Here is a 287,852-nt window from a genome sequence, read left to right as displayed (position 1 = left end):
TCCTCGATACTGAAAGGCGTCAGCGGCTTGTTGGAGTTGGCCGGCGGCGGCAGCTGATCTAGCGGACTGCGTCTCCGCTCCTCGAGCCCCGCGGGACATTTCGAGTCGTCCTTGGAGGTCATGGCGACGGAGCTGGTCTCACCTGACTAAAGTGATTTAGCGATTATAGCAGACTAAACAAAAATTCTAAAAGGAGATCAAAAAGTACAGATAATCCACAGCTTGTATCACAGGTGTCCCTCACGCCACATGTTTGCCGCTCAGCTGTATGCTGCGCGGACACTTTTGACTCTAGTTCCAGTTCCACAACGTCTTCGGGCCACTTATCCAGCGTGACGCACAAAGAGTCATGAGTCGAACCGGTGGACGGTGATGCACCAAAAGCAGCAGCTATTGACCACCAGTTACCAGTTATTCCTGACAGGAAGGTAATCATCTCTCTCTCTCTCTCTCTCTCTCTCTCTCTCTCTCTCTCTCTCTCTCTCTCTCTCTCTCTCTCTCTCTCTCTCTCTCTCTCTCTCTCTCTCTCTCTCTCTCTCTCTCTCTCTCTCTCTCTCTCTCTCTCTCTCTCTCTCTCTCTGAGTTTGTAATGCAGCCAGAAAACAGGGGTAATAGAAGTCAAGGTAGAGGGGAGGAGTCCAATTAAAAAAGCTGAGCAATTATGCTTAACATTAACAAATTCTTTACTGGATTGTGCGAGGGCATCATGCCATTTCAGATCAACTCTGCTTCATTATTCTGAACAATTACATTTAAAAAGAAAATGTGATTAACTCGCATCAACTCAGTTGTTAAACAAAAAACCTCCAGAGCATATCAGAGCGCGCGGGAAAGAGACAATGTGATAACACCTGAGAGAGACAGGCAAAGTTACAGCGGACATCACCCCTAGACTGATGACCCCACCACACACAGAGACACACACGCCCCCCCCCCAACAAACACTCACACAAAGAAATATAAACATAAAGGAAATAAGCAAGTGACAGCAAACAGTTATTTTTAGTATTTCCTCAGAAATCCATTATAGAGCACAAAAGTTATTTTATAATGTGGATTGATGGGTTTTTGTTGTTTTTTTTTTAAACATATTTTTCAAATATGTGTAATTGTTACGCGTCATTGTTAATGTTAATAGAATATGAAGTTAAATTATATCTCTTCAGATTTGACTTATTTTGTTAGCAAACGTTTCTTTCTTAATGCATCCACGCATGAGCTTTGTCTGTACAAGTTTAAACTGTAACTGCATTTGAAACACATTTTTGATTTGCATCTCTATATCCAGATTTCTAACTTTCTTTTGATGAAAAAAAACTTCTGCTACATAGTGATTCTCCTACTACTCATAGCAATGGTACTCCAAGCAATAATACAAATGTTACATCATTAGAGTACTGACAATCTGGGCACAGCATTGTATAATAAATAGGCTAAATAAGACATTTGTGTCTGCCTTCAGCTTGATTTTGACTGAACATTGAAACCACTAAATATAGACAAATAAATAATGAATATCGATAATGATAATTGTGCAGAATTGGTGCCAACGATTTTTACACAAATGAAAAGGTTAAATCTTCCAAATCAATGACATACCTACCATTTCCTTCCACATTCTATCTATCTGTCATATTGCTAATTGTAGTACATGGGGAAAAATTGATAATCACAAAATTGTGTTACCATAAAACTAATGTACAATATAAAAGCATGGATGGCTAGAAAGATAGTTTGCGAACAGCTAAACATTTAGTAGCAGGCCATAAAAAAGATGGATGACTGATAAGCAGAGTTTAGGGAGGCCATCTGCAGTCACAGCCTTTTGGGGCTCTGACAAAGTCCTCAGACAGTTTTATTTCATAATCTACTCCTGCTTTGGTCATGCTGTGACATTTGATTATACGCCTTGTCTTGGATCTTTTTGGAATGGGCCTCCTGCTTGCACTCTTGTCCGTTTCATTATCCTTCAGTGAGTTCAACGTCAGCTCTGATGGATGGGATATATTCATCTGATACCCGCTCTCTAATGGAGAAACATTTACTTTTCCACGTAGGTTTAGATTTCTTCTTTTGGAAGTGTTCTCTGGAAAGTACTGACCTGGGGCCCCATAGTTGCATGTTGTAAATATGGACTCCTGTAGCTGTGCAGGCCCCCACTGACACTGCAAGCAAGCTGCACAGATCTATAAAAGGAACTGACACATTTTTCTACCTTTATCATTTAACTTCAATAATCAGAAGCACAGAAACAACTGCTTAATGCTGTTCACATTAAAATATATTTAGCTGACTCTGTTGTTTTTTGATGTGAGTCTAGAGGTTTGAGAACGTTATGTGCAGACTTATTTTAAAGCAGAAAACAGAAATTTTTTTTTATTACATTACAATGGAACAGTTTTTTTCTCTTTGGGCAACTTAAAAATCAATATAAAATGACAATGAACAAATTTTTTAATTGTATTGTACCATCCTCACACATACATATTTGATATCTGGTACTGATAGCTCACTGATGATAGATTCATACAGAAGAAAACAATTTTGTCATCTTGTCCTGTTTCTGTTTAGCGCCACTAAATGTTTGTTCTCTGGTGAATAAGTAATTGTTAGAAAAAAATCAATCAATTCAAATGTTTGTTTTGTTTTTTTGTAAAAAAAAAAAAAAAAAAATCAGTGTGCATCTATCACATATCACCATCCAAAGTGCCATTCATTCATTCATTATAAAGTTGTGCTTTTTATTAAAATATACACATTTATTAAAAATATTTTTTTTATGAGTAAATAGTTTTCACTGTTTAGTATTCCCCTCCTTTAAAACTGTTTTCTTACAGACTTGTATTTGCTGTTCAGTGGAGCCTGTCTCATACCCTGTGGTATGACATAGAGATAAGGAGATATGACAGGAAATTGTGGAAGTTTAAACTTGAGGTAGCCTTCTAACAAACTGCTTTCCATCTCTAACCTGAAGCAGGGCTTCTCTTACATAAACTAGAAATCATACTGTCCCTCTGACCACCAGGAAAAGAGAGGATAAGAGACAATAAGTGAAAGAGAGGGAGAGCAGCAAACAGCAGCAGGGAGGATGCTAATAAAAGAGTTAAACCAAAAACTAAATCTGAGCGAAAAATACCCTGACAGACAGGATAATATAGAGCATTAAGAAACCCAGCTAACTTTCAACAGCCTCCTGTGCAGCGAAGCAGTTTCAATAAGCTAAAAAAACAGATATATTTTAAGAAACATAAACAGAACCTTTGTGTTATGACATGTTTCAACATTCACACAACAGAAGTGTGGTCATGTCTTGTGACTTGTGATGGATGGCTTGTTGTGTAGAGGCTGCTGTTGGGAGCAGAGAACAGGACAGCACAGCAGCGACAAAGGGAAGTCAGAGAGAGGGGCTCTGTGATCGATGATACTACTTTTACCAAAGAGAGGACAGTGTAAAGAAGGAGAACACACTGGTGGACAGAAAATATAAACAAGAAACAACTAACAAATTTGAACACAAATGTGATTGAACAAATCATGCTTTATTGTTTGATTAGATTCAGCACATGAATGAAATATCATTAAGAAGGCTGTTGCATAGTACTGTAGCCATTTATTTAGAGATTGGAATGATGATGTTTTGTGATAAAAGACATACATTAGAGCTGTCATTTTATAAAAGGCTACGTTGAGTTAAAATGTATTTGGCCCTACTATGGCTTTCACAGATTTTATTAATTTAATTCTGGATTGTTATGTAATTAAACAATAACAACTCAAGAAAAGCTAATGCCATTAGAAACTTGAAAAATGGCAGATTCAAAATCCAGCTGTTAGAGCCTGCTCCACTAAATGAGATCCCTGTCTGGGCTCAGAGGGCAGGATCAGGTCCTGTGATCAGACTGACTTTACCAGACTGCTGTCTTCACTGACTGTGGACCATGACTAAAGTGATTTATTCATCCCTGATGACTGATGACAATAGTCTTATGTGTTCATTAATAGTGAGCAGTGCGACCAAGTCTTTTTTTCCCCCCTGCAGCTGCAGACTGGAACAAATCACCATTTTAAAGAGAAAAAACTTGTTTCTCCAATTTCAACGCTCATTTTTTCTCTCTTCCTGACTCCTAAAACTAAAGCATGACAATGCTTTAGCCCAGTGTTAAATGTGATATAACATACTGGGCCACATTCAATCACGAAAATAGCTACTGCAGGACGTCATAGAGACACGTTTTAATTTTTTTCAAAAGAAACAAAAACAAAGAATTGGCTTCATCCATGAAATTGTGTTAAACTCAAACACACTTAAAGTTAAACAATGACATTTTCCAATTCATTAAGCAGAGACCTTTGTCCAAAGGGACACACATCTGAGATCAAGTACAACAAAAGCAAGGATCTTGAAAGGAGGAAAAAACATCATCAAGTGTAAAAAAAAAACAGCTTTAAAGGTCACATGCTATTTTAGCAGGCCTAGAAACTCCTCTATTTCAGCCTATTTCTATTTCGTCTTTAGCTTTAAATGCAAATGAGGAACGTTCAACCACACCCCTCTGGAAGAGGATGATACTTGTGCTTTCTAGCTCCGTGCCCTATTTTTTTAATAGGGCACCTGGGGGAGGGGTTACTGTCCTTTGTGATGTCATAAAGGGAAAATGAATGAATGAATAAAAGATTATCTTATCTTATCTTAAATATCCAAACAGCCTATTAGAGCTCACATTTTATGAAAAGTGGAGCAAGCAAAAGATGGAAAGGATGGACTTCTTATAATTGGGGGAATATTATAAAGGCTAATGGTTACATATTAGTGTTAAAAAAAACATTTAAGGGGGCATTATATGTGATCTTTATGTCTGATTGGATGTGAGTGCTGACAGACAAATAATGCACAGGAGTGTTTTCATAAATATTATCATGAACATCTACAGCTTCTCATAAGTAATCAACTTAATATCAGCCCCTTCCTATTTTTTTTATCACTGTAAACAATATCATACTTTGAAACACATAAATACTGTTTAGTAGTTGATAGTTGAGCTGAACAGACAAACATCAAAGTAGGTAGCAAACTAAAGTTATCTTTGCCAGAGAAACTTTAAAATATTCCAGTTGGATTGAAGGTGTTCGAAAGTATTACACATTTTCATAACATTTTCAATAGCTTTATTAAGGTAATTAATTTGCCTGATTACAGGTGAGGTCACTTTTTGTGCTCCCTTGGACATCTTTGGTTTTAGTGGGTCAGTGCTACATTATGCTGGTACACCTATAGCTGTTGTGTGGTTGGAACCAAAGTTGTCTCCAGAAACTATAACGTTACTTAGCAGAATGTCACTTGTCAGTTCGTCTCAACCACAAGCAAGTGAAAGCAGAATGAAACAACAAAAGGCTAGATGACATTTATCGTTTAACAAAAACTAATACAACATTTGAGACAATGAGTAATGGTGTGACGGTCAGGATGGTGACAGGGAAGTGGATGCTATTAACAGTTTAAAAAGATCTTCATTCATAAATTTGCAGACAAAATGTTCATTGAATGTTATGTAACATAATCATGATATAAGAATTTCTGGGATACAGAGTTTTAGAAAAAATACTGAATGAAAGCTTGGATTTTGTATCATACAAACCAACCCTCAATTTTGTTTTGCAATAGGTTTGACTTTCCTCTCCCCTTTCTTATTCTCTTTCCACCAAAAAGAAGTTCACTGCAAGAGCATCTTAGAGTTAGCAGGAAGCCATATTTCTGTGTGCCAGCCACTCAATCTGTCATATCAAAGATTTGTACTTAACCACATGATGCTGGGGCAGCCCTGTGCAGCTTGGCTCAATGTCTTGTTTCTTGACTTCCACAAATCTGGTGAACAAATATTACTCAGCCCATATGGTCACATTTTCACATTCAGAAAAAAATGCATTAGGTTGAAATACTCTGATGTTATCCTTTCATGGAGTAAATGGAGATCAAAAGGATGCTGTTTTTTATATATATAAAAAAGTATTAGGCAGTCATTAATAACAAATATTGTTATTGCTTGAGCAGTGTGCCATTTGTCAGCGAGAAGTGTGCTAAAGAAAAATCAATGTTTAATTAAAGGAAAGGTGTTTAGCAGCATCAGACAAAGTCAGAGCTTTTTTCAATGTAGACCGTCTCAGCTGAATGCCGCTGTTTGACTAGAAGCTTAAAACACTAATTAGCTGCTCCCATCACCAGTAGGAAAATATACAAAAAGGAGGAAAAGTGTGTGTGAGTGTGTGTGTTGTTGTTGTTGGATTTCTTTGTAGAATAGCAGTATATGTGTATATGTGTATGTTTATGTGACTTTTAGTACCGAACAGAATGACTGCCATCCGCACAGGTTTGGAGCATCTCAATATTTCACTTTTCTATACCAAGGTCATTAGTGAGTGGGCAGGGCATGGTTTCAGTTCTTACTTCTTAGAGTGTATTGTGCAAGCTGACTGACTGTCAATGAGAGGTTTGATCTAGTAGGACACAGTCTGTCCAGCAGATGTGACATCACTTCAAAGTGCCCATGAATAAAGCCAGATTTTAGTTCAGATCTTTTCTTTTTTTTCTTAGGGGTTGAAATCTATTAATTAATGATGCACATTTTTTAAAAAGTTGCATTTAGTTTTTACTTAAATGACGAAAGACTCCAAAAAAGGCAAGTCTATGAAGTTAGGATAAACATATAAAAACATCATAATATATAGATGATGAACACCATGCAGGGCCTTTGTTTTTTCTTTCAATTAATATATGTGAGCTAAAGTACTTAAACAATTTCAACTGTGGAAAACTACTCACACTTAATGAATTAATATTGATATATGACAACATCATTCTCCTGATTATACTGCACATGCATAATTTAACTAGAAAACCATTTTCATTGCACCTATATAATGCTATATTTTTACACTGATCTATATTTACACAAAAAATTCACTTATCTATACTTTCTTGACCTCTGCACAAAATTTGACCTGTTTCTATACCTTGATCCTAAACACCAATGCAGGGTTTTAAAATGCCACCCCACTCCAACACTGATTGAATGCTGGGTTCTGCAGATCAATAGGAAGAAAAGTTTCCCTGAGGCGAAAGGGAAAGGGAAAATCCAGGGGTCACGACCTTCTACACTCACACTGATTGGATTAAAAGGTTGCTTCTTACTCCCACCATGCCTTTAAGGTATACACTCACATACAATCAAAACAGAAGCACACACACATCCACCACACACAAAGTATAATACCTAAAGACAGGTTTAATCAAAAGAAGGTGAGACAAAAGTGTGAGATAGAAATTAAGAATTCAATCAAGAGGGTGAAGCACATGGTACTGTATTTCTTAACCACTTCATGTTACACATAAACAGATTTGTATAATGAATATACAAACAATCTGAATAAAATAATGCATTTTGAAATATGAAAACTCATAAAATGATATATGCTGGTATACCTATACCTAAAACATTTCTGTGTTTTAAAGTAAACAAACAATAAACAAAAATTACACAGAATTAATTCCACTCTCTTGCACTAAGGTGTGCATACATGTATGTCATGTATGTCTATGTGTGTTCTACGTGAAAACACAAACACACGCTCAAATAAATATCCCTGGCCCTCAGATTGCTCCAAGATTTATCCCCTGCCAAGCCAGCAGAAAATTGACTTGTTTCATGGAGGCAGAGTATTGACACACTGCTAAGGGAGAGGGAGAAACAGGGAGAGCCCAAACAGAACAAGCATGGATCAAGTACGATACAGGGGGGGGGCACTCAGTCAGCGCGGATGCCGATTAATGGAGGGCAGGTAAAGAGAAAATGAAGGAAGGGTGAGAGAGGTAGTGGATAGACTGAAAGAGAGAGTCTGAGTGTAATGAAACCAGTAGTGTGGGAAATAGCTGTGAGTAAAATGGCCTGGCTGACATTTATATAAGAGGATATTGATGGCATGAAGCCACCTCTCTGATAAAGCTGCTCATTTAAGCAGTACATCATTCACAGCCTGCAGAGACACCATGAAGATGTCTGCGCCTTGCGCGTGTGTGTATGTGCTCGCGCGTGTGTGTGTGAACTATTTCTTCAGGGTGGCTGTTTTGATGTAAGGTCGTCTTTGGAAAGTGAAAACAAGTTTTCTACCTTTCTTCAATTAGATACGTCCTGACAGCTGTATTGACATTTAATAACAAAAGAACTGACTGCTATGAACTTGAATGCTTCGAATTCTACAAGAGAATATTTGAGGCCATGCAGTTAAAGTACATGAAGTCTCTGGTTTGGAAGTCAGTTTACCCTCAGCAGGAAGTTCACCTGTTACCTGACTTTAAAGTAAAATGTCATATTTTGGGGATTCCTGTCATCTTTAAAGATTATAATAAAATGGATTTAAAAAAAAGTAAATGGACTAATTTGCATTTTTCTTGTAATCTGACTACTTAAAGCACATGCTACAGTCACCCTTTCACCCACAGATCCATACACTGATGGTGGAGGCAGCTGTACAAAGTACCCATCAGTACTGGAATTGAATAATGTCATCTACATTCTGAAATCGTTTACTTTTAGTCACGACCCAAATCTCATGACCATAGCTAAAGGTTGGACTGAGTTGTAAATATTAAAAGTTTTGACTTCTTTGTATGGCACAACGTCTGCATAACTTCTGATATTAAATGAACCAATTTTTTTTTCTGCCATTGTTTCTACCACCAACGCGTCCCCAACCCTTCTTGAACAGTCTTGATGCGCTGCACATGTTGAGGAGAGCCAAAAGCAGCTGGATTCACAAGTTAAAAAAACATCCTATTCATTTGGTGCCTGTTTTGGCGTAATGTTCATGTAGAGATGGGAAATACACTCTGTAATTTGTGCATGGAGTCAGGTTGAGGGTGTCTCTATCTGAGTTAAGTTAGTGTTTGGAATCCCAGGCTTTTCTATGTTTACATTCATTCGATGTTGAGTTTGTAAACTTCAAAACAGTACTGTACTGCTGTATTGGCTGAAAAGGATGCTCTCTACCCACACCCATCCATTTTCACCATTTATTACTGTACATCTTTCCACTCACTGTTTTAGACCTCTTCTTCACATTCTCTCCATCATAGGACCTCTTTAAGACAATGTTTTTCGACATCAACAGCTGTTTCTTTGTTGAAAGTGAAGCCTGTTGGTTAGAAATAAGAACACCACAGTCTGAAGTCTCTCACCCTCTTACAAACACACACACACACACACACACACACACACACGCACACAGTCCTATCAGAGTTTACAGCCTACATAGATCAAACATAAAGATGGACATCTGATCTGAACTCCAAAGCCGGTTCCCCTTGTATACATTACACAGTTCAACTGATATAACCACACACACATACACGCAAACATGGTGCGCACTCACACAACACACTTGCTCACACAGACTCTGCCCTGCTGATATAAATAATTCTTATATTCACAATCAAAATATGTCAATCAATCAAATTTTATTTGTATAGCCCCTTCCAGTACCAGATGGCGCACAAGGTGCTTTCCAGGGTAAAAACAAGAACAAAAGCAGTACTACTAAAACATAATTAAAACACAATGGTGACATTAAAGAGCAGCAGACACAGCTGCACCACAATATCCATTGTGAGTTGGGGTTTTTTACCTCCAGCCTGAACGTACATTAAACTGAAAAAGAAAAGCAGTTTTGAGGTCTTTGTTTAGGCAAATTGAATCAGTTATCAATGTCAGTAAAGATAGTAGTTACTACAAAACAAGTTAAGGTTCACCATTGTTAAACCATAACAAGATTGACTACGGATATCTTAGTGACACTTGTCAAAGATGATAACGAGAACATGACACTTCTTGAGAATTTGGTTTAATGTCATTTTTTGTTTGTTTTTTTACCTTCGGCAAATCAGGTCAGTCGATCATATTTGCCCCTGACTCTCTGGAATCCCATTTTTCAACAGACATATCTGTATCATGAAGAGCAGGGAAAGAAGCTATTGTACTCAGGCTCTTCATTTTCTAGTAGCTTTGAAGAGTGAAGGTCCTGATTGGTCAAATAAGGTGTCAAGTAAAAGTTTAGAGCGCAGTACAGAAAAAAAAAATGTAAACCGCAGTGAACATTTTGAAGCAATCTGTGGCTTTTTATGGATGGAATGTGTTTTGGATTCAATATTCTCCTGGATTTGGTACAAGAGTACAATAGCTTTAGATGGTATAAAAAATTATTCAGAAAGACTTGTTTCTTTGAAGGTGGTCTAATAGATGTGTAAATTGTTGCTGCTCTGTTAGTTGGATCTTAAAATGCTTAGCTGCTGCGGATCTGTTTGGGCTAAATCATAGCTCTTTAGCGATGTATAGCATTAGTGACATTCACAGCAGCTGTTAAAATGATGTCAACAATGAGAAAACACATGTTTGGCTTTCAGGAGAGGCAATATGCCAAAAAAAGTTTCTATTATTCCTAAATACTAAAAAAAGATGTGTAATTTTAAGTTTTCTAAGTCCTCATCTCTCTCATTGTCATTTAAAGAGAACTCAAATCTATTTAAACTGCAAAAGGTGATGTTTTGTTTTTAGATAATACAAAAAAACGTTGAATTGCAGTTCATTATTTACAGAACTTACGCCTTTGTTAAAGGATTAAAGCATTTTTGATTAACTGTGCTCAGCCCTGTCAACACCACTACCTAAGACACAATATTTTAATGTAGTGCATATTTAGTTATTATTTCCAATATATTTTCACTTAGACTGGTTACAGCAGCTCAGACCCAGGAGGTTATGCGGTAAAGGGTAAATGGACTTGAGCTTGTATAGCACTTAGTCTTCTGACTAATCAAAGCACTTTTTAAACTGCATGATAAGTGTCCATCCAATGTAACTACTCCCATCTGTATATAGTTTGTTCTGTTATTTACAGAGAGTACCTCAACAAAGGAATTCTCTGAGTTTTAGCTGGTTTTACACAATAAATTGATTGTCACTGATCCTACTGTTGAGCTGAAACCCTCACTAGATAACATCCTTCCTCTTGAGAGATGACTACACACTCACGGCTAAAAGTAATCTGTTTAATTTCTTACAAAAAGTATGTAGTATGTCACGCTACAAAAATAAGGTGAATATTTGCCTGGAAATTATAACATAATGGATTATTCTTGCACCTCTAGCTGTATATTAGGATAGCCTTTATCTGAGCTTTGTATGAGTACGTTATTTCTGGGCTGATTTGTTACTTTTACTGACTCCAAGTCTCTTGGACAAAGTGTATGTTTTGATGTTTTTGTTTCTAACCAATGGTTGAGTCAGGACTTGACATTTGAACTTCAACATAATCTGATACCATGCTTCGTGTTAACCCTTCATGCATTCTACGTAGATACTGTCACGTTACAATAGCTACAGTGATCCGTGCCTATGGCAAGCTTGAGCCCATGCAGGCAGGGAAAGATTATCTCATCTTGTGTCCCTGTAACAGGTGCAGAATTTTGGCAATGATGATTCAGCTTGGCACTTAAAGGCAGAGAGAGGTCGGAAAGAAAACATTTTTTTTCCCCCTCACATTCAGGGACTTGTGGGCTCTGAGGAAGTTTGGGAAATAGAGGAAATGGGTTTCAGTGTCTACTTAATATCACATGTGGTGAATCTTACCTCAGGTTTTGCACTTATTTCAGTGTATGACCACAACAAGACAATACTAATGTACTGACACTGAATTAATAAAGGGTAGTTAAGAAGATATTTTATTTTATTATGTTCATGCTAATGTTATTATCGCCTACTGTAGGTCAAAGCTAACTAAGTGATATTTTCACCACTTAAATTCTTAACACATTCCCAACAAGTACATTAGTACATTTACAACTGTGCAACTGCTGTCATCAAGATCAGAACCTCATTACAGTCAATTAAATCCAACAGCATTTGACTCAAGCTTCTTTCAACACGTGACATAAAGGATGCTTCTCAATTCTAGCATCAGAAGGGCTTTAGGTTTAAAATGAGCCAACTGCTTTGTCAACACATTAACCTCAGGCCATTTGGTTTGAGAACATTTGTCTGGCCTCATTCACGTTCAAACATATCTCTGCTGTCACTCCATTTTACGAGCTGGGATTAAAGCTGTTGGCTGGAGATTCTGTTGCCTTTCACTGTGACCATTCCCCTGAACCTCAGCCTCTGAAACGGGAACATGGGAATGTGAGGAAACTGGGAGAAGGCCACACACGGAGGCCATGCAAGTCTCACTGCCAAGGTATGTAATTCGCACGTCAGTCACAAACACTGGACTGGTGGTGGTGGTTTTGGGGAGGGGGGGGGGTTGTTATTGTTGGGAATGAGTTGATGTACGACCACTTATCAGGCCTTATCTATATATTAATGCAGAGATTGACTTCATATTAAATCATACTGATTAAATTCACAAAGACCTTCATACACAGGATTCTATGAATCTAGACAAACAAAGATTGATTGATTAATGATTAAAAATAAAATTGAAGTAAACATTTATTGTCATAGTAGATTATTTATGAGATCATATTGACCCTTTATTAGGAATCCTTTATAATTTGTGTGGTTTTAATACATTAGTGTTTTGCCGACAAACAGTTTGGTTTTCCATACATACTAGATGAGATAGGTTTGCAAGGTTTAAAATAAATCAAACTAACTTGAAGACAGACAAAGAAAGAGACAGCTTTCATTTAATGATTTGTATGCAAGCCTGAGACAAAACTTGGGTTAGATGACTTTCTGCACCCAGTACTAAACATGAGACACCTGTGTTACTAACACACAGCTAAATCTTACGTTGCAATCTGTTCCTGCCATACACCCTTGTCACAAGATGACCCTGGCCCACTGCCAAAGTGACATAATAAGCTGTTTTCACATATGCACTCTGGATATTAATAGATAATAATGCAAGGACTGCTCCGGAGAATCTCCCGACCTTGTCTATTGCTTATGCTCCCCCCAGCTACTGTATCCCTGTCAGACGGGAGGCTGGGCGGGAGATTTCCTGAGGTAAGACTCAATTTAAAGAAACAACACGGAAGTAGCACTATACTACACTATAGTAACAATATTCGTCTTAAAGCTATGTTTAGTCCAACGGAATTAAAACATCCACAAGACATTTGCAAAAACTGTAATTTCAAAGTAAAATATCCCAACTCATATAAAGTGCACAAACAATAAATTTACAGAAATTTCCATTAAAGGCTCTATAAAACTACTGTGATTTTATAGGTTTTTACCAATTTTTATGATTAAACACCTTCAATAAAGTGGCAATGCTCAAAGTTCTGCAAATGAAGACCGTAATTTTACAGATTTTTTGCAAATTATTAACTTCAAAAACCTTCAATAAATTGACAATGCTCAAAACTTTGTGAGAAAAGAACATTTACCATACATGTTTTTTTGTAAATTATTACAAACATTTCCAATAAACCAAAAAGACTGGCAGCTATGGCTAAAAACATCATTTCCATTCAAATGACTAAGATCAAACATATGTTCAAAATTGTCAAATGAAATAAAAGTTCAAAAAGAAATAATGAATAAAACAGATTGAACCCATCTGTAACTTCCAGCATGGTGATAGGATTTAAAGGCAGGGTCGGTAATTTTCACCAGATACACTTTTTAATATTTTGGTTGAAATGTCTTCAGGCCCTGACAGTAATGAATAATTCATGTGCTCTAAAAAAAAGGGAAAAAAACTGTCATCTGTAGCAGTGGTAAACATGTAAAAACTTCGACCAATGTCAGCACTCCGTACACATTTTATAAACCAATCAAGCCTTACCCCATGCATGCATGAACCCACATTCAATGCATGAGCTGAAATCTCCTTCTGAAGCAATGGCGTGAGTGCATGTAAGTGATGGGTGTGGCTTTTGAGGGAGCACAGAAGGGTGACGACAGAGAACATGCTAGTTTTCAAATGAATGGAGGATGGATGGATGGATGGATAGATAGATGATAGGTGAGTGTGTGAGTGTTCAGGCCACATGCAATAACACTAAAGGAAGGGGGGGTTAACTAAACAAGCTCAGAAGTTCAGTGTTTTTCAGCTTCAATGTGCAAGTTATCTATATGAAGTATAAAAGGTTTTTTGAAAGGTCTGTAGAGAACCGTTCAGAGAGAATCTAATCCTCTCAAGTCTAACGCAATGTAAAATCTCTTGGATCCATCTATTGTAAGTAAGTAAGTAAGTAAGTAAAATTTATTTATATAGCACTTTTCGCAGGCAGGGGCCACAAAGTGCTTCACAAACAGGGTTTAAAACATCACAAGCAACAAACAGACAGTACAGAGATCATAGCAGCCCTAAAAGAGACCAACCAAAAGCCTGGACAAATAAAAACGTCCCCAGTTGACTCTTGAAAGTGTCGGAGTCACATTGAACGAGCATCCAATAGGCCGACGTGGATTGACGTCTCGGAGGTAGTGTCCGTGTTGCGGAGCGGGACTGGACGAAGGCACATCCAGCGGTCACGTGAGCTCCAGCTGGTCCACGCTGGAAAAGCCGGCATAAACACGGAAGTAGGCGATGGCGATGAAAACCCCTGATCATGGCTCCAGCACTGTGAAGGGTCCAGGACAGTTGTTGAAGTGCGGGCAGGCGGCAGCGAGGACACGCTGGCGCACACATCGAGGAGAGGAATCCGGCGCAGGAACCGAGCGTGGTCCCGGCAGCCGAAGACGATGGAGCCCCCGGCAGCCGCAGCACGCCCTCGCTTCACTTGGATACCGGACCGAGAGCCCCTTTTTCTGGATCTCTTGCGGGTCCTACCCGGCACCCGATACAGCACCAAGTAGTCAGGTGAGACGGGATCGATTTCAAACGGAGGCAGAAATGCCTGTTTGTAACGGTCCCAGGTATGAAACATGTCCTCCAATGACTCTTTGATACGAAATAAAGAGTCCCGATCATAGGTTAGTAAAGCCAGGACACTTCCATTTGTCATCTGGGCTGCAAAGATCACATATAGTGAAACAATAATCATCAATAATCTACAAAACAGAGAGCGAACCGTGGCAATGCCAGTCACAGGCGCCAGTACGGTTTGGTCTCCATGGCAACATGTGTGTCGGTGGGGACGAATACGAATACGTCCATTTAAATCAGGAGAGACAAGTGATAGTAAGAATGAATTTATTACAGTGAAAAAGTGATTGACAGAATGAGATTTGACAGAATGTTTTGGCGCTTGGACTCTATGGGGTGGAAGATGCGATTTAGTGATGAAGTCCTGCTCGTCATTAGGATAGATCCCCCCATGGAGTCCAGACCCTGGTGGTGGAGGACTGATGATTTGATGAGACCGAGTTGGAGAAGAATTGAAGGGAGTTGACTCTGCTTCTGAAGATGGCGGTGATGGGGAGGTGGAGGGGCACACGAAGCCAGCTTGAAAGAACTAGGGAAGAAAAAGGATCATATTTAAAAGGAGAGCTGAACGATGATAGGCCGAAAACGAAGGAGGAACGCTGCGCCATTGGTTAGATGAGGTCCGGTGACAGAACAGCTGATTAACCCACGGACGGCCCAAACTGACAGCTCGAGAATGACAGCGGAAATGAGATAGCGTGAAAAGGGTGACTGAGAAACCTGATTGTGGATCCCTTAAAGTCTTCCTTACTGAACTTTCGCTAAGCTTCATTTGAGGAGCCTCCTCGCCAGCATGGTAGTGAAGGCAATAACGCTTTGTGAGGTTTTGGACCAACCAAATGATGGGGGCATTCCAAAAAGTGCTACAAGGGGGTCAAAGTTAACTTTGCGACCAAGGACCTCCCCCAACGTACCAAAGATTGCACGCTAAAATTCAAAAACATGTGCATGGGATCAGCCGGTGCGAGTTTACATCTATTGCAGGAGTCAGCTCTATCTGGATAGATCTTAGCTAACCTTGCATATGTGAAGTGACTCCTGTGCAAGATCTTGCATTGTAGAAGTTTATGCCTAGCACAAATCAAGGATGTGTGTACAAGATTAAGGATACAGCCCCATTGTTTGTCAGACATACAGTAGTTATCTGGAGGTCTTGATCCCAGACAACCCTCAGGGAATTCAGAGGGGTCGGGTTTATCCTATTGTATAAGACTGAAGTCAGGGATTTTTGTGTCGTTTTTAGCAAGAGAAGGAAGTCCATCAGGGACTCAGGGGGGCCATTAGGAAAGTGAGGGAATTGATTCTGCACAAAATGACGAATCTGAAAGAAACGGAATAAATGACATTGAGGGAGTGTGAATTTTTTTGACAAGTCTGCAAATGAAGGGAAAGTACCATCAAAATAGAGGTCATCCAGGAGTTGGAGACCTTTATTTGACCAGGATTCAAAGCAGGTTCCCTGCTGGCCCATAGAGGACGGTCACTGAGAGCAATCTTAACATTCCAGAAAAGTTTTTTTTTGACATTGCAAGTCCAATAGTTTCGGCAAAAGTCTGGTAAGGCCAAGCCTCCAAGAGTTTCTGGGAATTGGAGAGTCGATCTCTTTATGCGAGCTCGTTTATTTTTCCATAAAAACGAATTAATCAACTGGTCAAGTGTAGAAAAAAAGGATTTGCGGATGAACAGAGGAATGTGGTCAAAAGATAAAGAAAACGAGGAAGTATTGTCATTTTGACTACATTGACACGACCCAGAAGAGATAAAGGAATAGTAGACCTCCTAGCAAAAATCTAATTTACAGTGCTCGAGCAGTGGTTGAAATTTTTTGCAAATAATTCGGAGAACGATTTTGTTATGATAACGCCAAGATACTTTAATCCTTGGGTCGCTTTTCTGAAGGAAAAGAGGATGGGCGGGAGGTTCTCAGCAGGTTAATTTTATAGCCAGATAACTTTCAGAATTGCTTCAAAGTATTTAAAATAACAGGGATGGATGAGGTTGGATTGGTGAAAGTGACGATTCTTTGACCAATCAAAGGACTTCAGTGTTTAGCTCCACCTTTCAGGGTTGGCTTGATATTCTTGGCACCCCAACGGAAGGGTCCCAAAAAGTAGGACAGTACAGGTCGGTTATTTGGGAATCTTTATGAGGGTTAGTCTATGGAAACGCCTCAAAATCTGTGCTGCACCAAGACGAACCGAACCAGACCTCTCTGTGGAAACGGGGCTCTCCAGGACAACACATTACATTAGCAGAGGCTTTAAAGAGCACAGCTACACCTGCACTCAGGTTTGTACAATGACTCAAACCCTGATACGAGCTCTCCCATCATAAAGCCCAGTCTGTCTATCAGACTGATTAGTGTGTCTCCTGCAGACACAACAAATCTGCATCTTCTGATGACAGACCTCAGACATTAGTGCTCTCTTCTGTCTGTCCTGCCCACCATTTATGTTTAAGGACCCTATCTTAAGGCTCTGCACGAGGAGGGCCAACAAGAGACACAGACAACAATGAACAGATAAAGGACAGTGTAAAAAAGAGAGACACCCTCTATCGCTTGATCATTTTACCTTTTTAGATGTTTTTTTTACAATTTTTCTGCTGGTCTTTCTCAGTGTCAGGTGCTTTTTGACAAAAACTTTTCTTTTCAACTAAGGTCAAAACACACCTGCCTGGGGGCGCTGGTTGCATAGTGGTTGCTTTGCATATCCCCATGTATGGAGGCTTTGGTCCTCAACTAACTAACCCAGGTTCCACTCCGACCTTTGGCCCTCTGTCAGTCCTCTCTCTCTCCCTGATTTTACCAACTCTGTCCTCTGTATATCTCTCTCTAATAAAGAAAAAAACACCTGTCAGATGTAAAGAATTTCAGTGTATCACTGAAATTATGAAGATGCACTAGGTGCCTCAGCTGCAGCACCAGGCGTGAATCCTGCCGCAGACCTGCCGCTTGTTGCGGAGTCTCCGCGGGCAGAGCCCATCGCAGCATCGGCGGCGTTAGCAGCCCCACTCTGTCTATGTGGACAGGCGAAGTGCTTGTGACCCACGTCTCCACAATCAAAAATGTCATCTGACCTGGGCTGGCATCCACCATGTATGAGCCATCCCCGTGTTTCACTCTGAAGGACACCTCCAGAATCTGTGAGGGAGCATCTGAAAACATAAACACCTGTCTCCTCAGAGACTGAACATGCTTCAGTTTAGGATCTTTACATCCTTGATGGAACAGGGAGCAGAAACCTGAGCAAACAAATCCCTCATAAACACATGCTCTCGTTCAGCCGACAACTACAGTTTGATCATCCTAGATACAAAATTTAGCTTGTCATGTGCTACCTGTATTTCTGTCAATTTCCTTAAGCGTGAGAAGGCAATAGAGGGTATCATATTTACATTGTCAAGTCACTTTTGCCACACCCCCTCAGTCGGACTGACAGTGTCAAAACTTTCAAACACCAACTATTGCTTTTAGTCTGGGATAAGACAAAAATGGGAGTAAAACAGTGACACTATGCCAAAAGATTATAGGAATAGATGCTATGGAGTACCATTAAAACTTTCAAAGTTATATGACTTTCTAAAACAGAGCTCAAGGCAACAAAGTTAAATGATTTTGCTGGACTGTCCAAAAATTAAATAATCAAAATTTTTATTAAAAAACAGCTGCTGGTTTGAGGCTGGATTCATTAATTTTGTAATAATTTCTGCTTTAAAAGTAACTCAAAATACACTTTTGGAAAGGAAGTGTGGACAATAGGAACACGAGGAATACAAAGGAGAAATCCATCCTGCAGATTATCCCATATGCTGTTTTGCAAAGCGTCTCCATATAACACTTACAATTATAAATTAGCACTATACAAATAATTTTTGATTGAGATTGATACACACACAGAGGCACACGTACACCAACGTCATTTCAGTGGTTTCCATAGTATGTTTGCAAGTATTTATTTATTTAATGGAAAAGTGTGCACTGGACTACTGTGGCTCAGTTGCAGAGTCCATCCTTTTTCAGCCTGGGGTTTGGTCCTCAGCTCTTACAGCCACAAGTCAATGTGTCCTTGGGCAAGACACCTAACCCAAATTGTCCCAACTGGAGTATGAATGTGTTTCAATTCAATTCAAAAAACTTTACCTGGGGCAATTTAAGTGTTTCGTCAGATTAGAATTTATTATTTCATACTGAATGGACACAAAACAGTCTCTGCCATCAGTGTGTGAATGCTTGGAGAAATATTAGGCTGATCGACATGCACAGATTCCAAGGTGTATGGTGATCTATAAACAAAATCTAGCTTGCAGTTGTGAGTTTTATATATCGTAATTATGTATGGCTAAAAGTTGATTGAACAAACATATTTAATGTTGTAAATATGTTTTACATAAATGGAATGTGAAGGAGACATTGGCTTGGATTTATCCAAAACACTGAACACATAGCATGATTTGTTTTTTTTGTGTTCATGTATTGTAGTCACGCAAATTTTCCAACTGACTAGTAATAGCATAATGGACTTGGGAGTTCTCTTATTTATTAAAATTAGATTTTACATGAATTATTGACTATAAAAAGAATACCCTGATTAAGTGAGTGATTAAACAACTAAAAGCAAGATCATTTATAACATTTTCTAAACTAAAACTCATCCATTAATGTTTTAATAACCAGGCTTCTCGGGTGCTCTGTGACCTTGTGATTCCACTAGATTGTCAGGCTCTGTAGATATGGAGTATCTAATGGAGACTGTAAAGATGAAATGACAAGAACTGGCTTGTTAGATGAGAGGTTGTGAAAATGGAACTAATATGGTGGAACAAAGAGTTTTTAAGTCTGATGAGGATGAATTGGCAGGGAAGCTACTATAAACAAAAGAGCAGGAGGGTGAAGCCAGGGGCTAGTGCCATGCAGTGAGCAAGGCTGAAAGCCTTAAATGTAAAGGCCTGATTTGTACACTACACCACAAGTGTCATGGGCTACACTGCATGATGCTTGTCTAGTTGCAGGGAAAACAATCACAGTACTCAGTCAAGCCATTAATAACTGTTTTGGAGTCAGTACAGACATCATATGTGCCCATATGTATGAGTGTGTGTGTGTGTGTGTGTGTGTGTGTGTGTGTGTGTGTGTGTGTGTGTGTGTGTGTGTGTGTGTATGCTCCAGGGTGTTAATTTCCAGCAATAGGATGAGTCTTTGGCATCCCAGTGTGATTCATATTAAAAGTCAATTGGCCTTAAAATTTGGCCAGACCCCCAAAGTCTGCAGCAGCGAGACATAGCTGAAAGCTAATGGCAGAGCAGCCCAGACTCATACTGGCTGAAATTGAATCTGACCACAGAAGTCAATGGGCCAGAGACAGAGTGTTACAAGGACTGACCATTATGCTCATGACATCCTCTCTGCTAACTGGCACACAATTCCGATTTACTTCTCACTGAACAAACTCAATGTGCTTCTACTCATGGCCAGTATGTTGTGTATCTACATTCTTTTATGTACGGCTCATTGGAATTTATAAAGAAAACTAACCCAAAAGAGCTTTTAAATCCAAGTGTCTAAAATTGTTTCAAGTATCTTCTAATGGTTTGTGCAAGGGACGTGTGTTTTGTCAGTAACCTCTTGGCCTGTAACATTAGCTAGAGCTATCAGCGTGTCCTTGCTCTTAATTTCTCGCCTGTGTGCCTGTGTGGTGAGGTATGTCAGTGCTCGCTGGGAAATAGAAAGAGATGAAGGCATAAAAGCTATCACCCTCCTGCTGCTCCTGTGATTTCACTAGTACCTCAAATATAATTACTGTGCACACTATTTGCAGCAACACAAAACTTTAACATTTAAAAACCAAAGCATCTTAAACTGCCTTGAAAACTTCATTTAAACGTATCTTTTCTCTACTTTTGCTTTAAATGAGTTAATACAATTAAAGTTCATTCTCATTATATCTCTAACTCTTTAGTTATTGAAAAACAATGTTATGCTTGGTGTGAGAGGTGACAAAGATGTTTCAGTAGATCTTTGTTCCCCATGAACTTGGCTATCACCCCTATGATTATCATCAGATTTTACAGTACGGTTTTTGAGAAAAATAAAGATGAATTCTGCTAAATTTTCACAAATTGACACATATCATATTTTAGTAATATTCATTTTTTTATTGGTGACAAAGATGTTTCAATGGATTCTTGATATGCATGGCCGTGACTATTAGACCTATGATTTACAGCAGAAAAAATAAAGGTGAATTCTGCTAAATTTTCATTGAGAGATACCATATTTTAGTCATATTCAGTGTTTTATTTTGAAAAATCTGTGAGAGGTGACAAAGATGTTTCAATAGATCCTAGGTCCTCATGGCCCTGACTGCTAGGATTTGATGACTTTATGGTAAATATTTACCTGGCCTGTAGCAGACCGCTCTCTGAGATAAACTCACCAAACGGAAAATCTACCTGTATTTGGCGCTTAGCTGATGTTGATTTCAGACACTGGTACTGTGATTCATTTTTTAAAGTATCAAACCGTGGCAACTTTGAATCGATTTTTAACTGCCTCAAGATTAATCTTTACATCCCTACAAATCGGTAATGGGTCCTGCAGTGACACTTGGTTAGCATGCATCAAGGTTGGTCAAAACTGCCTGGGTATAATTTTTGTTTAAAGAAATATATGGGCTGGGAAATACTGTCTTCAACTGCTTTATTTAAGGTAAAAACTGAGGCTTTCAGTGAATCGAACAAAAATATTAGAGAGACAAGTGTGCTGTTTGAGGCCAAAAGCAGTTAAAGAAGCTGTTTACTTTGAACATTGAAAAAGAAAGAAACATACCCTGCTAGATGGAGTTTTTTTGATCTGGTAAGGTATCCTACATAGAGGGTTTGGATACAGATGAGGAGCTCTGTTGTCAGGGGTAAGTGTTTTGGGGGAAAATGAAACCGAATATTTTTTTATGAATGTGATCAGATGATCAAACAAGACTGCGGCCTACATGAAGGCATAGGAATACGTTTTCTTCATAGAAATATAAAATTGTGAAAACTGGAAATCAAATGTAATTAAATTTTCCACTCCCTGTAATTCCTCATGAAGTGGAAATTATGCTGTGGTTGTTCATGTCTTTGTTGTAACCAGTGGCTCTGGATCCCTCTCCAGACCAAAATGATCAATTTCATATTGACCCTGGCTTTCTGTGTCGTCATCAAAATATGCACCATTTACTCATTAACCCTTTTCTATTCTCATCCCTCGACCACCACTACCATATGGCCAACTGTCCTCTCCCTACTGGTATTGCTGGGAGCAGTTCTTTGTTCATTAGAACAGCCTTCAGCCTGAGGCAGCATGCTGGCCTTCTGACTGTCGCTCAGCTTCTATTCATGCACACAATACTTCCATTAACTGCTTCAAATGGCAAAAATTATACATACATCTGTTTGTTATGTCTAACACCTCTAAAGTGTGCTAGTGGGGTGCTTTGATCTAGGATACAGGGCTTCTAAGCCCCTCACTTATATTTGAACTGTTCAAAGTAAGGTTTTATCCAAACCAATGCCAACGTCAATCATCAGTGGAGGTCAAATGTTTGTACCTTGAAATGACAATTAATATCAAGTCAGCTTCTTGGTTGATTTCTTAAGATAGCTGATTGACTGTACCTTCCTTTGTGATACAGATGCCTGGTGAAGACTCGCAAAAAATAATTCAATATTCAGTGTGTCATAGACATATATTCAGTGAAACATATATATGTCTATGAGACAACAAGTTAATAGTTTAAAAACAAACAAAAAAAACTTACTTATGCTAAGCTAGCTTTAATTGCAGGGTTAAACCACTTAACCAGTTCAGAGCATAGATTTGAGACTATTCTTAGTTAGTTGATATCAAATATGGAACCTTTTGGAAAACAAATTTACAGTTTAATTTATTCACTGACAAAATCATCTACCTAGCATTTAATAATATAAATGTACAAGTGAGAACTTAAATACCAATTGTTTTACAATGGCATATCAGCTATTGAATAAGAGTGCTCTCAGTGTTGGTTGATACTCTCATTCGCTAAAAACAAATCCCAGATAAAAACACTCTGGTGAATGTGCATACATGGGATTGAGGAACATATTTGCTTCCAAAAAGAGGATGGTAAATTAGGCAGTGACTTCTTTATGGACCTCTTTACCTCTTTACAAGTCAATTAAGGGAAGCGGCCCTCTGTCAGCCTCTTCACAATGTTTTTTTTGCAAATGCAGCAGTTTATTGTCTGGAACATGTGATCCCTTTGTGTTGACCAGCTTTGACTGATCACAGCTTGACGGCTTCAATGCGTGTGTGCAGTGTGTGAGTGCAGACTTTATCATTCATGGTGAGAGGACACAGCATTGAGGCAGCCCCATCCCTGATGAGCAGCTGAGTCTGTTAAGAAATACACTCACAAAAAAGACATTCATACACATGCAGGCACACGCACAAACACACATGCAGCTGCTTCATTCATCATTCTGATTAATTGGTAAAGGCCTGAATAAACAGTTTTTTCACCACCTCTTACAGTAAGCTAGCAATGCCACATGGGGAAATATTCAATTAGAACTGCTTTCTGTTCTGTATCAGAAACTTTTAGTTGTTTTTGGAGGGGCACACAGCTACCATTATTTATATAAATACATTATTTTACACCTCCAAAAAGAAGTCTCTAAATCAAATCAATTAAAATAAGTCCTGTTTGAAAAGCATTCATTGTTTTACATTGTTGATGTTTATTGTAACCACCGTTTCCAATTTGAAATTACTTGGAGGAAAAAAATCAAGTGCAAGGAGGAAGTGATTTTATTACCATGGTATTTTTGTCACTTTTAATCACATTAAGTCATTAATGTCATTACAATCAAAGTAGCTCGCGCATCTAAACAGTTCAGTTATTTATTAGTGTGAGAGCTGGAAAAATGCTAGATGTAGTTTGTGTGTTCACATTGACGCATGCTGGTCTCTAAGGGGTAACACAATTAAAACTTTGAAGCAGTGGGCAGAGCTTCAAACTGAAAACACTTTTCCAGTTATCTCTACAGTCACACTTGTATCGGATTCATTAAATGAAATCGTTAGCTGGTCTGATCAGAACCCTGTCAATTCAGCAAGTAAATGCTATTAGAACTCATCCCCACATCCCTGTATTTGATCGATTTACTCAATAGAACAACCCTTCACCCACCAAAAAACAATTCTTATACAAATCTCATATCAACCAGCGCTGAATCTTTTTAATTATTTTTTTAAACAATTTTGAGTATGGGTCTAGAGCAAAGCAAGGAAAATGAATAATCCATTACATATCAGGAAAATATAAAGGAACCAAATAAATGCATGTAGTAAAATGAGAAATAAAACAAAAATTCTATTTATCCCTTTTATTCATCCAAAGACTACAGGTTCATTTATTTTGTTTGCTAATTTTATATTCAAGGCTTGTTTGACTTAAGTAAGACTAAGTCCTTATACTACGTACTGTATTTAGCTAAACTTTTATTAGTTTCACTTCTGGGGGTACCTTTTTCTAAAGTGTTATGGAAAAGTGTTTAAAGCTCTGAGGGAAATCAACACTGTTTACACTTCACACTTGTGGTTTTTACTAGAAACTTTAATAAATGTATTATATCACATATGGAACAGATGCCTCTATTTCTGACACTATATTAGCAAGTTGACTTAGTCCAAGGCTGGACCTTGTTAAATTCATTAGGACGTCCTGTTTTGTGTGGGAGAGGGAGAGAGCTTGTCTCTCTGTAAAGCATATGCATGCCCTTCTTCTCTAAATCTCTATACTGAAGGAATAATGAGATGCTATATCACTGCACTGCAAGGCCTGAAAGCCTCCTGATTAAAACACACACACACACACACACACACACACACACACACACACACACACACACACACACACACACATATACACACACACACAAATACATTAACACACACACACTTGCCTGCTGTCACCCAGCATAACAAATGGGAACATTTCATGGTGGTGACAGAAAGCATCGTGTGTGTCTGTCTTAGCATTATGGCTGTTATGATAACAATGAGAACAAATGAGAGCCATCAATTTCCTTTCTGGCAGCTGATTGGTCCTGATAGCTAATATGGTGCCGGGTCATCAATCTTCAGGCCCCTCCCCCTAATGAACGGCTGGCGACCCGCTGGGAAAGCATTAGCGTTAACTGGCGTTAAGGGTGATATGGAAGGGATGGGGAAAAAAACAGCTTAACACCACTGTTTTTATTCTAAGTGGGGGGGTTTTTCAATGATTACTTTTACATGCTCTTTCTATAATTTTCACCAACATAAACAGAAACATGTTTATAAGGGAACAGACTGAAGTGGACAAAACAAAATTGTGTTCATTAAAGATAAGATCAGCATTATAACTCCAGTACAGCACAATTACTGCTAATACTATTGCTAAATCATGATAAACCTGTTGCTATATACTGCAGTTGCTTTGTCTGTATTTTCTGTATTACAGATCTTATTTTGTACTTGGTTGGATGTGTGTGTGTTCCCTGAGCCATATCAGTCTACAAGAGGGGCACTCCCTTAATAAAACCATTCATTCACAAAAGGCACACAGCCTATAACTTGACCACCAGGGGGCCTTCATGATTCAATGTAGCAAAGTATATATTTTTTTCTATGTGCATGTGTGTTTGTTCCAGTTCCCTCAGTGCTGTATTTCAGCCGTAATAAACTAAGCCTAACCAACAAGAACAACTCAATAAAACAAATGAAGTCATAAAGTGATAGAAAAACCATTGTACAAAATAATAGAAAAGCAAGGAACAAATACCACTGGGACTTTAAATAGGGTGAGATTAGGAGATAGATTAAGTAAATCATGATTAATTAATCCAAGGTCGATAAACACTAAATCAACCATACAATAGAAGAAGGTTAAAGTGATATACACTTTCAAAAATATTAATAAATCTCTATTGTTAATTTTAAGTAATATGATTTATTTGTGTGTAGATGTTAGTCAGAAAACTAAATTAACAGTTAAAAAATGAGAAGGGTTAAAAAGACCTACTGTTGTGTTAATCACGAAAGTAAGTCAACATGTATTCATGTCACTTGATCCACCCAAAAAATTTACATTTATAGGATTGATCGATTCAGATGTTTAACAAAGAAAACTTGTAATGTAAAAAAATCCCCTTGATTAAGAGTTAATGACGTTAGCAATTAACCTTCACATGCAACATCAACCTAAAGCTTCAGATGGAGAAACCTAGTTTAAGAGTCTCTCACTGAACAAGGACCAGAGCAACAGCTGATCGTCAGCAAAAATTCAGTCAGGAAGACAATTAATTGCTTTTACGATCAGGTCTATCTCTCATTCATCCCTTTTAGCACACTTACTCACGTTTCAGCTTTCATTCTCAAGTTGTCATTTTTTGGGGGCTGTCATTGGATAATCAGCTTTCTTGTCAGCGGTACTCATCCAACCAATTACATGGCATTCTTCACAGAATCATCATCCATCAATTCTTCACCCATGCACTCTCATTAAGTCATCAGCTTCACCACCACCAGTGTCTGAACTCCATGGAGAGACTTATTCCGTTGACCCTCAGAATTGTCATCCTCAAAACACATCAACCACCCCATAGGTTCCAAGAACAAAAGTGTCTCTGTCAAGTCACATTTTCATGTTATCCATTGTAGTACATAATTTACTTAAGTGTCTTCTCTCCTAACGGTCACAATGGAGCACTGACAATAGATGTCCCTCGAGCTGTGTTTCCACAAACGCTGTTTGTACAGCACTGTGGTAACCAGTTTCTCACCTGTGATTAGAGCTACACACTACTCTGTATTGGTACATTTAATTTAAGTGCATCCACCATGACTAACATCGTATATGTACTACAACATTGTACACAAAGTAACAGGTGAACGGTTGTTCTTTACTCATGTTAGCTGGCTACTGCGATCAAGAAACAACTCCAAGCAACTGAGAAAACATAAGAGCAGTCAGATAAAGACTGGACATGTTTCTGATAAACAGTGACATTTAGTCTCGTTTTATGTGTTATGATAATTCACCTAAATCAAAGCTAAACAAATTATCTTCAAAATTTCTTGGGACTAACGACCATTATGGTTACCAATCATCCAGTCACAACACTGAATAAATGCAAAACTAAAGCCTCTTTAATAAACCCATAATCACAGACCCACTGAGAATCTGTGTAAAATTCTAAAATTATTCTTCACATCAGAAAAATATCACAGATATTTGTGTTTTCTGTCTTTTGTATTTTTATGCTAAAGCCTGCAGGTGGCACCGTTACTATCTGTATACAGCGAGCTGATATAACAGTCCAAAGGCTTGGTCTGCAAAACAGAAATGTTCATACTTTCATTACCTTTCACATTAAAATAGTATTATACAGATCTTTCTACGACTGAAATAAGTTAAACAGAAGGATGCTGGTGGGATACAAGGATTGAGTTTGTTCTTTAAAGCTTAACGAAAGGCATGCCGATTTCAATTGAATCTGTCTACTACTAATGGTTAACCTGGTTATATGGGAAGAGGGAGGATGTGGAATGGTGAAGGACAAATAAGGTCTCTAGACTCACATATGACCTGAGGTTCTTGTGGACTCATGGGGATATTATTAACTTACAAAATATTACCAAAGCTGGGGTGACAGCAGAGAACCCCATGGTTAATGTCATGGCCCCCTTTCCACTATTGATTTGTTATTGTGATCAAAATCTCCTCCCCTCCTCTCACACTCTGTCCTTCTCAATTTTCATTTATCAGGCTTATATGGCATGAACAGTAACAATGTTCCCAAAGTATCATAACAACAGTAATTAATGATGGTGTATCAGTACTCAGTAATAATAAGTACATCAAAACAAATAAAAATAACTATTGGAAAATAAAATACAACAAATAAAAGTTTAAAAAAAGATTATTTAATATTTTTGTTTTTATGAAAGGTTTTTGTGTATGTTTATGTGTCTCTATCCGTTGAGTTTTTTTTGTATATGGTTGATAAACGTGTTTATTATCAAGTTTAGTTGTGTTAACTTAATTGCTTGAATTGAATTGAATTATAGGCTGGGGCAGAAGAACATTATTAATGTCTAGAAAGACTTTACAATTGTTAGAACAACTACAATTGAAGGTTCACATTCCCTTTTGGATTAAAAAATACATAAATGTATTGCTAATAAGAGAATATAACATCTTCAGACTGTAAAAATTACACCATGTTCAATTGACCAACACAAAAATTAAATGCTTGTGGTTTTGCATTGAATATAGACATAAACAGTAATAGTCCTCAGTTAATTACGTCTTGTCATTTCTCTCTTTATCAGCCATTTTTTGTGATAATTTGTCCTCTCTTATATCACTAATTGCTGAAGGTGACCTATGTTAAAGTGTCTTAGTACAAGCTTGATTGCTAAATTGTTAATGGGTAGGTCCTTCTGCTAAGAAAACACTTGTTCTGACAGTTTTAAAGTTCTATGCTACTTAATTAATTATTCCTTTCTGCTACTAAAAGATTAGAAATGAGCAGGAAATATTTTTGGTGTTCCTGTTGGTCACATGGGCTTTTGTTCACCACTCGTGTCCACTCGTGACTTACAGTATCAAAGTTCTCAAGCAAGCTGGTGAAATTCACAAATGTTTAGTTCTGTAATAATACCTGAATCAAGTGAAATGAAGGCTAATGGAGAGAACGTATGAGCCAAAGGGCAGGATTTTCAGAACAAATGCAACCTTTCATCCAGCAGCAGTGGAAATAAAGTCAAAGGATTAAGAAGTGTGTAATGCTGGGCGGGTGATTGTTCCCAAAAGTTCAGCACAGTAAACACTGCTCTGCTTCTGTCAACTGAAAAAATTATGAGCACATGATCATGATTAAATTCTTCGGCGTCTGTGAGCCAAACTGCTACCTCTATGTGCCTTCTTAGAAGAAGTTTGGTGAACTTTACTTCAGTGAGAAAAGCAATGACACTATCAGAAGTTCAAACCTTTTAAATCAAATCTTTGTTACGCATTTACTTTGCAAAACATTTCAAAGTGTTTCATATTTTTTAAGTACTTTTCCTGGCACTATTTTTTTCCTTCCATTCCATTTGTGTTTTACATTATTGTCTCAGTTTCCCCAGATCTCTTCTGTTCTAATCTTCTGTCCACATAATACCTTTGTTTCCCTTCTCGCCTGCCCGGTTTTGACGTTTGCCTGACCTCCACATTTCTCACCTCTCCTTTCTTTACTTATTTAACTTTTGATTTTCTTTATTATGCATTTTACTTGACTTCATTTTCATTGCCCTCTCTTCTTCAATCGTCCTTGTCCTCCTTGATCTGTATCTTCACTTTGGTTCTCATCCTATAATTAACTTGCCCTGTCTTGTATAAGACATCTTGTCTACTGCTCTGTTTCTTTCCTACTGTTATTTACCTTCATCTTAAAACTTGTCATTGTCTATTTTTTCTTATCATTTTTCCCTTCTTATCTCTTCTCTTTACTTGTTCTGCTTTTCGCTACTGTACTCTGTTTTACTCTTGTTCCTCTCCTCTTCATTTCTCCCTATGGTATCCCTCTCTTCTCCCCTCTGCTTCCATCTTGTTATCTCCTCTCATCTCCTCTCCTCTCCTCCCTTTAGTTTCCTCCTCCCTCTGGTTTCCTCCTCTCCTCTGGTTAACTCCTACCTCCATCCCCTTCTTATGAAATTCACTTAGAGTTAATTGCTTCCAGCAGGCTTTTCTCTCACTCCGTCACGCTGCTCTCTGTCATGTGATGACACAGTGTGGGCTTGTTATCAGGAGCTTGTGGACTGCTGCTTGCTGGACAAGAGGCCTGACACGCTGCACATGAGCTGACCTGACTACTGCATCTTGCCATTTCCTGGACCCGTGTGACTACGCCTGCTACTACAGCCATGCCATCCTATGCAGTTTAGAGAGAAACCGTTTTGCTTTCTGCTGTTTTTGACCAGGTTACAGATTTCTTAAATGGCTGAGGAGGTTTTAATTCCATCGTCCAGGAGAGTCACATCGGTAAGTTCAGGCCAACTCTATGAACTATGTTACTGTAGAGCCAGAGCCCTCCGAGGACTGATCCCCTATTGCTCTTGACATGGATTCCAAGCACCTAATAGCATTTACTACCAACTTTCAAACTTGTAGCCTTGTACTTTTAAGTAGATCAGGAGCTGCACTCAACAAGATCTTGTGACATTTTTAAATGAAAGTTTTCAGAAATCAGACAATGTTATCGGTAATTTAAGAATGACCAATTAACGGAGACACAAATGAAAACCAACAAATTAATTTCATCTGACCTGGTTGATTATAAAAACATTTTATACCAGAGCTTAATTACAATACTTTATCAACTGTTCTGTTTACTGTGTTTTGAATATACACATTAAAACAATATATATTCTAACAAGATCAGTTAGAGGTCAAGAAACTTTCTATATTGGTAACATGAATTAATTGATTTATGTTAAAAACCAAACCAGGGAGCTGAAAGGTTTGTTAATTAGTTCACAAATGTGCACCATGGTGCATCATCTTCAGGTTGCTTTACATCAGTCATCAGTTTGGGTCATTCTTACAACCAACACACAGTATGTACATGCCACATTTTCAACAATGCTTTAAAAACATTTATGACGACAGAAATGTAATTTGTAAAATACACCTGTGTGAAAAACAATACAACCCTTTCTCTGTAAGGCTGCATTCATTCAACATGCTATTGATTTGTTATGTTAAAGAACGTGCATGTGTTTTCCGTTGTCTTGTGATAAAATATCCATTGTCTTTTGTCTGACAAATAATCATACGAGACAAGTTTATGTAATGCTGGACTGTACACTGATTCATGCGAATGCATGCAGTACGTTGTTTAGTGATAGACTGATAGTTAATGTGTAACAGCGTGTAGCATGGAGAAGATCCCCATGGTTACAACCTTTAAGCAGAAATGCTGGAAGACTCAAGATGCGTGAGCAAATAAGTAAAAGTATTGGCCTAGGAAGCATGATGAATGAATGAATAGTGTAGAGAATAGCAGTATGATCATCCATTTAACTATTGAGTGACAGGTCTTTTGTGGATATTTGATCAATATTCCTATAGCCTATCAGAAGAGCTAACATATTGATTCCACAGTCCAGAATCAAATTTTCCAGCTATATCCTATAAGAACCCAATTATAATGTGTCATGTATTGTCATATTTAGATATATTATGATGACAAATACTTTTGATTGGGTATATTGTATGTGGTAAAAATCATCCGGCATGAGTAATGGTGTTTCACACTTAAACAATAGAGTTCTAGGGTAATGGTAAGAATTGTTGGTTTTTCCTTGCAAAGAATGACATATCTTTTTGTTAAAATCAAAGACCTTTGAGCAAGGCATTATATTTGAATCATTATCTACAAAGAGCAAGCGGACGTAGCGTGATAGAAGAGCCTCCGAGGGAGGAGGTCTGGATGAATGAACGGTTCCAAAAATCATGTGACTTCTAAAACAGAGACCGCTTTTTAGTTCCTTATTTAGCCATGCTGGTGGCATGCCATGATGAATGCCAATGTCTGTTTTTTTGGTTAGTTCAATCACTTTGTTCCGGAATGAAGCATCTTGATAACCTTTTCATGAATTGCCAGGAGATGTTGAACAACCCCACATGGGTTTCAGATGATTTATCACACTGACTTTGATGTTTCCTGACACTTCCTCCAGTGCCATCATAAGGCTGACCTTTTTTGTGTATGATAAAAAATATCTCAGCAGCAGCTATTGAATGAATGGCATTTAACTAACATATTCAATGTCCAAATGAGGTTTTGCCAAAGTTTGTTTCTACCAGGTCTTTGGTTCACACTGTCTGCAGCTTGCATTTGTTGGTAAGGCGAATAATACTTTAGGATAAAAAACCTGTAAAAATAATTAAATTATTCCTTTACTTTGTGTTCATTGCAAGTGTCTAAATACTAGCATGCTAATAAACATGAGATTATAAACCTGTCCATCATAAGGGTCAACATGTTATCATATATATTGAGAACATGTTAGCATGACAACAACATCATCTAACTTAAAATAAAAGCCCTGATATACCTGGATTATTAGTCTTGTTAATAGTTGTTAACAGTTGTTCATTTTACCTTGCAAGGTTTTTACCTAGAGGGTACTGTTGTGGAATTTTTTCCATTACCAAAGAGTGAAAATAAAGAGTGAGAAGATCTATTCAAGAAGGAACCCCAAGATCGATCTGGTCTCAATGAACATTTATTCGAAGGCAAGATAAGCGTTCGAAGACCCCTCTCTCACACGGTGAGGAGAGAAAGAGGCCCCGAGTAAAGGCAAACATGAAAACTTATACATTTCCATCACATTACACAGATCACTGCCCCATCACGCCACATAGAGACACTGCCCACCTGGCAGGGCACAATCTATCCCCTAGTGTGAGAAAAGAGACTACATGACTATTTACCATCTCTCAAGGCTGAGAAGGAGATGGAGTCCAGTGAGAAAGAGCCTGGGTGACTCTTCCCACATGTACAGAGTGTGAGAAACAGAATAAAGGGAACAAAATGATGGGAAACAAAATACCCAATATGCTGTGCATGTAGTATCTTAAGACATTTCAGATACATTTTATATGACAGATTCTATGAGACCTTCGTAGTACACATGGAGTAAAATTTTCCATAACAGTACTAAACTCCAAATCCAACTCTGATCCTACCCTTTGATGTCAGCACTGCTAAACAAGGTCTACTTCCTCCATTTGTACTGTTGTCATATATAAATTATGAGGTATAGAATTGTCAGGATTAAAAGTAAATTGATAGATTGTTGAACAAATAATAACATCATTCAGTAGTAGTTTTCAAATCTTTAATTTCAACTATTAGCATGGAGATTGCCTTACAGTGCATGGTAACATTTACTGATATTATCAAATAGTATAAAAAAAGAAATAACCTGAAAACTGCTAATAGTTGCTATAAACTAAAGTTTTGAGGAGGAGGAGGAGGAGGGGAAACTTCTTACCAACATCTTAAAGTTGACTGCTAATACCAATTATTTGGCTAATGTTTTAAATTGACGTTACTTACAGTCAATTTATTAATAGAGAAGTTCTAACACGGAAATATATTTGACTCACAACAGGAGATCTACTGTATATCATCCAATACTATGAACTATATCATGAGGAATTCTGAGATAGAATAAGATGTTTATCTGTTTTTAATGCACATGGAGTAATCTTGAATGTTCAGTCTGCAGCAAAAAATGTGTAGAGTTTTGGACATCTTTATAACATCAGGGAGCTTGTTAGACAACCACAACAAACAACTGCAATTTTGCTAGGCAAACTGTAGCTGGCTTCCTCAGAAGGCCAATTTGCAAGAGCAGAGTGGATGGTCTGGGCTGTTTGGTGTGACTGAGCCCTCCTCATAAGCAATTAGTAGTATCTTCAATAGGTCAGAGCCAGGCTTAAGTTTGATGTTTTTATAACATACTATACATTTATCCTCCAACTTAATAATTACCTTTAAGTCGCCTATAGATTTCTGGTTCATATGTAAATGAGTCAGATTGTGCTCTTGATCATCTTATTCACAAAATGTGTTCAGGAACTGTTTATATCTTAACATTTTGAGTGTAAATGGATTGTTCTGTCTTCAGGAGATACAGGACAAACTGTGATTTTTAAAATTTTTTCTGTCTCATGCTCTTCAGCTCCTGCAGAGTTGGCAGTCTGCCATGACCTTTGGGTTGCAGAGAAGAATGTGAGAAATACCAACAAGAAAATTTAGACTTGCCCATTTAAATGTTCAATAATTAAAAAAAAACAAAAAAACAAGCTGTGTTTAAAAAACTAATATTTAGTCTGAAAATGTGGAAATGATGTGTGTGGAAAATGAACAATGAGATCTCCCATTCGAGAGCTCATAACAGAAATCTAAGAGCTCTTTGTGCAACAAAAAAGTCGCCACGGTGTTGCATCTTAAATCCAATTTCTGATGTTGACATCCAGAAGACTACATGTAGCAATCTTTGCAGATTTCTGGGACAGAAAATCCAGCAAATACACAAAATGATTGTGAAAAACCTCTAAAATGTTATTTTTTACAAAGCTACTATTCTAACTTTTCTCTTGAACACCTACGTGACACAACTTGAAAATATATTTGACATGTGTAATAAAGTTATGTAAATAATAAAAAATACAGAAAGTACCAACAACTGATTTCAAGAATAGCATTTCAATGACAACTTTGGTGCTTGGCCTGAATTAGCATACGCTCTCACATCCACTGTTGGAGAATTTGCAATTAAATTAGGAGTATTAAGTATCTCTTTCACATATGCAGCACTCCGTAATTGGGAATAGACAAACTAATAATTGATAAATATGCAGTTCTCTCTACATATGCATAATGATTAAATCCGGTTTTTCTTAAACATTTTGGGAAACCAGTTGGTGGATAACTGTAAAGATGCATGGCAACATCATTCAGTGTGGATATTTATAGCTGCTGGCTACAGTGTGACAGGTGCAGCTCAGTGAAAAATAATATGTTACTTAGTACATACAGAATGGAGTTACTGAGTAACAAATATAGGAGGACTGAGTAGGACGAGTGTTAAGAGTCTCTCCTGAAATCGATTAGATTATAAGGCCTACCGTCGGTTTGATTGCTGTCGTTCTATGGCTACTCTTTCGAAAAAGACGCTTCCGCCTAGTGAGCCCCTTGCTATTGGACGAGCTATGACCAATGAAAACCCCAACGCGAGTGCTGAAACAGAACAACAGGTAGGCCTAAATACCATGTAAATACCACCGCAACAGGTAGGCTATCTCAGCTCCGCTCATAGCTCTACCACACTGGAGGCTGTACCACGGGGAAGGAATCAAAAATCCAAACTAAATTAAAATATAATAATTATTTTAATTGGATACAAAGTAGGCATTTTGTACAAATTTCCGAACTCCAAACGACTTTGGGGTTGATGTGTCTGTGGTCATACGGTCAGTGTTGTTTACATACTTACTGTCAGTGAAAACATACTGCCACACCTGTCATTTATTTTCTTCCTGCATGGAAAGCGTTGTCCACATTGAGCGTTAAGTAGGCTCTCCATTCTATACGCCTGGCGCACACGGACCACCCAGTCGAGTAATGAAACAGTTTGAAGACCCATATTTGCCTGATTCCTGTGTTACACTGTAGAGCAGCTGTGCCAGCAAGACGTTGATATGATGACCTTTACCCGGTGTTTTGATGAAACGAGTGACTGTTAACTGACGACTTTCGGGCAAATGCATCGATGGTTTTCGAAGATCCAAGTGCCTAAGTAATGCAGGACATAGCCTATTGCAGGGGATGCGAGGGAAGCGTAGATATTGGTGATGTTTCTGCACAATATGTTACTTATAATATTTTAAAATGCCAAATTAAATGCCGTCATTTACATATTAGTAACTGTTTAACATTACTCATTAATTGTGTACTCCACTTTCAATACAACCTTATTTGTTTCTGCAACGTTGCCTTATAGTATCTTAACATGGTGAGTTAAAACGTCTGTTTCATGAAGCCTATAGGCCAGGCTTGAGTTTGTGATGCCACAGACGGTATAGTTGGTAAAATGTAATCATGTTAAATATTGTCTTGTATGGCCATCCGCCTTGTTAAGAATATGCTACTTCGATGGCGTTATGACTAAGCATATGTTTTGCTTGAGTCATCATAGCACTTTTTGGAGTTTTGTTTTTTTGTACTATCTCAAACAGCTTTGGTTTAATCATTCTCTTATGATGTCCTGAGAATGCTTTGGTTGGAAACTAGGCATCTTTAAAACTTTGTAATCCCCCACTTAAATAGTCATAGATCTCTTAAAATTTCATATTTTCATATCCGTTAGAAAAATGTAGATTAGGCCTACTCCTGAAAATGTCCCAAAATGTATGTAGAAGCAAACAACCAAATATGTTCCTTGACTTAATACAGAGTTTTCCTAACAACATTTCTGCAAGATGTTTGTTGAGCTGATGTGTGTTCACATATTAAACTCCTGCAGCATCATGTCTTGCCTCCTGAGACACCCCCCTGTTGACATGTTGGAACAAGGTGCTGTAAGAGTTGAAATGTTATCTTAACTCACATCTTAACCTCAAAATAAAATCAAAGACATTCTGATTAATTTTCTCATTTGATGCTGACTAGGACATCTAAATCAGAACATCTAATCGGGATAAAAATCTCTGAAACATGTTTTTTAATTATTATTATTTATCTATGTCTTTTTTTCTTTTGTGTATCATCTGTATCATTTTTCTAATCAGATGTTTTTTTGGCTCCAAAGAAAAAAATCCATTGTCTTTTTGATTTGGTGCTGGATCTCCATGATCTAACATCATTTCAAATATGTAATTTAGGACTTTTATTGGGTGATACACAATTGTACATCTGCAGTGTTATCCCATTTTTTTAAATAAAAAAAATATTTGTTCAACATCACAACCTGTTAGAAAAAAAAAACTACTAGACCTTCTTAAAGAAAGTTGTATTCTGCTCTTTTAACATATCTCTCCATCTCTCTGCAGCAACTGACTGGCTCTTTGTTGGCGGTAGCGTTCCTTACATCCTTTGGGAGCTCGATGCTTTATGGCTACAACTTGGCTGTGGTCAACTCCCCCTCTGCAGTAAGATATACACACACACACACACACACACACACACACACACACACACACACACACACTCTCACACATCCATTGTGACCCAGGGTTGGATTATTAAGTTCCCAGGGGGGCTACAGTATACAGTATATCAAGGGGGCCTTTAAGGTCTAAGATTCCCCACATTCCAAACAGGTTTTTCGGTAGCCTGTTTCCCCACTCATTGTACTCTTTTCCAAATGACCCCTGTTTGATAGAGTCTATCTAAATAAGGTCTAATGGAATTGTATACCTGCTAAAAAAATAAGGATAGAATTAATCATAGGTGTTTGGAGAGGTGATATTTTAAGGTCTAACGTTTTATCAATTTTTGTTAGTAAAAACTGGCAGTGTGATTGAGTGAGGTTTCTTTTTTCTATATTTTACATTTGGCTCTCAAGAATGGTGAAAGGTTGATTTGAATAGGGTTAGCTTATAAACTGCTGCTAGCAAAGCTTTGAAAGAAACCACAAAAACCAAGGCACACAGAGCAATCATTTTGCTACTCGCAAATGTTTTATCTAAGCTATCATTGATTGGTCCACATTTTAACAACAGTATTTAGAGAATTTTTGAATTTGTTAAGTTTTTCTTGCACTTGAGATAAACCTGATGATGTTTGAGAGTGTGGTCGACAAAGTCTTCCTTACATCTTTGTCCTCTGAAGTTGACTGCCAGGCGTGCTACTGCAGTTAGGGGATTTGATCATGGTTCAACAACTCGTGCCATCACATGCTAAACTGATTAAGAGGCTGAGGTAAAAAGAAAAAAAAAAGACATGGGGATTAGATTAGACAGGAAGCTGAAAATGTCAGAGGGAAGGAAGAATAAGAGATAAAACGAATGAATTGGTATGGTCTCATGAAACCAGTATACCTTTGCTCCATGACACAAGAGACAATGTGTCCTTTTGATCAGCACAATATTCTCAATATGTTCTCTTGTGGTTGTCAAACTTTTTAGTATGAAGGACCCCAAAATTAGAACAATAAAGAACATGGAGCCATAGTTGTTTATCTACTTTAACATCGAAGGTCAGTCCTAAATCATTTAGTTTAGTTTATTTGTTTATTTGAGCAGTTGAAGTTCTGCTCAAAAGGAGTTGGCCGAAGCAGAAGCTTGTACACCCACCCCCGAAATCATTACAAGAATTTACATCAAAACGGTAGAAAAAAACATGTCACAAAGTGCAAAGTACAGGAACACAGAGTAACTTACAACAACAGCATAAAGTTTATTTACAAGAAAATTAGACAAAGTAGAAATGCATTATGATTGATGAAATATTGTGGAAATTACCATAAAATTAAAGTTGCCAAAACCACAAAATCCAAAAAATGTTGAAATTGTAGCTTAGATAGCTTAAATAGCTTGCCCCCACCATCTGTAAGCCTCTCCTAAGTAAGGGACTAAAGTTGTTGTATGAGCATTAGCTGTCTGGCTGGCAAAAGCAACTTGGCCTTGTTGCATATCACCATGAGCTGGATTGATTTTTAAATGTTAAACAAATAAATTAAGTCTCTATAATAACATTGTTACGTATTGGTATGCAAGTTAAATCTGTAATCGTGTATACCGGAACAACTGTTTTAACATTATAATCCTGACATTGTATATTTTACATCTACGAGAGGGACATCTGTATATACTGAGCTCTCTCTTAGAGGTATTTGTGTCACGTTGTAGCAGGCAGGAAACAGGGAGGAGGACCCAAGTGCAGAATAAACTAATTTATTTTAACAAAAAGGCAAAACAAAAACTTACTTAAAAAACTAAATCCAAAACGTCTCAAAAAGCAAAAACCAAAATCCACCAGGCGAAAACACAGGGAGCACGGAGAAGAGCAACCAAAGACACAACGACATACAAAAGACACTGACAATGACAATGAACCGACAAGAAACTCAGGCAAACACAGAGACTAAATAGACAAGGGGTAATCAGACACAGGTGATACTAACGAGACAGGTGAGGAACATCAGGGTAATCAGAAAGGCAGGAAACACAAGGAACAAAGGACACAAGACCAGAACACTGAGGACAAGTACAAAGTAAAACCCAACACTGACACCACCACCAAAACCAGATCTACAAAATAAAACAGGAAACACTAAAGACTAGACTTAAAACACAAGACAGGAAATAAACTAACAGGCAACATAGAAGAACACAAGGATACAGGAAAACACACTAGCGACTAAAGTAAACCACACTAGGAACATAGATACACAGAACACAAGGGAAATAATGAAAACTAAAACAGGATTAAATACAGAACAAAACCAAACCATGACAATTTGGTAACTTATATCAATGGTTAAGCTACTTTTATTTCTGTATTGTGTAAATCATGAATTACTAATGAACTAAATTCAAATTTTGAACTTGTACACAGCCGTTTCAACATGCTGCAGATACAGATCCCGTCTAGTATTGTTTATCAATAGATTAGCCTTGCTGGCACATTTAAAAGCCGATGTTGTTTCTTCATAAGGACAGAGAATAAATGAAATGCAAACTGTTTGCATTAAAAGTTTCTTCTCTGGGTCAAGCTGCTGTTGGAAGAGAAAAAACATGTTATCATTTACTTTATTATGTAGAAAAGTCTGTCTTCCAGGCAGTACTTATAAGTTGATGAAGTGCAAAATCAAATATGAAATTCAAAAATGAAGACTAAGTGTTCAGATCAGAGTCATAAAACCAGATTTCATATAGAGTGAAGAGAGGCAGACCCGTCAAGTCGGAGAGGCTGTTTCTAGTAGCATAATGACAGACTGTAGTTGTATGATTACAACTGAAAGATAATCTACAGACTTTCCACAGAAAATTCAAAGGGACAATCATATAACAACCGAATCAACTTTGAGATGCAATTCATTACTCAAAGTTTATTACAGTGTTTATCAGCACTTGTCTGCTGCTCTCCGTCTCACAGGCATTTGATGGTGAAGCGAGGGGGTGCCTTTGGTACTGCCACTTATTCTGTTTTTTTTAGTAGTTTACATAACAGCTGACCCATTGCACTACCACTAGTATATTTTTTAATGTAATGGTTTGTTGAGAGTTATCATTTTGTTTTGGAGGGTTTAATATAAAGACAATCTGTCAGTATTGTTATTTTCCAACAACTATTCTCGTTAAACGGATTAAATGTTTCTTTAACCTTTAAGAATTAAAAGACCATCTGCAAAGCAGCTTTCATAAACGTTGAAACCATGCAGTTAGCATGCTGACATCTATAAATGTTAAAGAAATCTGTACATTTTATTTCTCTATGTAAATGTTTTTTCTCCTGCCCAGATAAAACAGATTCATGAGCTCATAACTAACTCTGTTTCTGGGGCGCTGGTAGCACAGTGGTAAGTGTGCACGCCTCACGTATGGAGGCTGTAGTTCTCCAAGCAGGAGACAGCCCAGGTTCAAGTCCGACATGTGGCTCCTTTCCCGCATGTCGTTCTCCACTCTTTCCCTGATTTCCGACTCTATCCAATATCCTATCTCTACAATAACGGCACGAAATGCCTAAAAAAAACAGCTTTAAAAAACTACTAAGCTGCACACTGTCCCTTTTAAAATAAAGAAATAATAATAAGCTGATGTTGCCCTCAATAGGTTCCATTTGACATTTCAATTAGATGCATCTCTTTTTACATTAGCTGGTCAATCTCTCGAAACTTGTAGGTCACTGGGTTCAATTTGAATTTCACGTCTTCTTTGTCTCTCCAAGCCCCAATTAAAAAAATTATACGATCTCATAAGTTCTATTTCCAGTGCGGAAAAGATGATACTGAAATTTGCCTCTGCCTTGATTAAATGATAGGCTAATGTAACTCAATAACAAAACTGTCTCCATCCAGCACATGTAAGACCAAATTAGTTTGTTTTGTATGACTTTTCATGCCTTTATTGTCGAGAAAGGACAGTGGATAGAGTAGGAAAAAAGAGAGATAGAGAGACAATTAAATACGGGAAAAGAGCCACGCGTTGGAATGAAACCATGGTCATCTGCTTGGAGGAGTACACATGGTGTGCACTAACTAAACACTAGCCCTCTGGCCCACCTTCAAATGGGTTTTTAACTTGTTTCTATTTTTATCTTGTTTTAATTTAAAAATCATCTTTTATTTGTAAAGTATACATTAATAGTTTGAGCTTTAGGCCTGCCACCTCTTAATTTTTTTACAGTCTTATATTACATTCAAAAAGAGCAAGTCAACTTAAGGAGTACTGTTCTGCTCAGAGCATACCGAGTGACAATTATTGTTTACCCTCCACTCGTCAGGTCAAAACAAGGGGCCACTGGTTAACTTTGAGATGGTGGTCTTTGATTTGTCATTGGTCACATAACTTTAAAAAAAAAAGAGCTCCTAAAGCCACATTATTTTTTAAATCTTGGCACAACTGGCCAGTCACTAGATAGTCTGTGTTAACCATTTCAGAAAATAAAAAGAATAGTATGATATGACTATATAAATGTATTACGAAACATTCTGAATATGAATAAAATTTCCCCTGTGGTAACATATTATGGAGTAACTACTCCCTGTGTGAGTGAAGTCAGATTCCTTTAGCAGTTGTTTTCATCTTTGTGTTGACAGGACAATGCTTCCTCCAGCGTGTCTATATTTGGCAAAGAGGCTCAAACATGTTTTATACATGTTGTTTTTTATTTTTTTCAAATGACCCCCGTCCCTGTCCAACTGTAAACCTTGTCACAAGGACAAGGCTCCACCCACAAAGAGAGTTCAACTAATGGATTAACAGCATACTTACCAAACCAAAAGAAATCTTATCATTGGTCTAAATAGACAAACGCATAACAACTCTAAGATGCACGTCATTTCTTGAAATTGATCAAAGAATCTTGTTTTCTGAAGTTTAGCACTGACCTGCTGCTCTCATTGTGTCACATAAATCCAAAAGTGAAACAGGATGAGAGGAGCTTTGGTAGTGAAGAGACAAGAGGAGAGGGGTAGCAGAGAGATGAAGGAGGGATGTCTAAAGAAAGCATTTTCTTAAGTCTGAAAATTTGAACTAGTCAAACTTATCTTTTTTGGTTTGCATTGTTTGTGCCACCTCAAATAACGTCTTTTGCATCCTACATCCTGTTTATACTGTGCCTTCCTCTTTTAGTACATAAAGGACTTCTACAACCTGACAGTTCTGAATCGAAATGGAACAGGACTCACTGACGAGACCCTTACCGTCATGTACTCTCTTACTGTATCTGTCTTTGCCATTGGAGGTATGCTGGGCTCTGTCATCGTGGGCATGCTTGTCAGTCGCTTTGGCAGGTAAGAAATTTGTTTTCACAGACTGGCAATTCAAGATTATAGAGCAGTTATACAGCAGTCTTTGTTAATTTCAATAAATCATGCCTACTCTTTCAGTATAAAGTGTTTGTTCTGAAGCATGTACTGTACAGTTGGACAACAAAGAGATAAACTGTGTCCTCAGCAGCCCTCACAGATGTATTTGAAAGTTGACCCTGCTCTGTCCTGACACCCTTAAAACCCCTCAGGACCATCTAACCACAAGAGTGGATAGTGGCCAGTTGGCAATGCCAGCCTGGGAGACACTCAGCAGCATCTGGTGCTGCTCAACACCTTAACACACATTGCTAATACAAGGACCATAAAGATTCTCAAACTATTCATCAAACAAATATAAAACATTTTTTTCACTTTAAGTGGTATTTCTTATACAAAGGGAATGTTGTTGGAAAGCAGAAGTTTGGGACAAAAGGCGCGCACACAACACAAGGCACACACTTACACTGGCACAAAACGCACTAGATCAGGGCATTCTATCAATCATGACTCCCCCCAACCCAACCTCTGGTGATTTACTGTCCTTCAGAGTACACTTACATCCTTTTGTCCCCATTGCCCTCCAAAAGTATACACGTCCTCAAAGTGCAGTGAAAAGTTCAAATCAGCTGAGAGCTCTTACGTTCCAACATTTCATAGAACTTCAGTGTTGATTAAATGCAAACGAAAAGCTTGCCATTTATAATCCTCTATACAGGCTGATTAGATTTTTCATACACTGGTTTTTTATGGCTAATCATAGCTCATGACCACCCTTGTGAGTTGTGTTGGCGTTTTATGGCTTATAAGGACTTATACAGGCACACATGTCTATCGTCATGACTGTGTGTATATATCAGGTCCATATACTGCTGTTGGCCTTGCTGTTTCATTAACCTTTGGGACATGGGATTTTATGTATATTGATGATAGGAACACCTGTGTGAGAATATAGTTTATTGTGGATTAGCATTAAACACAATCATTCCCCAGAGGCTAGTATACACGTTTAGCCGCCGTGACCTGAACATCACCTGTTATAACTGTACTAGTTTTCATCAGGGAGGAGGAGATGCACGGTTTTGTTGTTTGTTTGTATAGATTGGAAACAATGCAGTTTCTGTTTTTCTTTCTCTAAATGTGTGTCTTCTACATGTGTTTATTTTCAGGAAAGGTACAATTGTAAACACAACAGTGCTGGTATTTGTTGGTGGATCACTCATGGGCTTCAGCAGGATATGTGGTTCACCTGAGATGGTCATCATTGGCCGTTTTATCACAGGAATTCACTCAGGTACAGTCACTCACATGCAAACACAGCTCTTCAACAGATGGACCCAATAACAGCTTTGTACATTTTGACATGTACACTGTAAAGCAAAAATGTTTGCGCACACTACAATTCCAGTTAAGTGGAGGTGCTAAAAAAGATTTCAAAATATAACATTGTTGTGTACAAAGCCTGTTCAAAAAAGAAATTATGGTCCTTGAATGCCTTGAAAGAACTTGACTGGCCGGCCCTGACCTTGGCCCAAGCTACCTTTGTGATAAACTGGGACATTGTCTGTGAGCAAGACCATCTCGCCAGATATCACTAATTGCTGGATTGGGAGTGAAATCCTGTAATCCTGCCAGGTTCAACTTTTGCAAGAAAGCCTAAACCTGGTGTAATGGCTTGTCTGTAAGGGGTTATGTCTGTGCTACTGGTGTCAGATGCTAAATAGTATTTCTGCCAGTCATCTCAAGTGCTGCCAAGAGAAAAGAAAAAATGTCAAAAGAGAGGAAGAGAAGGTATCTAGGTTGTGACAATACTCAGCAGAAGTCTGAGTGCAAGCTAACAACTGGATACCTTATTTTTTGCCATATACTCTGTAGATTGTTTTGTTGATTTATTTCTTATAATAAATAATGAAAGATAATAGTGAAAAAGGTTGTCCAATTTCCAAAGACTTGTTAGTCAAATACAGAGTCACAAACCGCAAACTCACAATCAAAAAGATGTAACCAGCAAATATTCTGCATTCTGCATTATTTTTATGCAGAATATTTTGAATACTTTAATAGTTTATTAATCATCAAACTTATGAGCTATCAGGCTGGGATGAGATAGTAGAGTTCTTGTCACCATGAGGCTCCTTGACTTTTTTCATGTTACTCTTCAGAGTTTTCAAATTTTAAAACATTCCTCTTTAGCACGTCTTTCTTGAACTGTAAACATATTCTGTATGCCTTGTCACAGGTTAAATTTCAAAGAAACATTTTTCTTTCTACTTGATTTTGAACTGCAACACACATGTTGTATAAACTTCCAGTGTCCAAATACTTATGTAAATTTAGTGTTTTAGAGGTTTGTGCAGGTTCCTTGTGTTGAATTAAAAGTAATTGGGCATCTTATCAAAGTAGTGCATTGTTTTATAGGTTTTTGTCTTTTTTACTGCAGGCATCTCTCTAAGTGTAGTACCAATGTACCTGGGTGAGATAGCACCTAAGAACCTACGTGGCTTCCTGGGTCTTGTGCCAAGTATCTTTATTGGCACCGGAGTCTTCCTTGCCCAAATTCTTGGTTTACATGAGCTTCTAGGAAAGGTAATGAACACAGTTTCCCTTTGTCATTATTAAACCTCAAATGTAAGGGTTTTGTAACCCTTTAAACTGGGTACTTATAATTGATAAAGAGTTTTATTAAATGCTAAATCTGTTTTAAAACTTCAGACTTTACCCATGATATTAATTTTTCCTGTAGTTTTCGAACTAATGTTCTTATTGTAAAAAAAAAAAAAAAGTAAAAGTCCAACAAATCTTTTTGCTAGACTGATTAAAGTTCTGAACCGAGATTACCTGTTTTGTTGACTCTGTTCCTTATTTTTTACTTATACTGTATGAATTGCTACTGATGTTGATACAGACAATCAATGTATATTTTACCTGCAATCTTTGTAATTCACAACTATATCCATTATCAATATATGTATCGGCCCATGTATGTTTCTAACGCTGATGTTGTTGCCAACACTGCTGCAAATAGCTGCTCAATATGATGGGGTTTTTTTCTTTAGCATGAGTGTAAGTTTTGTTGTTTTTACTGCAGGAGGAGCACTGGCCCTTCTTTCTTTCAGTAGTGGTGATACCCACCTTCATCCAGTTGATGGCGTTGCCATGGTTCCCAGAGAGCCCCAGGTACCTCCTGATTGAGAAGCACAACGTCCATGCCACTATCACAGGTCAGTGTTTTGGCTGTCACCATCAACAATGAAAATTGCACAGGAAGAACACTGGATATTTCATTTTAAGAAAGAAAAGTATATAAAGTATCCCTTCTTATATTGAAGTGATATCCAACCCGATGGAAAAACAACTTCTCTTTTGTAAACATCAGCAATTTGAATGCACTACTTCTTTTGTCACACAATGGCAGGTTTATATTATTTCTACCATCAAAGCTTATTTTACAAGTAAATAGGAAATGCAGCTGTCCGTCTTTATGTTAGCAATAATTAGTGGTACCAAAGCATAAATTATGTGGCAGAGGATCAGGATAAATAATACAACTGTGAAGTCTAAATAAACTTTATTTTAGTATATTTCTATGCTGTGTTGTAACCCTGCAGTCTCATGTTTTCTGTTTTTCAGCTCTAAAGTACTACAGAGCCAAGTGCAACATCCAGGCTGAGATTGAGGAGATGCAGGAGGAGCAGCGCTCCCTCTCATCAGTTGAAACGCTGTCAGTATGGAAACTGTTGCTTGATGACCGAGTCCGGAAGCAGGTGCTTTGTGTGGTGGTCATCAACATCGGCATGCAGCTGTCTGGCATTGATGCTGTAAGGACTCTTTCAATCTAAGTAATGTATACATGTAAAAAATGGCTGTTTTGTTGTTTTGAAATAGTCACTAGTGTTGTATATTAAGTCCTAACATTTTCAAATTTTACTACAGCTTAATGTGCTTTTCCAAGCAGGAAACCCCAATTTTAGAGTTTATATAGCATGGATGTCATCCATAGAGTAAGATATCAGTTCCAAGACAAACAAGTTTGGTAAAGGCTTGCAGTCTAAAATAGTGATGATAGTGACTGATGTATACACCTTTTTTTACCTAATGCCCTCACTTAATCTCCAGAAAGAAATATTGAGTTAATGTTTTTGTATTAAACATGCACTCAGTTCACCAACTAGCTGAATTTGATTCAAGTGCTACATCTTCCTTAAACTAGTCCTAAATGATAATAATTATAATATATATAATATAATTATAATATAATAATTATAAGTGGTCTTTATCCCTAAAATGTGTTGGTGTTTACTGTTTTAAAAATACTTGAATGTGTGACCTATGTGGTAGGGGTTGTAACAATCAGCAGCTCTGATTACATCACCCATTAAATTCAAATAACAAAAAAATCTAATTGAAACAATGAAAGAAGGGAAGCAACTGAATATCAATCAATCAATCTTTATTTGTATAGTGTCAATTCATAACAGGTGTTATCTCGAGACACTTTACAAAAAGCAGGTAAAGGACCTTAAGTGGATGTATTGATTGGATTTTAAACTGTCTAGATCATCAAGTCTATTTTTATTCTATAACTGAAAGTAAGGCAAGTTGTCTTTACCTTAGCAGGGTTATGGGCTATGGAATGGAATTGATGTTTTCCATTTGCTTTGGTGACTGGTATGAGATGTATGGATCATTTCTCAATTGATATCTATCTGAAGGATTACAGCGCAGTTTGGTCTGAAGCAGTAAAATAGTATAGGTTGAATACATTCATAAAGCAGTTACAGAACGCGGTGATATCAAAGCATTCTTTGAGTTTGAGTCTTTTTCGGACAAGCCAGAGATCTCTGTTACAAAGTATCCTTTGTAAAACAGTTCTCTGATCTCATTGTGGAACACTCCAAATAAAACGTTCAACTTTGTCAACTATGACAACAATGAGAAAAAGTTCAGAGAATTGTATTCTGTGAGATCTGCACGTTTCTATTCATATTCACAATGGTTATACAGTATGCGTAGTTAGATCAGTGGTCAAAACACTGTGTATGATACACCAGTAATTATTTGCATTAATTGCAAGTACAGGCATGTTTGTAGAGTAGTTAAATGATGTGCTGTTGTTAGTGGTGGGAAAAAAAATTTAAAATGTCAACTGCTTGTTCAACATCAAGGCTGCCAAAGCCTTCTGAATTTAACATGAAGACTTCCTTGTCAGAAAAATGAAGCATTGATTCAAATATGTTATTCTGTCTATATATCCCTTAAACAAGCCTAAAATATTCCATCTGTTTTGGCTCTATTTCCCCTGTATGTGTATTCTTACCAACATCTGATGGATGCCCAAAGTGGGTTTTTAGGCTGTAGTTACAACTGCACAAACAGACGTGAACTCCTGAGTGCAGTGTCAATCAGATGTCACAGATAAAAGCAACCATTGCATCCTGTTGCACTTGTACCAGTGTCAGTTGGCCAGCTGCAGGGTCATCAACTGGGAGGTACCCTTAGCAAGATGTTTCACCCCCTTAATCCCAAAACATCTCCAATCAATAGGTCAGCTGCAGGGTTGTCACAGCTTGCTGCAGGTGACCCAACAATCCTTTTCTGTCCCACTTTGTATTTTTCTATCTGAGCCAAAACCAGACACATGCTTGCTCCACCTCCTCAGCCAGTTTATTGAAATCCTCCTTGGTAACTTTGACAGGCTTTAGAAATTGTATAGATATTCTAGTGAGGCCTGTGCATGTTGCTTTCAAAGAGTAGATGGATGCTGTTTTCTCTGGTTCTGTGCTGCAGAAAACTCATTTACCTTTAATTGTCTGCCTCCATGAAGTTCTCCAGTGTTCCACTTATATCCAGGTATCAGAATAAACTCACTCCTCTTGGTTGATGCTATGTATACCAATTTCTTGCTTTATAAACTGCATCCTCCATTAGCATTTTGATGGCCTGGTTTTATCCAATCCAGAACTTCTGCAGTTGTGGCTTTATTTATGCTTAACAAACCAGATTTGCCAGTTTCTGGAACTTAATGGTGTTGTATGTGGACGAGCTGCTTGTGAGATGTTTTGCATTGTGTTTGGAGTCCGAGCTGCAGCAGAGTAGCTCTGTCATATGAGAGCCGCGGGCCGCCAGGGTCATTGTTTCTGCTTGCATTCACAAACTCCCAGAGAAGTCTAACTTGCAGAAATGCCATTAAAAAGTACAAAAAAGGCTTTGTGAGCTGGCCAGTCAAGGACTTGGCTTTTTTGGTCTCCATCCGAGCCTAACTTACAAGCTTTTAGTGTTTCGACTATCTGCAGGTCAGTGGTGCAGATCTGCTCTTTGGCTTGCCGTAGCCGACCTTACTGCGATCGAACTTACAGGACTATCTACAGTAACTTCTTTAGATCAAGATTACTGTGAAGGCTAGTCTAAATAGAATTGGTTAGATTGAATAACCTATCAATATGCTTTTTTAAGCGCGCTGCCAACCAGTGATGCTTACTGTGTATCAGACATTTGTATACAGGATTACTACTGGACTACATTGCTACCATGTTTTGTATGCATGTTGGACTATGGAAGAAGAAGTGGTAACAGGTGTGGGACAGATCCATTTTCAAGGTTCAGCCAAACTTGAATTTTTCTTAACTAACATTTCATGTCTAGAACCAACTTCATTTCTAATTGTTCTCTATTCGCTTTTACACTTGTTTTTTTCCACAGTGGACACTTAACCCACTTATCACTTATACAGTTCCCTCATCTGATTGATCTAGCTTATCAGACAGACACTGAGATGGAAATAGGTCCAGACGATTCTTCATTGTTTTGTGAGCCTTTTATGGTCCTGTGAATAAAAACCAAATGTAATGTAATGTGATGTAATAATTTTTCTCCCTCTATGATTAGCTATCCCCCCCCCCCCCACCCCCACCACCACCACCACCACCACTTCCCTCTGAATTATGCCCCAAAGATTCATTAATTATTCCAATGACTACCAGGGCGCCCGGGCCAGAAAGTGCACACTGTAAGCAATGGTGCTGAACTCATTAGCACGCCGATCTCCAGGCTGTATTTTGAGCTGCTAATTAGCTCTGCGGTGCTGAAATATGCAGACACTTAGAGAAGAGGTATACAGTGGATACAGAGGTTTGTGTTGTTATTGATGGTGGTGAAAAAACATGATTGAATGAATTTTAAATTGACAACTGACAGGGAGGAGGATGAAAGTGATAGATAGATAGATAGATAGATAGATAGATAGATAGATAGATAGATAGATAGATAGATAGATAGATAGATAGATAGATAGATGGATAGATGGATAGATTGGATAGAGACTAAACAGTGATAATTACAATTATGACCAGATTATCTATCTATTTATCTATCTATCTATCTATCTATCTATCTATCTATCTATCTATCTATCTATCTATCTATCTATCTATCTATCTATCTATCTATCTATCTGTCTATCTGTCTATCTATCTTAATGTTTGAGAAAAACAACTATCATAATTATCACAATTATAATTATGAACAAAATAATGATATTAGACAAAAACAACTATCATAATGGTGATTATTGGAGAAGAGATGATCACAGTAATTCTGTTGATCAACATGGCTTTGATTATAGTGATTGTGAAGATGGTGATGGGGGAAATGTTTATAGAAATATTGATGATAGTTTGTAGTAACCCATAGTCAAGATGATGATGAGGGTGAATTTGGTAATATTTGTTTAAAATAGGTGAAACTCAAAGGGATAATGTCGATGGTAATGTGCACATTAATGCCATCATTTGTTTTGTGGTTATTTTCATGGTGTTTATAATAAGCATGCAGGTGAGATGCTAGATGCTAGTGACACAATAGAAGAGTGATGACAGTGACCAGGTTGATATTGATGAACATTTTTTTTTTTGCAACCTTCCTGAGTACTGATTGTATTTGTGGGAAGGCATGTGGAAGATGTTTTAGTTCATATTTAGTCGTAAGTGCACGTGACAGTTGGTTAACTCCAGCTCAATTCCTGGCACGCTAGGCGGGTGTGTGTTTATGTGTGTAGTTTATCCCGTCCTTTTGCGTTTGTGTACTGATCTACCTAGTTTACTAACTTTCATTGTATGCTGTCTCCAAACTTGTTGATGTGCTGCTCTGCTTCCCCAACAGTCACAAACTGAATCGAAAGGAACAGGAGCAAATGTCTTCCTTCCCTCTGCAGCAACAATGTACCTCCTCTGCAGATCCTAATCCAAGAGAAAAACGTTTCACCTTTGTTTCTCTGTTAACATTTTCACAGAGGTCATACAACATACAAACTACTGTAGTTAACTGTGTCGATGTAACACATAGTTTGTTTGAATTCCATTAACATAAAGGCTGTACCCAACTTTAAGTTGTTTTGGAGTTGAAATGTTATTAGTGGCACCATTTTGATGGTCTGGTGTTATTCAATCCAAAAACTCTGCAGCGCTGTCTTTTTCTGGGACTTGAGGGTTTTGTATGTGGACCTACTTAGAAAGCTTAGCCCTGCTTTTGAGATGTTTTGCAAGTTGACCCACATTAACAGTCCTGTCTGTGAATGTTTACCAGTTTGTAATAGTGGCATTGCAGTTGATTTCTGTTTTTAAAAAAGCTTAAACTTTTGGTACCTTTGTTTGTTTTCAGTTGAAACACCAACATCAACCAAATGTTCTTTTTTTTCAGTCCTTCTACCTTCTTTTTAAACATTATATTTAACTGGCCTATTGCTTTTAATAAGCTACTCACAGCATCCAAAAGCCCAGATTTTTTTATATTAATTTTTTTAATTTTAGCACCAATGCCAGCCAGGCAGATTAAAGATTTACAAGTGATTTGTATGAGCTCTTCAATTCTTGGCAGTTAGTCTTTCTGCTCAGCCAGCATCAGTCTGTTGCTAAATGACCAAAGAAACTAATCTGCACATCAAACGTTTCAGGTTTACTGAGTTATTCTACTCGATTTAGGCTGCAATTTAAGCCACAAATTAAAGATGGATGCATAAAAAACTTTTTTGTAGTATAATCACAGTAATTACAATATAGATGATGGGAGATTGTTTAATTTTAAAATGGCTTTAAAGAACCAACATTTTATCTCTGAATCATTAGCAGAAACAACTTTATGTAGGAATGTCAGTCTTATGTTTAGGAAATAACATTTAAAGCAAATATGTTATTCCCATAGTGTCGGTCATTTGCCTTGTTCAGTCAATTTTAACTTGATATGACTTTGAACTGAACTACATTTAAATTCTTTTTGCAATTTTAGAGGCACATCTGTGGTATTTAAGTGCCACTGATTATAAGAAATACTCTTTATGAAAACAATTGTTTCACTTTCACACAGATGACTACATGTAGGGTCTTCCACATGAAAAATGTGACTTCCAGTATGTAACTTTGTGTATATCAGACAAATGGAGGTTGCCCCAGATGAATTCTATTCACAAACGCTCTGGGTGATGATTGGCCGACTACAATTGTCACTACCAATACCTCTTTTTTAAGTGTGACGATGTATTGTTTCTGTCTTGACTCTGATCAAAGTGCACCATTGGTGGACCTGATTAATATTGATGATTCATGATCAAACTGACTGATTTAACATGCAAACCTGAAAAGGGTATGGCTGTTGAAATGAATGCTGAAGTCTGATCAGCTGGACTGAGGAAACTAATAAAAACTTACTAATTTTAAGTTTTCTTTGTCCACCACAGATCTGGTTCTACACAAATGACATCTTTGAGGATGCAGGTATCCCAGAGGCAGAGATCCAGTATACCACAGCAGGAACAGGAATCATTGAGATCATTGCAGGACTCGTTGGGGTAAACTTTCAAAGCAGTGAGCAATATCAAACTCAAGCTGATGCTGTTTTTTTATTTAAGTTACTGCTTGAAAGCCTTTGTAAATAAATGGAATTGGGACTGGATCGAAATAAGGGAAGTAAAACTGTGTTATGAACTAGCTTTGCATCAATACTTAAAACAGGTTTAAAAAGCTGTCCAGGTGACCTGTGCCAGGAAATTTCGAACGTTTGATTACACTTTTTTTTAAGGATTCAGAGCAGGCTAGCTATTAATCTTGGTTTCCAGTCTAAGGTTGCTTCAATACACAAGGTTGATACTCAGCACACCATCATATCAATTTTCTTATCTAGCTGTCAGAAAAGTAGATCTCGTTATGTTTTCATTTCACCTCTCTAGGCAACATGTTTTTGTGTATTATTCATTCAATGTTTGACAGGCTTTGTGTTTCCTCCTGTAGTGTTTCACCATCGAGAGGTTGGGCAGGAGGCCTCTCATGATCTTGGGTTTTACCATGATGGGCATCTGCAGTGCTGGAATCACATTAACCCTGATTTTACAGGTTAGTTTGTTTGTTAGTGTTTCATTACAATTAATAATGTTAAGAAAATGTACACATCTTTTGTGGGAAAAAAATAATCGTATAAACCAGTTTGTTCGAGAAATACCACACTATTATTAATGCGTTCACACTTCACATTGCCAAAGATATTGTTCCTATATATAAGTGGAAAAGCTGAGCTGTATCTACACAAAACTATTGACTTCAGGTGTGTGCTTCCCAGGTCCACGTTTTTTGCTTTAGTTGTGATGCCTCTTCTGTACTTTTCTGTATCCTGAAACTACAGTGTGCATTATTAAAGATAGATTCCCAGCTTTTACTTTAACCTAAGCAGGTTAGTTAATTTTTATCAGAGGGGGGAATTCAGATTGCTTTTGTTATATTTAATTTACAAGAATAAAGGCACAACTTGTTTAAAGTCATTTCTTATTCTTTATTTTGTAGATTATTACTTGTTTTAAGATGAAAACAAAATTATTATCATGAATCACAGTCTCAACTAGCACCATAGTTTAATTTACAATAATATTGTATAAACGAGTTGATTTTTGATTGTAGAAAGTGTGTGGAGACTGGTTCAAAACTTTAAGCTTCTGCAATGGTACACCAATAAAACTGCATTTCTTAATTTCTTAAAGTTCAAAGGAAAACAATAAACACTAATCAGAGCCACACCAATCAATCAAATAATAAACTTAACAGTCTCATACAAGAGGATATATGTTCACAAAAATATTACTCACTTAATAATTTACCTCTAGTCAACACTATGGTGTTTCAGCAGCATGTCCAGCAGCTCAGCATATTACAACAAACAAAAGAGAGTGAGCCTGCTGCAGACCTCTTAATTACTCAGGTGTGGCCTGATATGTTAAAGTCAGGATGGACTTAAAGAGGCAGTGCTATATGCAACACTGAATGTGCTAATAAATAATGGTAGCTTATCGTAGCTTTGACTGGTGTACTCACCAATACTCTGTACCACACTGCTGGCTGTATCAGAATTACTCTAATAATCATCTGTTAACTGAGTGGGGATGAACAGCTGTGTCTGCCTCACAGTGATTTATCAGAATTCATATTCTCCAGCTTTGCCCTGAGGAACAATACATTACAAAAAGTTAAATGTAGCAGCCGACTGAGGTGTGAAGCAGTTTTGGGAAAGAATTGAGTTAAGTTCTCCATTGCAAAAAAACAGTGTTATCAAACAAGTGTCTTGTGTTGTCTTGTTTCTTCTTTCTGCAGGGTCATTTACCATTTATGCACTACTTAAGTGTCGCCTGTGTGGTCGGCATCATTGCTGGTTTCTGTATTGGTCCAGGTTAGTTTCTCTTCTTTGTAATTTAAAGAACTGGTACCGTAAAGATGTCATAAAATTTTCTTATTCCACCCTTTTGAAAAATATGTCATTGTAGCTCTAAAACACCAAAAGCACATGTGTAAGTGAAACCTCTTGTATTGCTATGTACTGCTACTACTGTTTAAGTATATGCAGGGCAGGGACTTCCCGTGTCCTTTCCTGATTTGTGAACATTGAACTTGAGGGACATGAGGTAACATGTACTGTATGTTTCAAGTGACATCTGATTTTCTTGAAGTCGTATTTTTTTATATCCAGCTTACTTTTAAAATAAAGGTTACTTTTTCCTGGCCAATAGAGCTTTCCACATTCAGTGTGTCAAACAGTACTTCTGAGTTGTTGTTTTTTTCTGTGAGATTACTTTGTGTTATTAAATAGCTCCCTCTCAAGGCCACACTTTAAAAACTAAACAGAGAGAAAGAAAGGTTCCAAATGTGTTGAAACTGGTCTATCATCTCATTTTCCCAATCACAGTTTATTAAATAAATTAATCAATACATTATGCTTGCCACAATTGATAGTAGCTATAGTTATGTTTTACACTATACGTGTAAATTGTTTTCCTTAATTGTAACCAAACACTCTTCTCCAAATCAGGTTCCATGTAGTGATAAATATGCCCATTTTCTTTTTTATGCAATCATATAAGTTGCACAATATCTATGTTCAATGCCCCCCTGTAAGATAGATAAATACTGCAGATTCTTTGGTAGAATATTATAATGAATATTAGTGGTATACAGCATTTGATATATGACTCGCATCAGGGCCCCACAGGCTGATGCAGTTTCACTCTAATTAGCCTTTTTGTTTTGTTTTTGTATCTGTGGACATGAATAATACAATGATGACCATAGATTGTTGTTTGCATACACAAATGTTTTATATGCTGACCACATGTATTTTATAAGAAGAATTACCCATACTTTCAATTTTATGAACAAGAAATGCTCGCTGCACCAAGTGAAAATAATTTTTCTATTTCCTCATGGCTCCAAGTTGATTCTTTTTCTTACAAAAAAAACAACTATTTTGGTACCTGGATCACTTCAAATAATATTCCACAATAAGTACAATCAAGCTTTTCAAAAGAGACATGGACACCAGCTACGTTGTAGTTGAGTATGAAGGGTAAAGTTATTAAAGACAAACATGTCAAACATGATCAGCAGCTTATTTCAATGACTGTAGTTTGTGGCATCAGTTTACTAGCTCCATAATTGTCCCTTTTAGGAATTCACGTCACTGATTTTAAACGCTAAGATAACTCCATTTGTCATAGGTAATAACACAAGAAAATGCTAAGAAATCTCTTGTGTTCCTGGAAAAACTTTTGTCCTTGTGATCTTTCCATAAAAATGTCACCAAGGTTATTTAAGTTTGAGATTGAATCGAGGGCACCGTAGTGCTTGATTTTTATTGATGTCTTAATAGTTTTCTTCTCTTCCTGTTCTAGCTGGAGTTCCCTTCTTGATGACTGCAGAGCTGTTTAAACAGTCCCACCGCCCAGCTGCTTATATTGTAGGAGGATCGCTTAACTGGGTGTCCAACTTCACTGTGGGCTTCGTCTTCCCCTTCTTACAGGTGAAGGCTTAATGCTAGAGAAAGCCACATGCTGTGTTGCTCTGTGCTAGTTCTTCTAAGGCCTGAATACTAATACCACTGGCTAAACTCAGGCTTCTTTTAACTAAGAAGAATTTAATGTGATTAAAACTAACCTATCTGATGACTGGCCTCCCACTTTGATATGTCCTAATCCTCATTCTTGTTCACGAACATTTTTGAAAGCTGCAAATGGAGACTGTTACATTTTGGGACCTGTAGTGTTCTGATAAAATTACTAACAAATCCCTCTTTCGTGATTCATGAATGATTGCAAAGCAGCTTGAAAGATCAAGTAATAGTTTAAAATCTCTTCCATGAGTTACATTTATTGAGTCCAGTTCTGAACTCCGGCCTACTTGAACTCACATAGGTCATATTTCAAATTGGAATAATATAAAATCTATTTAATAACCTGTAAGCTACAATAGCTTAGCTTAGCATTTAACCACTTCCTAGCTAACAATACAGTTTGAATCACACAATATTAAAGGAACATTCTAAATTCCGAGCTCAAAGTTAAGTAAGCTATGATGCATGATGTCTAGTCACCTTCTCATCAAGTGTAGGAAAGTCAGAGACTGTGACTATATAGTGGGGAGCTGGGTCTGTCTGTCTGTCTGTCTGTCTGTCTGTCTAAATACCTGTGGAAATGTAATGCCTGTTTGCCCTCTGATGTGAGTACTTATTCAACTCTCAACTCCTAACTGTCAATCTTGTTTTTCTATCCTCTTCTCCCAATCCGCACATGAACCTCCCTCCATCTGACACATCCAACCAACAGAGGTCTGTGGGCTCTTACTGCTACTTGGTGTTTTCTGCCATTTGTTTCTCTGTGGCCATCTACGTGTACTTTTTCATCCCGGAGACAAAAAACAAGACCTTTATGGAAATTAGCCGTATGTTTTCTAAGAAGGAAGCAGTTCTAGAGTCCCAAGGCCTAATCCATGTGGACCAGCTGAAGCTAAAGAAGATGAACGGTTATGGTGGCGTGGAGTTTGACAGCTCTTCTTCTGTACCTTAACTGGGCTTCAGGTTCTGAACGAGCTTCAAAACCATTCATTTCTTCTTCTTCTCCATTTTACAGTTTCAAAATATATACATAAACTAAAAACAGCTCACCCGGGGCCAGATGCATAAAATTCCTGAATGGATGGTGCAGCAAAAATTGACCCTTTTTGATGCAAATGTGGCTCAATCCAAAACATGTCCAATTTCATTAATGCACAAAAAAATAGCTACAGGCAGTTTGACTAAAATGTTTCAAGATGTATTCTTTCTTAGCAAGTGATTGTTTAATGCAGCACAGTATCCAAAAAGGCTGACAAGCTCAGAATTTCATGTAATCATGATTAATTTTGCCTAGCCACAATGTGTAATTAATTTGTTGACATAATTACTACTATCAGAAAATGGTTCGTGCTCTACAGTATCTAGAGTCGGTGCCTGCCACATGTATGTACTTTAGTATTTAGAGACAGAGAGATCATGTGTTTATATTTCCCAGGCTGCATTTACCATTGTAAAATTGTATGAGATCTGTCAAGTCTGGGTACAACATTAAACTGGGAAATAGAGATGTCCTAAAATGGCTCTACAGTGTAAACACAATGATATTTAATAAAACACATTACCATTACCACAATATGACAAAACATATTTTCCAAAAAGGACAACATTACACAAAAACTAGACTTTTCCCAAAACAGACCAACATCTCAGATACAGTTTGCACTGAAGTGTCTGCTCAATGAAACACACATTTCACAATTTGCATTAACATTTAAAAAAAAAACACAACAGAAGATGATTGAGCAATGTTGTAATAAACATACATACAACATTAAAATAAACCATCCTTCCTACCTTTGTTAGTGCTATAACAAAGGCTTCAGGAATGCAATTCAAAGAGCTTTTTTTGTGTGAGAGTGCCCCCCAGTGATTGAACAGGCCAAAAGTGCAATAATTCATCTTTCTGTCCACCAGCTTCAGGTTGTTAGGGTACACTTCACCCAAATAATTCTTATATGGATTGACAACTAGGGGTTCCTTGAAAAGCATGTATGAATGTCAAACATTTTGTGTTTAATTAAATAATGTCAGGTATTGTGAAATATTGTTTTGTTTTTGGTACTTAGGGCCACTATTCTATGTCCCATCCCAGCCTGTCTTTTATATGTGAAAGAAATGAAGTTCTGTCTCTGAGAGCAGAGCTCCCTCAACCTAGATTCAAGCTGCTGAAAGCTCTTCTCCACAGTCAGACCCATAACAAAAGCAAATTGAACTGAGCTACAGTTGCTATGAGCATGATATTTGTAGATCATTGTCACAATATCATTCAAACTGAATATTAAGACAGAGCAAGTATCTGTGGTTTATTAATTTACTGGTGCTATATTAGAACTATAATGTAATTGCTGGACAGAACACTATTCTGTCCATCTGAATTTGCCCATCCGTCTAGCTGTAATCAAGAAAATTGGTCTTTTGTCAGTGCTTCACATTTCAGGATATAATCAAAAGGTTATTAACACAGGGAAATAATGTTTTGAATGTATATATAAAAGGAATGTTTAAATTCAATAATTACTGATAGATCATTTACTTGTGTCTATGAGAGACATATTTTGACAAGTCTGGCTTAAAAAATCGATGTGATTGGCAGACAACTAAAAGAACTGTTGTGAAGAAATTAAAAGTTTATCAACAGGGAAATAATTGCTTGAATGTACAGAAAAAATGAAGTCTTTATCACTGATACATAATTTAATTGCACTTTTGAGTGACATTTTATGGAACCATTGACTTTAAATAAGTAGCAATCAGTGATATAGCCACACATGGTAATGATTGTTTTACTCAAAAGCTGTTTTTATGACCTATTTTATCTTCCCATCACATTTCCTTTGAAATTCATGTGTACCCAGGGTCAAAAGGGTACACACCATGCTGATGCAGTCTTTACTTTTAAAAATAGAAAGGCATAGCCATGTTTTTCTCTGTCTGTACTGTTCATACATCTGGCCCCTGGACTCACTAAAGCTGGATTTGTTGCACTGGTGGTAAACCTTGTTGAATATACATTACAGTTCTAGGGCTAACCATCTTTCAGATATTTGTTTGAGCCATTTAAATATAGTTTCATGTAATTTAAACTTTGGTCTTATTTTCATTGGTTTGTTTATTGTTCATATCTACAGTATATCAATAGCACGGTGTTCACAATAGTAATGGTTGAGTTTTGTGTTCACAGCATCGTTTTTATTTATTTTTCTAAAAGTCAGTCAAAGAAATACTTCACCCATTTGTTTTATAGACGGACTTTCAACTTGTACCCACTGTGCTTTAGTACACAGCTCAACTTTCTACTTATAGGTATTTGATATGGTTCCACTTCCAGTTTGACCTCCAAATAAAGTGGTTTAATCATCTGAAAACACTTTTTTGTGCAACTTCACTGTAGCAATGTCACCATGTTTAGAGATCTCAGCAATTAATTGATGAGAAACTTGTCACTTTGTAATGGAGCACAAACATGCATAAGACCCCAAAAAGTAGCTCTTAAATAACCACCCGACAAGTTTTCATTGCAAGAATATTTATATGTACTTTCTAGTCATTTAGTAAGTTATAACATTGAAATCACTGAAGTGATTGCCAACATCTGGAAAAGTGAAGGAGGCTAAACAAACTAAATATTAAAGACACTAGTAAACTAAGCTCTGTAGGCAAAATTAGGAATGAAGAGCTGCAAGCCACTTTAGATAAACAGTTTGAACAATAACACTTATTAAGTTGCAAACACAAGTGTCAGTTTGTTAACACGCACACACTGTCAACCCATGTCTGACAGGATAAAGATTTTAGGTGAACTCCAGTGATCGAAGCCTGCTGACATAGACACAACAGTTTGGATAAAAAATGTGTTTGCAGAATGCATGTTTGAGAGAAATAAAACTTTAAAAGATATATTTCTAATCTTTTGTATATTAGAATGAAATCATCTATTGTATGAAATTGGGTTATTTATGCGTGTTTGGAGGAAATGATCTTTTTATTTTAAGTTTTATTATGACTTGTTGTACTTTCAGTTGTAAGTTAATAAAATTCCTCACCAGCTTATAGCTTTTAGATAAGTCATTTTCAAAGCTGTATTGGAGTACTCCTTATTATAAGCATTGCAATAAAGTGTGCTTAAATATATGTAGTGCTGACTTTAAACACGTCATGAATATATGTGTAAGCCTTTTTCATTTGTTGAAAGATAACTACATGAATGAAATGATACTGAAACACTGTGGCTTTGTGTTTTTTAATGGTTAATACTGTCAAACGTAATAAATGGTCTCTCCAGCAGTGAAATACAAATCATGTAAAGATCTATGTTGTAAAGTAAGAAAAGTGTAAACAGCACAACTGTCATCCTGAAATATATTTCACAAAACAATAAATCCTCCCTACCTGGTTCGGAATTTTGAAATACCTGATCATTTAATTGCTTCAAATTTAACAACAGCCTGATCATCTACAAAGTTTAGGACTGATCAATGTCAAGTGAGTTTGGGTCACAGTGAGTGTAGCAGGCTGTAGTAACAACAGCCATAGACTTGTCGGCCAGTGTTTGAGGCCTGCTGGATGTTTGGGTTTACAGAGCCACAAATGTCAATATTTGAAAGATCTGGTGAAGCTGGAGAGGACTGGGTTAGCATTCGCTAAATTATCGGCCTATTCCAGCATTAGCTTAAATCCATAAAGGTGCACGTGTTATTAACTTGAACCTCATAGTTAATTTGGATTTCGTTTAATTTGGACCTAATAAAGAAAAGAAGTTTAAAGTGGTGAATTAATTATATGGTCCTCCTAAAAATGTATTTTATGGTTTTGGTGTTATTTAAACCAGGTACACCTTGATCCTATTTGAAAAGTGAGTTTACAAACATAACTGATAAGAATACACACAACTACACTTATACATGCACACTGCAAGCACATCTCAGCATTATTATTGATGATAGAGCCTATGTCCTTAATGTGCATATGTTGTGTTTGCCGTTTTTGTTGCCCTCTGGTGATACAACCCTGTGTGTGTGTGGGTGGGTGGGTGCGTGCACAGAAGCTGTCACAGGTACTGATGACATTACAGCACGGAGGCACCAGGACAGTGACAAATGTCTGTTATCACAGAACAAGGACAGTGACAGAGAGTTGGTGACAACGTCACGGGGTAATAAAACTAGATGGATGATGCTACAACAACAGCAGCTCCAACACAGCCACTCACAGTTGTAACGTAACCAGAAAAGAAGATTGGTGGAGGTAAAGTTTGGACACAATAAGGGAAAAATGGTACCACATAAACACTTCAAATCAGTTTCAAGATATCTCATAAAAAAACATAGACTAGAAGATTTTTTCGAAAACATGTTTCTAAAAAGATTTAAATTGATTTGTACGTGTTAAATATGATCTAACACTAATGCGGTTGTTTTATTTCAAGTACTTGACATTTTCAGATTAACAGCTGCATCACTAACAGACTGCTGACTGTCAGGTTGTTTCTCTGGCCACCTGGGATTAAAAAGGTACACACCCTCCTGCACAGGCTCAGAGTTGTTTATGTCTTAGAATAACACATTTGATCAAAACAATTAGCAATTACATCATAGTTTTGACAGGTACATGCAAATGAGCTTTAAATTGAATCCCTGTTTTTATCAGCAAAACAAAGCAATAAAGTTTATAATGTTAATTGAATTAAACTACTGTAAACATAGATTTGGATGTGACACAATATTTTCTTATACATACATAATTATTACTCCATACAGTCCTAAAGCAGTTAAGACAATGATTCATTTTCATATCTACATGACAACGTGAGCTGTTTAAATGTCATGTTGCCTTTATACATAATATTGAAAGGCCTGTAAGTCCTTTGAGACACAACAGTAAAACTGAAAAGGCTGCTCTCACTGCTATCTAGTTCTATATGATTACAGATTATGACTCAAGATTTAAGACAACTTTGGAGATGGGCAACATTCAAATGTCATGTGTCACTTAATGCATTATAATTGTCTGTAAACACTTAAAAATTGTGAATATATGGGACAGCCCTACAAAGACTTATTCAAACAGATGTATCTCTAGATCCACCTTAACTCTCATCCCTCTCCATCTCTCGTCTCCCCTCTGTCCTCTGCCTCTCTGAGCGTTTGATGGTGGGTGTGTAAATGTCCTGACAGATAGCTGATGAATGTGGCACTTTGCTGCTACAGGCTGTAAGTGTTTTGTGACGGAGTGTTAAGCATTGTATTGCCACACAGACAGTTCTGCAGTTCTGTTGCTCTGCCTAAGTATTCCCACAAAAATGCACCAATGCACAAACCAGGGAACTTTTAAGTGGGATCTCATCACCATTAAGTGAAGCATAATCTTGCGGTTCAACTTAGACTTGATTATTTCATTATTTATTCTTGCATCTTTCTGTATTCATAGAGACTTCTATTTTAAACTAAAATGACATCATTTAGAGGCAAAAACTGAGACTTTATGTTTAAGAGTGTTCATGTTAAGTGGTGCTATTAGAAAAGAACAGAATACAACTCTAAATGAGAGTCTGAAGCTGTGTTTCGAAGGAGTTAAGAAAACAACATTTAGCCACACACTAATCACTTGACAGTGTTTCTTTGCTCCAGGTGAGCTCTCTGCCCAGTATTAACATGTTTAACAAATGTGTTACTGGATATCCACAGTGTTTTCTTTCATGTTTTCTTTTTTGTAAAAAAAAAAAATATTCTGAACTTCTCCCAAATTGACACAGACTAAACGTTCTGAAACAATGAAAGAAAGATTCAGATTGAAATCAGCCTGTTAACAGTGCAATGGGCTACATAAAATTTACTAAGTTGATTTTCCCTTATTACAATAGTACCATCCAAATAAGAGCAGTACATCTTGTTTAGCAGACATAACCTGCATAAAAACAAACATTTATAGATCTTAATCTGTGAAAATTACGAGAAAGAATATTTAATTTAATAAGGACTCATAAACACAATATTGATTTTTAATAAGTAAGTAAGTCTTTATAGCACTTTCAAAACACTTAACAAGGTGCCTCCCATATGGAAACAGTCATACAGTGCGAGAAATTGAACATACTGTAAATAGATCACAAAGATGAACAGGCCTTTACATCACAGTGCCTCATCTTAAATTATCTTAATTGGCTTGTTTATATTTATAACATATGTCGACATTTCTTCATTTGTCAGGAGGGATGGTCTTCTGAAAGGCAGGTACTGAGCAGATATCAACTTCACGTTCATTGTTCTGTGTTCAAAAACTGTTCATTAAATTTGTAATTGTTTTCTTGTGAGAAATAAAGAATGTATTCAAGCCAAAGTTGCAAGTTACAGCATATTCAGAAATGTACATTAAGAACAAGAAGAACATTTATGACTTTGATTCAATGCAATTCTAATTTCTTGGTGTTGCTAAGAACTTTGCCACATAGCCATACTTTATATGAGGATTTTTTCTCCTTATGTTGTCATGTTTTCACCACAAAAAATGTGTTTCTTCAATAAACTAAATAAGTTGTACACTCAAAATGTCACATTGTAGTCATATTAAAGGTCATGAAAAGCCAACTTTTACTGTAAAAACTGCCAAACAAAATACAGAACAATCGCTGAGTGAGCTATTTTATAAAAAGCTATAGTATTAAAAAGTTCTTTGATCATTTCCCATCATGATCATATCGAGAGATGAACTGGCTGGTATTTCATAATCCAAGCTGGTAGGGTGGGTTTGGGGTGTCGGGGGTACCAGGGCTGTTAAATGGTAATCACAGCTGCCTTGCCCTGAGGACACAGACATGGCCACAGATGCCTGCATGCTAACATGGAGAGCCAATAAGCATTTGAGCCGTTTTGAGAGTTGGGCTGGTTTTTGCTGACAACTTCGCTACTTACATGTTTATTCTCCCACATCATTAAAGGCAGGCACATGTTGATTGCGTTTCTTAGTGTGTATTAGGGCGGATTTCTACCTTTTGGCTTTGATGTGAGTAAGCATCGTGTGTAATGTAAGTGGAAATGTGAGACTATTGTCAGGGTCAAATGTTAATTATAAACCATTTAATAGTATCCTAGCTAAACTGATCTAAACTGTGTGTTCAAGTTTATTTTCTTGTTATTATGCTCAAACCTGGAGGATTTGTCAGAAAAGCATTTATGGTATAAGATGTTAAGATACTGATCACTTCCTCAGATTGAAATAAACTCAGATTACCAGGTAACAATAATCGTCAGCACAAATGTCAACATTTGGGTTGTTCAATCATTCATCTTTAATCAAATTTACCCCTACTATTTCTTTTGCTATTTCTATTTGTCAATCATTGTTTATTATATGATATATATTTTGAAGGGAATTAGTAAAAAACTGAATAACTGAAGAATAACTTTACTATCAGTTGCTTGTGCATCCGTTTTGACTGCTCACTGAACTGAAATCAAGTATTTTGATACATTTGCATGTAATTCTATGCACGATTCATGGTTTTAGGTTGGCTTGTCCTGGAGTGCACTTCACAGAAACTGCCACTAGAGGACACTAGCGATGCATTCAAAATGGCTTGTTGCTTTACGATATAGGACTAGAACTAAGCAGCAGGTGCAAGTAGAGCTATGTGGTAATAACAGCTCATCCTAAAAGTTCACCCAGACTGTGAGCCTGTACTAACCCTCAGGCAGTTTCCCTCTGTTTGATCACAACATTATTTCTTTGCCGGGTCAAAACATTGGCCAGCCTCCCATTCACTCTCCTTTCACTGGCAAACCTGTCACAGACATGTTATTACTCTGTTCATTTACGACAGACAAAACCCTGAAAACAACAAATCACCAAGACACGACTCAATACGCAAGACGGCCCTCAGTGTCTGCAACTTGACGGGCCTGGGCCCCTCTGTTGTGCATAGGCAGTTTACCTTGAAACCTATTTGAAGTCATTGTACTCTGCAGCAGCTCATTGTGTATCAGGCACTCCTCTCAACAAGTAGCGACAGTTCGCAACTACCTGTAATGGTGGATCCCCCAACAGTGCTCAAAAGGGAGAGTGTCTGCCTCTATGAATAACAATACAACTGTTTCCCAGTTGTGGCCCCTCTGTTTTCTCCATAGGATCCCACAGTGAGTCTATTGGGCCCTATGAAGGTTCTTTATGGTCACTAATACACGAAACACAACAATAGTAGCTTCTCCAGATGCTACAATGATTGTCTGAACTGTGACTTGAACCAGGGTGTAAAACTGCACACATTGGGTTGGATTGCATGAGAGCTGAATAGCAGTTCAATTGGTTGCTTATTGCAGCTAGATAATCAGATGTACTTGAGCTAATTATCCAGAAAAGACTAAGATTAAACAGTTTTGCTGTCCACATGGCCTGGCTTTTTTGTGAATGACATAATCTCTATCTAATGTCATACGAGCTCCACCTCACTAGTATGACTTAGAAGGAGCTGCATTGACTTAGACTACCAACACTATATTTGGTGTTAAAATGTTTGTTTTTATCTGAAAGAGATCCCATTGACAGATTCAATCCAACTAGACAAGTCAGAAAAATGTCTGTCATGGAAGTGATGTTGGGAGTTCACCGCTACACTCTCCAGGCAGAATGAAACCCTGAAAAAGAGGTATCAATTTTCTCCACCGTTGGTTAACTCAGTAAACTAGAATGTATTACAGCCACAAAGACATGTTGTGTTCTTTTACAGGATGCAGGTCAACTGGAAACCACTAACCAAAGTGAATGTAGTCCAATCAAGCTGAGGGGAAGTGGATGCAGCAAATCAATTGTCAACTGCTTAACTCCTGAAAGAATCCACAACAGTCATTGACTATTAAGTATATCCAAACCTATGTTAATAACAGGTTTCCAAATAAGTTTTCTAGTTTACTGGAGTCAATGCACACGTTAAAGTTGTACATTAATTGAGGTTCCCTGTGTCAGTCACATTTTGTCTGTTGGGGAGTGCAACCAATGTGATAACGCCTGGTTTGGCTTGTGCTCATCCCCGGGAGCTGTGGTCAGAGGTGTGTCCAATCTTACTGGGTGGAGCCCTGTCCACGTAGAGACCAGCACAAACTGACCATCTGTAACCTGTGATTTCTACAGCAGCCACATTTTGGACCCGGAGAGGAAGACACAGCTCTGATCTGTGAGGTTGACCCAGGTCAAGTTTTAACCTTGGAGACTGTCTGAAACCTTTTGAGTGAACACTTGTGTTGCACTATTTATGTGCCCAGCCAACTATCGAGCCTGTGAAATTTTAAATGCCAGAAAGGGTCAACACCAGGGATTCTGTGAACCATGAAAACATATTAAAGAAATGTGTTTTACTACTGTCCCAAGATTTTCAAGGGCCCCATCAGTCATTTCCCCTTAGAAAAGCATGAGACCTTGTTGCCTCCATCACAAGGAAAGTATACTTTTAAGGCATAAGTGTATCCATTTTAGACCAATTAGTGTTTGAAGAAAATGATAACTGCACCTCAAAAGTTTCAATGACAATACAACTAAAACACCAGTGAACTAAAGACAGAAGTATAGCAAACAGTCAAAACATACAACAACAGCAAAAAAATGAGGCAAACTGATTTATAAACTAATTCTAAACAAGGAAAAATGAAGTATCTTCAGTGGATCCTGCAGCAAACAGGTTGAGTCTGTATGCACCTGCAGACGTCTTGTATATTCTAAGCTGATGTGAAGTCTCAGTCAAGGACTTGCAAGTCTTGTCAGCAATTAACAAAACCAGTGAGGTGATGAGAGCAGACATGCAGAAATTTCAATACACTTTTGAGATTTTGTTTGTTTCCTAAATTAACTGTAGTGATGTTAATATGGCAATCAGGAGAAATGAGCATGACTATTTAATATTGTTTGAAGAAGTTTGATCAAAGAGTTATCAATCAAGCATCAGATGAATCAATCTTCAAATGTGATTGTTGTCAGCTGGGACTTTTAGCAATATGGTCTCTTAGTCCTTTTACCACATAATTGCTCCCCATCTAGTAAATATATGTGGGCTGTCAGACACACCTGACATTTCCAGTGCCAAATGCAGCTTTGAAAGCTATTTTATTTACATGGCCACTGATTATAGTCGGGAGAGTACACACAAGCAATTATTTAAAACATGGAATGAGCCTGTAAGCCTGGCTGAATTCTAGATTAATTCAACCTCACATCAATAGCTCTTTAGTTAAGCTGGTTAGCAGAACTACTGTACGTCAATAATTGTCAGACTTTTCCATTTTCACTGTGTTTTGTCATAATATATAAAATAACAGCAAAAGTTAACTAAGTTCCATGTTGAGAGCATTTAGGTCCTAAAAAGGTTTCTTATCTTCAATTGAGGTGAAAGAACACATAGAATACATCTCTGAAAAGATCACAATGAATGTGACAGTATGTTTCACTAAATAAGCAAAGTTCTACAGCTTCAGTTTAAAAAGATATTCCACTATTTATCTTTCAACGACAAAGAGAATATTTCTCTTTCATTTTTTGTTCGCGTTCTTTTTTCTTGATCCAGCTCCATGTGTCTCAACCAGTGTTTTTCACCCTTGGAGAAGTGAAGACATCTCATCGCAATTTGTCCAAATCACAGCACAGCCCTCGTGTAATGAGCGGCCAACCACAGCTATGATGATTACAGTGTCGGTAGTGGCTAGCGGGCCACAGTAATAAGTGGTGGGAGCTAAAAGGACGGGCAGGAAGAGAATGGAAGCAGACAAGAGTATGAATGGAAAGACAAAGGAGAGAAAAATATAATACAGGAAATGTTTTGCTTGTTGCTTTAATTGTTCATGACTCTAATGTTATTATACTTTTAGGTCTTTTTTTAATCCCCATGTAACTACAAGTTACTGCTAAAGGTACAGTCGCTGAATTGGGAGTTTGAGATGCACCATATTGAAATTTATAGGTTATATTTATCAATTGTATCATATTATTCATTATTTATTTATTGTTTATTAATCTCTTGAGCAGTTAATCCCATCTCCTATAAACTTTGTGCACATGCAAGTATAATATCATTAATAATAATAAACAACAAGTTATCGTACTATAACTGACAATTATGGTTAGATACATGGTTCAGAGCAGTCAAAGGAAAAGATAGGGAGTTCATTTGTCATCTGCTTTGTAGAACAACTCGAATGAATATAGAAAAATGCAATTTCATATGTGATAAAAAAGAGCTTCAGATTGGAAAATAGACATTGCCAAAGAGTACAAGGAAAAGTAAGTAATACAAAAAGATGAGGTTGGAGGGTTAGTAAAGGAAGACAGAGGGAGAGTGGAAGAGGAAGGAACATCCACTGAGGCTTGTGGGGCTGCACAGACAGGAGACAAACAGCACACAGTGGTTGTACCTCAACACAAACAAATGGCCACACACAAATACACACAGACACATCTTTGCAGCCTTTCCGACAACACAAACAAGTCAACATCAGCTATTTCAGCTATGTGTGTTATGCTCTGTCTCTCCTCCCTCTCACTCTCATTCACATACTCTCTCTCCATCTGTCTCCCTCTCTCATTTTCTTTCTCACTGGCAGAAGCACTTACAGACACTGTGAGTTCATTCACAATTCCACTGTGCTGACACAAGGGGCCATACCTAACAAAGTATGCTCTGTAGGGTTATAAAAGGAACAACACATTGTCATATTAGGTTGACAAGATTATGATATAACTGGTTACTCCTTGAATAGAAGAATCTAGGAATGAGATTTCTGAACATTGATTTTCATATTTAGTATATTAATTCTTAACTTAAGGTCCATGCACTTTATTTTACGCAGCTATCAGCTATGTCATTGCCTTTCTCCGTGTTATTTTAAGTCTGATTTCTGAGTGAGGCAATATAACATGAGGTCAAATGAATGCTTTCCTCAAATAGACAGGCAGACAATAGCACATAACTTGGAGGACAAGTGTATACCACTTTAAAAGTTTGTTTTTAACTAAGAGACAACACAATTAATTAAAGAATAGAGAATACCATCTGAAACCCTTTAAAGGTTCCACTGAAATAGTTTTCTGCGTGAGGACATATATTTGTGTTTCATAAAATGCTAGACTACACAATACTATAAACCAGATAAAGTAAAGAAAGGTAGAAATGACTTATAGAATATGTATCTGTATTACAAGTTGTTTAAAAGTCAAATCAAAAAAATATGTTGTATATTTAGCTACTTTAGTTACATTTTTCCTTCTGTGAAATTGCTTTTTTTTCCCTCACAAAGACATCCGACAGTTGCTGAGCAGTACCAGCTGAAGTGTGTTAGCAGTGCTGCAGTGACTCCTCATCACTATAGAGCTCAGAGATAGATGGATGGTTCCTCTGTTGGGCTCATCCTACAGGTGATTGATCTGTTAACTACTATTTCCCTTACAGACCTTTGATTGAGTACTGCTACTCTTTGCCTGAAAAGACCAATGTGCATGTGTGCACGTGTGTGTGTGTGCGTGGGTGTGTGTGTGTTTGTGTGTGTGTGTGTGAGAGAGAGATCAGCCCAGAGCAGCCTCAGCTGGATGTCTTTCAGCTCTCTATTTATGAGCTCTTCTTTACATATTCATTGGGCTACTGTTAAACAAAGGCCACAGGTTGCCTTCTCCCTCTGTGACTGTATGCAGTGTATCACTGTGTTGTGTGCTTGTGTGTGTCAGTGTGTGTGTCTGTGCATGTGTTTTTGTGTTGATGAAAGTGAAGTAATAAAAACAGAGGAAAAACTAAAAAGATCCCATGTTGCTTGACTCATTCATTGATGGCTTTCTAATAGATGATATTTGATGTGGTGTTGCTGTGTGATGGGATTATGAGAATTGAGGCTTCAGTTTAATAGGTTCCACGCTTCATGTATATTGTCATTTCTTTTTAGTCTGTTTCTGTTGCACAATTATGAATTTTGCTTGCGCCACTGAGATTTTGAAGTGGGCAAGTTTTTTTTTTTTTATATTTCAGGATTTCAATTGAGTTTGAATGATATCCTATAGGTCACACAGATGTGAGCATGCCAATTACAGGGTTTCACTAAACTTGATAACGTCCTTGTTTCAAGTCTTGCACTGATTTATCAGAGGAAACATGAATAACTTAAAAAAAGGAAATAAACGGAAATAAATAATCCAAGCGAACACACACATGCATACTGTTTACTGCAACTGGTGCATTATGTTTCATGTAGGTAGCTTTTAATTTCAGTTTTCTGTACTTCTATCTTTCCCAGCTGAGACATCACTTTAATCCTAACCCCACACCAATAAATATCAGTGTCTTAAACATTCATAAACTGTCTATAATATGTCCACTTCCACTCCACAGTTGCCATCGACTTTTTTTTGCCTTTATCATGTCATAGGCTGAATTGAATTTTACTTCTGAAAATCTGCACGGGGACAGTTTCTCTCACTATCACTGATATGATGATGTTTCATCTATTACCTGTTTAGGTAAGAGACTGTAAGAGAAAGCTGACTGAGAGAGAAAGAGAGAAGTGGAGAGAGAGAGAGAGAGAGAGAGAGAGAGAGAGAGAGAGAGAGAGAGAGAGAGAGCTGACAGCTGTGTAGATAACAGGACAGTGGTTGCCATGGTGAGGGGATTTGATTGGCGGCTGGGGGGGTTGATTGATAAGGACCCCCCTGCTATTTCAGTGACAGCTCCTGTCAGAGAGCCAGCTCGTCTCACATCAGATTTATCAACTGGTACAGCCCGCTCCAGCCCCCAACACACACATACATACACAGACAAACACTCACACACACACACACACACACACACACACACACACACACACACACAGAGACAGAGAGAAAATGCAAAACGTTTATTTAACTAGCCCCTGACAACCCTTTTACTTATATTTCAGCCAAACCCCATGAATGATCACTTGTACTAGACACAGGCAGCTTACATACCCTGGATGTATGGGTAAAAACTGTGAGCAATATACAAATCCTCTGATTAATCTTTTTGTGTACTAATTGTCTTCTTGTTACCTTTGTATAAGTTACTATTATGGGATATTAAAGCTATTCAAATGTAATTCATTTGAAATTATATATGTTATTTAAATGTGCAGCAAACTATATATATATGAATATATAAAAAACATAGTATATATATATATATATATATATAATTTGTTTGTTTGTTTGTTTGTTTTGGCAATTGATTTCAAATCGAATCAGGAGGTTGAGTCAGTCATGTCAGAAGTGGCTAACACTTACTAGCAACATATAATGATCCCATAAAGAAACCATTCAGATTCCCCAAACATCAAGCACACCACCATGTCAGTGCACTAGTGTTGAGGTCAGACAGGCCAGGTGTCAGACTAAGCTCCTTGTTAACCCTAGACGCTATTTCAGTCTGCTGATAAGCACAAACATATGTAGAGGCTCCTATAGCATGTTGTGGGAAGGCGAAGAGGGTTCACTGTCTAATTTAGAACAAATTGATCAGGTGAAGACAGCTCAGTCCCATTTCGTCACTATCAACATTTTCTTTTCTTCTGATTCTCTTGTTTACCCACTGTATGAAGAGTATAACCACTTTCATCTAATTGATCAGGTACACTCATAGGACCAGAGTTTGTTTGTTAGCTTAGTTTATCTTAGCTTAGCATTGCAACAAGTCTAAGAATCGGTGGTCATAAAAAAAATTAATTTTCAGGCCAAGTCATAAGGATCACTCAAAGATACCTCAAAAAAATCATCATAGTCACAAGGAATGACATTTTTGACAGAAAGCTTTTGTAAACATCACTCAAGACTCAGTCAAGGATCATCAAAATTCTAATTCAGATCGTTCACGTCACAAAGATAAGTGAAATATTTTAGAGCCCCGACAAGCACATTTCACAGTGTAGAGTTTTATTTTGTTTTTATTTCAGAAGGCTTAGGGATACAAAGGAGAAATCCTTCGTGCATATTATCCCACCTGCTCCTTTTGAAAGTGTCTCGAGATAACACGTTATGAATTGGTGCTATACAAATAATGATTGATTGGTTAACTGTCACTGAAGTGTTTTACCACTGCCTTGGGCATCTATACACGTTTCAGGAACTCTGCTTTCTTGGACTGCATTATTTTAATTTCTAAATGAGTTCATAAATTTGAATTCACATCCTTTTGATCATATCCTCTTTATTGTTAAAACAAAAATAATATTGGCAGCTACACTAAAACATTTGAAATCACACACTTGCTCTGTCTAGGTATAGATTGCATTATTTAAAAAAAAATCCTCTAAGACCCATCAAAGAGTCTCTTCTGCAGATTTACACAAATGCTCCACACTGGTAACCTCCTTCTGAGACTCTGGGATTCTCCTCTCTACAGCTGTACACTTAATAACTGAGAGTGTATACTTAGGGCCAGATTTACTACAGGTTTGCGTGTATTAAAACGTGTGCAAACTTGATACCACCAGCAAAAAATGTGCTATCTGATTTACTAACAGCGTGCAGTGAGGATTGCGTCTTTCATATGAGCAAAATAACACGTATTGTCCAAATAGTACGTTTGCCTTAATGAATATGCAAAACAAGGCATTTCTGCCTCAGCGTGCAAAATACTGGGAGGAGAAAATGTAAATAAGTTAAATTAGTACACGCAATGTGATTTACCAAGCCAGGAAAAAATTGCGGTGGTTGTGACGGTGTCTGAATTTACCACCTTTGAAAAGAACTTGCTAATCCAAGAGCCCCAGTGTTACGCACTGCAGGCTGCAGTTAGGAGGAGACATAGGCACAAAAAAAGACGTGTTAACATGTTTAAATGACAGAAAAAATAAATGGTATGCATTTATTTTGTATCTTGCTTCAATAATAGTTTAAAAGAAACGCCATGATTAAACTGTGAACATTCACAGCGTCTGCATTCTAAAGAATTTCAACATTGACACGTATGTCGTCATATTTCCCTCTTCTCGCCAACATTACATTTTAAACTGGGCATTTCATTTTCTCGGGTTACGCATCTCTGGTGCGTTCCGGAGCGCTTCTCCGGAGCGCTTCTCCAGAGCGCGCTCGTCTCTTCACTCGGTCTCACCATGCTTGTACCCCCAACTTCAGTACCGGTTGCCATGGGATTCATGTCCGATCAGACACAGCGCTGACCAGCTTCTGGTGCGCAACGATGGCACAAGTAGCACACACACTGCGCACCAGTGCCACAGAGGACCGTGTTTAAAACCGAGGTTTTCTTATAAGCCACTTTTTCCTTTTGTTATATTCAGATTTATCTGCTGTTACTTGATACTGGGCGTTCATTTGCCTCTAACTAATATCTATTTTGCGTCTGCAGTCGTCCAGCTTTCCGTCCAAACTCTCTGTGACGTAAACCAGTAGAACGTGCAAAAACCTGGCAGAAATACTACCGCCTCCACAAGGTTTGCACCTGACGTCATTCACGCAAATGTTCTTAGTAAATCACCCGCAAAACGCCCACAAGCTATGGTGCCCAATTCACATCTGTATCCACATAACTTATGTATTATCTAAATACAATGTCCATAGCTACATTACTTAAAGCTCCAGAATACACTGTGGAAGTTTAACATTTCTTTTTGAACCTAGAAAAATATGGTTTGACATAAACGTCCATTTAATGTGTTCATTCTATTGAAAAGAAGGGCCTGAAGTGAAGGTGTGTACTGAAGAGTAAATGTGCTGTCAGTCCATCAGGCTGGACAGTAAGGGTCTCTTCTCTGGAGGTCCTCTGGGTTATCAGCTTTTCTCAGATATAAGTGACCTCCTCTGTCGCCACCCAGGGGTGATAGGCCCGCCAATAGGGCGGAGCGGAGATAATGCACCCGATTGACAGCCTTGTCTTCCCCCACTAAACTGTAACGAACCTTCCACACCCTTCAGGCATTCAAGTCCCACCACAGAGCATTCCACTGGTGATCTATGTCTGCCTAAAAACCTGACTTCAGACCAACTAGGGGATCAAAATTATAAGGAAATGTTACAAAAAATCAATATATGTTAGTTTTGTGAAGGTTCTCAGTCATCCAGGTCATGGTAATTTGTAGTTTCATCCAAAAAATAACCAGTAATTGGTTGAAGGAGCTGTTATATAAATGATGGAGAGAGGACCTCGGAAACTCAGGGGCTGGTGGGTCACTCCACCATGCTGGCGTTTGAGAAAATGGTTTTGCAGGACAAAGATATTGAGTCATTATGACCTGATTTCGAATAGAACACAATTTAAAAGAAAATAAATGACAGACAAGTTTGTTCTATATGTGTATTCCCTCAATCAATATATTAACTAAAATTAACATTTAGTCTTGCATTTTGGGCATCATCATCAGCATCGCCTGCTGGCTGTCACAGAATTTTCGATGAAAATTACCTGCTGCGATTAAGCACAGGCTCTCCGTAACTTCACATAAAAAATATTTCGAATTGGGGGCCGGCAGGAATGAGTCTGGCTAATGTATGCATAGGAAAATTTAGCCATTCTATTTGAAATATAAAATTACTCACCAGTAGCTGAGTAATGGAGCTTATTTTTTTCTGAGCTTGAACGACTAGATGTTCCTCAAGTGTCCAGCAATTACTCATCTACAGTCATGGATGCATTGAGGCAATCTGAATGTCTCATGTCTTTTTGTGTCTGTCAGCATGACAGAAACATGAGCTGAAGGGACGAAACGAGTCACAAACCTTCAAGAAAGCTCCATCAATGTCACACAGTAAACTATGACTTCTAAGACATGAGGTCAAAGTTGACACATTATTTAAGAGGAAACCACTGTTTTCATGATACAAATACAAGTTTTGCTGCCGAAATTAACAAAAAAAAGCTTACAGTTTGCAAATCGATTGTCTGTTGTAGTCAAACTACTACTACTACATTAAGGAATCTTCCACTTTTGTGTTACAGGCAGTGCAAGTACCTAAAAATGAGTTACTGGTCACAGCTACAGTTACTACTATCAAAAAGAGATACTAAGTTGCTAAATTATAAAAGTAACTAGTTACTTGGAAAAGTACTAGAAGTAAAAAGTATTACTTTTTTGCTTCGATCCTTATGTTAACATTAACATTTACATTGCACATTTCAAATAAAACTGTAGTCATTTTAAATTTGGAGGGGTTTTTTTCCAAAAGCCAACAGACTCAACTGCTGATATCATAAACGTTGCCAACAACAGCAACATACCTGTCTATGAGTATTCTCGTCCAGCATGTAGAGCTGGCTGTCTGTCGTGTCTCCTTTTTGGTCTGCCGATGCTAACGTGAGCTGCACCTGGGTCTCGGGTGTCTGCAGCATTGGGCTCTCTGAAAGCTGATTTAGAACTGTGTTGTTTAGCTTAGCGCTTTGTTCTGTCATTCCTGTACATACAGTAGACTACAAACCTGAACAGGGGAAAACAATGTTGGTATGCAAGACAGAAACCATATGCGTTAATGATCACCTGCCCGTTTGTTTATTGCAACATTCTTTCCCCTAGGATGCTTATGAGCTCACGTTAACGAAAGCTCACCCACTGAATTAATGTCAATACACTTTAATCTTATGTTTTTGTAAACTGATTTACATAAAATAACGAGTAACAGGTGGTTTTTAATGTCAGTATTTGTAATAATTTCATTGAATCTGGAGGGTAATTAGATTCCTCATTAGTGACCACAAATACTAGCGGTGTTACATTAACAACGTTTTACTTTGCAACCTGTTAATCCCAATACTGTTTACAGGTAAAACATTTACTTCAAACTTAAAAACATTTGTAAATACACATACATGCTAACTACCTCGGAGACAAAATTCCATGAACAGTAAATTAAGCAATATACATTTGAAAATGAACCGGTGAAATTTTTTACCACTTAAAATATTGTGTTAACTGTGAAAAAAACCCAAAGCAGCCAATTACTCCAGGAATAGGTAATCAGATTGCTAAATCCTTGCAATGCTTTATGGCTGCAGTTTCTCATAACTGGACAATTTTCAAACATTCAATCCAGCACAGCAGTAATCTTAATGTCATTAGCAAGCAGCTCATCTGCATTCTTTTTCTCTACAGGTTCATCTGCGTTTTAAGCTACAGTCGGGCCTTCATGAACCCCTCTCAATGCAGCTCTAGTTGTGCAGGTACTGTGAAGCGCCATGCTCCAGCTCTAACCCCAGAGTAGCGTATGGTAAAGCCATCAGGGCCCGTGTCCCTTTGAAGAGGGGGACTGAAAGAAACACAACAGCTCTGAACACTTTGCCGCGTCTCCCTTTTCCACCAGTCAGTTTTTTCTTCCCCCCCTTCGAAAAATTCCTCTAAGACCCTGTATTACTCTCTGCTTTTTCAATTTATTTCCCCTGTTGCTTGCTGCCTGATCACTCCCTCCCTCTTGTTCTCTCATTCATTACACTTAACCCTAACCTGCCTCTTGATGGGGCTAAGAATTTTTCAACATTAACACTGATACCAAAAGTTTTCTATACACAGAAGTTGGTTTCTGATCGGAGTAAACGGCAAAAAGCTGCCCCTGCTTTTTCTCCCCATTTGTAGTTTAAAGACATGGTACAAAATCACCTAGAAGAATCATTATTGAGCATTCGTATACACATTACAAATTATGACTTTTACTTTGTCATTACATTTTAAACGTTTAAAATTATAAGAAAAATGTGTATTGCTTGACATACCTGAAAATGTTCATTTTCATCTTAAGTATTAATTTTAAGACCCCCTTGGAATGATGTGTGTGTGTGTGTGTGTTTTGCGGCACGTCTGTCAGAGATGTTACACATGCTGCTCCACTCTACATAAGGCCCATTTGGTGGTTGTCCTTTCAGGAATTTGAAGACTGCAGCCTCCCGGTTTTGCTAACTAATGTCATTGTCATGACAAGATGCCATAGAAGGCTTTACAAGAGATACAATACTAAAAAGCAAATAAGGACACTGTTCATTCAAATAAACATCTATATGAAGGATAACTGTCTCGTGCAGTCCAAGTAAAATTTGTTTGCATTTAGTAATAAAATCCACTTTTCCTGGTTCGAAAATTCTCCCCACTTTTCTTGGAACAAGGGTATGTACAGTAGTTGTCAATTAGATTCACTGTATATTGATTAGAAACAAAAAAATCTCCATCCCTTACTTTAAAAAAAAATCTACACACACATGTTAGCTGTGGGAAATTGAGGTGGGCTTAGGATATAAACTTTTAAGATAAACCTTAACCAGCAAACACACATGCACACACACACACACACTCCTCACATCATGACTCCATCAGTGTGAACTAAGCACCTTCCGCCATAAACCCACGCTGCTAGACTCGCCAACTGAGGGAACCTTTTCTCACGCTGGTTAAGACTCATCTACATTACCACTTTGCTTATATGCCTTAAAGAGTGTGTGAGGGGGCGATGGGTGTGCTGAGCAGTACATGCCATGTGTTCAATTATTTGAGCATGTGTTTATATTACATGAATTTATTTAATATGACAATTAAATATATGTTGTGGTAAATAGACCTGAGCTTGTGTTGTGCTTTTCTAGTGTTCTGACTATTTAAAGCACTTTTACACTTTCACACCTAACCATTCACACCCATTCACTTACTGATGGCAGAGTTTGCCGTGTAAATTGATAATCAAAAGTAACTCATCACATTCATATGCCGCTGTCGAAGCAGCGGGAGCAACTTGGGGTTAAGTGTGTTGCCCAAGGACACATCGGACAAGTAGCTGCAGGAGCTAGGGATCGAACCCCCAACCCACCGGTAGAGAGAAGACTAACTCTACCAACATATCCACAACCGACTGTGCAGATACAATGGTTGATTATTTCTCTCTGTGTGATTGCACAGAAATTATGTAAGTGTTTCCCTGCCCATGTGTACATTTAAAAGAGTAGTATAAAACAAAATGGATTACACGTGTGTCTTTCATTTGTTCCCATGCATGTACTTGTATATGTACTGTACGTATGTGTTTGATTGTGAATGCATGTGTGCATGTGCCTATAGTTTGCTCACTTCAATGTTCTCAGACATTCACTTACTCTGGCTGATTCTCACCAACGGCAGGTTGCCAGGTATTTTTACTGCCTTACCTCTGTGTGTGTGTGTGTGTGTGTGTGTGTGTGTGTGTGTGTGTGTGTGTGTGTGTGAGTGAGTGAGTGAGTGAGTGTGTGTATGTATGTGCGTTAAGGATGTGAAAAGCAGCACAGCTACATCCAGAGGGCTGAAGTTAACACAGAGAAACATGACAATGCCCAAAAATTGTTACAACAATCTGATAAAGCTGTATAGAAGAAGTATTCAACATTCCTCTGAAAATGAAGCCAAAACATTTAGAGCTTCACCTCCTGAATGGCTGAAATTGAAATACCCAACAGAACTGTTGTCAAACTTACTATAGTATTATAACACTGATTTAAGTCCAAGTGTGTTTTTTCTGTCAATAATATTTTTTTAGTCTTTCATGAAGAAAGACAGATGTAATGTCACGATTGACAAATGTGGTTCCTGTAGAGGTCTTTGCTGCACACGTAGAGAAGAGGAGGGAAGACAAACATAACAAAGACTTAAAAAGGAGTCAGTACTGGCAGATTTTACATGCTCCATGTGCGTTACATTTTGCTTGCGTCATGTACCCCAAAGCCTCATGGTCCACCTTCATTGGGTGCCAGAAGCACAACTTTGCTTTGCTAAGATGTACAGTAAACATACTCCAAGTCGAGCTTCGACGGAGCCCGCAGCAAGCATGAGTCAAGCTGAACAGAGCAGATTGACCTAGAGAGGAAGTCAGACAAGGGAACACTTCAAACATCAAGTCCAAAGTAAAATACAATGTAAAGAATCGAACCTGATTTAGGCACAATGCCAAATATGTTGTTCACTCCTGTTTTATAGGCCCTAAAATTAAAAGTCAATCTATACAATCATGGGATGCTCTGGATTACTCTGATCTTGAATATCACACTATCAACATTACGTCCAAACAGACACCAAATTAACCAAAAAATTAACCTCAGAAAGACAAAGCCAGGACATTGTTTGCTTGCTATACTCTTTATTCTCTAGTGATCTTGTAGTTCTCCGATGATCTTGTGAACCTGCGAGTCCAGCTGCTCAAGGCTGCGTTCCATTGCTCTTACACTTCAGACCCATCTACAGTATGTGTTGGTCTAACACTATTTGTCTGTGTGAGTGACGCAGAAACACGGACAACAGTCTCTGAGGTCATCTACATCACTCACAAAGGACAGCTCAAATCATGAAGCACATGAGGCTCTCTGTATGAAGTCTTAACTGACCTCTGGGTCAACATGACCCTGTGCCACCAGGTCAGAGTCCAGGCTTGTGTATGTCAAAGGACAGCTTCCATTTGAGGCCAGTGTGCAGGTCTGGGTGTGTAATTAGAGGAGTATGTGTCTCAGAGAGTCACTGTGGTGGTCCTCGACCTTTACATCTTAAACTGGATGACACTAACAGACTGGAAGAGCATTATAAACCCTTGAGCGAAAGTTTGAGGCCACAGTTCTGACACTAAGAAATGTACTACTGGAGACAGAGGCAGCAGAGATAGAAGTAGTATAACCACCTGAAAAGCCCCACCCAAAACAATTCTCTATCATTTAAAGGAAGGCTATATGCAACAATTTCAACACTTCATCTTGCTGTCTAAAAGTCCTTTCCTTTGACATTAAAGACCAAAATCACTCTTTTAAATGTAAAATAAGATCAATAAAAGAATCCCCTAATGTTCCCACAGAGGTGACATTTATGTCATAGCAACAGTGATTGCTCACTAGTAAAAGAAAAAGGGAAAACAAGACCAGATGATTTCCAAAAAAAACCTGTTAATGGTTAAGCATAATCAGTGTCTGACAATTTCACTTATTGCAGTTATATATAGCATAGTCTGACATTGCACAAGTGTCTTATGTGGTCCATAAGACCGGTCCACAGCAAATCAACGCTGATGAACCAAGTAAATGACATGGTGTTAACTGTTGTGATAGTGCTAACCTCTGGTGGCACAATGTTTAACATAGTCAGTGACTTAATGAACAACCTTATTCACTGTTGTGGAACAAACATAAAAAAGGATACCATACCAGACAATGCAGAAGTCTGAATCACTATAACCTGCACCAGTGAGAATCGAGTCTTTTTTTTCCTGCTCAAACATGTATCACCGAGTCATCTGTCATCTCACCTGCTTTGTTTCAAACAATGACACTGTCTGATTTATGACTAGACAGAAAAGAAACATTGGTTCTCAACCAGTCGAGTCTCAAGACCCACCTTTATGAGAAATTGCAACCCCCTTTTTTTTAATCAATCAGATTTATAGAAAAATTGTGCAATATGGACAATGGACATTGTGCGATATGGACAATAAAGAGTCTGTTTATCTACCTATCTATCAAATGGTACGAAGCTTGATAGAACAAAAACTGAATTAAATAAACTTGCTAAAAAAATAGGCTATCATTGACTTTTTGACATTATTTTTCCTCCAGCTCCAGGTACACATTCGAGACCAACTGAAAACAGCTCCAGGACCCACCAGGTGAGGACCATGTGTTGAAAGGTGACAAATGAATCCTGCACCCAGACGACTGGCTTAACCGCACCAGCGTAGTCATTGTGTGCCATTGAGTTTTTGGTCATCAATCACAAAAGTTTATGTTGCTGTATGTACACAATGAAACTGGCCCTGGAGTTTTGAAACTTTTAAGGGTCATCAACTTTTTTAAAAGTCACAGTTTTAGGGGCTGCAAAATGCCAAAGTAGTCTGGGCACCAAGCCTAAATATAACTTAAGTTTAACGTATACTTCTGTGTTGAATTGGTCGAGCATAATCAGAGAAGCAGGTGAGTGAGTGGGTGTCACAGGTCTGGTGGAGAAACCATCAGGAAAAGGGTAACAGGAGGTCAGAGTGTTTTGGTATGAAATAAAGAGTAAGTGACAAGAATAATATAGGCAGAGGGAGTGTATGAATGATGAACAAGGATTCATGGCACTGATCACATGAGCACATTGATTTGCCTAATCAAATCTTGCATCTATTTTTATGCTACTGCTTACTATATGATGGTGGATGATAGAAAATTTCTACAGAATGATTGCCTGCAAACACGACAGAGACTTAGTGTTAACAGATTCCTACAGCCAATATGAGGCAAACAGGGCTGCTGCTGCCTCTGTACTGGATTTAAGTGGTCATATGGAATGGGTATTACAAGCATGTGTTCCTTGAAAGAGGGTGTATTTGGTCAACCCCAAAAGGGCAATCAAAGACGCCCTTGATTTCAAACTGGAAATATCTCAAGGTTCATGGATGCCAGTCTCCCTCTCTTTCTCTCTTGATCCATATGGATAAACAGTTGAAGGTACTTGAAGGCCTTATGTCTGTGAGGCTGAGAAAGTGACTGGAGGACCACATAGTTACTTGAGACTTCTGGTTAAGCTCTGTCTATTATTTGGATTATTGTAATGTATTTAGAAACTCTGAGAAAATTTAGTAGCCCGAGTTAAAAGTTAAAATCCAACATGGCTGCTACGTACATCAACTGTAAAGTTAAAGCTATAAATATACTTTTTATGTTTCATTTTTTTGTATGATTTAATGAATCAGTTCCATCTGTCAGCATGTTGTCATTTTATTTTTGCGAACAAGCTATCAGATGTGTCGTTGTCAGCTCTTATTATCGAACAAAAAAGGAGGTGGAGGTGTCGATATTGCTTTTCCGACTTGCAACTGGAAAATGTTCAACTCGGGTGTGACGTCATGCCCAGCTTTGAGATCCCAAAACCTGCATTATGTGAGTTTTTTGGTTTGGAGGGGAAATAGGACATTAAGAGCTTTTTTTTTTGATAGGCATGAGGGTAAGCAGCTATGTAGGCCAACAGAAGGACTTTAAAAAAATGTTTTGCATATAAAACTTGTGTGGACTTCTGCTATTAAAACACAGGCAATGTTATGCATCCAGATAGAGCATCTCATGAAAGGCCTTGTAGTAGAAATTATTGAATGTTTTGACAATGTGAATGACAAGTCACATGAATTCAGCCAAGACCTTGACATTTAATGCCAAATTATTTTACATAAAGACAAGTGAAGGGAAAATGATGAAGGGAGAAGGTAGAGCAGAGGGAGGGCAGGAGGTGGCAGATGGCTGCACATTGGAATGCAGAGCAGGAATAAAAGAGGGAGCGAGAGGTGTAACCAAGGTAATCAACTGAAGGAGGGAAAAGGAGGATGATATTGAATAGAATACTAAGTACATCTTTATTTGAAACAGATTTTATTTAAGAAATAGTTTACATATGACTGAAAATAAGTTTTAGGTGTGTTTTAGGGATTTTGCAACATAAAAAAGACAGGCATCTGAAGAGGGATGATGCAGTTGATTCCTTTTGTAGATGTCACCTTATGTGTATGAGCAATACATAATAAGGTCAATGAATCTTCATTTGATTGGGGCATAGAAGCATCCTGTGATGGTCCAAATACCTTTATGGGATGTTTTGTAGAAGAATGTTATTCTGAGAATATAGTTACTGCCTTTTAACATGAACGTTATCAAATGTAATTTTTTAAAATCTTTTATTATTTAACCCACTGGTTTAGCTCTCGTCATGAGTGAAGGTACAGAGCACAGAAGACAGAGGGAGAGAAGCGGCAGAGGGGGGAGGGGTGTTTGCCCCCCACAGGGCTGCTGATGGATGCAGAGCTCCTGGGGTTAAGGGGAGGGCAGCCAGGCCCTGAGCCAGGGTACAAAGTGGCAGCTACCTGCCGTTAATCACACACACACAACAATAGCTTTAAATACAGCTTTTGATAAAAACACAAATCTTATGTGTCTTATATGTCACAAATGAAGGTTACTTGTTAAACTTGTGTACTCAAAGATACACACAAACACATGCACACTATTCCAAACACACACATAGAAGAGAAGATGCTAATGGGAGGAAAGGAGGAAGGGAATGATTCAGAAAAACTAACCATGTCAACACACAGCCTGTCAGTGGAGCATAGCGCAGTATAGGTGCATCTACTCTGATACTGACACATTGACAGTTCTACTATGTCATTAAAAGGGTCAACATTATTGCACCACCAAGGACACTGGGGGCAACTGATTCAAGCTACACCTAGCCATATCCTCTGGAGCGCCCACTGGTGGCTTAAAACTGTATGACAGGCTGACAGTGGATCCACCTTCTTTGCGTGCAAGGAGGCAGTGGGCTGTTCGAGGTGTCAGTTAAACAGTCTGGATGTGGCACTTGTATGTCTTCTCTGCACAAAATTATGATTAACAAAAATCAACCAACCTTATGTTTTGCACTGAAAGTACACTTTCCCATTTTGGGTAGCGTTAATTCCGCAGAATTACCTCATTTTACACTACAAACAGACATATTGATGGGCCATTTCAAGCCCATCAAACTAATGTAATGACACTTTAAATTATGTTTACTCATCAGACTGCGTTGAGTTTCTGTGTCCCTGCTGTGGCCGATACCACGCTGTCTAATTAATGGCCACATCAGTCAACAAAGTCCCACTGATAATGGCGAGTCAAGTGAGAGATTTAATAATTAAAGGGCGCACTTTGCAGATAATTAATGTGGAGCATCACTTATGTCAAAAAATAAATGGGACTAATTAATGTCCTTCTCCGAGCTGTAAGGTGTGAACGCGTCATGTTCGTCTTTATGGCCCGAGGTTTCACTGTCTTCTGCAGCTTTGCAGAAATATTTAAATCTTTAAAAGCCTCTTTGTCGCTGCAGATGAGTTACCTCTTCTAGAAAAGTAGAAGACGAACCTCTCTGTATCAAATGAAGGGAGGGGGAGTTTAAAAACGCTAATCGCCTGTAATCCTTTTAATATGTCTCACACTTTGCGTTCTCAATACACAAAGCTGAGCAGCTTTAGCTTCGCTCACAGTGTGTCCCCAAAACTGGTGTGTTAGAGGAAAAGAGGGACGCAAATGAGGGTCTGTGGTGTCAGCAGGTTTCATCAAGTAATACAATGAACCCCTAAATGAGTATCATCATATTCAGATGCACTTATTTTGTATTTTTGTTTCCCCCCCTCAGTCTTCTAGTGGCAGTCCTGGCAGCCCAAGCTCCTCCTCGCCCCTTTCTCCCCCTATCCCATGTGTACCGCTCCTCAGGTAAAGAGATGTTTTAAATCGGGGGGGGGGGCTGTCCGCTTTTGTTCTGTTGGAAAAGGGGGCTTGTTCTTTGGAGATCAGCCTGCCATTTTAACCGGGGGTGTGTTAGCGCCGAGCAAGAGGCTTGACAAGGCAACGGAGTGGGATGGGAGCAGAGAGGAGAGAAGGAGCGTCCTGTCTGCAGTCCTGACACAAGCGAGCGGAGCAACAGCAGCAACGAGTCACTGTGAGACCACTGAGGAGCCCATACCAGCACGAGATCACACACACCTGAAGGCCGCAGAGCACCATAGGGATTACAAACCTGGAGGAATAGTCTGACAGCACGGACGAAAAATACAAGAAAAATAACCTGCAGCGCTTCTCCCAAAACTTCATCGCCCAGATCCGCTTCTGCAAGTGCACTTAGACTCTGCGTTGCTGTCTGACAGAAACAACGTGTCAGGCTTAGGATATTTAATAGGAGTTTATCATTAATCATTTAATAAGCTATTTCAGCCGAGCAGGAGCTTCCACGGTGACGGAGAATATGTCCATGGGACATGCATGATCATCTCTGTCAGTATCACTGATTCCTTTTCGGCGAAATCTTTGGACTTGACTGTTAGATTTTAAACGAGATAATTTCTCTGGAAAAACCTGGGAAAACCTGTAACCTCATTTCATCATGCCACTCATTCCATCCAGACGTAGCTATCTGTAAGTTTATTACCCACTCACCGCTCACTTTTTACCCACTGCTGATGCTCCTTTACACAGCTCCGATTAAACTTAACACGTTTTCTTCTTCTTCGCAGGTTTCTTCACTTACTTGCAGTTTGTTACTATGCTCAGGTATGTCACCACTTTCATACACTTATTTTAAACTTGTTTAGACGTTTTTTTAAACAGAGCGCGGAAGTAATGATTATAGCTTCAGAAATCTTTTAAACACAGCGCAGTTTAAGTTTCTGTACAGTGCACAATAGCGGTGTGACGAGGAAAGGTGATGGATCGTCAACATTCTGTGATACAACGATATCAGATTGCACACACGGTGTGCCGGGTAGCGGGGCGCGCAGCCTGCTGGCAGGTTGCTGATGAACACACCGGCCCTGGCACAGGGCGCGCGGGCACAGACGGGGCAGAGGGAAATGCTTGCGAGTCTTGTGAAAAATGTCGTGGGGTTCACTGTAAGCAGGGCCAATGTTTCCGTTATAGCAGCAGCCATTCCATCACAGCGAACGCGGAGGATCAATAGATCGAAAACAAGAAAACCCTAAACTTTATATTTATTTTTGAGCATATGTACTGTAAATTAAAAAAAAGAAAATAATAATTTCGTGGTGAAATATTTTCGTTCAAAGACTTTTTTTCCCCTGTGCGATGCGGCACATTCTCCATGTGCGCACAACCTGTAATCACGCCGTGCGTCTTTTTTGGAAGCTGTTAATTTCATTTGGCAGCAGCTCTCCTGGAACTTGTTACACTTGTCGCTCTGGGAAAAAACAACAACAAGCTGTTGTTGCGTGGGGATATCTTTTCCCACTGTGTTTAAGTGTTTAAACCATTTCCTACCGTGACCAGAAAACACGCAATTGGCCTTACTCTCACTACTTCAGCCTTATTTTATCTCCCTTTTGCTCCGTAGGAATTTAGTGACATAAAAACACGAAATACTTTAATAGGACGAATGTATAATGATGATTGTGATGACATTTAATTTTTGACAGGTAACCAATCAGTCCCCGCCTAATTTCACGCAGCATGTAAGCGAGCAGAGCAAAGTGACGGACCGCGTGAGCCGCAGGTTGATCCGGATCTACCAGCTGTACAGCCGGACCAGCGGCAAGCACGTGCAGGTCCTGCCCAACAAGAAGATCAACGCCATGGCTGACGATGGAGATGTGCACGGTAAGTCAAATTAAGAAACGAACTGTGTGATACACATTTCATCATAATAGATGTTTTCATCTGCACCAATGTATACTAAATTTCTGATGACTTCATTTAATTAAAATGTCAATGGAGCACTATTACCTGAACAACCTTATTTTAGTTCCCTCCTTTGTCCAGCCAGCGTTTGAGAAATTCAGGGTTTCCTGCTCTGATTAAAACATTTTTTTTTATTATAATTTTTAGGGAGTAAATGTGTTTAATTGTACTATTCCTATGAGAAAAAAAACAAAAACAAGAAGTTCAACAATTATATATACGTTTTTTTTAAACTTATCTTTGCGTTGTTGGGCTTTTTTGATTTTTTCCCTCTTTTTTTTGTTCCAGGCCAGTATCTAATGTAATTAAACTGACAGCCAAGGACAGATACCATTTATAGAGTAAAACGTTGATGTATGTGTATATATATATATATATATATATATATATATATATATATATATATATATATATATATATATATATATATATATATATATAACTCAAACAATTAATTGAAAAAGTTGATCTTTTTCATAAATAGCAGTTCACGATGGAATAGAATAGGAGAAGGTATTCCAAATGCACAAAGCACGTTTTCAGAAGGAATATCAGAAGTAAAACACAATTTCAAGATGTATTCCTCACCCCAACAGCTGACTGGGGGAGATGGTTTCTATGTTGCGCTCTATTTTGTAATCCCACTCTGTAATTCTGGAGGGGAAACTGTCCAGTGGATTGTAGATGGTGCTAGAGGTGATCCTCCAGAGATCTGGCAGGTCTGGAAGAACCATTAGAAGCAATCTTACTTCTACCTTCCAAACATTTCCTGCATAGCTCCTTCTCCCACCTCCACCCCAAGCTTAGCCCCCTACTTCATCCAGCTTCAAAACCAAATGGGTCAAGTTGAACCTTGAAGCCCCCTACCCTACCTTTCGTTTATGTAGTTAAGAATATTTATAACTGAAGAAAAAAATAATGAGAACATCCACTCATCCATCTAATACCAATTGGTCACAGTGTGGTTGTTGTTGCTGTCTATACGGAGGTTTCAAAGGTCATTTTTGCAGGATGTAATTATATGCATTCTTATGAAAAGAGCACCAGCTCTTCAGGCCACCTTAAGATATTTTGAGAGCTAACTTGTCAGAGGAACTCCATGCATGTTTCTGCTATGAACCAAACTCTGTCCCTCAATTAGCTTAGTTAAAACTGCTAAATCTGACCCACTCAAACTCCTGATTGGACTATTGCCAAGTAACTAGTTCAGTAATAATATCTCTTATTGGCATTAATATTCTGGTTCATATCCGTCAGAAAATCAGATAGACTGCATACATATATGTTTCATGCAGTACAAACACATATTTGCAGATGACTGAATAGGACCTGAATATATACAGTATGCTATCTGTCAGTACATAACAATATTCTGCATAATTGTCTTTATCTTGTTGAAAAGCAACAAAAAAAGTTTAAAGTTCTATAAAATCATGCACTGTAAACTGTCCATATTTCCTGTCTTTCAGTGCAAGTCAGGATAGATACATGTAAAGCTTTATATATGAGGTCAGTGCAGATTTATTTGAAAAGGAATTTCTGATGGACTTGCCAGGATCCCCTCTTTAGCTTTCAAGGAACCAAAAAACACGTGGTTTTATCATTTTGCAAGAATCTCAGCTTGCATAAATCCCCAAGAATGGTCCCACAGGTTTTTTTGTATGGCCGTGTGTGTGTGTGTGTGTGTGTGTGTGTGTGTGTGTGTCTGTGTCTGTGTCTGTGTGTGCATGTGTATGAATGAAACAGAGAAAAGAGAATATAATTGCACAATAGAATGTTTTTGTTGTTTTTTTTGGTTTATTCCTGTTCACTGATGAATCATTTCTCCAAAAAAAAAATTAAATAGTCACAAAACATCAATCCTTCTCCAACCACGCTATTCTGAGCTGTTGCTAATTTTACTTTTTTTATTCTTTTAGCCAAACTCATTGTGGAAACAGACACATTTGGGAGCCGAGTGCGCATCAAGGGAGCAGAGACGGGCTTCTACATCTGCATGAACAAGAGAGGGAAGCTCATTGGCAAGGTAAGGGTAAAAGTTGACCTCAGACAACAGGAGCAGAGGCAAAAGGTTGGCTAGCTTATGGTAGCTGGGGTCAAAATGTCAACAGTTGTAGCAGCACAGTAAGAGGATTTAGAGAGGGATATAGCATTTGTTTTGTGGACTTCAATTTTGCAAACCATCTAAAGAAGTTCCAGAAGTTGAAAGCACTGAATAAATCTGTGAAGTGGAAGTGATATGGGCACAGAGTTTTTAGAGGCTGATGGAGACTAATGCTAGTTAAATGATGGCTTAGTTTATGTAATCTTCATATTGCGAGTTATACAGTGTAAGGATTAGGGCCAGGGTTCTTGGTTCTTGGTTGGTGTTATCTGAGGTTCTTGGTGTGTGTTTCAGGCGATCTCATTGTCCCTGTCTTACTGTGACGGCTAATAAACATAGCTGCCATCCTCTCATCCTCTCTGCATCCCCCCCACCCCCAAACACACACAAAAACCCACCCAGCACCCTGCCTCGTACACCATCTGCCATGAGCTACCAGCCCAGTCACAGCCTGCACTGGCCCCAATGTGTGTATGTGTGAGTGTGTGTGTGTGTGTGTGTGTGTGAGTTAAAGAGAGACAGAATACATAGAGTGTGTCTTTTGGGTGTATGTAAGCACATGACTATTTTTAACACACTATTTTGTCCAATAAGGTGGAAACTTGTTACAGTAGGTTAGCACTGTGTGTCCATGCCAGTGAATTCTACGTCAGCTGACCTTACTGTACATTTTGTCAACGAGGGAATTTGTAAAACATTTTTCACTCAATAATATCTCTAACTAGAGATCATACTTCAACCACCGTTTTGTTTATTTTCTCTTCCAAGAGCTGCACCTTGGTCTAAGGTCAAAAGCCTGATCTAATGGAGGTCTAACTGAACCCAGAGAAGGGCCGCTGAGATTTATTTGAAGTCATATTGATTGGTATACAATACAAGCAGATTTTCTAGGACACATTTAGCCACACCAGTAATGCAACCAGTTTAAACCCCAGTTGAGTGAAATTTGGGGGCTGATTAAGGCTTCATGGCAATAGGAGCTGTCCTGCAGCTACTGACCCACAAGGGCTGCTGGATGTTTTCTGAAGGGGGAGAAGAGTCATCGCTTACTGTCATCCCCCTCTCTCTGATCTGTAATGACTGTAGCATATGCTACATGTATGAGGGGAGGGCTTTGTATGTGAGTGTGTGTGTGCATGCAGGGAACAGGCTGAATAGGAAGGCCTTTTTTACAGTACATCTGATACTTCCCATCTGTAAACCTTCATTGAGGAATCTTCTCTGAACCTGCTTATTAACGTTTTTCTATGTTTGTGTTTTTGTAGAAAAACGGACAAGGCCGTGACTGTATTTTCACTGAGATTGTTCTGGAGAACAACTACACAGCTTTGAGGAACGCTCGCTATGAAAGCTGGTACATGGCCTTTACACGTCGTGGGCGACCACGGAAAGGCTCGCGGACACGCCAGCACCAGCGGGAGGTCCATTTCATGAAGAGGCTGCCTAGGGGGCAGCCGCCTGCACACTCGAGCCACCACCACCCTTTCGACTTCATCCACTATCCCTTCAGTCAAAGGACTAAACGTACGCGGTACTCATCAGAGCGCTGAAGAGGGGAAGGAATAAAGAAAAGACAGAGATAAAAGGAGGAGAAATTGACAAACTGACTGAATTACCAGCAGCAGATAATCTCCTCTGCTCTGCAAGATCTTTTAGAGACATGTTTTATACTGAGCATTACTATATCCTAATGTGTAGTTTGTTTTCTATTTTTCTTAAAAAAGTTGTAAATAGACAAAAATACATGAGAAATCTATTTTCGTACTCCAGACTTAGTACTGACCTGTGTAAAAAAGAAAGAGAGAGAAAAACGTTTGTTCTTAGATGCACATAACTGGTTGTCTGACTTATCAAGGACATCTCTGTAGAGTACTTTGTGTTTAGTTTCCTTTTTTTTTTACCAGTAGAGTCATTTTTTGGACTCTCGCCTGCTGCTCAAGGAGACTTGAAGGGCCCTGATTGACCGCCCTGCCAGGGAACGCTGCGTTTAGGGACACAAACTGTCACACACTGTGTTTGAAAGCGCTGGGTGTCAGTAAACGTTGCATATGGTGGTAACACTGCAGTGTGAAAGCTTCTGCTCGATGCTTCATCCTGACTGTGGTCACTCTGTTTCTTTCTCTCACAGTTGAAGCAAACAGAACTTTAATAGCGTCGAATGGAACAATGTGGCAGCTACATTTGATAATCACAGGTTTCCTGTTCTGACTGTAATGTTAATGTGTACAAAATGCATTGATGTGTAAGGAACCCCCTGACGCAAACTACCCCTCTCCCTTTTGTGTTCTTGTTGCCCCCTGAATGTCTGTTTTTATATAAATATATATAAAACTATATTTTTATTTGAGGATGTGAAAAATAAATTTAAGGATGGAATATTTATTTAAAATGTATAATAAATGTACATTAAAATACTGATATTAAACTTTTGTTTGGTACATGCTTGCTTTGAATCCTTTTATGAAGCAGAGGAAAGACACCTATAATCCAAAAAGCTTCCGCTGTTCGTTTCTTAACCAAAAGCTCCTATGCTGTGAAGGGGAAAAGGACTAATGTGTTGAAGCTTATCTTTATGTTTTAGGATTATGATGTTTACACATTTGTGCCCATATTACCTGCTGCCATGACCATGCATAATTTTAACCTTATGTCATACTTACATGAAATTAAATCATAAATGTACAGGCAATCAATACATTAAATAGTAATTATTGTACACTTATGATCCTTAGAAAAATTATTAGTTAAACTTTATGATTACCGTCATCAATAAAGGGTACATTGATACCTAGTTAAACTTAAGTTACTAGTTATTTTACTGTTAACAAAGCATGAAATGATAGTTAATAATGTTTGCTAATTATTTGTAATAATATAAATGATGTTATGTCAACAGTTTATTGTTTCACACATTATAACATTTATATACGATATAAAGTGTTTGGTAATGATTACCAAATGATTAGTAATCCTTTGAGAGATGGTTTATAAAACATCTATTAACATGACAGAGATACATGGACCATATATTCATTCATAGCTAGTAATGCATTTGTAAAGCGTCATTTAATATTATGTGTATGGATATTGGAACTGAAGATTATAATATCTCGTTTCAACTTTAAAATGGTTAATGGCTAATCATGTGCATAGATGTGCTACACAATTTTTATGAATCATTTACAAAGTATTATCAACATTAATTTACAATACTTCAAAATAATCAGAAAAATAATGACAAACCAGTTATTAAACATTGATAAAGTATTATTGTGAACTATCTAAAACATGTTTACAGATGCTTTAACAAGTATGAACAAGGTTTCATTATAATCTGCACTTCCAACTTTATAGTTGCTATCCAAATATTATCAATAGACAGTTTACAAACTAGTTAGTTACTTTATTGTCCCCGCATGGACATTCATTTTCACAGCTGTACAGGCAGGGAGACACCATACTCACACATATAATACACATATAACACACATTTCTGAAAAAGTACAAATATCCATTTTCGTTCATGATTACATATTGTTTAGAGTGTTGATGGCTGTGGGGATTAGACTGTTTTTAAATCGTACCCTGTTGTATCTGACGGATCTGTATCGTCAAACTAAATATTGACATGAACAAATATCAGGTTCACGTATCTCTGTCATATATGCTCATATATGTTCATATATGCTTTATAAACCATCTCTTAAAGGTTTACTAATCTTTTTTTTTACAGCGCTCTTTACATTAAAATTTGCTGTATTACTTGCCTTTTTGTTTTCAGGAACCTGTCTTAAATGTGTAAATGTCTTTAAAATAAAAATAGAGCTGAAACATATTGAAAACTGTCTAACTTAAAACTTACAATCATGTTTTTTGTTTGAATTACAGATGCTTTTAGTATTCACTTTCCAATCAGTTTAATATGTTCATTATCTACAACAACAATATTGATCTGCATAGCTCTAATATGCACCATTTCAATCTTACACAGACAATACATCTTGATTGTGTTGGACAAAAAAAACAACTTTTTCTTATTTTCTGTTATTAGAGATTAACAGATGAGATATATTAAATCATTACATGATTATTTTTTTTATTAAAGTGTTGGTTGGTAGCTGGCCTCTCCTGCTTTAAGACCCAATGTTAAAAAGGCACATCCTGACTTCAGCTGTGTCATAAAAATTGATATCTCAACCTTAGAAGAAAAGAAATATTGAAATATTTGTTTACAATGATCTTTTCTCCTTGTAAAAAAAAAGCTAGAATGCTACATGTAACTAAATAAACATTATCGTTAGCAATAAACCAATTAGCCAAAGAATAACTAACTTTTTAGTGTGAAATAGTGATTTTAGTTAACGTCTTCATATTTACAAGTACAAATATTTACTGATTATACAAGACAGTTTGTAGAGCACTTCTACCCAAATTACCAAAACGGTTCAGGCCATCAATAATCTTTATCCTCAGATGTAGAAATCCTGCTAGAAATGCTAATGTTAGCTTCATCAACTACAAGAATTAATTAAACATTCAGCAAACCTCTTTAAGAACTGCAATCTACATTACAGATAATTAATTTAGTGTTTACATAGTGTCAGCTTGTTTGTTAGTAAGCTGTATGTGGTCAGCAATCCATCACTGTCTCGCTGTCTTCAGAGACTGTGGAAGACCATCGCACTATTGGTACATGCTAGTAGGGTCTTAGCATGTCAGAACATCAGTCTTCGCCATATGATTATTGTTCCTGAGTTAAAAGCTGAGCCAGTCAATTCTTGACAAGCAAAAGTGAAACTGTCAGGCATAAACGTCTTTCTATCTTACAGAATGTGGTTGGGTTAATGTCAATTAATACACAAATAAAACAAATACTGTGTTTTACAAATTACATTTTTATTTACATGAGAGGAATTGCAATGTTTGGCTCATCATAAAATTCTGGTGTGAAAATATTAGCAAAAATGTTACATTTTGTTGACCATTTAAACTTCTGTGCAAACCATAGACTATGTTTACACACGCTCAACACTTGCTTATAGTAAGGGACATGTAAGATCTTGTAAAACTATCAACATAATTCAAAAGTTATTTGACATCTAACATAAAATTTGTTTAATGTAGCAATATTAAACCAAAACATGATGATGACCTTTCCTGAAACTAAACCTCTCTGAGCCCTGGCACCAAAACCAAACATCAAATACCAGCTCTCTTTGTACAACAAACATTTTATTGGAATATAATTGAGTCCAAAATAAAGGAGAACAAAGTCAAACAAACATAATATCTAAAATAGGGTTGGTAATTAAGGTGAAGCAACCAAAACAATTTGGCTCCTTACCATTACATTGACAGCATCCAATGCCCACTTTAAATACATTGTTACGGTATTTTCAATGTGTATTTACTTATTTGTGTCTGTTGAACTTACGTCTTATGGAGACACCAGATGATCATTAAAATGTATGAGGTCTCAGGCTGGATAGTACAAATAAAAGATTGGAATTGTTGACATTAGAGCACTAACACCTGCACATCCAACCAGTTGAAGAACTTATCTGAGCCAAAAGGAAACTCTGTGGTCTTTGGTTTCTCCCCACATGAAACATGACCAGGGAAAGCTAACAGGGAGAGTATTCTTAGTCTGATCCCAACAGGGATAACAAGGTCATTTGAAGTCATGAAGACCCCCCTCCTTCCTTTTTAGAAGATAGCAACACATCAGTGTCAGAGCACATTGCTGTTGTGGAGATGATACCACTGTGTTTGTTTTTAGGCTTTAGCTTCCTTCAGGTTGCGTAACTCTCAGAATCTCTGCTGTTATTCTTCCATCTTCCGCCTTTTAACCCCCTGTTATCTCAGATTGGACAATCCCAACAGCAGACACTTGTGTGTGTGTGTGTGTGTGTGTGTGTGTGTGTGTGTGTGTGTGTGTGTGTGTGTGTGTGTGTGTGTGTTTTGTTAACTCTGTTAACAAAAAGGAAACTTCATATCAGTTGATCAATTCTACTATATGAACTGAGGTTAAATGAACATTATCGCCATATGCAGTTCTTATTATTCTGATCATGTAATCAATGTCAAGATCCAACCAACACAACCTAAGGATCTGACAGACCCCTGACTAAACAAACAAGTCAGTATGCTGCAAGGTTCCCCATAATCAAAATCCAGAAAAAGATTTGATCCAAACACATTACATCCTTAAAGATCCACAAATTGCTTCAAAACATTTGCTGCTGATCCAAATTGTACTAATTAATGCACTTTGACCCTTTCAATTTCAACCTCATTTTACCATTTCAGACTTTCACTCACTATTCCAAAGCTACCAAAGCCAATGAGCCTGAGGGAGTCTCCCATCAAGCATTGCACAACATGCAGATGTGCCAGTTGAAAAAAGGGGTCAACACTTGTCTCTTCACTTGAGTGGGCGAAAGTGAATAAAAGGTGAAAAAACTGAACCAAAAATGGTGTTAGACCAAATTTATCAGAAGTGAAATATTTATATATATATATATTATTATTTTATTTTTTTTCCACTTCAAAAAATTCCAAATAAATAAATGTGTGTCCAGCTCTGGTGGTGCCTTCCTGCTACTCTATGTTTAAAGTCATTGCCTCCCAAAATAATGTGAGAAGAGGAACGAAATGTGTGAGCTGTGTCCTGCCATCAAAGAAGCCTTTTTCACTCTGAGACCCCTGCCGTGCTTCCCTGTGGGGCTACACATGCTAACAGCCCCTGGCATTACTATTCTGGCATCCTAAAGTCCAGAGGGCCCAAGTGAGGTAACAACCATGCCAATCCCTGTTTGGACACTCCCTTTGTGCTGGTCAACTACTTCCCGATCTTAAGGCAAAAATTACCTGTTATAAGCCCATTGAGACCAGACAAAGGGAGCACACTCTGACAGAACAGCAATAGATGTGATTTATCAGCCCCAGAAAGCAGCTCATTTAGAAGAGAGAAACTCTTGTCTGATTTTGTCTATCTCTCTGAGTATCGAGAAGGCTTTGCAGCAATGGTTTAGATTCCTTTCTGACTCTTCACCTTTACGTGAGAGAAGACACTATTACCCTTGCCAGTAAGTATACACCTCACTTTGTTTTTCACCTAGCCATCTTACAGAGGAAGGTGAGGCATGTGCAAGATAAAACAAAAAAAAATCAGCAAGTTGAGTTCTGTATGTATCTAAGTCACCAACCCATACAAACTGGTGTCCCTACTGTTAAAAACATTGGCACAAGCTGTACCTTGTCTTTTTCAGGTGGTCCACTGCTGGTAATTACTTCTCACAAGCACTTACCACAGCGTGGACTGCAACAGGCCAGTCTACAAAGACAGCCAATTATGAAAGAAATTTTGTAAACACTAAATATCAGGGAACAACTACAAAACAACACCAGCAAGCTTCCTCTGGCAGACCTCAAGGTGTGGCCTTCAAGATTGAGGACACCGTAACACTTATAGGACCGTCACCACAAACTGCACAGTCCGTGTTATCTATGGGAGGACCTCTATAACCAAAATTAAGTTTGGACCCATAACCACTGTCATAATTTGTAACATAAAAACCCTGCAAATGGCCCATCTAGAGTGCAAGTGCTCAACAAACTCTCAGGGTAGCCAGGAATGAAGTCCAGCAGAATGAATTCTCCAAAGGCATCAGGGCAGCTCCCATCTCATACAACATACATCAGGGCTTAGTAAATTCAAATCAATGAAGTCATCTTAGAGCAGCTAAAAAGAAGCACCTGATGAAAAAGCTCACCGTTAATAAGGATATGGGGGTATGGTAATTGGGCGTAGAGTATGCCAGAGAGACTGAGTCCTTCTGAAGTAAAGATGGTAAGGGGTTTACTACTGCTACTGTGAAAGACTGCTTCAAAATAATCCACTGTGAGTATGTTCTTTTCCAGAAATAGTTGCTTAAATTGACATGTCAAATAACAAGTAGCAGTGATTTGAAAGGCAAAAATCAGTTATCTTAGATATCCTGTAAACATTGTGTTTATGGTTATACCTGTAATCCATGTTTCAATGATTAAATTAAACAAAGGACTACCTTCTGACTGGTTTGGTTGTAGCTTTGTGGAACAAAGAGTAAATATTTGCTGAGAATTCCTTGACTAAACCTGCATTCTAAATATAAAGATCCCTGGGTTTTTAGATATTAGACTCTATCATTTTTAGTATGTTATGCTAAGGTAGCATGCTATGGATTCCAACTTAATCCATTTGCTTAAAAAAAAGATATTTGCCTTGATGGAAAAAGTTGTGACTGTGTTTCTTGTCTCCTGAACAGACAGCTTTCAATTGAGTTCTTTTCAGGAGTTAATCCTGGCCTGTGAGGGTTTGTCTAACTGAAAGCGTTGAATTAAATGGTCTCTCCAAAACTTGACATTAATCTGCTTAACTCCTTCCACATTGGATTAACAGAGGGATGTCTTTCTTCAGACTTCCCTTAGCAGACACCTGATCATTATTCAAAACCAAGTCTTTGAGATAACGCAACAAATTTAACCAAAATATTCTTTAAATGCAAATTTGATCATTTTAAAGAGAAAATATGGTTTTGCAGGTGACTCAGTGGATATGGGATGTTATTGAATCCAGAATTAGCTGACCCTCTTCAAGGCTAGCAGACTTTGTGTAAATTGATTTAATTGGGAGCCTAGTCAGTCTTCTCTATTACAGCCCCCGCCACTGTCTCAGTGTCCTTAAAGTCAGAGGGAACCTCAAGAAAAGGGCTGGCCTGTGGGAAAAATCACACCTTCTATGTCGCTAGTACTGCCATGCAAATGTGGAGCAATTCTGGTGAAAAAAACAGAGGGAACATCGCTTTCATCCATTTTATTGAGCCACAAGCATCATCTTTAACCCCGGATAAACAAACAGAGCTACTTTCTTCATTTGCTTAGGGAGCAATTTAACCCCTGCCTCGAACCCCTGCTGAGGCCCTGGAATAGCAGGGGTGACCGGAGAACGTGACCCTGCCTCCCTAAGCAGCCTCGTGCCACAAACTGACACAGAAGCTTCCCCCATCAAAAACTACTTACTACCTCTAGCCACTTGTATATTCTCTAAAACATTCAGTTAGGACTTTAAGGACTAAAGAGAGTCATAATTCCAGTAATCTGAATTCCTAATGAGTTTTTGACAATAATATAATTTGCCGGTTCATCAGCCAAGAAAATCAACTGAAAATAAAGGTTTGGGTTTTTTGCCACCTTGTAGGAAAACAAAAACTTATTGTGAAAACTATACTTATAGACTATATAAAATGTTTCAGAAAAAGATTCAAACATGATTTTTAAAGAAAACCTAGGCTCACCACTCTCAACTGCAAAAGTAAGCACATTTAATTGGACTCAGAGTTATTTTGTCACAAGTAAATAAAAACAAAAAAATCCCAGAAAACTTGAGGGACTTTTGTAAGGTCCATTTAACAATTTACATTGCATAAAACAAGTGAACGTGTAATTGTCAAAACAACGATCCACTTTTCTACTTTGACTATGAGCAATCACTAAATGTGAGTCTTTATTGGATAGATAAAACATAACCAGACAGAAAAGATGTATTTGGCATGCTTGGTAGCTAAAATGTCCTCGGATTTTTCTTCTTGAGTTATACAGTTACTTTATTGATCCATTTGGTTTTGTTTGTTTTCATCAAACTTTGACCAACTGAATATTTCCTTAACTCATTAATTGCAGTATTTAGTACAGTATTTAAAACTTCCTCTTAAAATCAGTTACATTCTGTATCTAAATTAAAAGATATTGTGAATTGCCAGAATGAATGATTTTTGAAATATATTTCATAAACGTGGAAAAAATGTCCTTGGGAGGCAATTCAAGCATAGTTGACAGTTAGTACTGATCGTGAGCAACCGTATTAGGGCACTATTGCTTTATACCTTAGTTTGTAAATAATAAAACACACAAAAATGACACATTTTACAGTTTTGTACCAAAAAAAACATCCCACAATTTGCACAAGTTTTTGAAGAAGAAACGAATAACTATAATACAGAGGGATAAACTTACAGGCTTACAATAAAATATTGGATGTCCACATTGTATTTATTTTTGTAATGTGATCATTACCAGTCAGCAGTAATCAGGATGTGACTACCAGCATCGATTTCACTCTGTCAGTGGTCCATATGACTGCAGTAAGGTGAACGTAATCTACCAAAAATGACAAACAGCCCATTAAATTCAAGCCTCTATTCAGCATTGTTAACAAAAGCCACCAGTCCAACCAGGCTGGATAATTGAAACGCAAACAACTGATCAAAGTGAAGCTCCAGCTCGACAGTTTCATTGTTTATGTACGGGCCTTATGTGAGACCTGTTGACTTTTCCAATTGGAGCTGTAAACTTTTGTTTGTCCATGCATTTCCAAGACTGATTGTCAGTCTGATCTGAACAATTACCAGCTAAATGTGTTTGCCAGCTCAGGCAGAGCCCCCTCCCTCTTTGCTGCCCTAAAAAGATCAAAAGGGAAGACCCCCCAGCCCACCCCACCCTTCCATAGCCCCCTTGAAGCACCCCCATCACAACCCCCAAATGTCCCCTCCACTCCCCGCATCCCTCCTCCCAACCTCTTCATTTCCTTTTAGCCATGACAGTTCAGCTGGAAAGCCAACCATAAATGATTTTTTTCGACGGCCCAGTGTTTGGGACATGGCCCTTTAGAGAGCAAAGCTTTCAACAAGAGGACATGTCGTTTTAAAAAAGAAAGAAAGAGAAACGATCTGCATATTTCAATTATGTGCGGCTGTGCTCAGCTGATCAAAGAGCTGCAGGGATGCCAATCGTAACTGAAGGCTTGGGGACCCTCATGATGTGAATGAACACAAATTGTTGCTACTGATGCTAAACGGTTAAGCACCTCAAAAAATTGTCATGAGGTCAATCAACTTTTATAGTCATTTGATTGTGACACAGTATGAGGTTAGGAGATAGCTGTGGCATCAAAGACACTTGTATTAAACTATTAATAATAGGAACATAATGAAAAGTAAACATTCAAAACAAGTTGTGTCCAATAATGCAACCACTGAAAAACACTTATCTCTTTATGATCACTTTTGCTCTATATCAAGTGAGTGAGATCTATGATCAGTACAATTAAATTGCAACAATTTTGATGCAATCACTCTGTTTAAAGAATTTGCTTTTTCAGGTTTTAAGTAGACAAGAGCAAAGCTGAAATTGTAGTTTAAGTGGAGTCACAGTCCCTTGAAGGCATGTTGACAAGTTTGATACAGATCACTGTAATACATGAGGGCTAAAAGTGTCATTTGAAAAAGAGTTATGGAAAGCAATGGAAAGTAAGAGTCTAAGCAAAAATCTATTTTAAACTCTGGATCAATGTAATGTTTCGAGGTACAGCAGTCGCTGTAGTCACTTTGTTGGGAAAATCACAGTCATCAGTAGGAAATTTATAATCTACTGTACTGTAGGTGCCAATAATGGCCAAAGAATGTTAAAAAAGTGTGTAATGTGTTAAAAGGGCCAATAGTTAGTTTAGAAGTGAAAGCAATGATGTCACATATTCCGTGGAGAGAGATTTTCTTTAATTTTGTTAATAATGAAATGAAGTGTCATGAAAAGCAATTTTTAGAAAAGACACTTTAAAAGCAAAACAATTGCCAGTTGAACTCCTCATCCATCAAATATATATATATATATATATATATATATATATATATATATATATATATACACTTTCTGCTAGTTTACATCATGTGGTGCAATATTTTTTATTTTATATTTCTCCTATAGTTTACTTTATTACTACAATATTACTTGCAATATTTCCATTTCACGATGTGCATATATTTAATCTATATTTCTGCAATATCGATTAATAATTTCCTATGCTGCTACCCGTAAATAACTCCTACCATACATAGCCCATCTTACCTTAATTAGAGTTACTTTTTTATATTCTTCTTCTGTTGTTTTTTCTTTTTAGCTGTGTGCACTTTAAGGCAAAGCAATTTTTTAGATATATATAGCCTATAAACAAAAGCTTAAAAGGGAGTTGAGCTGATAAAAAAGTGCACAGTCTCCTATCATTAAGCATGACCTATGTGAAAACATTTTTATCTCTAATGAATTGGAAGGCGCAAACAAGGCAAGCAAAATCTTACGTCATCACGTCCACTTACGTAACGTCGTCATCGTTATCCTGTGGCTTCTTTGCTGGAATGGCTTCCTGTTTACTCTGTTTAATTCTCCTCTGAAAAATGGAATATTGTTTACTTTCTTTGACACATTTTTATAAAGACTATTCGTCTGTGCGGGCTAACCTACCACCAGGATCCGGATATAGGCTACACGAGGAGGGAATAGCAGCACTGTCAGAAGGCTCACCATGCTTTTATCCCAGCTACCAGAAGATGTTCTCTATCATATCTTGTCTTGTTTGGACTACACATCTTTATGTCGCCTCTCTCAAGTTTGTAAAAGGATTTACTACTTTGTTAACCGGGACGTTGTGTGGAGGAAGATCGCCAAAGAGTTTTTAAACACTGGGATTACTCGAAATGGGACGGACATGTAAGCACGTTGAACTACTTAGCGCTAGCATAAACTTTATTATTGTACTGGCATATTGCAACAGCTGTGTATGTACAGGCTCAAAGTTCGGCTAAAAATGGGTTCTTGCAACTGAAGTAGCACTTGTGTTTTACCTGTAGCCTAATGGAAGCTAAAAGTCCTCAGTGGGCGACTTAGTCCCTGAATTTTGACTGCAGGTAGTCTGAATATGTTGTAGCCTCCAGCAGGTCTATTCTACATTTAAGGACAGTAGGTAGCCTACTACATTCCATTTGTATTTCCGACATTTAATCCTTGTCGGCCGCCTGTTATGAATACCGTCTGAGTTAAAGGTCATTTTATACACTTTTTAAGCCACGCCCCCTAGATAACCTTAACCCAGGTGGCCCTATGCCCCCACTCCTCCCTCTGTCAGTGTTTACATGTGCCGTTTTTGAGATTTCTATAACTTTTGTCAGACCGAGTTCTGTATATTGATCACATTTTCTCCATTACCAGGATTGTTATCTCTCTAGATAAGCAGGACCAAAATAAGGAAATATCAAGCATCAAACTCGGGTTTTTATTTATCTGATGAATATGCTAAATATCATTTTTTATTAGAAAAAAAAAAAAAAATTACGCACCATCATCAAGTATCATATTGCATTTATGTTTTGCAATCACATTTGAGCAAATGTTTTGTGAACATGAAAAGAAGGAGAGATACCCTTGAAGACATTTCGACTGATCTCACTGATGCTAATTGTCTTATTTGTTGTGTTGGGCTTGTAACACTCCACAAGCAATACTAAGACTCCTTTTGATTTTAAAACTGTGTACACTGTGTGTTAATATTTTTATTATTATCATAATTATTATAAGGCCCATTGTCCAACATGCTCAGGATAATATCTACAGAACTCAAACGTTATTGTTGTGGCTATTTCCTTGAAATGTGTTTACGTCAGCACAACTGCTCAGCCATTGCATTGAAGTGGGGCACGCATCTTTCAGATGTATACGTGAACCTAGACAAATCAAATCAGAAATTTCTGCACAGAGAGATGCCACTAGAGGGAAATGAGAAAATGTGTTTTTTTTCTGTAATTGTGAAAAAGGGCTGTAAAATAACACAATGTATATTCTTGTTTTTTGGGGGGGTTGTTTAGCCTTTTGATGTCTACAGTGATGTAAGCAAGTTAAACTGTCGTTGCAGATATCCTCACATCCCACTGAAGGAGCGAGTGAAGGTTGCTCAAAACTGGTGTCACGGTGTGTGCAAGAAGACTATTCCTCTCAAATGGAAAACTAAGTAAGAGAGAGTGATTAGTCATACACTGTTTAGATCTTCACATGTATTTATTTAAACTGAGAATTCAGAGTGAACATGCTGTTTCAAATATTCATCATTTTCCTTTAACAACGACAATTGTTTTACCTCTATCTTGAGTTCTGTGTTGTGTGCATGAGAATTTCATTTTTATCACACATTTATATATTACTATGCATCTGCTTTTCAGACTCTTACCATGGTTGCAGCTGGATAGGGATACCCTTTTTCTGTCTCAAGCCGCTGATATTGGAGCATACCATCAGCACCAAGTCACAGGGAGGCTCCATCGCAGTCCATATGAAGTCTACTCGGGTCACAAGGGTGATGTCTGTCGCTTTGTTCTGACAGACTCACACCTGATAAGTGGTGGAAGGTAGCACAGACTTGGTTGGCTCTATTTTGTAATAACAAATCCCACTTCCATGATGGAAGCGTTTGATATCGCTAACTCAGCATTTAGTTTCCCCACTGTGCATGAAATTGCTTAAGAAGAACTGGCTTTAAAATAGTATCATAACAAGACAGAAGGTTCTACCCATACTGGAGGAGGACAAATAATATTTTTTATTTAATAATGGCTAAAGTACTCCTTTCTATTTCTGCCTGCTGAGATAAATGGGTTTTCATAAAAAAAAGTTCTCTTTGTGTTTTTCAGTGATGGCAAAATCCTGGTCCACAGCAGGAAGAGTGACATGTCGATGGAGTTATCTGGCCATAATCAAGAAGTCAACTGTCTGGACTCTAAAGATGGACTCATCATCAGTGGGTCCAGAGACCGTACAGCTCGGGTCAGAAAAAAAATACAATTCATCTCATAGCATGTCAAGTAATGCACACAGATTCTGACTGATGTCTTTTTTATTTTTTTATTTTTATTTTTTTTTAGATTTGGACTTTGACTTCGACTTCCAGCTACACCAGACACACAATTCCAATGTATGACAGAGTGTGGTCTGTTGCTATAAGTCCAACACTGAGGTAAGCTTATTCTCAGTGTCACTTTTTAGACTTCAGCTAATGGGACGGATTTAACAGAGGTGGACTCACTTGATTGGGATTTGTCAGCAAAATAAGATTTCTCTTGGCAAAAAAATGGCTGTGGCAGTGGTAAAGGAGTATGAACGGTTTGAAAAACATCATGTTTGCAGGGGCATTTCTTTTATGATTCTCGTGAATATTCTGTCAAGAACTTGTAGTACAGAAGGTCAATAAGGAAGGATTTCTTTTCTTGTTTTATTTAACTAATAATTACATACGTAAATGAATGAATCGATGCCCTGGAAGAAGAGCTGGTGTCTGTGGCTGTTTGCATGCTTGTAATAAGTCACTCTAATTAATTCATATTGACCAAATGAAATGAAAGCTGGAAGCGTTTTTATGACTGTGTCTGGATAGTAATTATAAAGCCTTATTGAAGCTTGTGTATTGAATCTGTCGTATGCTCAATCTTTATGTATTTTCTATTGCACTAATTCATAACAAATGTTACCTCAAGACACTTTACAAAAAGCAGGTAAAACATTTGTACTCTCTGTTAATATTTTCTACAAAGACCCAACGTAATCCACCATGAGTGCTAAGCAACATTTTGCAAAGTGACAGTGGCAAGGAAAAAACTTGTTTTAACAGGCAGAAACCTTGAGTTGTGTGGGGCTTGGAAAGTAGGATAAAGGGAGATGAAGGAAGAAGGATGAGGACAAACAGAGAAACAACAGTAAATGAGATAGGTTTATAGCTACCTTGTCAGTTGAACTTGTGCAACTGACTGTTTGTATAAGACATATTGATATCGAGTATCGCCATTTGGCGGAGAAAATATCGAGATATGAGTTTTGGTTCAAATCGCCCACCCTTAGAATTAGCTCCTGCAGCAACATGTCCAATGTGTCCTTGGGAAAGATACTTAATCCAGATTGCTCCTGCTGCTTTGTCCGTAGCCTTTGAACATATATGAATGTGATTGGCTTCTTCTGATGGACACTTTACATAGACACCTCTGCCATCAGTGGGTGAATTGGTGTGAATGTGTAGGTGTGACATGCGGTGTAAAAAGCACTTTGAGTAGTCACAAGACTAGAAAAGCGCTTTACAATTATTACATCTACCATTAATTATAGAGGCTAAAGTTTAGCAGTTCTACATTTCACTTCAATATTTCTATTAATGGTAATAGATGTAAGGCAAATATTAGTAGTTGTAGCTCTACGATTAAGTTTGTTTTCCAAGACATCTCTAGAGTTTGTGTAAGAGTTAAGGTAAGATAGAGATGGACATAGTCTAATAACAAACATCTCTTGTTGAAATATTGACTTTCTCCCAGAAGAGACTGTTGTGCTGTAGAAATGAGTTCATTTGTTTATCGTACAAATCTCATTTATTGGGCAAGCAAGTGTTCATCTGTAGGGCACACAAACTGCACTACCCATAAGTCACACAACTTCCTGTACTGGGACATCATGTGGTCATCCAACTTGGAAAAATGTTGTTTCTGTTTTTGAGATCTTAAAAAACAAAATAAAATTATATTCTTAACACCTGATATTGAGATCATGTTTAGTCTTAAATCTCATTTAAATCTTAACCTAATCCCTTGCCTCCATAGATCTTGTCTCCCTGTAAATAATTTAGGCGCAGACAAAATGTGAAATAAGAAATCCAGTTTATCAACATACACGCATGGTGGCCTTGTCTGTCTGATCCAGGCCTGGGAGCGTCTCTCAGATCTAAGAGGAACAGGCAGATTATCCACATCATTAATTCTCCAATTTGCTGGCTGAAATGGCAGACCATGCTTCAGCACGCAGCCCCCTCATAATGGAAACCTGCTCCCTACCTCTCACTGACCAACGGCCTGGTTAATTAAAACTCTTCTTAAAACCAGGTGTCAACTCACTGATAAACCTATTAAACCCTCTTCTGTCCAGCACACCAAATAAATCACTTCCCAGGATCGTTCCTTGACGGACAAAAGACTTTTTTTTAAAAGCAGTTGTAAAAGCCTAAATCTTCAAGTTTGAAGTTTAAAAGAATATGAAAAAAGCAAAGCAGAGTAGATCAAACAGCTGTCCTGCCAAAGGGATCAAGCCTATAAGAAACAAGGGGGTAGACTTCCACCAATGCGTTTTGGCACTCTGTTATGATCTGAAAGTCGCTTTTTTTTTAAAGGTGCATTATGTAGTTTTGGTGAGTGAAATGTAAATGTTGAAGACGTGTACAGATTATGTGGTAAAGGTTCATAACTTGTAACACAAACTGTCCCCAGAGGAAAATTCAGTCCCTGGAAGTGTTAGAAGATAAAATGTGCGTTGTGTTGTGGGTGCTTGCAGCAGTGAAACTAGAACTCTCCTGGTAGCTTTTTAGCTCCAGGGACCAAATTGTCCTCTGAGGACAGTTTGTTTATAAAGTTATGAATATATACCTCAGAATCTGTACACTTCTACAACTTTCACATTTAGAGTACAATAAAATAAATCATTATTGTCCACTAGAGTTGGAAATTTCCCCTTGTCTCCCAAAATAAGAACATATATTACATTCACAACAGTCAACCAAAGCGGCTACATTTGCACGTCTCTACTAATTCTACACAAAGCAGCTTTAATTTTTATTATTATAGTATGATTGGTCAGTTCTTAACGCTTTTTGATAACAATTCCTCACTGATAAGCCTGACTCAACCTAAACAAGGGCACACATTCATTAGATACTTAAACTACACAGTCCCTGAGCTGTGCAGTGCGCCAGAAAAAAAATGTAAATGGCAAATGTCCTGCACCTTGAGCAGTGTCCTGCAGAAAGAGAGAGAGTTAAAGAGTTCAAACCAATAAGAGATTCATCCCAGATTCCCTTCATAGAAAGGGGCCTTGCTACGTATGATCTCATTGTGAGACCTTGGTAGTGCACGTAAAACATTAGTATTGTAGATTTGCATGTTTAAAGAAGTTTTTTTTAATTTTATTTAACCTTTATTTAACCAGGTTGGTCCCATTGAGATTAAAAACCTCTTTTCCAAGGGAGACCTGGCCAAGACAGGCAGCAGCAAAAAAAGAAACCCACAGAGTTACAGACAGAGACACAAAGAGATAAAGTACAGTTCACAAAAGCATAGCATCATGGATTCAAATAGTGCCATCTAAGAATCAAAAAGTTTTCAGGTGTTCAGACAGCCGGGCTAAAACAATGACAACGTATAGAGTCCGCTTCCATGTCTTTCATTTTAGATTTAAAAACACTTAAGGACACCAGCTCCTTGAGCTTTAAGTCATTCTGCAACAGATTCCAGGCCGAAGGTGCAGAATACCCAAAGGTCCTTTTCCCAATTTCAGTCTGAGCGTTTGGGACAGAGAGCATAAAAAGTTCCTGAGAACGCAAAGAATACTGTCCAGTACTTCTCTGCATTATAAAAACACATAGATAACAAGTGAGTGTTGAGCACGGATATCACAGTGTACATGATGTGGCACATATACTCTGTGACTTGCGCCTTGTGTAAGACAGTTCTTAAATGCTATGAAGTAGAAGAGCATGTCCCATTTTTTTACCCACACTAACCTCCAAAACACACATATTCCTACATTTAGCATAAAGCAAGGTTTGGTGGATGGTTCCCTGCCAGGTAAACACCCACAATCTTAAAAACTCTGAATCCCAATTTGTTGTCTTTCTGTAATGAATTGTCCACATCAGCTGAGATCTGAATTGATTTTCTCCAGGTTATTGCCACTGTTTCACAGAGAGAGCTGTACCCCTTTAGTTTTTAAAGTTTATTTGTTATATGATAGCCCACACATTAAAACATTCTAGCATAGATAGTTTCTCTGATTCTCAACATCAATGTGCATCATCACTTCTAAAAAAGTCACTCTAGTCTCTCATCAAACCTTGAATCACTCCTGTTTGTATAGTTCATATACTGAGTGCATTAGACGTCAAGCAATGTGTGTTAAATATTACTGGTTACATAAAACAAAAATGTCGATTCATCTGATGGTAACTCATTTTTGTTCAACTGAAAATCTATTGATGTAACCCAACTCCAGGTAGCACATGCATACACGAACCATCCCACCTCTGTTTCCATCCCTGTCTTTCTGTTGTTTAACTGGTTATACTCTCAGGGTCTGCTTCTGAGGATTATTATGGCAGCTGTTAAAATGCCAAGGCCAGTTCAGGACTGCCACATTCACTCCCACTTTGGAAAAGATATTGATCCCTTCAGTGGCCATGAACCTTAGCTTTTTTTGTTTTGCTTCTAGATTGCTCTTCTCACTCATTCCTTTTTCCACCATTGTATGCTTCGGTCCTTGTCCACTGACAGAGCTGTCTTTGGAAGGACTGAAGGAAATAAGGCACTACAGGAGGTTGTCCGTATAACAAAGTCAAATATGTATTTTTTCTCACGTTGTTATCCATTTCTTATGTCCTATATTGTCTGTGTGGATACTGTGAATGTGTTCTCTTTACAAAAAAGAAATCTGAGGATTTTTTTTTCCCATTTTTAAAAAGTGTTTATTTATACTTTTTATTTTAGATTGAAAGACCAATAATTATAATGATGATAATAATAATAATAATTATCTGCAGTTTTTGCTAAACATTAAGATTCAGCCTGCTCGTATTACCTTTTCTCCCCCCAAATAAACAGAATGAGGGAAAAAAAATGTTTCCCAGCTTATTAGAAAGGAAATCCAGTCAACTTCATTGTCATTCTTCCGCTTACAAGGTCCTGTGTGGAGGGGAGGAAGACCCTATGATGCTCCCAGCTACCCTTAATATGGGTTGCAGGGTCTAGCATTCTGACAATCTGTGATTCCCAAACAAGGATCTCCACTGTGCTGTTGGAGAAAGTGGTGAGGATGGAGGGTTAGTCTTTTAATTTTCTGCAGAAAGTGTAGAGGTGCAGAGGTGTTGTTGAGACACAAGGTGATGTCGTCAGAGAGGTACGCTACAAAAACCATAGTCCTCACCTTCTCTGGGGTGGAGCTGCTGAGGAACCGTGGAGGATGGTCCTCTGGCATCAACCATCCCTTTTTCTTTGACCACATTGAGAGATCGGTTGTTGAGACTGCACCATCTCAGCAGTTGCTCCACTTCCTCTCAGTACGGAGTACTTGGATGTGTATTCAATGGAAGTGGTGTCATTTCCCTGTTGGACATTGTTGTGCTATTAAATCAACCTTTGAAACTACTGTTTAAAGGTGTGAAATTAACATATTGTTGCTTTAATGAGGTTGGACGTCACAGAACAGTAATGGATGGGCAGTGTGAACGGCAGGGGGCTGAGCACACAGCCTTGGGGAGTACCCTGATGAATCATCACACTACCTTCTGATATGTGTTATGTGTGCATTCTTTGTATAGGTTTAGAACAAACTGACTCAAAAATGTATTTTATCGTAGCATTATTCTTTTGCGAACAAAGAAATTACATTAAAGTACAGAATGGTCTAAAGTGCACATTTGTGCCTGAGCTGAATTTGCAGCAAATCGTAATAAACATAACAGAACTGTAATGGCATGGACAAAAACAATCTTATCGGAAGTGCGCTATTGTGCCTGGCCGAAATACACATCACCCACAGTGCCCCCGGTGGAGAGAGGCGACATTACAACGGAAAAAAAGGACCTCAGGATTTCCTTGAATAGATATTGAATTGGTAAAATAGTAATTAAAATGCATAGATTTTTTTTCTAACCAGCCCTAGTGCACACCTCTTCCAAGCGTTTACCGTGCTACGAATCAGAGCACTTGCACTAAAACAAGATTGCCTCGTGTATGTGCACCCTGAGCCTGATGTTCTGCCTTGGGCTGTTACAACAAATTGATTAAAACTTTTTAAGAATGGATTTAAAAAAGTGTTGTCACTGATTTGGCTTCACTTTGTTGTTGGGCAAGATATTGGGTCAGCGCACAGAGCTGTTTACATCACCAAAGACATTAGAGCATGGTATAACACTTGGTCAGCTCAAGCTGCGTTTAAATGTGCTGTTATACTTTACTTTCATTTGTGAAGTGAATTGCAAAGATTGGAAAAGCCAACAGAAAGTCTCTCTTGTGTCTTTTTTTTCTTCCACTGTTGTAAATCTCGTTACTGCAGGTCCAGGCAGTAGGAAGTGGGGCAGGTGGTTAGCTGATAGTACACTGAGGTGTTTCCTGCAGACACTGTCCTCATTTAAACAAGACCCAACAGGTTAAAGTGTGGGCTGGGCAGCTCTAAATGTGTAGCAGCGGGTCAGCTCTCACACTCAGTCACGGCTGATAGGGTTTCTTGGACAAGGCCGTGCTTGTCCAGTTCAAAGTTATCTCTTTGGACATGAGGTATGGATTTGATTGAGAGACCACTCATTAGTAAGTGATAAGTACGTTGGGTTTTTTTTTATGTAGCACCTTTCAAGAACAGAGGTCACAAAGTGCTTAAAAATAAAAGCTTAAGAAAAGGACAACAAAGACATACTGGAATATAAAAAGACATCTACATCAAAGCAGACATTGACCGTTTAAACAAAAGGCATGTCTTAACAAATGTGTCTTTAACAGCTTTTTACATGTCAAGTTGCCAAAGTTCTCCAGTGGGAAACCGTTCCAGAGTTAAGGAGCTACAGCCAGGAATGCACATGCTTCTTACGTTTTGAGTCTCGCTCGAGGAACGGCAAGCCGACTATGATCAGAAGACCGAAGAGTCTGGCTGGTGTTGTACAGCTTCAGAAGCACTTTCAAATAAAAGGTGCTTGAGTTTAGTTTTCTCACAATCATTTTTTTGTGGGTTTTTGTTTTTTGTTTTGGGCATTTTCTTATTTCAAACTCTCATATCCATTCCCTGGGTAGCCTATTTTCTAAGACAAATATTATTAGCAAAGCCGGTTATAGTTCATTTTGAAAAACATATAAAAGCATATATGGTCAAAAGCTTAAATGTACATATGGTTTGAAGAGACGACACCTTTAGGACTAATATAAAATAATTTGAATATCCTTTATTTTAATCTTATCAATGCATGCGTATCAGTCCACACACACACACACACACACACACACACACACACACACACACACACACACACACACACACACACAAATATATATATTTATGTTAATCGATGCATTTATATATACAGTATATCCTTTAAGTAAAGAAACATGTCAACCCTTTTCACAATAAAAGCGCATGATTAACTGTATTTTTTTTACTTTGATGGTCATTTTGCAAAGGGGCATAGTGCCAGACATTTCTGCACATTGCCCTGTACCAATTTCCTTCCAGACTAGGTGGGTACCCTGACGTGTAGCTGGGGTGGGGTGTGGCATGGGGTGTACGCTACACTGACCACTAGTGTATAGAAGGGGGGCTGGGCAGAAGCCAGTGAAGGGAGAAGCTACCCTGAAGAGAGGTGAGAACAGGGAGGGGGTTAGAATTGTTTTGTCTAGAATTCCTCAACCACAACTACAAAGATGTTGCAGGGGCCAAAAGCGCTTTTGAAAATTTCCAAAAGGAGAAAATGATTGTTGGATAAACCGTCCCCAATTCGCCACTTTCTCACCATCCATGGGGGAGGACGACCTTTGACCTCCAGTATCAAAGTACAGGGTGACGCCGCAGCAGCCACCCAGCCAGCCAAAGCCGGCCCTCTCCCTCTGCACCCCCTCCACCACCTCCACCACCACCCAACCTCACACACTCCAATTTCACCCCCACTGCTCTGCCCCACTCAACCGCAAGAAAAAGCCTGAAATTCATGTCTTTCTCTTTGGTCTCTCCCAAGCCGTCCCTGTGGCTCAGGAGTCAAGAATTCAATTAGTTAAAAAAAGAGAAGAAAAGATCGAGGCTGCAACAATGCAGCGATAAGGGGGCAGAATGTGCGTTCCCACACGCTAAATACAGGGCGCTTTCCCTGGGGCCCACAGAGCCAGAGGACCCACACCGCAGGAGGCGAGAATAATCACAGCTCCCTCTGAACCCCCTCATTACACACACACTCACACATACACACTCATATATATACACACACACACACACACACACACCTTACATTCCTCGCACACAGATAGCTTCATGTAGGACACGTATTCCAGGCAAACATTCTCTTAAAGACACACCTTGCAGATGCCCCACACTTACTACACACATAAACATGCACTGAGACAAACTTCCAGCACAAGCTCACACACACAACCTAAAAACCTCTCATTACACGCTGGCCTCATACAGGTGTTCCCAGGTCCTGGGTTTACAAGCGAAGAGGCAGAGATACTTTCTTACATGATATGAACATAAATGCAGACAAACATCTATCCAAGTAAGTCTCCAAATATTCAAAACTAATATACAGAATATCATATGAAAGATTTATTTCTTTTCTTTTGAATACTTTTCAGCTTCTTAATTTCTGCTTACTATAATAAGAAGAAATCTATTGTATAGAGCGATTGCTAAAATACGTCTGTTAAATTACCTAAGCTTGCTTTACACTTGGAAATGATTAAGTCTCTGCAGGAAGACGTCATATTCAATAGTAGCACTTCAGGAAAAACTGCTTCGGTCGTTGTCATTTTCAATGTTTTCACTATTGTAACCTTAACCATAACCACAAATCTTAATCATCTACACAAAATACCGAACCTTATCTTAAATCTTTTGCTAGTATCTTCAAATATGATCGTTCGACTTCAAAACTTTACACACTCATCAAATAGAAAGATAGTTTGGCTGCCAACTGAACCCGTCTGTGCTCAATCTATTTTAACATCTCTACTTCTCTAATCGTATATTCTAAGTATAAAAACCCTACAGGTGTCTGGACATGTGTATGAGGTTGAATGATTGCTAAAAGAGTGTTGTGTTTTTGCAGCGTGTTTAGAAATGAAAACTCCCAGACGAACAGATTTGAATGATGTGTCTGAATGTATTGTCTTAAAATAAAATACAAAATGGTGTTGTGTGGGGCAAAAAAGAGTGAGACTGAGAGTTTTTAAAATGTGGGCTGACATATTGCATCTTGTGTGTCAAGCCTTGATAACTATCAATTTTAATTTTAGTGTGTGACTATATACACACACACACATAAATGATGATAATTGACTAAATTAAACGTAAGCAAAGTTCTCCATGTGCATTAGTGCAGGCGTTGTGGAGCCTTAACAGCATGGAGATATGTGATGTGTACTGGCAGCCGCGTTAGTCATACAGCACATTATCCTAATGAGCGTCACTCCCACCACATTTCGAGCAGGAGAAAGCTCTGTGATCACTGAAGCTCTGCCTCTAGTGGATCCCAATTTAAAACCTGTCAGTCGCGCTCCGTGCTGACCCCGACAATACAAACAATTGTCAGAGAGAACTCCTTTCACTGGCTCGCATCAGAAATATCAGCAAATCATTGAGGGCTGTGACCTTAACAAGTTCTGACATTAAAAATCTGTTTTCCGATTTACTCCAAATGCTCTTTGGTTTTGACAAAGCCTGTCTTTCCAAAACATCCATCGATGATTGACTCGATGTAGCTCTGCAGTGCAACACTGAACTCTTATCTTTGGGATAGAGCTCAGTGTCCTCAAAAAAGGTATCCTCATCCAAATCATGACTTAAGATTTTTAAGAAGAGAAGTGTGAATGTGTAAACACAAACGAAAAGTGAATATATTCTTATAGAATGTTCACATTTTTCAGCTCCTTCCATGTACAAGAATCATAGAAGTGGATGCCAAAGCTCTTTTTCTCACCAGAAAAAAAAATATGATTCACTAATTCAAACTTGATTACCTTAATAACTCTGGTAAAAATTTAAATTCAGGCTGCGTCCTTTTATACATCTGTCTCGTCTTTAATAACGGGTATAAAACATGGTTCAGCATGAGCAAAGAAATCCCTTCATGTAAATAAATTCAACTTTATAAAGAACTTCTCTCTATGACATGAGGCTCATCTTTTTTCACATTTAGACTTGCCATTGAAAGGACCTTTTGACAAACAGAGAGATCTTAGAAAACAAAAAATGCCTTTTCATTTATTAGGCAAATTTGCAAACTGTGGAAATGATATCCCTGTTAAACTGGCAATACTGGGTTGGATCACTGACTCGCTTACTATAGCCACTCCAGTCACATTGTGTTTAGCGTAAATTCAATTATCCTGTTGATGTTATTAAGGCAACATTGGCTGCTTGTCACTAAAAGTGATATATTCTAGCGTGAACAGATTGAAGGCATTTTCACAGCAGCTAACCGGACTTGGAGGGGGGAGAGGGGGGCTCTGTTATTATAACCAAGGTAAAATTGAGATCAAATGTGATTCTAGAGTCAGCTAGCTGGTGTAGCATGTTGTTGTGTCTGGTGTGTGTGACCAGTGTGGACGGTTGCGTTGGGTCCCGGTCTGTTCCATTCGGTTGAACAGAGCTGAGGGGCCAGCCGAGGAATGTCCCTGTGACCCTACACACAGGAGACACAAACAGAAGCCAAAAGGACCACAGGGGGGTGGGTTAAGGGACAACAGGGTCTGGGTGTATGTGGGTGTATGTGTTTGTGTGTCCATGCATAGCAGTGTGGATCTGCAACAGATAGAAAGTGCATGTTTACATGCATGCATACGTTTCCCATGCCGATCCGTTAATTTGATGTGTAAAAAGAGCTGGAGGGAGCATGGCAAAGGAGACTGGTATTAAAGTGTGTGTGTGTGTGTGTGTGTGTGTGTGTGTGTGTGTGTGTGTGTGTGTGTGTGTGTGTGTGTGTGTGTGTGTGTGTGTGTGTGTGTGTGTGTGTGTGTGTGTGTGTGTGTGTGTGTGTGTGTGTGTGTGTGTGTGTGTGTGTGTGTGTGTGTGTGTGTGTGTGTGTGTGTCAGCAGGGGTCAGCACTTGCACCCTTTGGCCATTGTCTCCCTCTCTGACCGGTATAAAAGCATCATAACCCTCTGAGCTCAGACATATTTAGAAAGCAGATAAAAGCACTTTTTACAAACTAGATACACGTCAGACACAAAGCCCGGGGTCAAGCGCAACAAATTAACAACCCTCTTTCTGACGGGAGTTGGGTGTGTGTATGTGTGTGTGTGTGTGTGTGTGTGTGCACGCAGGGGGTGACTGGGCAAAGCTAAACCGCCCCTGGAGTCCAGAGCCAAATGCCTCCACATTCCCAGAGTGGGGATGTGGGCTGTTCTGTTGCATTCATGTGTAATTGGTCCTCGGGCCAGAGGCTGAGATAAATACTGACTTTTTTGTTGTTGTTGTTGTTTGTATTATGTGCTCGTAATTGAAGACTTGTTTGGAATTCCCTTATTCCAACAGCAGTCAAGAGAGCCTTTATGAAGGGCAAGAATTTAAATCATTTGTCAGTCAGGGTGTCATCGCAGCCACTGAAATCCCAACCTTTTTGATTTTAAGATGTTTATGTTTTATTTTACATTTCTCTTTTTGTTGTATTGATATATTACATCATATTTGTCATTAAAAGTGATTTGACAAGCAAGCACAAACTCAAACTGAGTCAAAGAGGATAAAGACTTCATCAAATAGATCAATACTTGTTCTTCTTTTGATGGATCTCTTATTGGGATAACAAATAATGTTGAGTTATTCTATATACTAAAATGCAATCATTCAAATAATGAACTAAAATAGATTCACGTCATGCATGAAGAAAAATGACAGGTTTGGCCAGTGCTGAGGATTTGCTGTTTGTCAGTCAGATTTAGGGTTGCCAGTTTTAATCAATGATCCATATTTATCACAATGTTACAACATGTTATATATTTGTTCATGTTGAAATTGAGAAAATAATGTTAGGATGTATTTAATGACAAGTGGTTTCAGTTCGAGTGCCATTGATTTCACATTCTTTTCTAAAATTGTAGAATATTTTCCCTGGTGTTATAAGATGTGGTTGACTATAAACGAGACTGTAGCAGAAGAGAAAAGGCTCAACTTGCAGTTTATATGTAGCTCTTGATAAACTCAAAGGCAGGGATGTAAAGATTAAATCGTGAGGCGGTTGAAGATCGATTCAAAACCGTGAGCGTCAGCAGCTGTAGAGCGGAGGCGGTTGGTTGTAATAAGCAGGCGTTATCATGGCAGTGGAAGCATTTTGCCGTCCTAAGACGGCAAGAAAATGAAAGAGGTGAGAAGAAATATATAAATATTACAACAAGACAGAAAACTTCATAAATAGCACGAGCAACATGATGCAATATTTAATCGACACCATGGTGAGAACCTCCATTCACCTCTCGATTCTCTCACGATTTATTTTGAGAATCGTGAACTCAGTATCGCGAGTCGTATTGAGAATAATTTCATTACTACTGAAAATTCATATTGGAACTATTTATTTGAGGTCTAATGTAGTTCAGGTTTTGTAATGTAGAATTCTGAGTTGTGAAAATATTATTTTTATATACTCCTCTGTAGTCGATCTTAGATTTAGTGCACAGTAGCAAGCAGCTAAGATGTACTTTACACTTAATTTGAGTGAGCTTTACACAGCAAACACTGATAACAGCTATGATATGCATGACTGAAAGGTCACTCAGATAAACGTGCTTTAAAATAACTGTTTACTTGGAATCAATTATTATCAGTGTATATACTTGTGAAAAATGTTGATGAACTTCTTACTAATCTTGAGACATTTTCAAACATGGACACACAAAATTCAGGCAGGCTGCTTATTAAACCTTTATGAGTTGCTAGTTTGAAAACGCACCTCGGCGGGAAACTATCTCTGTCAGACTGGAGGGGTGGGGGGGGGGGGGGTTTCAGGAGGTTGGACCTGTTGTAAAAAGAACGAAAAGAAAAAAAAGGGTGGACGAAGCATCAGAGTTAAAAGCTACGATGGCAGTTTTTGCCTTTATTTTTGCTTCATGTAATTCAACATATTTATAGTGGCAACAAAGGAGAGGAGAAGAACATACTGGCTAACAGAAAAAATAATGAACCTTTTTTCTTTATACTACAAAGACCGCACCGGTCATGCACCAGCCAAAGGATTTCAACACCATTAGCCCCCTCCCACTCACATGAGGTGAACCCCGACTTCATGCAGAATATTCACCAGGGAGCTGGCAGGAAGAATTCTAGGTGAAGTTGGAATTAAGACATTCGCTTTTGGGTTCACACATAAAGCTCACCCCGGAAAATGTCCTTGTCAGTCCTAGTGAGAAGAAGGAAGAATTTAAGCAGTGCCACTGAGCTCTGCTTTACAAATAGGAAGACAATTTCCTCTGAAATGTGTTTTTCCAAGTTTTACACAGACTTTCATGCGTCATGAAGTGCAGATAACACGGACAACATGGAGTTTGGTTATTTTGTTTCAAATGATGCTTCCACTGCTCATGTCTGCAGTTATCGGACAAGTGACGTATGGTTACAGGTGACAACAACTAGAAACGTTGCCTTTGTTATTCTGTAGCTATGAAGTTGCTCAAACCAAACCTGCTACAGAGCGCTGCGTTTGGTCCAAATACACTGAAGATAGATAGATAGATAGATAGATAGATAGATAGATAGATAGATAGATAGATAGATAGATACTTTATTGATCCCGAGGGAAATTCAAGATACAGTCGGACCATTTTGTCTGACTTAAAACACCATATGCTGCTGGTGCAGACGGTGTTGCCGTAGGCTAACAGTGTCAAAGCTAATTTGAAAAAGATGACCTGATTGTGTAGATCACAGTAAGCCTGTTAGTCATCGATTTCTGTTTTTTGTATATAAAGCCTGGGGTTGCCGTTATTGAGATGATGCAGCATTTTTGAGATTGCAGTTTGTTGTAGTCAGATTTTTAAAAGGGTTAATTAAGTATTCTGCTTCTTCCTCTTCTGTTACTTTACATCATTAATGTGCCTGGCTGACAAGTTTTATCCATTTACACAAAACACCTAGAGAGAAGTACTGTTCATATCTTTTGAATAATTTGGATGACTTGATCAAACCCAAAAGAGAATGGTTTGAAGATATTAGTTATAATCATTGATGAGAACTATTGTCATCTAACAGACAGCACAGGGTTTTTGACCAAACTAGTATCAAGATAGGCTTTTGCAACGCCCACGATGTAAAAATCAGACATTTTCACATCACAGATAATAATCTGATTGAGACTCCAACACTGACACTGACTTGGATTCGGACTTATGCATTGACTGCATTCGTACTCTGAAGATGAAGAGGAGGACTACAGCAAACACAAGCAGTGCGACATGTTCAACTCGAGAACTCGAGATTGATGACTTGACTAACAACACTGGTTCCAGGTTAATGTTTTGATTAGGATGCATCAATAACAATGAATAAGTACTTGTTTTTTTTTTGTTTTTTTTTTATGAAAGTTAAAAACACAAAAAGCTGAGAACAAATAAAGAGGCTGATTCATTTTGCTGAGATGTTCAGTCTGAGGTCAGAGTATGGTGACAGTCTGCACAGCAGCAGTGAGCTGGTAATGGTCTTGGGGATGTGTTTCCTGTGCTGCCAGTGTGTTGATTTGGAGCTAACAATGTTGGTACTGTTGGACTAACCCCCAGCAGGGGCTCTGACACGTTGTGTGTGTCAGTGTTTAAATGAGACTGTATGAATGAGTGAGTGTTTGCACACATGAGAAATGTGTGTAGATGTGTGTTTTTTTTCATATCTGGGTTGGGTGTGTGTGCGTGCGTGTCTGTCTGTCTGTCTGTCTCTGTGTGTTTGTGTGCGTGTGACTAAATTCCCACTGGGGTACGTTTGTGTGACACTGCTGACAGGCCCTTAGATAATACAGCAGGCTGATGAGGTTACCCAAACCGCAGTGGAGGCCCAGCATGTTGCTAATGATGAGAGGGGGAGGTGAGGCACAGGTCAGGGCAGAGGAGGGATCCTATGTTTGGCCAGAAATGGCTGTGTGTGTGTGTGTGTGTGTGTGTGTGTGTGTGTGTGTGTGTGTGTGTGTGTGTGTGTGTGTGTGTGTGTGTGTGTGTGTGTGTGTGTGTGTGTGTGTGTGTGTGTGTGTGTGTGTGTGTGTGTGTGTGTGTGTGTGTGTGTGTGTGTGTGTGTGTGTGTGTGTGTGTGTGTGTGTGTGTGTGTGTGTGTGTGTGTGTGTGTGTGTGTGTGTGTGTGTGTGTGTGTGTGTGTGTGTGTGTGTGTGTGTGTGTGTGTGTGTGTGTGTGTGTGTGTGTGTGTGTGTGTGTGTGTGTGTGTGTGTGTGTGTGTGTGTGTGTGTGTGTGTGTGTGTGTGTGTGTGTGTGTGTGTGTGTGTGTGTGTGTGTGTGTGTGTGTGTGTGTGTGTGTGTGTGTGTGTGTGTGTGTGTGTGTGTGTGTGTGTGTGTGTGTGTGTGTGTGTGTGTGTGTGTGTGTGTGTGTGTGTGTGTGTGTGTGTGTGTTTTTTTGGGGGGGGGGGCACCTGCCCCACATTAGGCGAGAGAGGCTCTGACCCTAGCAGCTATAATATCAGTGCAAGCCCTGACCCTAGACCAGGCCTGGTTGGCGCTTTAGAGGGGTGAGAGAGCTGGGGGAGACGAGGGGGAAATTATTCTTTCATTGTATGACCACTGTCCCCTGTCCTGCCTCTGCCAGTGCCAAAGCCTAGTGAGGGGTGAGTAATGTGAGTAATGGAGAGTAATAGGGTCCAGATAGTTAGTGTGACCATAACCCAAGCAGGTCAGAGGTCACCCTCCGTGCATATTGGTCCTGGCCCTGCTCGACCCATTTGGGTCGTAAATGAGTTTACCCAACACCAATTACTGGGGGATCGCCAATGGGCGCGCTGCTTAATGGAAATGACAGCTGCCTCTATGCCCCACTTAGCCCCACCCCCCAATACCCCTTTGATGCCAACAGCATCCTTCCATCACAGCTCTGAATAATTAGTGTCTGCACTATTAAACAGCATTTATACAGTTTCTAGGATCGTAATTTTTTTGGCCTTTTTGCCTTTATTGATAGAGAGGAAAGTGGATCGAGGCAGAAATCAGGGAGAAAGCGGGGAGAGACATGCGGGAAAGGAGCCACGGGCCGGACGCGAACCTGGGCCGCCCGCGCGAGGAGCATAGCCTCGCTACATGGGACACGCGCGCTGCCGTTGCTCCACCAGCGCCCCATATTTGACCTATTTTATCTGTAAATGTACAATAATAAACACACATTTGATGCATTGCACCAGAGTTAGCCTGAAGCTAACTTCCATCTGCAGTCACTTGGCAATTCAGGAGTAAAAAAAACATCACAGAGGTAGTGCCAAAGATTAATTTCTTGGTCTGCAACTGCCCAGGGGCGAGCTTCAAGATAAGTTAGACAGTCATTTGAATTTGAATTTATTTGATGTTTAATAGGGACAATGCAACTTAAAGTTTCAAAACAAAACAGGAAACTTATTTCGTAAATGGTAACTGGACTTGACCTTGTATAACGTTTTTTTTCTAGTCTGCTGGAGTACTCGAAGCCCTTTTTACACTTTTAAGTTGAATATCAAATGTTCAAGCAATGATTATAGTGATTATTAAGCAACTATTTTATGATATTTATAAAGCAGAGGTTTGATATATGTTAGGGCTGGGAATCTTTGGGTCTCTCGTTTTGGATTTAGCTTCTTAGGGTCACGATTCGATTCAAAATCGATTTTTCGATTTCAAAACAATTTTGTATCCATGGATTCAAAGTCTGTTTATAAATAAGTGCATAATTCAGGATCTGCTCGACTCATCTGTGAGACTGGCAGAATGTCTTGTTGCTCTATTTGGCATTCTAATAGCCATAAGTAAGGTCCTTTACCTGCTTTTGTAAAGTGTCTGGAGATAACGCCTGTTAAGAATTGACGCTATATAAATAAAGATTGATTGATTGATTGATAATGAGTCAGCGAGCTAGCCTTAGTGCTGAGCAGGCAGTGACTGATTAACAGTTATGAATCGATTTTAGATCTTAGAAGAGAAGAATCTCAAATTTTACATCAATCGATTTTTTTCCCCACCTCTAATATTTGTTGCAGGTGTCAAATTAAATTTGAGATTTATTGAATTTCAGTTGTAACATTCATGTCTTTGATGGCCGATCTGATGTGTTGACTGTTCGTTCCTCCGCAACACACTTGGGTTTATAATCTGTAAGTTTTACATGATTTCTTCAGCTGATCGTTACAGTATTTCCAGTCCACTGTTTTTTTTTTTCTCGTTTTTTTTACTATTGACATATAATACGGGTGAATGATTTTCTCAGCATGTCAGCTATATGATAAGTGACAGCTTGGCTTGCAACCTCAAAAACCCTAGCATAGTAAAGCCACAGTGAGACATCTTTTCCTTACTCAGTAATTTTACTAGGCCAGCACGGTATGAGGAAAATATGAAATGTAAAATAACATTATGCAATATTGCTCTAGCTTTTTGAATGCAATAAATAAAAGAAAGTCAAGAGTGTACATTAGCTTTTACTCACAGTATTATGTCCGTCAGCTGTTCATGTTTTATAGAACACCTGTGTTTGCAATGTGTTCCTTCTAAAGCCAGAATAAAGTCTAAACACTTTATTGGTACTTATTAATGAGAGAGTAGCTGACAGTTAGCTGTAGCTATATCTGGCTGCATCAAAACAGTATGAAAGCATTGCCACTAAACACAGACCTCAGTAAACTAGTAAAATATGAATATGTTGCTGTAACGATAATTCTGTTTGTTTTTTTTAATGAGGATAGCTTTGGGGTTAGAGCCAAATGATGAATGTTATTTCTTTACCCACTTGTTTAATTTCAGCTTTGGACAAACAGGGAGACGTACAAACAGCAAAATCTAACAAACAGTAGTTCAGACTTAAAGTTCCAGTGCCAGTCATTTTGGCAATTCGGACTATTATTTTCTATAAAAACTCGAATGTAGATTAGTTGAGTATGACTGATAGTAGAACATTTAAAGTTGGAGTTAAGCAGGTTCACAACACAAATCCACATGAATCTGCAAGACAAGAGAGCACAAACACTTTGCAGAAGATTCAAAGTTTGTAGCATGCAGATAGAGGGAAAAGGAGAGAAATGGGGGTGTATTGAAAACTGTAAGTAGAATAACTATAAGTTGGTATCATGGTTGTGCTACTGGACGTAATGCATCTAATTGGCTATTTAAGTTTGATAATTGAAAATAACATGCTCGTCGGTCACTTACAGAGGATAAGGGTGAAATTAAAAGAGGCAATAATGGATTTATTATTGAGTTATATTCAAGAACTTGGGACAAAGAGAGTGCTTAACTCTTTCAGGAATGTTAACTTCATGCAGAAAGTTAAAGTTGTGTTTATTTCAATAGAAAATGTAACTTGTTTTCATTATTTATTTTTTAATATATAAAGCCACCATACACGATGGTATGAACAAACAGGTTTGGTCGAATGAGAATGAGAGATAGTCAGTTAACCTGGTTAACCGTTGAAGATATTTTTGTTCATGGTTCATTAACAGTCAATGTTTTATTATGAACATAAGATTACATTTCAATGACAGAAAAAAACACAAATATTAGTCTTTGATGTCAGTTCCTTAAAGGAAGTTACTCGGAGTTGAACAAAACTGGAATCTAAAGCTCAGGCCTAAAAAAAAAAATTGAGATCGGCCAAAGAAATTGCATTTAGTGCATCTCTTACACTTACAATAAGGAAGGACGTCTTCAAAAAAGTCTGTTTTTTTAAATATATGTTTATTCCTCTCTTCGTACTACTTTATAAAACAAAAGTTGGACTAGGTGTTAATCAATCCTCTCTCTGGATCTATCTTCATGCACTGTGTTTCCCTCGAGCCAGCAGCACTTGTCAGTGTCTCTCTGTGTGTAAAAAGCTGGTCCTCCCCCCTGTCCGTCAACCCTGTAGGAGGGCACTAAGCCCTGAGACCCAACAGAAGCCCCCCTACCACCAGCACCCCTGGTCATCACCCCACCCTCTACATAGCTTCTAACACCCAAACACACCCCATCAGCCCACTCCCATAGCTCTCCTCCCCTCTCCTTTCACCGCTCCCCCTCCTCCCGAATGCAAAACATTGAGTGTGCATACCTAGGCTGCTAATTCCAACCTGCCACTCCAATCAAAGGATCACAACGCTTGTAGTTTTTCCCTCTTTCTTTTTGCTGAGGAACAATATGTGGTCGATGGAGGCAGGGACACAATGTTGTGTGTGTGTGTGTGTGTGTGTGTGTGTGTGTGTGAGATGCTGTTTAACAGCGAGGAGAATCTGTATGTTTGTGTGAGTTTTACGCCTTGGATCTATTTTCCCTGTACCTGTTGTTAAATTGTCTTTGTACTGTAGTAAATAAAAGTGTTGTGTTCTCAGAGTGGTAAAAAGGTCCAGGCAGCGTGCCTTTGGTGTATGTGCTGTCTCCTCTACAGACACTCAGGTGTCATCTGCATGCACTGCAGTTTACTTTCTTACCGTGTTCTCATCCTTGCCTTCTCTGAGGGGACTTTTTAAAGTGTTATTTTTAGGAGTAATTATGCTTAAACATTTATACTACTGTCAGGAGTTCACACTCTCCAGAGAAACTCTTTTAGACATACAGTATCTAACAGGTGCGTTTTTACCTGTAAGTCTTTTTTCACGTCACTTTGATCGTTTGTTATACTTTGGTTTCTTTATGATACGTATGTATTTAGGTTGACATCATGAATGCCTATGTAGTTCCATAGAGGGAACTACTAACCTCAAGGTCATGTTTGCCTCTGCCTCTCTGCCTATTTATTGTAACATCTTACTTTTCTCAGGATGACATTAAAAAAAAAAAATCACATTTTTAAACACAAAAAATGAAAATATTCTATCTGATTTGTTTTGCTGTCAGTGTTGTAGAGATAACGCATCCATCTTTTTCTCTTGCTCTCTCCCTCTCCAGCTCCTTCGTAACAGGCACTGCATGCTGTGAGAACCTCTCTCCTCTCCGCATCTGGGATGTTGAACGGTAAGCCAACGAGCAGCTCTGAAAACTGTAACACGTGCACTTGGAGACGTTCCCTGTAAAACAGAGATATGCTTCCCCCGTCATGCTTTGTGCAAGACTCCTGTTCCAAGTCTCCACAAATGCACTTGAATTTGACGTGTTGTTCCTGAAATAACACCTCGTCCTGCTCTCTTGTTCTGTAATTGAGAGTGTTTATCACAGGGACCATAAATAAACCAGAGCCTTTTGTTCCAGCTCTACTGAATCCAGTAATTGAATTAATCCCATTTGAATTAAAGCTGTGAAAATGTGTTTTTCTTTGCTTGAAAGTTTTCTTCATGTGATGCAAAAAGTGTCATATTGCATCACATGACGAAAACTTCCAGTCAAAGACAAACATATTTTTCTCGTCTCAGGGCAAAATGAGGGTGGGATTCACGACCATTCAACACTACTTCCATGTTTCTAATGATACAAAGCTTTATGCAAATGGGTGAAGTATCCCTTTAAGTTATGGATTGAAGGGCCACCACCAAAGTTGTCTTAATACCTCATTTACCCGGTGAATGTTCCTACATAGATTATGTTGACGTGAATTTTCATCTCAAACTGCCCAATCTGGCCCTTTTATCGATACCAAAAAAAAAGAGCCAGGCTCAGGGCCGCACACACCATGAAACACACAAAATGTTGTTGGGGAAAAGATCAAATCAAGGGGTCTGTGAAAATTCCTGTTTCTGAAAGGCTGGGCTTAAACCTGATTCATTCATGCCAAGGCTGCTGTAATTCCCAGCTTTACCTGGTCCAATTAGAAGAGGCCAACACAGGATGCTGCTTCCTGCTTCGAAATAGTTGGGAAATCTGAGGAGGGGAGAAGATAGAGGATACACACAGGAAGAGTGAGGGAAGAGATGGGTGGGCAGGTTATACTGGAGGTTGCAGGTGGGGATGGAATTTGACATGGTTATAAGGTTAAGCAGACCTAAATAAAGCATGCCTCCTCTGTCGTCACGGTGATTTGTTTTTCTCCCTATCTGGATGTGAAAGGTGTTTGCATTTGCTCAACAAGGAAACATGAAAAAAAAAAAAAAAAACTATCTTCAAGTTATAGCATAGTAAACACCACATTAACCACATGTACACTACTCATCGGCCATACAAAAATCAAATGCACCTGGACTCCCTTTTTATTTAGAGTGCAGTAAGAGCTGTCAGTCCTCTTACAGCCAAGGCTGTGCTTTGTTAGCCGTATAATCTTTCAACAGTCGGTGCCCAAAATCAGCTCAAACTGGGAAACAATAATAAAGACATAAATAATGTGAATATTTGTGTATTTCTAATGTATATAAGCAGGAGAAACCTTGACCTGGGTTGTAGAGAGAAGATTGTGGCATCCGGCACTTTTCGCATGAATATAAGTATACTTAACAAAAATACAAGCAAACGTAAAGAGGAGAACAGTGTGCTGCAGGCAGAGGAGCTCAAAGTTTTTGGCCGCAGAAGTAGTGCTACAACAAAAGTAGAGGTAAAAATAAGGGGCTTGCCGACAGTAAAGTAAAGCGTCTGAAAATGAGCTAAATCATGTTGTACAAATGGCCCCATCCTATCGTTGTCTCAACAAAGGACATGAGTGACTGGCATCCCTTTATGACTAAAACACTTAATATTGACATCATTTAAAAAAAAAATAATAATTATAAGAAAATAAAAAATATTGACACCATTCAACCACACTTTAAAAAAATGAACTATCCCTTTAAAGGTCAATGAAAACATAATCAAGTATGCACTCTTTTTTCTTATTAATGCTTTGCTTCTGGGAATAGATCAGATTGAACATACTTGGTTGACACTCTGCAACTGACTGCACGGGTTTAAAAAGAAAGAAAGAAGAAGCAATTTCATGTTTAAATTCAGATTCCAGTGCACAATGTCCCTTTATATTTAAGATCCAGCTTAGTCAAGGGATTAATCAACAAATCACTGTCACTTCAGCACTACACAACCAGCCAGACAAACACTTTCTGCTACAGCCAGATCATGGAAAAGACACCATAACACCAGCAGACACTCCCTCTCCCGGTGGATAATACTGGTACCGTTAACAGGTTTTAGGACTGGAGGAAGTCTTTTTTGTTATTGTTGTTTTGTTTTGTGGGTTTTTTTTCAGGACAGTTTCCTGTTATTTTCGGCAGGCTGATGTACGAGGAGCTGTTCGTACTTGCTGAGGGAAAATCAACTTGAACATAATTGAAATACATCATTGTTAAGATTTTGGTTTTTCATTACTGTCACATTTAATGTTGCTGTAATGAAATACATTTATTGTTGGTCACCATCACAGAATGATTTGGATACATTCTTCTCACAATGTGAAGGCTGCCAGTGATTAATCTAACCTCGCTTTGTTTTGGTTTTGTGGTTTGCACCTTTATGTTGACGGCAGGTTCGACACTCGTTGAGCTCTTTGATTTTAAATTCCTTTAACACATTTCTCTTTTTCTTATCATTGCAATCACGTTTTTGCCTTTTTCAACTCAGTGGCACAAAGAGGTTTTATAGTCAGTCATATAGAGAGGGCTCCCACACAAGTGGCGCCATTGGAGCAGCACCCCAACTCTTCACACTGTCTCCGCTCGTAGCTAAACACAGAGCGGGGAGAAGAAAAAAAAAAGCATCAAAGAGAAAGGACTCCCCTGACCATCTCTCCCAAGTCCCAAGATTCCCCTCTGTTCCTTCAGAATGGGAGCCCTCCTTCTTTTACAATCAAATGGCCAGGCTAGGATTCCTGACATTCCTGGAAGTGAAAGAGTCGAGTGAAATCGTCTGCATCAGCTTTGGAAGTTCTGTTGTACAAATTGCAGCGGTATTGTCTTTGCAGTGCGTATGTGACGTTTTTGAGGGTGGTCATTGTTGATGGGTCCCAGCAGCCCTGAGCCCCTCCTCTTCACTGTCCCCGGCATTCTTGCTGCAGCAATCTCAGAGGTGCAGAGTAAATTGGGTGGATGTGTAGCAGGTTGCATGGCTCCCCTCTGTTTGTTTTAGTGAATAAAAACCTCAGCGGGGCGTCTTTTCTCTACCTGTCTGACAGCTTTTGACGAAAGGGCCTGTTTCCCTGTGCGTCCCCAGGCTCCTGTTTGGAGCTCAGACTTAACTTTACAAGAGCCTTTAACATCTTTTGTCACACAAAAAAAACACACACACACTACTTTTCTTTCCCATCACTAAAGGATAATACCCTTAGCCTCTTCTTGTTTTTTTTTTTTCAACAATGTCAATTCATTAATGATTCTTTTGCAATTTGTGTGTGTGTGTGTGTGTGTGTGTGTGGCCCCCTAAAGCCAACCTGACTCCTGCAGTGAGGCCAGACAGGCTGAAATCAGGACTTAGACCCAGTATGTCACACAGCCAGAAGCCCCTTCATAACAATCACTAAGTCTGCCCCCCCTCCAGGGCCAACAGTCTACCCAACTCACAAAAGTAGGTGCAGCTCAAACTGCTTTTCTCCCAAACTATAAAATCATTTCTCACAAAATGATGTTTTCCATTTGAATAGTTGTTTGTACATCATGCTTCAGAACCATTTCCCATTATGGAAAGTGTAAGGGTTAGGATGTGGGTCTATTTATGTAGGTTTAGCCGGCTTGTTATGATTAAATTGGTAGTCAATCAAATGTATTAAATCGGAAAGTTTCTCTTTACAATATTGTGCTTTAAATATGTTAACATTTCATGTATCTTTTCCTCACCGCCAGACTGTGTGTTAAGTCTCTAAGTTTATAATTGAGGTATCATTTAGGAAGACCGGTTTCTTCGTAGGTCAGTCCAGGTCCTCCCCCAGGTGACCACGGTGACTTTCTTATCCCTGCACCTGCAGCTCCTGATTCGGCTCGGTTCACAGGATCCCTGTCACAGTTCACATCCACTTCAAGACAGCATGCAAATGATTCTGTTTGAGGTGTGATCAGCAATGATATGTCCAGACAAATATGAATCAGATCAGTCAAAGATTCATAAGCATCAACTTTTCGGATAGGGAATCTTTTTTTCATGAACACATAAAGTTGTGCACAGTGTTTCGGGTTAGTTTAAAAAGTTGAGCTCCAGTAGTTTTCAGAAGAGGATACTGTTCAAGACTCTTCTGTTCAAGGCCCGGAACTCTCGACAACACTTTTTGTCACTAATCTATTTCCATCTATTGCTGTTTTTGCTCACAATGCTAATTGCGCGTGATGCAGATGTTGTAAAATCAATGAGTAATTACATTTCACAATCAGGATCTCAATATAGATCAAACTAACCGTGGGTATGATTTTCACCAAGCAGCCCAACACGCCACCTCTGTCCCATTTATCGATGCTACTTTTGTACATGATTTACCCTTTAAGGAGCGACCCCGTGTATGACGCTTTCCAATCAGTCACGCTTCAGGCCACTTTCAGGTATTCAACATGACGGACTCAATAGAGTGGATTGTCAGATTAGAACATTGCACCGCTGCTCGCTAACAGATACAGTCATTTTGACAGATTATATGCTTATGCCTCCATCCTGTAATCACATGCGGCCCATAAAAGCCAGTGAGCTACCAATTTGTAAAGTCCCTGCTGTTTTGCACTGTAGAGTAGCTCATTGCATGGTGCTATTACTGGCTTTAAGATGTGTTCACAGATGTCAGGCCCATTTTATGGAATCCTTGCTTTAAATTTCCTCTCACATTTGGTCTTTTCAAACGGTTTTCAGTGTTTGTTTTTGAGAGCAGCTTTGGAGTGAATCCATCTCATTGAAGGTTTTTTTTTTTTTTCAGAAGGAAAGGGGTATAAACTGATGATCTCTTTCAGTAAGAGTGTTGTTGCTGTGATGGAGACATCATTATTTAGTTATGAATGAACAGGCTCGTATCCCTTTGGCATGAATGAGTTTCTTTTTGTGTGGCATGTGCTAAGCTCCTTGGTTTTGGTGGTAAGAGGAAAACGAGGGGTCACTACCCCACACAGACACAAACTCAGCCTCATCACAGACTCCCCATTGGCCTGGGCTTAGTCATGAGACCCTGGCAATGAGAAAGCTTTCACCCAATAAGGCGCCCTGTTGGCAAAGTCCTGGTCCAATAAGAAGGCCCCCTGAGGTAAGACTGGGGGATTACCAGCCTGAGCCTGCGGATTGAGCTCCAGGGCAAGGGAGGGGGGCACGAGTGGAAGCACAGGGCTGCTCGGTCGCCAAGGCCAGCAGCCTCTTTTAAATGGTTGCTACGGGGCAGGTATCAAACGTGCGAGAGTCGCACACAGTCACGGTCATGGAGGGTATTAAATGGCAACAAAGAGACAGTTATTCTGCAATAATCCGCCCCGCTGAGTGCAAGTTATTCTTCAATAATCAAGAGGCAAGGAGCAAGCGGGACAGAGCTGTGATCACAAGAGCATGGTGCTGCTCAGAGCTCGCCTCGCTTTCTCTCTCTCTCTCTCTCTCTCTCTCTCTCTCTCTCTCTCTCTCTCTCTCTCTCTCTCTCTCTCTCTCTCTCTCTCTCTCTCTCTCTCTCTCTCTCTCTCTCTCTCTCTCTCTCTCTCTCTCTCTCTCTCTCTCTCTCTCTCTCTCACACACACACACACACACACACACACACACACACACACACACACACACACACACACACACACACACACACACACACACACACACACACACACACACACACACACACACGTCAAACCAAACCAAACCAACCCAGACACTTTATTTATCACTTGTCCTTACACACTAATTATGTGTGTCCCTAGTTCTACTTACAGAGTTGCTTTCTTTTATCCCGGAGCTGTGACACACTCGGCAGTACTCTGTTTAAAATGTAACTTATAACTTACAATAAAACGAATTTCTTAATTCCTTTATCCCACTTTATCAGGGTGTGGCATGTTTTTAAGTACCTGACGAAATGTGTGCTGCCTCTGTGAAGGCTTCATGAAAAAAGCTTTTGATTTAGGTGATTCTGTCCAGACTGAAAGAAGTATGTAATGAAGTCAAAATATACGTTTGTCACAATCGATAGAGACTAGATATGCTTGGTTTTATAGAGAACTAAACCCGAAGGATTTCAATGGATGGATGGCTGAGTACATCTATAGTCTGATCACGGTCCAATTGTACCTTCTTTTTAAATTTAACTTTGTAATTTTGTATTTTAACTTCGTTCTTGCATCTTGACATTTTATCATTTTGTTGACTTTTTATCCTTATTAAAATGTTTAGTATAGCTGCACTGTTGTTCATTTTCTGCTCTGTGTGCCCCCCAGGGACAAATAAAGTTTTTTGAATTGAATTGAGATGGAAGCCAGCATGTTGTCAGTGTTTGTTGTTGAACTGACTTGTGACAGATTTGTATGTTGTTGTTTTTTTTTTCTTCCACCTCGATTTGAATAATATTGCTCAAATGAGTTCTGAAATGTTTAACGTTCAAGCCCCTTTTCATTGCTTCTCTCTTCATGCTGCTCCCCTCCAACAGGTCGGAGTGTGTGTGCAGTCTGGGCTCACAGTTTCGTCGCGGTGCTGGTGTGTTGGATATGGTGTTCGAGTCTCCCTTCCAGCTCTTCACCTGTGGATATGATACCTACGTTCGACTGTGGGACCTCCGACTCAACCCACGGTACACAAGCACTTCTCTTTATTGTCAGACTCAACTTGAAGTTATTATATGACAGTGAACATGGGATGTTTGTTTAACAGTGAAACCTTCAATGCGTCTCTATTCATAACATGACTTCTTGCAAAATATGTCAAACCAAAGGAAACTCAGTGTTTTTGCTGTCAATTTGGTCTCCTAGCAAGTTTGAGGCTTAGTTTGAGCTTATCCTGATCTTTATTGGTCAATCAAGGGTAGCTTTTTAAAGAATACAGCTAACAGGATTCGTATGTTTGTTTTTTAAATTTTCTTTGGGATAGTCATGTTGAAACGGTGAAGTGTGACTTTTCATTTGTAATCACTGGGAGCATTTTTTTAATTTAAACCATGCAAGTATGTGAATTTGTAGATGTGCAGGAGGAGTTTAAAGCACGTTAAAGTACTATCAATGTTCAAGCCAAGGTCTTTATGTCATTGGATAAATGAGCAATAAAGACAGTTCTAGTATTTTTAGAGGAAGCCAAGGTAACTACCGAACTGTCTGTTGAGGTGGAGCACAACAAATCAATCTCTAAACCCCGCCCACCAGAAAGAAGCTTCGACATTAGATGCCTTAAGACCACCAGAGATTAAAAAAAGGTGCTTTGACAGATTCCATTTTTTCTGGTTTTCTACATTTAAATTTGTAAAGAATTATTGATGCGCCAAGTAAGAGCATTACCAAATGGAAGGATGTATGATTGCTATAAATGATTTCTAGTTAATTGAACAGGTTTAAAACCCACAATGCAAAGTGTTAGGGCTGGGAAACTTTGGGTGTCTCACAATTCGATTCAATTTTGATTCTTGGGGTCACGATTTGATTCAGAATTTTCAATTTCAAAGCGATTCTACGTCCATTGATCCGTGGATTCAAAGTCTGTTTATTAATAATTACATACTCCATGATCTACCCCAGTCATCTGTGAGACTGGCTGAATTAATTTGCTCTATTTGGCATTCTAATGAGTTTTTTCCCGACCTCTACAAATAAATTGGCCAAATATCTGATAAAAGTCCCTTGCTAAAAGTATACATTTAAAGTCCATCCATTAGATGGCATTGGGTGGTCTTTCATTGATCCAAATCTTGAGATCTCCAGCAGCCTAACATTACCCCGTCTACCCACACACATATTGGGTTGGTGTCCCATGTTCATTTGATTTTTATCGTCTCTCAGGATGGTCAAGCAAAGAAATCATCTTTAGACCGTGGTGTTATTATTATTCTAAGCCTTCTATTTTGTATCCAGTGGTGACGGCACGGAAAGACTCTGAAACCCACTGTGGTGTTCATTTGAATGCAGCAGCTCCTCACCTTAGTCCATGCCTGCAGGGTCCCTCACATGTTTCGAGGGGGCAGCCTTTATTTTGGGCTTAAAGGGGTTCCAGGCTGTATTTCAGGGAGATCAGTCAAGTAAGACAAATCAGATCTGATTGGCAGATCGCTCGGGGGATTCTGAATTGGGTTGGGTTGGGGTGAAGGTGGCAGAGGGGGGTCCCTCTTTAGACATCAATAATTCATACGGTCAAACCTGACTGGCCTCAAAAGGCTCCCAGGGTCATCCAGGAGGTTCAGGTTGTCTGGAACTTGAGGCTTACTTATCGTAAAAGGATGAATGTATTGTGTTAGACAAGAAAATACGAATGTAGATTCTGTATGGTTCAGTGGTGCTTGACAGATCTACTGAATTGTCTGGTTTTGTGGGTTCTTGATATAGTCGTCTCCTCGTGAGGGAAACATAACCAACAGTCTGATAGAATTTGTCTTTCTAAAGTGGTGCAATATATCAATAATATATTTATTTTGTTATAAAAGAGTACATGTTATGAATATTTAATTTACAAACTGTTATATATAAACTGACCAGACATGAATGCCGATCCCTAATCCTGCTTTGAATACCTGACTGTGCTTCATCACACAATAGAAACAAAGACAAGCTGCATTGATCAGTTTCCCTCACTAAATCCAATATATATCCTCCTGCTATTCCTTTTAAATACATAAAAAACATGATGAATAAAACAATAGATCTATTGACAAATAATTCAAAATCACTGTTTTCAATTTTTTTCAATCAGAACTTTAATATGTGTAACCCGGCTCACAATGGAGAGAAATAACTTGAGACATTTAAATGTGTTCAACTGGTGATATTACTAATACTGACGTTTGTCACAACGAGTTATTCTAACGATACCTTACAGTCATCTCTGAAGAGTTTGGACTCTTTAGGGTTTACTGCTACTGACTTATTTTCTTAATTATTTCACATGATAGTTCATTCATTTTAAGTTTTTACACAATTCTGATACTTTGGGTTGAAATACAGATGAAGAGGAGGCATTCATATGTATTTTTTATTCTTTGTGCGCTTGTGTGCATGCAACAGCGTCTGTGATCGTGTGCTTGAGAGAGAGCGTGTGAGGGAGAGTGAGAGCCTCCAGACATCTCTGCTGCCCTATTGTCTGCCCCTGGTGTCTCTCCATCACTTATTGATGAGGTTGCACTAATGGAGGATCGATGTCTATTGGCAGAAAATACTTATTCCCAAAATACTGCCCTTCTCTTAACCACAGCCACCACCACCCTTCTCTCGTCCTCCTGCTGCACCCACCCTCTCACACACGCGCGCACGCACACACAGGAACCCACATTCACCTTGTTTACTACAATATTGGGTTTCACAACAAACAGATTTTTAACCTGTATTGTTGCAGGGCAGATTGTTTTAAATGATGCTATGATGATTCTATGGATCTTAGTATTTCTGCTTGTGTCATTTTTTTTATTTTTTTCACTTTTAAAATTGTATCTATATATTATAACATTAAGTCTCAGTCTATCTTCTGGAAATCTTTTTAAGTTATTGGAATAAGGAAATAAGGAATCAGCAGTAACTCTCCCATCCTTCCCAACAGGAAGTGTGTGATGGAGTGGGAGGAGCCTCATGACAGCGCTCTTTACTGCATCCAGACAGATGGAAATCACATGATAGCCAGTGGCTCCTCATACTATGGTGTTGTACGATTTTGGGACAAACGGCACACTGAATGCCTGCAGGTGTGTACTATGACATTACAGTGCATACATTTTTTCCCGGTATGAAGCAATAATACATTAACTTTATGTCCTTATCATTTATTTTCCTGTTTTGTGTGTTATGCAGTTCTTCCAGCTTAGCTCAGACCCTGTGAGCAGCCCTGTGTACTGCCTAAGGTTCAGCAGCTCTCACCTGTATGCAGCCCTGGCCACCTCCCTACACTCGATGGACTTTAGACAAAACCACATCCACATCAGATGATACACATAAACTCTGCTCAAATGAATGTGTGCAATAAAGCTATCTATTTTCACAATACAGTATCAACACTCATTGTCTACTTCATTCCACTTTGACGTTGAAATGAAGTTGACCATCTTGAGTCACTGTGGATGTACTGATGTTGCTTGATGTAGTTGATTTAAAAAACTGTAACAATAGCTCTTACTCTTCCTTACACTTCAAAAACCAGTTCAAGGAGAGTTTTTTGTTGTCCAGAAGTGATGCTTTGTTAGAAGTATTGTGCTGAAACAGCACTGACAATAAAAGATTATTTTTTTTATCTTTTATAGTAATTATAAATAAAAAATATAAAATGATTTATTCTTGTAAATTCTTATGAGGCATTTTGGAGGTGTGTGTTTGTGTGTTGATTCTAGCAATTAAAGTCTTTTAATTCTAATTGTTTGATAATGAAAATCAGTGTTTGACTGAAGCGTATTTATCTTTGGATAATGATGACTGTGGACAGAGACAAACCACAACACAGAACAAATTGTTTTACGTGAGAAGCATGCTCAAGCCTGCCAGTTAAGGGTTAATCTGATAGCTTGAGGCACTATGAGCGCAATTACTCAACACCTAAAAATCATGAGCATGAGTCGCTGTTGAGCCAGTGAATATGGCCTATTGAAGAAAGGACAAGTAGGCCTTCTCTCCCCAACACTTTGGCGTGGCTGCCATGATCCAGCTGAAGGCTTTGAAGGGATTAAGGAACATTAGCTTCTTGACAAACATCATCTCTCTCATCCCTTTGGAAACGCACTGTTTGGGTTTACATGTGTTTGACCCTTGCACCTGACATCACACACCGGAGGGGATTGGAGTGTTTGACCTCCCATTAAATCCATTCTGTACAATTTAAGGATCCACTTGATGGATAGATCAAACCTCCATGATCTCACTTGTGGATTATAACACCACACATACATCACATGCACCTTGTGTTTAAGACACACACACACACACACACACAGAAAACAGCTGTATTTTGTGTCAAAAGGTATTAAGTGTGCAAGGGTTGGTGGTCAGTAAGGGTTAACTTTCTAACTTGATTTTTTTTTAAGTAAAGAAAAATGAATCAAAGAATCTATTGGATTTTCTGTGTCAGCCTGATCCACTGTATGTGAAGTCCAATATTCAGTCATTACATCTACTGAAGACTCAAAGATAAAGATATTGATGTGAGCTGAGTTGTGTGGCTATGAATTAACTAAAGATCAGAAAGGCAGACGACAACATTAGATCATTTCCAAATAAACCAATATGTTAGACAAATGAGACTGCAAAAAAAAAATGACAACACAAAACTAAGCTAAGGGAAATGATTGACAAAATTTAATTCATGCTCCATATTTCACTACTGTATGCTCTGTGGTGAGAACGGTTGGTTTCCAGCCTGTTTGGTCATCTGACCTATTGGACTTGTCTTTAGCAATGGTGCTGCTTCCAACCTCTTAGAAATTGTATACATGTTTTCAAATCTGATTTAAGTGATGTAAGAAAGTATGAACAAGAGTTTTTGAGCTCGTATGACATTTGAAGTTGTTGTTCAACAATCTATTAATTTAAAGGTGTGTGATACATTGTCAGCCATGCAACATTAAAATGGCTGCCTAATGTGAGGCTCAGCAGTGACCCTTCCTGCTGGCCATTAATGGCATATATTAGATCATAAGCTCTCCATTAGCTAATATGCCAGGGCCACTTAAAAGGAGTGGCCAAGGTGCGTACAGACATTGCACACCCATGCAGGAGATGTGACCCCTTGGGACTCCTGACAGTTGAATTAATCATAGAGAGTCTCCACACCAACACACTTGACACCAGATTTTCTGGTGTAATATTTGGTTCAAACACAATCAGAGGGAAGTTCTTCAACCAAGGCTTTTCATCCTGTCACATACATTTTAATAAATAACTGTGTTCTTGACCTTTTAGTTGACTGTCTAATGAGGCCTGCAGCCAACAAGTATTTCCAGCAAAAACAAATATGGTACTCTGATCTGGAGTATACATAAAGAATTGAAAGTAAAGTTAAGTGCTGCATTCTGATGAACACGAACCATACAATGTGAAGGCAAAGTACCTCGTCTATAACAGGCCAGGAGACCTCGTTTTCCCATCCAATTTCCGAAATGGTTGGTAGGAATAAGCCTTAGCCATTTACATTAAAAGAGAGGTAACCCAATCAAAGTGGTGTAAAATATATATATATATACATACATACATACATACATACATACATACATACATACATACATACATACATACATATATATATATATACATGTATGTATGTATGTGTGTGTGTGTATATATATATGTATATGATATGTGTGTGTGTGTGTGTGTGTGTGTGTATATATATGTATATATATATATGTGTGTGTGTGTATATATATATATATATATACATACATACATACATACATATACATATAAAAGACTAAAGTCTTTACATATCTGTAAACTCAAAAACAACTTTCTCAATACGCACTAAAAAACTTACATATCACAATAAGTAGAGCAAAAGAAAGACAGCAGAAGATGTTAAGTTTTATTTTGTACTAAAATTAGTAAACATGGCACAGTTTGCTTCTGGTTGAGGAGCTGGGTTTGGTCAATAATACTTGCTGGAAATCACTGAAGCTTGACTGTAAATCATTATTAACAACAGCTCTGTAATAACTTTAAAATCAATTACCCAGCCCACTGACTCTTTCATTTCTCAGGAGGTCTTTTTAAAATCTGAATCACATCATCTCAATCATGTGAAATACCGAAATAGATGAACTCCCTGTATCATCAACATCACTAATTAAACAGATTTCATGTATACATGTTTCAGTTCTTGCTGGAATGTTTTTGCATTTAAACACAAATAACTTTCGATAAATGTTTGGGTCCAGTATTAGTCAGTTGATAAATGGTTGTGGAGGTAAGCAATGTGTTTCCTGTCTGTACATGTCTGTCCTCCTCTGTAGTGTCACTCAAGGTTTAGGAGCTTAGACCACTCAAAGAGAAAAAAAAGCTCTCCTCCCTGATACCCCTGTCTTAAATGACATCATCCATTTTAGAAGGTGCTACATCATGAAGCACATATTCTACTGAGCATCCCCTCTTTGAAAATGCCTCAATGTTTATCTAAATACTTCAAACAAGGTGTTGTCTAAAAAGTTAGATTAGACTGCTAATCTTTTTGTTTTGAAGTTTGTATGGACAAGGAAGTATTGTCAAGCACAAAATATAGCTGCTGACCTCCTTGATGGTATTTGAACCTAAAATATGAAATATACGTCAACATTGCTGGGAACGACACATACTGTATTTCATTCATCCTGTTTAATTCTTTCAGCAGTAATTCAAGTATACATTCTAGCAACTCATTTCACCTCCAGACCCTGTTTTTTTTTTCCTTTTGATTTATTAAGACCATATGATCCTGCAGTTACATTTAAACTAACTCATCAGCTGAAAAAGTGTCCTCTTTGAACATAATTTCTTGGCTTTCTAGGCAAAGACTCAAGAGGACAACTGACAGATTTTTCACCCATCCGATAAACAATCTGTTCAATAGTACCTTAACATAGTTGGGGGGCCCAAACAGACTCAAGTTTCAGGCTTACTGTAATTAAAACTGTAAAACTTCAACCATTTTTTGCTTCTTTAAGAACATTTAAGCAAAGTAAATCATGCAGCATTTGATAATGAAATGAATAATATAAAATGGAATGACATTATCTGCTCTGAAAATCTTGAGATTTGTTGCATTATTTTACTGATGAAATTAATCCTGTTAGGGCACATCTACGGTAAAGGCCAAAACATTTTAAAAAAATAAAAATAAAAAATAAACTTTATCTACCTTGGTTAAACAAAAGCCAATGGAAATTGGAAGGATCATATTATTAATAACAGGAGTAGAAATTCACCAAGAAAACTAATTAAATCTATAAGGGGCACAGACGTTGGCTTTTAAAGGCATAAAGAACAAGGTTATTCAGCGACTGAGACTAGTCCAGTCCTGTTTTTATCTACTATAATGAATGATGCATCTGACAAAACATTATTAATCTTAAAAGAAACAAACCAATCCTTTTTTTTTTGATATCCTAAAGCTAGGAAAAAAGTCATTGATGCCAAGCCTTCCGTCGCTGCTATCTTTGACAGTAGATTTCTCCAGTGTGTAAGTGATCTAGGTCATAGCTTTACAAAAAGGGAACTGAATATTGTTCCTGCAGCTATGACAGATCTGGTTTTTGATCGGGTTTTAACAAATGTCACAAAATCATTAGCTCCTATAATGCTCAAAATCTAAAGGTGCTTTCCAGTTGGATATAATGTTTATCAAAAAACAGAGATTGTTTTGTTCCACCCAGTATCCATGAAATCAATCTGTCACTTTAACAGAAAACTTTCCCTAATGCCTGGAAACATGCCATTGTTATTCCTGCCTTTAAGTATGGAGACCGTCATGAAGCCAACAGTCATTAGACCTATTACCGAAACAGCTACATTACATCTAAAATCTCAACCTACAAAGGAGGGATGGTTGGTGCTGTATTCTTAAATCTGCACAAAATCTTTTGACACAACTAATCATGGTTCTTTTTTCAAAACTTTTTAGATTTCAAATGTTCACCCAGAACACTGAAATGGATGTATTTATATCTAACTGATAGATTGAAGTGTGTTAAAGTTGATGCCACATTGTAAAGCAATTTGAAGTGTACAATTGTGTACAACTATTATTTAATCGTTATTAGAATGATATCCCACATGTACAGTATGTCTTTGGATAGATGGCAAATATGACACTGTTTTATGCACAAACAGCTGAGCTAGCTGCTCGGAAGTTGATGGCTATGAAAAAGATCACAAAGTAGCTTAACCAGTCATGGCTTAACATACAAAAAACAAAAGTTCTCATTAGTGGCGATCACCATGTTGGAAATGAAGAAGTGACTTGCGTTCAACTTAGTAACAGGAAAAGAGCTGAGGCTGAGGCAGGAAGCCTTATTCCTCTTTTTAAAAAATAGCTACAATGAGCACCCCCATTATTTTTATCAAAAAAAGTCAGACAAATCAAGAAATTAGCTATTCAGAAATAAGCTCTTCAGACCACAATCATTTTTTATTATTGTTTATATTAACTTAATTTTTGCTTTTTGGGTGTTTATATGACTTCTGGAGCTATTGAAGATGCTTAAGTTATTGCAGACACTCGAGGAATAGGTCTTTGCACTTCCACGCTTCCACAAGTAACAGGAGGTTGCTTCTTGTTGTTGACTGGAATGAGTCCCACAACCAGAGCCAAATCAACCAGGCTAACATGAACATTGCCAGAAAGAGACCAAACATAGCCTGTAATAGGCCTACAGATAGTGTTAGTGTTGATTTCCAGTTTATTAATTTTATTTATTGAAATAACATTAGCAAAATAAGAAACATTAATGAACATAAACATGTCAAATTATGTTAAATTATAGCCATAGGCTGTATCTGTAGTCCCTTGACAGGTTGATGATTAATATGTACAAAATTACATAAAATTACAATGAGAAGCAACACCAATACAAATGACAAAACAACAACATATACTATTCATTAGTTAACAGAACAAACTAGTATAAAGTGACCATCAGAGATAAAAGTGCTTGAAGTGCATAAAGTGCTGCTCAGGGAAATAAATTGTGGGAGTAGTTAAGATTCAAAGAGCTGGAGTATTGCACATCATGAAGAAATATTGTTTTAAATTGTACATCTGCCCTTGAGCCTGAAACTTTAAAGTGCTGATGTGATTGCACATGGCTCTATTGCACTAAGTTTGCATACACAGATGTGTAAATTCATGTACTATTGCACAGGGTTAGCGTATATAGAATATGTGAGTATGTATGTAAAAGAGGATGTTAAACATGATCACGCAACTGGTTTGTTCTGAGCCACAACTTCAGAAGAGCCTTAACAGTGAAAGAGCTCGGACATTCTGACTGAGAGTGGTATGCTGTTTCATAACGTGCGTCTTTTGAACTCAGGACATTTTACCAAATGCGGAATGTCTGAGAAGAACCTCATAGTCACCTCGAACAGCTGCTCTGGCATTCTAGATGAAGAGATAGTTTTCTGTAAATTATTTATTTAGAGGGGGTAAAGCCTGCCCGTTTAGCACTTTATACATCATATATGCTATTTTAAATTTATTTGTTTAATACTATAGAAGCTTTACTTTAGAAGTTCTTGTCATCTATTCGTCATCTATGCTCTACAACATTTTCTTTTTATTGGCTACATATTTCCAACATATATTTACATGTATTTGTTTTGGTTCTTACCACATGTTTTAGAAATGTCATTAAATGTACAGCTTCAGCATGTTCTCCTAATATAAAGCATTTCAGCCCTTGTATCATGTTTTCCTTATCATAAGGGAAAACGTTTATTTTTGCCTTTTAAAAAATGAAGTTTGCTATTTGGTTAAGCTTGAGGCAATCAAGTTTTTTTAGCTTTAGCAACAAAAGGAAAATAATGTTTTTTTCATTCTGCCTTCAATTACCAAGGTGAGATGTATATGATTTCCAAAAACCATACCAACATTTTGGAATATATACTGTATATTAAAATGTGAAGGCCATTTTTCAAATGTGAGCAAGTACCTTGCTGAAATTTATATGAAATATTAAAGTCCAGAATACTATCAGGGGGCTTAAAACAAAAGATTAGCAAGGAGTGCTAGCTTAAGGAGTGATTTAGGAACATTCTCTGAGCAACTCTGACCAAAAAAAGAGACATTTTCTTACTTAGGAAGACATGGTTGACCCCATTGCTAAGTATGACCTTTTTTTTTTTTTTTTCAAAAGCTGTGATTGGTTACTACAAAATAGTGGGGTGAACAAATGTGCTTGTTTGGTGATACTAAGCAAAGAAAAACATTGAAAACACTTTGCTTAACCACAGAACCTGATCAGACATTGTCACACCATCACTTTTTATGCAATGACCATCTCTGTTGAATAAAATGTAAACCACACATCAAAAGTATGCCTACAATATGTTTGAGAATATATGCACACTTCTGCCTCTTCACATACTGTATCAGCACATTAAGAGCCTTTAATCAGTGAGAGATGCACCTGTGGAGTAAACCACATGCTGACGGACTCACCATGTATGCCTCATTATGCACTAAAGAAAGTCCAAAATGGACTGAAATGTCTGCATAGTTAATAGTTAAACCTTTAGTTTGTTATGTGTGAGTTCTTCCTTGTATTTATTTGTTTGTTAATTTAGCATTCTGGTAACGGTGGTACTTAATTATCATGAGGCTGCAGAGATGTAAGTCTTTGTGTGATCACATATAGAATAGAATAGAATAGAATAGAATGCCTTTATTGTCATTATACAATTGTACAACGAGATTACTTGGCTTCACCTTAAAGTGCACACAGCTAAAAACAAAAAACAACAACAACAAGAAGCGTATGGGTCAAAAGAAAAAAGAGTGACCCTAGTTAACGGAAGGTGGGATCTGCACAGTACGAGATACTCTCTGTTTCTCCTCAGTTTGAGAAACTCTTAAACTTCATAAAAGTCCTCGCTTCTTCTAACAGCTCCTCGCCAACATCTTATATCTTAAGGGCTAAGATGACTGAATAACTTTCTTCTTAACAAAGATCTGGTCTTAACTTAAAATTATTAGAAATTGTGACGATTCTTAGAATTGTCTTCGAAGGAACAAATTTGTCTACTTACTGTAATGAACACGGCCCAGTTGTGTATAAATTCACTAAAATGAAACGTTTTATCAGTGATTTGAACAGGTGTCACATTAATTTTGTGTTTTCCAACAAAAACAAGATATTTAACTATATATCAATTAATAACATGCATAAATTAGCTGAGAATTCTATTGACCAGGATGCATCAAACTAAATCTGCTCCTCGGATCATGTCCAAAGCTGATTTAGTCATCGTCCTTTGCTTAACACACAGCATGAGATCAACAAAAAATAGTTAACCCATAATATTTAAGATTAACATTCAGTGGGGATTTCCACTGTATCAGTGTGAACTGTTCCTGCAAGCCTAAACAAACAGAGTAACCACTGCAGGCACCTGTCACACATGGAAATCCACAATCCTGTGACTCACTCCTTTTCACACAATAGCTAACCTGTAATTTACCCCCAGCACTTAACAAGACCATCACTGTAACCTGAGCAGATGTGAAGAATTGGCCGCTGTTTTCTTTGGCCAAGTTCACTGGAGCTGAATGGAACGGACAGCTTCTCTTTTCACCGGATGTAAGGCTTGTTTCCTTCAGCTCTGAAGCCTGGGACTGGATCCTTGCTGTAGCCGGTGCAGAAACGCAAGATTGAATATCAGAAGCACCTCACTTCTTTAGGTTTTTGCTTGGTACTACCTAGGCAGATTTTAGTGTTTGTGCAAATAGCATAGGGTCTTTACCCTGACCTGCAGACCCTCAGTTAGGCTGCAGAGGGCTCTCTTACTGAAGTCATATTTGTGGCAATGGGGTCATCTGGTGGTAACAAGGAGAAAATATTTTTTGAGCATCACAAGCTTTTAAAAGACATAAATATGAATATATTAAACAAACAAGATACCAAACCATTATTTTTGATTTGAGAGACCTGTTGTGGTGAAACAACTGAAGTATCTTAGTGTAGTCTTCAACTCCATTCTTACAGTTTGGAAACACATTCAACTTTTAAAAAACCTCAAAGATTATTTAAAGATAAACAAGTCATTCCTAAGTACCTGCCTTAGGGCTACAGATAAAATATAGCATTTGTGCCTGTTCCAGCATATTTACGTCAATGTGTATTGCTGATGTGTGATCTGCGTCCTGATTCCATTCCGTAAATAAATGAATCTTATCATCTTTTTTTTCTAATTTTATTACTATTTTACTTTTATTTGAATTATGTTATCTTGTTTCAGTCCAAACAAACCCTTTGCACCTTTTGGTATGCAAAATCCTTCAAGACAGTACCCATGTAAATCACTATGTAACGTGTGAATAATTGCCCTTTGCGGCAATGCCCTCGATAAAATTTTAAGTGGATTAAATATCAGGATATGCCATAACTAAACCCAACTGATGTGCATGTATCATTTCAGTTTTTCTCATTAAAATATCCAAAAACACGTGCCTGCCTAAAGTATGTTATACCGACCTTTTCTGATATTTCACTTTTGATGCAGTCTGCATCCAATAAGTAATCATTAATGAAAATGAAAATTCCCCCAAACATTGCCAAATGCAGTGTTTATTAAGAGCTACTGCTTTTTGTGGAAACAACTGTGCCAAGAATTGACTACTTGCTATATTGGCTCAATTACCATTTCTGTCCTATGTATTCATGACAGCCTTGTCCTTTACAGGAAAAGGTAGTACGGAAAATATGTATCAAACCACTGCCATAGTGTAATATGAGCATACATATACAGCAACCAGTGAAAGGTGTGAGTCCCTGCATCCTCTGTCCAGTATGTTCAATATTGTCTAGAATCATTACAGCATTTTTAAAATGAATCAACCCCCCAGCCCACACCCTCAGACACACATCTCTCATCCTCTCATACTAAACCCTCCCAGCTCCTGCCCCTCACCTGTCAGTCATTCCTGGGACCCTGGTGTTCAGGGGACCACAGGCCTGTCAGACCTCCAGCAGCCCCTCAAAGAAAATATCCTTCCTCCCGTCATAGTCCACCCTATCTCACCCCCATCCCTCTCGGGCCCGCCAAACAAAAATAAAGTCACATTGAAGAGAGAGTGGCCGGGGCTCCTGCTTTGCAGATCAGTCAGTGGATACCTGATTGTCACTCATGGGTTGGGCCCTTAATCCTATTGTTTCTGCGACAGGATTACTCTCTGTGGTCCCTCTCTCCCTGTGGCAGCGCGCGGGAGAAAGGCCAGATTAAAGGGATTAGCATGTATCCTCCTGACTTGTCAAACTGGGATGTAAGGAACCATTGACTTTCTTGGGGACCCTGAATGAGGAGAGGCAGAGAGGTGCCTAAAAAAGAGGTCATGAAAGGCAGTGAACAAGCCAAAATTCCTCAAAGGACAATGCGATTTGTTTGCTTTTGTTCCCTCAAACTAGGCTGAAAGGTTCAAAGGACCGACCCTGATGAGAGGAAAACCAAAAAGGAAGGAAAGAGGAAAGAAGACAAGGACACTTAACCGTTTTGCAGTATTATTTTGTATCATTCCAATAAAATTATAGATGATGTAGTATGTTTCAATAGGAGGTACTCTGATGTATGGAAAAAAATATACTTTCTAACTTGTAAAGGACATACAGTCTGTGGACCTTTCTACTTCCTTGAGATGTATCCATCATTGCATTTGCAGAGCCTCGTGCATCATCAGTGTTCTTCAACACCCTAAGTGAAGACTGTTGTTTAATTATAAAATGCAAAGGCAGACAATAGCTGAGTGAAAAATAAGGTTCAGGGGACAAAGAAAGACGAAGAACGTAAGGGGAAAGAATTGAAAGATGTAAAAAGAATAGGTCATCTTAAAAAGAAGGAGATGGTAGGTGTTCAGAAGAGAATGAGATAATGTATTGGATTTTATGGGCCAATATGTTGTATTCACTTGGATATTTCTTAATGTACTGATACCAACATCTGTTTTTACAAAGCTATTGTCCAGAAATAACACTTTGAGTCATTTAGTTGTCAAAAGTTGTCATCATGTAGTCTGTCCAACAGAGGGCACTCCATCTCAGTAAATAATTCATGGTAGACTCCACCATGAATAACATGTAAAGACTTATGCTATGAACTAATGCCTAAATGTTGTGGCGGGTGAGACTATTCAACAGAGACCCATTACCTTTTATGTTGATCAACATGACATACGCAATTGATAATGTAGGAAACAGCAGAGAATTGTACATAATCATTTGCATTGAGGTACTGAAGCATTTGCAACTTCTTCAAAGAAATGAGAAACTGCTTCTGATGTGCACAGGTGACAGACAGACAGACAGACAGACAGACAGACAGACAGACAGACAGACAGACAGACAGACAGACAGACAGACAGACAGACAGACAGACAGACAGACAGACAGAATTTGTTACAAAAAACAGCCGCTGCCCCTCCTCCCTTACTTTTATAATAACCTGAAACAAGATTTAAAAGCCTCTTATATGACTAAGAATAAAAGATTAAAAACATGTACCTGTGCAATTAAAAATAGACCTATATAAAGAAATGTACATAACCTCTGCAGGAAAAGAAAATATATAAAGAGGGCAAATTTGTTGCATTTCTCTACCGAAAGGAGTTCTGGGGCTGTCTGTTGGTGTTTATCAGCTTGTGAACTAGAGCAAAAAGAGTGTGGCTACAGTTGAAGTTCTTGTTAAAAATGTTTGTGTCTCTGAGTAACTCATTGTTAAAACTACACATGCTTTGTTTATGAGGTCATATTGGATTTAGAGTTTCTCCTCCATTTACTGTACGCTCAGCTTTCTTGTTTCTATTTTCAGATATTCAACAAGGTGCAGGTAACCCTTGCTACACACCCTAGACTAATACAGAATATCATTACTAACTGCAGGCTGTGTGAGGTTTTTATTTTATATAACAGAAAACATTCAGATCACAAATAATCAGTCATTTTACACAAAAGGGACCCTAGATTTATATTAAAGTCTTAATAGCACAATTTTAAACTTCGTCAAATATTAAAAAATATTGAGTCTGCACACCAGAAGCTGCCCCGATTACAGTGGATAGGAAAGTATTCAGACCCCTTTAAATGTTTCACTCTTTGTCTCATTGCAGCCATTTGCTAAAATAAAAAAAGTTCATTTTATTTTCTCATTAATGTACAGTCAGCACCCCATCTTGACAGAAGAAAAAAACAGAAATGTAGAAACGTTTGCAAATTTGTTAAAAAAGAAAATTGAAATATCACATGGTCACAAGTATTCAGACCCTTTGCTGTGACACACATATTTAACTCACATGCTGTCCATTTCTTCTGAGCCTCCTTGAGCTGGTTTTGTGCCTTCACTGGAGTTTAATTAAACTGATTGGACTTGATTAGGAAAGGCACACACCTGTCTATATAAGACCTTACAGCTCACAGTGCATGTCAGAGCAAATGAGAACCATGAGGTCAAAGGAACTGCCCAAGGAGCTCAGAGACAGAATTCTGGCAAGGCAAAGATCTGGCCAAGGTTACAAAAGAACGTCTGCAGCACTCAAGGTTTGTAAGAGCTCAGTGGCCTCCATAATCCTTAAATGGAATAAGTTTGGGACGAGCAGAACTCTTCCTAGACCTGGCCGTCCAGCCAAACTGAGCAATTGTGGGAGAAGAGCCTTGGTGTGAGAGGTAAAGAAGAACCCAAATATCACTGTGGCTGAGTTTCAGAGATGCAGTAGGGAGATGGGAGAAAGTTCCACAAAGTCAACTATCACTGCAGCCCTCCACCAGTCGAAGCTTTATGGAAGAGTGGCCCAACAGAAGGCTCTCCTCAGTGCAAAACATGAAGGCCCGCATAGAGTTTGCCAAAAAACACATGAAGGACTCCCAGACTATGACAAAGAACATTCTCTGATCTGATGAGACCAAGATTGAAGTTTTTGGTGTTATTTCTAAGTGGTATGTGTGGAGAAAACCAGGCACTGCTCATCACCTGCCCAATACAATCCCAACAGTGAAACATGGTGGTGGCAGCATCATGCTATGCGGGTGTGTTTCAGTGGCAGGGATAGGACGACTGGTTGCAATTGAAGGAAAGATGAATGCAGCCAAGTACAGGGATAACCTGGAAGAAAACCTCTTCCAGAGTGCTCAGGTCCTCAGGCGGGGCCGAAGGTTCAACAAGACAATGACCCTAAGCACACAGCTAAAATAACAAAGGAGTGGCTTCGGAACAACTCTGTGACCATTCTTGACTGGCCCAGCCAGAGCCCTGACCTAAACCCAATTGAGCACCTCAGGGGAGACCTGAAACTGTCCACCAATGTTCACCATCCAACCTGACAGAACTGGAGAGACTCTGTAAGGAAGACTGGCAGAGGATCCCCAAATCCAGGTGTGGAAAAACTTGTTGCATAATTCCCAAGAAGATTAATGGCTGTACTAGCTCAAAAGGGTGCTTCTACTAAATACTGAGCAAAGGGTCTGAATAATAAATACCATGTCATATTTAAGTTTTTCTTTTTTAATAAATTTGCAAACATGTCTACATTTTTTTTCTGTCAAGATAGGGGGCTGAGTGTACATTAATGAGAGATTAAAATTAACTTATTTTTTTTATTTTGGCTGCAATGAAACAAAGAGTGAAAAATGTATAGGGGTCTGAATACTTTCCATACCTGCTGTATGTTAGAACATGTGGTGCTATATATCTGCTAGTGGAGCAATGAGAGAGCAAGAGATCTAGGTATTTCTGATGAGAGATCTCAAAATGAACGGTCATCTAGCCTGCTGAGAAACTGTCACCTGTCTTCTGGCCTGCTAAGAAGAACAAGTGGAAAGTTCATATGTTCATCTGGCCTACCAAAGAAAAACCACAACGGGGAAATTTTGTCTTGTCTCATTTAAAAAGAGGTGTTAAACGAAATACATACCTGTGCATGCTTTTTGCTCGTGTCCATGTCGACCACCCAGTGTTATGTTGTTTAGAGAAGGGGGGGGGACTCTGCCCTTTTCAGTAGGCTACACATATGTAAGTTCATTTTGTCTTTCACAAGAAATCTTCTGCAAGTTAATTTGATGCACGTGTACTACCCCACCCTATGCAGTAGACTTATTGGTCCTTTGCAGTAGCTTTATGCAAATTTCTATGATACTGATAGTACAAATTTCTCTGAATACGTTCAGTTTGGTTGCATCTTATAGTGAAGATTTTGCTGTTAGCAGACAACGATTTATTCTTAGAAGATATTACCATATTTGAAGAGAAACACGATATATGAGGTATCATAAAAGTATAATGTTCGGCCTCAGTTGACAGTACAATGTTGAAGTGTTCCTCAAATATAGGTCTGACATTTAAAGAGTAAAGGTAATGTGATTCTTCATACCATGTATAGAAATATCTAAAGTGGGAAGGAATTTGTGACATCTGTTGTGCTGTATATAAGGGCTCCACATTGACCAATAAAATCGTCTATCTCTCAGCCTGCACAGAGTCTCAGTGTTGTCTGTTAGAGTAGAACCACGGCTGTGATATGCTGCGTGAATATTATCCAGTCTGTTGATAGATTCAGCTTTAGGGACAGTTATATTATTCAACCCATCAGATACACATGTACTCACACTTGCAACAGCATATAAATAGACATGAAAGTCTGAGCTTTTGAGAGCAGCCGACCCCAGACTCCGGGACATTTTTCATCCTCAATAGCAGAGACCTTTTCTCACTTACAGGAGATAGACAGATTTTTTTATATTTGCTTACACCCAGGGGGGATTTATTTTACTTATTACCAATTGCTGGATTTATTATTGTTGTGTATTACTAAAAAAAAACAATAAAAGGGGGTCTTCCATTGTAAGACTCACACCAAATCACCCACGGGAGCCACTCCGGAGAAACAACAGGGTTCCTCAATGTAAGAAGATTCTCCCCAGATCTTCCACAAGCATCAGAGGGTTAAGCATAGAAGAAGGGTCTGAACCCCGCCGATAGAACCAGAGACCACAGGGTGAGAGCCTGAGGGGTTCAGTCCTCCAGTAGGAGAGGTAACCATTCCTTCTCCCATCATCTGACCGATGGGAAAGTAGTGAGTCTCGAAGCGTATTATATACTCTCGCTAAACCACGTTGAAACTATAGTCCAGTAGAGCAAACCTGACGAGATCCACACTCGGCCCAAAAAAGAAAAGGGAAGCTGAACTCAAAAGGGTCACCGTCCAGACGCGGTAGCTTTTCCCTGCCAACTCAACACTGTAAAGCAAAAGCAGAATATCTGACGGAAGCAGTTGAAATACTTTTGGAAGGGCAAAAACAAGTGTTGAGGAAAATAAATGTGATAGCTATATTCTGCATTTTTTTTTTTTTAGTTCTCTTCAGCTTATTAACTACTTGATCATCATTTGTTAACCATTAACTGTCAGTTGCATATCCCTTTTTAGTAATTTAAGTTGCCAAAACATTGAAAACTGTCCCTGTGGTGTGATGGGGGGGAAAAAAAGATGTACGCCTATTTTATTTTATATTGTCTTACACAGTCTATAAGATGCAAGAGCAAAAGAGACTTGAGGAGGGCCACCTGGGCTGGGTTAGCCACAGAATGTTTAAAGGCTTGAACATTGTTTCAAACTAATTTACTAGAGCTAGAAAACGATCCATTGGGTGGCAGTAGTGACGCGTAAGGATGCTGAACAGAGAAGCCTCGAAGAAGAAAAAGAGGACGACGACGGTGAGTTGTGGTGTTGTTTTGCCTCACTGTCGACAGTTTGTCAAATGCGGTTTATCTTTTATTGCAAGGCCTCAGCCTCCACCTAGTTTTATATTTTATGTCGTTCTGAAGTGTTTGATAAGTCACATGAATAGTTTGATTTGTTTGTTGGGGTATTTAACACAAAGCTGGTTCAGGTAACGTCCCAGCTGTCTCAGCCATGTACCAATAAGTGTAATGGTTCATTTTAGCGGTCAGCAAAAGTAAAATAAGATGTTATACTTTTACCGAGCAGGGCACCAAGCTAACTTGAACAAAGCCTTGATATTTTGAAGCAGTATTGACGCAGACAGTAGACTTATTGGTGACTTTGTTTACCAATGTGGCTTTATTGTAATATTACCCTGTAATATAACTAATTTTTTTTACTGTAAGACAGTATATTCCTATGAGTAGTTAATTGGCAGAAATTTGTTTTGTCAACAGATATGTTTTGGTGTTTGAGGTCAGATGTAACTCTGTGTCCTGGTCAATCACTGTTTGGACTACAGTATCTTTGCCCACAGTTTGTTTAGGTGTATTATCTTGTCACACGCTGTGGTTAAACTGTATTTAACCCAATCTTTCTGAGATAGAGACTGGAGTCACAGAAGCAGATTTAATGTGGTTCTTGGTTTAACTGTCATTTTGGTTAACTCTTCCTAAAACAGTGTAAAAAGTGAAAGATGACTACTTCATGGAGTGACCGCTTGCAGAACTATGCTGACATCCCAGCCAACATGGATGGCGTGGCCATGAAGAAGTATCGCCGTGAAGCTCACCACAGGTAAATCTTTAACCTGCTCCAGTTTGTGACATAACGGTTTGGCTGGCATCCCTTGTGCTTTAGTCACATTTAGCTGTTAGTGTACATTTGTGTTACTGTGGTTCACTATGAGATATGTGCACAACACTTCAAGCCCGTTGTAACATGACTGTATTGACATTGGGTCATACATGTAGTAGAAATGGGAAAAAATGTTGAAGTTGGTGCCTTTTTGACCGAGAAAAGGCAGAAAGTCTTTTTGGCTCATGTGGATGAAAGACAACTCCCAGAGGGCACAGCAACGCATGCCACTCCCACTGAAGCTGAGCACTCTTATTTACTTTTATCACAAAATGTATAACTTTTCCTCAACTGATTCTGAGACTTCTGCCAGAAGGAACTGGCATCAATTGGCATCTTTCCCAGCGCAGTTTAGCAGATGGCTGTTCCATCATGAGCCTGTTAAAAGGAAGTTTCTGCCTGTTAAAGGGAAGTTTTTTCTTGCCACGCTATGACGGATTAAGCTGGGCTCTTGTAATATAGCCATAAGTAAGGTCCTTTACCTGCTTTTGTAAAGTGTCTTGAGATAACACCTGTCATGAATTGACGCTATACAAATAAAGATTGATTGATTGATTGATCTTAGAAATCCCTGGCAGCAAACAGACTTTGTCTGTGTCCATAGGCAAAGGGTGAGAGCACCGACTGAACCAGTCTGGGCTCATTGTCCTCACCGCCACGGACAGACCGCTTGCCGCTATTTTGCAGCTCATAGAGATAGCCACAGACATCCAATTCGAGCACAAGACCTTAAAAATCCCCTTCATCCGTATCAGATTGAAGTTGAAAAATAGCATAAGTGATTCTCAACTTTCTCCAGAACAGCTTCTGAGCAATATGGCGGTTGTTGAGTTTTGATTCTGGCACTGAGGTCCCACCCACTGATCTTTCATAGGTCTGTAGCTTCAGTGGGTCAAAAATATGAGGAACAAGCAATGTAGTTTCACCCTCTTTATAAGCAGCCTGAAATGACAAAAAACAACACATTTTTGCGTCATCGGAAGCTCCTTTACAGAAAATAAATAAGTAGCTTTCCCGTCTCAGGGAAAATTAAAGTGGGATACACAATCATTCAAAAATACTACCAGGTTTCTAATAATACCAAGCATAATGGAAATGGGTGAAGTGTCCTTTTAAAAAGCTACAGTTTAATGAACTGTGATAAGTTCACACATGAATTTCTTCAAAGTTAAATTGATGGTTGAAGACATAAATGCAAGAATTTCTACACTAAGTAAAACTAAAGATGTTTTTTGTGGGAAATATCACTCGGGCTTAATAATTTGTCATGTTATTGGTTCGTCATGAACACGTAAATTACAGTAAGAAAATAAATAGTCTCTTAATTCAAAGCATTTTAAAGTTTACCAAAGCCATGACCCCATGAAAACATGTTCTTGTTGGAAGATGCTTGTATTGTGGTTTTCATAAAATCAAGTGTTGCTTAATAAAATGGACACGGTCAGTTAGTGAAATATGCAAGTTAAGTTCAATTACAAAGAATAGGTTTCATTTACACAACTTGAAATGTAGAACTACAACCAGTGAAAGAGATTTTACTTTATTAATAAGGCATTATTTACCTTTGCTCTCTTTTCATCTCTCACTGTAAATGGCTATGAAAAATCACTTAACCCCAAAGTCTTTTGAACAGTTTTAAGATACATATTTCAAGTCAAGTGTTTGGCTCTGTGTTGCCCTGTAAAGCCAGCCCTATCTGTCACACGGACAGCCAACATAATGTCATGTGTTTTATGTGATTATTCCACCCATTTCAACTCACTTAAAGTGTTGTCTTAGTACTGTTTTTGTAATGTGGCTTTTGTCTGTTTTGCTTGATACTGTTGTACATTTGCAGTTTAGCGTTAAAAGGGAAGGGTCTTTTTGTGGAAGGAGTTAAGAGTCGGGTTATGGAAGTTGCCTATCGATGGTCAGAAAAAAAAGACAAGTCCATATTTTAGCCGAAGTATTAATAGGGGATTAAGTCACCGTGGAACATTTCAGCTGACGGCTGTCACTGAGCTTGCGATTCCCCGAGCAAAACCCTTTCCTCCGAGTTTACCAGGCAGGAACAAGAAGAAGGACCTCTGACAGTTTATCCTTGCAAGAATGCAAGAATGATAAGAACATTCAATACTATCATGTACCTCTCAGCATTTTCACCACTAAGTAGATACAGCTATCGTGCTGTGGTTCAGCTGCTAGCTTCTTTTGTTGAATTATTAGAGGAGTTGTACTGTAAAAATGATTTTGTTGTTTTTCTTGTACAGTGTGCAGAATAAAAATCAATTTGATATTTTATGACATTTCAGTGCTGGTATCTTTAGTCTTTTATAATTAGTGAGACATATCTAAATATGTTCTTACTGTCCTGTTTTTCAGTGTTCAGTCAAATCACACAGTCCTGGACTTTGTTCAAGATTGTGTTAAATCTTCAAAATCTCCAGAACAAATGAATAAATGCAACTTTGAGTGGAGACTCTCAGACCCTGTCAGTCACTTAAAGCTTGATAGCTTGAATTCAACATATTCCTTAATAATAATAATAATAATAATAATAATGTGTAACATGGCCGTTTGTTCCTCATGTACCCTTTACTTCCAAACACACTTTTATCTGTGTTGACTTTTAACAAGGCCGACTCATTCTCAGTTTCACTTTAAAAATCCTAAATTATAAACCTAAAGAGACATCAAGATGTAACATTTCATACATCTTCAGTTGTTCGAGTTCATACAGGACATGTGTCATATTAAATGGCAGTTCTATGTTTGGTATGTGTTAGACTTTGAAATGAAGTAGTTGGTTTATTACTGTGAGGATAGCACAGGGTCGTGAGCTGCAATAGAATATCTGATTGACTGACTAAAACCATGCAGCATATCAGACCAGCAGCCATGAGTTCAGTGGTAATACGACATGTATTCTCTTACTACAAAGCTTGCCAAAGGATCTGGCTCAAAACCATCCTGCAATGAGGTATGACATCATTTTGTTGTTGAAACAAACTGACTTCAGTTTGATGTCCATGTCAATTGATCCTTCATCCAACTCTCATGGACTCTGATTGGGTTTCTTCTTGTTGGGACAGCAGATGGTTGTCATTGTGATTTCTTTTCTTTTTCTTTTTTTTTAGTGTGAGCTTGGCCTTTTGCGTTTCCCTTGGTCCTTCATCTTTCCTTTAATCCTCATGTGTTACAGTCGATCTGATAACCTCTCATCCCATCTGATCAGCGTGCAGTCTTGAGTAGTAGAGTCACAGATTATATGTTAAAGTTGTATAATCTGTGTTCGTCTATATAGGCTATCAGCATTGAAAACAAAGGGACCATATCTTCCTGATATATTGTGTACCAGCGTGAGAGTTCCCAGAAGTAATAGAATTGAAAAACATTGTTTTCCAGAGCTGAAAATATATTTGCATCTGTTTGTTATGAAAATGTCAACTATGTCCTCCCAAACTGGTATTGCAGCAAAAACCTGCCTGTCGTTTATATTTGTTTCTTTTTATTTAACTCTTACAGTGCAATGAAGGCTGATGTGAGTGCTGGTATAGCAGTGCTACACTAAGTTTTGAGATCATTTACTGAGTAAAAGCGCTCATGTGACACAGTAAAAAAGACTGTTCAGTATTGAAATAATTACTCGGTAAAAGTTATTACCAAATAACTAGTTTAAGTGTCCAAAAGTTGTCTATTAAAAACAAAATTTGATTTTCATATATATGTATCATACCATTGAAAGTCCTACATTATTAGTGCAGTGCAGTATCATGGTTAGTTTTAAAAGCAGGATTCTGCTGTTCTAGGTTGGTAAAGGTGGAGCTCATTTTGATGGGTATCTTGTTGTGTTCAGTCAACTTTCTGGAACTGCCTTGACTGACTGACTTTTAGGATGTTTTTTAATATACATTTAAAGTAAACTATAGGCCATTGTCAGGGCTAGGATGATTTATTACAGATACACTGATTACTGTATATATAACCAGCAGGCTGCATGTATGTTGTTGTTGTGATAAGTTTGAAGTGTCTCATGGGAGTACCATCAAACAAAGCCAGACATGTCGCTGTAGCTCAATCGCTGATCCATGAAATAAAAAGGCAGACATTTAAAAGTGACTCTGTATGATTGATCAGCATGTTACTGTGATCTAGAAGTGTGTGTTTGAAGTCTAAGCATTGCTTCATTTAATTTAAGCTGTCATACATTGTTTGATTTCACATTGTTCTCCACTTCCAGAGTTTTTGTCAACCGAAGCCTGGCCATGGAGAAGATCAAATGTTTCGGTTTTGATATGGATTACACTCTGGCAGGTAAGTGTAGTTCGATTTATAGTGGTATCAGTTTGATAAATACTGTACATACAAGAGCCTACACAGGAATGCATGTAGACTCTTCCCTCTGTCATATTAAATATCTTGGAATAATAACTGAATGTGAAGTGCTTTTTGAGTTTGATGTGATCTATTGTGGACTACACAGAAGTTATTACAACGATGAGCTATCTCCATTATACTATATATGGCTATGAATAATAACACAGGTTAGATATTATGATCCAGATCGGTGTTTAAGGAATTCCTTTCTTACTGTACTAATTGAATTTTAATAAAATACCCCTTTATCATAACATGATCCTTGATTTCTTTTCTCCAGTGTATAAATCTCCTGAGTATGAGTCGCTGGGCTTTGACTTGACAGTGGAGCGTCTGGTGTCTATTGGATATCCACAAGAGCTGCTCAACTTTGTCTACGATCCGTCCTTTCCCACCAGGCTGGTTCACAAAGCTATCACTTTCTAAATAACAATGTTAATGATTGATTCATATTTAAAAAGCATATCAACAGATTCTCCCTCCCGAATGTGCTAACTTCTCTTTACTGTCCTCAGAGGTCTGCTGTATGACACAATGTATGGAAACCTGCTCAAAGTAGATACCTATGGGAACATCCTGGTGTGTGTGCACGGATTTAACTTCTTGAGAGGGTGAGATCTACTGTTTGCACTAAGCTGTCAAAATAGTGCATTACATGTGTATTTAGATAGGGGATTTACAAATTCAGTTAATCCTTTGTCCCTCTTACCTACATCCATCTCTACAGCCATGCTAGTTGCACAGTGATGCTGTACTTTGAGCTAAAAGCTAATATCAGCTTGCTAACATGCTGATGTGAATTAGGTACTGTAAATACCATTTATACTCCCTAAGGTTTAATGTGTAATGAAATGGTTAAATTGAATTTGAAGGAGTGCTACAAAAAAAAAAACATTTCTGGACAATGCAGTTGGAGCTAATTGAAATATAAAGGATTTGAAACAATTTACTCTATAAATAGCATCATTTGTTCATCCTGTTTTCACCTTCTTTATCACGTGTTACCCTCCTGTACTCTCTGCGCACAGGCCTGAAATCAGGGAGATGTACCCCAACAAATTTATTCAACGTGGAGACACTGAACGCTTCTACATCCTCAACACACTCTTCAACCTTCCTGGTAACAAACCACTTGCATTTCTTTAAATTGTATGGGACATTACATTTTCAATCATACTTTAAATACTACGGTGCTAGTTATTCATTTTTATCTGTGTGAGTCGGCAGAGCATTTCCCCACATCAAACTTGAAAAGTGTTTTTTTTATTATCACTCATTTTGAATTCAGAAGAAGAGACAGACACTGCTGCCCTACTGATCATTCAATGTTTATTTAGTTTTTGAAAAAAATGCAGTTAGAAGTTTCCTGGTTTGAATCCTCAGTGAGGAGCCTTTCTGTGTGGAATATGTCCAGGGTGTAACCCACTTCTCACCCAACGGCAGCAGTGTTCGGCTTTCAACCCTATAACGCCAAATGGGTAAAAAGCAGTACAGATAATGGATGGATGGACCTTGAAAATGACTTGGCGTTAATAGCACATTAGATTTCTGTTATTATCTCTGACACAAGACTCCTAGTATTGCTTATAATCTCCAACTGTTTATTTTGTGGAGTACCTCCCTGCTTTTCCCAAGTAAGACATGAAAACTAGAACACATAAGTTGGCAGAATTGCAAATTCATGTATTAGACTCAACTATTGCTGTTAAATCATTTCTTTCAACTAAAGCAAATCTACAGTTAAGTTATTATCATGGCCCTGAAACTACAACTGGGTTCCCTTTCCCAAACTGTTACCCGTGGCAGCCTGCGTAAACAATTGTCATCTTTTATACCTGTAATAATGGCTTTCCTCATGTGATAGTGTCACTTAGTTGTAAGCATGTTGGAAGTGGATTTCCATTCAATTCCACTGTTATCTATAGTCAGTCTCACTGATTCACTCTTTTTTTCTTGTTCCTCAGAAACGTACCTCTTTGCTTGCCTGGTGGATTTTTTCAGTAACTGCTCCAGATACACAAGGTACTGCATAGTCACTGTTAGTTCCAAAATAATGTTTTGTTTCTAGAAAATGAAGCTGGTGGGAATGAAAGCCTTCCCACTATCCTCTGTCAGTGGTCATGCTTCAGTGCAAGTTCAGTATTCTACGATGTAGTGGATGCAGAATAAAACGTTAACCAGATCAATCCGCCTTTATAGCTGTGAGACGGGCTTCAAAGATGGTGACCTTTTCATGTCCTACAAGAGCATGTTCCAGGATGTCAGAGACGGCGTAGACTGGGTTCATTTTAAGGTAGACAACTTGACGTTTCCACTTTCAACTTGTTTTCAGATGTTAGCCATTCACTGCAGTGAGTTTATCAACATATCAGAATTAAACGTTTCATTTATTTTTTCAGGGGTCCTTAAAAGAAAAAACAGTTGAAAACCTGGAAAAGTATGTGGTTAAAGATGTAAGTAAGAAAGGATGGATTATAAGGAATTCAGCAAAAATAAAACACCAACATGGTTCTTCAGCCACTAGTCAGGGTGACAGTTACTCAAATGTTCCACAGTAGAATAATAAACACTTACATAAACAATCTTCTCATGGATTTTGATGTGAATTTTCTGCATTAATGTTTGTTCCTTCTTTTCTCCACAAAGCCGAAGCTTCCCCTCCTGCTCAGTCGCATGAATGAAGTATCAAAAGTATTTCTGGCCACCAACAGTGATTACAAATACACAGAGGTGGGATGAAAGTTCAGTCAGACATGTTAATGACTGTTTAGAAAAGTCACTCTCCTGTTTTGCGTTTGTTTCTTCCATGTAGAAAAAAGTCTTTAGACACTGATTCATTTAATGACAAACACAAAGCTGTTAGCTGTTTTTATGTTGTGGTAATAATACTTGGTATTGTTTATGAATGACTTAAGTTTAGCTCTACAAGTATTAGAGCAAGTTGTTCACCAATCAGAAGATTACTCATTTAATCCGAGTTTCCTCCAAAAGCTGTCTGTGGTGTCTGAATGGTGGGGTTTTTCTAACATTACTGTGTCCCTAGTCTGTTTACAATCCCCAATATGTCCACATAATCCAATTATGAGAAAAGTCAATCCTTTTTGTGTTGCCTGCACCACTTTTCAGAAAATGTGTGTCCCTTTGTGATGTCAGGACTGTAACCCCTCCCCCAGGTGGGTGACACTCCCACAGCTAGGTTTTTGTTCTGCCCTCTGAGTCTATCTTCTTTTTCACCCTCAACAACAGGGCATGGAATGAGAAAGCCTGAGCCAGCCAGGCCCTTCCAGAGAGGAAGAGCCTGAGCCAGCCAGGCCCTTCCAGAGAGGAAGAGCCTGAGCCAGCCAGGCCCTTCCAGAGAGGAAGAGCCTGAGCCAGCCAGGCCCTTCCAGAGAGGAAGAGCCTGAGCCAGCCAGGCCCTTCCAGAGAGGAAGAGCCTGAGCCAGCCAGGCCCTTCCAGAGAGGAAGAGCCTGAGCCAGCCAGGCCCTTCCAGAGAGGAAGAGCCTGGCTGGCACAGCTCATTTACATTTAAAGCTACAGACTCTGAAACAGCCTGTTCTGAGCAGGGCTAAAATAAAGGGGTTTATAGACATGATCACATACAGGATAACAGTGTTTTTTTGGTGAGAATTTCCACAGACATGTTTTGGGGAACTTCTTTTTAAAGGTTACATATTATACTCATTTGCTACGAGTTTAAAGTGTTTTGATCCCTTTTGTTCTTGATTTTTTTTTTTAAATTAAATAATCTGTCTTCTTACAGAAAATTATGACCTACCTGTTTGACTTTCCTCATGGGCCAAAGGTAACATAATTAATTCAATTATATTTTTGAATGTCAGGATTTCAATTGATTTGGATTGTACTCCCTTGTTTAGAAATTGCTGTTGCAACCATTACCATAGGACAGGTAATCCCTCAGGCCTCTAAAATGAAGCCTTCTAATGACTAAAAAAAAAACATAGTAAACCTAGTTTTTAATCTACTATTTCCAACTAGTTTGGGATTTATTAGTAATATCATCTGCTACGGACACAGCATCAAGTGCAGACAACAATTCACTGTGTCAAGGAGGATATTCAATTGCTCCACTCAAGAATACTCTTGAAGTTTCTAGTTTCATCATCGTGTGGCTGCCACAGCCCCTCAGCTGGTTTCCAAGAAGTTGGCTAACAACAGTTTCAGCCTTAAAGGGACAGGAGACAATGTGTGTTCCATATAGAGACGAAGCTAAGGGGCTAAATAAAGGGCCAGTATGAGACAATTAAGGAATTTTGATGTGTAAATTGTGGAAAGCTACTCCTGTAGAGTAGAGTAAAAATAGAGTAAAAATATAAACCTGGAAATGTGTGTAAAATGTTCTTTATAAAACCCTTGGTTTCTTACAGTGTAATCTTTGTGTGTTTGTGGCAGCCGGGTTCACCCCACCGGCCATGGAAGTCCTACTTTGACCTGATCTTGGTGGACGCCCGCAAACCCGTGTTCTTTGGAGAGGGAACAGTGCTGCGGCAGGTTGACACAGTGAGTGTGCACATTAAAGACCATCATTTTTTATGTAAAAGTGTGAGGTCTGCTCCACATTTGCTTGATACACAAATGAAAAATTGTGCATGTTCGTTATTTCTTTTGTGCTCCAGATCACAGGTCGGCTAAAGATTGGCACTTACACTGGACCGCTCCAGCATGGGATTGTTTACTCTGGAGGTAAATAGGGAACCTTCTCCTCTACATGTTTATTTTTAGTTTAATTTGTTTTTAAAAAAACACCATAATATATTTCTACACCAAGAAACACACAAGTTTGTCTGGAAGTGATAGTTGCACATTGAATAGTTTGTGATTTGTACTATATTACATGTTCTTGAGGCTGAATCAAGAGGCTGTATACACATGTTTTTTATTATTTATCTGGTTGAAATGGAGCAAAATGTACTTTCTAACTTTTTTGTGTAACAGTTAAAAAAATTGATCTTATTTTCTGTTTAAAACTCTCGTTAAAGTGACATGTGGGCAGCATTAACACCAATACCATGTAATGTAACACTGTTCCCATATGTGGCCCCATACTGTAGTCCATAGAATTTACTGCAGGCTGTACATCGAGAATGCCAACATCATTCTTCACTGTAGTTTTCTAAAGAAGTTTTGAAGCTGTGGATATAAGTCCCCAAAGTCACATACTGAGAGTGCCATGTTTAATATTTCATATCTAAGGTTCTTCAGACATCGTGTGTGACTTGCTGGGTGCTAAAGGAAAGGAAGTCGTCTACATTGGAGACCATATATTTGGTGACATTCTCAAATCCAAAAAGCGTCAGGGCTGGAGGACATTTCTGGTGATACCTGAGCTGGCCCAAGAGTTGCATGTGTGGACTGACAAGAGCTGTGAGAATGGACACATGTACACTCCTAGAAACACATATAGTTTATTTAAGTCAACTGTTTAAATGATATACACACCGTGTGGTTTACAAGTAATTACATTTAAGAGCTTTTGTACTAGGGTTAACATCAGCAATAATTCACTGTAACTTTATAGTCTGAACATCTTTATTTGAGGATCATGCATGCATGACAAAATGTAACATGGATTTAGCTTTGTTTTCCTTTTCACTGGTCTATAATTAACTAGCTGCAATCAAATAACAAACCCTAATGCCAGTTGGGGGTTTTTTTCAGCCATATTTGAGGAACTTCAGTCTCTGGACTGCTTCCTCGCAGAGCTTTACAAGTGAGTCCCTCTTTGTAAATAGCTGTGTTGTTGTTGTTGTTGTTGTTTGTTATTCAATCTTTGATGCACTTTCTCAGGGAATGTATAGGAGGAATGGTGGAAATAAACATTTGCACAAAAGATTTATGGCACAGTCACATCAAAGTTTTACGAAGCACTCGTTGGGATTAACACTGTGTAATAAAGAGCCTGAAAGGCGATGCTGTAAGGTCAGAGGTATCCAGTGCTATAGTGTTCCCTGAAGATACTGTGTTTCACAGTAGTTACATAAAGCCACTGCAGTTTAAGACTTGCAGAATACCAACTCATGTCCTTGCACTACCTCATTCTAATATCATTCCCTTTAAAAGATACCTTGAGTAAATACAGTATGTGTCTTTTACTAAGTTCAGTAAATAAAAGTGATCCAGGCTGTTTAATGTTTCTGTTTTAAGACAGAAGAGTGTGTTGAAATTTGCTATATGTTTTTATAATGTTTTCTTGAAAGGCTTGTGTGGCAACTCTGTACCGTATTTTGAAATAGACTAGGGATCACTAATATCTGAACACTTGTGTGTTTTGTTCTCAGGCATCTGGACAGCAGCAGCAATGAGAGGCCGGACATCAGCTCCCTGCAGAGACGGATTAAGGTACAACACACGCAAACTTCCTCCCGCCTTTTCACAATAAAAAGGGCTCCACAGATCTTTGAAATAGTCCAGTCATCTAGTCTGAGATTTTTAATTTTATTTGTGTAAAACTTAAAGTTTAAAATCAGAAGTATTTTCCTTACCTCCGATACGTGCTAAGAGGGTCTCTGTGTCACAAATGGTGGTCTTTATTTATGTAACTGGTTAACGTGTGTATTTATTATAAGTAGGTAATTGAGAAATAAAGAGATGGAGGTAAGCATGGATTAAATCTTTTCTTTGATGTGGGAAGTGTATATCAGATCATTTGAGTAACCAAAATGAATCGGGTATGACGAAATGTTTAAAAAAAATGTAAGAATAACATAAATACACGAAATGTTGTTCAGCTCATCTCTTTGTCCTTTTCCAGAAAGTGACCCATGACATGGACATGTGTTATGGCATGATGGGAAGTCTGTTTCGCAGTGGATCCCGGCAGACGCTGTTTGCCTCCCAAGTGATGCGCTACGCTGACCTGTATGCCGCCTCCTTCATCAACCTGCTGTACTACCCGTTCAGCTATCTGTTCAGAGCTGCACATGTGCTGGTGAGAGTCCCTTCATTCTTTCACTCTGGGCAAACATCATGAAGCAGTCCGCTTTTGTGTATTCTGACCTTATATTGTTTCATTGTGGCCACTATTTCGAATGTGTCCTTCCACAGATGCCACATGAGTCCACAGTGGAACACACCCACGTCAACATCATCGACACAGAGTCGCCGCTTGCAACACGAAACCGCCATGACATGGACCTCAAGGACATTGAGTGCAAACGGCACCAGCTCACCCGATCCATCAGCGAAATCCAGCCTCCGCACTTCTTCCCCCAGGCTCCACAGGAGATCACCCACTGCCATGACGAAGATGATGATGAGGAGGAGGAAGAATGATGTAGATGTAGGTAAAGGATCAGAGCAGGCTGCAGATGAGTCGCCCTCTCACACTTTGTCCTGGTTTCACATTTGAAACCAGGACAAAGTTTTTATGGAAATAATAATAACAGCGCTCAGCAATGCTAGCTGAGGCGTTTGCTGCCCGTTATTGTTACAACTTAAAGGGATACTTCACCCGTTGAAGCACATTTGTATTGACATTGGCTCATATGTGTAGTAGAAATGTGAAATCATTTTTAAAGATTTGTGCCTTGTTGATCGAGAAAAGGCAGAAGGTGTCTTTTTGGCTCATGTGGATGAAAGACAACAACTCCCAGAAGGCACAGCACCGCAGGCCACTCCTGCTGAATTACAGGATTATATGGTGCATTCGCGGAGTGTCAAACACATCAAAAAAATGAGTTTCCGAGTTGTAAAATGGACATGAAACGTGTAACAGTCATAACAAAAACTCGGAACCACGGAAAAGAATTAGGTGCCTGACTTACCGACTTGATGTCAGAATCGTCATCAAATGGGGACAAAATATGTTTTGTTAATGTTACACCTTTTATTCATGCAGGTGTTGTACATTAATGTTTTGCTTGAATATAACTTTTGACAGTAACATTTCACTGATGTCTGTCGTAGCATCCACTTTTTTGTGCTATTTTTCAGCCATTCAAAAATGCTGCCAGGTTTCTAATGATAATGGAAATGGGTGAAGTATCCCTTTAATATCTAGGTACACTGTACAATTCTCATGTATAAAAGGATTTAAATGATGGGACGGTTACATTTAGAAGGGCAATGAATTGCCTCTTGTGGAGATTTTATTTTTTTCTGAGCTGATTGAGGAAGAACTTCTCTGTGAATCATTCAGGTCATCAGGAGCCAGACTTCAGTATGCATTTATTCATTTGTACTGTAAACCTTTCACCGCGCTGCTGCTTCAAAACTCACATCATCCTTTACTGTAACTGCTCAGCCACATTAGTCAGATATTTTGCCTTTTTCTGGGAACATACAAAGAATTGTTGCTAAAAGAAGAGACGTAAGGATGGATTGAAATATTTCTGCTCAAAATAGGATTTTGCCATGGTTCTAGTCTAGATTATAACCTTCAGCTCAGCAGAGTTTTTACAGCCTGCAGTGGTGAGCTGAAGTCATCAGGAAGTTGCTTCATCGTATCGCATCCTGTTTACTCAAGAAACCAGTTTAGAGTAACATCAGCTACTTATAAACCCAGTAAACCTTCTCACAGTGTTCTAAAATGGGTCCACATTCCCCATAAGTCATAGCATTTAAAATGGTTGTGTTACACTGAAGTCTTTTTAATTGACTCGTCTGCAAGTGTTTTATAAAGTTACTACAAGAGACATGTAGGTTTCACAACCAGCACTGTGTCCGCACAGGACCTTGAACGGTTACTGTTTTAGTCATCTCACTTTGAGTTGTTACAGTGAGTTTGTTTTGATGCGAACCCGGGCCGCCGCGCGCGAGGACTGAGCCTCAATACATGGGGTCGCACGCACTGCCGCTGCGCCACCGGCGACCCCAATAGGATAAATACTTAATACAATTAAATGTTGTCATTGTTTTTAACTGTAATGAAAATGTTTTAAGTAAAATGTAATGTTCTAAGTTTAATGATTATTTAAACTCAAACTTTTAGTTTAGGTCATTTTGACTGTCCACGAGGATGATTACCAACATCGTCATTTCATAGATGATAAAAATTTGTTTAGTTTTTTTTTTTAATTCCTGCCAGAGATGGTCTTCTGCACAGAGGTGACCTGCTGCTGCACTGACTGTAGTTTAAAACTGATCAGGGCTATCCCCACATCTGTCTGCTGTAAACATGCTGTCATGTAAGAGGTGGGCTGCGCTGTCACTGAGACACTGTTGAGACACCGTTTATTTTACAGCTGATTTTAGTTGTTTTTGCGTAGTCGATTTTTCTTTATTTATGTTACTACCTTGAGTTTAAGGACCTGAACAGATGGGCCTGTTCGCCTCCAGTGTTTTATCTTATGTAATGATATTGACTAGAAGAGGATGAAATCCCCGAAAGCTTATCAGGCCTGTTTTCTGACTGAATGTGAGATAGTATTGTGTGTTCACTTAAGACGTTTGCCATTTGAACTGTTAAAGCTGCCTCATCCATGTGGACTGAAGAGTCTGAGTTTGTCCCTCTGTGTGACACCTTTGTCTACTCTGTTGCACCTTTGGATCCTTATCTTGTTGAGTAGGGGAGCATCATGTGTGACTCTTGTTGTTGAAACGCATGTTACTGAGTGTCCTATGTTTCAGTGGACATAATATGTAAATGTTTAAGGGTTTCATATTCAAATCACTTGAGGGAACTGTTAAGCATGCTGATTTTGATTAGAGTGCTGCTGATTGCTTTGAAGCTTGATTAGACTTCACAACATTTCAAGCGTTGAATAAAACAAATGAAGGCTTTTAATTTTGATCTGTAGTAGTCAACGCATGTGTGCTTTTTTCTTTTGCTGTCTAATCAGAAATGTTGGTTTTGTTTTGAAAATGTTTAAAATCAGGGATGATGCAGTCGAAACGGTTTGGGTCATGGGTTATGTTTGTAATAAATTTTCTGATCCGACATCCGTGTTGCTTCTTTCTAGCTAATGAAATGATTTTATCCTTGACTTAAAGGTCATTTTAGGAGGGGTATTCTTATCAGTTCACAGCACATCACAATAAGGGGAGAGATTGAAACATCCACAGCTGCAAAGCATTTATCAGCCAAATGCCAGCAGAGGGAGCTGTGGGTTTGAAAAAGTAAAATGTGAGAAATTGACTTTAAAGAACAGAAAGGGGTAAAAACATTCTGATTTGGAGCAGAAATATAACTGAAGTATAGCATGAATTACATCTCTTTGGATAAAAGCGATAAAGTTTTTGTCAGGATCTAATGAACAATGCTTTCCACCAAATTCATCCAAACACCAAATCTGTAATCAAACATACTAAATCAATCTGGTTGTCTGTTTTCCTTTACTGTGTCGTCAGTCTGCTGTTTCAGATGTTGCTCTTAAAAAGATCTCTCTGCCATCAGCCTTTTCATGAAGGGAAAATGTCACATTTTTCATAATGATGTGAGGTTGTGCTGCTAAGAGGTAAGAATTTTTTTTGAATCAAAGTTTTGGAAAGGAGCTGGGAATCTTTGCTCTGATCTTGAATTTGTGTTGTAAAACAGTTATCACTCGGATAAAGATATTTTCAGAGATAATTTGTAAACGGAAGACGCACATTTAATATAAGCATGGTAAATCCTAATAATAAAGACCGTTAAACATTTTGTCATGACTTTAGCACTACACATGATGCATCTCCCAAACGTATAGACTCTGACAACTGAGCCAGAGGCGCCCAAAAGATGAACATAAAACATACCATTCATTCAAAGAACTGTATAAACACTATTTAAGAGGAAAGGAATCTTTCAACTTCAAGCAGAGAAAACTGCAAGTGGTTCTCTGATTTGTTCAAGTACCTTTGAGTGCACATTCCAAAGAGTCTGTTGTCAAACCAGAATCCTTATTTAAGCCAATCCAAAAATATGTTTTCTCAACGGATGTCTCCAAAATTAAGATTTTATATTGTCAAATATAAATGTGGTAGTACTCAAGAATAAAGTTGAAAACCCTCTGTGATTTAATTATTGGCGGTAAATAAAATGAAATTGACACAGAAAATATTTTAAACAGACCAAATTTAAATTTAATTTAACCCTCTCCTGAGTTTTTTTTCACCCCTAAAAATAAAGTGTTTGATCTTAATTCTAACCGTTCTGTTTTTACAGGCATACTGTACAATCTGTCAACGAGTTGTATTGAAGGCCACTATGTCCTTTTCATGTATCCAGCCCTATGACACACCCTGAGTCAGCTCAACAGCAGCAAATGCTCAACATAGTGGTATGAAACACATGCAGCGTGAGCTGACAAGACTCAGCAGCGTAGCCTCAGGGACGCTGTCAAGGTCAAGCAGCTGTTTGGCCTTCTGGCTGCTGATAAGTTTGTCCTATTTCACCTTATCATGTGCCTGAGCTGATGATGTAGCCAATGACAGGCTCACTGTTACAGTTTCTCAACTTTATAGAGGAAAAGCAATTATTTCCACAACTTGTTGGATTGGATCTTGCCAAATGTCACACACAAGGCTGAAATCATCAAATGAGGTGGTTTAACACATGCACCAAGGGGTTTACATGTTGTACTGCCAAGATCTGCTCCATCCTTGAACCACAAAGGTTGTAGACTCTGTGTGCCTGCAAGAACTTTTCTCATCATCTTCCAAAGATTAGAGAGGGATGACATATCTCCCTAATTTACTGTAGACTCAAAATTAAAATGCAAACAATGGAAACCGGAAACAAACGTTTGGATGCGTATATCTAAGTATGTACTTTCAGGACTGTTTTATTAACAAATATTTGCATCGTTACCGTCAAGGGTTCTGTGTCAGACAACATATATAATCTACTCCCATACAAATTATATAAAAACATGAGGACACAAAAGAACACAAATGAAAGCTTACTTTTCACACAGTTATGTACTATTACTTTGTATTAGGGTAGCACGATGAGTAGCAAAAATGACCTTTTTTTTTTTTTTTTAAATAATTGGAAAACAATGTCAACATTATTTTAATAAACTCCAGGACAAAGTTTCAATTGTCCTTCCGTTGCAGAGCAAATATAGAGATTGCTCAGCGTCACACTGTGCCAGACAGCAGAGTGTTGTAAAGCATGAACATGGCAGCTTTTCCTTGTGATCCGACTTTAAACCCTAAAGATGCTCAAAGTCAAGCTAAGAGAGCATTTGTAAACAGTTGACCCTTCTGTGGTGAGGGTTTGAACTCTGTGTTGCTCTGTCACTTCAACAAGTGTCTCAGCTGGTCTTGCAGGTTTTTAGAGTGCTCCACACTGCAGGATAGAAAGAAGCCAACGTGGAAGAGAGAACATCATGAGTTTGTGTTATGGCTTTCTGCTCAGGCAATGATGTCAACTGTTTCTGTAAAATGTTAAACATGGTGTGTATGTTGAGACTTACTTCTTCTGGATGGCCTCCTGCCTGACAGACAGACACAGAGAGATAATCTTTTAATGTTCTCTTCCAGTTTTAATAAGTTCTCAGATATTTGTAAACAGCTGGTTGATACTCACTGGTATTGCAAATGTGTGGTGATTATAGACATTTTCCTCAGGCTCTGGAAGAAAAAAATGACAATAAACCCATTAAATCAAGAGCAGACCACTTTGACTCGTTGTCACAACAGCAGAAGTTATTTATTTCACGTCTTGTTTTCTGAGGTCGTGTAAGTATTCTTACATCTTCAGAGTGCAGAATGGCATCTTCCTGAATCACCATGTTCCTTGCAGCTTGACCAAGAAGCTGGGGGAGATATTAACAAAACCTGAACGATTAAAACGTGTTTATTTCATGACGTGGTCAGATAAATCAACAAAGTCCAGATTTCTCAAGCAGCTACTTCCATGTTTTGAAGAAAAACGTCTAGTATATTTAAAGATGGTTATAACTGACTAACAAGGCTAAATGTGATTCATCTTGACTGTAAATAAATAATCAGCCAACATTTAAGTTAATTGCTTTCTACATCTCAAATTTCAAGTGTGAAAAACGCCTTCATTCAGGATTTTTGGCTGCATTAAAAATTCAATTGCATAACTGAATGATAGCCCTGCTGAACGTGTCGATTTGAGTCCCAAAATGATGTTGATAAATGTAATGTCCTGCTGGTTGTACATTATATTTGATACCGTACAACTGTTCAGGTGTCGTCTGTCACAGAGCTAGCTAGCAGCTGATAGCGGCAGCTATTATTTTGTTATTGAAACACTCAGATTGTTTTACCTCCTGACTACGAGATCCTTTCAACACTTGGCGTGTCATTGCGATCACATCCCCGCTACAGGAGCCCACCTTGTCGGATAATAAACCTTTGACAGACTGTCCGAACCGTGGCTGGGTCTCAGTTGATGCCATTTTCTGTTTTGGCTGGCTACGGTTCCCGTGAAGGACCAAAATTCGCAAAAAACGCGTTTAATACATTGAAGCGACACTTCGTTTACCTTTAGTGTACTTAATACTGAAGTTGGCACTCGACTTGTATGATCACATCATTTTAAATATGTCACAGAATTTTGTCACAAATTCAATTTAACTAAATAAAGTTAAAAAAGGGAAATCTAATTGGCTTTCAAAACTCATTCAACACTCGTTCTTTAATCATGTTGTATCTTTGTATTTTAATTGCTATTCTGCATGGATATAAGCTGAATTAAGTTATATTCTGTTAGTTAGGTGTGGATAATGAAAGCATATCATATTGTTTGTGATTTGTTTAGAAAATGTTCATCTGCAAAGTTTTTGCTGCAGCTATACAATATGATAGAAATGTAGCTAAGCTGAAAATGTTATCAACAGAAACATTAACTCTCAAGAACAGTATACAAATATATTGACAACCCCTGAACAAAGTGACACACGGTTTGTTCTTTACGTGTGTAAGAAGGGTTTTTTTCTGCTGATAAAAACCTCATTCAGATCTTTTTAAGTCAAATTAACTTATTAATTAACTTGTCAAAAACTTGGTCTGGTGAAAATATTAAATGAAAAGCTGTTTCGGCAAGGTGCTGTTAATCACTTCTGGCAGATATGGCTGTGTTTTTATCTATCCTGTGGTAGAAGTTTCAGGAGGTAATAATAACCAATTGAATTATCCATGTAGTCTCTGATGGTCTTACTGTATTCACTACTAGGTTAATGAGAGACCCGTTTTAATTTCTGTTTTATGACCACCAAACACCCCACACAAGACTTTAATACAGTACAACACATAATTACTTTTCTGCACTGGGTACATTTTGACTGTGGTCATGTATGAATATGTTTCATCGTGGCTTTTGCTAGGATTCAATAACTCAAGTGTTTTCTTATCTTGTTTAATTTGGCTCAGCCTTACACAGTCAGAAGTCAAGGATTTGGCATTGAAGGAGCTACATAAAAGCATGGCCCTGCTGCCGCTCAGGGACCTGCTGCACTCCCTTTGTAATGCTCCGCGTCAACTGAGCAAGACCCCTTAGACAGGGCCCTCAGCTGCAGATATGGCTGTGCTTTTGTTACTGTGTGTGTTTTTTGCTGTGTGCCTGGCGTTGTTGGCACTACAGTTAAAGCTTAGGAAGTCTGTGCAAGGCCCTCAGGAGCCCCCTCGCCTTCCATCACTACCACTGATCGGTAGTCTTCTGAGTTTGCAGAGCCCATATCCTCCTCATGTGCTTTTCAAAGAACTACAACGGAAATATGGACAGACCTACTCTCTAATGATGGGCTCCCATTGCGTCATCATCGTCAACCAGCACACACACGCCAAAGAAGTGTTGATGAAGAAAGGAAAGATATTTGCAGGAAGACCCAGAACTGTGGGTATACTTCTTATTCATTTTATTTTTTTATGTACATCACTAGTCTTTGAAATGTTTTCCCTCTCCATCATTGTATGTGTGGTGAAGGTAACCACAGATGTTCTGACCAGAGATGGCAAGGACATTGCATTTGGAGATTACAGTACTACATGGAGATTCCACAGGAAAATAGTACACAGAGCTTTGTGCATGTTTGGAGAGGGCTCTGCCGCCATCGAAAAAATAAGTGAGTATCTCTAACATGTTTCCTCTTACATCATAATATGGTAATGGTATGCTTTTTATTTTTACTGCACTTAATAGAGACTCCTTTGGCAAACACACACAGTATACATTTTGAATTGAAATTTCTGTTCTGGTTCTGAAAGAGCTGACATAACAACAAAAACAACCCATCTCTATGTTACGTCTCAGATACATCCACGATGCAAATTATTTGTGCTTTTTTGTGTCCCTGGAATTCTTAATTCAACACACAAAAGAGCAAATATGTTTTGTCAAAGAATACAAAAATAATAACCCACACAGTTCCTACAAAGGATTTTCCTTTAAAGCTTAAAAAGGTGTAAACTGTTAACGTTTGATTACAAAGCCTTTAACATTTGGCAGTATTTGCTTTTTTTTTTTTTTTTATATAGATAGACCTTAAAGTTATTTCACAACTGAGTGCATTCCTTCAGAAAGGTCCAATTGATTTTGTGTGCAACAGAAGCATCTGCGTCTATAAAATAGAATCAACCAAAATTGACTTTGGGGTTTCAACAAATGAGTGATTGTACTGTTTGTTCTCATTAGTTTCTCAATAAATCCTTCTTGATACTTGATTCATAAGATTTCAGTAAAAAAGAAACGGCCCTTCACTGCACATTAACATGAGATATTAAAATCGCTTCTTTTGCCTCCAGTGTAACATGGGTCAACTTCCTGATGGTCTATTATGTAGGATGATTTTGGTGTCAAAATAAACAACAGTTTGTGATTTCATGATAACAAGGAGCAAGTCATACATGTATTTTTACAACACTGAAGAAGTATGGCAGATCAAAATCACTGATTCAAATTACAATAAGTACATCCAAACATCACAGAGCGGCATTAGACATAATGAGCAATTTTTAAAAAAAAAGCTAAACGCTGCTGCATCGGGCAGAATCATGTTCATTATTTATTTCATTTATGACCAGTTTGAACTAAAATGGCTAATACTTCAACCAGTGCAAAAAGAAGGGAGATGTGCTCAAGTCTACAGCAGCTAGTCTGAGATAATGTGCACATATAGTTGTTAAACCTCAAAACTCTTTTTTCTATCTTTTGACTGACCTTGCTTTAAGAAGGGAGGAGAAATACCTAAAAAAAACTCTTTACCAGAAGATTAAAAAAAAAAAAAATAGAAGTGAACAATCGTGAGTTGTGTTTAGAGACAGAAGTGTTGTCATACTCTCTGCCACGTTAATGAAGTTTAGGTTGCTCTTCAGATGCTTTCTTGTTGGTTTACTACAGAAACACATACAGTGTGTTGAAGTTTACAAGGTAGCTTTAACTACAAAGATTGAAGGGAGTTGAAAATGTGTCAGACTTTAATACAGACACAATATATTGTTTAAATAAGTTATTATTTTAGCAAGATTGTCAGAGGTTTTTGTTTTGAAAGTATGTCTTTAATTTAAGATTGTCTGTCTCCCTTGTTCTGTTCAGTTTCTGCAGAGGCTCAGTCTCTGTGTGGCATCCTGTCTGATGCAGCAGCAGCTGGACTGGCTTTGGATCTTTCTCCTGAGCTGACAAGGGTCGTCACCAATGTCATCTGTGCACTCTGCTTTAACTCATCCTACCGCCGAGGAGACCCAGAATTTGAGGCTATGCTGACCTACAGCCAGGGCATTGTGGATACAGTGGCAAAAGACAGCCTGGTGGACATCTTCCCCTGGTTACAGGTAGGCCAGATGAAAAATATGTATAACACTGTTTTCACAAACATCATATCATGACATCTGTCTGTTTTTACAGATTTTTCCCAATGCTGATCTGCGTCTTCTTAAACAATGTGTTGCTGTCAGAGACCAACTTCTACAAAATCAATATGATAAACACAAGGTAGCCTACCTATTTCTATGAATATTCCTAATAGGTATCTTTGAGATACAAATGTATTGGAGGGGGCATATAGTGTGCCTACAAAAGAAAGACATTTTTTAACCAAATTATGGAAAAATATAGACAGCATTTACATTTGAAAAGATGGTTAATTGATACGCACATGTGCTGTTTTTCTATCACCTAAGTTAGACCAAAGCTTTTAAAGAACCTTTGGGAGATGTCTGCAATGTTTTTTACCTGAATTTCTATGGGTCCTTTGTTGATATGCAGGGTTTTTTAAAACAAAAACATGCACACACATCCAAAAACCTTCCAAGCTTATGTGCTTACAGGCAGTGGTGTAGTGGTGCAGTGGTGCCTATGAAGAAGTGGGTAAAGTCTTTTTTATGTGGCCCCTCCAGCAGAGGATAATCTGCCTCTGTTATAAACAGTAACATTTCAGACTTCTTTTGAATATATAGCTATTGCATAAGAGCCAACTAGCCACAGAGTATGGAGAGTCATCCCTTCACCATCTGAGGAAAGAAAATGCAGCATACCACAGATCAATCATTGGTGTGAATCAGAGGGTATTTGGAAGTGGATGAAAAAATAAGTTGTTGAACTTCGTTAACCTGTGTATAGCCCACACTACACCCATGCTTACAGGGAAAAAGAAGGACAGAAGCGAGAACTGGGGGAATATCAATCAAATTCCAATCTTGGACCTCTATGTTGCCTCATTCAAAAATCAAATGGCAGTATATCCATTATTTTAATTTACAACTAAATACGTAACATATGATATTACATATATGGAAAATATTGGTTATCGTGATGATGACATTTCTCAAAATATTAAGGTTTTTGCATGTATGGACATGCAATAATGGAAGATATAAAATATGCTATATAAATAGCACAATAAATAATTGTTGAAGTAATTTAAAGTTGCTCTAGATGGTTAAATGTGTTGAATGTGACCCCCTCTCAGATGGACTACAGTGACCATGTGCAGAGAGATCTGATGGATGCTCTGCTGAGAGCCAAGCGCAGCGCTCAGAACAACAACACAGTCGAGATCAGTGCAGACTCTGTGGGTCTCAGTGACGATCACCTCCTCATGACTGTGGGAGACATCTTCGGAGCCGGCGTGGAAACCACCAGCACCGTGCTCAAATGGGCCATCATTTACCTCATCCATCACCCACAGGTAAAGCTGGAGCTGGAGGAGCTGCCTTTGTTTTAAAACATTTATTCTAAAGTGGCAATTCAAAAGTCTGTATGGAGGATAGGCTGTGTTTACAGTATTTGTAAATAGACTTAAGCTTTTATCTTAGTCTTCTGACACCATTCACACATGGCATTGGTTGGTATGTATGTTGACCATAAAGAGGTAACTAATTCACACACCCCTGACGCACAGGGGGGCCTTCAGGGGTTAAGGACACATCAGAGATGTTACAAGCAGGAGCTGGGGATCAAACCCTCAACTCTCCGATTGAGAGACAACAACTCTACCAACTGAGCCACAGCCACCGTCAGTCGCATCATTACAAAACTTTCACAGCTGTGACAGTTTTCAGATTGACTTTGCTGTCTGTTTGAAGCTCAAGTTTGGTTTTGGTTATGTTCAACCATAGAGTCTAGATTTTCCCCCATTTTTGTCATTTCAAACATTTACTGGAGGGAAGCCTATTTAACATTTAGCTACAGTTTCTTTAAATGACCACTAGAGGCTACTCTGACTCCATTTAGATTTATTTAAAACAGCATTAAAAGGGGAAAATTATTTTCTAAATTCAGTTTCAAGTTATAGGTTTAATTCAGGTTTATTCAAGTCAGCTTGATTGGCAGTTATCTCATAAGTTTTGGTTGCCTTCGATTATTGCCACATTATTTGTTTTTTCAATAGATGGAAAAAAAGATACATGAAGTTAATAACTGAAACCTGTTTAGGATTTTACATGTACATCATCACCAGCGGGTTCCAGAGGATATGTTTTGGTTTTGTTTGGGGCAGGGGGCTTTTAATGTCTTTATTTAGAGAGATATGACAGTGGAAGTGCATAGAGTCAGAAATCAGTGAGAGAAAGAAAGCGGGGAATGACTGGTGAGAAAGGAGCCCCAGGTCAGATCCGAACCCAGGCTGCTTTCTTGGAGGACTATAGTCTTCACACATTGGGCGCACACTAACCTCTTTGGCGCCCCCAAAGGATATGGTTTCAAGTACATTGGGATAATATGTCACTACTACTACAGATTACCAGCTGAAGGAAAAAAGAACATGTACACCCATTTCTCTTTGTGCAGATTATGGATATTTTTGGTTGTGTGTTTGTGTTTAGGTGCAAACACATATCCAGGAGGAGCTGGACAGTAAAGTGGGGGGAAACAGGTCCCCTCAGCTCAGTGACAGAGGCAGTCTGCCTTACCTGGAGGCTACCATCAGAGAGGTGTTAAGGATCCGACCTGTGGCACCTCTGCTCATCCCCCACGTGGCCCTCAGTGACAGCAGGTACACTCAACACTACATAGGCCATTCACTGGCATTCTCATGTCTCTCATGATGAAAAGAAAACCATGCAGCTTCAATAACAGAAAAATACAATCAACACAATATTAGACAAATTGGATTGATCTAAAAAAAATTGCTGATGATTATGTCATGCACATATATTTGTTTCCTGCACAGAAACAGACATTTAACCAGCAGACATTAAATCTGAAGGAAAACTGTCCGATAATTTTCCTCTTGCTTTCCCTTGTCTTCTGTGTAGTATTGGGGATTTCACAGTGAGGAAGGGAACTCGAGTCATCATCAACCTGTGGTCTTTGCATCATGATGAGAAGGAATGGAAAAACCCTGAGCTCTTCGACCCTGGTGAGGGGAAACGAATGTCTATACTGCAATATTTTATACTGAAAATGTTGCATCATTGAGCGTTGTAGTTATGGGGGGGGACACATAAGTCCGTAGGGACTTGGGTTGGGAACCGGAGGGTTGCCGGTTCAAGTCTTCATGCGGTATGGTAGCTGGAGAGGTGCCAGACCACTTCAAGAGCACTGCCGAGGTGTCATTGAGCAAGGCACCAAACCCTCACTAACTCAGGGGGCGCTTCCAGTGGAGGCAGCCGCTGCACTCTGACACATCTCCATTAATGCATGTCCCCAGGTCCTGCTTGTGCATGTGTGTGATTCAGGTCTGTTTGTGTGAGAAGCATGTCTCTAAGATAACAGAGTGCAAAGCAGAATTACCCCCTGGGGCTTAACAAAGTATAAAAAAATGGACTTGAGCTTGTATAGCACTTTTTAAAGTTTCTGACTACTCAACTCGCTTTTTACACCACAGGTCCCATCTCCTCATTTACACCAATTCACACACTGATGGTAGATATTTCATTGTGCAAGGTTGCAAAAATGTATTAAAAAGAGCAGGTCCTATATCTGTACCTTATCGAGAGAAAACCTTATGCACTTCTTCTTGTGTGTTTCAATTCTGATTCTCCATTTTATCCTCCACAGGTCGGTTCTTGAACAGTGATGGTACAGGCCTGATCATCCCATCAGCCAGCTACCTGCCATTCGGTGCTGGAGTTAGGGTGTGTCTGGGAGAGGCTTTGGCTAAGATGGAGCTCTTTCTCTTTCTGTCCTGCATCTTACAACGCTTCACCCTCTCTGTCCCATTGGGCCAACCCCTGCCCAGTTTAGAGGGCAAGTTTGGTGTGGTCCTCCAGCCTGCTAAGTACAATGTGAACGCCACACCCAGACCAGGCTGGGAGAGAATCAAGTGCCAGCCATGTTGAAATGGCCCCATGTTCCTAACAGCACTGCAGCTGAGGTTTGACTGAAGAGTCTACTGGGCTTTTTTTTTTCGGTAGCCAAACTCACATCATGCAGGCCTATGATTGAGCATGGAACACTGGACCAGGAATATAGCATCTTTTTCTACACAGGACATTATTACTTGATATTGTATTGAAGTCTCACCCAGAGCTCACATGGCAATAACATAGACCAAAAAAACAACAACAAAAAAACAAGTATTTAAAGAGCAACAGTGAGAAACAGATATTTCTAAACATCACTATGTTTACAACAGGAAAACTGAATAATATGAATTGTATTTATTACCATTGTCTTGTGGTCAGAGCATTTTTTTGGATCAGAGCATTTGGAGTGCATATTGAGAGTTTTGCAGAATCTAAAAGTCTGGTATTCCATGTCATTCTACCGACACTACAAAATAAATCAAGGGGGTGTAAATGTAACTCTGTGCGCAAATGTGTATAAATGTCTTTATTCACTTATAAAGTTTCCAACAGCGTTTTTATTCTTAAATTCGTATACTTAAATTTGTAGCCTTCTGTTAATGATTTAAATCTTAACAATGTTAGATCATGATAAGCCTTTCGTAAACATAAATCTTATTTCAGTGACAATTATATAAATTATAATCAATAGAGATTTTGTTCATGACAATTTTGCTAAAACAATATACCAAAGAAATACAGAACTATAACATGGCACATTACTGTCAAAATCCTCTCTGCGACAGGTCCCAAGTCACAAAATCAAAGGAAATACAACTAGCAAATTGTACTACAGTTTACCACTTATTCCATGAAAAAAGGTTCTTTGTGACTGATACATCATTCTACATGTCTACATGAAAAACTATTCCTTCTTTGTGTTAGCAGAATCTTGCTTTGTCTGAACGACTTTACATTTAACTAACCCAGGGTTTTGACACTTAAAGGCACATAAACTGGATTAATACAGAGATTGTTACTGGAAAAAACAGTTCTGCTGCATAATACTTTTTTTGTGTGTGAAACTGGTCAGCATGACTGCGACTTCCTCAACTTCTTAATCATGACAAAAGGCCATAACCAGACAATGGTTTTTGTAATCTAATCTTTTAGTCTTTTTTTTATGTTAAATCATACTGAAGGTTTTTCATTTTTCATGAAGAGCAGCTCTAGAACAAAAACAACAGACCCAACATTAAACAACAAATACACAAAAAAGGCTTCAAAAACTCACACTCATAGGTCATAAGGTATTAGATGAATCAGAAAATGAAGAAAGAAAACTAGTTACCCACTCAGTGAAATAGTTTTTCCATGTTGTCAACTAGCAAGAAGGAAGCCTTTCTGCTGTTTTATTTTATTGAAGAGGGGGGATGAAGCCACCCACTTTAAGTGTGTGCTTGAACAATCCAGCACTGACACACAGTTTCAAGTGTTTCTGCGCCTTCAGTAAATGCCTATCACCATTCATACACCTGTTTTGTTGGGGCATGCTGATTGACACACAGAGTCCGCCCCCTGCACTTGTCCTATTATTGTAATTGGTTCAACACTGATGTCTATGGAAATTCCCCTGCGCGACCCTTGGCTCACACCTGACCGTCGCTGGCCAGCGGTAAAACACGAGAGGCTGAATACGGAAAGACGCTCAGCCGCCCGCCACCGTGAACCCAGCACGGTCCCTCAGCGGCAGCTGCTTCCGTTAACGGTGGCTGCAGTTCACTGTCACTCTAAACTAAGTCCTTAGAAGAGGCGACAACATGCCGCGGTCTTTCCTGGTGAAGAAACATCAGAGCAGTAAGAAACCGATCTATGGAAGACTGAACTCAAAGGATAAGGGTAAGACTCTCCATTGGCCAAATCATAACATAGAGAAATGTAGCTATTTGAAGAAAAAAAAAGGAGAAAAAAAAGACATTTACTGTTCAATTTTTCAGAGGAGTAAAGTAAAGAAACGTGATCCTTTGCAACTCATTGAGCTTGTAATTAGTTTAACAAAATAGTAATGTGCAGGTGTCCTCAGGACTAATAAGTTCGGCTACTTCACTTATGAGAGGGAAATCACTGCAGCCTACATCTTATTTTTCCTTAATTACTACGATACATTGCTTTTTTAAAATACAAGTACTATTTCTCAGTTTTCTGTCTTATTTGACAAATGTATACATTATTAAAAACAATTAAAGTTTCAGAATTAGCCATTTAGTTTTGATATGGCATTATAAGGGGAATGCAGGACTTTCCTTAAGGTACATTCTTGTAGCTTAACTTAACTTCAATAACTTGAATCTATCTTTCAAAGAAATGTACAACAAATAGGCCTATATCATTGTTTGAGGTGAGACGTTTGGGTTTGTATTAAAGACAATGGGAAAAAGTGTCTCATTTACAGAACCAAATGTAGATAAAATAAAAAATGTGTCAATACTACAACCAGATGTATCATGTTTCAATTGAGAAGATACTTTGGGGTTTTTTCACTTCCAAAAGCTATATTTGTATAAGTCCACTTATCATTAATAACATTAAATAATAAGACTACACTTTTTTTTTATTGAGTTTCACATGTTTATTGGTTTGACTTTAAATGCCAGAGCCCCAGGTGTCTATGTTATTGCCCTGCAGTATATCTAGAAATATGATTGAGTCACTATAATGATGTAATATCAATTCCTACATTGCTGTTAGATTTATATATTGGTGTGCCTGGGTAGTTTCATTTTTTAGCCCTGATTTTATTTTTGAAGTATTCCTAAAATTATGCTTGTATATATTTTTAAACTAGAACTAACTTTGAGAGCTTATACATCTGTATTTGTCTCCTTCCCCCAACTGATTTAAGGAAAATAGCATTATAAAGCAAAAGGAGTTTAGTCTGACCATAAACAAAAATGTGGTTTTGTGTTTAGCAGGTGCAAAATCCGTCCCCAAAGAGTTACAGCATTGTCCCAAGGTCCTTGAGAGACCAGAAGGGCCCCATTAAACAGCCTTAAGAGGCTATGTAGCGGCCTTCCAGGCTCCTCCTGACAAATCCCTCCTTCGACCTTTGTATTTGTTCCAATACAGCCCTTAAAGCGAGCTTGAGCCTTCCAGCCTCCCCATCCCACTATATTGATGAACTTCCATTACCATCAGAATGGCACCATGAAAGGAGAGATGGAAATAAGACTGAGTTACATTCAAGTTTGAGAAAGATATACAGTGATGTAATGTTTAAAAACGTGGATGAATGGATTTATTTATTTTGTTGGGAGAAAAAAAACACATTGTGTCACATTGAGTTAATTCATTTTAGTGTTTTTTGTATGTGTTGTTCTCAAACCTCCTATTTACATTTAAAAACTGAGGATATTGTTAGAAATGATTGATTGTGTGAACTTAAATCTTTAGATCTGATTTTTTTCACTTCAGGGTGTCTTAGATCTGACTGAGAATCACAGTAAAAGCAAATAAAGAAATTTCTTGAATAAAATAACTTTTTACTTTTTTCAAAAAATCATGGACATCACTCACATTAACAATGTGAGAAGAAATTAAATTGTTGCTGCTTTTTTTAAGAATTGATATGTGTAGATGCCTTGACAAAGGAAAGTGTTCTTCTGATGTGTTGACAAACTATACCTCTGGTGTGTATTTGTCTTTAAAACGAATATATTGATTTAAAATATAAAGTCTCAACCATGCAGGCTCATGATGAAGACCCACCGGTGAATAATCAGATGAACATAAACCCTCCCCTCTGCATTACAGCTTGTTGTGTCTGGTCCACAATGTTAATGCGTTGGTTCACTTCCAGTCCTCAAATACCATCCCTCTACTACTGCAAAAGTTTGTTGTTCACACAATAAAAACTGTATAAAACAATGAGCACTACAAACAGCAAAAATACAAAGTTAGTGATCATAGGCTCATGAGGTCGTTCAGGAGAGAGATTATTCCTCACTAGTTTGTAGAGACCAAAAACAGCCAAAAGGGTAGAGACGATTGGACCAGCCTTCTTGAGGTTTCCAAATGGTCAACTCAATACGACACATGATGATTTGAGATTTATAAAGAAGGAACTGTTCTGATGAAAACAAGTGACCGAAGATCAATTCCAGTTTATGTGTTCATGAAAAAAATATATACCATATGTGTTTTTTGTTATCCTAGGGGCCACCTGGGACACACACAAAGATCCCCAACAGCACAATTACATCACTGCCCAGCATTACTATCCAGCCATGAACCCTCGCCCACAGCAGATATCCCAGTCTCTCTCCTCCTATCCTCTTCCTCCAAGAGAAGAACGATTGCATCTTCTGTCATCGCCAAACACTTCACCCCTCTCACTTTTAGGATACTCTTCAGAGGCTCACAGGAGAAGTCCTACTGAAGCCTGTGAATCAGTTGAACGCTGTACTAAAATGAACCTGCAAATCAGGCATGTCACAGGAGACTACAGGAAGAGAGAGAGCATCCTCCCTTCGTCCCACCCTCTTTTGGCCCTATTTCCAGTTGTCCTTCCCGGCAGCAGCAGCCAGAAGAACTTTGAGTGTTTGGACTGTCATGAAGGGCACTTGAGCTATTCGGGCCTGGCCAAACACAAGCCGCTTCAGTGTGATTGGAGCAGTAAGAAGTCCTTCAGCTGTAAATATTGTGAGAAGGAGTACGTCAGCCTCGGAGCACTCAAAATGCACATCAGGACACACACACTACCCTGTGTGTGTAAACTCTGTGGCAAAGCATTCTCCAGACCCTGGCTGCTTCAGGGACACATAAGAACACACACAGGCAAGTAAAGCACACGCTCATCTCATACAAAAAAAGTTGGTTTTGTTATTTTTTATTTATTTATCTTATTTGAGTTGTTGCATTGTCTTTTTTTGGTTATGTCATGGTACTTGGTAAAAATGTAGACTATAGCAGCAGGTTTTCTCAATTCCTGACGTGTTGTCAAGTTGGCAACAGGTCTTTTTTAAGTTTGCATATTTTTTCCATAAATTGTAGTGAATTAGCTCCCAGACATTGTTCACACCTCTAGTAATGAATTACTTTCCCTTTTTATCTGTTCTTATTTCTTTACTTGGGCTCATGCAACACTCCAATGTAGGGATCAATCTCAGACTGTATAAAAGTAACGAGCCTAACCGCCTTGACAACACCAACTCATTTACAAGTCCCATTTTGAATTCTCTTGTTTGGCATTTTGGCCATCTTCATGTTGATTTGGGAAATATAAGTCCCATATGTGGATGTGGATAGGCATTATTACATTTCCATCTTGGTTAACAGGGAGTCAAGTGACAGGCACTTGCCCTTAAGAATACTATTCTTTGTGGAGCGGCTGTGGCTCAGATGTAGAGTTATTTGTCTCTCAAAAGGTTGGAGTTTTGATCCCCAGCTCATGTCCATTTGATATAAATACAAACCTAATATTAAAATGTACCCTTAGATCAAAGGCTCAGAGTTAGAAGAAAATGTATGTCGATCCTCATGACACCATAAAGTCACCAACAAGAAGGTTTACTAAGATGATAAGTTAACAGGGAGGTAAAATCTGGTTTTATACATTCAGACTTCCTTTATAAACACCTGACCCTTAGAAGAAATGCAGGTTTAAACACGTATTTATAATGTGCATGTTTATATTCATGTTGAGTATGAAAAAGGTAAACAGGAACTTATGACGCCTTTATGACACCTAAACTGACAAATATCTGTGTGTTCTTTCTGCAGGAGAGAAACCATTCTCATGCTTCCACTGCAGCCGAGCTTTTGCTGACCGATCCAACCTGCGAGCTCATCTCCAAACACACTCTGAAGTAAAAAAGTACCAGTGTACGAGCTGCTTCAAGTCCTTCTCCAGGATCTCACTGTTGGCCAAGCACAAAGAGGCAGGCTGCCCACTATCCTGACATCATGTGAACTTCAGCCTGGCCCAAAAAATTCTTCTGATTGGTCTCTTTTTTGGCTCAACAACAGCGTATTTTGGAACAGTCTCAAAAGATGCTTGCATAACTTGGTATGTGGATCACTTATCCCCATGCCTGAGCAATGGAACAAGTAGTTCATAAAATGACATAAAAGCAAATTAACAAAGGCTCTTGTAAAGTCTGTAACTTTCTATCAGAAACCAAATGTTAAGTTTTTATTTGAACACAAATTCCCATAGAATCATAAGAAGACTGTTAAAACACAACATTCATACCATTCAAAATACATTCCTACAGAGCTAAAACTACATTAGACTTCTAACCAGTAAACAACGGAAAGGCAGGCTTTTTTTTTGGAAATGTTTAATTAGTTTCATTAACTGTTAAGCAGAAATGCCAACAAAATGATGGTACAAGTACAGCAGTGATGTTTACATAACTGTTCACTAGGGATCTATGAAAGCTTTGGACAGCTAACAGAACAAAATATTTGGTCATGTTGCCTTGAACTCTGTCTAAGACAGTGTAGAAAAATGTGAACTTTTAGTGGTGCCCTTCTGTCACGCATTCATCAAAATCTTTTGTACATACAATTCTGGGTGTAGCGGTAGTGCAGTGATTAGTGTAGCTGTCACACAGTATTGAGGTGCCTAGTTTGAACCCTGGCTGGAACATAGAGCAGAAGTAATGTTACTCCCACACAATAACATTTTCCTGACAGTGTTATCCCATGGCATTTGTTTAGTAGTATATGTGTATTTTGTGTTTACAAATTCAAAAAACGACAGCAGAGTCAGCAGCTGTCAGACACATTCTTGCCTATAGTTTATAGCACTAACAATGAAGTGACGAATATGTGAAGTATAAACAAAGAAATGTCTCGTGGACATATTTAGGGTCTTTACAGCTACTGGTTTCTGTCTCTAGAAAAGCACACATTGAACCAAGAAACCCACTGAAAGATTATCACTCTCCCACTAGAGAGTCAAAAAGACTTGATATCAGTGTTATTACATAAAGGCAACAACTCACTTGTGACGTACAAAATGAATAAGTGGTATGCTAAGATAAAATGTGTTCATTTACAGTACGTCAAGGGGCCAAACAAGTTACATTTATTCGAACACTTTAGGCATTTCATACGCAATTTTAATGTCAGTTATGTTGAGACAGCGTTGCATAACATTGAGACAAAACTTGGATGTATCGGTTTTGTTTGTAGCTTAAATAACGGCATTTTGTTTCATCTTTAACCGTGTGAGTTAAATAACGTCATGCTTTGATAAAAGTTAGATTGTTTTGTTATTTTGTATTAAAAAGGCTTTTTGACTTTACATAAAACTGCCCTTTTCTATTTGTTTCATTGTGTAACAGTGTGATAATGTGAAGAAACAAAGGATGTCATGTTTGACGTGAAAGTGATAAATCCAAAACATATTTCACAGTAAACAAAAAACACATAAAAAAACACATTAATTCTAACAACACTTCAGCACTTTAAGTTCTACAAATCAGCATCACAGACATTGACATCACAATATTACAATCAAATGAATATACATTAAAGACAATATCAAGGCAATTTAACTATTACAGAGGAGACGCAGTTTGACAGGAACACAATTTAAACATTTGCATGGAATATGCTGGAGATTAAAACTCAAAAAGGTCATCAGGTCAACAAGCATCAGTTATATCAGTGAGGTAAGGTCCCTTTGAGCCTAGAGCAACAGCACGTTTACCCTGCAGTCTTTGGTTCTGGTGTTCACAGATATATCTAATTCTGGTGTAAATTTAGTACAATTTCAATGGACTTGTGGTAAGACAGATGTTCAGAAAGATTAACCAATCAGAAGGTGGCCGCAGGAGCATTCAACCTTGGGAAATCCCTAAATCTGCATTTAAATCAGACTCTATATTGGGTCAGTAATTCAATTATTATTTACGTGCACATTATGGGGCTATTTTAAAGGTGAGAGTGTAAAGTTTATTAAAATGATGATCCAAGTGTTTCCATCAGCAGCAAAAATACTTGACTAGTTGTCACAAGGCTGCAAACACTTGGCCTGCCCAGCACCTGTAGTATGAGTCTAAGCACCTGTTGTTTATCCACCAGAATGGCTCTGTTATGATGTAATGGAACGCTATAAATAGTAACTGTCTGTGGAACAAGGTCTAAATATTCCCGACCAGAGAGCCAGGTTCATTTTCAATACATACAGATACTATTCTGACTCTTTGCAGGCCTATAAATACATGGAAAGCTGTTATATTGGGCATGAGGGCAGCTCTCCATCTTATTGTGTGTCAGTAATACAAGACAGCATTGACCAATTTAGCCGCTGTCAAGACATGGAGCCTATTTTAGACTACAATTTTAGGCCAACAGATACTGTAAAAACGTGTGTGCATGTGTCTGTGTATGATCGCTGGGGATGTGTGTGTAAATGATCGCTGGGGAACTAATAGACACATTGACAATCAGATTATGCTGGTATTTTCCACAGGGCGCGTGCGAGTGTTTTCATAAAGTACCCAATCACAGGCCTGTGATGCCCTGCAAATGACACCGGATTACACTTGTTACCAAGACATCTGCTGATGTGTGGCATAGGATGAGGAGTGGTGTTTGCCGAGAAGGCTAAATGCTGAGGTGCGTGGGATGTAGGAGAGTAGAAAGTACATCAAGGGTTTTTTGTTTTGTTCATGACTTATACATGAATAGCTTAATAGGCATTTTAATAAATAACAGTTCAACATTGTCCTCTATAATAATATGATCCCAATTTTCCAATCTTCCAGGCTTATTTACGTTATATTAACTAGCCATTAATTACCTTGCAATTAAAAGAAAGGAATGCAGATCTTCAATGCAGCGTAACCCCGCCTCTTATGATATATTAAGTTAACATCAACAGAGTTTTAAAAGAAAGATATTGAAGTTTATTTTTTCAATATTAAGCCCCAGATGACAGTCTATACATTATATTATTGTAATTCTTTTTACTTTACTTTTGAATTATGTTTAAAGAATTGACATTTATTATTATTTGAACAAGTGAACTACTTAATTTAAAAACTGTGCATATGATTTGTTTGGATAAATACTGTAGTGAATTCTTTCTTTCTTTAGAACCATCGCAATCAACAGTACATCTATGGAGCGTAATTTATGTTACAAATAAAAGGATTCAACTGAGCTAAAATTCCATTTCCTGGTGGTGTTTGGCTCCAGTTTGAATTGTTAATAACCTACAGTAATCAATAATATATAACAAACATTGCTTCAGTTGTAATTATTGTGAGGAACATTACTGATCCAATGCATAGACGCTGTCACCCTTAAATGTGTACTCCTGATATAGCAGTCAGGACCACCTTCAGCCATGGAAAGAAATACAAAAAAACAAAAACATCATATGCAGGGTTCATGGGAGTGACTCCTGACCTATAAACCAGGTAACAGTAGAAAACATACTGTTGGTTACAAACTTGAATAAACCAGTCAAATGTTATTATGTAGAATACAATGACCCCTCCGCATATGCAAAAAATATGTGTAATTATCTATAATTAACATCAGCGCCTCCTTTTACATAATCAATTACAGTGCAATGATAAGAGGGGTGGCTGTGTCTCAGTTGGTAGAGTCGCAGTCTCTCAAATGGAAAGTTGGGGGTTCGATCCCCAGCTCCTGCAGCCACATTTCCGATGGGCAAACACATTTGAGCAAATACACGCGTTTCCGCTGCTTCGTCAGTGGCGTAAGAATGTGTAAGAATATTAGTTTCTTCACCTCTGCCATCAGTGTGTGAATGGGTAGGTGTGACATGCTGTGTAAAAGTGTTTTGAGTAAAACTATATAAAGAGCTATACAAGCTCAAGTTCATGTTGATTAAGCGTGAGTTTACAAAGGTTAAGGAATCTAGTGATTTAAGAAGTATGGGGGTGTTGTGGTAAAATGGGCAGGGGAGATGTAGCTGGATATATCTGTGCGCTCACAGTGAAATAGCAGCTCAGAGAGGTGCTAACATTTCCAGTTATGCCAAACCAAGCCATCACACCCCCGCCTCTTTTTCCACCACAAATGGATGAGTGTGTGTATGTGTGATTGCTGTCATCGCCTCTTGTAAGTACTGGGAACCACTTACTCTGTTAATCTATTAAAGGGTAGGTTCATCCCAAATACAAACAAAACATATCTTTTAAAGTTCTTTTTGGACAGTTTCATACCACACACATAGTAAATGGTAAATGGACTTGGACTTGTATAACCCTTTTCTACTCTTCTGGACTATTCAAAGCTGCTTTTACACTACATGTCACATTCCCCTTTTCACATCACATTTACACAATGATGCCAGAGACTGTTAAGTATGGTGCCCATCAGTATTAACAAATCCCATTCATACATATTCACCTACTGCTGGCTATGCCACTCGCGAGCAATTTGAGATTCAGTGTCTTGCCAAAGGACACTTCGACATGTGGCATCAGGAGCTGGGGATCAAAACCCCAGGCTTCCAGTCGAGAGACAACCAACCACTGAGCAACAACAGGCACAGCTGTGATCCTTTGAGCTTTCTATTTGTTCAGGATTAGATATTTGTGTATTACAAGTTCTGCTGCTTCTGGAAGAACATAAAGACCATTATATGTGTTATGGTTATTGGGAATATCATTTTGTAGAAATTCATCAAATTTCACTATTGTACCATACATTGTTTTCATACTCTGAAAAAGCTGTTCAAGTTTTCTTCAGCCACAAATATCTTACAGTGTAAAGGCTCCTCCACTATTTTGAAGTTGTTACCTTGGTGTGTTTATGAGCATCCAATAGTAATGCAGAAACAACACAGATTCTACTGTACGAAGAAGATGTTTCCCTTAAACAAATTAAGATAGGTTTAAATAGTTTGTATATATTTCTGTTAATAAATCAATTCCATCTCACGCTGCATGTATAGTTACAACCTGAAACCATATTGAGCCAAAGAGAAAAAGCAGTGTACTACAGAGTATTACTCTCTTTCCCATCAACTTGACATGTACTTTTGTCATCTACAGTATGTTTCTGTTTGTGTCTTCTACTCTGATTTCAATGGGCAAAGTTTTATTTCCTGGACTTCGATTCTTTTCCCTTTTCCACTTTTTACAGAAACACCAGACACAATTGGTGAAGGAAACACAAGTTATACACAAGTTACATTTTATCATGCACTGCATTGAACTTCAGTATATTGCGTTTTGAGGATACTGATGATGTCTTTGCAATAAATCACGTTCTTACGACACACAAGAAAGATCCATACAAATATGTTCAGTGTGTTTTTCTTTTTATTAAAGGGGAAACAGAAAAAATGCTACAAAATATTCTTATAATTTTGTGATTAAACCTCAAGCAGTCCAACGTGAAAACCCAGACATCACATGCCTGGCAGTAGCAGCAGTGTTTACTGCAAGAACTTCTTTTGAGTGTTATTACTTTGTTAAAGAGAATGCATATTTATTCACACTGAGCAAATACTCGTTTCTTTCAACCTTGTCTGATTCAAAAACAAAAAACCACTACCACAGGGAAAGAAAAAAAGTGAATCAATTACAGTATGTCTCAAGCCAGTGTGCTGATTTGATGTGCCTCATTTTTAATTCTTTTCTGAACATTTTTGCTGGTAACACGAAAATATTACCCGCCTTTTTATCTCAGTTTAAGCCTGTTGTTCTGAGGTTAAATTTTGGCGATTGTTTAACTTTTCCTCCTTTTTCTACACATGCTAAAAAGTGTAGAGTCGACTCCTGCCAAATCTGATTTTCTTGTTTTCTTGTGTTATCAATTTGCTAGTTGTATTATTTGAAGTCCCAGTCCAAGTATTTACTGTGGACGTGCACATCTATAAACGGGGCTTTGTGACAGACATAATTAACAACTGATTTTTTATCATGGCTGAGACATCCCCACCTTAACACTTTCCCATATTTTCACTCATGCTAAATGTTTTCAAAACCCCCTCTGACAGCATTAATAGCAAGTAACTGATAACTTTAAACTCCATTCATATTTGTCACAAATCTTTAGTTGTACCTGATGATACATTACAAATCACAATGATTATAATCTCTAAGACTTGTTAAAAACCAGTCTAGACAATTCAGGTTTCATCAGGAACCTTAATACCAAAGCTTAAATCATCCAACAAAATATGACTTTTGTTCTTGAGAATGGGCTTTCTGGTGTCTTGTCAATCAAAACACTTGAGCTCAGTTTTGTCCAAACATATTGTGACAATCTGTTCGCTACATGCAATCCCTGTTTAATAATAAAACAGACCTTGATCTATGCAAAAATGCATTGCAAAGCCAAAATAAGCAACATTTACTGTGTATTGCATTTTAATATTAATAGTCTCCAAATCTGAACTGGTCCTTTAAACCAATTTTAGTCAGCCAGTTTTCATAAACCTCCATATAACCATTAAATACGTTTAAGAAAGTCTTTGTTATGAATGTACAAAGTCTCTACAGTCATCAACAGTCGTACACACTCAGTCCTTTTTTTTAGTTTGGAAGAGACTGTTCTTAACGGTTGCCTTTTAAAGATCATTTGTGATGAGCAGCAACAGTTACACAAGATATTAAATGTAGACATTTAAAAACAAGGATTGAACACAGATTATTTACATTTCTAGGAGGAAATGTGTTCAACCAAGAAGAATTAGGAACAAGCAAGTAAACATGGAGAACGCAAAGCGTTACAAAATAATCATCTAAAGATTGTGCTACAGAGGTAAAAAGGTAACAATCATTTATAAATGATTGCTTCATTAAAATTTATATCAAAACAACAAACTAAAGAAGAAACTGTGTTTGTGTGGTGAAAGCGGATTGAAATCTACTCTACTAATATTTTTTAAAAGTTCCTTTAATATGAAAGATTTCCTCTTTTATTTAGAAAAGGATATGCTATTTACGAAAGAGGAAATGTTACAAATAAAAAAAAAAACTTTTGAGGAAAAATCAAGAAATTCAATTATCTGTTCATGAGCTGAAATTACAAGCAAATGATGCATGGATAACTGATACTTCACAGCAAACCAATGTGCGCCAATGAGATGCTAAATGTGAACGCCCCAAAGTTCTTAAACATTTTCTTCTGTCCATCACATAATGACATACCGGTAATCTTTTTTTTTCTTTCCTGGTGTTACATTTAAAGGATCCTCAGTAGATTCATTTTAATGTAACCACAGAAACATGAATGGAGCAAACACAACGCACATGCTGCCCATTAAACACAAACAAAAATAATAACTTATAACTCAACCAAATCCTATTAATCCCCTGAAACTTTTTAAATGAACAGTGTATTTGCCCCTTTTCGTGTTTTTTCTTTTTACAAATGAAAAAATCAATGTAACGGAATTAAAAACAGTGAACAAAATTAAAAATTACACAAATAGAATATACAATTGTATTGTAAAGCAATCAATGAATTAAGCTGAATGAAATAAAGTGCAACAAAATAATGTATTATTTTAGGGGGAACATTACCGTAACTGAATTATCCACAAACTCCATAGAGAGCATGACCTCCTGTGTCAGTGTGACCGAGTATCAGAATGCCTCTGCATGTCTGGAGAAGGACTGCCATCTTATGGTTAAACAACTCACACGCCTGGGTTGAAATAGTTCTATTAGACACAGTTGCAGAAAAAGACTGAATCAATATCTGATAGTAGATGAGTAGTTTGAACAGAAATATTTTCCTGAAAATATATTATTATTACTCTGCTTGGCTCATAAAAATATTTCTTGTAACGGAGGCTGAAAAGCAAATAACGGTAACATTGAGGTCAGACATCAGTACACTTCTATCCTTAGTGATTTATTTCCTACTTTTATTTACAGATCAATCTGGTACAAACATTTTTTAGAAGTGCAAATATTCACATCATAAAAAATAGGAGCTGTCTGGCTTTGCATTAGGAGTGAAAGTGAATGGGATGTGTGTTATAAAGCACCTTTTCAGCTGCTAGTGGAAGTGACAAAATGATTCTTCTTCTATGAATGCAGTTTCATGTGGTGCATCTTTTGGTCTCTCCTGTGAAGCGTTCATTGAAGCTGGAATGGACAGTTATGGATAAGCTTCAGCTGAGCTTCCAGGATTTCTTATCAGATGTGAAGACTTCTTTTGATGTTGGTATGTCAAAGCCATGATAGAAACATAATTTATCATCTTAACGTCCCAGGTTCCCCCACTGATTTGGATGTAATCTGTCTCTATCAGGTCTAGTTACTTCAGTGTTTCCATTTTTGGCCCTTAGGATGATTCTACCCATGAGTCCAGCTGTTTGATTAATTTAATCAGGGCATTAAAACACCTTAACTGGAACAGTCTACTGGCATAGGCACAAAAGTGGAATGAATTTTTAATAGCCACTTTTCTAACAATAACTCTATATTGTAGAACACATGATCAGTGTGTCTGATCTGTTAAGAGTGGTTCTCATACTGTCAGCTTTGACAACCTGTCAGTAGCACCTGACATCAAGGCTGACAATAATGTCTCAGTGTCTGACTTTACCACCCTCTCATCAATGTGCTGAGGTGAATATCAGTCTTACAAGATTTCAAGCCTTCATCTCTTTAGCTTGTATATGTGAGCCTTCAGGCAAAGCACTAAGATTATAAGGAGTCAAAGAAATCAAGGTTTGAAGTGTGCAATGAAGTTTAAGTGTAAGAGTGTGGCGTAGAAGGGCAGGCTGAAGGACACGACAGACTGTAGAAACACTGACAGTTCATACTACAGATACCAATTTAGAAATGTGGATTTGAGTATGAGCTGAAGCCATACATGCCAAAATGACATAATGCTTCATGATTTAACAACAGTATGTAATTAAATCTGTATTAATTTTACATGGCCAAGACTCAGTACTCTGCAATGTGAAGTTCTTGTTATCTTACATTGGATAAAGTAAGTAAATTTAAATTTAACATTAGTGTAGCATTGCTTAAGTTGTCTAAGCGTACCTATTTTTTACATGAATCATGAATTTTAGCAGTTTGTAAAATTTTAAAAGTCTTTCATTTCTGATAGGAAAACCCTGATTATGGATTACATTTTGCATGCTTTGGCTAGTGTTTCACTTTCTGATGGCTGCTCATTTGCTGCTTTAGAAGAGTAATTGCTGTTTCGGCTAATGTTTATAAAACAAGAAACAGGTTGATTTTATGGAGAATTTCTGAATGATGGTATTGGATCAGTGAATAGTTTGGCATACATGCCAAAGAGATATTGCATTTTAGGGTGTTAATGATGTCAGAAAAACTGTAGTGGATTCATTCTACATTGAAATCATGGCCATCAGTCATCTAAATGGGCAGAACATGAACTCTCCTTGGCTTTTTGTTATTTACTTTACATTAAATATTTGTAATTTTAGAAAGAGCCTTTAATCTCAAAAGGATGTGCTACAGCAAAGCTGGCAGGAATAGGACAGATACGTTAGGCTCATTATGAATACTTGACTGGGTAAGTTATAATCCTAACATGAGTACTTCTCTTCTTAAGCTATTCATTGCTATTGCTATTCAACACATTCAATTTATAGAAATGAACAGAAAGTAGAAAATAAATAAATATGAAGTCTCCAAATATTATTTCTATTGAGACCATTGAAGGTCGGTTTTATACCCCAACAGCTAGAATATTTTACACTCAAAAAACGTGTTCAAATAATATTTAAAATATACTTCTTTGAGCTGTCAGTACTGTCTTTAAACCTCAAGACCCTTTTTCACATTGATTTTAAAAATATATGACGTCAAGAACATGGCTTTGGTTAACAACACTGTAATACATCTTCTTGAATGTATTACACGTATGAATTAATACTAATACTGTCAGCCTGTGTGTCCTCAGGTCTTGTTTTTGAAACCTCACTCTGTGTGATGTTTTGGTGCGGTCTTTGGAGAGAATGTTTGTTGATCATAAACCTTTCATTTTCTTCAATACAAAGTAACAGGATACACTCTGTTGTTGTGAATCTGATGAATAAGTCTATGCTTATTGTAAAACCAGTACAGATATATACAACATACAAATTCAAAAACAGAAGGGATATTGATATATTGTGTTTTTTTACTGGACTTTTCTGTGTCTTTCTGAAATGCTGTCTCATTTGCTCTTGCAGGCTAGGTACTGAGTTTAACTGTTTAAACCCGATCCTGCCCACTTTGTCTCAGACTAAAATTTAAGCAAGTCACAGTGAACACCAACATTCAGGACATCTTGACATATGACTGTGGTCAGAGACCTAAACAACTGATGAGGGTTTCTAGAACCAGCAGGCTTTTATTTTTTTATGCTCAAAGATGAGACAGTATTAACATGGAGGTAGCCCTTCATGCTGCGGTGGTCTGGAGGAAAGCTGTGAGTGAATATACAGTTTCTAAGCTTGGATTTTTAAGGTCATTGTGTGATAGGTTATGTGGAGGTTGGTCCAAACAACTTCTTTTGATATGGTCACTTCCAAAACCCGCTGGAGGTATTATTTCCTCCAATCCAGAAATCCAATGACGCTCTTTCCACCTGCCTTTGTTCTGTAGCAAAGAAAACTTGCTGTTCTGCTACACCAGGACAAACATCCTTGTCATCAAGGTTATCACCACATCTGAAGCTGGTTAAACTCAGTGGTGGGGGTTAGGTCAGCTAAGTCTGTTGGCTGGAAGTTACCTTCGGAGCCATGGAGCAGCAGCAGCAGCAGTGCAGTAACGGTGGATTCAGGGTTAGGAGTGAGAGGATGGTGATGGTTTGACTTGTCAGTTTTCAGCCAGTGATAGTGCCAGAGCTGCCTGCAGTGCTGCCTCCTCGTCAATGCTGTAGTCCTGAAAAAACACAAAAGCAACAGTAGCTTAACGCAAACCACATAACAAAGCCCTCGTCAAATCAAAACCATACATTATTTAAGAAGGAAATGTGTGTTTATATGTATGAAACATGTAGGTTCCTGGTGCACCAAGTGAGATTTCTTTTAAAAGTGCAAACCAACCTACATTGAGATGAATCAACTTATTCTAACTATATGCTGGCTAATGTTGCTGTGACAAACATGCCAGAGCCAGAGCCACTACAGTAAATGTAAACCTCTTCAATGTGAATCAGCAGATACAAACCTAGACTATGCAAATCTATGTGATCTAAGAGATCAGAGTAAGCAAGAACACACGTTTTTAAGGGTTTATGTTGAAGTAAATTCTTTTTCTTTCAAGACAGAAACATCAGCACAGGACTTACAACAAAGGTATCGTAGGAGAACTTGTGTCTGTGGAGGAGATGCTGGAGGAAGTTTGAGCTCTTATAGCTAGGGTCTCCCCATGGCATGGCTGAACACACTGGACACACCTGGAAATACAAACACGCAGTTTTCTTTAATTAATGGTTCTCAAACATAGGGGGGCAGGCAGGGGAGCAAACGGCCAAAGTAATTCACCAATTCTAACTATTTTCTTTGCCACTCTAGTGCTACTAACTCCCGAGCTTGTAAAAGATGTAAAATGAATGTGCACAAAGAGTGTACACTGCTTGCACGTAGGTAAGCAGATACTTCGGAAGTATTACAGAGTAGTCTCTTACCACTTTATTAGGGTCATTACGGTGGTTTTCCATACAGTGCTTCACCAGTTCCTGCTGGTCCAGGTGCCTTGCCCCACAAAACGGGCACACAAATGTTGAGCGGTTTGGAATATTGCTACGTATGGGTGGACAAACATACACAAAAAGACAGACGAACACAAAAAGAAGACATGAGTTGTTAAAGGGCTATATGACCTGATTCCATACTTCTTATTTGTCTTGGCAATGTTATGGTTAAAAGGCCTACAATGACTCAAAACACACTGTGTGCATATGCTGTTTAATCTTTTGAGATTTTCTTGTAAATTATAGTCATAATTTCGAAAAGGGGGGGATTCAGAATTTAAAGGGATACTTCACCCATTTGCATGAAGCTGTGTATCATTACATGGCTCATTACAACATGGTAGTAGTGTTGAATGGTCGTGAATCCAACCCTCATTTTGCCCTGAGACGAGAAAAATATGTTTTTCTTTGCCTGAAAGTTTTCTTCATGTGATGCATTTTTGCATTGGATTCACGACCATTCAACACTACTACCATGTTTCTAATGATACACAGCTTCATGCAAATGGGTGAAGTATCCCTTTAAATACAATCTTATGGATCATTAAAGGAGCTAAATATGAGACATCTTCAGACTTACATCATAAAATGACCTTACTATATCATCATCAGACAAAGGGGCTATATGTAACTTTGTCACATTAAATCATGTTTTACCATCCATTAGTAAGAGAACTGTTAACTGATGTTAAAAATGAGACATTCACTGTCTACCTGTGTTGCCTGCATCACTTTTTATTTTTTGACAAACGCAGGTTCGATTTTCCACGGAAGCTGCAGTGACGTTCTATGTGGGTTCTCCTCACACAGCTCTACTTAAAGGAGAGCAACAGTTGTGCCTGACTGGATGGAGAATCTAAGATGGAATCTGTTATTACAAATAAATAACTGGCTTTTAGCACAACACAGACTCCTTCGCAGACTCCACGTAGGCACAAGTAACCTAAAAAATGTTTTATCTGTAGAAGCCCGTCGAGCCAAACTGACCCAGAGATGGCTTCACTTCTTTTGAAAAGGTCAGATAATTCCTCCAGTAACTGTGAGTTCTGCAGCTGATGAAGATGCTTGCTCGTGTATGTATGAGCGAGAGTGAACAGGATGCTGGTGCAGCTAGTCCAGCAGCCTGCTGTGTCACGAGAAACATGGTATTTTTGAAGGTTAGATAAGCCCCTTTAAGGAAACACACCTTGATGAAGTGCTGGCTTCTCTGACTACAACACAGCAGCAAGTATATCCTCCTCCTAAATTTAGATTCCGGCCTCATATGATCGGTATTTGTTTTGAAGGAAGGCAATATTAAAGCCCTCCCCCCAGCCGACCATTTACATAATTCCTCCCTGTTTCATTATTACAGTTGCTCAAATCATTATTGGACTGATCAGTCAATTATCATACTAAGCTGTTACTTCTAATACTAGAAATACTTTTGCCACTATTACTGACATTAAAGCTATAAAGCCATCTCATTCCTTGTCGCTGTTCAACTCTGGTGTTTGTCTCTATCCCACTTTTCAAGCCCAACACAGTTCTGAAAGATGGCTGTTCATAAGGAGTCTGGTTTTAATGTTGCTCAGTGCTCATGTTGGATTCATTTTGGGTCTTTGTGTTTTGAGATAACATCTGTAATGAATTTGCACTTTAGCAGGAGGGGGTAAGAGACAGCTCTCTCAAATGTTTTGAATTCAGACTACGTGTCAGAGTTACATATTGCTCCTTTCAGTCTATCTCACCTATGCAACTGAGGTTATAGAGCAATACTGAAAGACCCATTTTAAAACTTCAGTGTTTTCCTATAGAAGGATTTTTCAACTGTCTTTGTTATATTATTATATTATTATATTATTATTATTTACTCGAGTACGTGGTATATGTAATTGTCACATGCAAACAAAGAATCTTTGGCTGTAGTTGTACTGCTAAAACGTTTCATTCATGTAACTTTTTTTTTTTTTAAATAATTAGAAAATGCTAATGTAAGAAAGAGTTGTCTGTTTCTGTAAGTGCTGATAGGGTAGGAGTTTGTGTACCTTGGTATAGGCTGAGAGGTGGGTACAACAGGAACAAACTTAGGACAGTTGGCTATCTGCTCTTGTACTTTAGAACAAGAGGCAATGTGAGACCTCATCTTTATCAGAGACACCTGGGAAGAGATCCACACATGAACATCGTTATTACTGTACAAAAGGCAAAATAAAAATCACACTTCCCATTCAGTGTAAGCAATGTGTTAGTATTTGTCAAGTGTTAATGGCTCCCATCTTCCTAAAGAATCATACTACATAACCAGCTCTTCTGTGCATGCATTTACACCTGGGATGATTATTTTTTATGGTTCACTCTTTTTAGGGGATTGGCTGCATTTCTTGAAACTTAATTAACAGAATTTTGATGTCCGATTATTTTGTCACTTTTTTCTTAAATAAACTGTCAAAACATATATGGATGATGATTTTTGTTTGTTTTGTACAAATCACAGTTACAAGCCCACCCACTAGTGTCTAAGTGGCATTTATTCAATCAGCCACACATGATAGAATTCATTTAGAGTTGGACGGATAAGTCTTTAACATGAGGAAAAAATGATCAATGTGTACCTTCTTGCTACAACCCCTGCAGGGTGCTTTGTAAGAGGCCAGCTGCTTTTCAACACTGGAAGAGCGTTCCACTTTCTTAGGATCGAAGGGAACACGACAGAGAGGGCAGAGGGGCGAGGTCACTTGAAGACATGGCTGCAGACACTCTCCACAGAACCTGGAACAGCAGAAAAACAGCCAGAAGAGAAGTAAAGTTAATCTTGTAAAACGGAACCACAGTGATGGCAATGAGGGAGGGCAAAGCACTGCGCCCTCTCATCTCTGATTTATTCCTCTAGTCCGGGGAGCCCCTCTCTTATCTTTTTTCCCACCTCTACCCCTCAGTTACCCTCATAAAACACAAGCGCTATTACAGCCTTATTAAAGAGCTTTGTCAATATGTTGGCTCAGCACTGCTCTCAGAGTCGAGGTGAGCCACTGTTTAATTATTCCAATACTGCATTTTTAATTTGAGAACATTAGTTGGTAATAAGGCTTGTGTTCCAAAATAGTGAAAACTGAATTATCGGAATATATCTAACAGTAACAATTATATTCTGACATTTTAATCCCGCATGAATCAGTCATCTTATTGTGAATGAAATTCAATTACAAATCTTCTTCCCAAAGAGACCTAAGTGACTATCTAGCACATTTTATTTTTGTTAGGTCTATCACAGTTATGAATCAGATGTCAGAATTCTTATTGCAGTATTGAGGTACTAAATAACAGAAAAAGGTTAAGTTGATGCTACTGTTTATAAAGATATCCATGCTGTTCCAGTCACATCAATGGTGCCTGTTAAAAAAAACAAAACACAGTGCTTCTGAACCTAAACAATTTCATTTGTTTCTGTGTCAGTGTTGTTTAGAACAGCTCGTTTCTGTTTTTTTAGCTTTTAAGTCTCCCTGAAGTGAAACGTTGACAGCATCAACTGTGCCATTACATATTTCCAACTTATAATTCAACCAGTATTTATCAAATACTTACTCAACATTAAGTAGAGAGGCAAGTTTACGTCTGTCTAAATGTTTTTTGTATACTTGTATGCATGGGCCAGTAAAAAGCGTTAATATAAGTTTGTCCTCAAGCTCTATCCATCCACATCAGCACCAGAGTAAAAATAGCTGTGTTTTTAACTAGAAATAGAACTGAGGTCTGCTCTGCTCTTTATTGTTCAAAATGTTTTCTGATAGCTATGTCTTAAAAATGTTCTTTTTCTTAAATTACAATTTACCTAAATTAAAACAATGGAGATGCTTGTTATACTGTTATTACTTTGCTGCATAATTGTGCTCCAGGGAGAGTTGTGTGGGTCTGCAGAAAGACTGGTGCTTCGTCTTTGCCACATGATGTCACATATCAGTAGAGTGCTTTAACGTACTGAAACATCAAACCAGACTGAAGGTAGAACCACTGGGACCAGTGATTCTGTGAAGATGGAAGGCAGCTTAACTACAAAGCAGCAACCTCCCGAATCAGTGTTGAATTTTCCAAACAAAGTCTCATAAGCTAGTTTACTTCAGCCTACCTCTTACATGCTCAATTTAAGAAACAATGGATTTTTGAGAGACATCCTGACTTGATTTGGTCTTGACAAAAAATTAAATTACACTGTTAATATACTATTAAATTAAAAAAAAAAAACAAGTCTATGAAATCTTACACACCCTGCCACAGTGACATATATGTTCTTCACCATTTTAATTTTAAAAGCTAATAAAAATATTAACATGTGATTTGATACTTTGCTATAAAAAAGTATTATATTGTAAAAGGGGCAGAGGCTATTTGTAGAAACACAAAGGAGAGATTGAAGAGATGCTATTGATATTGATACTTGATTTTTGATGGAGGTTTTTATAATGGAGATTTTAATCTTCTCTTAATTATGTAAAAACAATCCAGACTATTAAATACTGGCGTTTCAATCATTTTAATATCAAGTAATTGTGTATTATAGACAAACTGATGGACAATACTGAGAGTCTTTAATACCTTTAACCTGTCATGGGCATTTCTGTACTCTAAATGTAGGCCTGATTGCTGTCATCACACTATGTAATGCACTCTGTAAATCAATTAATTAGTCTAAAATAAACAGCAATATGGAGGCCTCCCCTTCAAAGCTGTTAATGTTTATGGTTCAATACATTTTGGAGACCCAAATGTATACTGAATATTTGAACAGCATTTTAAAACGGGTTTTGATTAATTTGATTTGGTTTTCAAGCAATTATTTTCTTCCACTCAGTTTCACAGCTGTGCTAGAGGAAACATTAGAGTTAGAGTGTGTGAGAAAAAGAAAACGATGTACTGTCAGATCCATCAGTTAATGCATTGCATGTCAACATAACATCAACACATATCCAAACAATAAGAAGCTGCTTTACGTGTGAGTACAGCTGGCGATGCTGACGGGTTTATGGTAGACCTCCAGGCAGATGGGACAGGAGAACTGGCTCTCGATGCCCTCAGCCGGGGCAGCCAGCGGACCTGTGCTGTTGGGATGCTGATGCTGCTGGCGGATCTGGGTGCTCGCTGAGACAAAGCTCCGAAACATCGCCATCATGGAGCTGAAGAAGATGTGAAATTGTCGACAACAGCTCGCTGCCCGAAAGAGGAAGCTGTCCAAGTGCGCAAAATTGTAATGTCTATTGCATTATCCGTACAGCAATTTGAATATATGCCGTGCAAACATAGTGGCTCTTCGACCGACGCATAACACAATTATTATCAGCACACCATAACATTACTTCTCCCTGGCTTGAGAGGACATGCTGGAGAAGTAAACATTGGGAGCAGTGTTTGTTGGTGAGAGTCAGAGCATTGCGCAGAGGATGACCTGAATAAAAAGCACTGATGTATAAACTCAGAAAGGACAGGTAATGCCACATCCACTTAGCTGTTAGATTAGCGCTTTTCGACACATGTCAGTGAACGCTCGTGAAGGACACCAGACGCCACAACAAAAGCCCTCTGCGCGCTTTGCTTTGTGGAGGATGAAGTCCTGCTTTTCATTGTCGTACAGTACTCTGCAATCCTGCTGAACTGCAATCCCAGACGCCAGTTCGGAGGTGTATAGTAAGCGCGCTTGGCCAAAAGTCCTGAATAAAAAAACATGTACTTTTGCTTGAACAGTATAACGTCATGCCATTGCAATGATTGCAAGATTGACAAATGCAAACCAACCTCACGAGATTACACTTAAATTATCACAAGACAATAGACAAAAGTTTTATCTATTAAAAAGAGAAAATGTGAAAGCAGATATGCTGTATTTTACTTCAAATATCTAACCAGACTGGCGCGTTTAACCTGAACTCACTCTCATCATTTGTATAATAATAATAATAATAATAATAATAATAATAATAATAATAGTCTTAATTCTGTGGGAAATCATTTTGTTGATAAGTTTTGGAAATTGATCCACATTTACAGAATTAGAAAAGGGACCATGTCAAATGTGTTTATTCAAAATTCGACGGTAAAATATAGGCTCTAAAACTGGAGATGACCTCAAATTAATTAGTGACAAATAAATCCATCCAGTGAGGGTCAGGAGTGAAGTATAACAGCCCTTATGATATTTTTTATTTCAGATAACTTTTTGGCATGGCATCTATCCTACCGTAATTATTATATTACAATAAATCATAACAGTTGTTTTTATTATAGAAATGTATTGTTTATCATTACTCAGTCTGCTTTTTAATTTCGACATACACACTCCTCACCACTAGGTGGCGGTAAGGAATATTTTTGTTGTCTGTCAACTACCCTGAAAAGTAGAGTAGATTATCTACGTCATCGAAATGAGCCAATGTTTAGATTGCAGCAGACACGAGTGTCTGTAATAAACTCGGTTAAAACAGATAAAAAACAAAATAAAAGTTACATTGAATGTCGTTGTAGCGAAGAAGAGCAGCCAATGATCTCTCAGAGAAACGCGAGGTCATATGTATGTCATCGTTGCTTTAAGGAGACATAAAGTGCCACCGTTTCACAAGTTAGACGCAAGAAAAATCGTGCAGATTTGCTCATCAACCATCGCGAGCGACGAGGTAGAAGTAGAAGAAGTGGTTTACTGTAGTCTTTCATCATGTGCCAGGTAGAGGAAGAATACCACGAGCAGCTGGAGAGCGTGGCGGTGCCCAGGTGGGTCTGCTCTCTTTACAGAGACCACCAACCTGACAGTCAGCTCTATACTATACTGTGATTGGATGTGCTGTCAACACATGAACTCACTTTCTTGAGTCAGTCTTAGTTTGTACATCATATTCATCTTCACATCTGAGACTGTTGAGCAAAGGAAACACATAATTCTCAGAGTCGTGAATATTTCCACAGTTCAGCCTTTTCTTGTATAAATGACCACACATAAATGTGTCATAAAATGTAAATCAGTGCCTCACGGTTTTAATGGTGTCTTCTGCTTCTCGTGTGTTAGTGTCTCCAAGAAATGCGTGAAATGTAAGGAGGCGACTGCCGCTGTGGTCATCAAAGCGGGAGATGCATACTGCAGGTAAGACATGCAGCACTCTGCCCTGTTCATCGGTCTCTGCTGAACACTTGGTGGATTGTGTTATACATGACCATTGAGATTGATTTATGGTGACTGAAGATGATGAGCCGTGTGCTCGTGCATCAGGCATATGCATAGACTTGATTTTAAACTTTTTCAGAAGTCTCTTATATCAGCATTTTTCACTGCAGTGTAAATACGGTTTTTTTGCGCTTCATCCTTATTAGTTTTCTGTTCCTGTACAGTCCATGTTTTTCATATATCTGATGTCACACTATCAGCTGGAGGTGTGGTTGGAATAACATTCTGTACGTTGTTCATTTAAGACATGAACTGTGTTTTTAGATGCTTTTTCTAAAATCAGTTCTCTGTCCGTGTCAGGGAATGTTTCAAAGAATACTTCATCCATAAGTTCAGAGCCATGCTGGGCAAAAACAGGATAATTTTCCCTGCTGAGAAGGTAAGCTGTGTGCCCAATTTTTGCTATTTAATACGTAATACGATTACAGATCACTCTTACTTCTCATTGCACAACCCTGGTGCGAGTCATTTTCTGATTTCTACTTATAAACAAAGTCATTTATGTGCAGCAGCTTTATATTTGTCTGTGTTCTCTGGTTGTAGGTACTGCTGGCTGTCTCTGGAGGTCCTTCTTCCTGCTCAATGCTCAGTCAAGTCCAAGAGGTTCATCTGTTTGTCTCAAAGTCCATCTATGTAGTCACCATGAAGGAGAGTGCACAAACAGAGAAACATAGAAATAGGATGTTTGCCTTTCCTGTGGATAACTGGATAACATCTGTCATGGCCACATCATGGTGCCATGGCTACTGTGTGATCATCTACACTTAACATCTTTTAATGTTAGAGTCAGTGACTACTATGTTTCGTCACATGGATCCTTTTCACATATGGACCAAAGTACCAAAACCATAAACATAAACTGGTACAAGATGATAAAATGCTACTAAGATCTCTACAATCAGTTAATATTCTGTTTAAAGCTGTATATGCATCATAACCATGTTTTCTTTGTTAAAAACAAAAACAAAACTAAAGACCTTTCTTCCTTCCAGGGTTTGAGTCAGAATGCTCACAACAAGTTGAGATTCTTACCTGGAATAGTCTACATAGATGGTAAATTATATGACACTTAAACTGAGTTGAATTCTTTTCATGTTTGTCCAGGGAGTTGTTTTGTTCTTGAAATGATTTGGGACAGAATATTTAACACTTACTGTGTGTTTCCAGAGGGAGGTGCTATAGGTCAGTCTGTGGAGGAGAGACAGAGGACTGTGGCTGAGCTGCACGCTGTTTTCAAAGCTACTGGTTTCCCCTTCCACATTGTGCCTCTGGAACAGGTCAGTGTGTGTGGACACTTGAAGGGTCACCTTTACTTAGCAGGCGAATACTTAGCATGAAAGTCACTAAATGCAGATTAGTGTGGTCTGAATTACAATGCAACGATCCAATCACCTTCTCAGGAGCGTCTGTGGTTTAGGTTTTAAGACATTCTGATGGGCCCACATAAACGTCTCTTAGATCACATCAGCTGCCACCTTTCAGCAATTTAGAGAGTCTATGACCAATATTTTGAAATATATTTCATGTGGATAATTGATAGTATTGATTTATACTTCCGCCTGCTGGTCGTGATTAAAGTTAAAGTTACAGTTACAATACAATGGCAACACCGGGATTGTTTTCTGTATTGATATGTAAAGATTTATTGACATAATTATAGTTATTTATATAATCATCTTATAATAAATAATTATATATTATCTTCCTGGTTGTTCTCAGGAACAGTTTCCCTGCACACAGCCAAAGTTCACTGACACATCATTGGTCAATATTACTCTGAATGGACTACAACCAGTGCGAAATTATATGAAGGCTTCGCCTTTGGAGACCGAACTGATTAGATTGCCTTGTTATCTGTAAATGTGGTAACACCTAGTAAAAACCCATCTTAAAAAAACATGCTTTTAGTTTTATGCTATTGTGAATGAGCCATTATTGCTCAGTTTAAAGAAAATCCAGCAACCCAAAGCCCTTTGTGTATAGAGGAAAGAGGATTCATTTCAGCCAGACTGTTCTCAAATGCTGCACATCACTAAAACAATACGATATGGCTAATAAGTCAAGCAAAGTGAGACAGAGTGGAGTTTAAAGACAATCTCAAACATGATGCCAGTCTCTTGTCTACATACTGTGCAACCAGCTCAAACTATGAGTTACAGTAACAGAGCACATATATACCGTACAATAAATGAATGTGTTCACCATACTTCTTTCAGGTTCTGGACCTTCCCACTTCAGTTTTGGCTACAGGCCCATCAGCCTCAGAGCGACCGGCCAGTGCGTACAAAGCAGCTGTAGATCACTTCATTCAGAGCAGTAGCTGTTTGACGCCCCAAGAACAGAAGGAACCATCACTACCTGATGTTCAAGAAGCCCACACACAGTTACTGCAGCAGCTGATGGTCTCTGCTAAGACGCTGACCGCTAAAGAGGATCTACTTTACACACTGAGGTAGAACAGAGAGGGCCATGTTCTATGCTTCTACAGTGCCTGACTCTCATCTTTCTCTATGAGCTCTTTAGATGGCATTTCAACCGCTGTGGCGTAACAAAGCTCAGCCATCTTTACATCTCTGTACATTAATGTTGATGAACCGGTGTATTGTAGAACTTTACACAGCAGCCTCTGCTATCAGTGTGTGAATGGATCGATGTGACCTGAGTTGTAAGAAGCGACTCGAGCAGTCATAAGATTTGAAAAGTGCTATACAAGCTGTTTTCCATTTAGCATTTAGGTCTCTCAACGGAGGTCGTTTTAATAAAGCACAGTCTGTATTTTAGATTTGCTTACTTCCTACCATCCTGACATCACTGTGCGTTCTCCTTGAAGGCAGCATCTGCTGGTGCACACAGCTCGAACTGAAGGCTACAGTAAGCTGATGCTGGGAGACAACTGCACCAGACTGGCTGTCAAACTGCTCACCAACGTGTCACTGGGCAGAGGAGCACAGCTGGCTCAGGACACAGTGAGTGTGTGTGTGTGTGTGTGTGTGTGTGTGTGTGTGTGTGTGTGTGTGTGTGTGTGTGTGCATGAGGAGATACTTTTTACAGTTCGGCAAGTACAACATTGCATTTACTGAAAGCAGGAGAAATATGCATGAGATATTCCCTCCTTTTTGATGTATAATGAGACAGTTCTTCTATGGCAAATATGACGCGTGTGTGTTTGTTTTTACAGGGTTTCTCAGACTCTAGGTATGGGGACATCATTTTAGTGCGGCCAATGAGGGACTACTCTGCTAAAGAAATTGGTCTTTACAACCACTTGTTCAGCGTTCCCTCTGTTTTCAATCCAAGCCTGGAAACTAAGGTAAGATTGGAAGTAGTACATGTAGAAGATGGATAGGTCTAAATGATGTAAATGACATTGATTAAAGGTGGTGTACTGAATTCAGAAATGAAAGGAAGGAAAGACTTTGATGTTTTCCTTATTTACTGGATATTGATTTATTCATCCATGGCATGGATATCATTTCCAACCATAAAGAGAGAATATTGGTAAGATTATTGCTGCAGCTGCTCAAAGTGTTTTTAAACCCCTTCTTTCTGTGGTCAGGAAACAGGCTCATTCTAACCCAAACAACAATCATGCGTTGAACATTTATGGCGCTAAAGAGTGCACGTAGAGGTTGGGGGAATAACATGGATCTGTGTGCTCTGAGTTATAGAGGGAACTTACCTGTAGCTGTTCATAAGATAAGAGATTATTCTTCATGCATTCTTTTTTATCTTCTCTGTCCTAAAAAACATATTCGTTGGTTCATGTTCAACTCACTGTTATATGATTGAGGAATTGATCTTTAGAAAGTCTTTCCAAAAATGTCCTGCCATGTAGAGACAGCAACAACAGCAACAAAGATCTGAGCAACAAAGGATCCTGACCCCACCAGCTGCTTAAAATCTTCATGTTTCCACACAGTTTGATGATTTAAAACTCTGCACTGAAAAATCAATTCAACAGTGATAAGTGTGTGCTAGAACAAGAAGCTGGCTTTTGAAGGGAGCAGTTATAGACAGTTTTTTTTGGTACTTTCTGTAATCTAACACATAAATATATCTCTGTTTTGTGTTAATTTTTTACTTTGTTTCCATAAGAACATTCAAAATAAGTTCATCCATCAGTTTGTTGCATTCAGTGTGTTGTTATTTGTTCCACAGACGTCAGAAAAGGCCAGTATCCAGCGTCTGACGGAGGGCTTCATCACCAGACTGCAGGCAGACTTCCCCTCTACTGTCAGCATCATCTACAGGTCGGTAGGAAATCAATAGAATTGTGATCACCAATTTTTTCCAGCTCATCATTCTGGTCAATTAAAAGGCAAAGAGTAAAGGACACTCAAGGACAGATCAGCTGTTTGGTCTGAATACACTTCAGAACATTTCTAAACAGTAGCATAGGGCCTTCTGTAAACAAAACGGGTGTCTCCTTATCTAACTGGGAAATATCTCATGTTCAGTGCATAAAGGGTTTATTGTATCCACTCAGGCCAAGCACAACAATAAACTGAGTTTCTCTATCCGGGCAGAAGAATGGAAAAATGGTTTCAAATCATCATCATTTATAATCTGATAAATCTCCTGATCCTTTATAATTGGTGAATCTTGTCTGTCCTTTACTGAAGAGTCACTTAATTATTTTGGAGTCTAGGTGCCTCTTCACCTTATGTCTTTTTACTAACTGCTTGTTTAGGCTGCTATTATCCAGTTTTAACTGGTCCTTCCACCTGTAGATATGTTATTATAGCTTATTATGAATACCATTGTTTTTCACACAGGCTATTCATATTAAAGCCAATTAGAGGGTTTCTAGCCAGCACATAAACTATCAAAATCCTCAAGTTTTTAGATTCGACTCCATTAGTTTATACTTTATTGACCAGAAGTTCAAACGAAAGAATTGTAAATAAAACATTTAACACATTCTTAACATGTTTGGAAGCCTTTGTAATGTAAAAGAAATCCTGCTGTGTCTCATAGGACCGGCGAGAAGCTGCAGACGGCGTGCAAGAGCTCCTCCACAGGTGACCATGGTGACAGATGTTTGCTCTGCATGTGCGCCCTGCATACTGCTGCTGGTGAGTGTTGGAATACAAAGGATTTTACAGTCAGGATATTCACTTTGTGAGCTCAAAGTAAAGGGCCAACAGGACTCCTTCCAACACAGCATTCATAAAACTGTCAAAACAGACTCTGATTCACTAAAATACCATCAGTATAAAATGCAGCATTTGTTTCTGCATTAATCATGAACAGCAATCAAAATACCACTATTTATTATTTGTGGTTAACACAAATTATTGTGCCCAGACATTTCTCCTTGTACAAGTACACACATGAACAGAAATTGTGTAAAGTACTGTTGTAAAAGAAGAAAAAAAGATTTGTATCTAACCAGTAAACTGTCTTCTCTTTTGGGGGGTGAAAATAATCTCATATTCTGTCTGCAACTTGTGGTTGGCTAAAAAAAAAAAAAAAAGAGTCTTTATTATTTATTATATTTATTAAATTTGTTTTTAAATGAGTCTTTTTCCCATCTTTTTCTTTCTGCCATGTTTATCCTTTTTTTTTCTTTTCAGATCAAGCGTCCGCCTTTAATATGACACTGATCTCAGAGCAGCTCTCCCAAATCAAATCTTCAGGGAACACCAATGCCAAACTCCTTAGACCAAACCCAGGTTCAGTATACTCTCAGTCACTTCATGCTGTTAATAGTCATACTTTGAAGTATTCCTTGTAGTTATTGTTTGTCCACAGAAAAATCATTTTTGACTTTGAGGATCCTTTTTTCCAGTCAGAATGAAAAGAAAGTTCAGAAATATGAGCAGCTGTCACCAGGCCAGCCAAACAGTTCAGTCTGAATACTTAGTGGCTTGTCCTGTAGCTTTGAATAAAGTAAAAAAAACACCACTTTAATAACGTAATGGAATAATAAAGTGCAGAGTTGTCATCATTTGATATAAAAGGATTCCTACCTGAGTGTCTGGGCCTTTTTAAATACATCATACAGCTCACCAGAGGCTCATGATTGAGTCTAAACTCAGTTTCCAGATGTTAATAACATCAGTGTCCTTTGTTTCCAATCAAGCTCAATGTGTGCCTGAATCAGACGCTCCCCCTGATCAGTGCTGTTCCTCTGGAGGAAAGGAGGTCTGTGGGAGAGCAGCAAGTGGTGGAGGAGGCTGCTGTTCTTCTGCCAAGTACGTGTTCAGTGATTCTTTCTCTTCATTTGTGGCTTTAAACGGCATGTTTCCATCTTTTCTGTGCTTTGTCATACTCGTCCTCCTTAGTGTCACTGTGGGTTTTTGCTGCTTGCTAATACGCAGTGAACATTAAGTGCAGCTGAGGCTGATATTAATGACCTTATTATTATTGTGGGTTCATAACTGTAGTAAAGTCTTATAATGGTGCCGTAACTGATGTATTGCTGTTGTTCTACTCAGCCCAGCTGTCTTTAGAGCCACAGTGATTCAGTCAGCCCAGAGCTAATCAACCAGCTGTAGCTCCTATACTGTACCTATGTCACATACCCCACCTTTAGTGTACCCGGGCAACAAAACAATATATATTATATATAATGTATGTACTATCCAGAGGCCTGCCACATACTAATCTGAGACTTAGCTCTGTGAGTTTGCAACAGATTGCAGAGCCAACATACTCTGCTGAATGATTAAATTAAGTGTACTATCTGCTCTCAGTGTTATCCTGTGACTCAGTTTTCTGTGTGTTTCTGTTGTAGGGTAACAGAGACACCAAATCTGAAAAACCTGTTGTGTTACAGCTGTAAGCTGACCTTCAAAGACATGGTGAGTGAAAACCAATAAACATACTGACTGAGTGTGATGATTACCAAAAAACATTTGTGTTTGTTGTCAACGATTTAATTCAAGATTCAAATAATTTAGGAACTTCTTTTTTTTGTTCTTTCCCTCCCACCCAGTCTTCACCTGATCATCTCCCTCTCTACATCCTGTCAGAAGCACAGAGGAGGCAAAGAAGGTGACGAGAACTAATAATTCCCTTCACAAAACTTCTGATCAGTTCTACAAAGTATAACATAATATGCATGTTTCGGATTAAGTCATACCTATCCTGTGGTATTGTTTCAATTCTCTTAGTTGTCCATTGAGGCACTAAAAAAAAAAAAAAAGGCAGCCTGTTGTGTGTGTGTGTAGTAAAATATCATTGAGTTCCACAATTCTGGATCTGGAGCAGAGTAAGAGGGAAAAAGAAAGAGTAAACAGCAGCAGAGTATACAGCTGTTATAATTATTATCACGTGATTTCACTAGTCAGTCATTTATTGAAACTACATATCTAAGGTATACAATACTCCAAGATAAACAATAACAACTGAAGCTTAAATGAAATAAATCCCACAGTGCTCTTTTGTCCCGAGTCTTCTAACCTGTGTTGTGTTGTGTTGTGTTGTGTTGTGTTGTGTTGTGTTGTGTTGTGTAGGTCTCACATGAGAGAGGAGATCAGTGAGTTCTTGCTGGACGACGGTGATAATGGGGATTAAAGGGAGGAAACAGACAAGAAGCTGAGTCTATCTGTAGGCTAGATACAAATATAATTTTACTTTTATCTATGTACAACTTCTCAAATAAAGATGTCATGCAAATCATATGTATGTATATCTATGTATTCTTTACAAAGCCAAACATCTATAATCTATGTCCAGTTATACTTTGATGTCATAGCGGCTGCAGCCCAATCCCTACAGGCGAGGAGTGGGAATCTGTAGCAAAGGAATGATCCACAAAGTCCTCCTATAGTAAAAGATCCTTTAGGCTGAGTATTTGATGGACACCAAAACATTGAAATGAGAGAGGTCACATTACAACAGCAATCTGCAATGACATGTATTTGATTTGTTTAAAAGGTTGTTGACTTCAAATGAATCAGTAGGAAATGTTTTTATTTAGGATCTCCCTAAAGGAGATGTCTGCTAATTCAGATTAAACCTCCCATCTTGTTTTAGACGGAATGTTGGATGTCTGTTGCTTGTTCCCGCCTCTGGAAATCTCATTTTATGGATAAGCCTTGTTACTTGACACACTGGACAAAGAAAGGGACCGAAACGTTGGGCTTTTTCTCATAAATCAGTGATACTTGTAAAAAGTACTGTGTGGGATTTTTTTTTTCAAGTAATGGTTTGTCAGTCTCTGCCCCTACATTTTGAGATAGTTGGAGGTGCAAACCTTTAAAGAAACATGGATATGCCATCGAAAATCAACATTAGTACCTTAGGAAGCCCGCAATCATAAAAGTAATGAACTTCGTTACATTGGGTATATCAGATAGATACTGTATTAATCCTGAGGGAAATTCAAGCCATCAAACCTGTTTACAGAATTGACCCTCTACAATATTTCTCTCGTTTTGTCCTCACACAATACAGTTATTAGCGCCGTGCTAAACATTTTTCTTACAAATACTCAGGAAAAAACAAGATTGTTACTCTTTCCCATGGAGTATGTTGGGGGGGGGGGGGGTTTCCCCTCAGTCTAGCTATAGGATTCATGAATCCATGCTGTTTGAATCCAAAGACAGTTTGTAGTCATGCACCTTTTATATCCAGTGAAGAAATGCACAACTTTAGTCACACAATTGACCTTTGGGAATATGTGAATCAAAAGAGGCGCACAATGATCATAGTTTTGAGACAGAAAGTGCGGTTTTATTGAAAAGACATTGTTGAAAGACAGAACATTGCTAAAGGTATACATTTTTTACACACAAGTATTTACAGAATGGTAATTCACAATGATTATGAATGTGTTTGTATGTAAAGTCAGTCATTTTAGATTTTGTTGATATTAGCAGCAGGGAGGGTGGACTTGTCCAGATCATCAAAGTAAGGGTGAGCCATGGCCTCCCGTGCAGAAACCCTTTTGGGAGGATTGTAGATCAGCATTTTCTACAGCAGAGAAACAAGATGGGAAGAGAGAAGTGAGACGTTGCTACTCAGGATTTATGTGCGGGAACGATGATAAAGATGAACACCATTCCTTATTAAAAAAAGAAAGAAAAGAAAAACCTTTGTTTTGTTTATATTTAAATTGAGAAATTCACCATTATGATACACTGAAGTCACATGCCTAATTATCAATTGAAATCTGATCACAAATATTGCACATTTTTGCCATCACATCAAAGTTTAAATATTTTGATTATCAAAATAAAAGGCCTAATACTTACCGCCAGCAGATCCAAGCCATTATTATCAAGGTTTTTCACCATCGACGACAGGTTACCAGATTTCCATTTTGGGAATGTGTTTTTGTAGTCAGGCAGGCTTTCCACCTCAGGCCACACATCATTGTTTGGGGTTCCAAGAGTCCTGGAAGGGGCAGAAACAGACATGAATTCAATAGGCAGAGCGACAGAGAAGGAACGACTACACACACGTCTGATAGGTCAGGAACTTTTTCCTTTATCTGATTTATTATCCTTTATTCCTGCACGGACCTTCTTTATTTACTTTTATTCTATCCAGAATTGGCAGCTTCTAAAATCAAACACTCCCAGCATCACAACTCCCATTACTCATTTCATGAGTAAGATACTCTTAACTGGTTTTTAAAGATGGTGTAGTTTAGGTTCTGATTCACAGTTGTGTGCCCTATTGGCACGTAAGTATTTCTTAATTCCGAGTCTATATTATGTCAGCACTGTTCACTGACTTTTTATATTACTAGCCATCTAATTCTGCCAAATTCTAATACAAACAACAGTTTTGCCATTTTCAATCAGATCAGAGAGGGGACTACCTGATAAATACCATATAGGTTTATCATTCCCATAGCCTTGGTTACAGTTGATAAATATTTAACTTAAATTCATACAAATTAATTCACTAGCTCTGATTTACACAACCACAGAGGGTTTTACTAAAGGTGTGTCGGGTATTCTCTGGTATAATCACCTGAAGATCCTGAACAGCTGGTCTATCTCAGAGTCTCCATGGAACAGAGGCTTCTTTGTGGCAAGTTCAGCAAAAATGGTCCCAGTGCTCCAAACATCAACGGGGGTTGAATATCTGGGTGAACCCAGGAGGACTTCTGGGGCCCGGTACCATAGAGTTACAACCTGAGGACACACATGAGGAGACATTCAGCAAAGTTCTTCTTTTGTAGTTGAACAAATATCCCGTTAAAAATCTGTCAAGAGGGACGGAAAAACAATAATAATTAAAAAAAAGTGTGATGTAAATCTGTCGCTAACAACCCTCAGGTAAATCCCTGAAGGGACTGAGCTGCATCTTTAGCCCCGTTTCCACCGAGCGGTCCCGTATGGATCACTACAGTTTGGTAAAGCCTCATACTGTTTGATAGCCGCGTCAGCTACGTAATATGGTGAGATTATAGCAGCGCGACAGTGTACAGCACTAATAAATTCAACAAAGAAGAAAAACGCAACACAGTAAATAAAGACCAACATAAGCAAATCATCTTCTTTGTTGTTGCAGTGTTTACGCTATGAGTTTAGCAGTGGCAGTGTGCTGCTTCTGAAATATGACCACTGTAGACTTTTTTTTTTTTTTTTTTTTTTAATGAGAGGGGAAAGGAAAGGAAGACGATCAAATGTGACCACTGCTGCTGAGTTGTTTTTATTTATTTAAGAGAGGAACAGGGAAACGAAATGAAAGGAGAAATAACTTCATAGTATTTTGCACTACGGACGCCTGAGATCAGGACAAGCGATTGTGGACGCACTTTAGTAGAGACATTAATTGTGTTTTCTGAAACAGACAATAATCAGGATGATCCCTGTCTGTGTCGCAATTCTTCGTCCTTACATGAATAAATGAGTAAAATATACCAATTGAAGTCTGCTCTCAACTGAGCCTCGGCACACAGACACACCGAGGTTCATGGTCGACACACGCATCATTCGAATGCTCGTCCTTTGACTGGTAACTGAGGCAGTCTTCTCAGATGTAAAGGAAAAGCGAGCTGCTTTTCATACAAACTATTTTATCAGTCTCGACAAGAGAATAAAAAAGACAAATGTTATAGCGTGCCTGCTGTTTGGCCTAAAGCCCTGCATTAAACATAAATCCAGAGAACTGTTTGTCCATGAGCTTAACGATCCTCTCCGTACAACCAATCATGTACAGGTACCAAAAAATAAAGTGCAAGTGTATAGTACCGTTTTTTGGTACCAATCTCTATCTGCAGTGCATTTTTTTAGTCCGAAAATCTCAGTAGTGTGAAGACTCACCTCATGGGTGTAGACCCTGACAGGAACACCAAAAGCACGTGCTAAACCAAAGTCTGCCAGTTTGATGACTCCTTTGTTGTCAATCAGGAGGTTTTGGGGTTTAAGGTCCCGGTGGAGGACACGACGACAGTGACAAAAGTAGATGCCCTCCAAGATCTGGTAAAGGTAGCTCTGAAAAGAGATGGAGGAGAGTAAACATGGAGATGGACAAATGTTTAGAGCTGTGAAACTATTATTGGTGATATAAGAAGGAGCAGTTGATGGAGGAGCAGTTTCCCCCCCTGCAATATTTCTATTACAGGAAAACCCACTTCAGTTTAGAGCCGTGGTTCCCAAAATTTTCCGTTAGACCCCCCACTAATCTGCTAATCATTCAAATACTAAAAATGGTGGTGGGTTATGGAGAGACCGGGCTGGTAATTCTCTAAAACAGGGGTCCCCCAACATCTTTCCCTTGGAGCACCCTACTTGCTAATCTAAGGGTAGACTGCGCCAAAACACACTCGATTCCTAAAGTCTAGTCCGAACAATTCCTTGGCTCTGGTACAGGTGGAAAGTGTGCCTCATCATGGTGCAGTTGCTCATGCATGAGCACAAGCACGGGTACACAACATAAGGTATAATTAAAATACTCGACTCCATTATCGAGAAACCTTTAAGTTTTATGGAGGTATATGAATATTATAATATCTTAAATGAGCCCAAAAAATCAGTAAAGTTGCATTTATTTACATTTTATTTATATTTTGTTTTCTGATGTGCGGACGCATACTTGACCGCACGTCCCTTCTTTTTGTTTTTTACTTGTTAGTCTGCCTGTCTTGTAAACTGAGCATCATGATCACTTAAATCCATGCACACAGTTCCAGCCACCAGGATTTTCCCCTCCAGGGCAGTAGCCAGTCAGCTGGTTTCCACGCACTTCCCAGGCATAGAGAGAGCCTCCCTCTTCGCATACATTACACCGTTAACACGCTCATGTATCCAATTGTAGGCTGTCGCCAGTAGGTGGCGCTTACCTCACAAGAACGCGTCAGCCTTATAGTAATATTGAGCTGATCTTAGGACATTGTAACTCAGACATTTACAGTGTTAGTGAATCCTGAATCACATCAGCTGCTGCACAAATATTAAACTTTTTATATGACTTTCTCTATGACATTAAATGTATTCATCACTACGCAACAACTGGAATTTTAATGTGCAAACCTTTTACTCCTGTACTTCTTTAATGAGCATTGTTTACATGTCCTTAAAATAATTGTTGTACTGTACACTATGACACAGTGGAATCCTCAGTTTATTTTATGATGTAGCGCACTTGGCACGGCTCCAGCCTGTGTCACGGTGCATGATCAGCGGCGCAGTGGTTGGGGCGCAAAAGCTGCTCCGCTATTTTATAACGAAGTTGTATTTATCATTGAGAGGAGGATTATCTGTTCACGGGTCACATCGCTGTCACAGGTTGCGTGTCTCTGTGTGATGAACATTTGCTCTTACAGTGACTGAGTGATCCGGGGAGCTGTTACAATGCACTCACGTTTGAACAAAAAGGTGCACTGAAACGCTCATAATTTGATTCCCTCCGCACAGGATGTTTGCTTCACATCATGCTTGTTGCATTTGTAGGAACTTAGATTATTTTATTTTTTTTGTAGGGATGTTACAAGTCCGCCTATGTCACCGCGGGAGATCTCGGCGACTGCACGGCCCTACGCAGGAAAGTGCACGGACAGTGGCAGGGAAGGGTAGGGATTTTTTTTTTTGGCTTCATCTGTATGATGATGTTACAGTATGAGTGTCCTACAAAAGGCTAAGCTACTTCCCCAGAACTCTCAAGAAAAAAAAGTGATGCTGTCAAGAAAAACTATACATTTGAACAGTCCAAAGAGTAGGCCAATTCTCTTAAACTACAAGTTAGCTCAGTAGCCCTTTATCTTTCTTAAGCTTTGTAGTCCTCCGTTACTGTCCATGGATTTAGAGGATGTTCTTATGCTAACAGTTTTACAGGTGTGTTTTTTTTAGGTTTAATTGCAGCTAAGATATTAGCTATTGCTAAGGTGGAACTGAAACTTTCTTTTATGGGGAAGATGATAAGAATACTCATTTGTGTATAATCACTGAATGTCAAGCCCTGTGTGTGGGGTTTAAAATGTTTAACTTTAGGGCATGACACTATTGCCACTGTACTCAGAGTTTATCAGCAAACACATTTACCTTAACCAGCATAGGATCCATGTACTGGCCAGAGGGGATAGTGTCCAAGTACTTCTTCAGGTCCATGGACAGGAATTCAAAGATGAGGTAAAGACGAGACTCCTGCATCAGGACATCCAGGAGCCTGTGAGAAACAAATACACACGTAACTACTTTTTAAATTTACAGAATATTCATGCATATATTTCCTGGCCTTTACTGACAGTATACAAACTGATAACGGAAAATGAGCAATGGCAGTGCTTCTTCTACGACTGCTCTACAGAGACCATATTTTGTGCTGCATGGAGACATCTGTAAAATGTCTCTGTTGTTTTTATTTAAGAGCAATGTGAGCAGTGAATGTCATAACTATCTCATTTGAAGACCATGTTAAATGACAGTTTATGCTGAGGATGCCAGAAACTCTCTATTCTGCACGAGCCAGCCATACCGTACAACATTTGGATGCTTCAGCTCCTGAAGCAGAGACACCTCTCTGACAGCAGTGCTGGGAACCCCCTCCTCCTCACTCTCCAGACGAATCTTCTTCATAGCCACAACTTGCCCCGTGGCCTTGTGCCTGCCTTTGTACACCACGCCATATGTACCTGCAAAAACAAGTTCTCAGAGTTCATCTGATCATATCGAGCAGCACCACATTTACATTTATCAAACATTCAATTGAAGGATGCTGCGAACAATTTGACATGGATAGATAGATACTTTATTGATCAATTCAAGGTGATGTATCCCATTATTTTATCAGCATATCTGTGGAAAATTATTTAAACAAATACAACAAACCTTCTCCAATTTTCTCTATTTTCAAATAGTCGTCCATTTCAGCCTGAAAGACAAGAGAGAGAGAAAATGTGTTAACCCTCATGTTGCGTGGAATATTGTATTTGTGTCCAAAGGAAATTATCCCAAAACAATTTCACATTAAAAGATCAATGTCTTAATACAGTAAAACTCTTTTTTTTTTTGGAGCACCAAAAAAGGTGAAGAAGTTTCTCTCTCTCTCTCTGGGCAAGGCCTCAAAAAAACATTTCTATTGGCTACAAATCCTGCAAGAAAAGTTCAATATTATTGAAACAATGTTGAACAGGAGAGAGTTCCCCAGTAGAGATTGGGCTATGGTTCCCGTGGTGGTTGCCTGGGAACCAATGTGTGTGTGTGTGTCCATATGACAAATGAGGATGGACCCGAGATCAGTTTTTTACACTAATTGTAGTCTCCCCCATTCATTTCTAATTGGTCTTTTTTTTTTTACCGGGAACACCAAGAGTGTACAAGAGTTGAATAAAATACACCAAATTGTATGCAAATAAACACAATTATTTTGTGTGCTGAATCCTCTTTGTGGACAAAGTCATGGACTCTTAGGTCAGTCGGATCAATTTAAGTACTTTTTTCAGAGATGAAACCGGAACACAACATAAAGGTTGAAACATTTTGACGTTAGTTAAAGATTGTGACATCAAGTGTTTCTCTCTAACTTATTAAAGGCCCAAGAACTGACAAGACTGTGAGAGACTAGCGCAAACTTTATAAGATGAAGGTTACATTTTGGCCATCATGTTACTAGCTTCTACAACACATAAGCCATGAGCTGTTAACTTCAGACTACGACAAACCGCTTAAATTTCATGTAACATTGTGTACATTTGAGTGTTTTCAGCTTTTCAGCCTTCATGTTGGACACTTAACTTCAACTGCTACCTCGTGTTCCTCCAACAAAAGTAACGTCAAGAATAATATAGTAATGACGGCAATCATATAGTTGTAACTTAGCCGTTAAAATGACCAGTTTCCTCGAGCTAAGGTCAGCTACTTTAGCTTAAGCTAGCTCACTTAAACCCTTAATCGTCAAAGGCTCTTGATTTAGGCAGTGGAACCACTTTCTCACCCGACTAGATGATTCAATTTCTACCTAACCTGACAAATAATAAAATCATTATCCTCACATCTGTAAAATAGAATAAGGATTACGGTACCTGTGCAGTGTCGTATGTGCTCTGTGCTCACAGACTGCCGCTGGAATACTGACAAACTCATTTGAATTGACCGCAGTACAGCAACGGTTCAAAACAGACCAATGGGCTCCTGTAATGCGATTCAAAACCACCAATAAGAAAGCAGGTGGCTGCCATGTTGGATGAGCGGGAGCGAACGCGCTGTCTCCCCCCACCCATGAACAATTTCCTAACAAACATTGAGTTCTGTCTTTTTTTGTTTTTTTACTGGTATTATAGGTTGGAGAGGGAATCATACATTTACTAAAGAGGCCCTTCTTGCACAGTATTTGACATTTGTTCAGTAAAGATTAAAATGAATAACTGTTAACAGAGAGCTTGTGTAAAACAGAAGATAATGAACAAGACATAAAATATTTGATATATAGGATAAATAATACATGTCCATGTCTACCTGTTGTCTAGATTATTATCTATTATTTATTTTAAGACTAGGTCTATACAGAAGACATTGATGTGGTTTAATATGTGTGTGTATATATATATACGTGTGTGTGACAAGTAGACATGGGGGTAAACAGGTGATGAAAATTACACCTTATTGTACCTTTTTAATAGTAGGCTGCTAAATTGTTTGCCTCTATTGTTGTTGCTTGACAGCAGAGCAAGAGTTCTAGTAGAGTTTATTTGTCAACCTATGCTAAGTATTTGTTCATTTATTTGTCGAAATGCTTTTGTAATCATTTAGATCAGACACTACAGATACTGTTACGGTACTGTTGTTAATATAATTAATGGTCCCTATACACACCAGGGAAGTCAAGCGACGTTGTGTAGTTTAAAGTGGTAAAATAAACAATATCTTTTTGTTGATTCGTTTGTAGCTGCCTTCACAGCCCCAAACCAGAATTTATTCAGTTTGAACATGTACATTTAAGTTACAACCACCAGATTTTTAAATGAACAATATACTTCTGTGTATGTTTCTTACTGATTACTATTAACAACATTAAATGTTATCAATTTCCAAATCATTGGACATTGATAAATCTCTCATACAGTCTTCAGTCCTAAAAAAACAAATAATTTACGTCAGTTTAGGAATTACATCAGACATCATTTATCGACCCCAGATTGACTCTCATAAAAGAAAAACAATAAATAAAACTTTATCAGAAATACGATTCCAGTGATGTAAGAGATGTACAAAACAACATCTAGTTAAGCAATAATTTAACTGCACTATGAGAGATGTATCTGTACAAACACCTCACATCCTGTATTAACATATTATGTACACAAGGTATGCCTTAATTCACACGTGTAATGGATCCTGGAATAATGAAAGAAAGCCTTGGATATGTAAAATATGCATGTCCTATATGAAATACATTAAACATAAACAATGTGATAGTCACTGTGATTCACCAAAGCAAAGACCTTAAAGAAGCCCATTGTCCATTTTGGGACTTTGAAAGAAACCTATGCAGCGTCATACTTTTCAGCTATCTATCCACATATTTAAGAGAATCCACAAAAAAAATCTTGAAGTATTACAATATGATTTATATATTGCAAGAAAAAAGTGATTTTGCAGTTTAACATGACAAATCAAAATTTCCTTTGATATGATACATTTTCAGTAGTTTCCATGCGCATTGCAAATAGTAATAATTTATTTCTAAATAAACATACTCTGGAAGATCTGACACCGAGTATAGTATAGCAAAGAAAAAATGTAAAGCTACCAAGCTTAATGTCAAGATTGGCCTGTTAATTTGTAAGAAGTGAATCAAAATGATAACCTAAACTGGAAGGCTGCTTCTCTGCTCTACTTTGAAATACTAGTCACACAGTAGCTTTGTATAATAATATAGACTTAGTTTAAAACTATGTCCAGAAGGTCGAACCAACTTCTGTGCACTGGTTGGTTGATCTCTCATAATGTGTGTCCAAACTGTAGCAAGAACAAATACAAGCCATTAAGGAAGTAATGATAAAATATAGGGCTTACAAGATCTCATGCAGTGTGAAAAAGAATTGAGTAATTCAATCAACAACTCTAGTCAAAGTATCTGGCACAACTGACTGGTTTTTTTGGGGGGGTTTTAAAACAGGCTGTGTTACTTAAAACGAGACTGATGCTTGACTTGCCTGGAGATATGTTTCTGCTTTTAGCTGACAGGTAGTAAAATAAACATTTCTATTTCAACAACATATGATGCTGTATAAGGAGCACAGACTAAAAGAAGTGACATGCAGACAGGATGCTGCTGACCAGCCAACATTTAACTGTTACATTAAGTGAAAACAGACAATTAGCATGTACAACACAAAAAGCAGGGCAGTGCAGAGGAAACCTCTACACCCAAATGTTGTTTACTTGAACTATTTTTGTTTTGTTTTGTTTTGTTTTTTTACAAGTTTGCAATTCAACACATCGAAAAAATACTTTATCCCCTATTATTGAACATCAAGACTCAGTGCGTCCATCTGATTGTAGTGAACTGGCACAACTCAACTCGTTAACTCAGCAGCTCTTGTGAGACAGTAAGCTGTCACAAAGTAGTTTATACCATTCTGAAGTGCTCCTGTTATTTATATTCTGCTGACTGTTTCAATTTTTACAAACGCACAAAACCCTTATATTTCATAATAAACATAATCAACATAATAAACAAAATAGGCAATAAGTAGATTAAACAGTCCCTATAATGATATACAGTCAAGTATACATGCCATGTGAGAAAAAACTGTGAGAACCTCAACAAGACACTGGTATATATGAAATACTAAGTGACAGATATCCGTCATAAGTTTTCAGCCCAAAAACATTTAAAAAAAATAACACATGATGATTGACAGGAATTCTAGAGTAAACCCTTTCAGAAACAGAATACTTTTTATCGTATGCTTCAGCATCCCAGCATTAAGACCATAATGGAAGGCTGATAAAACTCTAAAGGTTTAAGTTTTTGAAAAAGCATGATGAGTAAAATGTTCACAACATCTCTAGTTTTTTAAATGGATAACCCTAGGTTTTTTTTTTATTAGCTCCACCCTCTTTATGCATTAACTGTCCTCTCTGTAAGCTGCCATTTACATAAAGTACCACTGTTGTCAAACTAGAACCTCAAGGTAATTAAAGAAAAACCTGTAAGTCTAACCTAAAGTATAAAAGACAAATAAGAAAACAAAAAAACAAAAACGTACTAGTCCTATTGTTTTTCTCAACGGGTCTGCAAACATCTCGTTACTTTAGTTAAGGTGTTGCAAGTAAAAAGTTCCTACAAGCGTAAAAATGCAAAAGATTAATCTCATTTGTGGGCCTGATGTTGGCACTTAAGGCAAGAGCATACAAGTATCGAGCTTATCCTCTAAGAACAACAAATGTGCAAATTAAATGTCATGACAATCTGCATATCAGAGCTTGATATTTGTCTAGTCTCCACCAGTAGGTAGTGAATGTAAGAGGTGGGGCTAATGAAATCACTAGGGTTTTTTAAACAAGAGAATTCTTACAATTGAACATATGAATCGCATTCATGACAGCTTTCTGATACCAGGTCACAGAACATATTGTTGGTTGTAAATTGTTCCCCTCGGATGACAATAAAAGTTAGTTTACAGGGGATTCTTCTTCTGGCGAACATGAATATCCAAAGTAAACTTAATAACTGGTCAGCATTTGAGAAATGTCTCTCAGCTAAAGTGCTTCAGAAAGGAGTGGAGTGACACTTTATAGCTCACGCTTCTTTCAGGCTAAAGAATATCTTGAAAACCGCATTTACTGCATATGTTCACTTACAGTTCAAAACAACACAATGGATTTGTCTATTTCTAAACACATAAGCATTATTTCAGTCACCATGTGCCATGCACAGAGATGATGATTTGATTTCACGGGTGCAGAGACTCAAGTGAGTTCATCAGTGTGGGTCCGTGTCTTCCACTTGAGTACTCCAGACTGAAGACGTTAACGTGAATACTTGTGGAAGGTCATTGTAAATGTAACATGAGTAGTGTCCTCCAACATAAAATGTAAATCCATTTTTAAAGAATTTTAGTTATTCTGTTTTAAGTCTGTCAGCCTGCTTAAGTAAGCCTGAATGGAAAGTTCATGGACTATTGTGTGCGTGTATAGTATGATGATCAGCCTGGAGACTTCGACACTGCTTTCTTCCATTTTTTTTTCTCTTTAAAATGGCATCTCTATCTCTTTCTCTATCAATCAATCAATCTGTCAATCAATGTATTGCTCTCTCTGCCTCATACATTTTTTTCTTCGTACTTGTCTTTGATTGTCTGTCCTTAACTTTTCCTTGAGTCCGCCTCTTGTGGTCCCTTTCCCTCCTCTCATGTCAGAGGTCAGCCTTCATCAAGGCTCGGCAGATTCTTCCAGTGCTCTGCGACTTTTAAAGATGAGATGAGGTGGAGAAACACAGTTTCAAGGTGTATGGATTGGACCCATCTGAAATACAACACGCACACATACAAATACTTAGCAGAGGAACCTTAGACATTACTCATGCCCCTCTATAAGTGTAAGAGCATAAGAATTTAGAAATGTCTTCAGAAAGAACAGTGCAGAAATGCAGTACAGCTAACAGAAGCATATACATTTACATTTAAATCTGAGTCAGTCATCATGGACCAGCTGGCATTTAACTAGCATTAAACCTTCATAAAACACTAAAACAGTCATCCCATCTTAAGGTCAAAGTCAAGAACAGATTATTATTGTTCTGATTATCAAAAAATAAAAAAATAAAAATGATGACTGGTAAAATCCTGCCAAGTTGTCTCATTACAATTTTAGTGAACTTTAAATGTACCTAATTATGTTTATATATTTGGCGGTATTGTACAGGAGTAACAGAGCCAGAGTATTTGTGAATCAAAAATAATAGAAACACCACAATTAGCTGGTTGTATGAAATTCTGCCCATGATTCTTGTTCATATATAAACCTATTTTATGCATTAAAGGTCGGGTAGGTAATTTTCTCTAGATACACTTTTTAAGTTTTTGGTTGAATTTGTCTTATGTCCTGACATTTATTAAGATCGTATGTGCTCTGAAAAAGAAACTTCGAAAATCCATCATCTTTAGCAGATGTAAGCCTGTAAAAACTTCAACCAATGTTGGATGACTTTTTCTTATAAACCAACCAAGCCTCCCTACCATGTTCGAGCCCACGCTCAAAGCATGAGCTAAAATCCATTTCTGGCCCAATGGCGCTAGTGAATGTAAGTGAGGGGCAGGACTTTTGAGGGAGCACAGAGGGGAGGGGGTGGGTGAATACGGAGAACGGAGAGGATGCTACTTTCAAAATTATGCTAGTTATCAAAAATTACCAACCCTGCCTTTAATTAGGCTGTTATGAAGAGGCTTATTTTTACCTTTTTTATTTTTTATATCTGACCCTAGTGTGTAAAATTGTTAAACCAAAGGAGAAGAGCAGAGACAATAAGTACTGTATCAGAGTGCAGCATCAAAACATGGTAACAATTAAAAAGGGAGCTGTGTCAGAGAAAGGGAACTGCATAGAATTTCACTCTACACATTTCACTTTCAGGTACCAGTACATAGAATCAAGCTGTATGAGATCCTGACTGAGTAGATATCGTGTAGATACATGCAACAACACAAGAAGTGTCGTTCGGACAGACTTACTGGGTATCCTGATCTGGTAATGATTAAGAACAGTAAGAACCTCCACAGCCTCCGTCTTACTGTCAAACTCCAACAAGCCAGATATGGTCTTAGAGGAGGCTGCATGAGAGATCCAGAGGAGGAGATTAAAAGAGAAGAGAAGTGAAACCGACATGAAGCAAGAGGAAAGATGGACAGAAGAGGAAGTAATGTAAAATGAATGGAATGACACAATCATTATTTCACGCAGAGAAATAAAAGCTTGTATCTTCTCAGACAGAATGAAAAAGAGGAACGCAAACCTCTCTAACTTCAACAAGAAACTGGTAAATAACAAAAGAAGTGATACTTACGTTTGGCATCAAACATCTTGAATTTGACAAAACCAGGCACATCGTACTCCGTACAAAGCTGAAAAGACACATTTATGGGAGATGCTGCATTAGACAATAAAATATTACAAAATATATCAGAATAATAAAACATGCTGCCCCAATCAGCATTGAAGTTCAGTTAAAAATTATCGACTATTTAAAAAAAAAATCCATCTCCATTCCAGTTTCCATGCTTGTAGGTGGAATGAAAACAATTAACAGCATAAGACTTGAACACTTAAAAAAATGCTGTAGAGTACATAGTGTTAAAGTTGAAGTTGAGTTTTGAGATGCTCGCCAATGGTTTCAGAGATGATGCTTTTGTGAAATAAGGCAAAAGTCAAACCCAGCAGCAGAGGCAGTCTAGTTTAAGTGATTTTACCTGACCTGGCAACATACCTTGCTTTGACTTCCTATGACTTTTGCCCAAATTAAACTGACTTACTAACCGTATCCCTGTAACAGTCTGCAAGCTAGCTTTTACATTCTAATTTGTTGAGTATCTTAACCATTTTATTTGATATCTAAGTGCTGGAACTGATTTGTTTTGTATATCTTGTATTATGTTAAGATACAAATTGTCATACCCTCAGTAAATGATCCTGTGAAATGCATGGTGGAACATTGTAGTAGTGTAACACTGCAGATGGAGGCTGGATGATGTTTTTGGAGGCCTGTCCAGCACTGCTGAAGCGGTTGTTCCTCGTCATGGCAAAGTCTTTATAGCTGCTGCTGCCATCCTCCAACTCAAACACCTGACTGGGGATCACTGCATGCTGCTTAGACACACTGGACACAACAAATCAATGCATGTCAAATCTTCTTCAAATAAAAGAGTAAACATTCAAATGACATCATGGTGTCATATTAAAGGATATGAAACTTAAACATTTTAAACTATTGTATGAGTTGGTGTGGCTCACCAAACATTGAGTCTCTTGCCGAACACCTTGATGCTGTTAAGGTGTGTGATGGCTCTATCCACAGCATACTCATCTCCCATCTCAACCAATGCAGTACCAGGCACACTCTTCATAAATTTGACCTAAAATATATATAAAATATACAAGTACAATGAGCGGCTTTCGTATGAAGGCAATGTACAATATCCTTCAAGCTTCACATGCTGAAAGAAAAGCTCAAATTAACACATTTTTTCCACTGATTTGTCATTTTATTACAAGAGTTGCAGAATTAAACATTACTTTAACAATATGACTACAATAGTTTGTTATTTGTATTCATTAGGCAATGAAATTAGACAATAATCTGCATATTCTATAGGGTCACTACAGACTGTTGGGTGTTATCAGGTTAAATGAAATGGCTTTGTTCCATGCTGCAGTTCGTTGTTGTTGTTTTTCTTAAACAAATCCGTATTTTAAAGACCAACATCAAGTTCGGATTTAAAAGAGGGATTCTTGTTAAGTGTAATGACAGCATAGTTGTATGCTAAAAGCTAATTTAGGGAGATCTATCCTTGTGTGGGTGATCTTGGTGACTTCTTCCTGCACCCTAATCATCCCAAAAGTAGTGACAGGTGTTAAACAGCATTCCATGTATTTCCAATTGTTTCTTTAATTGACATGAAACTGAAAAACCTATTGGAGACGTGTTTTAAGACTTGTTTTACAAATACAAAGCACCTACCTTCTCAATGTTGCCGTAGAGGCAGAAGAGGTTGAAGATCCGTGTGCAGTTCATCTTGGAGGAATGCAGACCGCTCACCATGGCAACAGAACTGGGGGCATGACCAGAGTACGAAGATGATGACTGGGGCAGTGGGTAGGAAACCATGTCTGGAACGTCCACTGAGGTGAGCTTGTATCTGCTGTTGCCAGGCAGAGGCAGTAGGGGGCAGGGTGGACCTGAGAAGGCAGAAAAATGAACTTCAGTCCATTGGATGTGATTGTAATACCTTAATGACAGTTTCCATTATTTAAAAGTTAAGGGTTTCCTGAGACCACCTCAATTATATAATCACATTATCTGAGTTAAATATGCACATTTGGCATGTGTCATGTTGTGGTTTAATTTTTTTTTAAGATTGTTTTTTTCCCCATTTAAACCATTATACAGCAGCTGATTCTGCTACAAAACCAATTTGCAGCCTTGACAGAGGACAATTCTTCTATCGCTGTAGCGATTTAAGATAATTGAAATTGTCACGTATAATCATGAAGGGTACAGTCACACTCAAAGGAATATCTGCAACCGCCTTCACTTAATGCAATGTATATAATTCCAGTCTCTTCAACACTGCGACAAGCCTTAAATAAACTATGGTGTTTGAAGAAACTCAATGAACACTCATGTCCAAGTAAGACAGGAAGTTAAGGAGAATGGTTTCTGAAGTTTATCTTCCGGCAAGTTAGGAAAAGTGTTTGTGCCCTCAACATCAATGACGCAAATCTGAAAGGTTCATTCTCAGACCAAGTGAATGTTTGTGTTAAATTTGAACAAAACCCCCCCCCCTGTATTAGAAGATGAAAATGAAACTGATAGACAGACGAGCCAAAAAAAAAAATCAATGATCATTTTATCTTATTGTATTGTTGAGAGAAAGTTGATCATTTGGTGTGTGGATCAATCCTCGAGGTATGAGTACAATGTTGTCTTTTGAGTTCACGCCTTTTAGTGATCAGTTAGGGCCAAGTGACACTGTAGTACTTAAAAGGAATCCTTCAAAGAGATTCTGGGACATAGTGTTCATGAGAGTGGTATGGACAGATGCAAAGGTGACAGCGGGACAACCTCAGACAGACATGAAAGGGATTTACTTTGGACTCCCTTTGTACTGAGTGTGTCTTTTGTAAGACTACAGAGATATTAAATATTGGCAGCCATGACATGTGGAGAGCTGTTTTCTTCTTGTCTATGCTGGACTGCTGGAGTGTCTACCCATCTTCTAAAGTTCTCACAGAATATATTGTATTCTGTCTTGATTTTATTGATACATCATGTATTAGTTTAATGAATTCACATATCAGGTATTGCTGTGCTGTATATGTGCCATGTGTGTATAATAATGTGAGATACTACAGTATGATTTAGTGTCTTAGATTTGCCATGACAGACACCATAACAGAGTATGGACATTATGGTTTGATATGAACTGCTTGTACGAGTAACGTAACAAGCATTTTAATCCTGATTCTGAGAATAGTTGCACCCTTCTTATGTATGTTGACCTAACTGAGGAAAAAGCTGTCTTTTTGCTTCATCTCTGCTTATCTTGAAGAAGGGGATACCTAGGTGTCGTTGTACCATTACCACAACATACATTTGCACTTTTTCACTTGGAAAGAGCAATGGCCAATGAAAAACTCTGCAAGCAGACCAGTGGTGTTACTTTACTCAGACTCAGTCAGTCACACAGACAATTGATACAAATAAATGACTCCTCTTAAACTTGTGTCAAACTTTGGGTGTGTGTGTGCATGTATTGGGAGGCTCCTTAAAGTAAAGACAATAGTGTAATTGGTAGGGTTTAGTTTCTGAGGTGAGGAGACACCTGGCCATCACACATGATTGGCTATTTAAACCTGCACAAGGTGTGTGTGTGTGTGTGTGTGTGTGTGTGTGTGTGTGTGTGTGTTTTGGTGTGTGAGAGTGTCGGTGTCTGTAAAGAGTGTTAAGTTTCACCTCTGAGGAGTTGAATGAGGACTGTTGATGAAGTAGAATCCTTGTGTAAGGCAGCAGATTCAGTTACCAAAGTAATTCTTGTATGCGTGTGTGCATGTGTGTATATGTGTGTGTGTGTGTCAAAGTCTTACCGTAGCCATTATCACTGTAAGATGATGGGTGTTCCCCTAAAATGGCTTGTCGCTGCCTGCCCTTTCCACGGTCTGAAATACACACAAACAAAACCATGCAAACACACACACACATAATCAGATTTCGTGAAGAGCCTTAATTAACTTACCTAGAAACAAAAAGCTTCATTCACAGATAGTCTTTGCATTTACTATTTTTGGACACTGCATATAATAATTGACAAAGTTACAGTGTATTACCAAGGCTGCCCTTTTGACTCTTTAGTGATGTTGATGTGTTCCCAGATCTCAGCAATTCTATTTGTTGAAAGATTACAACACAAATCCCTAAAATAAGCATGTGGTGTAAAATGTGAATTAAAAAAATCTGTGATGGTGTAAAACATTGAAACTCCAAATTTCAATTAAACAAGAGTTGCGAAAAAAGCACAAAAGAACAGTCAAGAACGGTTAAGAAATGCTCAAAAAACAAAAATGGTTGGGTATAAAAATAAAATCTTTCTGAAGTAAAAATGGGTAGGGGTTGACCTACTGTATGTGTGAAAGATTGTGCTGGTAAATAGTGAAACAAGGATTTCATCGTCTATAGAATACAATATCATTTAAAGATTTAGATAATCTGAAGGAATATGTGTATGCAAGGTACAAGCCCCCAGAACAATACTGGATGGCTGTGATCACACCGCCCTGCATTAGAACGGACATGTCTCTGTATCTTGTGATGTACTGAATGGGTTTGAGTGTTGTTGATGCTGAAACTGTGAGTCGCTGCTACTGGGAATGATCCCTTTCCTTCAAAGTAAAGCATTCCTACAAGCAGAAAAAGACCACGGAAAACAACATGTGAAAAAAAAAAAAAACTTAATCTAATAGCAAAAAGACATGGGGACATGAATAGATTTCAGTAAAGAAGAGTAAAGTGGATGTGGGTAACTACGTTATGATCGGGTCAATGCACAAGCAAACTTTTTAGAGTACACTAGATCACACTAGATACACAATAGATTTTCAGAGGACACCTAATATACATTCTTTATCTGCTGCTGCTGCACATCCAGAAATAAATTGCTGAGATCTGAGACACAACAACTTTGTGGTTTTGAGGCACAACTCCCTTCATCAAAAACATCAACAAGTATTAATAAGTATCTAGGTTTACCATTATCAGCCTGTGTTCTCTGATAATGGAAATAATACATTTTTTCATCATTGTTGAAGCCAAAAAGAGCATGTAGCTATGCATTTGAAAAAAACAACAACAAAAAAACTTGTATTGTGGTTTAAACACAGATGCAGGTGCTAACAGAAAGTGTGAAGCTGAGAGCTGGCCTCATGTTAAAGTGCTCTAACAAAGTACAGGATAGTTCTTTCTGTGTGGTTCCTTTCATTCAGAAACCAGAATTAAAATCGAACAATAGTTAAATGGTTATAAGATAAGACACCAGCATGGAGAAAGGGATTTGTATTTAGGACAAAGGCTACTACTTTATTTACACTATACTCCCACCATAACCCACAGAAATGTCAATTTTTTAAATTTATTTATGCTCGAAAAATCAAGAGTTGATTCGTATTGTATTACTGAGAAGTGATTAAATACTGGCAAAACAGAACACAGATACAATGAATGGTAATGATGGGGATGAGTAATCAAGAAAAACAGCTTTAAGGTGGTTTTATTCAAAGAGAGAGAGGGCAGGTTCAGTGATACAGAGAGAGTCATGTGACCAGAGATAAAAAAGAGACAGTACCTGTGAGGCATCAAGCTTTCTCTTTTTTCTCCCTCAGCACGAAAGAACATCAACCTGCATTATATTATCATCATAATAAAATTGTCAACATTATCACTGTGATACATTTTAAAACGTGCTCTTATCCACAAAACACTAACATTACATACTGCAGAACACCATGTACAATCGTTTTCTCTGTTAGAAGCACATTGAAATGACACAGGCATTTTTAACTGAGAGCCCAAGTCAGCTGTTTGGATGAAACACTAACCCCCCCCCCTCCCCTAACTCACCAGAACGTCAGCACTTATGTGGCAGATTGCTGATGCATTGCTGTCTTGTGTGCTGAAGAAAGGGGCACACACACACGCACCCATTACAAGTAGAGATTCTACAGCAGTGAAAAGTGAGAAGGCCTGAGGATAATCCTGACAGTGGGGTATCCACACTGACCTTCACACCTTGGATTAGCAGCGCACACGCAGAACACACAAACCGACAAACGAAATGCACGTTTCTCTGATATGGTCAGAGAACCCGGTTAGTCTCAGAAGCAGCCGAGCTAAGCTGAGCAACTGCAACAAAGGTTTGCTGTGATCCGTCAATGCTTTGAAGCCGTCAAAAATGTCTCACCTCTTTGATTATATTCCTTGTGGGGTTTTTTTGTAAATGCTAAGTATAGGAATGGATAAGAAGAAGGAGAAGGAGTTAGCAAAGATGATATGCACTGCTTAATGCTGTTGTTTCAGTATAAATAGGGGAACATTTAAAATCAATTCATAGTCTCGTAAACAAGAGTTACCAGTCACCTCCATTTCCTTTAAATAGATTAGAAAGATTGAGAGTTGAGATGCAAAGAAACCGTTTTTTTGGGCCAATTGTGCCTTTATGTGATTAAGCAGTTGAAGAGAGAAAGGAAATGTTGGGAGGATAGAGGGACAAAACGCCATGCACGGCCAAGGTCAACACAAGGGCTAAAGCCTCTGTACATAGGACACACAACCCCTCAGCTATCTTGCCGAGATGAGCAGATCTCACAAAACTACAATCTCAACTTGCTATGTTTTTATGCTCTACGTTTAAGACAAATTTCTCTCGGGGTAACAAAGGTTGACATATTTCAAAGCATTTCTCAAAGTGTTTTTAAAATACTTTTTGGTCCTTTTTTATCACTGTCCTAATTTTACTATTTTTTTCCAATTAGTTTTTTATATTCTCAGAATTACACAACATCCCATAAAGACAAATATAAGCAATAATTTTTCAGACCACTCCCCCTCAATGTTTGATTAACTACCATCTGGAGTTACAACCTGCTCCACTGAGCTTTGATTACCAACGTGTGGGACAAGAAGCAAATGAAAATCTACAGCGACCGACGGTCACCTCGCAACACTAGCAGAACCAGAGGAATCTGCCGCACCTTCAGAGCTCCATACGACTAAATAAATAAAATACAACAGCAAAGCTTTTATATATTAATGTGTCAGAATGGTAAGCCTCTTTTCTGTCCTGCATGTGCAATTTATGCAAGCTGATCTGAAGCAACCAGAGTCACATTTCCTCAAAACACAAACACACACACGCACACTCAAACACACATTGTGGCTTAATGTTAGTGACATTTTTTAAGTACTGAACCTAAACAAGAAGAGTATTCGAGGAATTAAAGTAATTTATCTGCCATTTAACAAAACACTGTTCAAATAAAACTACTGTAAATACAAGATTTAATTAGGAATTAAACTAAATACATTTTCACAATAAATCTCTTATAAACATGGATGTAACTGTGTCTACACCCATAGGGGAATTTTGCCTGCCGTGTTTTGAATTTGTGTGTGGAAAAGCGCAATGAAAGAAGGTGATGATGTAGTAATAGAGAGAGAGAGAGAGAGAATTAGGCAGAGAAAAGGGGAGAAAGGACGAGCTAAGCAGAGGAAAGAGTGATAAAGAAAGCAAGAACCGAAAATGACAGATAGGACTGAGGAAAAGTGAAGGAAAGGTAACTGTGAAGGTCTCCAGACACAAGTGAAACAAATTAAAAGTTAAGAACCACACAGCTGAAGGAAGTGTAAGGAAAGAGAAAGAATTAAAGAGGGTGGTGGATGTAGCAAAGAGAGATTGGTAAGAAGTAGGAGGGGGAGGTGGAGCAAGAGGGATGAAGGAAAAAAAAGATGAGAACCAAATGACAGAGAGGGGGAAGTTAGAGGATTAGTGGAAACAAGATGAAAGTGTAGAAATGAAGAGATTCGTCAGAAGAGAGCGGGTGTAGAGAAGCAGCATGAGAAAGTAAACAGAGCGGGAGGAGGATGGAACAGGGGATGAGCTAAGGAAGGCACATTTGAGAAGAGTCACATGTTTTACGAAAGCTGGGGCCAAAAAAATTCCGATGCAAAGATGTCGTCACATTTGCAAAGAACTTGGGACTGGAAACATTACACACTGGCATGAGATGTGCAGGGACAGGTGGGCTGTGAATCAGGAGATTAAAAAAGGCACACCAATCCACCGCACTTCAGTGAAACCTGTTAGATGAGGTGCCTGGGCAGACTGAAAAGGATACTAAAAGAGAAAATAACACCCACCCCCAAGCAATCTGTTCACCCTGCTGCTTCCTTTCTCCTGCTGTGAGACCTCCAAATACATCCTCGACACTTAACCTTTGAAACATTGTGCTCTGTGTGTAGCATAAGGGGACTACAGCCTTCAGTTTGGTTCAATCAAAAATAAGAGCACTGACATGTAAAAGTCTTATTAACCGGTTAGTGACCAATCAGTTGGATAACGTATCCATGTCTGTGCCCTTTCAATGTGCCTCTTTTCAAACAATAAAAACAGATGTACAATTATTTAGTTAATACTTTACATACAATAGTGTTGGGACCAGTTCATAATGATAATCATCTGATTCACTATGAAGAAAAGATACCACCTTTGGTTGCATTAGTGGGCCCTTTAGGTTTCACACTAAAGGTTCTCTGTGGAGTTTCAGACATCTTGTGGCACTTTGGAGCTGTTTTCAAAGGAGTGCTCTCTTTTTTTGATACAACACACAGTTCTACCAATAGTGCCAACATATTCTAATGATCTATACTGGTATTAAAATGGCAAGATGTGCAGCAATGCACCAACAAGACTAAGAATACGATAAGAAGAATCAGAGACAGCTCATTAACCACAGGCCTTTAGTTTGTATAATGAAGAAGGTGGTAATTGATTAAATGTTAAAGTATGAACAAAAAATCAGAAATCATGACGATTGCTCTAATTGACTGAACTGAGTATGAACTGACCCCAACACTACTCCTTTAAAACAGTGGTAAACTATTTTGTTGAAAACCTCATCTACACACCAGATACAGTACAAAGAATGGAGCATTTATAATAGTTGACGGAACACATCAGGGCTGTGCAACTTACAGAAGACTGTTTATTAGAGTAGGTCGGTAAATTTTGTTTACAACCAAGGAAATGATACATTCCAAAAGCATTTAAAGCAAAAACATACCAGTTCATATCATAAGAGCTGCATGTGAGAAGGAACGTCCATGCACATGTCTGAATGTACATCTGCGGTTGTGAGGGGTTTTTGACTAGGGCTGTCACAATACACGTTTCTATCATTACCAACATAAGACAAGTATAATGAATAAAATGGTTTATTCTTTGAAAATTGCTTTTATTTCAGTTTTACTTTGATTCCTTTAAAAACATAGTCACATGCAAAGAACAAAGGTGTGACAGGCCAAAACATATCTGGTCAGTGAAAAAAACAGGCAACACAATCAATAGTGTTACAGAGAGGACCGATTTTGCTTATATAATTTAGTCCAAAATGTGTTGTTCATCACTTCACAAGTATCCTTTGCAGCCAGAATTCTGTGACAAAGGCAAAGTGTGCAACTTCAAATAACTATTTTATAAACTCTTCTTCTTTCTAGTTTGTTTCACTACTATAGCAGCGTATACTGTACGTCTATTACACATCAAGGTGACAAAAACCAGGGACATTTTTAGTCCATATCAAAACTTATTAAAAGTGTATGTTGACTAGAACAGGTAAATGATTTGATTTGTCTGCATTAACACAGCCTTCACACCTGGTGCTGTACAGTAGTTGTCCATCTTTACATTGTATTTAATTCTGAATTTGAGGTGAAATGATGCAGAAATTGCGAACTGATAATTGTTTTATCTGATTATATTCTTTAATCATTTAAAATAATATTGTCATCGCCTTATCAATTAGATTTAATCAACGTTCCTAATACTGTATGTTATTGTATTATGTATGGTGCCCAAAAAAGTTTTAATAAAAACTGAATATTGTGACAGCCCTGACTCAGATGAAGCAAAGTGACAAGAGACATGGCATTAGGACAAGACTAATATACTGCAGACTGGCATAACCCAACAAAACATTATGTCTGGTCCACGATGATGAGATTTCAGATTTTGCAGTAAAAACAAATCTAGACGGATAGGGCATATAGCACCACTGATTCAAATATAATCAAGAGGCACTTGTGTGGATGTGGACCAGACATCAGGCCATAAAAGACTAATTCTCCAGAAAGAAGAGAGTGACATCCCAAAGTGGAGGAGCTAGAGTAACTGAAGTCTTGCAGACAGTGGTGGGGCTGAGGCCTCCTGGGCATGTTGAAGCAGCAGCTGCATGGTTGTCAGCAGAAGTGCGATCCATCCCTTTTTTCTCCCTCTCTTTTTGCTGGGTTTCAGGAGGTGAAGATGGAAGAAAGCTGCTGTGCATGGTCAGCCTGACGTCCATCCCTCTCTCTGTCCCTCAACGTTTCTCTCTTTCTCTCTCTCTGTGTCTCTTCATGGTAAAGGTGCAGGTTTGTGAGAGACCGGTGATTGGCTGGTATGAGAGTGTTTTGATTGGAGATGAAGAAACAGGAGGCAGAGGAGTCTTGGTGTGATGGAGGTCTACGGTCCAAACTGCTTATGACTACACTCGTAATCCCCAGTCAGAGACTAGACTACAACGATCGGAAATCTTCACACAGTTTCAGAAAAGGACTTGAAAACAAAAAGTAATTTAATCTATTGATATTGATTGGTAAACCAAGGATGCCTGCTGCGGATAGAAATATGTCAAAGACAGATTCACCCCTCACTTCAAAAGAGGTTCCCTAATGGTGCATGGGCTGATGGGAGTGTAAATGAAATATACACATAAATAATGGTTCTTACCTCGTCGGACCAGATATGGTTTAGTGTAGTCCCAGCTCTCGTTGTCATTCTTAATCACATTCAGACGTGTTGGCTGTAGATACAAAGATGAAAGAATAACTCAGGATATTATCAAATTTGTAACTGAAAATCGTGGTCTGCATTCTTAGTCCTTTTTACTTTACTGTACAATCATTTGTTCTACAATTACTGCCTGGAGTCTGTATGCCCTTAACAACATTTACATCAATAACTTTTTCTCTCAAAAACATGAGCAGCTGTGTCACAGTGTTAGACATTGTTAAGTACAGTTGATAACAGTTAGATTATATTTCTGTCGTTATAATAAAAGGAACATTTTTATTATTGCCATTGTGCTTTTTATCATATTTTAGAATGCAGAATTGGGAAAGCTGCTCAAGTGCATTGAGGACCCTCACGCAGAAACTATCACATGAGAATGCTCCCCTGAGGTTGTGAGATTTGCCACCACCAACATCAGCAAACGAATGCAACAAATACAAAAACCTGCAGCACAAGGGGAAGGATTTACACGCAACCAGACAGGATATTATAACAGACAACTTGGACTGGAAGCAGCAGAGGGCTCACTGCCCCTGGGAATTAAAGCAACCAACTCTGAAGATGACTCGAGAATAGGTCTGCATATATTCACAAAGGGCAATGCACAAAATATGTATGATCTCTCGCCTACTTATTCAAGAGGTGTAGACTACAGAAGAATGAAGGCTACTACTTGAGAAGAGGTGCATTACATTGACCTGTGGCACCCCTTTATTATCTCAGGGTGGCTCCATCTGATCATGTGTGTTCCTTTCATTTGATCCATGCTTTAAAACAACATGACACGGTGTCGCTGTCGTCCTCTTCTCATAATTAAGTCACAAACAGCATTCACTTTTTATCTATAATTGCACAAACTTGCTTTTTTTTTGCTAGTAATAACAACGTGAAGGAGTAATCTTTTCTCCAATTTATTTTTAGATTTAGTTTCTAAGGCAGAATTTCTGCCGTCAGTTTATTATCAGGAACTCTCACTTCAACTTAACAGATGAAGCTCAACTCTCCAACTGCACAGGCATTACTCTGGCTAATAAAGAAGATTCTCAGACATGCCAACATAATGCACTTCCTGCAGGCCTCCTGGCAGCACACCAAGCCAGTTAGTTGATCCACTTCATTGGCAAGTGATTTCACAATTAATATTATGGAAAAATGGGTTTTAATATCCTGTTCCACTCTCTGATTTACATCAGTTCTTCTTCAGTAGTGGCAGTGTTGCTATATATCATCTGGTATGTGTGCTAAATTCAGCTCAAAGTTTAAAGTAGCTCTTTGTGGGTGACAGCAGCTACTAGAAAAAAATATGTACATCTTTTGAGCTTAAAGCTTTAAGGACTAAAAAAGACAAAAAAAACAACACAGCCCAAATAGTTGGTTTTAATACAGTAATAGTACAGTCTTAACTGCAACAAAACACTGTTTAGGATTTTAGAGAAGTCACTTTAGAAACAGTGAGGCGAGCACAGAATAATACCTAAACTATTTTTTCAAAAAAAAGACAGGACGAGGGGAAAGATTTTGGGGTGGCGATTCAGATTTCCTTGGCCATCCCCTGGATTAGCCTGTCTCCATGTGGGATGTGAGTTACTGCCTAAAGCAAAGGAGTTCCAATTCAACCTTCTAAGATGAATAAGGAGCTCAGACATGAGGAAGGAGCCAGATGGTTTGGTTAAAGGGTCTGATTAAAATGCCTCCTGGGGCATGGGCTCTGGGAAGAGAACCCAGGGGTAGGACCAAAACTCATTGGAGGTATTTATATCTCATCTGTCCTTGGAACATCACAGGATTCCTGAGGAAGAGCTGGAAAACATAACTGGGAAGAGGATCATATAGACTAACTAGCTAAACCTGCCGCCATTCAACTCCAGATTAGTGGAGAAAATGGATGGATGGATGGCTGGTTGTATAGTTGGTTGGATGGATGGATGAATGGTTGGATGGTTGGATGGATGGATAGATGGATGTATGGATGTATGGATGGATGGATGGATTCAATTTATTTATTTGCCCCTTATTCCATTCTTTCTTCTTTGACAACTGTGAAAAACATACTCATCCTACTGTATACACCTGACTTGGTTGTGGTATTGCACTGTTTTTGGGAGTCCTTGAAATAATTAATTTCTAATCAACTGAAGTAGTTTCTGAGAGGATTCTTAAGTTTCATCGATGCTTAGATCAAGGATTCAGCATGATTCCAGGCTTCTACATGCTGAGATGTTCTTTGTCTCTTACCCTTGCATATTCAATCTTGAGTGTACAGCAACCAGCGTAGATGTCAGCTCCGTTCAGAGCAGCTTTGGCCTTCTGAGCACATTGAATGGACTCAAATCTGAGGGAGCCAGGTCAAGGAGAGAATATTACACACACACACACAAACAAAGCATGCAAAGACACAAAGGCACACACTCAGTAAGGATACTCCACCATGGCTTGGATTCCATTTCGTTTAAAGATGACAATCCTCAGCACACTGCCGATAGGGTTACACACTGTGTAAAGAACATCCTGGACCACAATGGAAAAAAAGGAAGACATCAAACATTAAAGTTAATCTAACTGTTGAAGTCATGGACATAGTGGAATAACAGTTTTCCCCATCAGAGACTATGAGTTTCAAGCACAAGGTACTTGTGTTTCATAACTTTTGGTCCAGAGAACAATTACAGATTTCCAATCCATGTATGTTCAGATAAAAAAAACTCAATCAATTTATAATCTATACTGGTCTTCAGGTTCAGGGTTGTGAGGGGCTTTAGCATATCATCCTGGACTAGTCACCAGTCAATTGCAAGAGTCACCAATTAAACTAACAAGCATGTCTTTGGACAGTGGACATGCATACTGAAAAGGCTACAGCCATCAACAAAACCAGATAACTGACTTATACCTTAAAGAAAGGTTCAAATTGTCATCTTTACTGCCATTCCACCCACTAATGATTATATAACAAGATTCACTTTCTTATAGATTGACAAAGAATTTGATTCCCTCAAAAAAAATTGTTGTGTTGTTTGTTTGTTTTTTATTTCCTTATTTCCTAAGACATTTTTAAAACCTTCTAAAAACCACTGATTCAGTATCGGGTAAATTTAGCAGGGAGTGTTTCTGATTCTCAAATTTCAAGTTTTCAATCAGTTTCATAAAATAAGAATGGAAATTGTGAACCTTTTTTTTAATAAATGTACCATTTATCTTATTATCACAGCAAGTTAGCCACAGTACACTCAGTGAAACAAACATTATCTTTAGGTGTGCATCGTCAAAGTCCTGTTATCCTTAAGCTGTAAAGTAGAACAGTTGATTAACTTTTGTTGGCAGTAAAACCATGATGTGAATAATCACCTACATCTTGACACAATACATTGTTTCACAGGACAGTGTGCCTGTGGGAGTGATGGTTATTTTAGTCTTAATGACTGTGCACCTTGCCTCCCTTCAGCTTTTCCTGTTCTATCTTTCTATGTTTCTTTTGCCTGAATCGGTTTTGTCTTTCGACTTTCTTCATTACTTGTACAATGTCTAAATTCTCTCACATAACACACCATGTTTTACTTGCCTTGTGTTTCGTAAGCCTTGAGCCTGTTGTTAATGATGCAGCAAATCAAAACAATCCAAAGCTAAGATTTATATGCTACAAGCAGCTGCACAAAACCATTAAACCTAATTAAAAAGCTTCAAGTGTGACATGAGGATGTGCATCTCAGCCAACAATTTAGCTTTTAACATTAACTTTCAAATTGTTAATACACTCTTACAAACACAATTCTTTACAGACTGCTCTTAGTATGCTGTCACTGACTTTTGACTTCCAGTAATAGCTGTAATCCATCAACAATCCCTTTACTATGGGTATTTTATCCAAAGGTGTACGTCCCAATATTTTCCATTTGTTAAACATTATAGCAATGTTTCATGTTTATATATCAGCTAGCAGTAGAAATGTCTATCAGCTAGGCTATGAAAAAATCTTGCATATTTTGATAGAGGCCATAATTTTGTACTCTCTCCTGACATATCCCTGAAAAAAAGTCTGATCTATCCAACAAGATAGATTTCCTCCAAAATCTGTTCTGATATAATTAAGCTACGCACCCTATGAGATCAATAAATCCCTCTTTCTGTAACTTTCTGGGCCAACTTGACTGTTGGGAAGCTGCTGCTGTGTTGAGCTTTTTCCCTGTCAGATGTTTCCTGTAGTGATGCCCTCAGTGGTTGGAGTTGGGTACGGTTAAGGTCGGGCATAGCATCATACACATTTGGGAAAACATCAACTGACAGTCAACATAAGAAGTGTGTGTGTGTGTGTGTGTGTGTGTGTGTGTGTGTGTGTGTGTGTGTGTGTGTGTGTGTGTGTGTGTGTGTGTGTTTTACCGTGGTTATAGGGTACAGTGGGTTCTGTATGGACAGCAGAAGGACCTTGTTGCCACTGTTGGGGTTGTCAGCGTTAGTCGGCCTGGTGATTCTTTTGGATGTGGAATAATTAAAGTAAGCCTGTTGGCCTAATGAAGAGAAAAGCATTTAGACATACAGGATATTTAACCTAGTACAAGACCAGTGAGTTGATGTGAAAAATGTATTGATCCAACCTGCAATGTATACAGGCTCCTTTGCACCACAGGACACACAGCGGTCCGCACTTTCCACTGCAGAGAACTCCACTAGAGCCTGACGCTTGAATGGCATCATCATCACATAACTGAGACACATAAACATGAAAAAATGGAATTAACTCTTTTTTTTCCTTTAAAGGATTTCATCTGATACTAGTTTGAAAGTTAAAGAAAGAAAGTCTTTAAAATAAACATAAATAACAACAAGCAAAGGCCTTCAACAAACCTCTCAGATCTCTTTTATACGGTAAGAGTTTTAAAATATACAGTAGTATTTTTTCTAAATTACAATCTTCAGTATTGCTTTATATACACAGTACAGTGGACAGTACATAGCACAGAAGCCTTGCATACAAACAACAATCTTGCAAACACGCTTTCTGCTGCCTCACCATATAGATCCAAACTTCTCCAGGGCATCAATCAGATCAGCTTCCACCACGGCCTCACACAGACCCCTGACATGGACCACCGGGCTTGGAGAGATGCGATGGGAGTCCTCATCATTATCCTGCAGCCCACACAGGAGACAATGATTGGACTTAATGGTAGTATTCAAATCAAGCAAATCTGCAGCTTGAAGCATTTTCACACCAGAAGTCTCAACACTGAGGTCATGGAGCCAAAAGTGGAAAAAACCTGCATAAAATACAAAGTACAATCAAGATTCCTTGTAGGCATCATTCACAGTTAAGAGACGACTGACTTAACTATAGAGCCACAGCTGCCAGAAAATAACGTGTTTACAGCCTGTTACAAAAAAATTTACCTAACACACGTTGTACCAGAGTAAACATTTTTGATTTCATGAAGAAGTTATTAATATTAAGGGGCATGGCTGCTCTGATTGACAGGCAGGCTTGTTGTAGCCTGGAGGCTTAAGGCCCACCTCACCATTTCATCTGTTACTAGGTAACAGGCCGAAAGTTAGTTTGGACCAGCATTTCCAATATGGCGACTGCTGTGGTTCGGCTTCAAAACTCTGTAATAGAAACCAATAGGTGACGTCACTTTACGACAATTTAAATGCAACCTATGATGAACACACAGACGGCGCTTCACATACACACATACTCAGCTATGCACACACACACACACGACTGATCTGCCTTAGCAGCTATGATGCAACTTGTCACCTCCATGGATTTAAATGGCCAGGCTGTTGCTAGTAGTGTGAAGGTGGGTGTGTTATTTATATAATGTGTAATGTATATATTTTTTCTAATCTTGTTTTAGATTCCATTTTATTTAACTTTGTACTTTTTGCACATTTAGATTTTATTAATGTAAATATTATTTATCCTTTTTAGCTCGTTTTATTTCATATTTTACCGTACTCTTTTATCTGCATTGCACCGTGGGGAGGGGGGAAACGTAATTTCGATTTCACTGTATGTCTGACATATTTTGGAATTGACAATAAAGTAAACCTTGAACCTTATTTGTTGGCTCACAACTGTCACCCCACGTTACAGCAGGGCATGATTAGTTACTTATCATAATCAACTTTAAAATGGTAACAAGGCACGACTTTAAAGCCACAGTCTAAATTTCAATGACTGCTTCCAAGTATTAATGCGGCCATGGAGGGAGCTCAGTCGTAGAGTTGGTCGCTCTCAACCAGAAGATCAGGAGTCTGATCCCCAGCTCCTGCATATCGATGTGTCCTTCGCCAAGACCCTGAGACCTAAATGGCTCGCACTGCTGTGTCAGCAGGGTGTGAATGTGTATGGATGGAACAAGTTAATTCTGATGAACACTTTACATAGCAGCCTCTGCCATCAGTATGTGGGTGAATGTGACATGCTGTATAATGAGTGCATTTTCTGGAGAATTCTTTGAATGAAAATGATTCGTACTAGCTGTGAAAGGGATTGTTTCATATTCAACCAGTCAGTAGCACACACATCTTGCAAGTCAGCTTCAGATTACTCAAAAAAACACTAAACCTCTCTGTTGACAATTGAGAAATAAGTAAAAAGTCAAAAATGTTTTTCATCGATGACAAGCAGGAGATCAGTGGTCACTTAAGGGTTGCAGTGTGGGCTAAAGCCAAGTTGCAACACAACAAGGCTTTTATTGGACTTAGTTATGAATGTGGAGCAGTCTGGAACTCAGAATCAGGACAGAGGCTGAAAACAGAAGAAAGAGTGAGAGAGAGAAAGAGAGAGCATATGGGAAAATAATTTCTTATCAAATCCAATCACTTCTCTCAAGTCTCCTCTTATCTTGATCATCCGACTCCTTCTCTTTAGAACTTTAATATGTTCTCATTCTGCAATTGTTATCTCTTCCCTCCCAGACATTCCTTTGAATTTATTTATAGAATCACATGGCAGCATTTAAAGAGAAAAAAAAGCAAGACACTAACTTTTGTACTTTTTCTGGCTGCTGGATTCTCACTTTCATTTATGTTGGATATATTTCTGTAGACACATCCCATTCATCTATCCATCGCCATGGCACTAACATAAAAAATCACGGCCACTTTCATCTATTGTTATAAGACAATGCAGGGATCATTAAAGGGTTTACTATTTTTCTCAATCTAGAGTAATTGCTTAAACTACGGGGACTATCATGTGACTGCTTTTAACACTGAGGCTTGGATCCTACATTTGCAGTATTGTGTACCATGGAATCATCTTTCAGCATATTTCTTTTTAAAATCCCTTTGAATCTTCATGTTCTAAGTCAGCAGTCTGAACATATATTCTCTCTCTCTCTCTCTCTCTCTCTCTCTCTCTCTGTCTCTCTCTCTCTCTCTCTCTGCAGCAGCCTGCAGAGATATCAAAAGGACAGGCCCCACTGCTCTCACCTAAACGTGAATTCTTGCTCTGATTTGTGGACTCTCACACAAACACATATAGCTTAAATCCCTCCTGGCAACAGAAAAGTGTTAATGGTTTGGAGATTACACTTAAAAGCCTAGTTCCTCACTAATGATCAGTCGTGCAATATTTGATGTTGTTAATGATTTGGCCCAGAAACAAGAGAAACAATATTACATACTTCAGTGCTGATTCAAGGTCGCAGTTACTTTTATAAATATCTTTCTGGATTCTTGTTCTTTTTTATGTATATACTACGTATCTGAATTGTTCCCTTCTAATACACCAGGCTTTCCACGACATGTGGTGACCCTAAAGTCATGTGTGTATGCTGTTCGACAACTTGGGTAAGTGTACCTGGTTTAAAAAAAAAACATTATGAAGGTCCTGCATAAAGATGATACTTGCTGTAGCTGTGGTGGATAATGATCCGCAGTGGAGCTTTACAGAGATGATGTGTTGATTAACGTGGAAGACTTTCAGTTTAATAAAGTCATAAATGTGGTCACCCACACATTTCGTCTGCAGTTGACCAAAGTTATTTGTGGTGTAGTGATGTTTTTTCCAGTATAACCCCCGCCATGTGTATGATGAAGCAGTAGCTCATTGTGTTCGTGGTCCTATGTCGTAGGTGGCACGACACCACTCCTATCTATCATCATCTTTCTCAGCTCAGCTTCCTCTTCCTGTAAAAAAAATGACTTCAGTTGTCAAAGTTTAACAACTTATCCCATTTAAAACAGTCTCAGATGACCCTATATGACGAATATGAAGGCAGCAGTTGTCACACAATAAGTGGAATCATTCCAAAGTACAGGACGAGAGCAGGCTGGATCATTACCACCTGACTTCTTTTAATAAGTATGATGGCCCAAATTTGTCTAATTTCCTACCCTTATCAAGATGACATTTAAGAAATCAGATAAGATCAGCATGCTGAAGCATGAAGCATGTTTCTGAAGTGCATGTAAACAAATTAGCAGTAACTGAGTTATCCCTTTCAAGTGAACAGTAACTTGACGGGTGAACTGGCTAAAACCTTTGATCATTTGTTCTTCAGACGACTTTAAACAGATTTGAACCGCAATAGCATTAAAGCTGACGCATCCAGACACAATATACCCAAGCTCACAGGCCCTCTGGAGCAGGACTCTGCTCTTAAGGGTTCTTTGATTTGGCTGTGAAGATTAATAACCATATAACCAAATAACCACTATCGAAATAAGCATTTGTTTGATTGATCTTTTTCAATTATTGCATCACTGTCCTCTCTCTAAACAATAGAGTCCTTTTTTCCATGTTGTGATTTTGTGCTTCATGTACACACTTGTAAAACAGGACACCCTTGCCTCAATGAATAACACACATAAGTAGCCCATCCATCTTCCTAATCACACTCTAATGACTAGATGCCATTTGGGCGGCTTGTAACTGTGTACTGTCCTTGCATATCTGAGTGTTGGTGGAAACTAGACTGCATGCATGTAATGCTGATCACAGAGCAAGGTGATACCACCTTCACTCAGGACTATGGCTAAATGAGCTGAGGGATAGTTTTCTTCTCCTCTATTGAACCTCCTTCAAACTGGAGACTGAGAGACATGGATGGAAGGAAGTAGGGTTGAAGAGATTCACTGATCCAAATCAACCAGTTTCATCTTCAGAGATGCAAGTGCGTCAATCTGCTGAGCTCTGGATGGGAAGAATAAAATTGCTTTGTTTTCTACAAAGTGATTATGTCTGTTGATGTCTTATTTATTTAACCAGAAAAACAGAACTACTCCCCATCTCCCTTAAAGTTAAAATGGCTTGAATTAGTGTCTCCCAGTGCAATTCAATCGTGTTTTAATGATTGTTGGGCTTCGCATAAGCCATCGAGAGAGATGTACAGTAGATTTCTGAATGAATAATAACCTATTTTCATAGCTCTCTCCCTAATAAGCTTCAAAATGAGACACCTGGCTCAGCCCAGGGCATGTCCCTTATAAAAGCCTGCTTTTGATCTTTTATTCCTCTGACCTTTAGCACTACAGCGTCTGTACATGTGGGTGCAGGACTTACATACTAAGCTCACCGGTGTTCCATAGGGAAGATCCTTTAGACCAGGGGTGTCCAAAGTGCGGCCCGGGGGCCATTTGCAACCCTTGAGGGGATTTTTTTGCGTCCCTTGACTTCAATCGAAGAATCAGAAGATTTTGGCCCGAGGTACAATGTATGTTTTTTTCCCTTTCTTGTATTTTATATCTATCTATCTATCTATCTATCTATCTATCTATCTATCTAACTACCAAATAAGCTAGCAGGAATTGCCACTGAAAGCTGCCGTACTGTTGCTGTATGTGCTGTTTTGATAAAAACATCAGGTAAATTAAACTCAGATACATCGTTCGTAAATATATTCTCAGGTCGGTTTTGTGAGGTTTGAATTGACTTTTCTGATTGTTTTGATTGAGAGCCCACTGGCTGCGGATTTTTTTAAACTCTGTGTTTCAGTCCAGCAGCTGAGTGTTAATCACTGCAAGGGCTAAAGTTCCAGTTGAAAAGAAAACTCTGCACATTATAAAAAGTTTTAAAATCATTTAAAGAGAGTAAGAGATAAGATCAGATTTAAAAAGCAAAATAAACATCGAAGAGAAAGAGAGAAGTACAAACTAGAAGTTGAATCTGTTGATAGTTTTTAATCTCACGCATCAAAGCATTTTGTACCACTTCTCAAAAACTCACACATTCACATACATATTCTTTCACATAAGGGATCTGTTCACGAGGATCTAATATGCCGTAGGCTCAGAGAACAGTTATGTTTTTGAGCAGGGCTTTCAAAATGTGAATCTGTTTCTATCTGGAACAGAAAGTGAAAAACTATGGTTTCACTTTGGGCCTCCTGGTTATCAATTATCCCTCATGTGCCAAAATGATGTTTTCCATCGTCTACTTATTCAGTGGGAATACTTGAGGTAAGTTGAGCCAATGAATTTAATGCTTTATAGTTTTTTAATACAAACATAACATTTTTGAATTTCCCCTTGGGATCAGTAAAGTATTTATCTATAAAAAATAAACAGGTTAAGTAAAAAGGAGAAGTGACAGAAACGCGCGTGCTGACAAATTGTCCCATTTCTCAACCAAACATCCTGGAGTGAAGTAATAGAAATAGCAAAAAAGGTCGAAAGCTATATCATCAGCTCATTTTAATTCACGACACTGGCTGACACCATCATTTAATGGGAAATGGAGTTAATGGAACCTGTGATTTTTAGATAATACATACAGTACGTATTTGACAGAAAAATTGGATAGACAGTAAAACTAACTCAATCAAATTCTCAATGCTTTAGTCAATTTTCTTTTTTATCATAATAAGTTGCCTAGAGGAACCTTGATACATTTACCATTACAACCACAAACAGTTGATGCACAGTTATTACAAAGATTACTGCTGTGAGCAAATGTGACATCTTTGAAAGCTATGATGAGATTATATTTGTATGTAAATCACGAAGCATCTCTCTTGTAAAAAGCAACAACCTTTCATGTGATGCATGCAGAAGAATTACTTGTGAAACATCATGGCAACGTGTGCAAATAGTGAATTGCACGGTGCTTTTGGCCACAATACTTTTACAAATTTAAAAGTTCCTCAAAACGGAGGCTGTGGTTTGGCCTGTTGTACCTTTTGGATTGAGCTGCGTGGGATTGAATCTGATTGTATCAAATTAAATCTAAGGTAGTAAACTCACAAAAAAAAAAAAACAGAAAGATTTTTTGATGATCCAATTCAACTCATGAGCTACCTATGAAGTGCAGAGTGCATTTAGGGAATTTGTATAGACTAATCATTACTATTATTTAATTTCATAAACAATAAGTAGCACAGGTCATAAGTTAAATATGCTGACATACAATAATTGACAATGTAAAAGTGTGATTCTTTTTTGGGTGCTTTTTTTTTACAAAATGTAAAGCCTAATATATTTGAATTACCAGTGTATTAATAATTGAACATCAGGAAACCATCTTAGTTGTAATCGAAAATGTGTAAGTATTTTTGTCTTGAAAAAGGGAGCTTTAATAGCCAACACCTTATGATGAGTGCTGACCATAGGTGCTGACATTAAGGGACCTGTAGCGCGTGCCAGCAAGGGGATGTTGGTCACTGACACAATGACACGGATGCGCGCACACGCACGCGGTCGCTAGTGATGCTGTGCTGCAGGGTAGCGTCGTTAGATAACATTTTTGCGCTCCTTACCCTCCGTCCTGCTCCGTACTGGTTGGAACTCCATCGGGCCCGGTTGTCTACAGCTGACTCCCCGTTGCCGGTCAGCGAGCCGGTGTCCGAATCCTCCCCTTCCTCCAGCTCCTCCTCCCCCTCCTCTCTCTCCTCCGTCTCCCTCTCCTCTGTTTTCAGCCGCTTCGCCGCCCTTCCGTAGTCCCCTTCCTCCCGCTGCCTGGCTCCTTCTACCATCGACATGCTCGCGTTTGCGGTGAACCTGTTGTAGAACGCGACAGTGGTTGTCTGGTCAAACTGACACGTCCATGTCCAGAAGTTATCCCATAGAGCTTCCACCTTATACCTGTGTCTGCTTGTTCGCTTGCCCTTGTCACAGTCTGTCTGTCTCTTTTTCGTTCTTCAATACCAGTGATTTTTTTTTGTGGAAGCGTGAGTGGACTGGACACAACCCGCCCCATACTGTTCTCTTATTGGTAAATGTGGTCCCGCAGCTTGGAAATACGGCGTATGATTGGTCGTTGTCGGTACGTCAACAAGCAGCTCTCTACACGCTGCAGAGGAGTGCGCAGAGAGGGGGAATCGAGGGGAATGGTGTGTTAGCTAAAACAGAAGATTTAAAATTGCAGATCTCAGAAAAAGAAAACACGACACTGCCTGCCTTAGTTTATGTGTTACATCACTCACATAAAAGTTGCTGTCCATGATGTCTTCATTATTTTTTCACTAGAACCACTAAACCTTAGCCTTGTATGAAGCCAATATAGATCCTGGAGATCCCTGAAGCTCTGTAGGCCTAGGACTATATTTTTATTAGTTAGCTTTGAAATACCAAAAATGGCAAGGCAAGGAAAGTTTGTTTATATGGTACAGTTCATACACAAGGCAATTCACAGTGCTTTACAGACATAAACACAAAAATACATTAAAACAAAGCTTGCAACAAAAATTAAGAAAACAAAGATTGTCCATCATTAAAAGACAGAAAAGAATTTAAAAATACTCGGTAAAGTAACAATAATTAATAAAAACTTTTAAGAAAGTAAGAATTTGTATTAGTAAGACATAAAATATATTTCGAATGGAAAGCCTGAAGAAATAACGTTGTTTTGAGGCCTGATTTAGAAGAGCTGAGTGTGGCAGCAGTCCTCAGGTGTGCAGGGAGTTTGTTCCACAGGTGAGGAGCAAAGTAACTAAAAGATGTTTCACCCTGTTTGCTTCCAACTCTGGGAACACTGAGTAAGCCTCTTCCTGAGGACCTGAGCGGTCTGGATGTTTTATAGTATATAAGTAGATCTGAAATGTATTTAGGGCTAAGACCATTCAATGCTTTATAGACTAGTATTGAGATTTTAAAGTCGATCCTCTGACACACAGGCAGCCAGCGCAATGATTGAAGCAGGTATAATGGGCTCCACCCTCTTTGTGTTGGTGAGGACTCTGGCTGCTGCGTTCTGGATCACCTGCAGCTGTTGGACTGATTTTTTACTGAGGCCTGTAAACACACCATTACAGTAATCCAGCCTGCTGAAAATAAAAGCATTAACATGTTTCTCTAAATCCTGTTTGGTCAGAAAACCTTTGATTATTGCAATATTTTTCAAATGGTAGTAAGCTCATTTTGTTACCATCTTAATGTGGTTGTTGAATTTCAGGTCTGACTTCATAATCACATCAAGATTTCTGGCTTGATTTGTTGTTCTTGAGAACATGGAGTCAAGACAAGTGTTGACCAATGACCTTTCCTCTTTGGGGCCAAAAACAATCACCTCAGTCTTTTCTGGATTCATTGTGAAAAGCTCTTCCACTCAGTGATTTCGTTAATGCACTTGCTCAGTGAATTCAAGGGATTTAAGTCATTCATTGACACTGATATATAGAGTTGTGTGTCATCTGCATAATTATGATAAGAGAAATTGTAATATTCCATGATCCGAACAAGAGGGAGCATGAAGATGTTAAATAAAAACGGCCCAAGGAAGGAACCTTGAGGAACTCCACAGGTGATCTTCACACGTTCAGATTCATAATTACCAACAGACCCAGTCCTACAAATAAGTTTTGAACCAATTTAAGACAGTTCCAGAAACTCCACGCCAGTTTTTAAGTCTGTCCAGCAGTATGTTATGGTCTACCCGGTAGACTCTACCGTATCAAATGCAGCAATAAGACCCAGTAGCAGTAAAACTGAGATTTTAGATGCATCACTGTTCACATAGATATCATTTAGCACTTTGATAAGAGCAGTTCAGTGCTGTGCTTTGACCTGAATCCAAACTGGAAAACACTGAAGTACTTATTTTGTACCATAAAAGTGTTAAGTTGCACAAACTGCCTTTTCAATTATCTTGCCTAAGAAAGGTAAGTTTGATATGGGCCTGTAGTTATCAATTGATAAGTGATCTGGCATCCAGATTACTCTTTTTCAGGAGGGATTTGATGACTACTGTCTTTAGCGACTTTGGAAAAGTGTCTGTCGTAAGAGAGCTGTTAACTATCTGCAGTATCTGGTGCAACACAGTTAAAAACATTTTTTAAAAAGCTTGTGGGCAGAATGTCAAGGCTGCATGTTGTGGACCTGAGGTGTTGAACTATGTCTGACAGGATCTACAAGGTAAAAATCTACCAGGTTAGCTAAAGGGGTTTTAATCTGAGGTACAGGAGTTACAGTCAGTCTGTCTAATCTGTTAAATTTTTTGGGTGAAGTGCAATGCAAGATCATTGCATGCCTTAACAAATAACAGTTCAGCAGGGACTGATGCTGAAGGGTTGGGTTCTACCAGTTGGACGTCTCCATGTAGCAGTTGATGCACTTTTGGGTTTTGCCCTGAGAGCATTCCAGGGAGGACTGATGCTGGCAGATGTATTACCCGGTTCACAGTCCCTCTGTTCGGTGGGAGCTGTATCAGAGCTCATTAGCTAAATGTTAGCATCCTCCAGTTTGTTATGAATCAGCAGAAGAGCGCTGTTCTTTTCACAGGGTCCATTCACTTCTGCGTTTATTTCCAAATGTAGAACTTTATTTTCAAAAACTGCAACCTGCTGCAGCAGTTTGAAGAGGTCATCTGTGGAGAAAGGAGGCATCTAGGTACTTAACTTAGTTAGCTTAAGCTGACAGCAGGCCCCTGATTTGTCCACCAAGAAAAAATGTCTCCACCAACCGAGGTATTACAGGAATAAATGGCTTTCTTGGTCAAAGTCAAAATATTTACTTGTATAGCAAGTGGGAGGAAAAAGCAAAAAGAGAAAAAAGGAGAGCTAAGAAAAACACGTCAACACCTAGTTTATTTTGGCATTGGTAGCCTTGCAGTAATTCACACACCCAAGTGTAAAATTGTGACTATTTGCCTTATTTGAGGAAAATAAAATATAACAAGACATTATATATCACTGTCTTTGTGTCTTGTTTTGGTGTTGGTGTCAGTTTAACAATCCCAATTTGGTGGAGTGAGGTGGATAAAGTTAAACATAGAATAGAATATTTTTGGTGGAATGTATTACCAAGCAATTCTGAAACTTCACCTATTGGTTCATCTAAATGAGCCGTGAAACTGAATTTTACTTATTTAAACATTAACATGATTTGGGTAGTATCATTTTTCCTGTAAATTCATATGTATACAGCGTCTACAATTTATTTCAGTAATAATTTTACAGAATATGTGCAGCTGGTGCCACCCCAAAATCGAAGATGGGTTGATTACCTGTTAGGGAGGGATTTACTGTATATTCTAATCAAATGTTTAGACTGTGTTGCAACAGGTTGCTATTTGCTCTTCTGGTGTTTCAATGCAAAACAATTGATCTGTTTTTCTGTATGTCTTTTGGTGTTCTTAAAGACTTTTAATTTGCCCTTCTGTTTTGTTATTTTTTACTTGAAAAACCTATAAAAAAAATATGTATGTGTATGTTGCACTAATGTTACAAGTGTAAGTGTAGAGACAGGAATGGTAAATACTTTATATTCAGACATGTGTGCGTGCACATGACTTCATGACATCCCTGCAAAATGGGCCATCAAAGTTTGGAAAGTCTGGACATACCTCTTCACATATGTAAGTTTATCAAAGACTCACAGAGCTCAAAACTCCATAGTCAACCAATTTGCTTTTTTAAAGTTTTTCTCTCTGGCAGAACCATGACAGTCGTTATAAGGGAAGAAAGCATTTAGATTAGTCGTCTTTCAACCGGAAGGTTGAGGGTTCAGGTTGAGGATAGGTGTGACATGCTACGTAAAAACACTTTGAAGTCTAGTCAGAAGACTAGAAAAGCGCTTTACAAACTCAAGTCCACTTACCATTTTTGCAGACCTGTATGGTTTCGACCTCTTTTGTCACTTAGCTTGGGGTTTTATGCTCTCAGTGCAAGGCTAATTCCCCATGGGTCAGTAAAGGCTTGATTTATTTATTCAAATCAATACCTGCAAATTTTAAGGGCAATCATTTGAACCATTGGGTCACTATTTTTATTTGTCTTATATTTTGGTCATTAGCCAAATACCTGAAAACTGACACACATTAACATCACCTTTCTTGCTGTCAAATAATCCCATCTGCAGACACAAACTAACCCTTGCATGCATAAAAATGTGTCGGTTTGTCAGCACTGGTCTGAGTATCTCAAGCTTGCAGCCAAAGCACAAACCTGTTGTCTTGTGTATTGCATACATGTGGTTTTAACATGTATGAGTGTGTACTGTGTTTGTGCTCTTGTGGCTAAGCTTTTGCTGCCTTGGAGTGAGGTCACTAACAGAATAATGCAATATCACTGTCATTTCCTGTTTCTCCCTATCAAACCCCGTAGACGATAGCCTACTTAATCCTACTCTATTTTACTTTCCCACGCTACGTGTTTTCATAAGGACGCTATGATTAGGAACAACCCTCAGGTAGCTTGGCCTGTTGGACAAGACTGTACCTGAAAGATGAGATTATCAAATGATTCTTTCACTTGCAGTAATTATTCAAAAAAGGGTGTGATACGTACTCTCATATCACACACACACACACACACACACACACACACACATTGATAATGGGTGGGAAGTGGTGGAGAGGACATACTAATCAGTATCAAAATAAGCATGCATTTGTATATGTATGCAAAACTAAAAGCATTGCATTTTTAAAGAATTGGTTAATTAGATGGCAAAAAGTTGCAGAGGACTTGACTTAAGAGTGTTATTGTGCCCTTAATGTTTGATAAGAAAAATGTCAATAATTAAGAAAGCTGGTGATTTAGAACTCTTAACCATCCACTGTATATCATTTACAGTTAAATATGCATGGAACAGTACATCATTTACACAAGTCACAACAACCTGTCCTTATCTTGACAGTGTAATGTGAAAATGTACAAAACCACACAGTGCAGTGACCACATAAAGACCAGCTCCTTACAATGCTGATTATCAAGCTTGCTGTCTAAATTAAAAGATGAAATTATATGCAGTGTCCAGTTTTCTACCTTACCAATTGCCTTCTGATTTCGCTTTCATTTTATTACGGCAATATTCAAAAACAAACAAAAAGAGGCCGACGGTACCAAGCAGAAATAACTGTGTAACTCTGAATGAAATACTGCACTTTTAAAATGTAATACCAAGCACAAAGAGAACAGAACTGGCTGATAATGTCAGCGTTTCCTCCTTTTGCTGTTAAACTGATGTACAAGTAAATATAAATTAGCTTCATACTCAGAATTAAATGTCATAACCTGAACTTCACTGATTTTTGAGTCAATTAACTGAATTGTCTTTTTTTATGAAATGCTGGAAAACTGAACTTTTCATAGGCTGAACTATTTTTGTTGAGAATATTAAAACTATATTATGTGGAATAAAGACAACCACAATACTTTAATAAGGTAGTCAGTAACCTACAGAGCACTGACCAATGACAGTCTGGCTGACAATTTCACAATCTATGAAAACAACATAGCATGAATTTTGAATTAAATGTCTGTCCTGAACTAGGCTTGGCTCCTAGATGCTCACCATCTGCCCAATAGTATCATTGGCCTGCTAAAAAACTAAAACTAAACTAAAATCCCAACAAAAAGGCTTCAAATTAAATAAAGCTACAGAGTAGTATGAAGCTCTGTTCGCATGCAAAGATCATTTTATTCTGAAGAGCTGACTATGATTCATCAGAGCGGATTACAAGTATCTGTCGTTAAAGAGATAGTACTTTTTAATAGTACATAATAACAAACAGCAGAATTTAAAAATATCTTTCAAATTAAACTGCCAAAGCTATAATAAATTATTTGTCAGTTCATAGAATGAAATTCAGTTTAGTGTGACCATTGGAAATGCTGCAACTTTCTCTTATGTAACAATATATTTTTTGGGGGGCTTGCAAAATCTCACTTCCAACGCAGTTTGTTCCCAGTGCAGCTTCACATGATTCACGCACGGCTCCACTCTCTTTCTCTTACTCTTACAGAGTGAAGCTACGTGCCAGGTTCTCCCTCCCACTCACCACCTCATCAGTTTTCTGTTCCTGCAGCAGGCTCTCTCTAACCACTCATTGTTGTCTTTTCAACATCCTCTTCTAAGACACGCTATTCTTTGCAAAGATTTACATATAACATTTTTTGTCTGACTTGTTTGAGATCACATGAAATTTTGAGTGACTTAACAGAATCAAGAATCATGTTTTATTTACTTTCTTTATGACCTCAAGGGGCAGATGCTGGGTCAGGATGGTAGAATGCATTATTGGACCAAAACACAAACAGACTCAGATATTTTGTTGACAGTCAAACTCTCTCAGGACTGTTTTTCAACACAGCACTTTAATTCCATTCCTGTCCATGGTTAAACACCCATATTTTTAATAGAAGACTACATTAATACTCATATTTCCATTTGCCTTATTTTTATTTTTATTTACAAATAATCAATATAGCTTGGCACATGTTCTGTGGAAATTAAGGGGAGCTTAAATTAAATTGTAAAATAAAATAATAAATTTCATTTCAGTTTTTAAACATCTTTACACCAAAACAAAAAGTTAAATGGACAGTTTCACTGTGAGTTTTTACTTCTTAAGCTACCATTGGAAATGTGTTTTATAACAGTTGAATTTAATTGAATTAGCAGACCATTTCAAAATTGTCATTAATAAATCAAAAGACAATACATAAAATGTGATATTAAAAGTGTTTTACTTCAATTTAACTGAAATCACATTTCTTCAAATATAGTAAACTTTTTCAATAGTTAACAGGTAAAACAGACTTTGGGTGAAAATTGAGGATGCATGGCAAAACTGTTACACTGCAGGAAATCAAAAACTTGTGACGTCATTGTGGCTAAGGTAGCAGAGATTTTTTTAGTAAATGTGTGAGTTAGAGTCGTCAAAGAAGCCTTTTATTCCCTTTTAGCTTTTGTACTGATCATGTTATTTGAAAATATATTTGGGTAAAAGGTTGTGGAATTCATGTCAGTGATAAGAGGTACAATATCTGAAGTTGCATTAGGATGATACACAGGGTGGTTGTGGCTCAGTGGTAGAATCAGTCTTATTGCAATCAGAAGGTTGAAGGTCACATTCTCAGTCCACAATCTTGTTTTATAGTGAGCCAATGTAAAATTGCTATGGACACAATACAAAGAATCCTCTGCAATCAGTGAATGTGTGTAAATCTTTAAATGTAACATGAAGTGTAAAAGCATTTGACAGGAGAAGACTGGAACATTTCTGTATAAGTTTGTTACCACTTTATACTGTATACAACACAGTTAAAGTTTGAAAAAAAAAACCTGAATTAATGTACATCAAGGGTTGATGTTGTATGTTTCTCTCTTCTGACTGTGGTTTAATTAACAGAAGGAACCCAAGATCTCTTGCATAAAATGCCACTGCTGTTTCATCCCACTGACAAATAAAAGCTACCTTGCTATAAAACAAAATTGTCGGAAAGCTACATAAAGTGTTTTAATAAGCTCCATTTTTTGTTTGTTTCTCCAGCTCTGTCGCATCGAGGCACACAAGTTCTATCATGTCCTATGAAATCTCAGATTTTGAAAGCCTGTGAGTGCAGATAAGAGGTTGCCATGGCAACATGTGCCTCTTGGCAGAACAGTAGGTTACCCTTTCACCGAAACTTACCTCCTCACCTAATGTTCTAGAAATAGCTTAGCCTATGTAAAACTGTTGAACATGCATGAGAATTATGTTACATAAAAGGAACAATGTACATAGCCTGACTACTCTCTGATTCCTTTAACAATTACATGAATGAATGGGATTGATGAACAATAACCAATCAATGAATAATGGCCCATATAACACTGAAGAAACAACATGCTATAGTCAAATTAGCAATAGAACCATCATTTCATTTTATAATTTAATTTTAATACAGAATTTCATTGCACAGGATTGGACTTAAACACATTTTTTTTGTTCATATTATGAGCATATTTTTACTGCCCCTTACCTAACGTATCAACACTAATCATTCTGCCTGCAAAGACTGCAATAGCTGTGGTCTTTACTTTAAAAACAATCTTTTTTGGGGCACCATTATCCTATTGGTTAATGCACACTGCCCATGTGTGGAGGCTGCAGTGCTCCATGTCATTCCCCAATATCTCTGTCCCCGATTTCTGACTCTAGCCTGTCTCTAAAATAAAGACAAAATACGCCCAAAATTGAAACAAAAAAATAATAATAATCTTTATCAATGTTATAATGCTCTTCATTTTCCACTTAATAACACTGAGATTCCTACTCTGCTGTGTTGCAGTAAGTTAAGTTCAGATCAGGCAGTGGTGAAAGTGTATCGGGTGATATGATGGTAGACCTCACCAGCACACAGAAGACAATCAGGAAACGAAGCCTAAAGACAGGCAAAGGCAAAGAAGGCTCATCAGACAAACAGCAATACAGAGAGAGTGAAAGGCAACAAATAATGCTGATCTTAATGTAGCGGTTAGAAGACAATCATACCATTTCATATTTGGTTGTAAGGGGGTATTTATATAATAATTCCAAATCGCTGTGGTTATGTGACTCATATTTCTTATAAGATATGATGAGTCCTTTGTTCTTTGACTCTCATCGACTTTCTATACCTCTTGGTCCTGTTCAAAGTGTACAAGCCTACATATCAAATGTAAATTTGTTTACGAAGGAACTGGTGTGCCAAGTCAGCTGTTTCCTGACAGGAGAGTCCCCCACTTATAGAATGAGTCAGTATGCACATCACATTTTACATGGATGCAGTCCAACATGGACTAAATCATTTGTATCATTAAACCTTCATCTGAATTCTTGTTTTGTTCTGTGTGTGAGTAGTCCCCTCCTGCATTTACAACACAGCACTTCAAACATCGGTTTTGTATGGGAGAAGCTACAGTATTATCCCCCTACCTGATTGACAGCGTCAGGCCAATTCTGTGTCTCAAGACAGAAGGAGCTGTGCTTCCCATACCGACACCCGGCCTTTCCTGTCATAGAGCCATCCAGATAGTTGGCAGTGTAAAACTGCAACCCTGGTTGGTTGGTAGAAACCTCCAGGACACGCCCACTGGCTGGGTGACACACTCTGAGATAAATGGAGAAGTTTCATGGTGAAAATATAATAAACACAATGGCACAAGTGTTGTGTTGTTATGTGTGTGGTTGTGTGATAACAAAAAAATGATACAGCAAACCTGGCAGCATGCCTCTCTGTCCAGGCATCTCTGGGTGATGACAGACAAAAGTTGTGGTCAAAACCTGGGCCTGGAACTTCCTTCAGCCGAGCGCCAATCAAAACAGGCATTCGGAGGTCAAAGGGCGTGCCTTCCACTCCTCGGATCTCTCCTGTGAATAGTTTAGTTTGTTATTTCATGATTCTTCAACCCCCTGAGGGTCATATTCTAATATTGTTAAATGAAAATCAAGAGGGCCTGGTTTCCTAAACCAGTCAAACAACTGAGAGGACATCAAGAAAAAGCATCTGACATGTGGATGTGGCATTCAAAATGTAAGTGCACAACATACACTAAACATGCTTTGTATTGTATTTTAAAGGAATGAATGTTTCATATTTTCAAATAATACAACATAGAAAAGGTGGAGACCTCTTTTTTAAAGTTTCATGATATCACTGTTGTATTTGGTGCAATAAAAGTCAAAGATAATTTAGTAGTTGCCACACTGTCTTCCCTCACACAATCCCCGGACTGTGATTTGTTGTAATGACATAACACACCCTATGTTCAGCCTCTTTTTGAAGTGTTCTTTTTTGTGTTAACCTAAACTGCTTCAGTGTTGTGATAAAATGTATACTTTTATGATTACTGCCACTTATGACAAAATAAAATAAAAGATTCAGGCTAATAAAAACACCTGTGTTGTATATTTACTTTCTCCTTTTAAAATGAATCATCACAAATAAAGTAAGATGTCAAGGACAAACTAAACCTTACTGAAAAACAGCCCACCAGAGGGCAGTCTGGGTCACTGTGTAAGAAAAAAAAGCTATTTTCTTAATAACTGATAAACATTTAAACCCAATGCCAGCATTTTCAGTTGTATACCCCTTCTAAGAGGCATCATTATTTGTGAAGAAAAAAAAAAGTCAGATCCTTATCATTTTTCAGGCATAACATGATGTAGTATGAAAACATCGATGCAATTTCTTTTTACCTGTGGGAATTGATGTGTCATCCACAGGCAGGTAGGACTGAGCATTTATGGACACTTGGTGGTCATAGATATCAGTCTCCCCCTGTTCATCGCACACACGCACACGCACACACACACACACACCACAAAGTTTCTGATGAGGTCTTGGCTTTTCATTATGAAGGAATACATGTTATTATTTTTGTATGCACAGGATGAATAGTATAGATGTAGGTGTATACTAGTATAGATAATATATGACCTCCTGATGGCGTGGTCATTGTTTTCAAATTACAAAACCATCTGATATTCAAATTGTTTCAAAGGAATTACTGTCTCTGTATTCATGTTGAGGCTTGTGTTACTTAACGTTGTCGATGCTACAGTTTAAGCATCCTTAGGTTACTGCAGGGCTTATATTCATACAGTATATCCATAAGACAAGATCAAAAGATAGAGGTTCCTACAAGCATCTCTTAACTGGGACACACACAAAAAATAAAAAACAGGTCAAAATCGACCTGAAATTTCAGTGTACACCCAGCTTAACTAAAACAACTTCATCTTTCCTTTTGTATTCCATCCTTTATATAATTATAGTATTTTTCCTGAAACAAAACTTTCTGAAACAAATACATCCCTGATGACTTGGATAATTGGCCTTTACCTGTCCAGCCAGGTTGAAGTAGGCGTGGTTGGTGAGGTTAATGGGGGTGGTTTTGGTAGACCGGGCTTGGTATTCAGCCGTCAGTGTTTCCCCCTAAACACAAAAGCAAAATTCTCAGAGAACAGAATTCTGTTCAAAATTATATATACAAGGGATTGTTTTAAATGGACAAATATTTATAAGGACCAATGTGAAAAAAATTAGCCTGAGGCAATACATTTAGAGAAAAACTTTAATTAACAGCAAAAAAACATTGGATACTCTTTGAGATCCACTGTTCCTTTGTGAATCTAAAGAGAAACATATAAATGTAAAATATTCTCTGAACTTATAAAGCCATACATTTATCAGAAAGAATCAAAGAGACTGTAAAAGTCCAAACTGTTACATAACTCTTATGACTAGGGTTGGTTTTACCAACAGATATGGTAAATGAAAAAATGAACTTGAGCTTAGCACTTTGATAGTCTTCCTACTCAGTGTCCATCAGTAAAACTAATCTCAAACATACAAATAAACATAACCCTGCTGAAGCAGCGCAAGAAAGTTGAGTGTGAGTGTCTTGCTCATAGACATGTTGACATAGGGCTGCAGGTGCTGGAGACTGAACCCCTGACCTTCTGGTTGAGACCCCTACCACTGAGCCACAGCTCTTTGTGTTCAAGAGTTCTTTAATGATGTTTGGGATGCTTTCACGATGATCAGTGGCAAAGCTCTGAAGTTATTAAGCAGATGTGTTTACCTGTAAGGTGTAGGAGACAGAGACCTGAACCTCTCCTGGATAACCCTGGTCTCCATCTGGACTTGTAAGACTCAGCTGTACCCCTCCTTCAATTTTTTTAGCAAGCCAGACAGCCTAAAGAGAAACAGGCATACATGCAGTTTTAATAAGTACATAGTAGTATTCTAAGTTGTTATAGGGGATCAATTACATCTAAAACCATTAGCTATACACATAGTCAAGAGTAGAGGGACCCGCTGACAGTTTACCTAAGCTTCATGTCTTTAGACTTTGGAAACATTCAGAGATAACATTTAATCTGCAAAAAGGTAAGAGGCAGGAGAAGTAGGGGGATATCTGTGATTGGCCATAGTGTGTGTGTGTGTGTGTGTGTGTGTGTGTGTGTGTGTGTGTGTGTGTGTGTGTGTGTGTGTGTGTTAAACATGATACAGACATGAGATTTTTTCTTCCCGGCAATTTTGAGAAAGATAACTTGGGTCTGTTTGATCAAAATCACCAGCTAAGAAAAAAATACCAACATGTTCCATCCATTGAGACTGCACTGAATCCCTCAAGCAGTGCAACTATAAAGTTGTGTTTGTTCGAGCCTCAATAAAGCTTGATCTTAATAACATCAATAAATAGGAACCACGGGGGCACCTGTGACCTAGTAGTTAGTCGACTCCCCATGTGCAGAGGCTGTAGTCCTCTTAAGTAGGTGGCCAGGGTTGGAATTTGGCATGTGGTGCCTTTCCCGCATCTCATTACCTTAAACTACTCTCTGTCTTCCCAATTTCTGACTCTATCCACTGACCTGTATCTCGAATGAAGACAAAAAAGCCTCCCCAAAACAAAATCTTAAAAATAAATTAGGAGGGAGAAGCCACTGGATATTCAACACACAAACAAACGTGCACAGCAAGATAAAAGCAAAAGCACACACATTCATGTGTATAATATTGGTATGTGTGAATGTGTTGATGAAGACAGTATATAGCCAATCCTGTAAATAGCCTATGTCCACCGTACTGTATGTGCGGACTGCTGTGATAAAAGCACACTCACAGCGTCATTGATGCAGTTTGTTACAGCTACAACCTGTGTGCTGCAAACACAAAATAGCAAAAAGTCTAATAATTGGTTGTGGATTATAGCTACTAATGAGGAGCAATTACAGGCACAAACAGACGACCATGCCTCAGTTCAAACTAAAGGGATGAAAGGACAAATAGTTTACCTGCAACTAGCTGGTTAAGCCTATACAAGTGAGAGACAACAGATGGTATTTTACAACTGCAGAAAAGATAAACCTATGCCAGTTCATGTGGAACAAACACATATAGGAAGCTATTCTCACAGTCTTACCTTGTTGAAGCCCCGCAGCCCTCCATGCAAAGCATTAGGTCCGTTATTAATATCAAGTTTGTACTCCTTTCCCTCCACTACAAAGCGACCTCGTGCAATCCTGTTTGCCACACGGCCCACAACAGCTCCCTGGTACCGCTTATCTGACATATAACCTGAAAACACAACACAATGCATGGATCATTATACATATTACATATTCAATAAATGGCTTAAATCCAACTTACAGTGAGTCCATGCGGTCACTAAGCCAGTTTAGTTTAACTTGAAATCAATATAAAACATTGGAGTGAATAATGTGTTTCGCATCATGGCTTCCTGAGGTTCACCCAAGGGAACCTGAGGAAGGATGCAGACTTGTCACTGCCTGGATTGAGGTCGATGACTGGTTAACATTCAGATAAGCTCAGCTGCAGTTGTGTACATACTAAACAGTATATAAAATGCTACAGCAAATGCAGTTATATTTTAGGTTTCATGTAAAAGTAGCAGCCTATTATATGAAGTGTGCAGGTTTGTCTGTCTGCTTCTTTTTGTAATGTCTACTGCTATTGGAGGAAGAATAGCAGAATAGCAGAATGCAACTGTTGCATTCTTACCTTCCAGGTCATCAAATCCCAGGACTACGTCTTTCATCTGACCATCCTTTCCCCTGCACCACACAGACCTGATGATGGCTCCCAGGGTGAGAACCTCCACCCGCAGCTGGGGGGACTGGAGGACCCACATGTCAACACCTCTCTGACCGGACCCCTCTCCCCATTGTTGAAGACTTACCTCAGTCATGTTGGACCTGACAACTACCATCGTAGGACAGAATAGCACATAACATCACATTAATAGAGTGGTAAAAATAGGTTTTTGTTTTTCCTGAAATCTGTGTGTGAGTTTGGGGTTTCTTCAAAGACATTTTATTGGACAATAAGGTAGCAAGGAAGAGAATGCGTTTTTAGAAGCCACGGTGTGAAGCGATTACATACGAACTTCATACTTTACTAAACTTTACTATACTACTAAAAAAAAGAGAAAGGATCACACATTGTTCAGCTCCCAATGAGCAACTTTATTTTAAAGACGGCAACGTTTCGATCCAACAACTACGAGTTACTCATTTGGAGCTAGACAGTTAATACATTGTTTGTTCTACACCTGTAATCATACATTTTGCATGGATGTGCGCGCACTACTTTTCTCTGTTTGAACTTTGACAACAAACTTAATTTAACAATCAGCTGCTATGACAAATGTAGGCATATCGCTGCTGCAACAAAAAAAACAGTTGTTTGAACAGTTTCTCACCACAGTGAAGAGGATCAAAGTCTTATCCCTGGACTTTCAAACTGGATATGTTTGTATTTAATACTTCCTTCTTCTTCCTTACATCTGGATGGCGGAAAACTAACGTCACCTACTGGATTGGAGTCTGAAGTAGTGTCTGACGTTTTTCTCTTTTTTTAAGACGACGTAAAAGTTGCACACATTTTAATAGTTTATAGTATGGGTTAGGAATTGAAGGTTGACAAGCTGTCATTAGCTTGTGTCAGGAAAAGTGATCCTGGTATCAGTGTATTCAGCGGCAACAACTGCATTAATGTTTGTGTATTTGCAGTAAGACCTGCAGGTGGCGCTGGAGTGCTTGCCAAATCTTCACGATTACAGTACAACTTCCTCAATTCTGTGACGTCATCCTTTCCATATTTTACATCTGAAAAATGAAAATTGCATGCTTAGTGTTACATAAGAGTTTCACTGTTTCACAATAATGTTTGTCATAATAAAGTTTATAAGGCGAATAAGCTTTTCATTTTATCATAAAACAACAAATCGTTTTCAGGGCAGTGGGTCAAACACCAAACCTCTTCACATACCAAAACTACCTGAAAATGAAGTCAATATCATCCATTAAGTTTTTAACTGCTGTTGCGGTAACTTCCTTAAACCAAAACAATACATCAATAAATTAACAATCGTGGAAACATCACATTACAAATAAAGTTAAATTGAATCTATTTCACTTTTGTTAAATTAGGGGGAGAAAAAACTCTATAAAAATGTCTTTAAAATGTCTTGACTATAGGCGACTGTCTGCAGCGTGGTAATCTGACTTTCACTTTACCTTAAAATAGACAGTTGAACATCTGATGTAAATGTAAATCACTGATTATTTTTGAATGACCATGCAAGGAGTATCACAAAAGTCAAAGAAAGGTCCAGCCTCTCAGTAAACATTATTTTATTGTTTTATTTTTTTACATCTGTTACATTGTCACTGTTCATGTTATCATAACTGGTCAAGCATCTGTGTACTGCACATCTGAAATGAGTTTAAACCATTTTCATACAACACACTGCAAAGTTGGTGTTGGATATAATCAGAAACAGAATCTGCTTTAATAGCCATGTGATGCCCCAGCAAGGTCAATGGATATAATGTTTTCTTGAGTAGTGCTTGTCTTGGAGGTGTGTTAACCATGTGATCTTGTTGCACCCCTAATTGGAGTAACCTCCTGCCATTTCACACTCTCCCTCTCTGCTCTACCTTCTCTATATCTGAACTTTTCCGAAGGTACCCTGTTATTTTTGTTTGACTTTGGTCTTCGTTTGGAAATGAGGAGTTTGGACTAATTTTGTCCAATTTGATTTAATTTGGTTTATTTTGGTTAATAAAAGAATTATTTACACTTTAACCCTGTGTGTCTCCCATCTTTTGCTGTTACTTCCTGAGCCGGGTCGTGACAGCGATGTATATGCTTACACACACTAAGAGTGTCTTCAGTAGCCTAACCAAGTTTTCAGTGTACAAAAAGTATAACACAAAATGTAAACACAAACAAACAAAAAGACTAATATATACAAGGCTAACTATAATAGTGCAGTGGTAAGTAGTGCAAAAATGCTGAGATGAACATGATAATACATTTGTAATTACGTAACAGATGATTCCTTTACAATGTTTACCATATTTACATAAGCAGTGTGCATAGATTGATGAGGAGGACAATATTACGGTTTACATTATTAAGTTATTGAACATAAAAGTTAGTTAGTAAAAATAGCTTTATGTACAATCCCGGTGGGGTTTTAATTATAGGGTTATTGGTAGGCTATTCAACAGAAAAATAATTGAATCATTCTGAAATATATTTAATTATATTTTAACCATATAAGCTGTACAGATGTCCCAGTTTATGATGGATAAAGAGTCCAGTAACAACACTTAAAACATATCTACTTAAATCAATGATCACAAACAAATAACAAATTAGTTCGATTGACAATTTCTGTATTTGTCTTATATACTATGTATTTGTTTTGCTAGCATATCCAAAAGCGGCAGGTTGACCCAATATTAGCAAGAGAGACAGGAAGTGAGGCAATGCCTCAGGAAAACACCGTATTTTTGGAAATCCCCAGGTAATCAGAGATAGTCTGCATTTTGTTTCCATACAACTTCTGGGGCTCACAGATTCAACCATACAGACTGAAATGACTGACTTGGAATAAAGGCCATCAAGTTCAAGTAATTGTGATGCTTGAACTCTATATAGAGCAACAAAATAAAACACTGTTCAATTAGATATGCCATTTCAATAGTAAGCTGGAAGCACTGATCAATAACCCAACTAATACCACCAGACCACTGTTGACTTGACACACTAATATTTGACAAAATCTGTGAGTCCAAAGTAACTTACCTTAAAGTATTCAATACCTCAAATCTCAGCCCATCTTTCTTTTTTTTTTTTTTTTTAAAGATGGGTATTTCTGTCCTACATTTTTTATATGGACAGATTGACATTTTTAAAGAGCCAGGCTTGGCAAGCATCTGTTTTACTCTACTTAATGATCGCATGATCGTACACATTTGAATGAAATCCCTTCGAGTTAAAAACATAATCTTTATGAAGGCAATTTACAAGGCTTTACAAGGCTCAAGAACACTCAGTATGATTCACAGGTGTCAATTTAATTAGGAGGGATAAATTTGATAAAAATGGTTGCAATTCCGTGCAGGAGGGCTATAATGTCAAAAATCAATGTAGTCGTCTAAAAGCGAGTCTACGTTCTGTCTAAAAGTCATTGAAACATGTATTAACTATTTTTTACACTGTAGGCTACAATCTGTAATGCTTAAAAAACACGTCAGATTTAAAGAAACTTCACTGTGACCACCGTGGATTCAAGGGGTACTGAGTTTTTTATTAGGTAAAAGAAAACGCGTGTCAACATTACCTTTGACAATCCTTCAATGTTTTGCAGATGCAAGACAGTACTCGGTCTAATTTAAGACTTTAGTCTGTGACATCAAACATTGGCTCAATAATTTGGGGGCACCCATATCAGAAACCCCCCCCCCCCTGTTTTGGTTGAGTCCAGGGTTCCATCAGATCCAAGATGGCGGAATAAGCGGCGACGTGCTGAAGTTCACTTTTAACTATAAACCCAAGCGCCTGTTGTACTCCTATTCACTTATTGGATCGCTTTCAGCAAAGAACGGTAACTGGTAAGTCCCATATCACTAACAGATGAATATTTAGTAATAGTGTCTCAAATGTGAAGACCATCTTCTCTGTCGTAGCCTCAAGAGCTAACTATAACGTTATGGTCCCAGTTATCCTACTGCTGAGGGGACCAGGGTCTGTGAGGGGAATATTTCTTACCAGTTGGAAAACAAAGGGACATGTCTGCATCATACATATGTTGATACATGTGGAAAACATCGTTAAGATAGTAGATGTGTTCTTGTGTACTGGTGAGAATATAACTGAGCCATTGAAAAGTGTCGTCAGCTATGCTAGCAGTGAGACTGTTGCTTTAGACAGCTAGCTATTAGCCTGCTAGCTGGAACCCACGACAACCTTTTGGCCGGAGAAATAAAGTTGTCCCCTTTATTTGAAGGTTTGTCTTGAGAGCATTTTCTTTCTTGTGGCCCTCCAGCTCTTTCTTATTGTACGTTTGTAACAAAACACTGGGATGTGTGTGTTCGCTCGAGCAGAAGTAACGCTGTGTTTCATTGAGTGTGCACTGTGCAGTCTTTGATTGCTTTGTGTAATTGTAGCGATAATGTAGAGTTTTTAAATCTGATGAGGGTGGGGGGATGTGTAATTGAGCCATCAATGTCCATGGTTGATTTTCTATTAAAGCCCATGATCTTTAAGAGAAAGTGTATCCGAGTTATCGTCTGCGACTCGACTACCATGTGACTTGCTGGTGAGGATGTTTTGAACTCTGTGCTGCTTCTGGATTAAAAAAACATGTATCGACGCAATGAAGGATGTCAGCTCTTGATTTTCGCTTGGCCAACTTCCACGAATTGTTGTTGACTAATTCTGTTGGCATTTCCCTGCCCAGAGAGAGGAAGAGAGCAAACGAGCAGGACAGAGAGACATGTACAGAAAGAACCAATAAGTGAATGGATGCTTTATTTGAGGTGGGATACAAGACTGTGTTTAAAAATAAAATCAGATGAAGATATAACTAGATGGAAGACTAAGTAGCAACCAGTGTTCAACCTGTGACAGCTGAATTGTCAGTCCTGCCAGAGCATCCTGAATAATCAGCTGTTAATTTAGCTATTTAAAGCAGGATAATAAACGTCTTTAATCTGTTCACCTAAGACATCATAATCTTGGTTGACTCTTGTGGGGTTTTTTTTAGCTGTTTTGTTGTGAATGGTGTGTTCTGAGGGTACAGAAGAACAGCCTGTAACCTTTCACAACTCAGGTCTCAGATTGACCAGAAACCAGAATACAGACAGAACTGATGTAGAGAAGACTCCCATGCTAACGACTACATACATTATGGCTGTTAGGAAGCTGGCCTGAGGTGGTAATGTAATATCACAACGTGCTTCTGTATTGGGATTGAAATTTTGGTTGACAGACAGACAGACTTTTTATTCATCCAGGACACAACACATTTGTTACTAAACAACCTCTGTCCCCCTTCTCTTACATACATAATAACCTGACGCAAGATTTAGAAGGCTCTATTGCATGCCCTGGGAATTAATAACTGAATAAGTTAAGGACACTTAACTGTATAAACAGAAACGATTTTAACAAGTCATCTCTACGGTTGCTCACTGTTAGCCACTGGCAATATATTATTGCATCGGCAAGCAGCCCAGTCCTATTCTGTTAGGGAGGTAACTTCAGGTATAACTCCTGGGGCTTCAGTGAGAGCTCACACTGGCAATCGGTAGCGTGCCCAAGCACGTTTGAACCCCACAGTCCAGTCTGTTTGACTGGAGTGACTGTGTGAGTGGTCCATGCAGTGCTCAAGCATGGTCCACTTCCTTTGGCCTGCATGGCAGGAAGAGGAAGCTTTAGCGTGGTACGGTTGCTAATGCATGAGCGCTAGCACAAATATGCAACATGCGATCGTTCCGCTCGGCAATCATTTTAAAGGCCCGGTTGGGCCTGGAGCAACGCAGGAGTGGAATAGCAGGGGACTGAGGAGGGGGACAAGCGTGCTTTGGCACGGTATGATGTATTGGGCAACGGGGTCTAGTGTTGTGCACCCTCAGAGGCTGGTTCACCTCTTTCAGATTTTGGTTCTGCTTGTTTAAGTGTCATATCTGTAAAGTTCTACGATGGAAATACTAATGCTTTTTGGAAGAAAAAAAAAACTGAAAACACACACCATGTGTACACACAAATAACACAAATGCTAAGAATGAAAAAAACTAAAAACAGCAGTGGGTTATTGGATCAGCTTTTATTGCTTATTCGTGAGTCAGCTGTGGATCTGATCCAAAATTTAATGGGATCCTTCTTGGCCCAAGCTACACCCTTCCGCCAGATTTCATAAATATTGAGACAGTTTTTTTTTCTCAATCCTGCTTGCAAACAGACATAAAGAAGAACAGAACTTCTTTAGTAAGATATCATGCTTGGCTTAGGTATAATTTAAAGTCCATTTGATTGGGAGCTTCAAAGTAAAAGTCTCTGTTGACAGCAGTAAGATAGGTCAGCAGGCTCAAAGAGTCTGGGTTTCCTGTTGAAATGTAAACGATTAGTGAGCTCCAAATGGCACATTCAGAAGTAGGTGGATATATAAAGCTGCTATCCCTCTGTCAGTGTACTGTCTGCTGATTGATTTGTGCCATTCACTTCTAGAGTGGACAGCCTATCAGGCGTAGGCCCACTTCTATCCTGATGGTCGAGATAACACTCAATAATAACGAGGAAAAGCCCCAGAGGTGGTTTTTGCAGGAAGATAGTGTTTGTGCATGAGAAGAAGGCTATTAAAACCCAGCCCTGACGTCAGCGGTGTTTGATTTTTCTGGTTACTTTCTGATGGATTTTGAACAAACGCATGCAAATGTGCACTGAAACCTGCGAGCTTTACAGATGCACACATTATTTGAATACAAAGAGCAACAATAATGACAGTCAAATACAAAAGGGAATGGAGTGAAGGTCATCAAGTGAGTATTAAACTTATTAAAGTTTTTTTCTTTCTTCATCATTGTCCACGTCAGTTGTTTTACTCATAGAGCTTGGACTGGTGCAAATATAAGGAAGACCATTTTATAATATTCAGCTATATTCTAATACTACTGGCTACTATAATTAGTGATTAAGAACCCAGCAACAAATGTTTTGTCATATTAAATATAAAGATTTATAAAAGGAAATTGGTCCTCTGAATATAAATGTAATTCCATTTGATGGACAACCCTGCCTTCACAATATTATCATCAGTGAGGACTCTCATTCTCCTTTGTATTTGCTTGTTTCCACATATTCCTGTTGATGCAGTATCAAGTGAAACCACACTTAAAAAAAAGCTGCACTAACGTTACAATTTACATCCAAATAACATATAGATAGATGTAGAGCTGCTGTTAGTAGTCTTGCAACAGGGACTGTGCACACATGAGCCTGAGCAAACAAGAGCACCTGGACAAGTAACCAAATAAAAGGCCTCATGTTAGGGACGATCGTGTGTCAGCAATGAGATCATTCACAGTCAGAGAGAGCACCAAGTTACCTGGGTATAAGTGACTTGTACATTTAAATTCCGTGCAGCATTCTTTAAAAGCCCCATTTTTCCCGTGTAAAAACAACAGATGTTAGTTAAATGTTATCGATGAGCTTTTGGCTCTGTGTTGCAAAATACAGTGATGGCTTCGAATGTGTCCACGATGGGGTGTACAACTCTCTTTTACAAGACAATCCTGTTCCAAATCTTGATTCAGGGCCAGTTAATTACACGACAGGAAGAGTCAGTTTGATACAATGCGAAACAATTCAGTCAAATACAGCTTGACCGTTAAATCAAACAGCAACTTTGAATACATTATTTAAACATAACCTGTCCCTGTGGTTAATTTTCTAGGAAACAAAAGCTCGGCCTACAAACCTGTTAACAGCTTGTATATTAACTCAAGTTTTGTAGTCCTATTCAGGCGCACATCTCAAGGCCAGATACTATGACATTCTGCTTTCCATATCAATGGTGTAATGAGGGGAGGAAGTGATCTCTTCTAGGCTAGGCATTGTTGGTCAGAATAACAGGGGAGAGCGGCGCTGTGTGTGTGCGTGTGTATGTGTGTGGAGCTGTGCTGTGCTTCTGCAATACCATGAGCAATGTGAATTCAAAGATAGGGATACTGAGATGACACTGATCAGTTTTATAATCAGATCTGGGTTGAGGAAAATCAAGGTTTTCTCTACAAACTCCACCGCCGCTTAGATCTGAAAGGGTACAAATGGTCTTATTACTTCAAAATAAAAGTAAACCTCAGCGACTGTGTACGACATTGACATGTTGAGGTGTTAGACATGAGCTGAGTGTGACTGAATTCTGTAGTTCTGAAGCTTCTGTAACACAAAAGCCAACCGTGTACATGTTTCTACAAAAACAGTGGTTTCAAGGCATGATCATGGGTGTCTGTGGAAAGTTTCTACCTAGAGGCTGAAGCATGGAGGTGTGTTCAAACATGTCAGGGCCCTACAGGTAGGTAGTAATGAATAGTTTGCGCAGGAAGCATTTCCCGATGCTAACCCCGCCCTCTGCTCCCTGAGCACGAGAGTCCTGTCTGCTCACACCTACAAGGTATTACATTGCACATCCTTTAAGAGGGATCCTTTTCTCAGTTTCTGTTTCTAACATCTTGGATGAATAATCTTCAAACTATATGGAACTGGTACCGAGGACAGTGAAGATGTTTCTGAGGTATTGTTTAGCTCTAGAGCTAAAACGGCATTAGGTGACAAATCATGAAGTGAAATGTTTGTATGCAGGTCTTTTAGGCTGCCCTGCAGTTAAAAAGTAAAAAAAAAATGTCTGTACTGGGTGACATAGAAAGTCAGATCTGTTTCAATAAACTAGAAAAAAGAAAAACTTATTTCCATGCTGCTACTGCATGTGTAAGACTATTCCTGTTGTCATTCATGATCCTGTCCTTTGGATAAATGCACTACCCTTAATAAAATGCTACATACTGTGCTCCAGGTCATACTGTCAATTCAGCAGTTGTTTTAATAGAAGTTCTTCTGCCTGGAAAAGCCTTTCCAGGAACATGAGACGGATCAAAAACAGACGTTCTTTCCAAAAGGCACAGGAACAAAAATTGATGAATCTCCGTATTTCATTAATGCATTTTTTTCTTACTCCAGATTGTTGGTTGATTAGAGCAGTGTATTTGTGATTTTTTTTTCTTCTCTCAGTGGCTACACTTCAGTGCACATACCGTGTCGGGTTGTGTGTCACTTGCCACACAAGCTTGTGACTTTTGTCTTGGAAAGTTATCGTCAGCTGTGGCACAAAAGTTCAATTGTAAAGTCTATTAGTGTTTTTCCTGTGAAATCACTTTCCACTTGTCTTCCTTTGTCACAGCTGCTGGGAAAGCTGCACCCGGTGTGCTAGGATGGAGGGGGGGGGGGTCATTTGCTAAAGGTTACACTTTAAAGTAAGCCAATTATATACAACCTCTTAGGTATCCTTGTGAGATCAGCACCAAGACTAAGGATGCCCAGTTAAGTTTTTTGATGTCTCTAAATTGAAATGATAAAATAATGAGTGGCTGCCAACACAAAGTCCTGTTCGTGTGAGATAATCATTGACGATGACAGTGTTTATCCTGGCTCAAAATGAGGCAGTCGTGGTACCTTTCTTACCTTGTATGTCACACACACACGTGCGCATATGTGTGTGACATTGAAGAAAGACATCTCCCTTTAAACCTACTTAATCATACCACAGTAAAAGCAAAGGTGTTGAATTAAATTTAGCCCCCCCCCCAAGACTTCCACTGTTTTACCTTTAAAACAGTAAACACAAGTGCTGCATTCTGTAGTTTTTAACAAGGGAAATGAATATAGCAACAACAAAAAAGATGGAAATAGAAGAATTGCACTTACACAGTGTTTGAACAATGGCTCTTTGGCCGCCTGCCCATGTAAAGTGAAATCAACGGTACAGACATAAAGCGTAACTCCACAGTGTGGATGTGAGATTAATTCTTCCAACCAAAGTTAGTCTGTTTTGCTTCCCTGATGAAAATGAATGTGCCGTCTACCCCCATGATCTGGGAGGCCTTTGTTAAAAACGTGTAATTTATCTCTTTGTGTGTTTGTGTGGCTACTGTAAGAAGCAAAAAATACTATTCTGACAGTTTAGATAAACACACCTGACAAGAAATAATTTCTTGGCGTTTCTTTAGTTCAGTCATGGATTCACATGGCCGTGGTGTTACAGTGTAAAGGGGTCACATTAATAATTTAATTATTAATTTAATTAAATCACCTGCACACTTTCCCCATCGCTTTGTTTTTTTTTCAAAGACCGTTCCGGACATTGGACTTGTATCACACCACTAGTAGACGGAGCCTGATTTCACTCATCACATGACCAGATTAGGAACAGCTGAGCAAGATTTGTAAAGATTCATTCAACCTGCAAGACAAGTGTGGAGGATTGTTCGTTAAAGACCTCAAAGCTCTCCGCACTAAAACAATCTGGGTATGATTTGTTCCTCTTACAGATGGATCCTTTGGTTTCAAACAACAGAAGGTGTTCGTCAGCCGTGTGCTTCAGTGTCGACACGTTTGCACAACTGACCTTTCTCACAGCACAAAGCCTTCTCTGAAACAAAGCTGGATAGCATTTCGTAATGAAGAGCCACATGCCAACGACAAAGTAGATGAATTGCTGGATGTCTTCCATCGTTGGTCTTTCTTTACTGTCACATTTTTCTTCTTTATTGAATTTATTAGCGTGTACACTGTGTTGCACTGCTATTATGTAGCTGACGCGGCTATCGCTATCCGGCTTACCAAACTGTACCCATCCATACCGGACCGCTTGGTGGAAACAGGGCTTTAAGGTTGTATCTGAGAAACTGGAAATGACCACAGAACAACATCACAGGCCAGAAAGAGTTTATTATTCAAATCTTTATTTTGTAATAAATTAAGGAAGACATCTAAATGCAATTTAAAACTATTCAATTGGCAAGCTTAGATTAATTTCGATGACTGTACTTGAAGCAGGCCTTGTTTAGTTGATTATCTTTGAAAGTTGTAACCGTGACAGGACTAGGTGCCAGCAGACATTCAATGTTTAATGGCTTGGAACACCATGAGGTTTATCAAACTTGGATCAGCACATGTTACTGTAGCTCGCTGGGAAAGACGCCAACTATCGCTCCAGAGTGGACGCTTTTTTTACCACAATGTAATCTTTGTATAAAATGAGGTGGTATGAAATCGTATGAAAGACATTAATACATAAAACACAAACATGATTCAAACGAGACAGGTGAGAGAGAGAGTAGACTAGTCCTCATGGATCAAGAGTGGAGACTAAACTTTTAAATGCCACAGCGATCATTTATGAAGTTGTGCGCTCTGATCACAGACTGTAAGCAGGCTCTGATGGAAACACGTCACTTTACTGGGGCAGACGTGCAGTCAGGACCGTTTGACCCCAGTCAGACAGACACCATCAGATCGAGTGTGTACATGGATCCTGATCCGAACAGCGATTGGCATAAACCACCCCTCTCTATCGGAATGAACGTTTACATGCAGCATTTTTATTTAGATCAGGCTTTTATTCCGATTTATTTGTGTCCATGCAACCGCAGCCACTGACACACAGGCTGAAGTGAAGTGGTTTGCTAATCAGTAGTATGCAGTTTAGATGAATGTTGAGCTGGAGGAGAGCAGCTGGGAGGATGAGTTTCTATGCAAGCAGATGAACTACATAATTAATTTTCCATGCTCAAACTCAAGAGACGGAGGCGCTCAATAGAGAAACGTCATTGTATTTGTTTTCCTTCATATTCAGTCCTTATAACATCTGTAATTATCAATCTAGTTATTGAACTTTTTTGTAGTATTTGAAGTATACTATTGTCAGTTAACTTCACGCCAATAAAGCTTGCTAAATTGGAACTGAATAGAGTACCACCTGAGTGGATTAACTCAGAGGTCACTCTTTCGGATTGGGATTTCTGTCAACAGATGAATACAAATGTTAAAAAAATCCAATGGCAGGAGGAGCAGTCTAACCCTAACGTGCAGTTTTTGGACCCTTTCCTGAACCATAAGCAGCCCTCTTGATAGAGTACTGAGGCCCCGTTTACACGGAGACGCTGTGACAGTAAAACGAAACAGTTGAGTATCGGATTGGCCTTTCGTTCACACGGCGTCAGTGTTTCACGGGAGTGAAAACGCAAGCTTTTGAATTCGACCTCCAGGTTGGAACGAAACTGATACGGGGGGGCGTATCGCAGCCATGTGAACAAAACGAAGCGAACTCTCTGGCTGCGATGACCTCACCACACCTCCCCCATACATTTGGACATGCGCAGTAGTCAAGAACAAACATAAACTACACTGGCAGCGGATTCACTTGTGCTATGTGTGCTTCAGCAGCTATTCGTGTTGTATAGTCTCTTATAACAGAATCTTGATATGATACATCGTGTATGTCGCCGCCGAAAGAGCATCGAATACTTGCGGCAAATTGTTCAACCTTTACCCAAGCACAGGGCGACCATACGCAGCATTTAGGTAAGACTTAAGAGAACTAGCCGCTAAAGAGGATGTTGTGGAGGAAGTGGTTGTACTGGTGAGTGTCGCGCTGTAAAGTTCAACTGCCCACTACTGGCCGTGCGTGAGAACTACATCGTTTTCACTCAGGCAAGACCTGCAGTGTAGACGGTCTGTACTTTGAATCCGGAGTGGGGTCGTTTTGATGCGTTTCTGTCACAGCGTCTCCGTGTAAACGGGGCCTGAGTCTGATTTGGATTCGTATATTAATAAAGTATTTCTGATTGACTTTGCCTTTCTTTGCTGGCGGCTCACAGTCATAGGGCCGTCTACTGTAGTGATTTAAATAGCTGATCTACATGAGAGACGTCGCTCCAGAAACGTTGAGGATGGAGACTGTTTAGAAGAAGTTGACTTGGCCACAGACATGAAATCAAAATTATAAATTTTTTGACCTGTTGTTAACTTAGGCAATGAAAAAGTAATTTTGATTTTGGTTTCATTTGAATGATGCAAGCTGTCCTCCTTAGTTGGGCTTGGTTCAGACAAAAAGTCAATTTGTTACACTTTCCATTTTCAGTTAACTCAGACTTCTCAGTTCTACATACACACTTGAGTTGAAACCCTTAAAGCAGAAATAATGTTACACCACCTAATTAATCTTTAACTGTTTACAGGTCTCTTTTAACCAACACATGTTTTTCTCTCCTCACAGGTTATGTACATTATGCTATATTAGTTTTAAGTCTAACTGCTAATGCTAACTGCACAGGTTTAACATATAATTATGTTTATTCTTAGTCACATAGGGGCTGCTAAATCTGTTTGGGGGATTTTGTATACAGAGGGGAGGGGGGACAGCGGGTGTGTATTGTAAACTAATGTCTTGTGTCCTGCCTGTCTGTATACTGCTACTGGATGCCTTGAATTTCCCTCGGGATCAATAAAGTATCTATCTATCTATCTATCTATCTATCTATCTAATAGACTTGACGTCTTGTTAATATAGATAATACATATTAGATAAACTAAAAATGAAATTACCAGCACTGCTATTTTAACTAATTTAGTTATAAAATGAGGCAGTATCTCTGACAAACCCTACTTGCTTCCCTTTTTCACTTCCACTTGTACTTTTTCTCCAGGCGAGGACTGACAAACTGAACATCATGAGTTCAAGCAACTTAGAAATGCATCTGCGTGTGTGTGATATGGTTTACAATGTGCTCTGACAGTGTTACACTGGCGAGAAAAAAACCCAGCATAACATACACTAGGGATGGGAAATCAATCCGAACCGACTTTCAGAACCTACAACCCACGTGATCCTGCCCTTTTCGATTATTCCGAGAGTCATGTGACGACACGCCCAATCCGCGACATCGAAGCAATGTCTGGTCACATTTTATCTTTAGGGAAGACTACACCAAACAAAAAGAAGTCACATTTAAACACTGGGGACAAGAACCATGTTTTTTTTTTTTTTCTGTTTTCGAGAAGTTAATTTCTACTTGAAAACTTAACATTGAGTTGTTTTCATTTCAGGCGATGCTTTGATCTCAGTTTGAAATATTCAATAAATAACCACAAAGTAGTTTTTTGGATATGAACTCTTTCATGTAAAAAATATCCCCCTTTATTTAGTTGAGCATTTACAGAAGAGAGCATGTCAGAGAACTATGAGGGCAAAAAACGAAATCAAAATAATCGTTCATTAAAGGCACCTTTAGCAGGGTAGGTCATTTTTGAAAACTAGCATGATTTTGAAAGCAGCATCCTCTTCTTTCTCCGTATTCACCGCTCTGTACTCCTGATATATTTAAATTGTCAATAAAGAGGGTTAAAAAATAAAATAAAAAAAACCCTCTGTGCGCCCTCAAAAACCACGCCCCTCACTTACATGCTCTAACGCCATTGGTCCAGAAGTGGATTTCAGTTCATACATGTATGGGTTAGTGAGGCTTGATTGGTTTATAAAACGTGGTCAAATGCAGACATTGGTTTTTACATGTTTACAACTGATACAGACGACAGATTTCTTTCTCAGAGCACACGAATTAATACAAAGTGTATCTGGAGAAAATTACCCAACCTGCCTTTAATCGTAATCAAGGTTAAATGTTCAATGAATCGTGATGTTGTTAAACCATTTAATGATAATTAAATGAATGATGAAAGCCTCCAGCTGCTCACTCTGTCAATGCTGTTTGAATGTATAAATACAAGTAGTGTGCTTTTGTTTTTGTTTTTGTTGTTGTTTTTTCTCTCCAAGTACGACTTCAGGCACAAACTTAATGGCATATTAAAACTAGGGCTCAAACATACATCGTACAACTGATTCATCCCAAGTTTTCCTCAGGCTTTGTGTTACAGTGAAATTCATACTGAAAATTTAGATACTTAAAATACCTTTACTTCTTATGGAGTCCATAGAAATGAGAATTTCACTTTAAGCACACGGTATGTACAATCTACCACCAGAGGAGCAAAACGATGACAAAAGATGAGGTCAAGGCTGGCCGGGAATCATGGGATTCCACTCCTCAGAAACCAAACTCCGAGTTGACCGTAGTCAAGACTAACGGGTGAAACCGACGTGAGGAAGAGGATGTGTTTACGGACAGTGTGTCCGAGTATAATAAACGTGACATACTAATCACGGTAGAACCTGCAGCAACAGGAGGGCAGCTCTCAGTAGCAGTAGTTCTCGCTTGCTTATTTAGCGCTCTTTAACGAAACATCTGCTGTTTCCTTGGCAACCGTTAACAGGTCGTGTGTGTCACGGCGGCCACCACGAAAAGACACGTCCCATCACAACTATAGAACTAAAGATTTCTTTGGCATACACAAATGTTGGAAATATCTGAGGTAATGTGAATGTGTTGTCAACTTAAACACCAGCTTAGATGGAGTATACCTGGGAAACAAAACAAAGCAATATGTCTATATGTTGTCCTAATGTTCTTAACTCTGTTTGCAGATATTATATAATTCGAATGTTGCTATCCACAGAACTGGTGGTCTGGAAGCAGTAGAATGCTAGATTGATTTGTCCTCTTTACTTCTGGTTCTGTGCCGCCCCCCCCCCCCCCCCTTCTGCTGTTAGTCGTTCTCTGTGAGTCCCTGAGGAGTGCTCAGCTCTACTCAGTGATCCATTAAACAGCAGAAGTTCATTATGAGCACACTTTCAACACACTGCTCCTCTACCTCCTGGACTCCATCTTTTGTTTATTCCTCACCTCCAGCCCATCTCCCTGGGTTCTCTGAAATGTCATGATGCCTCACTCACGAGACTAAGATAGGAGTGCCCAAGTATGTATTCAAATCCACTACTTGGCACTCTTCTTAGCAGTGTTTAGATGCTACTTCAGAGGAACATCTCACAGAAAATGAAAGAGGATTGAAAGCAGCCAAAGCATGGTCTACTTCGGACTACATGTTTAATTGATCATTGCTTCTTTGAGTTTTTGCCAAAAAGGAAGTTGGCGAAAGATTTCCAGTTAAACGTATTAACAGGAAATCAAAACAGATGTTCTCATTGTCAACAACATCTCTATGAATAGTCTACAGGGTGAGCATCATGGAGTGACAGCAGGAGCAACCAACCTTTCAAACCACACTCAGACTAAATGATGAGTCAGTGTCAGAGCTGTGCTCTTTTAAAGGGTGTGTTCCTGTGCTGACAGATGAATACAGTCACGCCCATACACTCTATAGTGAAGAAGCAGGTGCTGACAGATTGCATATAATCACTTCTTTAATCACCTCAGCCTTCTACATTAACCTTGGCTGTATTTGGTAGGGTGGCTTTAAAGATGAAGCAGGACACTCACTTTTTTTATTATTTCATTTTCTCAGTGATCAGGACTTTTTCCTTCTAAATTCTGAATTTCCAAAGACTTCTTTTAATCTCTGTACTGTTTCCAAGCATTGAAACATGGGAACGCAAGGGTCTCTCCTTCATAAGGAAACTACACTGTAAAGTGTATACTTTGGCTACAAAATTAAATTGTACAGAAAAGGGATTTAATTGGCTGCTCGAGGTAACGGTTCCCGCTTAAAAGTCCTGTTGGAGGGGCGCCGGTGGCGCAGCGGCAGCGCGCGCGTCCCATATAGCGAGGCTTTGCTCCTCGCGCGGGCGGCCTGGGTTCGCGTCCGGCCTGTGGCCCATTTCCCGCATGTCTCTCCCTGCTCCCTCCCTGTTTCCGACTCTATCCACTTTCCTCTCACAATCAATAAAGGCCAAAAATAAATCTTTAAAAAAAAAAAAAGTCCTGTTTGAAAAGTCTACCAGGTATTTCTTGTCTTTTAGGTCAAAAGTCTGCTTTTATCACCGATAGTTTGAAGTGTTTTGGATTTAGTATTAACAAGAAAAATGTGATTTGTTTTTTTGTACAGTTTACCTACATTTTCTCTTTGTCTGTCCCTGTCCCTCCCTTCTGTCTCTCTTCAGGGGTCTCTCTGCTTTTTCCAGAAGTTTTCAGATATGCGCGGTTTACAAGGTAAGAATTTCTCAACCTTCACTATCTGCAACTTCCAATCATTTATAGTTCTTTCCAGATACTGCTTTACATTTCCCCCAAGCTTTAAAAGAAAAAATCCAAAGTCAATGATAAACAAAGACCAACATGGCAGTTTTAAAAGTGCTTCAGTCTTTCTAAAGAAAAAGGCATTTCCTTTTCTGACTTATAGGAAGGATTTTTCTTGTTCTGTAAATGAGAGACTGTCTGCTGAGTGCTGGCAGTGTACCTTGCTCCTGTTATTTTACTTCAAACTGATCTGAAACTTGCCTTATGATTCCGGGCTGGAAGACATCGACCAAAAATCACATCTCGATCTGTTTTTTTTTGTTTTTGTTTTTTTTTGCTGAAGAGCTATGCACAGTATGTCACATGAACAATGTTTCTATATGAAATAAAATGCCAAATAAAAAATATCTAATAAAGAAAATGTAAATAAATCCATGGAAGAAACGGAGGACAATTTATGACAGATTTTTTTTTTTTTTTTTTTTTTTTTAATTAAAAGATTTAATTTTGTCCCTTTTCAACCAAATTCAATTTCCCTTTCTTTCTCTTTCTTCTTCTTACCATCTTCTTGCCCCTTTCTTTGTCCTCCTATCGCCTCTAGGTGTCATTTCCTGGGATGTCAAGACAAGGTGGCCTGAGGGGGTTCAGCCCCGAAGCAGAGGCCACCAGAACAGAATCTACCTCTGTTGAGAGACCCGACAACCATCAGAAAATGGACGTATCCATGTGTAGTGACACCTAAAGAGCTGCTTGAAGGAGGAAATCTACCAAGCAGCTCAGGCTGAACTTCGGATATTATTTTCAGGACCCGACTGGTCCCTGCACAGAGATCAGCTGTGTTGGTGTTCGATTTAAATTGCATTCCTCTCTCTTTAATCTCTCTATTTAATATTTCATAGTGTGTTCTTCACGCTGCAGGGCTATATAAGTCAGGAGCAGGTAATGGATAATGCTGGCCATGGTGACCTAGTGTAAATGGCTATTCCTCAGCAAAGCTCAGTGCCAGTATCTACTGCTCAATCTTCCGCTTCCATTCCCTCCTCCTCTCATCCCTACTCCACCTCTCTGCCTTCCTTTCCCGTTTACCGCTGCTGCTTGCTGCCCAGTCCCGCCTCCCCCCTTCAACACCATGGTAGGTGCAGGCTTGGGTGTTTGGAAGCTAATGAGAGGTGTCCGCCAGCTGGAGCTTCACCGCCTCATCCTGGCCCTTATCATCTTCTGCTTGCTGTCTATGGCCTTCTTAGCTTACTATGTTTCCAACAGCCCCAAAATCAAAGAGGCCCCTCCTTTACCATTCAGTGACTGTGGCGGTGGAGGAGGAGGAGGAGGAGGGGGGATGTCTCTGGCCGCAAGTACCGGGGCTGATGGTGGGGGACTTGGTGTCCAGAGGGCCCCACTCTTCCTTCCCCCACGCCAAGGGCGGCTACGGCAGGTGAAGGCAATGGACAGTTCCAGGACGCAGCCCGTAGTCCTGGTGTTCGTAGAGAGTATCTACTCCCAGCTGGGCCAGGAGATAGTAGCCATATTAGAATCTAGCCGCTTCCGCTACCGGACAGAGATTGCTCCTGGTAAAGGTGACATGCCCACATTGACAGAGCATAACCGTGGGCGCTACACACTGATCATTTATGAGAATGTGTTGAAATATGTCAATCTGGATGCCTGGAACCGTGACTTGCTGGACAAGTACTGTGCCGAGTATGGAGTGGGTGTCATTGGCTTCTTCAAAGCTAACGAAAACTCTCTTCTCAGCGCACAGCTGAAAGGTTTCCCCCTCTTTTTACACTCACACCTGGGACTCAGGGACTACCATATTAACCCAAATGCTCCTCTACTCTACATCACAAAGCCCAACCAGGTGGAACAGGGCTCTTTACCAGGGGATGACTGGACGGTTTTCCAGTCCAACCACTCTACCTATGAACCAGTGCTTTTGGCCAGCACCAAGTCCTCTGAGGCGCTGGCCCAATTTGGACCTGGCTCCATGAGGGCCCTGCATGCCACAGTGGTCCAGGACTTGGGCCTTCATGATGGCATTCAGAGAGTTCTCTTTGGAAACAATCTGAACTATTGGCTACACAAACTGGTGTTTGTTGATGCGATAGCCTACCTGACAGGGAAGAGACTGTGTTTGTCCTTGGACCGTCACATCCTAGTGGACGTGGATGATATCTTTGTTGGCAAGGAGGGAACCCGTATGAAGGTGTCGGATGTAGAGGTGAGTGAGAGCTCAAATTCTAGAAAATATCGCTCGAGCACTGTGTGGCACATTACTACACTGGAATCATCGATAAAGAGTGAAGTTGGTGTCTTTCTCATCCTTCCACAGGCATTGCTCAATACTCAAACCAAGCTGCGAGCGTTGGTTCCTAATTTCACCTTCAACTTAGGGTTTTCTGGAAAGTTCTATCACACAGGTATGACACGTTTGACATTATTACCAAATGATACATTTTGAAATACGCACAATATGTTGTAATGGTTAATATGCCAGGCGCATCTTCCTACAAATTTCACTCACTGACGGACTTCTAATGGTAAATAGACTTGTCTGCACACACTGATGGCAGTCCAGTCATCTTTTTGTTTCATGTATTGTCTGTGCAGAAATTTCCTAGTATTCAAGGCAAATTTCTCCCCAGGGAGACAAAGAAAGAAACCTTGAGCTTTTTACGAAAAACAAAACACACAGGCCAATGTATGAGATATGATAATGCAAAAAATGTATGTAAATCTCAGTGCAGTAATACCTCCACCAAATTAATTACAAGGGCCTTTCCTAAGTAGAGAGCCTGCACATAATAGAGTGGGCATACGAGGAGGTACAAGTATTTGTTAGGTGCAGACAATTAGGAATTTCCCCTTCAGTGATTCAGACGTGAAGACTTAGAAGTGAGTGTGTCCTCATCTTCTGGCATCACCAGAACAGCTGCCCGGTATCCAAAGAGCTTAAGTGATGTGAGGAGAAAACAAAAGCTATCAATCTCCACGTCCGCCCCTTAAACAACTTCTATTATTAACTACCCATATTCAGCCTTTTTTCCCAATACTATTAAAAACGGTTTCAGTCATAGTGAATAACAAGCCAAAGTGTAATTTTGGCCAAATAAAGTTTCTTATCCTTTATCCATCAGTATGGATTCTTTGAAACCATTGATTATCTAGTAGCATGAGGTCAGAGATTTCTGTGGTGCAAAGCCAGTGTAAAACTTTCTAAAAGCATTTTGCTGGCATGGTGCTGCTCAGGGCCCGAGCTTCCTGTTTTGACGTGGGGAAATAGTTTTTTCTTGCCAAACAAATTGCCTTAAAGACCGGAAGCTCCCAAAACTTGACGCATGCATACACCTGTGGATGTGGTTAATACGACAAATGTTTGTGTGCTGGTTTTTCCCAGGTACTGATGAGGAAGATCGAGGAGATGACATGCTGCTGCAACACAGGATGGACTTCTGGTGGTTTCCTCACATGTGGAGCCACATGCAACCTCACCTCTTTCACAACGTCAGTGTTTTGGCTGAGCAGATGAGGCTTAACAAGATCTTTGCTCAGGTAAGTAATACTAATACACATCAGACACCGTGAGGGTCAAAGTGTGCGTCGTTTTTAAACTTTCTATGGCTTCATGAGGAATGAAAGGTGTGTGTATTAGCTACATGTTTCACTGAAGGAGCTTTTTTTTTCGCTAGAAAATGTTTTGTTTTTTTACAACATACACTATACTTGTAGACCGGTACTGTAAGCTGGACTATACTTGCAAATGTTTGTTATCATAACTAGCTTACCTTTTCTTACCTTATTGCCCTTCTGCTGCACCTGCTGTCCTCCTTTCTACGTTCTCCAGGAGCACGGCATCCCAACAGATATGGGCTATGCAGTGGCACCACATCACTCTGGGGTTTACCCAGTTCACAGCCAGCTGTATGAGGCTTGGAAGTCTGTATGGGGCATCAAGGTGACCAGCACTGAGGAATACCCTCATCTGAGGCCCGCTCGATACCGCCGTGGCTTCATCCACAATGGGATCCAGGTCAGACCAGAGAAATTCAACAAATATCAGATTTAACAAAAGTTGTCCCTTGCAAACACCCGCAAGTGGTGTCGTGTAATATTATGATTGGCACACAACAACTATAACTTCAGGTTTAATAAAGAATTCACTTTCTGCTACAATCCGATCTTGTAAACGGAGAAAACCGAATAGAGATGAAAAGGGCTTGACGTTACATGTTCAAATTCAAACACTCACATTAATGGCCCAATAACCAGGCTGTTCAAGGCTCATCATTATCCAACACATACATACACATGCAAACATCTTGGAGAGCAGGTTTGGGTTGAGTATCTTCCCCCAGTAAACCTGAAATGTACTGGAGGATTTGGTGATCAGATCTTCAGATTAGTGAACAACAAGCTTTATTTGCGAGACCAAAGCTTTCGGCGAGGAATCCTGAGGACGCAACAAACAACTAATCTCTTTGGCTCTGTGGTGTGTGGTTACGACTAGTCCTCTCTGAAGGAAGAAAAAAGGGTGACTAAAGCCCTGTTTCCATCAATCGGTTCAGCTCGGTTCGCCGCAGTACAGCACACATTTTATGGCGTTTCCATAGACTAAAGCCGAGAAAGATGTCCAAATAACCGACCCGTACCATCCTACTTTTTGGGACCCTTCAGTTGCGGTGCCAATAATATCCATCGGACTCTTATAGGTGGAGCTAAGCACTGCAGTTCGTTGATTGGTCGAAAGAATCGTCACTTCCCGTGTGACAGCGGCAAACACAACCCTGCCTTGTTTAAATACACAGTTGATTGTTTATTCGTCTGTATTTCGTCAGCCTTCTCTGAAACTAAGCTAAACTAAACAACTAAGATTGTGTTTTGTAATAAAGAGTCACATGACAGTGACAGAGTAGAGGATTGCTGGATGTCTTCCATCGTTGGTTCTGTTTACTGTGTCGCGTTTTTCTCCTTTTGTTGAATTTATTAGTGAGTTAGCTATTAGCGATTAGCTGCTATCACGTGACACTATTAGGTAGCTGACGCAGCTATCGGCATCCGGCTTACACGCCGCCTACCAAATAGGGCACGGTTGGCTGTGGAAACGCAAACAGGATCAGGCTTTACCGAACCAAACTGTACTGATCCGTACCGGACCGCTTGGTGGAAACGGGGCTTAAGAGAGATTTTAATCAGCACTAAAGATGAAAAATACACAACACAATAACACATTCTTAATTGATATCCAGTAAGCTCTATCGAGTTTTGTAGTTGCATCAATGTTTCGTAAGCTTGCTGTGTTAAAGTTGACTCTTAATGTAAATAGCGAACAATCTGTGAACTTACCCCTTCCATCATACAAGGCATCGGAAAGGAAAAAGGTCCATTATCATTATCACATCCAGTCTGTCAATGGCCAAACCCTCCACTTGAGTTTTGATCTTTAAGAAAATGTAGAATATTACCAAATATCCACAAAAATAAAATCCAATGATCACGCTTGCAGTCGGAGTATTCTGCAAACAGCTGACATTCTTTTTGTGTTGTAGGTGCTGCCCAGGCAGACTTGTGGTCTCTTTACCCATACGATCTTCTACAATGAATATCCCGGAGGTTCAAAGGAGCTGGACAAGAGCATCAGGGGAGGAGAACTCTTCCTCACTGTACTCCTTAACCCTGTAAGAAAACCATCCACGTGTATTCAGTGGTTAAGATTTGAAGCATTCACTTGTCAACCTGATAAAAGCCTTTGTACGCTACAGATGATTTACTTATAAAAAATAAAAATAATTTTTTTTTTCTAGTGATGTCAGATTCAGCAATGAATTTGACTTTAAATGTGACTCAACAGAAATGTGATGTGAAATCCAGGAGCAAATGTATCTTAATTTAGAGTGATGCCACTGAATTCTGCACATACAGAAAGTTACATTCATTACCAGTGAGGTGCGTTAAATGCCATATTTCTGAAAAATACATTGTCGGCATTAAAGTTTATAGTAACAGGACATGAGACTGGAGTTGCTCAAACAGCAAATAAAATGTTTAGTTGACTTTGTTTTTCACTTGAATTGTGTCTTCTCAATCCAGATCAGTATCTTCATGACCCACCTATCAAACTATGGCAATGATCGGCTGGGTCTTTACACCTTTGAGTCTTTGGTGAAGTTCGTCCAGTGTTGGACCAACCTCCGGCTGCAGACATTGCCGCCTGTCCAGCTTGCAGATAAATACTTCCAGATCTTCCCTGAGGAGAGAGACCCACTTTGGCAGGTGAGCTCATTAAATTCAACGCTTAAGATCTAAACTTTCAGATCATTTATTACAGTTGGTCTCTGTGGATCACCTTGGTGGCTTGATATGCAAATGATTGCGCTGTGTTGCAAACTCGCTGGGAGAAGATGTCACTAAATCTAGCCCATACATTCTTCACTGCAATGCTAAATTTGATTTGTTTGCAGCTGTGCCTGTTGCCCATTTGCTGTATTTGTGAAAGAATAGCTGTCTTTTTTTCACTGTTGTTGCACAAGTTTACACAGTCTTTTACACAGAAAGGGGTCAAAGGTAAGACTATTTCACAGAACTGAGGAAGAGACAAAACAGCTCTCTCTGCACGCAGAGTCCCAGACCCAGTAACACCAAATAATTACTTTTACCCCAACAAAATACTTGATGCAGAAAAGGGGTAGACAGAACAAATTAAAAATTTCTTCTTCTTCTTTTATTAATTCCAAACGTTACTCAGAATTGGGGGGGGGGGGTGTATTTGCAACAGACTAAATGAGCTTGTCTAAAAGAGGCTGTAACTTTCAAATATAGTGCATTTGTAGGGATAGCGCATGGCCGTCAGGCGAGCTGCCTAACAGCCTGATGATTTATGTATTACTACAAGTTACATATATATGACAAGGCACGTTTATTTATATCACGCTGTTCAGACAAAAGGCAATTCACATTGTTTTACAGTAACTTTTTACATTTATAAATCATTTTTTATTTCCCACTAATAAGTGAACTGATGTGAAAAAGTAGATGTTCTGTCTATCTGTGTTGCCTGTATACTATTTTGCCCGGGTCCGATTTTCCACCAAGGCTCCAGGCAGTGTCATTTTATTTACATTCTCAACATCCTCCTCAATCCACTCACAGAAATGAACAATACAAACTCATAACACACTCCCAGTCTTTACCTGCACAGCCAGAAGGCCGCCTTCCACACACTTTTATCCGTCCTAGGAGCTCTCACAGGCGGACAAACTCATCACACACTCCTGCTTTTTGGAGGATTGAGAATGTGACACACAGACTCATCCACTTTCCTCCCCTGGAAACATTATGCCAGTTAATATCCAGTATTTCAGGGGCGATGTTGATGCTCGTTTGTGTACATACGAGCCCATATGACGAGCATGCAAGGGAGAGTGAGCAACATGTTACTGATGGCCATGCGGTATCGCTGCTAACAGTATTTTGAAAGTTACATACAGTAAGTTTGTTTATACCTTGGCTCCCTTTGCACAGGTTTGAGAAAATAGATTAGGTGGGAATGCTGGAATGTGCCTTAAGTGCTGAATGTACTTGCTTCATGATGTGATTCACACTTAAATAAGCTACACTATTTTTCAGAACCCCTGTCATGATAAGAGACACAAAGATATCTGGTCAAAAGAAAAGACCTGCGACAGACTTCCTAAGTTTCTTGTCATTGGACCACAGAAAACAGGTAATGTGCTGTTTTGTCTTGATACTTGCAAAGAAAATCCTTTTCCATATTTCTTTCTCTTTATTGTTATGATTTGGTGTCTGTTCTTTTCTCACAGGCACTACAGCACTTCATTCATTCCTGAGTCTCCACCCAGCAATCACCAGCTCATTCCCCAGCCCCACCACCTTTGAGGAGATCCAGTTCTTCAGTGGAACAAATTATGACAATGGGATTGACTGGTAATAACAGGACTGCTACACTCTGTGTCCTGCTTTCACAGTCGCCAGTGCTTAGTACAACAGAATGACATCCTAGCCTCTATTTCTCCCCCCCCCCCTTCCCAATATTTATTAATTTTTTTTTTTTCTGATCACGCTTGCCGGGCTGATTATAAGGGAAAACACCTATCAGTCTAATTGAAAGATGTGTTGCTATTATAGTCCCGCTCTGTGTCTCAGTGCTAACCTTTAGAGAGCTATCTCCTGGTAGTCACATGCAGGTTTGTTTCAGGGACACTGAACCTACAACAGCTGCCAGGACAAATATACCTACTAAAGACTAAATGGATAATTGATTAACTGAAAAAACAGCGACCCTAAAACTGTTAACACTGTTGTTTGAACCTTCAAACAACCGTCTTAAAGACCTGGTTTGACCATTTAAGAATCCGGAAGCTTAATCTAATCTTGGAGCTGTCACACTGCTGTTTACTCAAAGTGCCTAACCAGTTCAGTAAAGAGGTGTCTCTACTATGTTTGAGGGTGTTTTGAAAATATTAGATATTTCTTAACTAATGGCAACAAGTTTGAAACGGACAACGAGATGCTAGAGATTAAAATCTCTTGAATTAGCTAATATGAAAAATTACAGTCAGTTCAATAGGACAGCAGTAATAAGAGTGCTGGTTTAGCTCAGTCGGGATGGCAGACTGCCGTCTATCTCCAACTGTGTTATCAATAAAGGCATTATGCGGAGAAAATATTATTAAACATGCAGCATATAATCAAAATGTCTTGTGGACATTAAATATGCTTAAATGCTGGCTAACTAGTACAATGTTGTATGTTTGTTCTCCCTAGGTACATGGACTTCTTCCCATTCCCTTCAAATGTCAGCACAGATTTCATGTTTGAAAAGAGTGCCAACTACTTCGACACAGAGGTAGCTCCAAAAAGAGCTGCCGCCCTGCTCCCCAGAGCCAAAATCCTGGCAGTGCTCATCAACCCATCGGATAGGGCTTATTCCTGGTACCAGGTGAGAACCAAGATCATCTTCACAGCTGCTCTTACAGTAAACATCCAGTACTGTGTCAAGCTCTGTGTACAGTACTTAGTGTAAATAATACTGCTGTTTTGAAACCAGCATTGATTCAGTTCAAAAACTAAATGTAGCACTGTTTAAACCACTAACATCTGGCCATGCCTGAAACTGCACTAAAAGTGACCATTCATAAACACTGGTCATGTGTATGATGGTATTAGCTTTCTGCAGTACAATTATAAAATAGATCTCAACAGCAGCTTCCACCGACAACAAGCTCAGATGGGCCTTTAGTAAATTGTTAATGTTTAATGAACTGCTGCAACACGAGGATGATTCCATTTGTTTTCCCTCAAAAGGGAAACAGGATAGGGGTGTGCAAATCAGGGAAGGACATGTCACTACTGATAAAACACAATCAGCAAGAAAATTATGATGTCTTTGTGTTTCCTAAAGTTTCTTTCACTATGCATGTAAATGAATCAATCACTGTCGTGGTGTGGGCCCTTGAAATAAATGTAGCTCTGTGTATTTGTTTAAAATGAAATCAAGTTGCTTCAGACTGTACACATGTCTCAAATCCGTTGAACTATCTTTCATGTGCCCGTGTGTCTTTTCATGACTGCAGCACCAGAGGGCCCACCAGGACCCCGCAGCCCTCAACAACACCTTCCATGCAGTGGTGACAGCAGGCCCCTCTGGCCCCAGGGACCTGCTGGTCCTTCAGAGACGCTGCCTTAATCCAGGTGCCTATGCAACTCACCTGGAGCACTGGCTGCAGCAATACCAGCCCAGCCAGGTACTGTAATACACACACACACACCACACCACACCACACCACACACACATACATACATACATACGTGACATACATACATACATACACGTCCAGTGTGCTGTCATAGTCATAACAGATGATTTCTGTTCAGGGATTTCTTCTTTATGGAAAAAAAATATTATTAATGATTCACTTCAGAGACCATTACATTTTTAGATGAATTCCTTGCATGATAAAACCTTTAAATGAATGGTTGGTTTCACAAGTTTGCTTTAAAAAAAATTCTTGGGGTTTAATTGAACTCAATGAAACACCTGATCACTGAGCACTGATTTGATTAGCCTCCATTAGTGACACTACATGTGTGACCTATACCTTTGTTTACCTTTTGATGATGTTTGCTGCAATGTCACAGTTTGAATGTTTTAAGATGTGAATAGTGTTATTCTTCTTTAAGATAACATTTCGACAGAGCCGAAATATGCAAGCACACAATGATTTAAGGAAACTCAATAAGAAGCATTTGCTGCTCATGGGTGCATGATAAGACCATTGCTTTATTTTATGTTCTTGACAATTTTGCCCCCTACTGTCCATTTATGGATACAACACACAGAGCCCGCTTAATTCTACCCTCTCAAAATGCTACTATCCATCATAGTTACACATCTTGCATGAGTTAAGAATAGACATAATGCAGGTCAAAGAGTGAAGCATATACTGTACATGTTGTAGCTGATATCAGCTGATTGGTCAGCTAGCAGGGCTTCTAAAGTAAATAATCCTGTTTCCATGGAATCCTAGTTGCTTGTTTGCTTCATTCTCCAGGCACATTCACACATACTCAGAGCCTCGGTCCATCAGCAAAACGCTGTAGTTAGCCGCCGTTCTAGTCAATTATTGTGTTGAAACAGTGGTTGTGGCGGTCCGTCTCCAGAGCGTGCCACCAGCGCCACATCGCTCAGCTCCGTTTCAAATGCACTGCAGGTCTATTTTCGACAGAGTAAGCTGCAGACATCCGTCAAGCTAGACAGAATATCACAACCCGGACAGAAAGTCAGACAAGGAACAGAGCATCCGGTCAATTTCAAAATGAAACACGATATACGGACTAGCGATCGTATTTTACATCACTTCATCAACGTCACGTTAAAATAAGCCCCAAACGAAAGACAAATCATCCTCAGAAAGACAAAGAGACATGTTGTCCACACGATTTTCTCTTTAACCCCGCATGATCTTGAAGTTCTCCCGTGATGTGTGCACAGCTGATCATGGGTATGCTTCGTGTGCTGACGTTCCAGAAACGGATCCAGTGTGAATGCATTTCTCTCTCCCATGTCATCAAAACGAGCGTGGAAATGGATGTACAACGATCGGCGTAGTCCAGCCCTCTTGCTGTCTCGATACCAATGACATTTCTTTCCGAATGAGCTGGAATGGATCAGTCTTTTCTGATTGATGTCTTTACATGAGGCATTTTTATTCTGATCATCTGGGTCCATGAAAAACAGCTACTGATTGTGATTGTGTTTTGTAGTTGCACATCGTGGACGGGGCCCTGCTAAGGTCAAACCCAGCACTGGTGATGGAGGGAATCCAGAGATTTCTCGGTGTCACTCCCATCTTCAACTACACCCAGGCTCTCATGTTTGTAACACCCTCACACCACACATCTTACACACTTAGACTTCAAAATGCATGTTTTGTCACAAGGCTAATTTGACATATGGTAGGGAAGCAAAAGTTATCCAAAGGGAAGGGCCAGGATATATTTTTATTGAAGTTTGGAGTATATACCACAAATAAAATAATTATTGTTTTGGGTTGGGAATGAACACACTGTTTCTTTCTACAGGTACGATGACAGCAAAGGTTTCTGGTGTCAGCGGGTCGAAGGAGGTCGGGCCAAATGTCTGGGGAAAAGTAAAGGCAGGAAATACTCAGAGATGAGTTCTGAGGTGAATCCACACTGCACATTCTTGCACACCATACTTTATTCCAAATACCAAACTGATGGATCCCACATCTAATGGGGACCTTGAGTTAGGTTTTGACCCAATTTAACCTGATTAAACTTCAAGGTTTACATTACACGCCTGAACTCCAACTGATACTTGATACTGATCAGATGAGACGGGCTGCGTGGCAGTACATGAGAACAGACACTTTTTTCGAACATTAGTGATTGTGAACATGCTTCAGTAGGCACATAAATAAATATTTGAACCCAAAACAGCATTATATGGGATTTTTAAGAAGCATGTCAGCCATTAAGTAAACTGCAGAGTGCTAAACAGCCAGAAACCACAACCAAATGATTTGCTTAGCAACAGGAGAGTATTACATGTTATAACAGCTCATTAAGTCATCAATAACCGTTTTTTTTCTGTGTGCCTGTTTGTTTGTTTGTGTGTGTTCGTGCGTGTGTTTGCACGCCTGCATATAGTCACGTGCCTTTCTGGCAGAGTATTACCGTGAGAGCAACATGGAGCTTCTGCGTCTGCTGAATCGGTTGGGCCAACCGCTGCCGTCCTGGCTCCGCCAAGAACTCCAAAGCACGAGTTGGAGCTGAGGCCACCTGCTCACACTCACACACACACACAGTCGATTGACACACCACAGAAAAGCTTGGACTGTAGTCTGTGGATTGGCCAACACTTGGCTCTGGTTTATTCTGCACTACCTGATCCCTGAGAGACAACAGCAACTACAAAAGAAGCTACAAGTTTTAGCAGGTGGAACTTCTGCTCGTGTCACATTGTGAGATGTTTCAGTGTTGGTAACTCATGGAGAACATGAACTCCAATGAACACTTGGCTACCCCTCAGCTACAGACTGTGTGTTGGATAGGGGGCTGACACTGTAAACATCAGTTTGCTGTAAATCCAAGGACTGGATATGCAGCAGTTTTGAGGTATAAAGAATTGGTCGAGAAGACATGATGTAAGAATCTTGCAGGATAAGACCGTGTGGGTGTTTAATGTATGATCAGATACAGAACTAACATGCACAAATACACACACAGGCACGTCTCATCTCCACACGTATGACTGAACGAGACCATTTGGAAAAACAGTTGTGTAAATATATGTATGTATATGGTTTGAGGGGCAGGTGAACATCAAAACGGCCTGCAGACGATACAGACAGACAGCACAGAGCAGACAGACGGCACACCTCCTGGTCCAGAATTTTCTGTTTCAGCCTGCAGCTGCAGGTCCAGCCAACAGACTGGGTACCAATTACTCTTTTGTCCTCACAGATTTCCAGTCTGTTTACAACAGATACAGACAATTCAAAGTGGCTCCAGCTGATAAAATGATAGGTCAATGTAAATACCATGCAGCTACATTTATTAACTAAAGCCCAAATGTGGTATAGGCCTTGCCCTAAAACTGACATCCTGTCAGCGAGTAGCTTAAGTTCACTTCATTCGTTGACTAAGATTGAGACTGTTTTTGAATGATGACTGATTGTATTTCACTGTACTTAACTGAATATTTTTCACTGCATACATTTGCTTTTAACTTGCATAGCATTGTTTATGTTTTGTTATACAATCCATGTTTCAACAGATAGTAAAGTAGTAAATCACACATCAAACTGTTGACCAAGGGCTTGGATTTTAGTCTATGAGCAGTGTAATATGCAGATCAATTTCAAAGACATTAAATTAAACTAAATTTGGCGTAAGCAACACTATAACCCAAGTAGTGTGCCTGACACTTCCAAAAGACGTGTTTTTAGTGGTCAGAATCATTTTTATCAAATATAAATATCCTTCAAATTTACAATTTAACAGGGAAGTCCTAAGAAATATTCTTAAAAATTGGTCTGAATTTTGACATCCTGATACCAATGCATCCTTTCTATATACCAAATCATTCAAAGTCATGTCTCAAGCTAGTGAGTCCTGCTTTCTGTTCACAAAAATGTGCCCATTCTCAAAGTATTATTGGCGATCAAAAAGCGTTATTATTCAAATTATTTTCATCATTTGATTAGTGAGCATCTTCAGTCACCCTGACCTGATCATGAGGAGCAGTCCTGGACCAGAACTATTTAAAACCTAATGTGTGTTTGACTGAGAGAAAGATAACAACCACAGGTGAAAAAAAAAGAAAAAGATAATCACGTTTCAGTTCGTTTCAGAAAATCTTACACAGAATTTTAAAACTCAATACACCCCCCACACACTCACACTCTTGTCTTCTCTGGAGGAGTGACCCATAAAGTCTTCAGAGAACAGAGGAGATCGGAGCCAGTGAGGAGTCAACCAGAAGCTGCTGTCTTGTTTTCTGTTTGTTTTGTATAAATGTCAAAAAGGCCAACACTGTATCATCTCTAATAAAAGCATAGAGAGGTTGGAAATAAAGGCTGCTGATTCTTCTTTTTTTTCCTGGCCTCTGGCTGAGCCATATCTGTGCTACGAAGACCATATTAACATGCAATCGTGAGAGAAGGGAGAAAAGAAGAGGCCCAGTGACCTGGGTGAAGCAACTCAAGCCAGAGGAGAGTGAGGACCACATTAAAGGATGTAGGGATAAAAGCAATAAATGCACATGATTTTCAGGCAAACAAAAACAGTTCCATAAATGCAATGGTTCGATTCTTTGTTTTGCTGCAGGCCATATTGTAATAAGAACTTCATTTATATAGCACTATATAACCTGTACTTTCAGGACAAATTAGTAAGACAGATGAAGAGGGAAGGGAAGTAGGGATATGAGTAATGTGATTCCTGTTAAAACTAGTAGGCTGGTGTTTATTTTAATACTGTTTAAGAAATTCAGCCTGCCC

At 38.6% G+C, this 287,852-nt stretch overlaps 14 protein-coding genes and 1 long non-coding RNA gene across 22 annotated transcripts in view; 8 read left to right on the top strand and 7 right to left on the bottom strand.

Moving 5' to 3' along the window:
- The window catches only part of lbx1a (ladybird homeobox 1a), a gene marked incomplete at its 5' end in the record, with an annotated part of 1,712 nt that extends 1,590 nt beyond the window's left edge, over window positions 1–122 (bottom strand). The window contains one exon of the mRNA XM_079363220.1: window positions 1–122. This exon is cut by the window's left edge and continues 188 nt beyond it. Coding sequence (XP_079219346.1) covers window positions 1–122 — 122 coding nt within the window.
- A 29,795-nt stretch (window positions 123–29,917) lies between these two features.
- slc2a15a (solute carrier family 2 member 15a) lies at window positions 29,918–59,835 on the top strand. 4 transcript variants are annotated; one of them, XM_079363505.1, is made up of 12 exons: window positions 29,918–30,014; window positions 36,600–36,698; window positions 41,847–42,007; window positions 43,192–43,316; window positions 44,463–44,608; window positions 45,111–45,243; window positions 45,653–45,840; window positions 51,750–51,860; window positions 52,300–52,401; window positions 53,647–53,722; window positions 55,218–55,345; window positions 56,148–59,835. In XM_079363505.1, the coding sequence occupies exons 1-12, from the start codon at window positions 29,970–29,972 to the stop codon at window positions 56,385–56,387; spliced, it is 1,554 nt and encodes a 517-aa protein (XP_079219631.1). In that variant the 5' UTR covers window positions 29,918–29,969; the 3' UTR covers window positions 56,388–59,835. The 4 variants fall into 4 exon arrangements, with proteins under 4 accessions (XP_079219631.1, XP_079219632.1, XP_079219633.1 ...); XM_079363506.1 differs by lacking the exon at window positions 29,918–30,014 and adding an exon at window positions 34,729–34,805; XM_079363507.1 differs by lacking the exon at window positions 29,918–30,014 and adding an exon at window positions 34,829–34,955.
- A 24,308-nt stretch (window positions 59,836–84,143) lies between these two features.
- fgf8a (fibroblast growth factor 8a) lies at window positions 84,144–90,141 on the top strand. 2 transcript variants are annotated; one of them, XM_079362784.1, is made up of 5 exons: window positions 84,144–84,314; window positions 84,413–84,449; window positions 85,361–85,508; window positions 87,509–87,615; window positions 88,959–90,141. In XM_079362784.1, the coding sequence occupies exons 1-5, from the start codon at window positions 84,283–84,285 to the stop codon at window positions 89,241–89,243; spliced, it is 609 nt and encodes a 202-aa protein (XP_079218910.1). In that variant the 5' UTR covers window positions 84,144–84,282; the 3' UTR covers window positions 89,244–90,141. The 2 variants fall into 2 exon arrangements, with proteins under 2 accessions (XP_079218910.1, XP_079218909.1); XM_079362783.1 differs by having other exon boundaries at window positions 85,328–85,508.
- Window positions 90,142–99,852: 9,711 nt separating this feature from the next.
- On the top strand, window positions 99,853–132,477 carry fbxw4 (F-box and WD repeat domain containing 4). Its single transcript, XM_079363518.1, has 9 exons — window positions 99,853–100,275; window positions 101,474–101,569; window positions 101,778–101,963; window positions 102,246–102,378; window positions 102,477–102,568; window positions 122,409–122,474; window positions 128,953–129,093; window positions 132,033–132,174; window positions 132,281–132,477. The coding sequence occupies exons 1-9, from the start codon at window positions 100,091–100,093 to the stop codon at window positions 132,413–132,415; spliced, it is 1,176 nt and encodes a 391-aa protein (XP_079219644.1). The 5' UTR covers window positions 99,853–100,090; the 3' UTR covers window positions 132,416–132,477.
- Window positions 132,478–140,300: 7,823 nt separating this feature from the next.
- Window positions 140,301–144,490, bottom strand: LOC306836454. The gene is made up of 3 exons (XR_013780782.1): window positions 144,441–144,490; window positions 140,909–140,975; window positions 140,301–140,785 (listed from the first exon to the last, which is right to left on the bottom strand). It is a non-coding gene; the product is annotated as an uncharacterized lncRNA (long non-coding RNA).
- Window positions 144,491–147,732: 3,242 nt separating this feature from the next.
- Window positions 147,733–162,967, top strand: nt5c2a (5'-nucleotidase, cytosolic IIa). Of its 2 annotated transcripts, XM_079363502.1 has the most exons (19): window positions 147,861–148,026; window positions 148,540–148,655; window positions 151,636–151,674; window positions 152,935–153,008; window positions 153,352–153,469; window positions 153,587–153,682; window positions 154,100–154,191; window positions 155,036–155,093; window positions 155,271–155,364; window positions 155,471–155,524; window positions 155,718–155,801; window positions 156,833–156,874; window positions 157,483–157,590; window positions 157,707–157,773; window positions 158,284–158,454; window positions 158,749–158,800; window positions 159,369–159,429; window positions 159,842–160,018; window positions 160,135–162,967. In XM_079363502.1, the coding sequence occupies exons 2-19, from the start codon at window positions 148,555–148,557 to the stop codon at window positions 160,360–160,362; spliced, it is 1,716 nt and encodes a 571-aa protein (XP_079219628.1). In that variant the 5' UTR covers window positions 147,861–148,026; window positions 148,540–148,554; the 3' UTR covers window positions 160,363–162,967. The 2 variants fall into 2 exon arrangements, with proteins under 2 accessions (XP_079219627.1, XP_079219628.1); XM_079363501.1 differs by lacking the exons at window positions 147,861–148,026; window positions 151,636–151,674 and adding an exon at window positions 147,733–147,850.
- Window positions 162,968–164,773: 1,806 nt separating this feature from the next.
- Window positions 164,774–166,424, bottom strand: borcs7 (BLOC-1 related complex subunit 7). Its single transcript, XM_079363528.1, has 5 exons — window positions 166,248–166,424; window positions 165,705–165,767; window positions 165,539–165,582; window positions 165,426–165,446; window positions 164,774–165,298 (listed from the first exon to the last, which is right to left on the bottom strand). The coding sequence occupies exons 1-5, from the start codon at window positions 166,377–166,379 to the stop codon at window positions 165,247–165,249; spliced, it is 312 nt and encodes a 103-aa protein (XP_079219654.1). The 5' UTR covers window positions 166,380–166,424; the 3' UTR covers window positions 164,774–165,246.
- An 827-nt stretch (window positions 166,425–167,251) lies between these two features.
- Window positions 167,252–174,232, top strand: cyp17a1 (cytochrome P450, family 17, subfamily A, polypeptide 1). The gene is made up of 8 exons (XM_079363509.1): window positions 167,252–167,815; window positions 167,906–168,044; window positions 169,514–169,749; window positions 169,823–169,909; window positions 170,886–171,104; window positions 172,240–172,409; window positions 172,672–172,775; window positions 173,417–174,232. Exons 1-8 carry the CDS (start codon window positions 167,501–167,503, stop codon window positions 173,695–173,697), a joined length of 1,551 nt encoding a protein of 516 aa, XP_079219635.1. The 5' UTR covers window positions 167,252–167,500; the 3' UTR covers window positions 173,698–174,232.
- A 1,024-nt stretch (window positions 174,233–175,256) lies between these two features.
- Window positions 175,257–180,976, top strand: LOC306836448 (zinc finger protein SNAI3-like). Its single transcript, XM_079363522.1, has 3 exons — window positions 175,257–175,542; window positions 177,856–178,476; window positions 179,422–180,976. The coding sequence occupies exons 1-3, from the start codon at window positions 175,464–175,466 to the stop codon at window positions 179,598–179,600; spliced, it is 879 nt and encodes a 292-aa protein (XP_079219648.1). The 5' UTR covers window positions 175,257–175,463; the 3' UTR covers window positions 179,601–180,976.
- A 3,961-nt stretch (window positions 180,977–184,937) lies between these two features.
- Window positions 184,938–196,864, bottom strand: rnf166 (ring finger protein 166). Its single transcript, XM_079363523.1, has 6 exons — window positions 196,287–196,864; window positions 193,914–194,070; window positions 193,347–193,459; window positions 191,254–191,368; window positions 190,915–191,022; window positions 184,938–190,505 (listed from the first exon to the last, which is right to left on the bottom strand). The coding sequence occupies exons 1-6, from the start codon at window positions 196,463–196,465 to the stop codon at window positions 190,440–190,442; spliced, it is 738 nt and encodes a 245-aa protein (XP_079219649.1). The 5' UTR covers window positions 196,466–196,864; the 3' UTR covers window positions 184,938–190,439.
- An 821-nt stretch (window positions 196,865–197,685) lies between these two features.
- On the top strand, window positions 197,686–206,128 carry ctu2 (cytosolic thiouridylase subunit 2 homolog (S. pombe)). Its single transcript, XM_079363511.1, has 16 exons — window positions 197,686–198,054; window positions 198,347–198,421; window positions 198,803–198,881; window positions 199,046–199,105; window positions 199,495–199,555; window positions 199,670–199,779; window positions 200,719–200,954; window positions 201,333–201,468; window positions 201,681–201,812; window positions 202,661–202,752; window positions 203,480–203,577; window positions 204,079–204,177; window positions 204,588–204,699; window positions 205,242–205,308; window positions 205,443–205,501; window positions 205,963–206,128. The coding sequence occupies exons 1-16, from the start codon at window positions 197,999–198,001 to the stop codon at window positions 206,021–206,023; spliced, it is 1,533 nt and encodes a 510-aa protein (XP_079219637.1). The 5' UTR covers window positions 197,686–197,998; the 3' UTR covers window positions 206,024–206,128.
- Window positions 206,129–207,159: 1,031 nt separating this feature from the next.
- Window positions 207,160–214,025, bottom strand: cdk1 (cyclin dependent kinase 1). Its single transcript, XM_079363521.1, has 8 exons — window positions 213,927–214,025; window positions 212,734–212,776; window positions 212,381–212,537; window positions 211,948–212,071; window positions 209,731–209,901; window positions 208,433–208,596; window positions 207,706–207,847; window positions 207,160–207,424 (listed from the first exon to the last, which is right to left on the bottom strand). The coding sequence occupies exons 2-8, from the start codon at window positions 212,768–212,770 to the stop codon at window positions 207,308–207,310; spliced, it is 912 nt and encodes a 303-aa protein (XP_079219647.1). The 5' UTR covers window positions 212,771–212,776; window positions 213,927–214,025; the 3' UTR covers window positions 207,160–207,307.
- Window positions 214,026–216,175: 2,150 nt separating this feature from the next.
- Window positions 216,176–242,904, bottom strand: LOC306836437 (heterogeneous nuclear ribonucleoprotein L-like). Of its 2 annotated transcripts, XM_079363504.1 has the most exons (15): window positions 242,742–242,904; window positions 242,417–242,657; window positions 235,726–235,844; window positions 235,310–235,419; window positions 235,095–235,222; window positions 233,143–233,228; window positions 232,956–233,052; window positions 230,658–230,730; window positions 223,711–223,782; window positions 221,585–221,802; window positions 220,858–220,979; window positions 220,522–220,723; window positions 219,914–219,971; window positions 219,582–219,680; window positions 216,176–218,376 (listed from the first exon to the last, which is right to left on the bottom strand). In XM_079363504.1, exons 2-15 carry the CDS (start codon window positions 242,636–242,638, stop codon window positions 218,321–218,323), a joined length of 1,662 nt encoding a protein of 553 aa, XP_079219630.1. In that variant the 5' UTR covers window positions 242,639–242,657; window positions 242,742–242,904; the 3' UTR covers window positions 216,176–218,320. The 2 variants fall into 2 exon arrangements, with proteins under 2 accessions (XP_079219630.1, XP_079219629.1); XM_079363503.1 differs by having other exon boundaries at window positions 242,417–242,903.
- Window positions 242,905–250,739: 7,835 nt separating this feature from the next.
- On the bottom strand, window positions 250,740–260,083 carry galm (galactose mutarotase). Of its 2 annotated transcripts, none has more exons than XM_079363520.1 (11): window positions 260,007–260,083; window positions 257,073–257,478; window positions 256,551–256,566; window positions 256,373–256,487; window positions 255,774–255,928; window positions 254,430–254,543; window positions 253,688–253,780; window positions 253,042–253,123; window positions 252,063–252,213; window positions 251,779–251,953; window positions 250,740–251,245 (listed from the first exon to the last, which is right to left on the bottom strand). In XM_079363520.1, the coding sequence occupies exons 3-11, from the start codon at window positions 256,557–256,559 to the stop codon at window positions 251,168–251,170; spliced, it is 972 nt and encodes a 323-aa protein (XP_079219646.1). In that variant the 5' UTR covers window positions 256,560–256,566; window positions 257,073–257,478; window positions 260,007–260,083; the 3' UTR covers window positions 250,740–251,167. The 2 variants fall into 2 exon arrangements, with proteins under 2 accessions (XP_079219646.1, XP_079219645.1); XM_079363519.1 differs by having other exon boundaries at window positions 256,373–256,566; window positions 257,073–257,156; window positions 257,389–257,478.
- A 55-nt stretch (window positions 260,084–260,138) lies between these two features.
- Window positions 260,139–287,427, top strand: LOC306836434 (bifunctional heparan sulfate N-deacetylase/N-sulfotransferase 2-like). Its single transcript, XM_079363496.1, has 15 exons — window positions 260,139–260,277; window positions 273,237–273,285; window positions 273,914–275,530; window positions 275,642–275,729; window positions 276,707–276,861; window positions 277,154–277,339; window positions 278,856–278,984; window positions 279,397–279,579; window positions 280,933–281,029; window positions 281,127–281,250; window positions 282,091–282,265; window positions 282,900–283,070; window positions 284,590–284,699; window positions 284,908–285,010; window positions 285,499–287,427. Exons 3-15 carry the CDS (start codon window positions 274,442–274,444, stop codon window positions 285,622–285,624), a joined length of 2,736 nt encoding a protein of 911 aa, XP_079219622.1. The 5' UTR covers window positions 260,139–260,277; window positions 273,237–273,285; window positions 273,914–274,441; the 3' UTR covers window positions 285,625–287,427.
- The last annotated feature ends 425 nt before the right edge of the window (window positions 287,428–287,852 follow it).

This window comes from Symphodus melops, assembly GCF_947650265.1.
Source record: "Symphodus melops genome assembly, chromosome: 15".
Classification (NCBI taxonomy): Eukaryota; Metazoa; Chordata; class Actinopteri; order Labriformes; family Labridae; genus Symphodus; species Symphodus melops.
The sequence above is the reverse complement of the archived record's forward strand: the minus strand, read 5'-3'. Positions and strand labels throughout refer to the sequence as shown.

What these genes read in the sequence shown, in the direction of transcription:
- cyp17a1 (XM_079363509.1), top strand. Translation starts at nt 167,501, where the DNA reads ATGGCTGTGCTTTTGTTACTGTGTGTGTTTTTTGCTGTGTGCCTGGCG. An exon ending in ATCAATATGATAAACACAAG is followed by an intron (nt 169,910 to 170,885) that starts GTAGCCTACCTA and finishes ACCCCCTCTCAG; the next exon opens with ATGGACTACAGTGACCATGT. An exon ending in ACCTCATCCATCACCCACAG is followed by an intron (nt 171,105 to 172,239) that starts GTAAAGCTGGAG and finishes GTTTGTGTTTAG; the next exon opens with GTGCAAACACATATCCAGGA.
- cdk1 (XM_079363521.1), bottom strand. Translation starts at nt 212,770, where the DNA reads ATGGACGACTATTTGAAAATAGAGAAAATTGGAGAAG. An exon ending in TGGATCCTATGCTGGTTAAG is followed by an intron (nt 209,902 to 211,947) that starts GTAAATGTGTTT and finishes ATCTCTTTTCAG; the next exon opens with AGCTACCTTTACCAGATCTT. An exon ending in CAGCTGTTCAGGATCTTCAG is followed by an intron (nt 207,848 to 208,432) that starts GTGATTATACCA and finishes TGCCCCTTCCAG; the next exon opens with GACTCTTGGAACCCCAAACA.
- LOC306836448 (XM_079363522.1), top strand. Translation starts at nt 175,464, where the DNA reads ATGCCGCGGTCTTTCCTGGTGAAGAAACATCAGAGCAGTAAGAAACCG. An exon ending in ACTGAACTCAAAGGATAAGG is followed by an intron (nt 175,543 to 177,855) that starts GTAAGACTCTCC and finishes TTGTTATCCTAG; the next exon opens with GGGCCACCTGGGACACACAC. An exon ending in ACACATAAGAACACACACAG is followed by an intron (nt 178,477 to 179,421) that starts GCAAGTAAAGCA and finishes TTCTTTCTGCAG; the next exon opens with GAGAGAAACCATTCTCATGC.
- fbxw4 (XM_079363518.1), top strand. Translation starts at nt 100,091, where the DNA reads ATGCTTTTATCCCAGCTACCAGAAGATGTTCTCTATCATATCTTGTCT. An exon ending in CCTCTCAAATGGAAAACTAA is followed by an intron (nt 101,570 to 101,777) that starts GTAAGAGAGAGT and finishes TCTGCTTTTCAG; the next exon opens with ACTCTTACCATGGTTGCAGC. An exon ending in GCTATAAGTCCAACACTGAG is followed by an intron (nt 102,569 to 122,408) that starts GTAAGCTTATTC and finishes CTCCCTCTCCAG; the next exon opens with CTCCTTCGTAACAGGCACTG.
- ctu2 (XM_079363511.1), top strand. Translation starts at nt 197,999, where the DNA reads ATGTGCCAGGTAGAGGAAGAATACCACGAGCAGCTGGAGAGCGTGGCG. An exon ending in TGCTCAGTCAAGTCCAAGAG is followed by an intron (nt 199,106 to 199,494) that starts GTTCATCTGTTT and finishes TCTTCCTTCCAG; the next exon opens with GGTTTGAGTCAGAATGCTCA. An exon ending in AGCTGACCTTCAAAGACATG is followed by an intron (nt 205,309 to 205,442) that starts GTGAGTGAAAAC and finishes CCTCCCACCCAG; the next exon opens with TCTTCACCTGATCATCTCCC.
- LOC306836434 (XM_079363496.1), top strand. Translation starts at nt 274,442, where the DNA reads ATGGTAGGTGCAGGCTTGGGTGTTTGGAAGCTAATGAGAGGTGTCCGC. An exon ending in TTAACAAGATCTTTGCTCAG is followed by an intron (nt 276,862 to 277,153) that starts GTAAGTAATACT and finishes TACGTTCTCCAG; the next exon opens with GAGCACGGCATCCCAACAGA. An exon ending in TCACTGTACTCCTTAACCCT is followed by an intron (nt 278,985 to 279,396) that starts GTAAGAAAACCA and finishes TTCTCAATCCAG; the next exon opens with ATCAGTATCTTCATGACCCA.
- nt5c2a (XM_079363502.1), top strand. Translation starts at nt 148,555, where the DNA reads ATGACTACTTCATGGAGTGACCGCTTGCAGAACTATGCTGACATCCCA. An exon ending in CACACTCTTCAACCTTCCTG is followed by an intron (nt 154,192 to 155,035) that starts GTAACAAACCAC and finishes CTTGTTCCTCAG; the next exon opens with AAACGTACCTCTTTGCTTGC. An exon ending in AACTGCTCCAGATACACAAG is followed by an intron (nt 155,094 to 155,270) that starts GTACTGCATAGT and finishes CCGCCTTTATAG; the next exon opens with CTGTGAGACGGGCTTCAAAG.
- galm (XM_079363519.1), bottom strand. Translation starts at nt 256,559, where the DNA reads ATGACTGAGGTAAGTCTTCAACAATGGGGAGAGGGGTCCGGTCAGAGA. An exon ending in GGGATTTGATGACCTGGAAG is followed by an intron (nt 255,929 to 256,372) that starts GTAAGAATGCAA and finishes TTGTGTTTTCAG; the next exon opens with GTTATATGTCAGATAAGCGG. An exon ending in ACAGAGAGGCATGCTGCCAG is followed by an intron (nt 251,954 to 252,062) that starts GTTTGCTGTATC and finishes CATTTATCTCAG; the next exon opens with AGTGTGTCACCCAGCCAGTG.
- fgf8a (XM_079362783.1), top strand. Translation starts at nt 84,283, where the DNA reads ATGCCACTCATTCCATCCAGACGTAGCTATCT. An exon ending in CAGTTTGTTACTATGCTCAG is followed by an intron (nt 84,450 to 85,327) that starts GTATGTCACCAC and finishes AATTTTTGACAG; the next exon opens with GTAACCAATCAGTCCCCGCC. An exon ending in GAGGGAAGCTCATTGGCAAG is followed by an intron (nt 87,616 to 88,958) that starts GTAAGGGTAAAA and finishes GTGTTTTTGTAG; the next exon opens with AAAAACGGACAAGGCCGTGA.
- borcs7 (XM_079363528.1), bottom strand. Translation starts at nt 166,379, where the DNA reads ATGGCATCAACTGAGACCCAGCCACGGTTCGGACAGTCTGTCAAAGGT. An exon ending in ACCACACATTTGCAATACCA is followed by an intron (nt 165,447 to 165,538) that starts GTGAGTATCAAC and finishes TCTGTCTGTCAG; the next exon opens with GCAGGAGGCCATCCAGAAGA. An exon ending in CAGGAGGCCATCCAGAAGAA is followed by an intron (nt 165,299 to 165,425) that starts GTAAGTCTCAAC and finishes TCTATCCTGCAG; the next exon opens with TGTGGAGCACTCTAAAAACC.
- rnf166 (XM_079363523.1), bottom strand. Translation starts at nt 196,465, where the DNA reads ATGATGGCGATGTTTCGGAGCTTTGTCTCAGCGAGCACCCAGATCCGC. An exon ending in ATCGCCAGCTGTACTCACAC is followed by an intron (nt 194,071 to 196,286) that starts GTAAAGCAGCTT and finishes CTGCTGTTCCAG; the next exon opens with GTTCTGTGGAGAGTGTCTGC. An exon ending in ACCTCTCAGCCTATACCAAG is followed by an intron (nt 191,369 to 193,346) that starts GTACACAAACTC and finishes ACCCATACGTAG; the next exon opens with CAATATTCCAAACCGCTCAA.
- LOC306836437 (XM_079363504.1), bottom strand. Translation starts at nt 242,638, where the DNA reads ATGTCGATGGTAGAAGGAGCCAGGCAGCGGGAGGAAGGGGACTACGGA. An exon ending in AGTACGGAGCAGGACGGAGG is followed by an intron (nt 235,845 to 242,416) that starts GTAAGGAGCGCA and finishes TGTGGGCTGCAG; the next exon opens with GATAATGATGAGGACTCCCA. An exon ending in CACAGGATCATTTACTGAGG is followed by an intron (nt 219,972 to 220,521) that starts GTATGACAATTT and finishes GTGTCTTTTCAG; the next exon opens with CTTTGTACGGAGTACGATGT.
- slc2a15a (XM_079363505.1), top strand. Translation starts at nt 29,970, where the DNA reads ATGGCTGAGGAGGTTTTAATTCCATCGTCCAGGAGAGTCACATCG. An exon ending in CGTCCATGCCACTATCACAG is followed by an intron (nt 45,244 to 45,652) that starts GTCAGTGTTTTG and finishes TCTGTTTTTCAG; the next exon opens with CTCTAAAGTACTACAGAGCC. An exon ending in TGGTTTCTGTATTGGTCCAG is followed by an intron (nt 53,723 to 55,217) that starts GTTAGTTTCTCT and finishes TTCCTGTTCTAG; the next exon opens with CTGGAGTTCCCTTCTTGATG.